The sequence below is a fragment of the Xiphophorus couchianus genome, chromosome 23, assembly GCF_001444195.1.
Source record: "Xiphophorus couchianus chromosome 23, X_couchianus-1.0, whole genome shotgun sequence".
Classification (NCBI taxonomy): domain Eukaryota; kingdom Metazoa; phylum Chordata; class Actinopteri; order Cyprinodontiformes; family Poeciliidae; genus Xiphophorus; species Xiphophorus couchianus.
In genome coordinates, this window is record NC_040250.1 from 3,954,375 (window position 1) to 4,191,180 (window position 236,806).

General features: G+C 37.7%; 7 protein-coding genes and 2 long non-coding RNA genes across 14 annotated transcripts; 5 read left to right on the forward strand and 4 right to left on the reverse strand.

The window, feature by feature from the left end:
- The first annotated feature begins 23,321 nt into the window (after positions 1-23,321).
- On the forward strand, positions 23,322-34,472 carry adad1 (adenosine deaminase domain containing 1 (testis-specific)). Of its 4 annotated transcripts, none has more exons than XM_028008139.1 (13): positions 23,322-23,470; positions 24,673-24,866; positions 25,026-25,166; positions 25,658-25,828; positions 26,458-26,529; positions 27,879-28,004; positions 28,442-28,559; positions 28,921-29,091; positions 30,046-30,121; positions 30,233-30,389; positions 32,818-33,049; positions 33,842-33,974; positions 34,338-34,472. In XM_028008139.1, exons 2-13 carry the CDS (start codon positions 24,692-24,694, stop codon positions 34,449-34,451), a joined length of 1,686 nt encoding a protein of 561 aa, XP_027863940.1. In that variant the 5' UTR covers positions 23,322-23,470; positions 24,673-24,691; the 3' UTR covers positions 34,452-34,472. The 4 variants fall into 4 exon arrangements, with proteins under 4 accessions (XP_027863940.1, XP_027863941.1, XP_027863939.1 ...); XM_028008140.1 differs by having other exon boundaries at positions 23,323-23,392; XM_028008138.1 differs by having other exon boundaries at positions 23,448-23,586.
- Positions 34,473-36,582: 2,110 nt separating this feature from the next.
- On the forward strand, positions 36,583-84,739 carry bbs12 (Bardet-Biedl syndrome 12). Of its 2 annotated transcripts, none has more exons than XM_028009501.1 (2): positions 36,583-36,686; positions 82,140-84,739. In XM_028009501.1, exon 2 carries the CDS (start codon positions 82,148-82,150, stop codon positions 84,011-84,013), a length of 1,866 nt encoding a protein of 621 aa, XP_027865302.1. In that variant the 5' UTR covers positions 36,583-36,686; positions 82,140-82,147; the 3' UTR covers positions 84,014-84,739. The 2 variants fall into 2 exon arrangements, with proteins under 2 accessions (XP_027865302.1, XP_027865301.1); XM_028009500.1 differs by lacking the exon at positions 36,583-36,686 and adding an exon at positions 80,378-80,458.
- cetn4 (centrin 4) lies at positions 75,237-80,273 on the reverse strand. Its single transcript, XM_028009502.1, has 5 exons — positions 80,123-80,273; positions 79,778-79,933; positions 79,579-79,707; positions 78,764-78,901; positions 75,237-75,521 (listed from the first exon to the last, which is right to left on the reverse strand). Exons 1-5 carry the CDS (start codon positions 80,123-80,125, stop codon positions 75,432-75,434), a joined length of 516 nt encoding a protein of 171 aa, XP_027865303.1. The 5' UTR covers positions 80,126-80,273; the 3' UTR covers positions 75,237-75,431.
- A 906-nt stretch (positions 84,740-85,645) lies between the features above and the next one.
- Positions 85,646-93,437, forward strand: fgf2 (fibroblast growth factor 2). The gene is made up of 3 exons (XM_028008748.1): positions 85,646-87,774; positions 91,004-91,107; positions 93,068-93,437. The coding sequence occupies exons 1-3, from the start codon at positions 87,597-87,599 to the stop codon at positions 93,251-93,253; spliced, it is 468 nt and encodes a 155-aa protein (XP_027864549.1). The 5' UTR covers positions 85,646-87,596; the 3' UTR covers positions 93,254-93,437.
- Positions 93,438-93,521: 84 nt separating this feature from the next.
- Positions 93,522-102,022, reverse strand: nudt6 (nudix (nucleoside diphosphate linked moiety X)-type motif 6). The gene is made up of 5 exons (XM_028008747.1): positions 101,695-102,022; positions 100,361-100,564; positions 98,707-98,762; positions 96,685-96,739; positions 93,522-94,625 (listed from the first exon to the last, which is right to left on the reverse strand). The coding sequence occupies exons 1-5, from the start codon at positions 101,930-101,932 to the stop codon at positions 94,249-94,251; spliced, it is 930 nt and encodes a 309-aa protein (XP_027864548.1). The 5' UTR covers positions 101,933-102,022; the 3' UTR covers positions 93,522-94,248.
- On the forward strand, positions 100,883-215,008 carry afg2a (AAA ATPase AFG2A). 2 transcript variants are annotated; one of them, XM_028008746.1, is made up of 16 exons: positions 100,883-101,041; positions 103,600-103,724; positions 104,115-104,272; positions 105,464-105,522; positions 105,645-106,380; positions 107,289-107,345; positions 107,462-107,585; positions 109,287-109,388; positions 109,533-109,686; positions 120,523-120,677; positions 127,475-127,684; positions 133,065-133,118; positions 134,789-134,868; positions 140,643-140,769; positions 194,874-195,038; positions 214,693-215,008. In XM_028008746.1, the coding sequence occupies exons 2-16, from the start codon at positions 103,659-103,661 to the stop codon at positions 214,870-214,872; spliced, it is 2,427 nt and encodes an 808-aa protein (XP_027864547.1). In that variant the 5' UTR covers positions 100,883-101,041; positions 103,600-103,658; the 3' UTR covers positions 214,873-215,008. The 2 variants fall into 2 exon arrangements, with proteins under 2 accessions (XP_027864547.1, XP_027864546.1); XM_028008745.1 differs by lacking the exon at positions 100,883-101,041 and adding an exon at positions 102,717-102,945.
- Positions 107,855-119,190, reverse strand: LOC114139091 (uncharacterized). The gene is made up of 3 exons (XR_003594380.1): positions 119,007-119,190; positions 109,506-109,668; positions 107,855-108,368 (listed from the first exon to the last, which is right to left on the reverse strand). It is a non-coding gene; the product is annotated as an uncharacterized LOC114139091 (long non-coding RNA).
- Positions 194,917-196,826, reverse strand: LOC114139090 (uncharacterized). The gene is made up of 3 exons (XR_003594379.1): positions 196,666-196,826; positions 195,486-195,544; positions 194,917-195,055 (listed from the first exon to the last, which is right to left on the reverse strand). It is a non-coding gene; the product is annotated as an uncharacterized LOC114139090 (long non-coding RNA).
- Positions 215,009-218,246: 3,238 nt separating the features above from the next.
- spry1 (sprouty homolog 1, antagonist of FGF signaling (Drosophila)) lies at positions 218,247-222,109 on the forward strand. The gene is made up of 2 exons (XM_028009221.1): positions 218,247-218,905; positions 220,121-222,109. The coding sequence occupies exon 2, from the start codon at positions 220,171-220,173 to the stop codon at positions 221,245-221,247; it is 1,077 nt and encodes a 358-aa protein (XP_027865022.1). The 5' UTR covers positions 218,247-218,905; positions 220,121-220,170; the 3' UTR covers positions 221,248-222,109.
- Positions 222,110-236,806: the final 14,697 nt, after the last annotated feature.

A 236,806-nucleotide genomic window follows, 5' to 3' on the forward strand; every position in this document is an offset into this window, starting at 1 on the left:
GGAAACAAGATCACTTGATCTGAAAGAACAGAAAAGTTTGCAAGAGCAGGTGTTTTTCAAAATAAAAAGAAAACACGCAGAAATTCTGTCAAGTGCACCTGTTGGTGAAATCCAGTAACTCTGTTGTTGCAAGTCATGTGAACCTGATCTCTGATTTGGAGCTTGGCCGTCTTTTTTTTCTCCGGTCAGGTGATTTATTTGCAGGCATTGATTACCAACCTTGAGCAGACTCGTGTCTTGTTCCTAAAGTTAGTTCGTGACAATCTGGAAGTCTTGATGTGTCAAAAAAACATACAAAAATAATATGAAGTACTAATATTTCTTTCAAAGATTTGGTTCAGTTGATGTAAAACACAAAGAAACTGTTTTAATAACTAATAATGAAGAAGTTCACAAATCTGGCTCTCTTCTTTTTTTCAAACCACTTGTTGGTTTCAGTTTAAATTTAAACATCACAAATGTATTTTTAACAAATTAATTAAGTGATGGACATGTGACTTCTTCTTGCTTTGTTTACTAATGCATTACAAAGAAATGAAAAGCAATTTCTAAATGAAGATTTGAATTTAAAGTAGTGTTAGGGTCTTAGGATTTCCAATAATTTCTCTTTGAGTATCAATAGATTTTAGAGATTTCAGTTTTTTAAGGTTTGATTTAAAAACATTATTTTAAAAAAAACCTCTTATTACTGTGGCATTTGGCAAATTGTCTAGGTAATTTCTACTGACCAAAAACACAAAATGTTTAGTCTGGCTTAATGTGAGACAGTGAGGAACAAAGAGATTACTCATCTTTTTATAAAGTGTATAAAATATCTTCTAACTGTATTTTTCAACACAAGGCACTTTACAAATCAAACTTCTGTAATTCATTTGAGGTATAAAGAATTCAAATCAGTCCAGAGTCAATTCATATTAATATAGTTACATTCATATGTAATAACAAGCCACTTGGATTATAATTATAATATATTAAACTCATACATTATAGCCACATAATAGGCAGTGGCTCAGTCAGTTGCAGTGAGTCACTGATTTTGCACCAATCCCTCATTGTGAGCAAACATCTGGAATTAACTCTTCTTAGAAGGAGGAAACTGAGCAGAACTGAACTGTGAACGACTGGTGGAGTGATACATTATCAGCCAAAACTAAAATCTTATCAGTATGAGTTTGTTCAGCTTTGTAACTTGATTTACAGAGATGATGGTGACTCTATTATGTTTTTCTTGCCCTAACCAACAAGGATTTACTGCTAACATGAAACCAGGTGGTTCACTGGACTTGTTAAACATGTTTATTGGAGGGAAACTGATGTTGCAAAGCATGCAAATTAGTTACCCACTTGTTTTTCACGGCTGCTGTAGTTCATTGGGATACCAAACATTTTGAGAATGAATCTGATGACTGCCTGTGATTAACATTGATTTGACAGAATATACCAAACTATATCAGTTTGAGATGAAGATTTGTTTATTATAGCCTTGAAATATATTTTCAACATATTCACAGTACTCACATTAGGGCTCCACAATCCCAGTCTTCAAGTGCCGTGTCCTTCAACTTCTGGATGTATCTATCCATCTAATGACCAAGCTGTTGCCATTTTCCATTGGAGCAGGGACGCATCTAAAATTTGCAGGTGAGTTGTACTGGACTGGACTGAAGATGCAGACCCCTGACTTACAGGTAAAGAAAGAGAATGTTCATCCAAGAATACTGAAGAAAAAAATATATATCACACTAAAGTGATAGGTGAAGAGATTTAAAACATATGGCTGCTTGCCTGACATTCATGTCACCATTTATCCCTGATTATTTGATTCATGACCATGCTGACTACTGTCTACAGTGGGTAAGATACTGACTGCTCATTACTACACCACAGAACACTGCTTCAAATAAACAAACTATATTTTCAAGTATTTCCAACTGGTTAACATTTGTAATTCTTTGTGTTCTTTTTTTTTACTCTCAGCCTAAAGCTCTCACTGAATTAAAACGCCTTTAGTAGGGTTGTTCTCACTTCCCGTTGATTCAAAATGAAGTCTACCAAGTGCCTGATGAATTGAATTTCCTGTGTCAAAAGCCTGCGATTTCTAAGAAAATAATGAGCAACGCCCGAAGAATCCCCTTTCAGATTTCATTATGAGGGAGAGGTTCTAATTGTGAGGAAATTTAATTTCCATCGCTTTCCCACTTTCTCTCTCACAGCAAGTTACTCGCCTGCCTCTGATGTTGTGGTTTGTTTCAGATTGACGCTTTGCATGCTTTTAAAAGCCAATCATCTCCCGCTTAAACCAAAACCACAGCAGAAAAAACAAGATGAGCGCGTATCAGACAGAGGATTAATGTGTCATTCTTCAGCTTCTGAGCAGTCAGTTAGTGGATGGAAACAGCTGCTGCAGGTTCACAAGCATCAAAGTAACACAGAGATGAGTCTTCCCTCATCCTCCTGCTACAAAGCTGCTCTTTGGGTGAACAGCGGAGTGCAGCCTTTTCATCAGCGTCACACACATCAAAGAAAAAAGAAAGAGAGCAGAATGAAAACAAATGGGCCCAGCATAAACGTTGCTTTCTTTACAGTAATGTTTTTTTAATTATTTTATGTAAATTATATCAATACTTAGGTTATTTTATTTTCACGATTGAATATGTGTGAAAAAAGAAGGCGAACCTGCGAAACATTCATGTGTCATGTCCTGTGTGGGTTTTCCCCAGAAAATACCCGCATGAAGAAAAAAAGACAAGGGTAAACATTGACTCATACCCGCAGCATTTTAACACATCGTCCTGTAAAAAGTGTCAGCCTGATGAAAAGTAGAAAACATAAAGACTTTGATGATCCTTTTTAAATCACCCACCGAACAGCATCTTTCAGCCGCTTGTCAAATGAGACTTTCTAAACAGTTTTTTTGTCGCTGTTGTTGTTTCACTGATGATTTTGCTGATACTACTGATAAAAAGTATTTGTGTTTCTTTGAAGTATTTAAACATTTGCAGTTTTCGTCGATGATTATTCAATTGGACTGTCTGGGCAGTTTTAGATGCAAACACTGAGGCGGGACTGAATGCCCTGCATTGTCAGGCGCAGATTTGCTCTTTAAAAGAAAGAAAGTAAGATACAGTGAACAGACGAGTTTTCACAGGTTCATCTATTTGAGGAAAACGGCAGCAATGAAATACAACCAAAATAAAAATGGCGACAATAACAAGTAAAACAATAATAGTTTAAAAATAAGGAGACACAAAGTGGCTAATGAGTCCACAGCCAAATCATTAGGAGGTCTTCAACCCAATCTACAAATTTGCTTTTAGATCTTATTATGAATAGTAAATGTGTAGATTTGCATATTAAAATGTAACCTTATTTGGTTTGAACAGAGAAAAACATTAGTTAAATATTTTGGAGCCCAAACAGCAACAGCTGAATATTTTTTCTGTGTATCTAAATATATAGCACAGATGATAATTGCTGCAAATAAAGCTGAAAGAGCAGAAGTGAGCGCAATCATGTGTCGTGACACAATTATCTGGGTAAACGTTGAGTCCGTGCATGCAACTGAGGAGAAAGAGAGTGGGAAAACGCCTGCAGGCATACAATGAATGGGAGGTTGAAGCAGAGAGGAGGGTGCAGAAAAGAGGGGGTCAAAATGAACACCATCTGGGTACATGAAAGGGAGGCGGGTGAGGGATGTGATGGGGTGAAACAAAACAAAAGCACCGCTGGTGCCAGCATGTAACCAACAACCATGCCACCATGCATGTTTTCACCCCCCCCTCTTCTCCAGTCAGGTGGGAGAGGAGCTCTGAGACCCACCATCACTCATGCAGACTCTCCCCCTCTTCTCTTATCCCCCTGTGTGTTCAGATCATTGCCAAAGGAGCCACAGGCCACTTGCAGGCTGACAGTCAGCTCCTCTAATGGGCCTGGCTGTTTATTTTGTACCGCTTGGAAGTGGATTAGCTGGAGGTAATTATGGTTAATGATCTGCCCGCCTCACCCCGCTGATCTGTAGTCACCCGTTTGCTTGGCTAGTAGCGGCATATAGCTGCGAGCACCATTAATATGGGATAATGTTACCTATTAGAGCAACAAAAGGGAAAGGGGAGATGGAGATTTGTCAGATGGATCACATTGTGAAGGGTTTTTAGAGAGAAATGGGGTGGATCCATTGTGGTGCAAATGTGATGTTCGATGAGGTTCAAGGAGCTTATCAAAATTACAATTTGATTACATCCTCTGACACGGTGTTGTTTTGTAAGAAACGGCCTCGGAGCAAGTGCCATTAAGTTTGCGATTAAGTTTATCGGGATGTTCCACACTGGGATTTCAATTGGAAAGCGGCGTTCATTTTGTCAGCTCTAATTGTCTCAGTTTTAAGATGTTTCAATTCAGACTGATTATTGAAACGCTCCAGTGTTTGATGAGATAATCGAGGCCTCAGTTTTGATGGCATTTACTTGCAACTAATTAACCAAAAGATTGAACTGGGACTATGACTTGCTTTTTAATTTAAAAACCCATAAAAGCATTGTTTTTATCAATGTTTTATATTATTAGAAGTATTATATTTCAATTTTAAGCTAAAACAGTGTTTTAGTTTACAGGTGGGAAAATCCTTCCATATAAAACAACCAGGTGTACACAACGAAAACAATGAAAACATACTTTTTATAAGCTGATAATGTGCATCATCAAAAATCTGAAAGCTTTTGAGACAAAAATGCATTTAGATAAAACAATTTAAAGGTTTATGGGGTGTGTAATAAAAAGAATGATGGGGAATAAGTATTTCTTTTCTTTGCTGTTTATTATTTGTATTATTTGTATTACGTATTTACCAGACTTTTAAAGACCAATGCTGATTTCCAGACAAATATACTCATTAAAAAAGTGGTTAAGTATGTTACATAATGTTTTTCACATGATTTATATTTCATATTTTTTGTACTTGCTTTTTGAAATTCACAGTAACTTTCCAAATAAATATAAATGTAAAAGTTTTTAATAAATAAAAAAAGAATAATAATCATAATTGCTCTGATTGTTGAGAGGCAATTTAATAAATAATAAGAAAATAAGTTGTCCTTTTCACTAAATGCACCAAAAGTGATAAACAAAAAAGGATTGTGCTGATCATTAAATAAAAACCTGACCTCTCAGTCTAGTTGTGGCTGACAGATTTTTTTAAGGACTCAAGCACAAACAAATCATCTTTATTATGACTGTGAACAGCCATTTATTTTCAACTTTATACATTTTTGTTCCTCAATGTTGTAGGCAATAATTTTTCAAGGGCAAAGAAATTTTAAAATTGTTGATGCAAAAACAAATCGGGCTTAATTGGATCTAACCTTCAATCCAAAAGCCAAAAGAAAAGCTATATAGTTCTCTTTTATGAATAACTTAAATTTTTCTATTCTGAATATCATTCATTAGACTCAAAATAATACCAATCAGTCTTTGATTTTGGTCTGCTCCCTTTTTCCTTCTAAACACTACAACAAAATAAACTTATTTGTGTCAACCTCGTCTTAATGCAACAGATGTAAGGAACAAATATTGAACACAAAACGAAAACTGTGCTGCTGGTTATCTGACAGAGGTTAAAATTAGCCAATTTGTGCTCTGATCTGGTTATTCTAACAGTCAGCAAGTCAAACTCCATGTTATTTAGAATAAAGAAAGAAAAAACTGAACACGGGTACTCAGCTGGAAAAAAACGGCAAGTGAAACTTTATTTGAAGTTTGGATGTGTTTAAAGACAAAAGAAGAGACAATTGTCCATTTCAATTCATTTAATGAGCCAGAAAAATATAAACTTTCTCTCTGAAATTGGCCTGACAATCATTGATCTGAACCAGTTGAGGGGAAAAAGTCAGATTTCTCTTTGGTTGAATGATGTATCACTAACCATTTTTGTTTGCTGAAAACATTACTGTGAAGTTGACTTCAACATGTAGCAAAAACACAATGAAACTTAATTTAAACTAATCAAACTAGAATAAAGTAACTCACTTACCTTGTTACTGAATGTGTATAAATACAAGGAAACACATCATTCCAGAGGTATTGACTTTCTTTCAGTAACAAGGGCATATTTTGGTTTGCATAAGTATGATCAATTCCAGTAAAATCACATCAAAACTGGTAAACATGTGTTACTGAGCTACCATGGACACACAGAGGGTCAGAGGAAGTGTTTCTAACTTTAATTTCTGAAACAGATTAGAGTTAAATGAAATCAGGAAATGCTCCTCTGTTAGAAGCCTTGTAACTCATAGTCATCCTAAACACTTTTCTCTCAAATTGCAGAAATCTGACACTTTTCCCTTTAAAATGAGAGACACACACACACACAAACACACACATGCCTTCGTATGGACTGTCAGTCAAGTAAACCATCTGAGAGTGACATAGAAAAATTTATATCTTTTTGAATCCATCCATTTTGAAAATGCACCAGTAATAGCAACAAAGTGGTTTTTCGCCCCAAAATGAAGTTTTACTTAATCAAATCAGGGGTCAGAAAAACATATCTTGGTGTGAAAAGGACAGGACACAGCAGGGTTAAACCGATTATGTCCTGTTAAACAGGCCTTTCAAAGTCTCCATCTCAGACACATTTTCCTGCCTTTTCCAGTAATTTTTGAAAGCCTTCAAGCTGTAATAAAATATCACTTTTTGTGCATTTGTGCATTAAACGCTCTCGGTCTCATAGCATTTTTCTGATGATAATCGCATTTTCCCCGAACCCTCCCCCTCGTTGTATTCCCATCTCCCCTTTTAAAGCACTTTGCTCCTTTTTCAGTGAAGATGACACTAACGTTGGATGGGAAGAGGAGAGGGGAGGGGAGGCAGCGGTAGGCTTCAGCTAACAGTTCCAAATGGACCCGTTTAGCTGGGTCCTCATTCTTCAGGACGCATGGCGTTGTGTCTCCCTTTGACTGCAAGGGAACAGGCCCTCTACTGCCCTCTCAGGGACTCTCGTAAAGTGCCCTGATGGTTCATAATGCAGATCATTACCCAGAATGCTGTGAAAGACCCCAAGTTCCCACTTAGATTTAGAGCTTCTCTGAGCTCCCGCCATGTTATGTCTCCCTGCAGATCTCCTGCAGACACTCTGATTGTCCATTGCCGCCTGCTGTCGCTTTGCCTGCAGCAAGCTTTATTGACATAGAGTTGCCCCCGAAAGGCGGTCCTAATGCGTATGACAAAGATGTTTCTTTTCCTCAGTGTGAGCATGAAGGTGCTTTGAAAACAGAAGTTATTGAAGCAAGGAGACAAACAGCTACATGAGATGTGGCTTAAGATGTGAGCGCAATAAAGTCATGGGTAATGATTTCAAAATGAGAACAAGGGCAGAGAAGACTGATGGTGAAAGGATATGACTGCAGTTCTCTGCAGAAAACAATTCAAGGTTTCATTCTGGTTTCTTGTTTACAGGACAAAAACAATAATTTTTACAACTTTTCATTTCGGTCTAGCTCATGCAAACTGCTTTTCATTCCCATGTACTGTATGAGATAAGTGATTACTTATCATATGAACAACTGTAAGGAAAAGCATTACTTTACTTCAGAAACGTTATGCTCACAAACAAAACCAGCACTGTCGACTCTCTTCTTGAGTTATTATTTCCTAGTCGTTTCATGAACTTCTGTATGTTGTTTCCTTTCCCTCAGATTTAGGTTATTTTTTCCCCTTGAATCTCAAATTCCAATTATTTCATCATCCTGGAGATCACATAGTAAAAATGCTCACTCCAACCTGTTTGGTAAAGTGCCGTTTTAAAGACCTGTAATATGACATGCAATCATGACTGCATGTCATGCCAGCAGTCAGTCTGCAAGCAGTAATATCAGAAGAGGCTGCCGACCCAAGTTGAAATCAGTTTTGATGCTTAAAGCATAAGCTTTCACTTTCTATTCAATTCATATTGTGTCGTTACAACATTTGTTGTCTCACACTTTACCAAACCAGTATATCTGGTTTATATACAGAAATCTATAGTCCATTCAGTCATAGTTATAAAACAAGTCACTCAGGTTCAGTTTATTTTTACCAATTCCTATTAAAAGGATTTGGTAAAAAAATATATATACATATCTAAGGAAACTCAGCTGATTGCATCATGGTCCCTCCTCCTGAATGATCATGTAACATATGTAGACATTTGATTGAGCCTTTAATGTTGCAGCAATCCCTCCTACTGCGCATGCATGTGGCAACAGTGTAAAGGAAAATTCTCTAATGTTTATTGTTAACTTTAAATCAAGAGGAGAGGCTTATGGTAGATTACCTGAGCACCATGTTTAATGATGGCAGGGAGAGTCACTGTCGGTCTGTCATGTAAAGAACAGCATCTTTAAGTTCAGTGCTCTCTAAAACATTCTCCACCTTAAGTTCATTACAGTTGTATTATATTTGCTGTTTTAACAACTGTTGTTTTTAAACATGCTATATAAATCTATTTGATATAAACATTGGTATTCCTTTATATCAGTTTTTTTTTACTATTTTTGAATGTTTTTAGGTATTAGTTTTGGAAATTGTATGTAGTTTATGTTAACTTTCTTGTATTCTGATTGGCTAACATTTACACCTTACACTTACTTTCTATTCTCCCTGAAATGTAAACTTTTTTCAGAGGAACTTTAAAACAGATGCAGGTGTTTTTTGCAATAATTTTCACATTGTCTGACAAAAGTGACTAAACCATTTAAAGGATCAAATCCTTAATGATTGTCCTTAATTGGGACCAAATTTGGTTTAAAAGGAAAAAATTCAAGTTCGTTTTTAATATCAAATAGAATATAAGATCGTACTGAGCTGTGGATAAGCATCTATTAAAACTTTCTGAAGATAATACATGTTAAAAGTGTAAGTTATAGAAGCTATTAGACACTTAAGCCACTTAAGTAAAGGCTTCTACGAGCTTGTGTTTCCTCCAGCAATCATTTGTTCATCTTTACAATTAGAAACACCACAGCCCCTGCTTTATTAACTCTTTCCCTACCTGGCTATTGTCTTGCAAACATAAAAAGGGCTTCAGGTGCTGAAAGAGAGACAGGAAGGAGGAGTGGATTTAATGAAAGCTCTGGCATCTGTATCCAATTCATCTTGTCAACGTTGCGCTGCCATCTTTGCCCCAAAACCAAACCTCCGGCATGCCTTGCCAGCCTCTTTAATTACTTTCCCTTTTTGTATGGAATGGCAACTGGCAGAATTGACAGACAGGTGCGGCGACTCTGATTAATTAAAATAATAAAGCGAGGTAGAGGACGAAGGGGGGGTGGAATATCAATGCGCGGACAGCTTCTATTGACGGGCAAGCAGCGAGGGGACATCAACAGGGCAGGGAACGCTGATTTACTCAGTGACAACAGGATGGTCTTCGGGCCTGACAGGACTCTACAGAAGACAGGCAGACAGTGAGTTAGGAGACGGGGAGGGTGGGGTTTGTGTCCCACTCACATCCTCAGGGGCTGGACAGGAAAACCTCCAGGTGCCTCAGCAGCTGCAGTGTCCCGCTCTGAAAATACTGGTGCTATCACACCTATCAAAATGAGATGGAGTTAATAAAAGCCGTCTCTGGGGATTCATCAGCTCTAACAGCCGTATATTATTTCAGGAGACAAAGGAAACATCTTTCTGAATGATAAGTCCTAAGAGAGTAGGTAGCCATTGTACTATCACTTTCTCATTATGAACTGATATCACATCGTGTTGGTTTGGTGGACTCAGGGTGAAGGTAAAAGACAATTATTCATCAACAGATCACAGCTGCAAAGATATTGAGCTACAACTAATGTCACCTGTTGGCTTACAGTGGCTTGCAATAGTATTCACTCCCCTTGAACTTTTGATGTTTTGTCACGATGGATTTGATTGGTAAGATGTACAAACATAGACATTTCTCTTCCATCTCTCTGATTCAACACCTTATGGAACCACCTTTTGCAGGAATTGCATCTCTGGATTTTTCAAAGTATGTCTAGACCAGCTTTGTACATTAAGCTCTGACAATTTCAACAGCTGTTCTTAGCAAAACAGCTTGGACTCGGTAAAAACAATCCTTTCCGCAAAATGAACAGATCCGTGACCCCATATTTTTCATTGTTAATGCATAATTCTGAGCTTCACAAAAACATTGGGTTTTAAATGACTGCGACCTCCCATCTGCAGGTGGTAGTATTTGTTAATTCTACTACACTGTTGCCTCAGCCTTACTTGATGTCAAATTACAGTCTCTGATTGACATGGTAAAAAAAAAACTCAAGCTATTTAAGTTCTTTAAAGGTTAAAATTTTTGTGTGTCCAATCAGTCTGCTTGTTATTTTTTTCTCACCTTTTTTCTTCCGTATGTATATTTTGGAAGAGTTTAATAAATATATATGTGTATATTGCAAAATGCCATACAAATCTTTTTAAAGCAGAACTAAAACATCTGTGATTTGATTGCAAAAAAATTCCCAAAACAGTTGCAGAAGGAACAGTAAACCTAAATCTTTTAGGTTAATCTTCATTTTCTAGATTTGTGTGCGTGGGCTTGTGGGGGTGGGTGTGCGTGCGTGTATGTGTGTGTTTTCAATAAGAATAGTATGTGGTGCATTCTTGGTGTGTTTTGCCAAGTCTAACACGTGCGTGCTCCTAAGTAGTAAAAGTCTTTTTAGTAAAAGTCACTGGATGTTTATAATGCTGTTTACTATTATATCTCATTAAAAGCTAAACATATCTGATAAAGAATTAATACTTGTGTTTTACACCATAAATATAGAATTTTATTAAGATTTTAATTTGACTGTATCTTCAGTTAGAAGTAAACCCTAGCATTTATTTAAAATTTGGCTGTTCTTTGAATGTAATCGAGGGCCGTCCAAAATTGTACGGAGGGCCGCAAATAGACCCTGGGCTGCACTTTGGACACCCCTGACTTGGTCAGTTGACTGAATTATCTCCTCATGCACTTAAGTTCTGCAGTCCTCTCCTAATGACCTAATTATGTGTTTCTGGTGTGTTGCTTCAAAGAAATGCTTAAAAGTTGCAGGAGACTGCCCTAGTAGACTGGAGTTTGACACCAGTCAAACATTCAACTCTGGCTGAGGTTGTCATCCTGCTGAAAGGTGAACCTCTATAATATCAAGCCTTTTGCGCCCTCTGACATAAATACTTTCCTTGCCTGACCTGTCATTTCAGGTCAACAACCACATCTTGGCAGGTATTCAAAATAAAAAGAGTATGTGCCACCCTGAGAAAGATCAATGTCTTTTGAAAGGCATTGGTTCTTCATACAGTCACTTTTCCCTCTAATATATTTCCCAATATTTTTGGTTCATTTATATTAGAAGAAAAGTACATATAAAAATGAGTAATGGACATAGGAGGAGTTCATGTTGTCCTTCTGTGTTTGCATAATTGAGTCAGAGTTGTTTTACTCCTACAGTAAGCTGCTCCTCTCTGCTGGTCATATTTTCTAATTAAGCAGTGTAAGAGCAAGAGTAAAAGTGTGAGAGTTGCTTTGATTTATCCTTTTTCAATTAATCAAATGAATGTTTCTTAATATTCAGCAGCATTTCTTCAAAAGCATGCAACGGGACGCTGGAAGTAGCTTCCACCCATACTGTGGGCTGAAATGTGAGAAGTGTAAGTTTGTGTGTGCGAAAGCTGACCTGCAGTGCCCACATCCTCAAGCTGACACTTTAGAGCTGCTCTGTCTCAGCTGAGCGTGTCAGAACAACAGAGACGTGGAAAAGACCAGCATGTTTACCACTTTTCTGTGAAATCAAATACAAGCAGCGCTCGCTGCGCCCGACTGTGTGAAAGCAGCAGATTGAGTCATTCACAGCTTCAAAGTTGCCCTGATACGCTATGTTTGTGAAAACTCCTGAATGCCACCATCAGTTAGCTTTTTTAACTACTAATGTATGAAACTACAATCAGAAGCTTCGGTTGTGTTTTTTCTTACATTAGGGAAGTTATCTTATGACCCAGATTTTACACATCAATGCAATACAACAATCATTCCAGTTTAATCCGATTCAGATTAGAATTTAGATTTATTTACATACAATTCTGTTTTGTTCAGTTCATTTCAACATGTAATCAAATACCTTATAGCAAAGACACTGAGATGAAATAAATTAGGGACTGTGTGTACATTAAGCTGGTACATCACAGCAGGTATCTCTTACAGCAATGTTAAAAATGGGGAATTGTAATTCCCTATTGTATTAGCATGATGTCTGCTAATACTATGCACATCAATTCACATTTATGTTGCATTTTCATGTATTCCACAGAGTAAATGAGTTATTGTCTGCTGATGAATTGCACTGGTTCAGAAAAAGTCCACTTGAAAGAATTAAATAAAAAATAGGACAAATATATTTTGATGTATGTATATAAATATTTTTTAAATGAATATAATCAGTATGAGTGACTTTTTTAAAAACGTTTTCTCTATTTTCACAAAGTTATATGTTATATTTTATTTTATTAAACTGAAATAAAACTATTTAGTTATCTAAATAGATTTAAATTGATTTAATTAATTTTTTTAGTTTTATTTGTTGATTTATTGTGCTTTATTTAACTCCTAAAAAGACAAATAAACAAAATAACAATTAATTAGAATTAAACTTATTTGAAGACTTATTTTAAGATGGTAGTTTATAACTTGCTGTGTTGACAGTAGAAATATAGGCACATATCTTAAAAAACGTGTTACGTGTTGGGAACATGACAGTTTGCCTTTGATTTTTCTACAAGTGAAACTGGAACAGAAACTTTTTTCAGTGTAGTATTCCTTTATGGGATTGAACCCTTACAGCAGAAGGTATTTTAAAATCCCCATCCACTAAATGTTTTCTTTTTTTCTAAGACAAAATGAAATGCAGCCATTCACGCTGTCTGCTGCTGACTTCATACTACTTGAAGAATCTGTGGTTTGGAAGCCTTAGACGCCACCTTCTGGACAGACAATGAATTGCACATTCAATTAAACGCCAGTCACATTCATTCTCCTTCAGTGAGCTTAACACAGCTGCTGAGGATCAGAATGGCTGACGGAAAACAGGACCTTCTTAAAAATATTTGTTTATTACACGTATTTTTAGTTTTTAAGACCTTAAGAAACTGTTTAGATTTTTGACATTTCAGCTGCTATTTTGTGTTTCCAATTTTCCATAAACAGATGTTTTGTTTTGTTTTCTAGTGGATATTAAAATACAAAAAGGAAGACAAAGTAGATATTAAGAAGGGCATCTTTTCATCCTACTACTCTAAGCAAGCTACTCTACGATAAAAAATATATATATATTGGTGTGCTTATAAATGTAGGAAACCTCTCAGAGAAGCTGTATATTTGATATATTCATAATCAACTGCGTTGATGTACTGCCTGACGGTCTTAAACTGCGATGGAGCTGGCAGGAAATGAAACAAATTCGATTGGCTTTCCACTCTGTGTCCGAGGATTGGCTGCTTTGTTTCCTTTTGATTGTTCAATTAAAAGTGCGCCTCCACTTTAGAAGGCTGGACCCATTACAGAAAGTAATTTCAAGAGCCAAGCTGTTTGCCCTGCTTGCCTCTCTACTACGAGGAATTCCCTCTTCACTTCTTTGCAGTTGAGCCGAGGCAGAGAGTGTTGGTAATATTAGCTCCCGTTTTTATTGAGAGATCCATTAATTGTAGCCTCCTGCCGCTGACCCTTTGACCCCCGCTGACCCTGAGACATCATGTTACCAGCCAGTCAAACGCAGAGTTAAAGCAAGTTGAACAGACATCTTTTGAATAAAAAATCTTTATAATAAAACTAATCTGCAGCTTTGAGCAATACGGCTTTGGGTAGTACAAGTACAAAACACTCACAGATCTGACAGCTGGCCTTGGCATCAAGATCTTCCCCCATCCATTAAGTATTTTATTAATCAAAGCATCTGTAATATTTGCCTTATCATACATTGTGGCGGCCAACTAAAAGGGGATATTTGTCCAGAGAGCTCCTTCAGAAGAAAAAAAAACAACATTAGGCTGCACTCTGGGTTGTGCATTAGGAAAAACAACATTCAGCCTTTGGGACGGGGTTATATACAGTAATATACTACCATTAAGTATCCTACTTATCTAATGCAACCATTTAGTTTGTTGGGTCTTTACGAGGAGTGTGGAATTTCTCTGAAATCATCCTGACATGTCTGCAGTCGCCGTCTGCTTGCTGTGTATGTTGATAGTGTGAGCCTTTTATGGAGGAGTACAAGTGTTGTATCGCTTCCAGTTCCTTGACAAACCATTTCTGAGGATGATGGCTGAATACGTTCATTGCAGCTTTATGACGGGTCATTTAGGAAGTATCATTCCTGCAGTACTTCACAGGATCTCTTTATCAGCTGCTGAGCGCGCCCCACAATAGAAGACTTGTGTAACTTTATATATACGCTTTTGTCTGATGGCTACATAAACTGCACTCTACCTGTTTTTCGACAGCCAAGGTCTGGTCCTGGGACGGGCGCTGAAAGCAAACACCTGATTGTATTATTGTCTCCCCTTTAAGCTGTTGTCACCTAGCTGACCGATTATGGGCAATTACCTGCTCTGTCGGAATCCTAGCCGAATAGATTGAATTCAGATTGATTTTTGCCCAGGAAAGAGGGGGGAATTTAAAGCCTTTTTTAATTGGGTATTTGGTGTGTGCTGATCTGAACACCGTGGACTTCCCCAGGGATCCTTTATGGGCCAATAATGGCATTGGAGTGGGGGGGTGCTGCAGTCTCGTCAGCCGACTCCCTCCCAAGGCCATAACCCTGCATTTGCTCTGAGTGCTTTTCTATTATGCATTGATAGTTGAGCATCAATCAATAAGAGGGGAAACAGAAAACCCAGCGAAACCAACTTCTTAAGTGTAAAATGCCTCTTAATACCCAAGGCCTTTCAAACAACTTAACCTGGACGCTTTTTACCCTCACCCTTCCTCCCTCAGCTCTTTGAGGGACATTTACCGGCGCCTGGCGACACAATGTTTTATTTAGGAGGGCTGGAAATGTGCAGCTCTCAGGTGAAAATGCACCACAGTCCTTTTGTTATGCTTCAGCAGTATATTACTGGGTGTGTGCAGGCACCAAAACAAGTTCACAGAAGCAAATAGAACAGTGCATTTCAACTATATCAGCACATTTTGTTTCTACAGTTGAAGCTGCGGTCGTCAGTTGTTTGGGTTTGCTTCGAGTGATAATAATCCTCAAGGTTGATAAGGTCAGAGAAGACTCAGTTTTTATAGGTGAATGTAGTATGTCATGAAATCAAAACCCACACATGGGCTGAAGATGATACAAAAAAAGGGGCGGCCTCTTTAAACGCACTTTTCAGCTGGTTGAGATTCCGGGAAGAAAAGAAAAGTGGGCAAAAACTAAGCCTAACCACAGATAAGAGAAGCGGTGGGGATTGGACCTCCTCAGTGAAAAAAGAGAAGCGGGAGACAGTCACAGCAATGACCAGCCACCCAATACACAGACCCACCTCCAGCCGTTTAAATCTCCCATCAGCACCAGTCCCCGACGGCCCTCCTGTCACTACTAATGCACCTTTTCCTATAGGACAAAGCCCCAGATACAGTAAGGTTATCTGGAGCTTTACGGGAATTCTCGGAATTGGCAAGTTCACCTTTCCTTTAGTACCGATGACAGGGGGAGATACAGATGGAGGCTATCGATTGTTGGTAACACAGCATGTTTTCATTCAACACCCCTGATAAGCTTTAGATGCTGCGTATTGCTTACCTACCTGCCAGTTCAAGTTGCCCTTCAGAATTCAGTTTTTATAGCTAGAGCAACTTTGATAACTTATAATATTCATGTTTTAAGGAGTATAAGCAATGAAGTATTGGTGCACATGTTACAAATGTTTTCTACTGAAACATTTCCATGTGAAATATTGCTTACAGTGCTTTGCAAAAGTATTTTTACTCCATAAACATTTTATGAAGTTAATCACAAACTTCACTAAAAAGATATAATGAGATATACCAACACAGTGTAATGTATGATTGCTTTCAATGTTATTCTTAAAACAATTTTGAAAAAAATATCTCACATATGCAGGCCCAGCCTTGCAGATTTGAAATATTTTAAAAATAAGAATCTTTAAGCAGATATTAAACTTACTTTTCATTAGGCCAAATTTCTGAATTAAAAATTTAGTTGTTGTTGGTCTGATGTAGTATTCTAATTTTAAAGGTTGCGCTTTTTATTAGCTATAAATTGAAAATCATCATAAAGCTAATGATAGCTTGAAAACATCAATCTGTGTGTAAATAATCTATATAATGTTTTTCACTTTGGGAATTCAGTCACAGAAGTAAATAATGTCTTGAATAATAGTTTAATTTCTCGAATATGATTGTATCTTGTAAAACCACCAGTCACTGGAGTCACAGCTGCATGTCTTTTGGGTTATATTTCTACCATTATTTCAGAAAACAGCTCAAGATTAGTCATGTTAGATGGAAAACATCTGTGAACATCAGTTTTTCTAATTGCAGACAAGTCTGGACTTTGACTAGGACATTCAGAAACATAAATGGTGCATTTTCAGGATTGTTGTCCTGCTACAGTCTCAGTCCTTTTACAGCACCTAACAAGTTTTTTTCCAGAATTGCCCCATATTTAGCAACCTTCATCATCCCATTCACTATCCCTGATAAAGAAAAGCCTCCCCACAGCAAAATGCTGCTGAAGGTGTGTTCAGAGTGACATACACACATAGGACAACTTCTTCTGGAGCGGCACCTTAACAATTGTGGTTGTAACATGACAAAATATATATAAAAAAATATTTAGAGGATGAAATACTTTTGTAAGGCTTTGTATTTGTTCAAAAATGTCTAATCTATACTTTTAAGTCACTATTTTTATATTTTCAGACAAAATTTTAATTCGTCTGGGGGTTTGGTGAGCAAATATCCAACCAGAGGATGCCCCCAAACTACTTTGGTTACACAAACTTTGTTTTTGGCTTCAATGCATCAGCACCCTCTCCCTCCATCTGCCATCTGCTGCTGAAGAATCTGTTTCACTCGATGAGCCAAGCCCAGCCTTTATTGGTCCTAATGGCACTATCAGCTGAGCCGCCAAACCCAATTACCTTTTAAAAAGGGAGGCCACCCCAGCTAATCATGGCTGCCTAACCTGATTTGCCTGTGATGAAGAGACGGGATAAAGAGCAGTTAATGGAGGGAGAATGATCTCACAAATACAAAAAACTCAATTCATTTCTCCGGGAGGGCAATCTGTCCGATTCAGCGGTAATGGAGTGGAGATTCATTAGTCCTCAGGCCTTAGTAGTAGCAACGTCCCCTTATCAACTAAATGACAAAAGAACATTAACTGTGCTTTACTTATAGACTTTATGTTGTTGGGAACAGACACAGAAAAGCTTCTAGACTGGTAGCTGGAGCAAAATGTCAACTGGGATGGAAAGCAAGCAAGAAAAATTGCTTAATCTGTTGTTAAAAGCCAAAACAACTAGGTCCATTTTGGTTAAAGTGGTCTATTTCTCAGACTTTTACAGAATGTTGCAAGTCGTTTTGCAGCATAAATATTTAAACACATTTAATAGACTGTTTCCTTGATACGTGGTAAATTATTGTTATTTTGCCTCCAATGAGGTTGGAATCAGCTTAAAACCTAAGTTACCACCACTATTGAGCTTTTCTGCACATGAAACTGCAGGAGATTGCTTGCTTGCACAAAACTAAGATATCTGGATTTCATAGTGTTATTTTGTTTTATTTTTTTGTTTAAATCATATTTATTCTGCATTAAAAATAGCTTTCCTTTAGTCTCATCTTTCACTCCTTAATCCTATAATTATAGTATCCTATAATATATCCTGCGGCTGTGTATTACACTAAACGGCAAAACAACTAGTCATCCAACATCCGCTTTTTGCTCCAGCAGTCTCATTCACAGCATATCCCGTTGATGATGTAAGCGACACATGAATGACCAATTGATGCAGCACATGAATAGATGAGAACATGACCCCCAACCCCTCAGAATCCACACGCTGCTTCAGCTTCAGCCCGGTCTGCCTCAAATATGATCCACAGGACGTCGACTGGATGGGGCATAGGGCCATAGCCAGGGTTTGCAGACGGACATTAGGCCAAAGCCAGAGTTAAAATCCTATTAGTTTGAGTTGGGAATCAGATTATCGTCGTCGAGAATCACTCGTCTGGCAACTAGGGTCTAATTTACGCCAATCAACGGCAATTATTGAGGGGAAGGGAGCCCCTATTAGAGAGCCTCATCCACTTAGTCTAATGAATGGGGAAGATTCAATCTTGGATGTGGAGACGCATTGGTGGGCTGCAGCTGAATGTGACTGCAGCAGCAGGCCAGAGAGGAGCGGCTGTTATTTATCAATGACAGGGTGCTGTCAGAGCAAACATACGTTAGCCATGGGGCACTGGGCTCTGGTTTCTACGCTCTAAGACTCTGTTCAGTATTACAACTCATGTAGCTTTTCTGTTGACTGTTACTTTTGTGTCAAGATATACATACAGCAAAACTAAAAAAAATTGCCCCTTTAGACTTTTTTGTCACATTTAGAGTCTTCAAATCATGATGTCAGATTTGACTTGACTAAATGTAAAATCAGTCTGGTCATATGTGAAAAAGTAAAATAAATTATGAATTAAGTATTGTTAATTAATTTTTTTTGAAAAACTAAGTTCAAGGTCCCTTGCCACAGATGTGCTTACTTACTGTGGAATGAGTAGAATCAAGAAATAATTTTAACCTACTTTGCATCTGACAACACAAAATAGTTAAAAAATTCCCTAAATTGCAAGAAATCATGCTCCATTCTACAGTAGTTTAAAGAGTTGTGGAAATTCTATCAGTGCAGAAAGTGTTAAAAAAAACATTTCAAAGGCTTTGGGATGTCTGAGGAAGATTTGCTGCTTCAAGACCTAAATGACTTATTGAACTTGACTGGGCATCAATTAATGACACTTTTGTCATGCAGTAGAACAATGATCTGAAGCACACCAGCATGTTGGGATTAGCTAGAACAAAATAAAATAAAGATTGTGGAGAGGAATTGTAAAAGTTTGGACTTAAATTCAATTCAGATCCTTTGGTCTGACCTTAAATAAACTTTTCATGTTATAAAACTGTCCAGTGTGTGCACAACTGTGCAAAAAAAAATAGTGGATTACCATTTCTCTAAAAGGCTCTGCTTGTTATTAGCAGGAAGATATTAACTTACGGGACAATTACTTTTCAAAGAAGTTGGTTTGCATGGGTTTTATTTTCCTTTAAGTGTAAAAAAAATGCAAAAACAGAAGAAATCCTTAAGGGGGCAAATACTTGTTATACCACTGCATGTGCATGCCTGCTTTTAGGTCTGATAATTGATCATAAACTTGTAATTCTGTAATACACAAAAAACATTTTTTGTCTAAATGTGCACATACAACATGTTGCAAACATCATGAAGTTCACGGATTTCTCTCTTTGACGTCTTAGATTGCATTATCTATGATAGTAATGAAACCTTTCAGAATATTTTCGCTTTTGCTTTCCAGACATTAGGTTCAATTCAATCACATTTTCCAGATAAAGCAGATTTCATGATGTGAACTGAGAGGAAACAGTGTGTTTTGCCTTTGCAACATGTTGCTGCAAAAAGTTTTAAACCCAGTGACTCAAATGTGGCCACTGACTCACTCTGAAAATGTTTTTCTTATTTTTCATCCCATCACAAGCAAGTTTGCAAACTCCAATTTGCACTGAACAATGCAGCTTGATTTGCTTTCTCACACTGCCCTCTGCTGTTAAACAAGAGGAATATGGATGTCATGTTGGGATGAGCTAAGAAACAGGTCACTTCATGGTTAAATAAGAGTCTTATAAAGTATTTGTATATTTGCAAAACTTAGAAATAACTTTCCAATCATTTTAATGGGTTACTATTACACTATTGATCATAACTGGAGGTGGAAGCTGAAGTAAGACTCCAACCATGGAAAGTTGATTTGCATATTTGCTTTGCATGTGCAGTTTTTACATTTTTGTGGTGTCACGAATTACATCAGATTCTGTGTGTTATGACTCTTTATGTGCTTCTCCAATAATTCACTGTGATGCATGTTTTATTTTTTAGACTTCTTTTCCATATATAATAGAGATGAGAAAAGAGGGTACTTTCTATCTGTCTCTGCTAGATATGTCCTGATAATCAGAGTCTTTAATGGGGGAAATTCCGATACCTTTAATGGCTTTATGTTGGGGTTTAGCTTTTCCAGATAGAAGAGATGTTATTATTAACAATAAATATTTCCAGTGGGGAGTGTTTCATTTCCGATAGCCTGCTCTGACTTTTCCGAGCTGAACAGACGCACAACAAGAAGACTTTTTATCGCTTTCTTTCACAGTGTTGCAGATTTTGTATATTTTCACTCACATTGTAACATTTGCTTTCAAATTTTTCCATTGGAACAATAAAATAAAAGACTTATATGCATTATATTTCACTATCACGGATATTACTGCTAACCACCACTAATTGAAGAAATGTCCTCTAGAAATGAAGAAAACAAAGTCCTCTTCCAGATTTATTAAAATGTAAAATGTTGTGGTTGAAGGCCAGGCATGCATCAGAGTGACTCAACTTGTTCCTTTTTTAACTGCTTATGGGAACAAGAGGATGAGGCATGACAAGTCATTTCACCCTGCGCCCTTTCCCTTTTCAAGTTTGACTGATCAAACTTGAAAATTCAAACTTTAACAATGTGGGGGTGTTAAACCATGTTTGTTCCTGTGGCAACCTTCACATTTCTCTGCCTGTGGGCTGCTTGTTCCACTTTACTTCACACACTCTCATAATCGCTAATCACTGTCCCCACTGAAGATCCTTTATGATTACAGCTGCTGACAGCGACCCTCCATCGGATGAAAGGTTTCAATTCAGCTATTTGGCTGAACGCGTCAGGCTTTCTCCCCACCTCGTCTGGCCCAACCACACAATAGCCACATCCTGTAAGGTGAATATTTACCACTTTCAGAGTTCTTCATTTCATAAACTCAGGTAGGTACAAATTAACTTTTTAAAAGGAAGTTTGTTTAGAGGGTAGATCAACTTAGGAGCATTTTGTTACATTTTGGAAAAAAGTACATACCAAAGTGGGAAGTTTTGAAGCTCTGACTGTCCTGTAATGCATGCTATGTTGTCATCATCCAAAACTGGATACCAGTATGTCAAGGTATAAAAAAAGCAACACACATAAATGCATAGTAAGCCCCTATCTTAGAATAATGTGATAAAGCAACCCGATGCAAGCAACTATTTTAAGCAATCTCATCAAAGGGGGATTCCCCAAAGACAAACATAGCCTCTCAAAGGGTCATTATGCATTTACATAAGGAGGATACTACTGCGCACCACAACTATCTTTTACCAAAGGTGAAAGAGAGCGGAAGCCTCCTTTTCACTTCGTCCCACTACCTCACCATTGCACTGAAAGAAATGAAACAAACATAATGGAAACATATGCCTAAATGGTCTAAAGTGTGATGTGACTCGGGCCAAAACAGACCAGGAAGTGATATTGCTGCTAAAACATAACTCAGGACAGACCAGAAATTTCCAGTTCTGACTGTGACCTTATGGCACTTGGCATGACAAGTTTCCTTCCGAAGGTTTTATCAAAAACATTCAGCTTATAAAGTTAATAACTTAAGAACATCTAAATTTTACAGTTTCAAATACACCTAAAAATCTGTTTGCTAATTGTAAAACATCTAGTTAATGATTTCATGAATTTCAACTGCAATAAATATGTCTTTTGAAGAAGATATTTTAGCTTGTTAATTGAGATCCTATAAACAGGATTCATCTGATCATTTGACAAATTTAATCTTATAAGCATTAAATTGTTTTTCATGTGTTTGTAGCAGGGACTCATCAATTTAAGGAGGTTCAGTGTGCATCCAATATGCAATAATAGTCAAAATCTTTGTACAGTTTTAGTTTCTGATTTCATCAATAGTCTGATGTGAGAACATCAGACTATTGATGTTCTCAATATAGGCATACCGTCTATATTGTACTGTATGCCTACAATATAGACATACAGTAGGTAAATACCTACTGTATGTCATACAGTAGGTAAATACCTACTGTATGTCTATATTGTGCCACTCTTACTGTTAAAGGTGTCCATTTGAAATCATTCTGATAAAAATACCCAGAGGTGTATGGTTACATTTACTTGAGAAACCTTTAGAAAAAAGTAGATTTACTGCACCATAACTCTTACTTCGACTTAAGTTATATTATTTTGAAGTAACACCACAGTTACTTGAGTATAATTTCTAGCTACTCCACCACCTCTCCCAATAAAAAACAAACATAGCTTAACCAATAAATTTCCAGACACCATCACAAACTTACAGTTTATATCATAATGAAACTTTATGTTTGCACAAAAGCTTTGTTGCTTTTGTGATTTTTTGCACTCTGTTGCAAAAAACAGAGTGCAATGGATGGTTCGTGAATTGATTCTGATAGGATGGTTTATTCCAACCATCTATCCATTCTCACTTCTGGCCATTGTCTTCAGCTTATCCGAGATCAGGTCGCAGGCACTACTTCGAGCTCCCCACCCTGGTCTTTAAAGTTGAATCCAACCACCCATTGGAGAAAGGTTATGTTGGTTGCTTCTGTCCAGGATCTTGTTCTTTTAGTCATGAACCATGTCACATCACCATAGATGAGAATCAGAATGTAGACAGACCAGTAAATGAAAAGTTTGGCTTTTTGATTCAGCTCTTTTTTCATGAAAAAAGACTAGAAAAGTGCCCACAATTCTGTAAATGAAACCTCAATCTGTCTATCCATCTCCCTTACCCTCCTACCATCACTTATGAACAAAACACCTAGTTTTCCCATAACCCAGAGGTGAATGGTTTATTTACTACTAGTCAACTGCCAGCTGGGAAGGGCAGGGGTCAGAAACATTTACAATCCAAAGAGCCATTTTCCCTCATTTTTCTTAAATAAAATTTGCCCAGAGATGTAAAATTTGCAAGAACCAAATAATATGTTTTATTGTTAAGAACACAAACATATTCGATTTCAGATTTTAGTAAAATGTCAAACAAAAAATATAACATGAAATATTATTTGTTTTCTACTTTATAAAAAAAATATATTGTTTAGTAAATGCATTGTTGAATTAAGCTGCTCTTTAGCTCCTTCTTCTCTCAGTTAGAGGTTTCCAGTACTAAAATTGCGACTACAATTGATCTGCATTTTTCAAACGGTATCATCCATCATCCGTTGCAAAGGATCTCTGCGCCTCAACAGACACACGGCAGCGTCGTGCGTGAGTTTGGCAGTCGTTCGTGTTCCAGAATTTTTTAGACACCATCACAGATCTACTTATCTTTCGAATCCAAAATAGGTAAAAGTTTACATTTGATCTTGGTTTTGAATTTAGAACTTGATAAATGGCGTCGTTAGACTGCAGTATCAATTCTACGTTGAACGCTGGTGCCCAGGTCGCAGATTGAGTTGACGGTAAATCGTAGAGCTACATACTAACCAAAACTGAAAATTTACTCGTATCATGCTAACTGATGGTTGAAATTGGCTTAAGTTGCTTGATGGGTAATTGCTAAGTTTTACGCTAGCAAGTCCGAACGTTAGCTAAGATAGCTTAGCTGTAAGGTAGGAGAAATGATAAAAAAAAAAATTAGTTCGCGGGGGAAAATAAATTACTGTTTTTGTTGTCTGTTAATAAAAATACTAGTGTTTATTATATGTTGACAGTATATGACTTTTCGTGTAAAAATCTACATGTCGGTATTAATGTAACACTCACATTTTCCTGGAGATGACAACGCAATATGTAGGTGGGGGAGGGGTATCTGACTCTCATCCAGTCCACCTTTTCCCGTTGAAAAGAGAGAAAAAGCAGACCGAGGCTGTAAAATATTTATTTAATTCATGCCACGTGTTGCTGCAAACTACAGCAGCAACACGTGCAGAATATTCGGATTTCAGCCAATTGTCAGTTTAACCTCCCACCACCATTAATCATATTTACCAAAACGTGAAACTATTAGTTGATCTAAAGAAAGTGAATGCTAACCTAGTTATGTTTTTAGTTAGAAGAAAGTTGATTATGTTTTTAGTTAGAAGAAAGTTGAATGAAGTAATGAAGAATGTCACTCCCCAAACAATTAATTATTCTCAGAAAAATGGCGGACATTATTTGAGTAATACTTTATAGCAAATGAGAGACAGAGCTGCTGTTTGGACATACCGTACTCCCGTTTCTAATGAGTCATTTGACTGCAGTATTTTATGTAGGCTTGCTTGTGTTATATGCCATCATCTGCCTTGTGAATATTTTGTAGGTAACCTGAGGACTAAAACATTACTGTTTGGTTTATGCCCTACAAACTACATTTATTATTCATTGTATTCATTTTTTACGTTTTATATAGCGTTTTGATAACTTTAAAGAAATAAATCCATTCTGTTTCCCATGTGAAAATTTGTTTGTATTGTTTATATGTACCCAAACTATGTAAATGTATAAAATTAATCAAAATATATCTGGACTTTAGTTGACCAACACATATGTTCTTCTCCACTCAGAACTTGTTTGGCTTGCAGGATGTTTTCAGCAGGTGGATCATTTCGAGGTTCTAGAGGAACCAGTTTTGCTCAAATATTAATGAAGAGTCTGCCACCAACATCCGAATCAAGAGATTCAAATAAGGAGCAATACTTCGTCAATGTTGATCAGGAACATGACTCCATCAGACAAGGAACTAAGTCGTTCAGACCGGGTATCGTCTGCAATGGGATTTTTCAGATTGTCATTTTACTAGTGATATTCTTTTTAATCTCAGGATTGTTCTTCCTCATCAGTGTTTTTGATGAGGAAAACTGGGCAGTCTAACGTGTGCTTTAATGATTCACTTCTCTGCTCCATTGATTCAACTAAGGTCATTTTGAGAAGCCAAAATCCTCTCCCAAAGAGCTGGTTGAAAAATACAAGAAGGGTGAAACAAATGCTGTGTCTTTGCTTCATCAGCTGGCCCAAGTTTTACAGTTTCATCTAGAAATCAAGGAAACAGTTACCACAGGTGAGGCACCATAATAACAATAATCAAACTGCTGTTATGGCAGGTGTGGATTGTTGAGTGGAAGGTTCTGTTACACTATCTGTTGTATTTGCATTTTGTGTCATTTGCTTAGCAACAAAATAATCAAATCTAACTTTGCTTTATATTTCTAAAAGTTGTTGTCTTCTGCAGTTGTTAATAACTGAGATTCTGTGAAAATCTGTGTGTGCTAGTTTGTGTCGTTCCCATAGCTTTCTTATTGTGTGTTTTTAACACTTCTCTTTTTTGCCAAGATAAGGGAAAATAGTTTGGAATGTTGTATTAAAAGTAAGATAAGGTGGGCCATCAGGTAACATTTGACCATTTTGAAAAGTTTAAACAACACAAAACATGTAGATCAATGAGCCACCAAACTTAAGTAGCTGTTTAACACTTGTCTAATTGACTGCAGTCTGATTACCTGTTTTTCCCTCTTTTTTTTTTTTTTTTTTTTTTTTTTTTTTTTTACATAGGGAACTTACCAGGGTTTTATTTTGCTTTTGCTGTTGAGATCGATGGTGTTCAGCACAAGACTGGCATGGGAGTGACTAAAAAGGAAGCTCGTCTAAATGCAGCAAAGGCTGCTTTGGAGGACTTTTTGCCTAGCTTAGGCTGTCTTAAATCTGATCTCCCTCAAACATCAGGTTAGTATTTTACAAACTTTTTTTGGATGCTTGATGGTCTCAATGGATATCACATAAATATTAGAAAACTGAACATTTAAAGTAAAAGCAAGGTGTATGTTTATTTAAGATTTTGTTGCTATGTGTTCAAACAGATATTCTGTAAGAAAAAATAAAAAAGCTTGCCAGAACACAAGGACTCAACACAAAATTCTTTTTAACTGAATGTGAAATATGTAAGATTTGTTTCATACATGCAACACTCAATGTTCTGCTGAGCCACAACACTGTTATACTTTTGAAAGTTGAATAAGAATTGTTAAATGTGGAACTGTTTGCCTATTTTAATTATTTTTCACTCCATAATCAAACACTTTTTTTTTTGTTTAAAATATTGCTAGAATGGAAAATAATCTGGTTTCAGAAAATCACAAATGGATACAGCAGAATTTGGGAAAATTTAAATGGATTTCATACAGCCTTAAATGTAGTAAAATAAAAAGCAAAGGGCCAAGTTTGACTAGTTGGAGGTAGAGGATACAAGTAAAATGCTCATCACTGGCAATTGACTATGGTGCATGTTGTGTGAAGCACTTTATTCACAAAGTTATCTCTTAGATTTGACCTTTCTTATAACTATTTGTCCCCAGATGTTCCTCCACCCTTACCAGTGAAGGAAGATGCATCCATCTCTGACAGAAATCCTTCTAGGGCCTTTTATGGTAACTCAAGATTTCTGTTTGATAGTGTTGGTGTGCGAACCAATTTCCACACTTCTTCTGTGAATACCCTGTTGGTATTTCTGCAACCACATCTTAAAGGATAATGCCTTGTCATGTTTGTTCTCTGAAAGAAAAAAATTCTGGAAGCGTATTGCTATCACAGAGGAAAAATAATTTAGAGTGCTATCACATTATAAAGTGATACTTATCTTGTTTAAGCGTGATAATATGTTGGATAAACGTGATAGTTATCTTGTTTAAATGTGATAATTTTATGTCCAGAAGGTGGCGAGTACAATGGATAACAGGAATTGGTCAAGCTTTCTTCATGATTGGTCTAAAACATGGAGAGATACTGATGCTGCTTGTGGTTGAAGTCATTCATAGTATGCGCACTGTGAGCAGGATCCTCAACAGAATGGGACTGCACAGAACGAAACGTCAGTTTGATCCTTTAAATGTTGCGGCATTCCTATCTGACCGTCTGGAATGAAGTTGAAGTTGGCTTCCGATTGCAGCTTCTGATTTGGGAAATGGCTAAAGGGCGATTATTACAGAATGAAAGCTTCTTCAAACTCAACGGAGGCTCAGATGTATTTGCTGAACATTTTCTGTTCAGATTTTTATTGAACAATGCAATAGCTGAAAAACGGCAACGGCTGTTCATAACCTAATAACCGAAATCAACAGAAGGCAAGATAGTGACAAAAGACAAAAGTAGATCCAGTTAAACATTTTTCAAAATAAAAAACTTCCTCTCTCCAAAATAAAAGTAAATAAATTCATTCCAAGTGGTCAGTTAGGAACACCATCTAGAGCACAGGTGTCAAACTCCAGTCCTCAAGGGCCGGTGTCCTGCAACTTTTAGTTGTGCCTTTGCTGCACCACACCTGAATGGAATAATTAGGTCATTAGCAAGGCTCTGGAGAACTGATCTACACAAGGAGGAGGTCATTAAGCCATTTCATTCCAGTGTTTTGTACCTGTGGCACTTATAAAAACTGCAGGACACCGGCCCTTGAGGACTGGAGTTTGACACCCCTGATCTAGAGGATCGGACTGAGTGTGTAACCTCATTCTGTTTAGGATCCTGCTCAGAGTGTGCATACTATTATCACTCAATACACTTATATAGAAAACACGCACTATTTATTATCAGAAAAGTTACATGTCTGATTCCATTTGCTTTAGATCAACAAGCAAGCTTAATGTTCAAAGAAAAGAAAATAAAAGTTTCAATAAAACTCTACTTTAAGTATCCTTTTGCACACTTAGTTTTTATTGAAAAATGAATACAGTTGAGTCAATATTGATATTTTTTTCTTTCTTTTTTTCATTTGGTTGTTCAGAAAGGAAGAGTTCGGTCAACCTCCAGATTCCACATGCTGTGAAGGATCAGCTCTCTAAACTGCTGAACAACCATCCAGAGTTCTCTAGCTGTGGGGAAACAACAGCTGCATTCATTGTCAAAACTTGTAAGTAGACATTTGAGAGAAAAACTGTCCCACAGCATTACAGCTCCTCCACCATGCTCAACAGTTTCCATGATATGCTTTTCAACCTATTCATCCATTTTACACCAGACTGACCTGGAATATTTCTTGTTAAAAAAAATAAATAAAAAAAGGTCTTGGCAGATAGAAGTGGGGGAACTTCCAGTTAAAGTCCTGATGGGGTTTAAAAATATATTTTTTCTTAGGGTTTTTTGCACTTATTTATTAGAGGTCTTAATAAATGTGGAGTGGGCATAAGGTAAGCTAGATGAGTGAAGTAACTGCATGTATCATATTGTTTGTCAAAAATGTACGCTAAAGATATGTAAACTGGACATGACTCTAAGAACAAGATATATATATATATATATTTTTTTTTTTTAAGTATTGAAATATTTCACTTGGCTCTGTTCTTGTAGCCACTGGATGCGAGGTTGTTGCTCTTGGGACTGGAAACTTCAACACCAAAGTGTCATCAAATGGACGGGTTGTGCATGATTCTCATGCTGTTGTTACAGCAAGGAGGTCTCTCATGAGGTATTTGGTTATTATTTTTCTATGATGGTCTACTTAAGTTTACTACAAAACATGCTGTAGTTTTCTCAGTTGGTGAGAGAATTGTTCTTTTTTTGTTTGATACTTGCTACAGTGAGTATGACCATGACATTTCCAGAATAGCTGTATTCTTCTAGCATAATAGATTTTTGATTAAATATTTTAGTTTGTTATTAGCTTTGAAGTAGTTTGCATTAAATATTGTTAGATAACTTTTTTGCAGCTATATTTTTGACATCTTTCTGAAAAGATGATACATTAAAACCTACCCTACAACTCAAGGCATGTCACCACATGTTTAGTGAAGTATATGTGATGGGTCACCCTCATTCTGTGTTACCAGGTACCTGTACCGGCACCTGCTGATGTATTTCAGCAAAAACGCCAATCTGACTGCAAAGTCCATCTTCACTCATAACATCAACAGCAAACTCCTCAGCCTGAAGAGTGGGATTACCCTGCATCTGTATGTAAACCAACTACCAAAGGGTGCAGCACAGATTCCAACCAAGCTGTAAGTATTTGCTCATTGGGCATGTTTGCAACTTTTTTAAGAACATTCAAAATTAATTCTTGTTCATCTTTTGTCTGTACAACAGACGAATGAAAGATAAATTTAAAAATAGGCACTTAGATTTAAATATTAATAATTCATTTTTTAATTTACTTGATGGAGTTCCCCTTTGCTAAGAACTTGCAATGTTCTTAGTAAATCTGTTGGCTTGTGATTGCCTAAAATAACGCCAGCCTTTCCTTTCTCCCCACTTTTCTGTTAGTGCTTGATTTTTAAACAGCAAAGACCCTTAAAGCAGTTTAATCCACTTGCTTAGGACAGTTGCTTTTTTTTTAGAAGTTAGAACAAATAAAGATGTCACAAACAGGAGAGTAACTTTAGCAACTGATCATCTTAGTTAGCCCAAAACGACCAGAAGTACAATGGCGTACCTTTTTGGGAGAATGCTATATCTTATTTAATATCTATTGTACTTTATGTTTAGTTAGTTTTTTTTTTCCTTTTTTTTAATTTTAGTGTTTTTAAATTTGTAGATTAGTACTTTTTTGAAGGCCGCTGAGTTACTTGTATTATAAAAAAAAATGATAGAATATCCAACATTTGAAAAAATTCTTTCTTATATTAAGGGAGATTCAGCAAGAAGACATAAAAGAAACTTGTGTCTTATGTTTCAAGATAAGTCCATGTTCTCCAATGGAATCAATACATCCCTTTTTCAAACTCAGTGAATGCTTGTTTAAAAAAACAAAACAAAACATGATTTCAATTTTGACCAAAATTATCATAATTATTTCTTCTGCAGTTAGCCAGCCCTACCCAGGAGTTTTTTCTTAATGTCATTATTTATTGTCAGGTTGTTTCTCATGTTCGTATTAACCTGGAGAGTAAAAGCTAATCAGTAAATCTAAACTGAAAGGTCTAAATCTTAATATGTACCATGTCCTTTATTCCCAGGCGCCTGAACCCTTTTTCCATTACAACATGGCAAGTCAACAGTGAGATCAGCCTACATCTGTCAGTTGAGGGCAAGGTACTATGTTCAGTTATTTATGGGAATAAAATTTGAAAGCTTCTTTTATATATTTGTGGTTTTTGATTAAAATATTAACCCTTAACAACAAAATTTTTTTTTCTTTCAAAGGTGTTTTCAGTTTTCTCCTCAACCCTCGATAACTCTGCTAGCGAGATGGTCAGCATGTCGACCACTGATAAGATCACTCAGTGGCAGGTGCTTGGATACCAAGGAGCCTTACTGAGCCACTTCATTGAGCCTGTCTATGTCCAAAGCATCCTTGTAGGTAAGTCAAGCCATTTGTCTTTGATTGTAGCAATTTCTCCTTGTGTGTTTTCTGTTTAATCCTCAAGTGTTCAACTCACTTGAGGATTTCCTCAAGTGAGTTATCAGAAAGTTTGATGCAACATCATACCTCTGTCTAACAGTGTGATAGAAAAACAAGAATGCAAAATTTATTGACATAATTTGTAGTTAATGGTTCAGTTTTTAAATGTCATACATTCTGTTAATTTGGTTTGTGCCAAAGTGTAGATCAGTGGTGGCCGACTCCATTCCTCAAGATCAAATGTACTGAATATTTAAAATTTGTCCTGATCTAATGACTATTTGAATGAATGTCTAAACAACATTCTCACTATGTTGTCAAGTTCTTTGTGTTGGATGCAATAATTTATTTCATTCACTTACACTCAAAATTATTCCACAGGCAGATCTTGATTTAAATTTATTTTCATTTGTCCAGCATGTAGGCACATGGAGGTATAATGCCAGTTATGACTGGAATGATTCATCAAAGGATTTGAGTACATTGATTACTAAAATTCCTCTAGGCTTTATTAAATTATGTTCTGGCTGGTTAATTATTTGTATTGCGCAACCCTCTCACTTGTTGTATTAAGTGCTATTTGCAGCTATGGAGGAAGACCAGCCTTCAAGAAGGAGACAACTCAGTTCATGTGCTACACAACAGTTGGTATTTCACAACAGCACGTCCTCGATGCTATAACAACTCAACAGGAAACATTAGAGTTTACATCGGTGTTTTAAAAAAATCCAACCCGATTAATGATCTCTGGAGGACCCCAAATGAAATGTTTTCTTATTTCAAAAAAAGTAACTGAATTGTTTATCTACTATCAATTTCTCTTTCATAGATTTCTTCTGCTAGCTTAAATAGCTACTACAAAAGGGGGAATTCTCTTTATGCAATTACTACAGTAATAGTAAAAAAACTGATAGGTTACTCGATTATAAAAATAATCATTTACAACATCCCAATGCCAGCCAGAGTCCATACTTGAATCCTTAAATCTTAAAATTTATGGAGGGAGCAAAATATTAGGGTGATGGCAAGGAGGCTTTCTGACCTCAAAGACTTGGAACATACTGCAAGAAAAAAACTTTTGGTTTAATGAAAATGATTTAAAATCTAAATCTGGCTGGGGCATGAATAATTTTTCTCTTAATGGTACATCATTTCTAAAATAATTGACTGGTAATGAATTCAAATGTGTTTTACACTGGGTTCCACCACAGCTGCATATGAAACTGACGTGCTCTGTTTCTTCCTGAATAGGGGAAAGTTCATTTAAAAATAGTTCCTTATCTCACGCTGCTGATGCCTGCAGCTTGCTCTCAAGGTGGGTGCTCCTGAGCACCAGCAAATTCCCCAGACCTGTAACCAAGATAAAAGGTGTGAAAATATCATAGTTTCCAGGTTGGAGGGGTGCCTAATTGTCCCCACCTCTTATAATTAACATGGCAAAATAATCACATTTGTCCAGGATGAAACAAGGGGAAACTCCAAAGTTAGCTGTGCTGTTTTTAAATGAAAATGTTTATAGGTGCAACCCCAGATTATGAGATGGGACGGCATGGCACATACAAAAAAAAAAAACAATATATATGTATATCTTGTCAACTTATTTTAATTTGCTTTTACATTGTATATTTATTGTGAAACATCTCATTCTGTGTAGGTATTAATACAGGCTTTTAAGTTTACAAGGGGAGTGTTAATTGCTTAGAAAATATTTCCAAATAGGGTAAAAATGTGAGTGACTGTGCTGTTCTACACAATAAATAAATGAGCAACAGATTATTTTGAAACTGCTTTTTCAAGTACCACACTTTAAAGGAAAGGGCTTGACATTGTATTCATCCATTATTCACTAAAGTCAGGAGAAACTGTTAGAAATATTTATTTTCTAACCTATTAAATTTAACAACAGGACCTAAAGCTAGGTTCTGTGACAATAGGGGGTTACAGCTGTGACTTTCGCAAAGGTCAGTGACACTTCTGTGATTATAATTTTCATGCATATAAATAGTATTTTGCAAGGTCCATCTTTTGAAAATGCACACCCACAAAATAAATTGAAGAAAGATTATAAAGAGTACACTTAAAATGTATTTATGTTTGATATTAAGCTAGCTAAATGTGGAGAGAAGTGATGGCAGCATCACAGTGAGCTCAATGCTTCATATTCTTAAATTTTAGGTTCATAATGTTGCCAGTAAATCTGAGAGTAACATTAAAGGCAATTGTTGTAATTTGTCAGTTTCTTTTTGATGCATTTCAACTTTTCAGAATTCAGAAACTGGACATTATAAAAAGTAGTATAAAAATTGAGCAAACTAATAACTACATAAATGTCACAGCTGCACTGCCAAATTATCAAGTTTTGAGCTTTTTATGTGAAACAAAACAGGTGACTCTGGTTGCACTGAAATCCGAGGGATGGAGATGTCTGTGAACCAGCGTGTGGAGGGAATCACCTCCCTGCTGCCCATGTTCTACTGCATGATGCGACCCCATATCAGCTTGGTGCCTTCTGTGGTCACCTCTGACACCGGCAGTCAGCTCACCTGTGGTATCAACTGGTGTGAAGGAGACGGCTCTGTGGAAGTTGTGGATGGTCTAGAGGGCAAGACCATTGAAGAGTAAGCCTGTCATATTTTGCATCTATTATACCTTCATGACTAGTTTACAGTTGTGCTGTTTGTTGGAGGTATAATTACTATTAGGCCATAAAGTATTAATAATATGATTGTGAGTTCAAGGTTTGCATAAAGTGCTTATACATTTGAATTGGGTAAGGTATGCAGACAGATTAAAAAAAAATTACAGAATGTGCCATAAAACTATAATTAACTCTTTCACAGCTTCCTATTCTTTTTGGGGGGTTTTGGTGACACCCAAATGACTCAGATTATTAAAAACTTTTAATGTCAGACAATACATAATTCTCATGTGATGTCATACTTCCAGGAAGTTTGTAGCTGATAGCCATCTTGGTAAGTATCCATAACTAACTGTCTTGACAGTTACAATGGCAACAATAAACAAGCCAACAGCTTAGAACTAACTCTCGGTTCCTTCTTTTCTAAATTATAAACGATAGAAGTACCCTACAACTATTACTCAATTACAATTTTTGATGACTTTCATTTTGTTGGTCTTAAAGCCATAGTTCATCTATGCTTTGAGCTGTTCTTGCCTACCAGGATGGCGGTTCAGTGGTGCTTATCACTTCCGGTTCAGTCTTGTGGGAACTCTGTATTGTAATCCAAGTAAGTAGAACAGCAATTCTCTAGTGATGATTTCAAGGGGAAAATGCTATCCAAACCAGCCTGGCCCTGTGTGAAAACATAATTGTCATGTTATTATATTGGAAATGAATTTTTGGTTCATGTTTGGGCCTATCTAATCTATTACCGATTTCCTTGTTGTAGGTCTCCATTTAAGAGTGGACCTGCTTTGGCAAGCCGCCTGTGCAAAGCAGCAATGCTGCACCGCTTCAGGTTGGTGGCCAAAGAGGCCCAGAGACAGGACCTAGTCACCACAAGCTGCTACAGAGAATTAAAGGTACCCATTTACACATGAGCGTTTACACTACAGACCTGCATTCCATTAAAAGAAGAATTTATTTTTTCTATCAGCCTGTTTTGTGTCAACAAACTGGAATTTAGGTTGAAGATAAGATGATTGTTTTTGTTAAAGTTCACAGGAAACTTATTTTTTTAAATTGAAAATGGTGCATTTTAACTCAAGAATCAAATTCTAACAAGAGGCCTGCTCAAGTCTCAGATCAAAAATTTCTACTTAAAAAGAATTGTGAAAGTAGTTTATTTGTCTGACATTTTCATCAATCTTTTCAAATATATTAATTATTGGTTTTAGGAAATTACTCTACTTTTTATTCACTCTATTACTTTCTTTTCATTGAAGATGATGGCTAAGCCGTACCAGGAGGCCAAAAGTGTGCTGCGGGCATACCTGTCTCAGCAGGGCTTTGGTTCATGGCTGGAAAAGCTTCCTGGCAGTGACAACTTTAATGACTAAAGGAGCAATTTTCAACTGAAATCGTTCTCGTTTTTTGGGGGGGAGAATTAAACCATCATTTTGTTTACCACAGTCTTGGCAGTCTTGATGGGTTTTAGAAGTTAGACGGTGGTTCCTCAGAGGTCTTCATTGTTCATCTTTTCAGCAGGTTTGTGAAGGTTAGAAAGTTGAAACAGAAACAATTATTGTTTTTCTCGTAATTTGCAACTGACTCTTTAGTTGGCCAATCATTTTACATTTCCTTTTTGTGTATGGCATGATCATCGAGTGAAAACTACATTCTTTCCCGATGTTGTTTTATCTTATTTGTAAAATAATGTTCTGTTAAGTCAAGGTTGTAATGGTGTTGTTTTGGGACTGCCTTAACAAAGATCTGTTCTGTCTGTTGAATTTTTATCTCTCTTTTTTTCTTTATATTAAGGGATTTTTTTCCTATGTACAGAGATGGAGCAATAAAACAAAATGCATGTTGTAAAAAATGTGTTGAGTTTATATATTTTTTGCACACAGTGGTCCATACTTCAAGAATTTCTGTCAATTTTGATGATTATGGGGTGTATCTAATCAAAGCTTGCAATTAAGTTTCTCTGAAAATAATTATATTACACCGAAAAAAGATTCAAAAAAATATTTTAAGGCCTACATAATCATAGAAAAGGACTGGTGACATGGCAGCTGTCCAGTAGATCATGACTTAAACTTCCTACACAAAGAGGCTTAGCCACAAAAGGTTGTTACTAAAGAAGTTGGCTTTTCAAAACGCTGCATCAAATTATAGTATAGTATACTGCATGGAAGAAAAATATGTGGCAGAAAAAGATGAAGAACCAGGGATCACCTCAGCCTTGAAGGTTTTGTGAAGCGAAGCTCATTTAAGAGATTAGTAGCAATTCAAGAGGAATGTACTGTGACTGGAGTCGGCACATCAACTGCTACATGGCTTTGAGGACATTTTATTTTATTTTTTTAGATTGAATACATTTTTCATTTCATAAATCTAGAGTCTGGATAAATAATGACGCATAGGAGGGAAGTTTCTATGGTCATTGATGAATTGTGGATTTATTTCATCTGCTGGCCTCGGCCTTGTGTTTTATCCGGTGTATAGTAAGAGGAGCTGTTTGCCAGAACATTTTAGAAGAGTCAATACTTCTCTGCGGAAGAGCTTTATGCTGATTTGATTTTCCAGCAGGACTTGGTCCCAGCCCACTCTGCCAAATATGCCAAACCTGCATAACCATGGTATCACTGTGACTCGTGGACTTTGAAGCAGTAGAATCACCAATGCAGACAGTTTGAAGGCCACTATTGAAGCAACCTTGGCTTCATTATCACCTCAGCAGAACAATATTCTTAGCCTCAATCAAGCATTGGTTCATATAGTGTACAGTATATGTCTACTGCACGTTGTCTTTGTAACGCCTTACTGTAACATGTCTGCCACTGAAAATCAGTCTAAAGCAATAGTCAAAAAGCTCCAGTTCTGGAGAACGGGTGTCCTGCAACTCTTAGATGTATCTCTGCATCAGCACATCTGGCTCCAATATTAGCTCATTAGCAAAGCTCTGTAGAGCTTAAGTGCATGCTATTGAGACACATCTAGAAGTTGCAGGACTATGGCCCCCGAGGAATTAAGTTCAAGACCACTGACAGCCTGGCTTGAACTTGAATGAATACTCATACTGACTAGTAACTGGTATGTAAATGACTCAATTTGCACAGAGTTGGAACATCTAGAACAAACACTGTGCAGCATGTTTTGCGTCATTAGAGGTAGTGTAACTTTTTTATTTTTTGCTACTAGAAGGTGCATAAGCCAACGTTTTCAGCACTTGATATGCAAATTATATGGCCTTTGACAATTGTAAAGTTGGTCAGTTGCACCATGTGCAAGTTTATTATAATATTGAAAGAGAATGTTAGCAGTTCATGTTGCACTTCATTGATGCTTTATCTACAAGAACGAAATTCTGAATTATTTTTTCACGTCAGTTGAAACCTGTTGACCTGTCACTCTGCCTGTGCTCTTAAGCTCGTCTCACCATTTTCTTTTTTTATATACATATACAGGAAATGCTCTGGTTTCCTGTATATGCAGCTCTGCGCATCATTTATGTTAAAATGTCTGGCTGCAGCCTTGTGAATGGAGAGCTGTGCATTCCTACTTGACCTGGCAAGCAATGGAGTCACCATAGGATGCAGGGAATGTGTGCCCAGTGATCAGTCCTTTCAATCGTATGTATAGCAACAAAAAGATTTCTTCACCTGTGACTTGATGAGTTGTTGTCTTTACTTAAAAAAGTGTGGTTTATGTTTATAAAGAAATGTTATTTCTTGGAGAGCACCTGATATTTGTTGCTTGTTTGGGGTGTTAATATGTTTCAGTGCACTTAGTAGTAAGGATTCACTTGACTTAAGTAGGTACTCTGAGCTTATGCCAAATGATCTATTTTGGTTTCTGTTGTGCAGACACTTATGCAGTTTTTTTGTAACAACATTTAAAATTCAATTAGACCTTTAATTAAGCAATTGGATATTTTAATCCACTTCATAGACTGTTTGCATGCATATTGGTATTCCTGCATTAGTCAGTGCTTATTTTTATTTTTATTGTTTTTCAATATAAGAAAATGCAATTACTTTGCAGGTAGTAACGGTTGTGTGCTTTGTGAGAGGAAAAGTTATTCCAAAATAACAGAAAGCAAACTCATACCATTTTTTCAAACTTATACCACTGTTTCTTTAGCAGACCTTTGTCAGCTAAGTCGGTGTTTATATACATATATAAGAAACAATCTGCATTACATTCTCAGCATGTGACCTGTTGTAGTGTTTATCTAGAGCTATAATGGTATATCTTTCTGGAACTCCCAACAAAAGTAAGACAGTTAAACTACAGTGTTTGCAATTACACTACACATTTTTGTGATCACTGAGTCACTGAGGTGATAATAGTAGGTTTAGAGATAAACAGGATATGCAACTCGTTTGATGTGGTCACGCAGTGGAAAAAAAAATCGAACTAAGGTCTTTAAAGCTGTAAATGCTGTGCTGTACAGAAGTGTGGTCTGAATTCTTGTAAATAGCTCTCAGGACTAATAACTAAACTGGCACAGCAATGGCTTCTTACATTTTTATGTCAGAATAGTATAATTTTATCAGTGAATAAAATAATATATAATAAAAACACTTGCCAAATTTCTAAATGGGCATTGTTTTGAATAACTGGACCTATGCAATTTTCTGAGCTTAGGTGTGTTTAATAAAAAGTAAAAAGAGTTCACATTTTTGGTACACTACCAACAAACTTTCAGCAATATTAATCTTTAAAGTTATCAAAGTTCAGTGGCTTGTGGTTCTGAAATATGTTATTTTGCTTTCACATTGGATAATGCATTTTCTGCTGAGTGTGCACAAATTGCAAACAAAACTGCACTGCTTGTTGATTACCGTAATCTCATTAGTATCGAGAAAGTAACTTTTTTTCCCCTCAAGGAGCATGCTTACAAACATCCTTTAAAGTAATTACACATTCATCATGGATTAATGTTTTTGGATCACTTAGTCATAGTGTGGCTTACTGGTTCTTCTGCACCCATTGTAAGTTTGTCTGCTTGGTAGTTGTGGATGATGCAACAGTTTTGCAGGTCTTGGCAAGATTTGTAGTTGGTGCTTGGAAATCCAATATGGTCGTTTCAGTCTGCCCTTGTCTGTTTGCAAACTGTTTTAAGCATTTTTTTCTTGTCTGGATTTGCTCTAGGACTACATACAGTGCTGAGAAAAAGTGTTTTTTTCCATGTTTGTCACACTTAAGGGGAACGTCAAGCCAATTTAAAGAGCTGTAGTCGATCCTTAATGTTTGTTTTGCTCTGCAGTGGCTTTCATCATTACCCAGTCTCTTTCTAAAGGTGGAGGAATGAACTCTGACCTTAGCAGAGGGAAGGTATTATTGTGGGGTCTTTTGTGACCTCTTGGATGTGCTGAACTCTTGGGGTAACTTTTGGTAAACACTGCTCCATGTTTTCACCATATGTGAACCATGTGTGGATAATGGCTCTCACTAGTTCACTGGAGTCCCAGAGCTTTAGAAATGTCTTTATTGCCCTTTCAAGATCTGAATTACTTTCTCATCTGTTCCTGAATTTATTTGGATCTTGCCATGATTTGTAGTTTTTGATGATCTTTTGGTGTACTTCACATTGTCATGCAGGTCCTGGTTCAGTGATATCTTTATTACGAACAGGTGTGGCAGTAATCAGGTGTGGGTGTGGCCAGAGACGGTGTACTCTGATGTGATAAACATTTGTTTTAGCAGTGAACAGGGAAGGCCAATCACTTTTTGACAAAGGGCCATATAGGTTTGTATTATTTCCCTTTAATGCAAAATGCAAGTTAAAAACTGCATTTTGTTTACGTGACTAGCATTTCAATTGGCTTGATGTTCTGAAACAGTGAAGTGTGACAAACATGGCAAAAAAAAGAAAATCAGGAAGCAGATTTTGACACCACAGTAATATATTTAGATCCCACAAAATTTTTTTTTTTTTTAGCAATACTCTTCTCAATAAACTATTGCATACTGTCATGTCTCCATGTGACAGAAATCATTAGTTTGTTTGTTGTGAGTGTTTAAATGATTAAATTACAATTTACATTTAAATAAAACATTGAAAACTGGCTGTAACATTTAGTTTTGTACAGGCTGAACGACATATTATGTGTTCTATGAAGATAAGTAGCTACCAAGGTAACAAATACACATCAGACCCATCAGTGAGAAATTCGACAGTCTGTTAGTCAAACCAACTATCCCCCCTTTGTTCCACTAAAACCAATAATTTGAACATAGATAGAACTAAAACTTTGATAATTGGAAAAAAATCTTTACACATCAGGAGATGGTGTGCGATTTTGACTGAGTTGATGTGCCAAGATTTTATAATTTTGGCTTCAGAGCAGCAAGCACAGATGTCATGTTCAGCTTTTTGATCACAGTCATTCGATCTTTATGCAGCATAGAACACCTGATGAGTTCAAAAATAGAGTTCATCACCTACAACATCCAATGTAATTTCACTAAGTCTAAAGATGATTGCTTCGTCATTGGAACCAATGTGTGTATTCTCCATATATGGAACATCCCTGTAGTGAATGAGAGAGAGGGCAACTAAAACGTTTTAGAAAATTCCCCTAAAAATGTTATCTATTTTTGCAACTAAGTTTGTTGTGGCTTCTCAAAAATAATCTCAGTATTAAAGACAAGTTGGGCTTGAAAAATGCCAAAGCAGTGGAAACAAACTCTTTTCTGTAAATGTAGTTCTCTTTATGTTGCCAGCATCAACTCTTGCTCTTTAATTAGCCAACTTCTCTAGTAGTCCTCTCTTAAATTAATATTTTAACATTTTCTTTACCTGGTGGGTGGTTTGCTATTACATTTTGATGCATATTGATCTGATCAAAAGGAGCACATGCAGCTGTCACGTAAACATCCTCCCATCAATCATACAATACAAAATTACTTGTGTAGACATATGAATATTAATGTCTTCTGTTAAGTTCAGTTAATAGACTTTATTTTATCCTTTGATGGCAATATTGTTTTACTTTCTATAACTATAACTGTTGAGCACCGTGGGAATGTACAGAATGTAATGCTGAAATTATTCACAATGACTGAGTTGGTTTTCCGTGCGCAAACCTCTTGTGGACAGCTCGGTTAATTTAGTTACTCTTAATACCGAAGGAAAAATCCTCCCACACCCCTGCTCCTCCCCCACATTAATATTTCCAGCTATGACAGTTGTGCTAAAACAAAATTTGAGTTGAGTATTAGACATCTTTAGGCTTTTTCAAAAAGTAAATGAAGATTTGCCTTTAAAAGTTTACAGTTTTTTTAATACACACAGCAATGCATTTCACAGATTAAGTAGAACATCTTAATTACACCATTATCACGTTTTGAGCACCACCAACAAACATAAATATCATAAATAAATAAATAAATAAATATATAAATAGGATTTAGAGCTCGACAAACTTTACTTGAGATACATTCGTTGTTTCTTATGAACAAACTGAGAACTTCCTAGAAGTTTACCACAACAATGACATGCAAATAAATGATTTAAATATAGTAATACAGGAATAAGCTGTCAACTTGTAGGCTATACAAATTGTTTCAGAATATCTCCACAATCCAGTGACATGGCTATAAATATACAAAAATTAAGAGCAGTATTGAAAGAATCAATCAAAATAGATTAAATTCTATTAAAGTTAAAAGACATTGAGATAAATTGTAAAACACTTATTTTATGAAAACGTCCATTCCTTCCTGCTTTTCAGCAGTGTTTCATTCCACTAAAACTGATGGGGAAGCAGTTGTGCAAATATTTCCTCAGGCTTTATGAGCCCCAAAATGTCTATTTAATCTTCCTGCAGCTGCTTCATTTTCTTTTTGAAGCAAAGACTCATACGTTTCCAGAAACTCGATGAAAGACTTTTGAGGCCACCTTTCACAGGCACATGCAGAGGGGTTTGATGGTGCCTAAAGCAAAAATAAGTCCAGTTAGGTCTGGTCAAAAGTATAATTTTTAACTCTCCATCAAATTCAACTTCACATCACAGAAGAGGCTGTACTTACTGGGTCGTTTGTCATTGTATCTATTTTCCTTTGTAAAGTGGTAAGTCCATCGCCAATGCGATCTTCTGGGTCCTCACACTCCACTGCAGCTGTTCCATTCAACTCTATAAAGATGCATTCCAGTACACTCTTGTAACATTTCTCCTGTCAGGGAGAGAGAAATGTTTAGCGTCCTTTTGCCGTATTGACTGAGGCGGACTTGTGGCTGCACACAGTAAAGTCACCAAGTAGTCACAGATGTGTGAAAATTCAACACCTGGCAAGCTCATTTCCTGTACTCGAGAACCTTTACATGTGGTTTATAAAAACTCAAAGCCTTCAGGCTGGGTCTCTTACACGCATGCAGGGGAGTACCCAACATGACTTAAATGTTCACTTGTCAATTTATATTCTTTACTGACCTCTTTAAATCTCACACTTTTTGCTATATTTTGCTTTAGTTTCTTACTCATGTATAATTTATTTTGCAGAGTAAAAATATTATCTTACATCTGTTGATTCTGGAGTGTAAAATGTTCCATTTTCTTCCTGTGAAGACAAAAGAATATATGACATTTTATAAGCAGATGTTCAAAATTGGACAAAAATGTTTAAAATATTTGGAAAGAAAATACTTACACATGCTAATTTCTTCATGAATTTAATGTTGAAATCAGAAATAATATTAGGTAGAGTTGGATGACAATCAGAGAGTGTGACAGAGAGGGTAAAGATCCAAAATGCAATCCTCATGAAATTCTCCATGCTCAGATTGAAGTCTTGTCGGTGTGATAAGCAAGTTGTTTAGTAAAAGTGATTTACTTACCCCCTGTGTTGCTGTCATTTATATGGCTTTGTGGTGGAAAGGGTGGGCTGAATTAGTTGTGCATTACCGAGAGCATACAACATTATTTTTCCTTTAGATGACTCTTGGAATTTTTTTTTTGCCGTTCTGCTGTAGTATGGTAAAATCCCTCCAGTGGCCTGTTATGGAATAGCACTTTACTTCAAGATAATATGAAAGTAGGTTGACTGTCACTAGTTTTCTTGGTTTTTTTATTATTATTTTTCTCTCCTTTCTTTATAAACTCAGTTATTCAGATGTTTATAAGAAACTGAATGATGATAACTTCTCATATCAACAGACGTTTTAATCACCTTTCTGCAATTGTACACCCAAGTCTTTGTTGGTAAAATCTGAAGTGTGTGATTAAGGAGAAACGGTGGTATTGGCAGTGCAATCAGTATTTCATTTTGAAAATTGATTGCCAGTTATTTTATTAACATTTCTATGTACTCTCACGGTGGAACTTATTTTATTGCCGCTTTTTATCTCTGCCTTTAGAGTTTCCACTTGATCCATGATACTTATTTGTGGTTTGTGTGTTCCGACCACATCTGTCCTTTAGCGGTATATTCCTTGTGCCTACGCTTAGATGACACCACAGGTGTAAATGAGCATTTATACACCAAATAGTACATAAGAATTTAAATGTTTCAAAAAGTTGTATGTTGAGTAATGTAACTCATTCAAAGAGGTTGCCTCATGCGTGTGTATGTATATATATATATATATATATATATATATATATATATATATATATATATATATATATATGCAAGTGTGTGTGTGTATATGCATTTGTGTATGTGTGTGTTTAAGCAAAAGAGAAGGTCTTGTACAGATGTTTCTAGGTTGAGTCATGACTCATGACATCAAAGAATTGTGCTGTGCAGAGGCGACAACATTTGTTTGGTTTGTAAGCAAGGAAGTAGGATTTTCCCCCAAATCATCTCACTTTTGATTACATCAGTCTATGTAAACTCTAATTCTAATGATGTGAAAATTGTGTTTTCATCAGACATATTGAATGGCTGCATTGTTGAGTTTAGGTTAGTATATGTCCTACTTTCCTATATACTGACACATCCCAATAACTTGGAATATCATTTAAACGTCACCATGTTGTGACAATTTGCTATGAGACAGATAACCTGTGAGAAGATTGATCTCTTCCACCTCCTCACTGAGCTACTATTGTTGTCTGAAGAAATGGTCCGCTCTCGACCTAAACTAGCCAGTCAGAGCCAGGAGGAGGGTCTTAGCACTGTCAGTCATCCTCATGTACTCGCTGTTCAATGTGCTAATGGCAGAGAAGCAACTTACCATTACAGGAAAACGGCTTATCCACAGTTATCGGCGCCCATGCTAACTAGCCTGAGCATTCACAACAGTCTCTAGCTACGTGAAACTTAAGGAGAGGGAGGACAGGATGAGCAGCGCCACATGAGATTGTGATGGACAGTGCTAAGACCTTCCTCCTGACTCTGATTAGTTATTTCTAATTAGCACTGGGAGAAGACAAATGTTTTTTTTGTTTTTTTTTTCACAAATTATCTGTTTTGTATCATCACAACATAGTGAGAGTTTTATCAAATGTGAAAATTCTGTTTCTTTTCTCTTCCTCCAGTTTCTGGGAATTTGATTTCTGAATAAAAGTACGATTTTCTTTTGACCATGGAATAAAGAACAATCCTTCTTCTTCCTATTTCCAGTCTTGGTGGACGATATGCTGCTTATTTGAGTAGTTTAGCTTCCTGAACACAACTGATTCGAATGAATTTGTCCCTAGCAGTCTATTGGGGGACTTTGTGACAGGCTATGGAGATTCAGAAAACTGTTTGAAATGGGTGAAATGAACCAGGGAGAGATCTTAGGCTTTGTCAGTTTATGTGGTGTGTTTTAAACGTTAAGCATTTTATAGCATGGACTGGTTCAATTTTCCTGTAACATGAAAGAAGTTCAAGTTAAGTGTAATGCTAACATTTCTGTGTCATTTGATAAGCAGTTTTGTAAAACTAAAGGACGTGTGCAAAACCGTGAAGTTAGCAAAAAATCTTTATGTAGAAAATTGCAAATACAAAATTGACAATCTAAAATCACATTACAATCTCTTCTTTTGTTCCAAATAATAGACGGCATACATGGTCAAAAACTGTATTTCTCCACGCCTATGCAGTCTTCCCACCATCTGAGTTTTGATCAGTCATCAAAATGACTGATTCATTTTGATGCATGAACTGAACGGGGAATAAAATTCTGATTTTTCACCTTTTAAACAACAAATAAGATTACCAATTAGATCTGCAGTTTAGTAGATTGTGGCATCTTAAGCAACATCTACTCATGTTCTTACTAGCTTTGTTAGTTTCATCAATGTTTAAGAACTTCTATTTCCGTTAGCAACTATTCCCCAAGCTATCCATCTTTATAGCAGTGAGTCAGTCAGTGGTTTTGTAAGATAAAGCTGCAGTGAGTGGAAGCTGTCGGAAGTCTCGTGATTAGTCCATGTTTGACATTTTTGTTGCTTGTATCTGTCCTGTGAGTGACAGATAAAACCTTGTAGGAGTCGCACACTAATTACTACATCTACAAAAAATCGACCTTACATTCTTATAACGCGGAACAAGTCCAGGTGAATTAACAGTTGAAACAATAAAACATTTGGCTGTGTGTGTGTTTGCATTGGCAGGATGCAAAATATACAAAATGGCATTGATATCGCAATAAAAGCAGATTTATGTGGAAGTATTAGGTGTGGCCTTTCTTTGCCCTATTCAGAGAGGAGATGCTTTTCAAAAACTCTTCAGCTGCCAAGACTATTCTGAGACTATTCAACAATGAGTTTACTGCCATTTCAGGTGAAAAATACTATGTTAAAGCTAGCATTGACTCAAAACTTTTAAATCAGCAGGTAGATAAGCAAAACTTTAAAAAGCTGCAAATTAAATATTATTTTCAGCTTACTCAAGTAACGCAGAAATAGGCGCTAGCAATATTTACCCAAAGTGGATTGTATGGGAAAAAAAATGTTACGAAAGGTTAACATTGACTCTTGCAAAAGCAATCACAATAAAATTAAGATACTATGAAAAGAAAAACTTAATGACTTGAAAGATCTTTTTATATACTTATGTTGCATCAGCTGAGTGTGTTATTCAGTGAAGACGCTCCCTTGGGTGCCACTAGTTGGCCACCAATTGGCCTTGGTATTGCCATCTATACAGCCAATACCAAGGACCAAATGTGAGTTTGTTTTTCATTTTATAAAGGTCTATTCCCAAAAACTTTTAATGTGTAAGAAAAGTGTTTACAATTACTTGTACAATTTAAAACTGGTATAAAGCTTGATCTGATTTTATTTGTTGTAAGATCTTTTTTGTGGGTTTAGTAACTCTAACGTATGTTGGTCTTTCTCTCAGTTGTTTTCCAGTCCATGATGCAGCTATACTATATTTTCAAAATGACAGCTGTTTGTGATATTTGCTGCTTATCTCACACAATCAGTTTAAGAGATTCTTTGGGGCATGGGACGTGGGGGGAAAAATACCGTTGACGTATGTTTTAGTTAACATATAGCCATGTAAATGTACTTTATTATGTTGGGACTGAGAACGTAGGTGCATTTGTTGGCTAACAGTGGTTTTATGTTCCTGCAAGTTGATGCTGATTGCACTACTAAGGTGAAATTAGTCAAAGTATTTCCACTCTTTGACTTTGTCAAGTATCATTCAAGAAATATCAAAGGAAAACGCTGTGGACTTTTCCATTATAAACCATGGAAATGTCATTGTACTGTGGTGGACTGATTTGAATGTTTCTGTAAGAAACTGAAGCACATTTTGTGAACTTTCCCCTACAGTATTCGCTTCCTACATGCAGTGAAAACTGCAAAGATACTGTGACTCTTTTATGAAAATAACCCAAGTTTTGATTAAAGCAGCTTGTCCCCTCAGAGTGGCACTTTGTAAAACCTTCTGTTTTAAATCGCGATGAAAATCAACCAAGAAGCATTCATAACTTTTTTAATTATTTATGATTATTTAGGATTCATAAATTTGGATTTCTATTCTCTTCAGACAAGAATAGCGGTCATATGTTGAGCACTATTTTAGTCTACAGTCACATTTATTGAAACTAAATTCTGACCTAGTTATGAATACTGTTTTATAGCTATTGACTCTGAAAGGACAGCTGTTTGTGACATTTTAGATAATTCATCTTATTTTTATTTACTTACTAATGTTGTTCTTGGGAATTTTACCATAGTTCAACATTTCTTAGCAAATGGAGAAATAATTGAAAGCTATCCAATATTGCATGTTATTCCAACACTTTATTTTAAAAATATGCATTCCTTGCACAATAATTTAGCACATTAGTAAAATATTAAATAATACAACATTCAACAAATATAAATTAAATTCTTGAAGTGTTTCTAACTTTTACATTCAGTCATATTTTAGTGCAGCATGGTATAAAATGTCAGAACATTTGACAAATCACTGTTTGCTCTTGAGACGTTGAAAGAGACTTTCACAGCCTGTTAAAAACTGCGTCCAGTTTCCTGCTTCTTGACTTGTGCAGTATGAGGATATTTCCTGTCAGAAGAGAAAACTAGTTCAGTACTAGGCAACACATTTTTAAGGTTGATTAGAAAGCAACACGATGTGTCAAGACTCACCGTTGGATATAACATTTGAATCAATTCCAACACATCCAGGGTACCGTCAACTCTCTCATTTCTGATTGTACAATCTTTCTGCGCCCGCTTCAGTCCATCCTTCATGACCGTCAGGGGGTTACCTGGACAGTCTCCCTGTTAAATAAAATCATCAAAAGATATATGGAAAATTGAGACAGGCAGCTTTGCTTCTAAAGTCAAAGTACACAGAATACAGTGACAGACTGCAGTAGTTACACATTCTTAAATAAACAGGTAATATCCTACCATCTTCTTTATCTTCACTGCTGGAGATACAAATGTCACATTTTCACTCTGAAAAAAAATATATATATATTCAATATCCAAGTTGTATGTGCACAATTGTATGGTGTAAACATCATGTACACCCTATCTTAGAAAACATATTTCTAAATCAAACACAATTTTTCTTTTTACTTACACATGAGACCTCGTTTCTTAGAAGTCTGACTCCAAAGTCGTTGATTAGCCCATCCAAAGCCGGCCTTGCTTGAAGAAATCCTAATAGAAGAAACATCCAGATGGCAATTCTGAAAGAGTGCTCCATGTTTAATCGATGAACTAACTTCACTGCAGTTTTTATGAAGAATGGCTGTAGTTTTCTTTGTCAGTAGCTTGTACTCATCTCCTGTACAGGCTGCTTATTTATAGGGCTGGGTAGAGAAAAACAGGTGGGCTGATAAAGACATGGACAGTTCAGTTTTTCCTATTAATCATTGTGCTTTCTTACCTCACCACCTGCTTGGGGGAAAAAACCCAAATCTGTGACCCAGGTGACCACAGACTGCGTATGTGGTAGTGATTTGATAAAAAATTGAAAGTTTTATACTCCACATCTTAACATATCATTTTGAAATTGATCAAATCTTAATTGCCTCCCATATGGTATATCTTAGATTTCTGGCTGAGCTCTTAGGTGCTGTAGTAAACGTGATGTGACTATAAATCCACTGAACTGGTTAAAAAATAAGCACAACAGGTGGTCTAATGGTTTGGTTTCTCATGCTGATGAAAAAATCTGCAGCGTATGCAAACGTGACATCACTTGTCTTGAGAGGTTGTCAGTTCAGTTTGATATTATATTTAAGTAAATCTGCTACATAGAAAACCTAGGGGAATAATAGTTGTACAGATTGAAGGTTAATTCTTAAATGTTTTGGGTTTTTTATGTTAAAATGTACAGAATGTAAAGCTAATCAACATGGGTTATATTATAATAAAAATTATAATCATCAAAATAAAACATAGGACTGCTTTAGAAAAAGGAAAGGAAGCATTCTCCAGTTGTAGACTCAGCAGAAATGAAGGGTTTCTCTAGACGCCCACACTGTTGGGGGAATCCCCACTAGAATCCCGGGTAGCACAGGTTAGCATCACCACCAAACGCCTGCTTAAATCATATCGGATGTAATTGTCAGTTTTCTCTATTGCTAAAAAAATACTTTCACTAGTCATTTAGGTTTCAGTTCTGGGGTTCCTTGAGGTCTCAGAATGGCAGTGAATGTGTCAGGATATTGGCGTTATTGAAGAGGGTAGGGAAATTTCTATCCATGGAAATTGTTGCTGGTTGAGGGTGGGGGGCACCCTGCTGTTTCCATATCTTTGAAGTCCATCTTCACACTCATAGTAACTTTTAATATCAGGATGCCATGACCATACAGGGAAAAAATGCTTACCATTTTTGACATTTTGCTATCATTTGAAGAATTTTGTTTAATGATGGCACACACTGCTTTTTTTTTTATAGAGAACATAACACATTTAATTTGAACATGTTAACAGTTTTTTTTTTTACAGTTTTTCTTTAATAATTAGAATCCCACTTTCAATCGAAGGTAAGGGCTAAGTATAATTTTTTAGTGATGACTACTATTACTTACTAATATTAAGTATAATTAAAGTTGTGGTTTGCCACAAATTAACCTACAGGGCATGAGAACTGTCCATATTCAGAAAATTCCTATTACGTTGTGTTTTTCCAATAGCTTAATGTTTTATCTCTGACATCTAGAGTCAAGAAGATCTGAGGCTGAAAGTTTCCATCTACAAATGTATATTTTTGTTCAGATTTGTAGTCGATCTGTGAGCCTCAAACATTCCAAATTAACATTTTCTGATGAAAAAGTCATGTTTCAATAACTAAGCTTCAAGATGCGAGTTTTACTATCAATTCACGTGCAGAGTAGTGTTTTGCAAGTCATGCATTGGACAGGTTAAGGTTAAAAAGCTGAATTAGGTAGACTTTGGACTTTATGTTTTCAGGTCTTCGCTAGGTGTACTACGACATTATGTGTAAGGTAAGGTGAATGACACATTGACCACAAATTTCTCTTAATGTCCCAAAACCTGAATGTTGGTGTATAATCGCTCAATGAATCAAAGGGAAATAATTTTTTTAGTTTCCGTGATAGTAGTGACGCTATTGGAGAGGGTGGAAGTTTGGTTACCGCAGGCCCCACCACAGCAACGTGTCACACTCTAGCAGTAGATGTTACATTATAATCAAATGCATCCTTGTCAGTGTTAAAAAGGTAGCAAAACTATTTTTATTAATAGAACAATAATGTTCAAATGTAGGTAGGAGGCATTTTATTTATTTATGTCTTTCAGATCAAGAGCGAATTCCTCAATTTTTGTCATTTTTCTACATTTGTCTCATTCTATTCTTTATCAATCTCAGTTTATTTCTAAATAAGCAAAAAAATAAAAGCTATTCAGGTCATTTGTAACAGTTTGTAGTAGGTTCTCAGGCTGACTAGTTTTGAATGCACTGGATTTTTCTCAGTCATTAAATTTCTGCTCTTGCTTTGTAATCTGGGTCAAAAACCCTCAAAAACCATAAACATAAGTTGTTTTGCATGACTGTCAGAAGAGTTTGGAGATGTGAAGAAAGTTTGAGAAGACTGCATGTCTCTTCAAACTTTCTAGAGCATTTTTGTACAGCGAGTAAGGTTGGTTTGATATGCTTATTGTTATGATTAATTCATAATACATAGGCTGAGATCCGGTCAGCTGGTCATGTTCTTGACACACCTTCTTGAAATTTGAAATTAAGCTAACATGTTTGATTTTCTGGATTTTTGTCATTATATTTATGTATATTTTGGAAAAGAATATACATAAATATATTTATTTAGCCACTCGTTTGGTCTTTAACATGATGTGGCCTTCAGAAAAAATAACTGTGCACCATTAGAGTTAACACAATCTTTAGATATATAAAGTAGGTCATGTTTAACTGGAAGAACTTGAGGGATTCCTTTTTTGTCTTCAGTCTTGCGCCAAGATCTGATAAGACCAAGTTTTCAGTTTTCTGACGCGTTCTTTCATTTCTTCAATATGGCTTTTTGAATTTGTTTTGAGTATACATTTACCAAAATGGAGATATGTGTGAGGAAATCTTTATAAACTAGGGCAAAGCTTATTTTATAGTTATCGTTTGGAGACTTTTGCAGCTGGCTGTTTGGTTCTCAGTGATTAACCTGAAGCTCTCTGTATTGCTTTTAAACTAAAATTTAAGTATTATTTTGAATGTTTTAAGAATATTAGTTCTGTAAATACATTTTACAATATTAAAAGGGGGATCTTTCCCAAAACAATGTTAGTCATGGAGGACACTCAAATGTAAAAAAAACATGAATAAAATCCATGTCAAGGAAAATATCTTGTCACTTGTCAGTTATTTGGTGTGTTCTGCAGCACCACAAGTGCACAGCTGCAGTCCTGTGTGCTTGGCAAGTGCATACGTAACACGTTCTGTCCAAGACGTACAGAAGTTATGCTTTCATGTCATCATTCAGCTAAGATCTTTCTCTAAATTTCAATATATATATATATTTTTTTATCCAGAAATTAGTTTATTTTCACATTTGTAATAGTAAAAGAAGCATGAAAGACCTTTTATATACTGTCTTTAAAAAAATATTCAGCTGCTTGAATGTTTTACCTTTTTCATTGCGATTTGTCACCTTTTTCAGTGACAAATCAATCATGGTCACTGAAATTTGGCTTTTTTTGACCAAATTTAATTTTACAGCTCAAATAAGAATAACAGAAAAGTACAACCATCATCTACTCCACATTGCTAACTTGCATCTGGCCAGAGTTGTTGTTTTAATGCTACATGATTCCTTTGCAGAAAGACTCATGAAGACAAATGTATTTTTTGTTTGTTGTTGTCGGATATTCGGTTGGTAAGTACAGAAAATTAGTCTTTATTTAATTAAAATAAGATGAGAAGACATTGGAGGAGAGAATTTCAGGTCTCTCCTGTAAAGCCGTCCAACATAAAACACTAAAAATGAAAAGTAAGAGTTTACTCTGAACTAAATTTAGTACACACTAAGGTGGGGACACAGTTACCCTTACATAAACTTAAATATTTTATGTCATTTATGTAAATTTCATAATTTATGAAATTTAAAAATACTTTTTAAAAATTTCTTTAAAAAATGTTTATTACAGTCTGGTAACACATGGATTGAAACCGTAATAAAAAAGCACTGTTTGCTTACCTACTAGCCTGCTGCTCTGCAGGGTTGTGTGAGAAGCTGAATGTTGGGGGAGGTTTTAAGAATCAAAGTAACAAGAAAGCTTTGAAGATTGAACGAACAACCTTTCTTAGAAATCACAGAGCACATTCATAGCCCACAAAGGCTATGTCTAAAAACCATATGGTTTATATAGTGGGAGAATAAATACTCTATCCTCTGAATTTCTGCGTTTGCTCTCACATTTGCCATCATTAAGGTAGATAAACTAATTTCAGCAACAAAAGTTATAACTGCCCACTGCCACTGTGCATGGCAAGTGGTACAAATCCATGTACACTTTTCTGTGCCCAATTAATCATGTGAGCACAGCAAAAGTTGCAAGGTGCAATAAAGGCTGAAGCTACTAGGATTAAAACAAACCGGAATGCTTCATAAATTATTCACAAAAAATACTTTTAGTTGCTGATGATTAACAAAAGAAAGATCTAAAAAGTCATAAGAGAAACACATTAAGTGCAGCCTGTTTGTTTAGAGATCAATATAAAGCATCACAACAATTACAAAGATAATTTGCTTGTGTCTTATTTTTTTCAATACTAAAACAAATGGTTTGAAATTGGATATTCTACTAGCAGTGACACAGCTGCTGGGTTTTCCTTTATGCTAAAGATTGTGGTTTCAGCTGCAAAGCTGGGAATTCCTCTCTATGTTGCAGGGTTTTCTTCCTAGTGCTCTGGTGTCTTATGTATATAAACACAAAGAGCATATAAAACAAAAAAGCATAGTTTAATTGTATTTTAATGGCCCACAAATAAAAAACAACTTTGTGTTTTATGTTTGCAATGCTTTTAAAACATTTACAATATGATGTTGCATTATGCAACCCCCTCCCTGCACCCTAGACATTTAAAAGTTAGTTTTTAACCATTTTTGACCATTTGTATGTTGTAGGAATATTTGAGGATAGAACCAGGGATTAAACTGGGACAGGACCGCACCCATTAAGCAGGGCTGTGTCATGGAACAACCCTCAGAAAACCTCTGCGAAGTTCTTCATCTTGAAAAATATCAAGTGTACATGTAGAAGTATTAAAATAATTAGCGCAATCAAAATGGGACAACTTGGAATGTATGCAAAAGAGAAGATACAATGTAGAAAAACATACATGTATATGACTGCGGTTGTCTGCATTGTGGACTTCATCTAAAACTACAGCCATTTCAAAGCCCTGCCACAACAAATTCCAATCTAAACCCTGCATAGGACCATGGTACGTAGTTCAGCCATACATTTTTCTTGTCTACATTATTGAATATAAATTATGATTATTGATCTGTTGGCATAGTACTTGGAAACATTGATATGCACACTTCTTTGATGAGGATGTGAGCAGACTGTGTTTATCTGTCAAATGGTGCATCAGGCAATTTATTTTTTTGCACTTCATATTTTAATAAATAGTTGATATTTCCACAGTGCTAATACCAGTTTACCTACCATTTTGTGTGTATGGACCCCGACGTGGGATCCATACACACCATCTATATATTGAAATACCTTTGATGATTATGCCAGTTTGTTTTCTTAAAAGTGTTTTTGGTTGATATGCTTTTTTCACATTTTAACTTTGATGTTCAGAAACTTTAATTTTTCTATTAAAATTCCTTTGAGTCACTTACAGTATATGTGGGTAGATATTTCTTGGCATGCTGTGCATCAACCACATGTTTTTTTGGTTCTGTCAACACATAATGTCATAATTCTTATTGGCTGAATTGGTAGATATCATTTGAATTGCTTGAGTTCTACACATGGACCTGGCTTTTAAACACATTCCTCAAAATTTCAGTAGAACTGAGGTTGGGGCTTTGGGATGAGATCTTACAGAAGCCCAACCAACGTTGGGCTTCTGTAAGATCTCCTTTATTGATACCAAAACTGGTTTTCATATGTTTAGAATGACTGTCCTGTTGGAACGCCCAAATGTTTCCAAGTTTATCCATTTGGTAGGACAGGCCCACCTTTCTTAAATAAAGACCATGACCACACTGCCACGGCAAAGTTACATCAAAATAGATTATAAAACAGCTAAAACTATTAACTTTGGAAAAATATTATCAAGTGGTTTAATCGTGATGCATAGCAATGAGGATGTCCACGAAAATGCCCAATAACAGTTTCCAAGAATAGCTGACAATTTGTGTTCTTTCAGTCTTAGTAGTTGTTGTTATTTAGCTTATCATGAGCTCTGCTGTACAGCAAGTTATTCTAAAGTTAGCCTTGAAGCCTTCTAAACATCAGCCGAAACTAAGTTAGTGAGTACAACAATTATCCAAAGCACATTAGTTGGATCTACAAACTAACTAATGAGGATAATTAAGTTGTAGGAGGGTTGAAATGAAAATGGAATACAACTCAATTCATCCTCTTTGAAGACCTGAGGGACTTCAAAGAGGTCCCTCAGGTCTTCTAATCCGTTTAATGGCAACTTCATCTGGCATTGGTATCTGCAGCGCTGGTCTTTTTTTACATTAGTACACACACTGACCGTAACACTTGTTTCATGTAGGGGCCAGAATGCTTGCCACTTCTTAATTTTAAAAATTAAGAAAATAAAACTATTTTCTAAAGTAAAAGTTTAGTCTTACAGAGTCAAGGATTCTGTCTATGCATTAAATTGACTTTTAGACAAAGTTTATTTCTAATTATTGTACTAGATTTAGTTGAAAATGTTTACAGGTGTTTCATTTTTCAAAATATGATTCAATTTCAGCCTTTTCACTCATTACAGAACCTTAAAGGTTAAATAAACATTTCTTGTGAACATTTGCTTGTGGTGCAGTGTTTGATGCTTGTTGTTTTTTCTGCTTGGTCAACACATATGCCAAGGTTTGTGTTGTGGTTTAAGTAAACAAAACCCGAAAGTCATTTTTCACAGGTGTGAGGAACATCTTAGTAGAAATCTAACGCATTTCTTTGTTGCTAAAATCCCCTCTATAATCTGGGAAGTACATAGTATAGATATTTGTATTGGAGCACCTGCTTAAACCAGGTGAAAACATGTTTACCCTAGTCATAGTGAGACTTTTAAGTGGTATGTGGACTAGCATGTTTCTACATGCTTCATAGTGGACTTGTCTGACCTCAAACATTAACCACAGCTGCACAGCTTGTCATTGCACCTGTTTGTATTGATTTAAAACATAAGTTCACACTGTTAATATTCTAAGTAGTTTTTATTGAAGCAGTAGACTACATATTACATAAATTATGAAGTGACTCGCAATTAAAACCCAATTACCTAAGAGTGCAAAAAAAAACCCAGAACTTTGAACTGTCACAGTAATGAAAATCAGAATCAGCTTTTTTGGTCAAGATTGTGTGGAATTTGTCTTCAGTTTTCAAGCATTCACAGCATATATAATGTATAAACCTTAGCAAATAAAATAAGAATAAAGTAACAATATGTTAATGTACTTAAAGTTTATTGCATTATGAAGGAAAGAAAAAAAATTGACAATTGTGACAATGCTGACTACTCAGTCTGAAAGGTGTTCATTGTGTTTATCAGAAAGACATCCTGGGAGAGGAAATGGTCTCTGTGGCAGCTGGTTTTTGTAATTAGGGCGCTGTAGCGCTGATCTGAAGGTAAAAATCTACACAGTTTGTATCCAGGATATGTTTTTAGAAAAGCACAGTCTAAAACAGATCTAATTAGGAACATCTTCTGAAAATGAGCATTGAATCAGAAAGCTAGAAACTGGTCATGTTTTCCCTTCATTTCTAACACTTTACCTCCAACTGTTGCCTCTGACATGCTGCCATCTGGTGGTGAAGGCAGAGTTTTTAAGTTATGTGTTACTCTCATTGAAATGGGTTTTTATTCCTTCAACCAATAAAGAAATATAAAGGTGGGTAGAGTACCCAAAAGTTCAATACTACTTCAGTATAATTTTACTCAAGTAAAAGCAAACGCTGCCATCCCAAGAAATTGAAAAAACGTATTTGGTACAAAGGCTACTTGAGTACTGAGTAACCATTCATAATGTCAAGAAAATCCGAGCTCATCCCACTTCCCCATGCTGGAGATTTTAGTTTAACAGTAATAATAAATAAAGTTATCTTTAAAATGAATCACTCAAGTGACATCAAGGCCCAGCAGTAGACTTAAGTGTCAATAAAGTTAGTTTAACAGTAATAATAAATAAAGTTATCTTTAAAATGAATCACTCAAGTGACATCAAGGCCCAACATTAGACTTAAGTGTCAATAAAATAAATCTAGTTGTGTGTGTTGTTTTTGTCTCATGCAAACTTTGCTTTAATTCTACTTTTTTCTATCTAATCATAAGAAATCATAGTCAGTCAGAGAGAGTCATTAAACAGGAAAAGCAGGTTTCCTGGAAAAAGAGGAAGTTTCCAGCCTGCAGATTTATAAAAATAGCTGAGACTATTTTAAAGCATGAAAGTTTTAAAAAATTAAATCTAAACATTATTAGTAATTGGATAAGATTCAAAGTAAAATACTTATATGAATATTGGTTTACTTGTAATAATACACTTATATTTGTGGGAACTACAAGAAAAACAAGTAACTGTAACTTTAGTAGTAAATAATTAGAATCATGTATTATTCTTGGTTTCTTTTCAGAAAAACATCTGTAATAACTCACATTAAGATTATAATAAGAATAATTAATAAGTTATGGTTATAAAATCATAAATGAATGATAGATCAGAGAAGCTGAAGAAAATAAATGTGATATAAGTTATGGTTATAAAATTATAAATGAATGCTAAATCAGAGAAGCTAAAGAAAATAAATGTGATATAAATGTGATTTTGACATTGAACTTGAAATGGTGTAAAAAGGTGTAACTGCAATTAAACATCACTGATATGTTGGAGGTAGAGAGTAGGTGAAAGGTTGTGCAGGCAAGGGACACAGGAGGTTGAGCAACCCTGAGACATTGGCACAGACATCAGGAAATGTCTGTAAGACAGTGATGGATATGAGATCATCTGTCTAAGCAGACAGCAGGCGCACCAGGGGGGTGGATAAACCCTATAAAAGGTGGGTGCAAAAGAGGAACCTTTTGTTGGATCCTCCGGGCAGCTTCGAGCCAAGATCGAGATGGACAAAGAACTCTGCAGCTGAAGAAGAGCCGGGGCCACGGAGCCGGAGACTGTCCTGCACATGGAGACCAACCCGTCAGGCCCACAATCTGTGGCTTCGAATCGCACTTCTCTCATCGGCTGGGTTCTGACCCCAAAGACAAAGATGAAGACAAAGACAAGGAAGAAGAACTGGTGCCTTTTTTCCTGCCAGCACCAAGTCCTGTGTGACCTCAGCATCCATGCGGAGAGGAGGCTCATCAGACCTGCGGAGATCCTGGCCTTCGCCGATCAACATCTTCCTCCTGCTGCCACACCTTCTTCATCATCAAGCCAGGTCTGGGGTTCGAAACGCCAAACTCCGTCCGTCTCGCTCTAAGGTTCCTTTTTTAGTTCTCAGTATCAGCAGTAGGGAAAGATAGACTAGATGACTGATTTTACTTATTTGATTATTTCTGCTACTGAATTAAGCTGTACTGACCCTTGCAAAAATGCCTTACTAATAAAATATTTAGCATAAAGAAAATCTAAAGATGTTGTGGACATTCAGTTAATGAGTCACCTTAAAGTTCTTTGATGGTTGTAAAATAGCTGTGATGTTTGATTCTGGAGAGGAAGAGGTGGAAAATGTTTTTAGGTTGCTGGTAGCCCATATTTAAAACCTCATCCTTGGGACTCGCCCGAGTTACTAAAACCTACCTGGTTCAATAACAAATGCAAGTTGCAAAATAGAGAACGAGCGACCGTTAACAGGTGTGCTCTGTGAAACTAGTTGGCTGTAGGCTGCTCAGTCTGGCTAATTCACAGGGGGAAGAAGGGTGGGACACCTGGATGTAGGCCGTCAGATAACCAGGCGAATCGTTTCTCGAAACCAGCTTAAACAGAGTTTACTTCAGTTCTGGACAGGGTAAATCCCAGCAGATTTAGGAAACTCAACGGACCCGTTAGACGGAGAGCTGGTAGCACATCTCCCCTCTCAGAAGAGGAAGTACGAGAGTGAGAGAGTAGAGACAGAAAGGAGGGGGGGGGTGTTGCGCAACAACAATAACATCTGATTTAATATTTTATATTGATGTTATCAGACAAAATTAAAAATATAGGTATGTGCAATTAATAAAAATAAGTACAACATAACAAATTAAAGCAGAAGACACACATTTCCTAATCAATTAGTCTTCAATATAAAACTTGTGAAACTCTTACAGTACATAAAGTATATGCAAGTACTTCCAGTGACAATTTATAGTACTTACTGTGTTTTTGACCTAGAAATGGCTCAGGTGATAGAGGATAATATTAAAACAACAAAGCTTGTGTACAATCAAGAGGTCTCACTTTAACATAAACTGTAGGTTTGCCTCTGTCTCATGTATTTTTGGTTAAACTATGTTTGTTCTTCCTTCAGTTAAGTAACTCACAGTAGTAGAGTATCCAGAAAGTTTAAGAGAAATGATACATAATAATATTGTATAAGTAAAAGGATTAAGTATGGTACAATTAAACTACTGCTAAAAGTAAATTTTTCCAAAAAGCTATTTAGGCAAATGTAACCGAGTAACTGTACTTAGTTACTCACCACCTCTGGAAATACCATATCCTTGTAGCTATACATATGTACCTTTTAGTACATAAGGGGGCAAAATTAAAGTAGGAATATAAAATAAAAACTACTTACAATATAATACAGTATAGTCTAATATAGTCTAACTTATTGATAGCAAGTTGATGGCTTGTTGGAAAAAACGTTTGGTCATTTTCAGGTTTTTGTTTTTAGTGAGTTTCCTCCAGGACTGGGCGGTTTGAGACCTCGTTAACTCTTGACGTGAAAGAGTTTATATAAATAAGTTTGATGCTTATTATGATTGTTTAAAAGTAAGTATTCATCACACTTTGTTTAACGTCATATATCAGAATAAAATGATATTTTGTCAACAGAATTAAGTTGAGAGTTTCAGATGCCAAAAGGTTAAATATGACATAAATTTAATCTCAAATTTACAAATGCATTCCACAGACTCCCCATGGTCAATATCTGTTTAACAAAAACAATAGAAAAGCAGCATGTATCAAATGAGGTTCAGCCATGATTTGCTTGCTTAATGAGCTGCTTTACCAGCAATTTAATGAAGTAGTTTTCTTTGTAATTGTCACTCTTTTTTTTGTTGTTTTTCAATCATTGGGAAGAATGTTTGGTCCACTAACTTTACCATGATGCTTCACTTAATTGAGGTCTCTTTTTTGCATTGTTGTTTTAATGTCATTAGAAGAGTCTGGTTTCTTTACAACTGTCTACTTACACTTTACAAAACTAAAGAAATAATCAATATATTTAATTATAAATAATTGGCCTGAGGCAGTTCTGTTGTTGATGAGCGATAACCACTCGTTTGATTAAGAACTTCCTTTGTTCTCTTTTAATGGATCTTTTCAAAAATAACTGCACGTAATCTGTTTGCTTTCTTGTAATTTTTTTTTTTGGTGATTTGTAATGTTTGTGTCATGCGGGTTGTTTGATGTGAGTTGAGTCTTAATTCTTGCAAACTGAGTTTCCCATTTGGTACAATTAATGATAGTTACTGTTTTGGCCTCTACCAGCTTGGAACAGCTATTATAAAACGTTTTGTTCATAATTTACAAATTTGTTCAAGCTTCGCCAGATAGGATGGAGCAACTTTCAAGTTTTGTCAGAGAACTTTGATCTATGAACGTCTGGACTTTCACTTTTCAGTAGTTTCCCTTTTCTACTAAGGAAAAGCGTCCCCCTCTGTGATGCTGTCACCGTTCCAGTGTGGGTGTGAGATCTACAGGGGAATGTGAAGTGTTGGTATTTCACCACAAATAGCGCTTTGTACATAGACCATGAAGGTTAGTCTTGGCTAGTTGAGGTAGGTGGCCATGTCATGTTTGCAACTGAGGCATAATTTTTTACATGAAACACTGAACAATGATTTGTCAGATGTTCTAGACGTTCAAAGCTTGGGGTATTTTTTTTGTAACTTTACTCTAGTTTCAACTTAAGATGAAAATCTTTATTATCCATGAATATTGAGCTCTAAATAGAAATTGCTGTGGCTTCAGAAAGAAATCCCTTTCTTGCTTTAAGCTTTTGAGCAGTATATTGAAGGCTTTTTTAAACAAGAACTTGAATTATGTATATCAGCCTCTTCAGCTGAAAGACAAACTATAATACGTATAAAAAAACCCTCTGAAAATACATTTAAATACAGCAGTGATAAACTTATCTGATCTTGTTAAGTGTCAGTTTGTTTTCAAGTCAAACGGAAGAAAAAGACTCATCAGTTTCATATCTGGAGTTGATGTTTAGCAGATTAAAAGCTGTGGTTTTCTAAATGAAAGTGTGACCCCAAATACAAACCACTTCTTGTTGTTGGAGAAGCTTTGATAAGAACTCTTTAACCTGCATCTATTTCTAATGCAATCTTAAATATTAGTTGGAATCCAAAAACGAGAAAACAAAAATGATTATCGATTTCATTTATTTAACAGGCACATTTTATGATATGTAACATCTTCTACTATACCACATTACACATTGTATAAATGTTAATAAATATATTCTTTAAGAACTACAAAATACATAACTTTTCCCTTCATTGTTGGAGGAAAAAAAAAGTTAGACCAGGCAAGTCCACTGGGGGGCATCAAAGCAGCTTTTCCAGACATACATTCTTTGTAGCTTCACTGAGTTCATCACCACACCACAAATAAATAAATAAATTAGATAGTTACAAGGCTAATATATATTTGTTACGTTGAACTATATTCAGTGTAGTGTGTTCTCTATGTTAAACTCTTATTCACGTCTGGGTCGTCATCCTCTCTCAGTTCATACTCAGATTGGATATGCCCTAAAATTGACAGAAAAGAAAATTCCACTTAATGTTGCAAATATGTGTTTTTGGTCAATTATTGTAGTAAAATAAATGCATATAAATAAACTTTGCTTGTGAAAAGTGCAATTAAACAAAATAATGATTTTACCATTTGAAGAAGAGACTCTAGTTGGTTGAGAAACTCATCAACACTTTCTGCGGGATGTGTTTTGCATTCACTGCATGAGGGCTAAAGGGACAAAATGCAGAAAATTAGTTTCTAGTCCTCCAGATTCGACACCAGTCATCATAAATACATATGGGAAATCTCATATCTTTGCTGCTCTTACCGTAGAATCTTTGGCACAAAACTGCAGCCCACTTATCTGTAAAAATTTAAAGAGATGTGTTAATTTTAGCTGTGAACATCCAAGCTACCATTACAGTGAATCTAAACTTTGGTTTTCACCACAGCAGATTTACTTACAGTTAACTTGTTTCTCAGGCTCCTGGATAGTTTAATTTGTTGCATGGTATGGCTGAATGTCGAGACACCTTCCTCAAAGCACTTCAGAGCCGACAGACAACCACACTCCTGCTGTAAAATGAAGAATTTAGGAAAAAAATTAACACTTTTTCCAGTTTTTCCTCTTGAAACATTTTAATATATAAAAAAGAAATTCAGTTGCATATTTATAATACTTCACATTATACCAACAATGGATTTGAGTTTTTTTATTTGTTTTCATGTTCGTTTTTATCAAACCTTTTATCTGTTATAGGCCAGTTGTGATTTATTTGTATTTCTTTCTCTTTTTTTTGTATTTTTAGATTTTTTGGCTCTAAAATCTGCTGATATTATGCACTTTAAAAATGATTACTCCCCCAAAACCAGTTAAACTTGAGTAAAGCCAAGACATTAAGTGATCTCTGAAGGTTGTTTTAATGGCAGCACAGTTGTTATTGTTCTTATATATATTTAAAACATTTCCTGCCATCGCAACATTCAAAGTGCTTCCAAGAAAGTTTTTTCTTTGTTTCATATCAGATTTCTGAGTGTGATGCATCAATAACTCTTTTACCTAAAGCGAAACTTATCAAGATGATGCTTTCAATATTCTTATGATAATAAAGTTCTGGGTAAAATCCTTCCACAAACTTTAATAAAAAATTTTGTTCAAATATATATTTTTGAAACAATAATCATACTGCAAAATTCCAGCTGTCCTGCCCCAAAGTTTTTTTTTTTGTCTTTTTTTTTGTTTGTTTGTTTTTTGTATGACTGTTGTGAGGTTAGAGCAAAATCCTTCCATGGAAACACAAGAACAGCTAAAACTGTTTTAAAATTCCCCGTGTGGGACAGTTTTCATTTGACTACAACAAATGATGTTGGATTTTTACTTTTTTCCATGACTGATTGGGGATTAGTAATTTAGCAAAATAAGTTCTCAAAAAGGATTTGGGTGTAAAGTTAAAGTTTCTGTTAAGATAGCCTGTCTTCTCTGAAAGTTTGGAGTTTGTGAGGTAGTGTGAGGAAGCACCATGGTTTCAAAAGCTCTCTGCTTGATTACTCATCACATTTTACTCAACGGAAGCTGTGAGAAAATGAAAAAGTGCTCTGAGCAAGCTCCTGAGTTGACTCACTGAAGAACATTTGGTTAACAAGAAGGAAGACTAATTTGAATTTAAAAGTAATGCTCTTGATTTTTTTTGTAAGGTCAGAAAGTTAACTGTTGACTGAAATGCACTTTCTTTATATTAAAATGTAGTTATTTTAAATGACATATTTTGTTATCTACTTACAGAGTATTAGCTTGCTCTAGATACATAGTCCGCATTCTCTACAAAAACATCGAAAACCTTAAAAATCTCAAACAATTGTCCTTAATTTGAACTTAATAAAACATCATTCTTGAGCCTCCAAGCACAGTTTGTTCCTAAAGAGTTACAGCTGATTGCCTGTGCCTGTCAACTAGCACTAGTTGTGACTTAACATATCATTTGATGTACACCTACAGTAACAATCATCTGACAATTACTAGCAACAGTGGGAGAGCAACAACAATGAGTAAGCAACCACAATAATGTCAATATTAATTTAACAAAATAACTTTGCTTACCTCAATGTTCTTTGGTAGCATGTTCACCCTCTTCTCTGTCTTATCCATACTCTGCAAGGCACAGATGAAGAAGCATGTTTTAAGTAACAAAAACTATGCAAAGTGTATGCAAATCAATGAAAGCAATGTTAGCTATACTGACCGTTAGGGTGTCGTTAAATTTTCTGAGTTCAAACAGGGTTTCTCTTAGTTTTCTTATGGACGAGGTCTTCATTGGGGCTGGCATTGCCAAAGTGCAGCAGCAGAGTGCTAAGAGGCAAAAAGCAACCAGCTTCATATCGTCAGCAGTAGGAGTCAGATCACCAAAAGTTGCTCTATGAAAGATTTACTGGAAATGCAAAGAGTCCTGTTACTTACCTTTATATACTTATCCCTGAGGACATAGGAAAACCACTCGCAGAGCTGGAAAACTGTAGAAACTAATTGTGTGTGAGTAATGAATTTTCTTTTCCACTGGCAACCACTACGTCGAGTCGAGAGTGTCGTCAAGCCGCGCGTGCGTGACGCCTATACATACAAGTGTGTCAATGCAATGTCACTTATGTGCACCTGACAGGAAACTACAGGGAGACGGCACTTCCCATTTTCATTTTGAATCAGTGGAGCCGTAGCCGTACGGTTTCATAGGTAGTCTTTGTAAGCGTGGTATTGTCAACCTGAATGCAGGTTCTTTATCTCGGCCACCTACACAAACAGAAAAAGCCTTTTGCCACAACAGGAAACCCATTTCAAGTTTTTATGTTGTACCGAAGGTAATCAAGGACATCCAACAGACTTTGGGCATTAAGCAACCGATAGCATCTTACCAGATAGTGCGATGGTCTTCCTGCTGTATAACGACCATAAATAGAAGGAACTCCATGGATCCTTAAGAAAAGACTAAAGACCACATCCAATTAAATTATATTCACTAAACTAATAACTAAATGCTAATTTAACAATGGAAGTGTAAATATATAATAAATAAGCAGTGTAAGTGGAAATTAGTACAATGGCAATTGTTTTTAGAGCTTTTCTCAAATGATGTAAGCCTCTAAACCATTCCATGGGTCAGAAATGTGATTTTATTTTGAAAGGTATTTAGTGCAGCCATTGAAATAGAAAAAAATATGCTCTTGTGGTTTAAACCAGTGGTTACCAAAGTTGAGGTCAGGACCTCCCTTGGGGTCACAAAAATGTTAGTCTGAGGTCTTGAGATCCTCTTGATAAAAATGACCTAAAAGACAAAAATACCAATGAGAAACCATATGCATTTTATAAATAGTGTAAAGTACATAAAAACTAAAAATAAAAAAATAGAACTTGAATAAGCTAAAGCAACATATTGGTCAATATATTGACCAATATGTATTGACCAATATGTTGCTTTTGACAGTTATTGGTGCTGATTCTGTTGCCATTGAACCACTTTTTAACTGACTCTGATAATTGTATGCTCAAACAAGAGTCTGGGTCATGAGCCTCTAAAATTTTCATTTTTGGGTCCAAAGTTGGAAGATTTGGGAATAACTGATCCAAATGATTATTCAGCCAGTTGGACACTATTACACTAATTAGACACTGCTGTGAATCTCATTCCTATGAGATAGTGATAGGTATAGTACACAATGGAAAGGTCACTAATCCATCAAAGAGCATCACAAAAACACAAATCATCCATATGCATTTAGAGGAAGTTAGCTCACCTAACATTTGTGTTTCTTGCATGTGGAAGGAAAGCGGAGCACCCAGAGAGAACATGCATCTCCCTATAATGCATGCATGTTCTTTTATAGGGAGAACATGCAAACTCCATGCAGAAAGACCCCAATCTTTTTGTTGCAAGACAACAGTGATAACAACTTCACCACTGTGCTGTCCCAGTATTAACGTTGTCAGACGGAATAAGTTCATGTCATCTGTTTAAATGCAAGGGGCTCAGGGAAGGACCCATCGTTTGGTGTCCAACAGCTGACAGCTCCACTAACAGACTGACAAGACATTAGTGTCTTCATCTTGGTTTGAACAATAGCCAGAGCCAAGACTGACTGAACTGCAAATACCTGTTCAAACCAATGTGTTTGCAGGATTTGTTTAAGAGAATAAAAACTTAATGTCAGAATGCACACTTTTCAACACCATTAATAAGATAGCTCACCATGCACTTAACTGAATTAACTGTCTGAAACCACATCATGCTTGTATAAAATGCAAGTAGGAGGAATAAGAGTGTGTGTGTGGGGGCGGGGGGGGTTCAAACAGCTGTACTTGGTGCATTCATTTTTGACATTAGGTTGTCCAAAATTCAAATCAGCTCCAAATGATTTAAAGGTGTTTTATTCTCAACATGGGCACAATCCTATAATTTATCAATCAATCAATCAATCAAATTTTATTTGTGTAGCACATTTCAGCAGCAAGACATTTCAAAGTGCTTTACATCATTACAAACACAGAAACACAATGCAATATAGAATCAACAATCAAAACACAGCATTAAGTCAAGTTCCATCAATAAATTTGTAATTGATTACATTTCAAATACAATTCTAAACAGGTGGGTTTTTAGTCGAGATTTAAAAGAAGTCAGTGTTTCAGCTGTTTTACAGTTTTCTGGAAGTTTGTTCCAAATTTGTGGTGCATAGATGCTGAAAACTGCTTCTCCTCGTTTGGTTTCTGGTTCTGGGGATGCAGAGCAGACCAGAACCGGAAGACCTGAGAGGTCTCTCTTACAGTCATGCATGCTGACACTACTTTATTTTACATAATTAAAAAAAAAAATCCAACCAAAACTCCAGTCAGTTCCTTACTTTTCAGTTTTAAAACATAAGAAAATCACATTAATGTAAGAAACGGAAACAGACTCACCAGTTAAATAGATTACTGCTTAAAAATATCAAAATTTTATTGTTTTTTTCTTGACGGATTGTGATGCTGAAAATATACGGTAGCATAGATTTTTGTGTACCATTGCACACCTAAATAAGCAAGCATTTTAGTTTGATTATATTGCCATGAACAGCTGTAGTGCAATAACAGAGTCTCATTTAATGTAAAATATTTAGTAGGGTTTGTACATTTTGAAGTTAAACTTACTGAAAATCAGTTCATTGTGTTTATCAGTGGCATCTGGATGTTATTTACTCTTTATTTCCATGGGATTGTTTCATGTTAGAGTGACCCAGATTCACCTCATCATGCACTGCAACACATTTTTCACTTCTTGCAGCAGAACTGTAGATGTGAAGGAAAGCTGTCCCACAGCCCACTGTGAGTGGTGTTGAAAATGTTGACAAATGATTTGTTGTCCATACTCTGCAGCCAGAATGTCTGTTACAAAGAGGGGGAAGAATAATTAAATGATGGAAAGAGGAATATGTACTACTGGAAATATTTTCAGATGAAGAGAGCTTTCCTTGGCTACCATTGCTTTATGTAGAAAACGCAACAAAAGTGATCAGTATGGAAATATCAGTGTAGGTATGATTGATTAAGGTCATCTGCTCCATTATGCTATAATATTACACACCTTGGAAATTCAGGTGGCGCCAAATTTTAGTCAGCATGTCCATCTGCATAACTAGCTGAGGGTTTCTGCCTTGTCAGAGGTATAACACACGCGTTCTCTCCGCACACTATCTTCACAATCATCCTCCGCAACCAGACGAGAGGAAGCGAGAGTGACTGTAAGAGAGAAAACCCCTCTCGTCTATTCTCTGTGTGCGTTAGCGTAAAGGAACAGGTGGGTGGGGGCTTGGACAGGTCTGAGAGGTGCTTCTCCCTCAGTCTTCAGGCTTATCAGGAGTGCCTTCTGTGATGCACATTCAGAAAGGAAAATGTGTCTTCAGGTAGATTTCAGTTCAGAAGAATTTCCTCCTGGGGCTGCCATCAGCGAACCCCCCGTTACCCACCATGTGTGTGTTTGTGTGTCTTTTTTTTCTTTTTACTAAGCACCTGTTTAATAAGGAAAGTGTGTGAAGAGTAAACATTTTGTTCAAATTAAAAAAGTCAAAATTGCAAAAAAAAAAAAAAACCTGAACCAGTAAAACTGAAAAAATGCAGATTGAAAATTGAAAACTTTTTTTCAATTTTCATATTTAATTTAGTTTATTAATAGGATTTTCCTCATTAGCAGTTTCTGGACTCAGATATGAAAACCTTAATTCTTTCTGATAGAAACATGATTTTGGCAGCAAAGAAATCCGGTAATAATGCTACTTTAACTTCATTACTTATTGTCTGATGTACATTTATGCTTAAAATTTGAATAAAGTGTATATAAAAGTGTATATATCAGTATCCTGAAGTCAGGGAAACTTGAAAATCTAACAATCACATTTTTGAAATAAAACATTGAAATGTGAAACTTTCTAACTTTTGACAGTGAATGTAGTCAGTTGTTAGACTTTTAATGTTGTATTTTTATATGCTGTAACGTAAAGATTAGTTTAAAAACAAACTGATGAGCATTTATTGCTCACTGAAATATCAGATTATTGCAGTAATAAAAGCATAAACAGTTAACCAGTGTTGTGCAAACCTAAATGGGTGTTTGTTTAAATGTAAAGTATCTAAAGTTAAAGCCTAAGGTAATCCTAGAGATAATAAGTAGCTGTTGTACAGATAAAATAAAATCTGGGCACCTAAGCCCTTTTCACAATAGTAAAAATGTACTCTTTACATTTGTTACAAAAGAAGTGTTTAATCTGGAATTTTCAAAAACTCAATGTGTTTTTAAATTCAATTAAAATTTTAAAATCCACGTTCGAACATAAGCAGTGAGTGTGATTAAATGTTTTCAAAATTGGATATTGAGTGTGGAGAAATGTTCTCATCATAGGTGCCCCAGCTCTTTCCGTTGAACATATGTAAAAGCGTCGTTACCCTCGGTTACCTTTTTTTGTTACTAAATCTGTCAAAGGTGACATGTGACGCAGTGAGAGTTTTTGTGGTAACCCGGAGTGTTAAACACAATGCAAAATGTGCGACTTGAAGAGAGGATCCAGGTAGTAACATCTTACACATAGCTAAAAAGTGAGAAATGTTTTTTACGTTTGCAAAACAAAGACAAAACACTTTTACCAACCTCCTCTTTTTGCCTTTGATTAAATCAACTGTGGAAACATGTTCAAAATTAGACACTGAAATTTTGAAGTGGGTGGTTTTTTCTTCTTTTAACAAAAAAAAATATCTGCAGTTTAAATTATCAACTTAAAACCTCAATTCCAATTATAACAAGCATGTTTTCCAATTTAATATTTGAAGTATTGAATGCATTTTGCTGCCAATAATCATCATGTACGTATCTGCTGGTTTATTTACTTTATGTCTTTATATCATGGAATCAGAAATCAGTGACAGTGTCTCAGCCACAACTGTTGCTCATCAGTATCATAATTTTGTTTTTGTTTTGAGTTGACGTGGTCATACTGTACCTACACAACTTGTTTTTTTTTTTGTTTGTTGACATTCAGCCTAACAAAGCAAGTTTAAATCTCGGCTGAGTGCATTAACTTGTGGTGGAAATTAGTTATCCTGAGTGTGAGTGATTTAAAATAAAATGTAATCAACATGTTAAGTAAAAATGAAGTACATAAACTTTGCTGTTACATTTGACCCATGTACTTAGACTTCAAACTATTTCAGCATCAGGGGGATTTGTTTACTAAATTGTAATTATGTCGTTTACTTCCTCCTCCCACCTGCAGTAGTAGTATGACTTCTGACTCTGCGGTCTCCCCTTTGGCAACACTATGCATTTCCAGGTTGCGAGCAAGTGGGCGCAAGTTTGAAAGCTCGCATGCAGCACGTACACAGGACGGTGTGTAAGTCTGCACATTATCAACTGGATTTCTAATATACAGAAAGGTTGTTAAATGCACAGAATTTTTTTTATTTTAGAGCTTTTAATGATGACACAAAACCAAGACATATATTTTTTCTCTAAGTCAGAAAATCCGACATGATCGATATTACCGTAAGCGTTCAGGAAGAACACACAGCAGGCGTGGGTGGGGGATCGCCTGCTCAGGTTTGTTCACCGGTATGACACCAGGGATGACATAGCTGAATTGTATAATAAATAAATCGCAATCATTGTTCAGTTCAAGGCTTTACCAGTTTCAAACAAAATATAAGGATAGCAGACTCTTGTAACCTTTTTAAAGTGTCTATTATTATTTTATTTTAAAAAGTTGTAAAACAAAATGAGAGCATTAAGTTCAAGGTGCTTCCCTATTACCAAATCCGCAACTGTTGTTCAGATGTTATCTTCACCAGAAAACTGTGTCAAACATGGAAGTTCACCTGTTTCCGTTTTCTCCTTTTTTTATTGGCACATTGATTTTCCGCTGCCGTGTTTACAGAGGAAACAAGATTTACAAATGCAACAATAATCTTTTTGTCAGCAGCTCATGTTTAAAACTGCTGGAATCTGATAAAAAAGACTCAGAAAAATGTTTCATTTCTCTTCTGAATGTGCAATTACACCCACGTTTTCTATTTCTCAACCACTATGCACATATGCTTTTTTGCAGAGATTCATTGGTAGTTCACTTCAGTTTGCCCCATTTTTTTAATCTCAAAGTTCTTCCACATTCAAAAACTCAAAATAGTATTGATACCGCTTGAATATTTTCAATGTTTTCTTACATTACAGCCTCAAACGTTTATGTAAAGAAAGTATTTTATATGCAAACACAAATTAGTGTTTCATGATTGTGAAAGTGTGCCATGTACTTATGTTCATCTCCCAAAACACAAGAGGCCCAAAAAAGTAAAAAAAATTACCGTATACTAAAATGAGTATCATTGCACTCATTTTATTAGTTCATTTATTTTTAAGTGTCTATCTGCCAAAACATAGATCTGCTATCTAATAATAGTCATTGGTGAATCAATTATTATTCAATTCAGTTTATTTTCTTATAGCCAATTCACAACAAATGTGGTCTTGAGCCTCTTTACAAAAAAAAGTAATTTATTTCAATCACATCGTCATTCAAATGATCCAACAGTGCATTAAACTCAATTTAATATTCAAATTAAAAATTAAGGAAACCCAAAAAGTACCCAAAATTTTACTCAAGGAAAACAAACATATTTTAACCAAAACACAATTTAAAAGTAGCCATCCAAGAAATTACTTAGACCTCCCACAGACTGAATTTTTGAAACTACAAAAAAAAAAAAAATAGTAAAAGCGCACACAAGGTTGGTGCATCCACACTGGACTGCACACAAAGTAAAAAACACATTAGGTCTAAATGATCCCATCTCTTAAGACCGCAGGAGTGTTAAATAAGATTTTAAAAAATGGTAAAAGCAAAGCAAAAAAAGAAAAATGGTTAAAAGGCTACTCTAGTAACTAATTATGACATCTGATTTAACAAAAGTGAATCAGACAGACAAAAAATAGTTGTGCCCAAATTCTGGTATTTTAAAAAGTAAAATGTACTTTAAAACTAATACAAATGAATGAATAAATGTCATAAAATAAAAACTAAGCAAAAGAACTGTTCATTAGACAGCAGATGAAGTAGCTTTAGAATAACATGGCTTTTGTAGAAACAACAAGAAGTCTCACTTTAACATAAACTGTAGGCGTGTGTCTGGTGCATTTTTGGTAACATATGATCTTCATTTAGTGAAGTTACTCAGTGGATAGAGCATTCAGAAATTTTACCCCAGTAAAAGTATCACTATGTCATAATAATATTACTCAAAAGTAGAAAGTACAATGTAATAAAGCAACTCTTGAAAGTATATTCTTTTTCAAAAAGTTACTCAAGTAAGTAAATGTAACAATTAGCTACCAAACACCTGGTTATATCAAATTAGTTTATAGAATCTAAACTTGAAAAGAAACATGTACTCTCATTAAATTTACATTTGTAATGCAGCATAGTAACTGAAAAGATGTGTACACCTTTCTTTCCAACCTTAAAACTCGGATCTCCCTAAACGTTTAAATGTGATTGGTTAAGGGGTGGAAACAGATTTCTCTTAACAAGTTGCCCTATAAAGTTTCTGTGTTTTTTTTAAGTCAGGTGTGCAACAGGAACTTGAGAAAGGTGGGGAAAACACATCTGAGTAAAAAGACTGGATTGTCTATGCCTACGTCACATTAAAGCAACATCTTTAAAGATGTTTCAGTTTTTGAAAACATGTATTTTTCTTTTTGATTGTGCTGGATAAGAATGAGGTTACAGAACAGGGGGAAAAAAAACAAACCAAATAAAGAACTCAAGACTAGATCTGTATCTTCAGCATCTCAAAAACAAAGGAAGCATTGATGATAAGACTTCAACTTTCAACTTTTTCTAACATACAAGTCTCAACATTAGCAGATGTTTTCTCTGAAACCTCAAACATTCAGACAGAATTAAGTAATATTAATAAATTCAGTTAATTCTGAAGGCTAAATTGATGGGTTAAGATTAAAATGTCAAACATACCACTGCTGCAGTCAGTCCTTGCTTCTCCACAGCACAGTGACAGTTATTACTTTGTGTTGAACTTCTCTTATTCACAGAGGGGACCCTGTAAATAGGTTGCCCACATACTGGTGACACATTCTTGACATTTAAGAGTTAATTGACTTTTCTTTCATTTACCAGCAGTGACCAGACTTGCAGCGCTTAGCTGTTTTGGAAATTGATCATTTTATTGGAAAAAGAAAAAAAGCACAACAAGCGGCGGAGCAGTGGGAGTTCTGAACGGGCTGTGTGATGTGAATGCTGTTTAACCACAACAGAAGGGGAATAACGCCCGGCTGAGGGGCTGTGAAGATATTAAAAGCCATGAAACCGCCGCTGTACAAAAACATCCAACTCCTATTGGAAAGTTTTGTTCTAAAATCAAACATTTAGTGAACAATAACAACTTCACCAAAATTAAGTCTGCTGTCAGCAAATCAAGTAGCCTTTCCTTTTGTCAGTTCCTTGATCCGATATAATTGTATCTATGTCTACATTAAAAAAATATGTTAAGACAAATTATGAAGCAGATTGCAAAGAAAGAGGTTAAAAATTATATCTAGCCAATAAAGTCTCAACCTGTTTTTACCTATCTATACTGTTTGAAATTACATGGCAGGGTTAAATGATTGTTTTATGAAAACCATCTCAACATAACCTTGAATGTTAAGTACCGGTAATCTAATTCCCTTTTTGCAAAAAACACAAAATAAAATTGCTAGAATTTCCCGTCTGATGTTAATAAACTGTACAATAGAGTTCCAATTTCTTTTTAACTTATGATCAATAAATATATTACCTGCAGTACGTACTAAACGTCAAATCTCAAAATTGTCATTGCAGTTAATTTTTGTCTCATATTTTATAAAATTTTAAATCCCTCTTGCTTTACTCTCAAGAGTTATTCAAATAGTAGTGAATTACATCGGAGACTTTTGATAGCAAGTAAAATCTAACAAGAAATTTATGGCCAGAACAAAATAATTTGTTTACTATTACTTTTCTGTTTGAAAAGGGGCAGGAAGAAGTGAACACTTATTTGATCATGTCCCTTATTTCAATTTAATGAAATATATTATAACCTACTGACTCAATAATTATCAAATATTTGTACTTAAAACCATGTTATAAAATTCATGTGCCTGTTTAATATACTGTGCTAAAGAGCCAACAATAAATACTACATAGACAAGATGGTTACAAACTAACTCTCATGAGACAAGAAAATGTACGGATAATACTAAGTATAGTAGCAATGAGAATTGTACATATTGTACAATGAAGTCAGATTTCTGTAGAAAAGGGAGCTGCAATTCATCATGCAACTGAAACTTAAAATCTGCAAACAACATCCTAAATAATGATTGCTTTCTGTATTTGTCTGTGTGTTAATTAAGACAAACACGATATGGATCAGTTGTTCTTTGAAAAGCAAACATCTTTGTGCCATTTAGCTGAATTTTCCAAATGAGTGCATCAAAATCTGCTTGTGAGTAAAAACAAGTGGATGTTTGCATATTTACTATGAGATTGATTTATCACAAAACGTATTGTTGATAAAATATATTCTTTTGAAAGGCAGTGACATCTTTTGTAAGACTATTTTCTTTGAATAAATATAAACTTGAGAAGGAAAACCAGATTTGAGCAATTCTTTTTGAATTTTATTGTCAAGAATAGCAAAAAAGTCACTCCATGGACAACAAATGGCCCCCCAGGCACATTTTGGACTCTCTTGCTCTACATGCATAAGGTGCAGACTTGGATTCAGGTTACATTTAAGTCGCTAAACTAAAGGCTTCAGATGTGACTCAGCCTTGCATTTAAAAACTATATTTAAACTCAAAGTCTGAGTCTCTACTTTTATTAACAATCATTAGCTCCTCTAATATGAGTGAAAGTAGGCCAGTGTGTAAACTACAGACTAGAGCTCTTATTAGTGAATAACATAGCTGTTGATTATTATTATTATTTTATAGTGTGTTTATGTTTGCTGTAGTTCCACATGGATTTCTCTTAAACTGAACTCTGTGTTAAAAATTACTTTGGGTTGTTTGATACCAAAATCAACTTTACTTGCTCCTGTCATTATAAACCAAAATATTTCTGACTAATAAAAATAAAAGCATTTTCTAATGTATTTTTTTTTTTGTACATAATTTAAGTCACTCATAACAGTTTTAGGGTGTTGAGTACTGAATTGTTTTTAAAGTTCATGTTAAAGTAGATCAAATTGTATATGATTTGAAATCCTAAACCATAAGAAAATGTTTCACTCAGAAATTTGGCTTGATGAAAATGACTTATAAACATGTCAAGATTAAAAAGCTGATTTTCCAGTATATGCTTCAAACGGTTTGGTGATTCTTGGATACTCTGTCAGAAATAAATAGCTAAATAACAATTGTTTATCATTTAAAATAACACCTGTATAAACCACTGCCACCCTTCTGAAACAGGAGCTCCAGCATGATCACTTTCTTCATTCTTGGGCCTGCTCAAGAGTCACATCCTATGGGTAAGATATTGATTTCTTATAAGCTCTCACATAAAATAGATATAAAAAAAATAGTATCCATATTTTCAGAATAGCTACTTGCCTTCATAATATCAGGATGCGTATTACTGAGGCACCTTTTAGTTCCTTGGTCCACTCAAAGTGAGCTTCAGATCTGTGTTTCAGCTCTCACCTGTTGAGTGGAGCACTTTGAACTGCAACACAGTGGATGGATTTGAGTCATAGCAGGTTACATGATGCAAGCAAGTGAAAAACTGGCCTTTTGATATGGCTCACCTAAAGCAATTCCAAGTTTCATCTTAGCAGGTTCAAGCTTGGCAATTTAGTTTGGTCCATAATAAATAAGCAGTGTAGATTTCTTCAGCTTGTTTTTAATTGTCACTTTTTAAGGCAAAGAGGTGTTTCAAATTAAATTAACCGCCATTTTTGGTAAAGCTGGGTTCAGTTTTTAAAACTGTAGGTTCAGCAACTAAGTAACAGAACTTACCTTATGACATTAAGTAAGCTGAAAGATATCAAAACATGTGAGATATTAATCAGTTATTAATATTTATCTGTCTGGAAAAAGTTACTGAGCCATATCTTAGGCTTGAGGACTCCAGTAAAATACAGGGGGTCATTATCCACAGAGGTTTCTGGCCTACCAAAATTACCCCAAGATTCCAACTCATTCAGGAAGTCAGAAAAGAATCGAGAACACTTCCTCGGCTTCTTTAAGGTAATTGTTAGTGATTAAAAAATAAGAGTCTGGTCAAAAATGGGATCTATGTAAGGAGTGTCCCAAGGCAAAAGAAAAAGGCCATAAAATACAAAATACTTCTGTTAAAAAACATAAATATTCTATGGACTGAGACAAAAGTGGCCTTCCATGATGGTTGTATTTAAAACTTAAAATATTTAATTAAAATACATGCTAGCAGCTAAATGTGGTGGTAGATGATCTGGGTCGGTTTTCTGCTTCAGGACCTGAACGGCCTGCAGGTCTTAATGGAACCATGAATTCTGCTCTCTGCCTGAAAATCCTGAAGGATAATCTCCTAATGTCATAAGTAACCTCAAGCAGATTTGGATCTCACAGAAAACTAAATCAGAAATCCACTTCTGAATGGCTTCAAAAATGTTATGAATGGCATAGTCAAAGTCTGAACCTAAATCAATTGAGTTACTGTTGTGTGACCTTTAAATCAATCTGTCATTCCTGCCAAGGATATGACAGCCAGTTGTTAGGTGTAGAGGGACTTTTTCACAAAGAACCAATTGGGTGGTATAGCTTTATTTCCTTAATAAAAGAAATCGAAAATGAAAATGGAATTTTATTTTTGGTCATATTGTATTTAATAATCTGAAAGACTTAAGTAAAATAAAAGAGCAGAAACAAAAGAAATCTGCAAAGAAATGTTTGAAAAATCCTTTTCGATAAAACCAGGCATAACAATATGAAATATCAATAACATTTCTTGTATGGAATGTTTTTCAAATGTTGGATTTCATATTGAGAGAGAACTTTTCAAATTTTCCACCTGAGGTTCTGTCGCTGTCTAGAACAGGTTATCACAACTTTCATAATCAGTGGCAAGCATCCTCAAAATAATAGACAGCCGTCTGACGGTTCGGAAAAACACGTCATTACATATCCTGTTTATTTAAGCAAGGTTTGATGTTTTGGACAAAAGCAGACTTCCGCTCCATGTTACAATTAATCAGCAGGAGCATCTTTCCTATAAGATGATCAAAAGATGTAGGTAGGTAAAACAGATCTCGTTCAGGCGATACCTAGTTCAGCTCAAAGCATGAAATGAAAGTCACTTTTACTGACTTACTCATCTCAGGTTTATTCTGCTGATTTCTATTTACAGTAAGATAATTCGAATTAGTCAACATCAACTTAGTCATGTCTGTCTGTCTGACCATCATTGGCACGCTGCGCTTTGCAAGTTGCACAACAGTGAATGCAATGCACTGAAATCACTTTCACTAAGATCTCCATGAGCTGCTGTAACCTGCTTCTGCATTGCACCACCTCCGTTTCAACAAGAAAGTTGGTAAAAAAAAAAAAAAAACTTCTCAAACTGACACTTCACGATCAGTTCAAACATGAGACAAAACTGTGATTGTTTTTATTTGTCTAATAGAAAAAAAGGACCTGTACAAAGACAAAGGATTTTAAAAAAGTTATTTACAAAGAGAGCCTGTCTTAGTTCCAGAAAAGCTACAGTAAAAATAGTTGGAACAAGGTCAGAATTTAATCCTGAAAAGGTTTTAAAACTGCAACACACTTCAGTACAGATTGGTCTTCTTCATTATCCGTAGAAATTCTTGCTCGTTGACTTCTCCGTCACCATCCTGGTCGGCTTCGTCTATCATTTCCTGAAGGCCGACAAATATGAATGTTAAGGAGGGAATTGTGTGAAACAATCCATATTTTTTATATACACACAATATATATACAGTATACAGTATATACACTATACATGTATATATATATATATATATATATATATATATATATATATATATATATACATGTATATATATATATATTTTTTTTTACACTACATGAAAGTAAGAATAAAATATTTTAAACTGCAAAATGACAATTTGCTGAACTCCACAATAAAAAAGATGTCTAATTTACATAGAGAAGATATTGTGATATATATATATATTTTTTTTTAGAATTAAACATTTCCGTTTTTCTTTTTCAAGGTTTTAGAACACAGCTGGTAGAAAGATTCAAAGTAAATTCAGCTAGGAATTTATTTTTTATCATTTTCTAGACCTGGATAAGTCTGAGAAAAAAATAGCTTTGTGTGGAACAATATTTGCTTCTACAGCCATTGTTCTAAAGGACAAAACCTAACAAAACTTAAAGAGGGATTTTTATGTATTTTCCAGGCACATAGTGTCAGTTTATTCTGCAACCAACTAACTATAGTAACTTCAGTTATGAAAATAATTTATATATCAGGCATTACTTAAGAGCAATCTGATTTTGCAATTTGATGCCTTGAAGTTGGCCTCTGTCTCTTTCAGACACTCCGCCTTCAACACATCATCACAGCAATACTAATCCATGGTGTCATTTACAAGCATACATAGGAGCTTTGGACTGAGAAGTTGTTCCTATGATGAGCTCAGCAGACATGCAATTCCCCCAGGTGTTTGCTAATTGCATCTGCCGCTAGTCTGGTGGAGCTGATTGGGAGTGGAGTGGGGGGAGGGGAGGGTTTCTGTGTGAGGCAGAGGCTCAACTGGAAACTGCAGCTCTGAGAAGGAGCTTTGGGTAAATAGAGGGTGCTGTGTATAAGCAAGCGTTTAGGCACCCCTAAATGTTTGCCACCAGAGAATCGAGGATTCCTCAGACATACATGAAAGAATCAAAGCAGCATCCAGGTTTGTTTTTAATGAGAGAATAACATTACGATATCATGTGAAGCTCAAAAAAGTTGATTTTACATAAGACTCCCCCTTTAAAATTCAGTATCATTCAGTTGATCTGGATTTTAACATTTTACCCTTAACATATTTTTTATTTAATGACTGAAAGCTGTGCATTCGATACTACCGACATTACTGAAGAGGTGCTGTATAAAGCTTGAATTAGTGTAAAATTTGGAAACTATTTAAAGCGTTTCTGGAACCTACAGTTTAGAGATGTGAAATTATTGCACCTTTCACTGTTACTGAGAAATTCTTTTTGTCATAAGAATTTTGGTTTATTGTGATGATAAACTATACAACCATACAACATATATTAGATGCTAGAGCAGTATTTGTGTTCGTGGGGCTTTGATTGTGGTGTGATAATGTAAATGTAATAATCCAAGGTTGAACAGTGTAGAACCGGCGCACCACAACTCTGTATTTTTGTGTTATAATGATGAACCTCTCAAGATAATGCATCTGAATTAGAATTTTTTGCTGAATGGTGCTAAATATGAATGTCTTAAATCTGAACTTTTCTTCATGCATTAATCTGGATGGTCAAACCAGATTCTGCTCTACTAGATGTTTGCAACCCTGGCTTTGTTTTGGCAACAGGCTACGTGTGTTGCTGCGACATGATCGCTTCTGAGTTGTGGTTTCTCTGCTTTTTCTGATCCTACCATGACCTCAGCTTCAGTTGAAGCCGCTCCCTCCAGGGCCAAATAAGATGTGGGCAATAAAGGAAAAAGTGACAAGTTTCTGTACTTAGCATCAACCAAGCTGATGTCGGATGCAGCATAATTCTCTGCATCAACAGATTATTGTGACATACTGAACTGCCGACAGCAGCAATGCCATGAGGCAGTGACTTGAGTAATGGAAATTGTATTTTATTTCAAAAAGTCGTTTCCTCTTACTCACTTCCAAGATACAAATTGTGTTTGAACAAATTAAATTTGTTCTGTAAACGACACACAAATAAAACGATGTACATGTCATCCAAATAACTTCCTTATCAAATATTCTCATGCAACAAATTTAAGCATTTTAACATGGTATATTAGCAACGTTTTTGTTTTCTAAAAATTTAATTTCTAACCCCGAAAATACTAAGAAAAGGACATCCGACTTGAGAACAGTGAGAGATAACCACTTGGTAATGACTAATATGAATGAAGAAGACTAATTTGAAGCGGCCTCCATCACCTGCATTGGAAGTTTGCACCTTTTACGCAGATTGAAGCTTTTTGTAGAGAGTTCTCGTGGTATGTGTATTTCTTTGGACCAGATAGGTGTAATACATATCAGATAGGAATGCATACCAAGGTAGGAGAAACTAGAACAACCTTAATTTAGCTGATCCATAAAAGAATTTAGACTCTCCAGAATCATCTCATTAAATTAAAATATCATCATACACATCCATGAGGAAGACAATGTTGAGTGAAAGAAAAAAGTGTGGGAGAAACAGGGATAACTGTAACCTTAAGAGGATAGTGAAGAGAAGCCCATTCAGATCCAGCACTAAAGCAAGCTGGGCTTCCTGAACGCTTCAGCACAACCACAAGATGATTACTTCCATGCCCTGCTGCACTGATACAGTAATTCAAGCAAAAGGACCTCCAACCAAGTAATAGGTGAATTTACTGGACACATTTTTGAGTAGACACACAGATTTGAATGCAAAGTCATATTATTAATCAATTTTATGTAATATTGTAAGTTTCAATGAATCTGAATTTGGAGGTTTACATTTGCTGTAAATAATCATTAACAATTAAAGAAAATTGTACTTATTTTTAAAATAAGTTAATGAAATGAAAATATTATTTTCGATGATATTACAATTTGAGATGTTCCTATTTTTATGATTGGAGGGTACTGAGAGTAGTACATACAATAATAAATGACCTCCAACACATATTAATATAAATAGTTCTACTTTGGACTCTTAAGTTCATGTGTCAGAGTTCTTTTATCCTCTTTGTGTTTTGTTCTCATTATTAGGAATATTATGATATTTTTCTTAATATCATTTCACTGATGATTCATTTACAGCCCACATATGTGGTTATTGCACTGTAGCTCAAGAAAAGAAATATATTTTTTATCACAGTAACTTTTACTGTAACTTATCAGATGAAATAGATAATTTAGCAATAAAATAAAAGATCCAAAGTTACCTGCAGCTCTTCATCTGTGAGGTTTTCTCCCAGCTCTTTCGCAACTCTCTTGAGATTTTTGAAAGAGATTTTTCCTGTGCAGTCATCATCGAACAGTCGGAAAGCCTTCATTATTTCCTCTTTGCTATCCTTCTCATTCTGTTAACATCACAGGAGACAGTAAACGTGGAATTACTGTAAACAGGTTAAAACTTCTCTTCTGAGCCTTTTTGCCAAACCCATTTAATGATAGAACAACACTAGTCTTCTTTATAATATGTTGAAATTTGGAACATTGTCCTGGTGGAATGTTGCCTCATTTTCAGTTGCCAATGGAGAAAAACATGTTAAACAATTATTTTAAACAATGTACTTCTTTTAAAGTAAATGTAACAAGCATATTTTGTAATTACACTATAAAGAAACAGTTTGATGAAGACAAGCAGACTAAGACCGTGAATTCCTGGAACCATGTCTTGTGGTCTTATGAGACGATGATAAACATATCTGGATCAAGCATGTGCGGTGGTGAGGAGTACGACGACAACTGTGTTTTGCCCACAGTCAAGGATGGTGGTAAGAGTGTCATGGTTTGGGACTACATAAGAACTGTCATGTTGGGAACAACTTTACACTTACAGGTGTACTCAATTTTGTTGCCAGCACTTTAGACATTAATGGCTTTGTGTTATTTTAAGGAGGCATTACTTGACGTTGTCTGAAATATAAATCAATTAATTAGGAGATAGGAGACTAGAACAATAAAAGTTTAATTTACTTTGAAGGCTTTTTTTAACTGTCAGGGTGAACAGTGAACAATGTGTCCATACACTCACCATTTTCTGGGTCATCATACAAAGAAAGTCATCAAAATCAATGGTTCCAGAACCATCCTTGACAATATCTGAAACCATCTTCTTGATTTCCTCCTTTTTTGGTTCAAAGCCTAGGGCTCTCATGGCAACCTGTAGGGGAGATAAATAGCCAATAAGGTTCTGTGAGCACCAATGACATTTGATCTTTACCAAAGCCCACCTTGAGTTCTTTGATGTCAATTGTTCCAGTTCCATCTGTGTCAAACAGATCAAAAGCTTCTTTGATCTCCTGCTTCTGTTCCTCCGTCAGATCAGATTTGGAGCCTGGCTTTTTCTTTTGGCTCGCTGAGGCAGCAGTTTTCCGGTAATTTGTAGCCTAAGAAGCAGACATGATCAGAAATTACCCGAAGAAACGCCTTATGTCTAAAAGAACCAAGCTAGCTAGCGAAAGCTCTCGTTCGGCTAATGAATGAGACAACAAATCAACGCCTTTAAGACTAAAATGAACATAAAACATTGTGAACAGAGCAGACGTGAGATATTAAACACTTCGGCATAGCTTTACCATTTAAAACCCCGAATCCACCAAAGAAGAAAACTTCAGCGTTGTGTTTGCTAATTAGATGTCAACAAAACATGCAGCAACGGTTGTATTTTTAACGGACACAGCCGGCAACCAATAGAAGATAGGAAAAAACGGAATCTGGTCTTGTTAGCCAATCTGAAAGTAGCACGGGTGGGCTCTAAAAGTTTCCACCAATCGACTTGAGTCTTTTTTTGTTGCCCAGCAACTAGGGCATTTAACGCATGCGCATTGTTTCTTTGTTGTTTTTTTTTTTAAGCCCGCGCGTCCGGAAGAGAGCTTAGAACAAAACAAATGGTTCAGACTTAAAAAATAAAGGTAACGGCTCGTTTTCATGAATACAATTCGAACAGTTATGTCTTTTCAGAAAAGACTGTTTTATTGTATTTCAGGTATAAAACGGGTAACTTAATTAATAATACTATTAATGGTAGCCTGCATGCGCCTTATCTGCAAAACGTCTTAAATATAAAGTAAATATTTTATATTTATTTTAAAAGTGGACTTAGAATGATTTTGAACCAATGTGAATGTTGTAAAGTATGGAATTAGAGCATCACATTCTAGTTTTTATGTTAGTATACTGCATTAGGATTAAATCACAGTATTGTTCTCAATGGCCCACGATTTATTCAGATCAAATAAACAAGTAGGGCTTGAAATCATGAAATAAACTTTTTGCTTGTATCTCCGTGTTGTCTGACAGGTTCACTTTTTTGAGGCATGCTTTGAACTTCATGAATGTTCCAACATTCTTGTATTGAAGCTGACTGACCAGCTCTGTATGCAAAGCTCTATTTTTCCAATTTCCACCTGTTTCCAGTCAAACTTAAGTCTGCACTGGTTGTTGACTGTGTCGTTTAACAATTCTTTCCTGAACAGATGTTAAAATATTTTTTTTCATTGAACAAATGTATTTTTATTTTGAATAATGACTTAAATATCACCAAACTTACTTTGTATGGACACAAATAGAAATACAGCTCCACATCATCACAGACTGTGGAAATGTGATGGTGTTCTTAAAGTAGTGGTTAATGTTTCATTGGCATGATACCAAACAATTATTCTAGCATCATTCCCTCTGAATATGCAAATTTGTTATCTTATTTTCTTTCAACCAAGTTCTTACAGTGTGCTTCTAAACTTTGAGTCCTGATTCTATACTTTTGAGTTTTATTTCTTTTATTTTGTATTTCCAATTTTCAAGGCAATGTTGTTTTGAATTTTCTACACTGATTCATTATGCTTCCATTTTTCACATTTACTGTTTTGTTTGGAGTTGCTTGTCCAGCACTCGTTTACTTTCTTGAAGAATTTTTAACCCATTTCATTGTTTCAAATGGCAGCTCTGATGTTGGGGCCTCGTTTCCTGTCAGTGGCCCAAGTGCAACAGCTCTCTGTGATCTGGAACCACTTCTTTAACTCCTGATTCATTTGCGTATTTACAGTAATTGTGCAGATATTAGTTTTTATTTTTATTTTCCTCTACTTGATTTAAAGAAAAGTGATTATTGGCCATGGGCTGCATTATGATTGTTTAAGCTTTAGGTGTTGTACTTAACTTCATTTGTGAAGAAGACAATAGTTGGCTTATATTATTTTGGTATACCTGCTTATTTAGTATACCTACTTACCACCTGGAGACATTGCCTCCTGGCCAAATGCTGCAGTCATGTAGAGGTTACTGAAGTGTGACGCATCAACTTGACATATTTAGTATTAGTAATTAGTCCTTTCTTATGCTGATCTTTTTGTCCTGAGTTAAACTTTATGTTGAAAAGTACATTCCTGCCAAATAAAATGTAAAGCATTGACCTAAACCCAACATTAATGTAAGGACGCCTATAATCTTTGGAAAATTATAGCATTCTCTAGAGCACTATGCTAAAATTAAAAACTGTTTAACCTTTTTTCCACAAATAATGTTAAGCAGATTTACTAAGTAAACAGATAATATTTGTTGACACTGAGTGTTTCTGATTCTTTTATTTTTCAGTCTGGATAATGCTGGAAGGCGTAGTAATAAACAGTCGACAACATGTTGGACTCCAGAAACTCTCAGCACTTTCAGGAAGGATACGGTCCTCCGTTGGTCCGTTTAAAAACTACAAGTTCATCCAAGATGAATCGAGTGGGGACTCAGTTCTGGTGTGCTCATGCTTTCGTATCATTGAGAACCTGGAACCTGCATGCACGGTGGGTCAGCTGGTTTATGAGACTGTTCGAGCCCATCATCAGCAGTACCGCACAGGGTCTGGATGCTTGCTGTTTCTTGCAGGAGCTTGGAGCCATGCTGCATTGGACAGCCTCCAGAGAGGCATTTCAGTTCAGCACATAATCACAGCTATGTCTGAGGGGATTGATATTTGCTTGGATGCTTGCAAGAAATTTTCAGTTTCAATCAAGGACCTCACTGTAATGGAGAAATGCACTGCTGCACCTGGAGGTACAAAGAAAGCTTCTACCAACGTATCTACAGAGATGGCAAACTTTCATGACAAGTGTCTAAGCAAGAGTGGACAAAGAAAGGTTAAGTTCAGCCGACATTTTTGTGAGACCAAGTCGGGAATGCTCTCCACAGTTCGGCATCCTGATCAGCCTGATATGATAGTCATTGCTGAGTCTTTGAGCCATGGTTGTGAAAAGACTATGAAATTGGCAGTTGAAGCTGCTCAGATGCTGTTAAAGACAAACCAACAACATATCAGCGATCCCTTGTTTGACATTTCAAAAATGTTAACCTGTCTTGTTTCTGGTTTACCAGAGGACTGCGCATGTGTTGTTGAAGGCTGCATTCTTCTTTTATCTGACGAGCAGGCTGTAGTTGCTCATATGTTAAAACAACAATCCCTGAAAGTTGCTCTTATTACTGGAGATCTGTCTCAGACCTACCGCCATCTGGGCTTCAAAAGCCTACCAGGTGAACAAAGTGTGCGTGAGGACTTGGATTTGTCAGCTTCAAGCGAAGAGGATGAATGGGTGGATAAGGTTGTGAAACTACTCTTGAACCTGGAAGTGAAACTGATACTAACTGCTGGCCTTGTCAGCCAGAAGGTCATCCGGCACTGTTGTAGGCATCAGATTCTCGTGGTGGAAAAGGTCAACTCTTCTGTTTTGAAGACTATTGGCAGCTCAACTGGAGCTATTCCAGTAAACTATGCCACGCAGTTAACGGAGTCTTGTGTCGGTGATGGTGTTAATGTTGAGATCTGGAGGGACCTCAGCAGCTATGAGAGGAAATCTTTAACAGCTGTGAACATTTCCACTGGGAGGAATAGTGGGCTGGTCACAGTGGTTGTAACAAGTTGTGTACATGGCAAGCTGCAAGCTCTGGAGGACCAATTCTGGGCCTGTGCGTACCGTTTACACCATGCACTGAAAGATGGAGCCCTGTTGCCTGGTGCTGGAGGAACCGAGGTGCTTTGTGTTCATCAGCTACAAAAGCAAGCAGAACACAACAGAGTGAAAGACAGCAAAACTGGGTCAGCAGCTAACCTCTACAGAGGTCTCGTGCTACAACTCATGGCAGATGGTTTAATAGATTACATAACGGCTGTAATGGTTAACACCGGAAGGTGCTCAGCAGCCAGTGCTAGGACTATTGTCAGCAAGCAACTGACGGAATTTCACAGAGATGAAATAAGCACAGGGAAGTTTTTGCAACTTGTTTCGCAGAGCAAAAGAGAGGATGCAGGTTTCTCAGCAGCGAAACCAGATGAAACACCGACTTTGAACATCTATGATAACTTGAGTGTGAAGCAGGAAGCTTGGAGGAAAGCTTTAGACCTAGTTTTTCTAGTTCTACAGACTGATGCAGAAATCATCACAGGAACTGGCCAAAAAAATGAGGGGAATCTGATGCTGCTTTGATTGTTCCAAAAACAAAATAATTTATGTATTTATTTATTGGTTTTCCAACTTTTGCAATTTGCCGTAAAGTTATTTTTTTTGTTAAAGTTATGTTATATGAGTTTTCTTGTCATCAATAACACAGATAATATAGAGAGTGTTCTATCTATTCTCTACCACTAGGGAGAGACATAATCTTCAAAAATAAACTTTTTGAAAACATTTCAGTGACCTGGGTTTTTCATTCAAAGTTGCAACATAGTCAGAGTAAACTTTTGAAATTGACTAATTATTAATTATTCTTTAAAAATCCAGGGGGTGGGGGAGATTTTTTGTTGTTAAATCTTTGCTTCTTAACATCTAAATCAGTCCAAGGGTCAGCAATCTTTTAAACACAAGTATCCATTCTTAACTCACCGGCCAGCCAAATAAAACTTGTTCAGAGGTGGAAATATCACATGACTTTTCAAAAATAGACAACTTTTAACTTTAGACAAATATTTACTGTAGAAAATTTGCTGTTGCTTTTAATGAAATGCAATTTTATTAATAATTGTTAGGATTTAAAATAAAGATTAGCAAAAATGAGGATGGATTGTTTTGAGTGGGATGGAAAATGTAAAAAAACAAAATAGTGCATAGATTCCAACCTAATAACAAGAATCCAGATCTAAAAAAACATTGCAAGTGCTTTTAGTGTCATTCTTTGTGGAAATGCAATGCAGATATTGTGGGAATAAACTGAAAAAATGTTTTAAAAAACTGTGTTTGTTATATGTAAATTTAAAAACATTAGCTAGTTTCTTTTCATTTTTTAGCCAAAGTTATTCAGAGCCATTGTGAAAGGTCCAAATACCCATTTGCTGCTTCAAAGCTGTAGGTTGCAGACCCCTGACCTAGACTCATTGAAATTAGTGAAATAATCTAATAAAGATCTAATTACCTCAAAGCAATACTTTCAAGAGAATATTAGCTGATGTAAAAGTATTTTGAATATTTAATAAATGTATGCAAGTAAACACAATTACACCCTTGAAAGCTGCTAACTAGAAAGGGGACCTTTTAAGGAACACTCTTGAACTGTCTCATCAATGGTGATGTAATGTTATAGTATTGCCATTGTACGCAGAATTCCCCTTTTTGTATGTTAGACGTTTACGGTGGCAATGACATGCGTGTACTTCCATTTCCTCTGAGAGAGTCTCATGTGTGCTAAAATTAGCTCAGTGAAATAAAAAGCTTCCCCAGCTCCACCAGGGCATTGCTGTGTGGTGACAGTGACGAGGCAGACGAGTGAGACATGACAACCACAAGGCAATGACAGGGGAACTGGAATGGCACAGATCCGACCGACAGTTCAGAGCAACTCATCTATGCTTTATCTGAATATCTGGATTAGAGAAGACTTAGACTTACTTTATTATCATTTTGCATGCACAGGGTGTATACAGAACGAAATTTCGTTGCATACGGCTCAGAACAATGTTTTGAGGTTCTAATGTTATGAGGTTACTCCGGAATATAAATCTAAATATAAAATATAAAGTGCAGGAATGACAGTAAAATAGAAGTTATTTAGCTCTGTACATGTGCAAGGTATGAAGTGGAGACCAGTTTTTGAGTGCAGTCCAGTTAAGATTTCAGCAGTCTGATGGCAAGTGGGAAAAAGCTGTTTCGGAAAGAATATAAAACCTTAAAAATTAAAACCTGTTTTTCTGATAATATTACTAATTATTGTGGTATTTATGTTAGAAGATTGCTCCAAGAATCCTCTCAGTTGTGAGGACCAGATACATCTGTCAGTCTGTCCAGGGTTCAGGTTTTTTAGGTTAAACCCAAACTCCAAGTGGATCTTATATGGCCAGAAATTAATTATGATGTTCATATCCACCTCACTGATTGAAACACAGAAGATAATCAGAGATGGGTAATAACTAGTTACATTTACAATACCAGAATTTGCACAAAGCTATATATGTCATCTGATATTTTAAAATATTAAATCTGAGGTTTTGTTACGCAACGCTTAGGTAGTCTTTTTAGAAAACACCTTTTTACTCTTACATTTTTAAGTTTGCAAAGTATATTTGAACCAGATTACCTGAGTGATCTGGAAGATTGATACAACAACAGCAGAAGCCATTCAGTGCCTTATAAACTAACAGAAGTATTTTAAAGTGTATCCTCTGAGCGACAGGGAGCCAGTGTAAGGGAACTGGGGTGATGTGCCCTGTCTTCCTGGTCCTAGTGAGAACATGAGCAGCAGCATTCTGTATCAGCTGGAGCTGTCTCATAGATTCTTTAGGCAGGCCTGTAAAGGGAATATTGCAGTACTGAATTCGACTGAAGATATAGCACATGAATGAGTAACCGTAAATCTGTTTTTCTGGTGATCAAAGACCGACTTTGTAATTATCTTGTTGTGTTTCTGAAGGTTTAGGTCTGAGTCCATCACTACTCCAGATTTCAGGCCTTCTACTTTCTAGCCGTAATACACACATCCACACACTGATTTACTCTAAGCATCTGCTCAGTCCTTGAATGATTTCATAGTCACCTGTTGACATTGTAATGTAGAACTATGTCTCATCTTGACAGTAACTAGTCTTATTACTTGTTAAAATATGAGCCATCAGAAGTAGATATGAAAATATTTGTATTTCCAAACTTTCTCGTTTTCTGAAAGTTCTATTCTTCCATCCGTTTGTCCCTCCAATTACCATCCCGCCATCAATCCAAATTATATAAATCATAAATTTATAGTAAACTTTTAACATTCAGAAATGGCCAAAATAACTGAGAAACCTTTGTCTAGATATTTTGTATCTCTCTTTGATCAGCTTTTAATAAGTTGAAAATAACAGCTACACGAATTCAGTGAGGCTTTCTTTTCTCAGCAAGTTCCTGGACTTTCTGTTAGAAATAGTTTATTATGAGTGAATTTTCCTCTGAGTCACTGGGATGACTTCTTAAGCCTTCTTTTGTGAGTGTGAATGAAAACAGTGGTTCTGTTCACATACTGCTGCTGCTGGTTCTGGTTTCAGTTCTCTGAAGCCTCAGTGACAGATTCCAAGCTGCCCGTCCCCCTTTCCCAACCTCTACTGGGTTGGCTGGTTAAATTGGCAAGGATTAGTGGGTGTGAGCATTGCGTGCGTGTGTGTATGTGTGTCTGGTTGCTCCTAGGGCGCATGCGAACTGAGGCCCAAAAGGGAAAGCCTTCATCAGAGATCTAAGCCAGCTGCACAGCTTCAACTGCAAGAAGAGAGTTGAACTGAAGGGATCTGCATGTAAACCCTTCTGCATGTACGCCACAGAGGCAGCCAGCTCTACAGACAGCAGATCAAACTGCTACAACTATGAGAAATGAATGATTCCAATCAGGTTGATCCCTCAAGATTCTCAGGCCTTAAAGGGCACTTTCCGCCCTGAGAGGGGGCTTCTAAGGAGTACTGACCTCTGAGGTTAAGTGGAATCAGTCTGTGTGAAGGGCTGCGGAGAAGGGGAGGAGGGAGAAGTTTGTGGGAGGTGGGAGGCCACGGCGGGGCTCCTGCACTTCTCAAGAAGGAGACGAAGCAGTTGCCAGGAAGCAGCTTGAAAGGAGGAGATGGCCACGGGAGAAATTACAACACTTCCCGCTGTACCTGAGGACGGCGCCACTGGTGGCTTTCCTCCTGGGAGCTTCAAGGACCCCAAGAGACTGTACTGTAAAAACGGAGGCTTTTTTCTGAGGATTAAACCTGACGGGGGTGTGGATGGAATCCGGGAGAAAAGCGACCCTCACAGTAAGTATTTCCAGTCTCATTCTTTTTGCTTTGGGCACTTCACGAAGCTTCTTTAAATTTTTTCATATGCAACAGAAAATGAAAGGAGATAGAGACTCTTCCAGCTTATTGAGGTTAATTCTACATTTAATGTAGGAGAACCTAGGAGAAGCACAAAACCTCCAGATTAGTAATCGTTTTTTAAATGACAAAGAATTTGAATGAATGATGTTTTTAGTTTGTGTTTTCACCCTGCTGAGTCACTCACTGAAGGATTTACGTCACACAAGACAGCAAATGAAATCCATCTCTCTCAGAGCCATCAGGACGATCAGAAATTATAACAGATGCTTTATAGTGAGTCAGGTCAGCTTCTATGTACCTTTTTAAGTGAAAACATGTGTGTGCTTGTTTTGAATGAACAACCATTATGTCTATGAAGGCTTCCAGGTCACTGATTACTTGAAAGTATGTCCTCAACTTTCATTAGTGAGTAGGAGGGACTAGGGAGGACATGGACCTGGACTTTTTTCCCCTCCTGGGAAAACACATGCTTGGCAGAGTAGTTGAAGATAAAGGGCAACCTGTCAGCCATGAGAAGCTAAACAAATCGTTTGGACACTTGGTAATTGTTTCTAAAATGTCTTTAAGTACTTTAGTTCTTGCTGTTCTCCCTATGGACATTTCTTGGAGAATATTGCTGTTTTATAAAGAAATAAATCCTCATTACATTGAGTATTGAGCTTTTTACTCAAATAGTCAACTGTGATTTTAGTTCCTTGCATCAATGCTCCTTTTGTCAAACCCTGACAGACCTGCCAGATGAGGCTGGAAACATAAGAGAACATGTGATCCACAAAATACTGCTTTCCTCATCCTAAAAACCTCGGACAGAGACGTCACCACAGACTATTTCCTGTATTTTAATCGCAAATGTTACAGTTTTGATGCTGGTATCTGTCCTCCTTCAGGGCAGGACATATGTTGTAAAAAAACAAACCTACAGCAGCAAACCTTCTTATTTAGGCTAACACACCTCTTTGATCTGTGACTTGAAACATCCTACCATGTAACTAACTTCAGACAGATGCATTGAAAGACTTACTGTGGGTTAATTTTAAGACAGATCCTGTAATTTATCTTATGAGGCCGCTGCTTCCTTTTTGGTGGCTTGCTACACATGGGTTCCTGCTGGTTAGATGAGCAGTATCTATCCTAACAAACAAAAGGAAGTGGAGATGGTTTTCATCTGGTTTTGATGAAGCTGTCACATGGTCACCAGCGGTGCTTGGGCACTCATTACCACCATTTTAATTTACATATGAAATGTCACACAGTGGTAGGCAGAACACAGAGGAAACCTGTTTGGCTTTAACGTAACAATTTTTAACAAAATCTCCATTATTGCAATTATAGGCATCCATGCTGATAATATTTTGAAGTTTTTGAAAAGCAGGAAAGAACTTGGACTTGAGACTAAAATGTCTTGAAGTTGAACCATACAGACATTCAGATTGCAGGATGTTGAGTTATGTTATTTCTGTTTGTAGACTTTTGTTCTTTGCTTTTTAAGTTGAGGCATTGCATTTTCAGACAGTTATTGCCTCTGGTATGGGATGTTGTGCAACTGAAAGGATTTTTTTCTTATATTTTTAGTATGAGACAGTTGTTATGATGGGAGCAGTTGATTAGCCTCTCAAAAGTAAAAAAAAAATGCCTGAAATTCCATACTAGTTTAAAAGGATGCTGCATGAATGGAGAGCAGAATGAAAGAGAAGAGAGAAGGGAAAGTTCAAATCCTCTCTTCCATCAATCATATCGAGCAAGGTTCATATCCCAACTCCAATGTCTCTCTGCCTGGTTTTCTAACCATACGGCCAGACAGACATTTAAAGACGAGGAGTTCCAAAGCAAATGAAGTGGATTAGCAGTGTTCGCCAACAACAAGTCTCGGACATGTTACTGTGTAATATTATCTCTGGTGATGATGGTCATACAGTGAGCCCTCCACACATCCTCTAGATCAGGTGTCTGCACTCTTTACAAACCAAAAAGCAATTTTTGCCCTCATGAAAAATTACAAAAAAATCCTCAGGAAAGGATTTTTTTTTAAAATTTTTATAGAACAAACATTTCTCTTTTTAAGTTTTAAAATAAAGGAAAACATTGAAAATAGACAACAGACACTTTTTCTTACGGGATTAAAAATCACATATTTTCCTTGGAAATCTCGTCATCCTGTGCGCTCCCGTAAGCCGTTTTCAGTTCATCCCACACATTTTCTATTCGGAATAAAGGCTGAATAAGGTTAATTTTGTGTCTGGTGTACCATTTCTGTGTTGATTTAACAACAGATTTTATGGTTTCTGGCAGAGTTCACCGGGGTTTTATCCTAGTTACCCTGATCATTCAAAGAGTTCATGATGGCATGCACTCTACTTTACAAAAACAAAAAGGCACACCCCCTTTACAAAAGAAACAGGACCACAGCAATATAGATCCTCTACCAGCAACTGGTTGCCATAAATATCATCTCTTGACTTGGGAGACCCCAAGATACCAGTTAGCTTTGGACATTGTTTGTACCTTCCTTACTAGAGGGAATGAGCAAGTCATAGATTAGTATTCAAACATTTTAGGATGGTCTAATTAACTTTAAACATATACACTGACATTCAGTTAAACGTCTTTGTATGTTTTGGGTCCAAAATGTGACACTTATGGTATTAGAGACATTTTGATAAAACCAAAGAAATTTGTTTGGGTTTTTTTTTCTTCTGAAAAACCCAAACAATTTTTTTATTTTTTTTGCTTAAACTTAAAATGTAATTTTATTTTAAGTTTAAGCCCTTCTCATATGCGTTTCAATCACAACTGCAGAAACAAACCAAATTCAGGTATTTAGAGGCAACCACAGGTTGCATTTGGTTGCATCACAAAATCACAGCAAAGAGAATCTTCATCTTCAAGGTCTTGTGGATAGTTGTTTTTGTTTTTTGACTTTATGATCATGTTTACTGCTGTGATGCCTCAGATATATCCGCCACATTATTTGTGTCTCTTGTGGCCAACATGGATAATCTTGAAGGAAATGGAGAGCATTCAGTTTGAATCTGAAGATGCGCTTTTATATTTTCCTTCATTCAGTAAACAGATCGCTCATTCTCTCTCTGTGTTTAAACATTCCACTGTGAATGTACAAGTGCTTTCTATTTACTCAATTTAAATAAACTTTTATCTTGGTCTGCAGTAAAGCTTCAGCTGCAGGCGACCTCAGTGGGAGAGGTGATCATCAAAGGAGTTTGTGCAAACCGTTATCTGGCGATGAACAGAGATGGACGGCTGTTTGGAGTGGTGAGTGGCTATCTCTTTACAGATGTTATGTCTGTTTCATATAAAATTACTTTGTTATCTTGGTAATGTAATTAAATAATTGAAAAATGTTTTTCTAAGAAGTCTAAACAGTTCGTCTGAGTTATTTAGTCTTGTAGTCCAAGTCACAGAGGTGTGATTACAAAAGGTAATCACACGTCATGGTTTAAAGTGCCATAAAAATTTTGTTCAATTTAGTGTTCCTTTCCACAGAGAGTAAACTGGGAAGGAAAATAAGCATTTAAATATGTGACAAGCATATAAATACTGTATATGTTAATTACCTTTAAAAATGCAGATTGCTAAACCTGCAGAAAAGGCAGATATAAATGAAGAGCTGACTACCATTCAGCTTTTTTCCATTTTGTTACATTAATGCATTTTATTTATGATTTTATGTGACACAACACAATTAGCACAGATAACTGTTAGGTTTCAAAAAGTTAGAAAATAAACCTTGGAGGTTGGTTAGTGAGCATTAGTGAACATCAGGAAGACCAAAGAACGCAGAAGAAAGGGCAAGGAGAAGGTTGTGGAGTACTTGACCGGTTTAATTCTTACCTAAAGAACAAGGACTTCTTTGTGGTAATAAGTAACGTCTCAACAGAACGGACAGAAGCCACATATGGGGTAAAGAAGAATTATCTAGTGCCAGCACACAGCTAGTTATGACAGAATCTGGGTGATTATAATAAACATACTTTTCAGAAACCCGACATTTCTGTTTAAAATGTCACTATAAGAGTCTCTGGGGTCATATTGTGCATCTGCCTGATCTAGAGTGTACAAATGTCACAACAGAGTATGAATAATAATAAACATACTTTTCAGAAACCTGACATTTCTGTTTAAAATGTCTGTACAAATGTCACAACAAAGCACAGACAGATATGTACTAGACAATGATGTGGATAAAAGTGAAATATAAACCATCCAACCCAATCTCTGTTAAACACTTCAGTCTTTTTGGGTGGGGGAAACATCCAAAAAAAGAGATAATTTTTAAAAAATCGTTTGAAGTATTACAAGTGTTCATGCTTTTTACATAAACACCTTTGCATCTGTTCTTTTTTGTTACTTTAAAGTATCTGAAACAGAAAATAAAAATTGTTAAAGGATTTTATTTGATCAGTGCTTGTTGTCCATTGGGGACCATTAAACTTTTATTATAGCCTAGTCTCTTTTATAAAGCTTTCTCCAGATCCTTTTAAATCTTTATAACATTAAGAAGTTAGGCATCTCTTAAACTTTCCCGCTCAACCCCAGAAATGTTCTCTTTTCTAAATTTTCTCGAGCTGAAGTTAATTGGTAACTTTAGCTCCAAGCAAATTGCTTACATTGGTAAGCAATTTGCTTACCAGGTAACCAGGTTCTCCAAACATTGGTGTAAATAGGCAAATACTGCTGCTTTGCTGCTTCCAGTAGCACTGAAACTGCGAAGTGGTGGTGATTTACGAGGCCTGGTGGTTGTAAAACCTTGTACTGGATAATTACGAATTGGAATTTCCTCCTCATAATGAGAGGTTGCCTCCCAAGACGATGTCCAGCCTGACTATTGTATGTGTCTAAATTTTAAAACTTCTCTGTAATTTCATCTCACTACAATCTTTACTGAATGATGGAAAATTTGAATTAGAGAAAAAATGTCCCTTTTCTATAATAATCTGATCATATTGAAAGTGACCTTAAGCAATTTTAAATATGAACTGGTTTATTTACTGTATTTATGTCAAGGCATGTTTTATTCAAGCTGCAAGAAAGCAGCCCTCGTCGCGGGTTCGATTCCCGGACCCGGCTACATTTACCGCATGTCTTCCCCCTTCTCCTTTCCTGTCAGCCTACTTTCATATAAGGGACTAGAGCCCACAAAAGACCCCCTGGAGGGGAGAGAAAAAAAACAAAACTTCAGTAACATGACGATGCTCTGTCCCTTTTTCTTCAGAGACGTCCAACAGATGAGTGCTACTTCCTTGAGAGACTTGAGAGCAACAACTACAACACCTACCGCTCCAGGAAATACCCAAACATGTACGTGGCACTGAAGAGGACTGGCCAGTACAAGTCCGGGAGCAAAACCGGACCGGGTCAGAAGGCCATTCTCTTTCTACCAATGTCGGCAAAGTGCTAACCAGGTGTCAGAGAGAGAGAGAACGTCTTTTGGACGATGTGGAGCCAATGACCACAGTGTTGGATTGGCTTTGCCTAAAACAGCTGTGACAATCTAACTATTTCCTCTGGAACATGTGTGATTAATTCAGCTTTAAATCCAAACGCTACCACATATTTAAATGCATTACTCCAGGTTTAGTCCACAGAGAGCAGATATTCAGCAACTAGAGCCAAAAACCAAGGAGGTTAAAGTAAAATCCATATTTAAAATTGCAGGAACACTTCCAGACTGTTACACATTCACATTTAATAGATAAAATTAGCTTTTAAAGCTGTCTCTTATCTATGTAACAGAATTTGTGCAAAATCAGAGTCAGTTTAACTGATTTAAATTTGAAAGAAAGTATTAAATTAAAAATTTAATACTTTGTATAATAAATAATGCATTATATATCAACCACCACAATGAGTTTCAGCAGCAATAACAAAATCTACTCCTGAGTAGGGCTGAAACGATTTATCGATTTTTGAAATAATCGTCAACTAATTCAGTAATCGATTAATTGTATACAGACTCAAAAAAAGCCCATTTGCTGAGAAAAAAACAAACTCAGAGTAGAAATTAAGCCAAAACTGTAAAATATGTAAATAAATTTGGCATTTAAGATGAAAACACTTTTGCTTGAAAATATTTTTTCCCAAACTCCTCAAGTGGCATAGTTTTAACTTCCCCCAGTTTGAATTGACTAAAGGAAGGCCATGTTATTGCTTTTAGGCAATAAAATGTTTATTTTCTTATTTTAAAAAGGTACTGAATTAATAATTTTAATAGAATATTAATAAAAGGCTTAAATGGTTAAATAAATAAATAAAAATGATCAATTAGTTGATAGAATAATCAATTACTAAAATAAACGTTAGCTGCAGTCCTAATCCTGAGTAAGTGAAAACTACAGAATCTGCAGTACCTAAAGAGTCCCGGTTAACACTGGGCATTAAAACACCAGCTGAGCTCTAGGATTTAGCAGGAAGCTGTCTGTGGTACAGCTGGTAGAACATCCCAGAGTAGACGGCCGGCAGCTCTTCCATTTTGAGGTCGATCTTGTCGAAGCCGTGCTCCAGACCGTGCAGCAGCAGCCGGGCGACGCGGGCCGTGATGGGCGTGGTGCTGCTGGTCTCGGCCAGCTCGCTCACCCTCAGCCACTCGCAGCGCAGACACTCGTGAGGGCAGAAGTTAATGTCGTAGGTGAGCGGGCTCAGCCGGCAGATGAGGTACATGTCCGACATGTCGAAGGCGCCCGGGTGCCGGTGCTGCTGCCGGATGCTGAGCAGGGACCTGAACTTGGAGCGCACCCCTGTCTCTTCAAACACTTCACGAACAGCGGTGGAACCTGAGGGAGATTTGCTACACGTTTATATCACTGTGCAAAGGTTTCAAACCAAACCATTTCTCTACGCTTTGCTTTCTGCCAGTCAGGCATTACTGTAATCTTTAAAAGTTGTCTTGATCACTCCAGGGATTTCAAATCTCTTTATCTTGGAGTTTGGTTGCTTTTTCACTCGTTTTTCAGTCCAATCTTCCTACCTCACCATCATGGTGTGAGTTACCAGCGGGAATAATCCTCCTAACTGAGGCTTTTACCCCTTAAAAAAGATTAAAAAATAACATTTGGATATTTCATGCTGCATGTATTCAAACTGGGCGGTACAGCTTAAAAATAAAATCTCTGAAATCTCATATGAGGTACATCAAATTTATACCAAATTTGATTTCCAATTTTAAGTGATTTTTTCCCCCCCTTAATTTTCCTTAAAAAAGAAAAATTACAGAAAAATCATAAAAATGGCATTTATTTAAATCATTTCAATAATTTTATATAAAGCAATCTTATTTTGTGGCCGGAATCTTTGAACTCAAAAAGTTGAAATAAACAGAAAGTTTAAAACTGACTTGTGAAACAATATGGTAGTTCTTGGGTGTGCTAACATCACTCAGGTCTTTGGAAACTCAAGAAATGCATTGATGAAAAAAATGCTGATTTTACAAAAGTTAAATATTCAAATACAGAAAATTTTATTAATTGATAAAATCAGTTTATCACCCAACCCTTAAATCAGATATGTAACTTTAAGCTTCAACATTTGAAAAGGGACTCTGACAAAGACTCCAAAGTAAGACGATCAAAAACTGTCCAAGTGAATTAACTTTTTTGTCATTTTTCTCAAAGTTTCTGACAGTTTCACTAAACTATGTAGGATAGAAAGTAGAAAGTAGGATAGATGATCCTTACAAGCTGAAGTTGACATACAAGAACCTGCAGCTGAAACTAAGTGAACCGTCAGTGGTTACGTTTTGAATCATGTCTTTCAGACTGAATTGGCCAGGAACTAAAGATAGGACGGCCTATTAGGAGCTTTCTGGGTTAATGGTTGATAAACTGCATTTCCTGTGTCACAAGACCAAGGACCGTCACTGAGGCAAAAGTAAATTAATAACTCTTCCTAAAAATCTCCAAAATATCAATTTACTCTAGATCAAACCTGGTATTTATTATTGAGAACTTCAAGTGCCATAAACTTAAATAGGTTCAATGGTAACGAACAACTAACAGAGAAAGGCTCTTCTTCATTTTGGTCTTCGTTAAAGTTCATTGAAAATAAATGTTTCTTTAAGACCATTGCTACCAATGAAGGAAACTCATTGTTTTGGATTATTGAAAAAGATCATCACATTTGGGTTTCCCACCAAGTAGAGCTCAATCATATATTTATTTTCTTCCTTTTCTTCTGTTTATCTATTTCTTGGGATCTTTCTTTTGTTAGTTTGATGTTTTTTTAAAAAGCTGATCAAAATGGTGAAAAATTGTGTCTCCTGACAATAAATTATTGGGCCCTGTCTTTTATGTAGCGGTAGCCTGTCTCTTCATCAGCTGATGATGTTTCAGGTGTAGCATGTTGTGTCGGTCTTCTATTTAAGGCGGTTCAAGTCCACTGAACATGTTTATTGACTTCTGCTCACCCAGGAGTGAAAAAGCAACCAGGGTCCAAAGAAACACGTATAAATTATTAACCTGGACCTCTTTCAGTGATTCCAGGTAACTTGATCTGCTTGGAAGCAACATATATAGAAATGAGGGTTGAGTTAAGACTTCTGCACAGAACTGTAATGGGGACATTTAAAGAATCCTGACATTTATAAATATGTTTATACTGCTGGGGAGAAAAATAAAAGAGGCGTATATTTAGATTTTATTATTTTTTTGGTTGACGCTGCTTTTCGTGTGGAATCATGTAAATACTTTTAACGCTGCTTTTAAAATGTTCCAGTGGGAGAAACAAGATATATCATGTGTCTTATTTTGTACAGATAATGAATGTATATGTTATACTTTAAAGGATTTAGTTAGATGTACTGTAGTAGTTTTTTTTTCTGCTCAGTGAGACACTCACCGATATTCTCTCCTGGATCGGATAAACCGCCAGGAAACTTCCAGGCGTTCTTGGTCTGGAATCAAAATAGAAATCTGACATTTTATAGGAGTCGTGACAAAATGCTGCTGCTGGAAATGAATCGCAGACAGAAACCATCATAAACATAGAATCACCTGCTTCTCTCCATAATACTCCACATGTATTTTGTAGTTCACATCAGCGCTGATAAACACACAGGAAGGGGAAAGGTTCTTTAACTGTGCTGAAGCGACTCTGATGAAGCTGCTTCACCACACTCTGATGGTTAATAACAGTATGCTGCTGGTTAAATTATGACGTCTGAGTGTATTTTTGTGGTTACCTCTTTGTTTTTTGTGAGGACCACTAAAGCACCGCAGCTTTTGTTGTCATGTAAAGCTGATAACAGGCATTGTGTTATCAGAAATAAAGAGATTCTGTACTGCTTGACTGCATGTTTGTGTCTGAGCTTGATCGCTGTCACGCTTCCAACACCAGATCCACCAGGAAAACGTTAGTAAATTATACAACAGTAACCTTTACATAATTCACGAATCGATCGGCCATTGTTTGCGCTGATGGAACAGTTATGACGTCTCAGTTTCTTTCCAGTAAGTCCACAACTCTAGATGAACTCATTCAGCCTCCTGGGAGCTTTCTACTGCCAAGGACTTGGCTTAAATCCCTCATTTCCAGGAAACGTGGCTCAGTGAGGAGCAGAAGAGATAAAAGAGTTGAGTCACTTTTCCACCTCTAGGTTCATCCTTAAACTCTGTAGTGAAATATGTCTGCAGTCAGATGTTCACATCCACTCATCATCAACATTAATGTTCTGTTTTTAGAAGCAGTAGAAACCCAAATGGAAGTATAAAAATGTACAAAATGTGAATTTTGCACAATAGGTTCCCTTTAAAGGGGCAGGTGCAGAAACTCACAGTTCAGTTCAGACAGAAGGTAACAAGCAGAGCTCCATAAATGCACAAAGAGGCAAATGATGACTATGTTTTTTGCAATGTAGCACTCTGCTTCTAGTGGATCCCATGAATTAAAGTAAGATCAATGTTATGGGCTCTACTAAATCTAACTGTTTTTGGGCTCTTACCGGCTGTCTCATAAACTTTATCGGATGACTAATTTCTCTGAAATTACACAATTTAAGAACTGCATTTTGCAATAATTTCTCCATGTTGGAGGAGACCTTATCTATCAGAAAGGAAATGTACTCATAGCTGGGCAGGAATGATTTTGAAAGAGTTTCATTGAAACTGAAGGTGAGAAGCAGTGGGAGCTGTGGATTGAGGTCCTAAGAGAGAGCTCAATGTGCAGCACACATTCAGCTCATGTAAACAAACTGTTTGCTTCTTGGAGCAAAGTGAGATTTTGAAGGAGCCCAATGTCTGGGAGGACATCCACCCTCAGTCTGGATAAACACAACCAACACAGGTCAATAAATAAACAAGGCTAATCATCTGCATTTTTAGCAACGACAGGATATCTGTGATTTTCTGGCTCATTTTTCTTACTAATTACCTTAAGGCCTGAATTGTGGTGCTGGTGAAGCTTGCAAAGACATTCATGCTACTTCTGTGCTGCTGGACTTCTAGTTTCATATCAGAAACATATTATTTAGTTAGAATCCATGTAGTTGTTGTGTTCTAATGATTTTTAATAGTTCATCGATCAATATTTCAGAGGTCGGAATCTACAGATCAAATACTGAAAAATATGACTTTTTCTCTCTGTTTATAAATTGCATCAAATGAAAAACTCAGTCTATTTTCAGTTGGATTCAAGACTCTTGTCTTTTTCAAATAAACTGACACACATTTTTCTCTTTTTTATGTTCAAAAAGGAGAACATAAAAACTATGTTGAGATGCACCAATCAGAAAAACTGATTGGTGCATCTCAACATTATTTTTAAAGCCTGAACTGCATTTTTAGAGCATTTTAAAAAGATATAAACTTGGCTGACTGCTTTTAGACACTCCTGCAAAAAGGTTTAATCTATCAGAGGATTTACCTTATTTTTGTCTTGGACAACCAGAACTTTTCCAGTGGACTCATCAAGGACCGCACCTATGAGAAAAAAAAATTGAATAATCACGTGTTAATTTTAAACATGGTAAACATGGTAAACATGGAACACTTGCCTCCGCATTACCTGGGCTGCTAAGTAAGAAAGTAGCTTCTGTGAGAAAATATTTACTGGAAGGTTTTTGGGAGATTTTATCAAAGTTGAGTTCCTGCAAAGTGAACAACCTTTCAGCAGCTTGAGTTTCAGTCACATCATAACAGTTCATTTCAGTTCAGTTCAGGAATCCTTCCAACTCCACCATAAAGTGATGATTAGTATTTATAATATTGTGTAAAAAAAATCCTTAAGTGATTAAATATCAATAGAAAATTGATTACTAAAATAATCATTAACTGCAGCGCTGGTGAAGATACATGTTCATCACCACCAAAGGATGAAATAATAAATCAAATGTCTAAAGGTTGCATTTCTATGCTCTGTTTTACATGCATTGATTCTGTTTCACTCTAGTTTCATTAAATCCATTCATCAATCCGTCAAACAATCAATCAAACACTAACTGGGAAGCAAATTATTATTTTAATAAGATAATTTTTGTTTTCTGGTCCTGAAGGTGAAGGAAAGACAGTAAGGGGGGAACCTCATCTCTTTTCTTCAAAAGTCACCTACTCTACTAATCAACAAAGAAAACCAGCTAGGTTCAAACCTACAAAACACCGAAGCAACTCCAGAGACAGAAGTTGTAACACACACAGACATGTAATTTGTGAAAAATACTGGAAAAACATCTTAATATTTTCAGAGCTAAAAAAACTGAGTGACTCAACATTGACTGATGTCAGTGTCCAAATTTAATGTTAACATTAATAAAAATTGTTGTCCTCCCTTAGAAGGTTTTTGTTTTCGCTGCAGGTTATGACTAAAAGACGCAGCAATGTGCTGCTGATGACAGAATAAAGGAGGCAGAAGAGGAGGAAGGAAAACGGGCCACTGTGTTTTCCGGTGACTCCGTCTGACTGCGCAGGACGGGACGCGCTGAATGAATGTCACACATGTGTAAAGATGGATTGGCTGTCCAAAAAGCTCGACTTGGACTTGGAAGTGGAAATTGATGTCATCCTCGGTTCTTGTGCCATATGATGCAGGAGGAGGCCTCTTCAGGGAGGCTATCATTAGTAGACCTCATCCCCTGAGGCAGGAATGAAAACAAGAATCACAACATACAAATCTTTGTATTTTGGGTTCTTTAGTGTTTCATATTTAAATGTCACTTTTGTTTTGTTGGAAACAATTTTTTCCAACAGAATTTTGTTCCAGTTCTTGGCAACAAAATGGGGACTTTTGTTCCAAGAGGATGCTCTGGACATGTTCTGACATGCTGCCCTTTAGTAAAGACAATAAAGTCGCTCTGCCCTCTGCTGGACGATCATGAAGTTGTCAACCATAACTTACATTTCTTATTTCTTAAAGCTGAAATTACATAATAAAAATACAATGGATTAAAAAATAAAAACAAATCCGAATATTTGATTTTGCTTTGACGTGGGACTTCCTAATCCACATTAATTTAGAAATGAAGGCGTTTTGATTAATGTTCTTGCTAAAAAGCCCCAAAGAGTTCTGGAGTATAAATCCCTACCTGCCACTCCAACCTGATGAGTAGCAAACCCCGGCAGCCTGCTTTCTCCTTCTCCCATCCACAGAGCCAGCATGGTGTGGTCGCTTTTGGCGTGATGGAAAGTGAAGCCGTGAGTCGCTGCTGCAGCGGCGCATCGACTCAGTGAGATGGGAACTTGTAGCCACACGGCCATCTTCCCTTCAGCTTTCCACTGGACCAGAGAGTCTGGAGAGTTCAGATATCAGCGATTACCAAGAATCCACAAATTAAATTGACCTTTTACTACCAGCAACACCTTGTCAAGCATTCACAGCCTTCTTTTTTGTAAACCTTTCTTTAGTTATTTTAACACCAGTAATGAGGGGTAGGCGATCATGATAATAATTTATCATGATATTTTGTGGAACTAATGTGATAAGGTCAAAAATTATGATGAAAAACTATTGTATCTAACGGTCTGGCTCTAAAAGCATGGCACTGCACGCAAATGAGGTGGATTAGCAGTGTTTGAGAAGAACTGGTGAGATTTGCTACTGTGGAGTATTGTCTCTGTTGTCCAGACATTGAGCTGTTACCATGACAGAGCAGCCATTAAAAAATCATACAACTGTCTCCAAGCAGAGGCGTCTTCAGATTTGTTGCGAGACTTATTGCTACCGGTGATCCTTCCTCAGCATAACCATCCACAATGACTCTTTGAAGGTACTTGGATGACATGAGTTCTAAAATTTAATTTCCTTTTGGTATAAATAAAGTATTTTTGAATTGAACTTCTTTTTTTTTTTTTACATTTTGTAACCTGCTGTGGTTTTAGTGATGTTTTATGTTCATTAATGTTCTCTGACAGAAATTTGAAAAAAAAAATATTTACAAAAACGTTGCAATAGTGACATTAGATTTCACACAGTTGGACTTTATTTACTATTTATTGACTATTGAAAGTGAGCAACTGTTTTCCCAGTTGGTATTTTTCAGAGGAGCTGAATTAAGACTTGAATATATCATCAAATTAGATGTGAAGCTGGTTCTATGATTAGATTTAGCTGAAATAAACTGAACTGACTTTAGTTCAGTTAGAACTAAACGAAATAGATTTTTTTTACTGTAGAGTTGATGCTGTATTTCATGAATTTCATTAAAGTGAGTGTGTTTTTAACAAGGACCGATTTTAGGACACCGTGTTCCCAGGGTCACTCATAGCTTTGCGTGCAAACATTTGCAGTAATAAACATCTATTAACAATATGATTAAAAATATGGAACCTGTCTTTTGCGTGTCTTATAGGTCTCAGCTATTTCATAGTTGTGCCATTTCAATTATATTTGAGATAATTTTGTGACTCCAGGACAACAAACCTTTCAGCAATCTGCTGAATGCATCTTCGCTTATGTCCACCGGGAGTCCGACCTCAGCCAGGTTCACTGTCACACCACCGAACCGATCCACTTTGCCTGTCAAACCGCCGGGTCCCTCCACTTTGTGGAGCTGGGAGCAGGTGACAGTGCAAGAAATCGCCCGAACTTTACAACCGAACCGGCCTCTGAGCAGAGGGGACAGAGGGGACAGTCTGGACAGGAAGGCATAGGCGGTCATGTTGCAGAAAATCTAAAAGAACGCGAGTTTATAAACTAAACGTCTTCATTTCAACACCGGCATGTTAGCGTCATATTCAGTACAGTTACATAAAGTCCAAACCGGATATTGCGTAAACACCATAATGATCAGTATAAATGTGCATGGGGGAAGCTAAGTAAACTTCACATGCTTGTAGCAAAACTCTTATCATAATGCCAGTTATCGTTATTTTGCCTACAAAATTGGCTGTTAAATATTCTTAATGTAATATTTTACAATTCGGCCTTTAAATATACAAACTATCCTAAAGTAATGTTATAAATGTCAACTGAATTACAGCGAGAGCTTCGGACTGAGTGTCCACTGTAGCATAAAGGGCTAACCAAGAATTATAAATAACTGTTTTAAAGTACAGGAAATAAAGATACATGTGATATGAGGGTCATCCCGAATATAAGACTGCAGATTAAAGGTGCTTTAAACATCATTAGCATATCTTATTTTAGTTTCTAAAAAGTCGATTTCGAAGAATATCTAAAATAACAATGCTATTTCAATGGAGTTTTGCACATATCTTTTCTGAGTTGAAGTCACTCCACTTGCTAATATTTGCGTTAAGTTGTTATTTAATTAAAAAATACATTAATAAGAAATTACTCTTAGTTAATTTATTATAGTTTCATTTAATTAGATTGGATTTGTACACACAGAAATGACCACACAGCCACAGCAAAAAGTTGGCCCCTTACTTCAGTGCTCTTACGGTAAAAAGAGGCGGGACTAACCTTTAACCAGGAAGTTGATGTCTCCTCTCCATGTTTACACATGTCGCCGGATTCACGTGGAGCATATTTTTACTGTAATCATGTCTTCCAAGAAGAATAAGAGCAAATCAAAAAGAGCGAGTGAGGGAGATAATTCACTGCTTCAGAAGGATGAGTCCAGCAGCCTGCAGATATCTGGACTTGATGGAGGAAGCTGCAGAAGTCCGGACTGCAACTCATTCTCTGTTATGGATTTCATTGAAAAAGGTGAAAATTTAGACCAGAAGTCTGACCTTTAGCAGCTAAAGTTAATGCAAACTGATGAGAAAATGGAGGTATTTGTAGAGTGAGGATGCAGTTGATCTGATGCTGAAAGATGCTCCTCCAGCTGGACCCGTGGAAGAATGATAATATTTATTTCATGAAAAATAGCATAGATAACACACTGCTAACATAACATAACATAACAAACTTTGACATGATTTTTTAGCATATAGATGTAATGGCGTTTACAACCATTGTAAAAATTGCAGAGCAAAGTGTTGCCTCGTCTTTGGTAAACCATAAAGTCATTGGTAAAGAAATGGGCGATCCAGAGTGGTGTGTTCAAGCCTATTTAGGGAAAGTTAAGTGGGAGGGAAAAATGTGATGTAAAAGATTTCTGCTCCTTTAAGAGAACTGTAAAGCAAAGTAAATTTTTCTGACAATCTAAACTTTTACTTTTATATATATGAAAATGATTTAATATAAATATATCTATCTTATATCTTTAGAGTTGAATCTAACATATTAGATTCAACTCTAAAATTTGATCTGTATGAGTCTCTAAAAGGCTCCTAGTAAAAAACTGATTGTATTTGTATTTAGTAGTTTTCTCTTTAATGCAAACACTCAAACTTTTTTCCTCTTTTCCCCTTCTAGCTGATGATAAAACTCCTAAAAGCTGCAGACAGACTTTAGCCCAGCTGAGCCTCAGTTCTATGAAGTCAGCCGGTGTTTGTATCGGGAGACCGATCCTGCTGACGAGTCCATCGGGACAACAAGAGGTAACCTCTATATTATTAAATGAGTCATAAATAGTTCAGGAAAACATTTGAGAAAAACTGTATTTTACTTTATGTTAATGTCCTCTCGCTCAAAGTGTTAAAATTGCAGGTAAAGTATTGAAAACCATCCAATTTTGTTTCTGCATTTCTTTTTCTTTAAGCTGGTTTCTGTTTAAATGAAGGAAAGGCATTCTGTTTCTTTTGACTTAAATAAAGATCTGATTTTTTTTTTTTTTGTAACTGTAGAAGATAACATGCTGCATCTTATTTGCTACTATGTTGTAGAAGCTTGAATATTCACTTGGATAAATGATGGACTTTGACTCTCTGGATATTCTGTTCAGCTTTGACACCTTCTAAGCATCATGGATCCTGTTTTCTGTTGTTCAGGTGTGTTTGGGTTGGCCTGTTGCATCGTTTCCAGGTGGAAAAGTTGGCCTTCAGAAATGCGCTCTGAACAATCTGAGGGTTAAGCCAGGAGAGGCGGTGATGCTGCACCCGGTAACGGGTCCTGTGGTCCAGATTGAGGAGTTGGTTCTCTCTAATCGGTAATTTTTCACAACACAGTCACAGAAAGCAGAAGGTCCTATTGGTTTTTATTTGTCGGATCTTTAACTGCGACCTTTAGTGTGTGAGGTTTCCTTTTTTTTTTTTTGAGGATTGGGGATGTCAGCTCCTCATGTAAAATCTATTGTGTTGTTGTTGGGTTTGAATAGTTTTAGCACCATTTCATATTTAGAAATTGTGATGTGATTTTATTGCGAATAATCATCATATTTGTAAACCAGGCTATATTTGGCCACATTTTTGAAATGGAGCTTCAAGTCTTCCAAAATAAATGAATAAAATAGTTAAAATATTTAGGATCATATTTTCCTGAAAATTTAAACTTTGACACAAAGGTAGAAAAAGTTTAAAGTCATCTTCAGTTTGTTTTTTGGGGGTAAATGCTCCCACCTGCTGGTAAAACATGTAACTGCAGTTTTAATTTAAATTGGGACTTATAAATATTTCTTTCAATTCCATTTAACATTACTCCAATCATATTATTTTTATAGCATCTACTAGCCTGAATGACAAAGAGAAATACTGATTTCTAAAATAAAGCTCCTCCCTGAGGTGAGGGACTCCATGTTTCATTAAAAATACTGCACACAAATAATGACACAAAGAAGGAAGTAAGTCTAAACTTGGAATCTGCCATCTTTATAAAAAGTCAGTTTTACTCTCAAGCAAGAAAAGTAAAACTTGCTTAGATCTGCAAATGTTACACAACAGTTTGAAAAAAGACAACTTAATCTTTTAGATTAATATCTGCTATAAATAATTTGTTTTCAATTTTAAAGAACCACAATTTTATTTGTATTTCTAAATAATGATAAACCTGAAATTTAGCAACACAAGGATGGATTTTTTTTTCTGTTGAATGGAAATGGTGTAAAAAAAAAGATTCCAAATGAAAACCATATTTAAAAACATATCATTACTACTGTTAGTGTCAATCTTTGTAAAAAAAATGCAAATGTCAAAGGAAGATCAAAGCTGTTAAATATCTGTGTTCGTTATTATATCTAGATTTAGCTGGTTCTTTTTAATCTAAGTTATTAAGCGCCGTTGTGGACGGTTCAATACTTGCAGCCTGTTCTAAACCATTACTGATTTCCTTCTAATTAATAGAGATATATTAAGTTTCAATGTATAACTAATGTGGTTTATTGTGGTTTAAATATTTTATTTAGGTCAAAAGATGACACACTTGATGCAGATGAATTCAAGAACTTCTTAGTGAGGACTTTAGGTGAGTTCCTGTTGACAGTATAATATGTAAGCTGTTTTTCATGTCCGCTGACTCGGTTTCGGTGTGTTGTCTTGTGCAGATTTTTTTTCTCTGTTGGAATAACTTTATTTCTCCTCCACCAGCTGGGAGCATCATCTTGCCGGGGAACGTTGTCTCTTTGAGTTATTTCGGTCGCGCCTGCAGCCTTTGGGTTGAGACCATAAGAGGAGAAGATGGTGTCACCCTGCAGAGAGCCCATCCTCCTCTGGGAGCGGCCCCCGAAACAGAAGAGTCGTCTGTGATGAACTCTACATCAGCTGACCTCTCCTTGCAGCTCAGCATGCTCACTGTAGATGATGACATGGCACCAGGCACAGCTGGAGAGCCAGGTCCTGCAGCCAGTACCCCGCTCCGTGCCGCTCCTCTCTCCTCAGTCTCATCGCCTGTCGCTCCTCTCACTCCTTCCTCCACCTCCGATCCTGCAGAAAACAGCCTCATTAGCTCAGAGCAGCCTGGAAATGCACCAACAGCTCCCCCTGGTGGTTTTAGCAGCAGCAACACGTTCTACTCTGTCACATCTTTCACCAAAGTCCAGTTTAACATCAAAAGAGGGCAGAAAGAACTGAATGAAGAAGCCTCCAAGTCAAAGGTCACGTACAGCATGATCGGTGGTCTGAGCAGCCAGCTGGAAGCCATCAGAGAAACCATCGAGCTTCCTCTGAAGCGACCGGAGCTGTTTTCCAGCTACGGCATCCCTCCTCCTCGAGGCGTTCTCCTGTATGGACCACCAGGCACGGGGAAAACTATGATTGCCCGAGCCATAGCTAATGAGCTAGGTGCGCACATGGTGGTGATCAACGGCCCAGAGGTCATCAGCAAGTATGGACTCATGGCTCAGATTCTCTCCATCGACAGATTGGGATTTAATCAGAAAAGATGAATTCATCTGAACAGTTCTTTTTTCAGTTTAGAAAGCAAACCACTGCAATGGTTTTTCACATTTGCATACTTTAGTTTGAATTTACATACAACCACACTGGCAGTAGTTCAAATGTTAACAATTGGAAGAGGAAACAGTTTTAATAGTCATCAACAATCTATGTACCAATTTTCTCGTGAAATATTGTATATATATTTTAAATTTCTTCTTCAGTCCTCCAGGATTTCACAATTATTTTTGATTTTTTTCCCATCAAAATCATAAATCTTTGTGGTTCTATTTTAGAAATATTTGCAAGAAATTTTGTGTTATATTTACGTATTTATACCTCTTCCAAAATCTGCGTGTAGACGTAAGCAGTTGAGAAAAAGATAACAACCAAACAGATTTGACACAAACACTTTTATTCTTTAAGGTATTTAAACAGCTTGATTTTGATTACAGACTATAACTTGACATAAAGTAAGGCTGAATGCAGTAAAAATAAGAAAAAGTAAGAGAGTTAACCTGTTAACTCTCTTCAGGAGAGAGAGTTAACAGTGACTTAAAATTAAGTTTGACCATTTCAATGGAAAATTTGCAATAAACTCATAATTATGCTTTAACGTGAAAAAATGCGGAAATCTCTTTACTTTGCATGAATTTCTATGTTTGCAACTGGAGGAATTGCCTGTTTTACTGCCATGGTGGTCGCAGGCTTAGGCACACATTTATTGTTTTTAAAAGTCCAGTTGAGTCTAAATCTGATTCCAAACTGTTAATAGAACTGTTCAATTAATAATTAAAATTAATATAAATTTATTGGGAATAGTGAGTAGATGTAAATGTTTTATTTGAATCTTTTCAGATTCTACGGTGAAACAGAAGCGAGGTTAAGACAAATATTCACAGAGGCGTCTCAGAGGTAAATCCAACCAGTTCACTGTGAAATCTGTAAAACATTAAATGGCTCCAAGCAAAAAGAATCATTCCTACTGTTCAGACTGTATTCTTGGTAAATACCCATCCTTCCTCTGACAGGCAGCCCGCGATCATCTTCATAGACGAGCTGGATGCTTTGTGCCCGAAGCGAGAAGGAGCTCAGAACGAGGTGGAGAAACGAGTCGTCGCTTCTCTCCTGACTCTGATGGACGGCATCGGATCGGTAGGTCATCTCTGATCAGTTGCACAGCATTCTTGGCACTACTAACAACTAGGAGTGAAAGGGGGCATTTTTTACTGAGAAGCTTTTAGAGATATGAACACATTCAAGAAAAAAATGTGTTTATTGAGAAATAAAAAAAAAAAATTATATCTGTGAGCTGGTTGCCTTGGAAAAATGAAGATTTTGTTGCCTGGTGAACCTTTTCTTGGTTGTTTTTGCCACTTGTGGAATATCCTGAAAGACTCAATAATGACCAATTCTCAGCTTTCTTGCAGAGACCACCTGATTTTTATTTAAAATATCTCAGTATTTAAAAAAATCTGTTTCCACAGAACTTTGGGAGAGAAATTACTCACAGTGACAGAAGATCCAGAAATTGTACTCAGGTTAGAGTAGTTTTTCTTCATAAAAAAAATTACTCAACTAACAGTAAAAAGAACAGCACAGTAATAAAAATACTCCTGAAAGTAAATTTTTTGAACAAAATTACTAAAGTAAATGTAACTAGGTACCTCCCAACTCTAGTTGCTTCTCAACAGTTATTGATTAAATGCTAAATTAAGGTAGAATTTTTCATCGTTTTTCAGTCTGAGGTTGTTCTCTTCCCACGGTCCAGGAGGTGCTGGTTCAATAGACGCAGACGTCCAGCTGCTGTCAGGATTCCTCATCAGGAATGTAGATTGTCATGCAGAAACCATCTCTGCAGGCTGGATGCACTTCAGACGCTGTGGGTTGGTTCTCTGGGGTGTTGTTTGTGCTCTAATGAAAGCAAAGATCTTCCCCCTAAAAATACACACACACATCCCAGAAATTTTATGAAAGAAATTACAGATGGTCGCCTTGAGCTGGTCCAACATAACTGAATTTAAGTAGAACTGCGTGTCCTCAGGAAGAGAACGCCTTCACGAGGATTAATGGTGTCATGCAAGTCGAGCAGCTTGCTCTCTGTGTCCACCCGTCTGCAGGACCGGGGGATCCAGGGTCACCAGGACCGAATGCCTTCTGGAATGCAGAGAAGCACTTCCTACTCCTCAGTGTTCTTGTCTGCAATGCAATTTATCTGTTTGACTTCTCCCTTCGGCATAAAAACGTTGGAGAGGACAAACACGCAACTCATCTTGCAGGCAGACCAGCTCAAGAAATACAGAATGTAGCCAAGTTTGAATCTCAAGATGGTTAAATGTTTTAATAACATGAAACTCTGAAAATCAGTGAGGGAAGTTGGTCAACTATATTCAGGTATATTCAGGTGGTTGGATTATTTAAATACTTTTTGTTTCAAAATGCTGTTGAAAATCAGAGAAGTTGTCTCATTTTATCTTCTTAGCAAATTGGACCACAAATTAAGTGGACTAATTTATTAAACTTGGGTAATTTAATTGGAACGTAATTTAATTTCTCTAGTCTGCTGACTCAATGGGGCTACAGTGTCTAAAAGTGTTTTGTTCATTTGTATTTAACCTCTCTGAGTCAATACTTACTAGTTGGGTTTGTTGCACATTCGTTGTCAACCTCAGCGAGGTTGACACCTGAGCCTCTGTGAACAGAAATATAACAGATTCTCAATTTTGGGGGTTAGGGGATTTAGGTCTGGACTTTGACTAGGCCATTCTGGTTTATATATGATTTGATCTAAACCATTCCAGCAGATCATTGTTTAAGATGTGTTTATGTTATACTGAAACACTTTTATGTGTCCAGGAGGGTCACTCAGGCCAGCTGTTGGTCCTGGGGGCCACAAACCGGCCCCAGGCCCTCGACCCTGCCCTGCGCAGGCCGGGACGCTTTGACAAGGAGTTAGAGGTGCGTACAAGCTTTTAACTCATGTCTGAAGTCATGGCTGCTGCTGCTGCTGAAATTCAGCAGTTGAGTTTTTTCCAAAATGTCTCTCACTGGAAATTTCCAGTTCCCCGTTCTTACCTGTGACCCATGCCGTGTTCTGTTCAGGTGGGAGTTCCTGGTAGTGCAGAGCGGGCTGACATTCTGCAGAAGCAGCTGAGTCTGGTGCCATGCAGCGCCACCACAGCGGAGCTGATGCAGCTAGCGGACGCCGCTCACGGATACGTCGGAGCCGATCTCGCCGCTGTTTGCAAAGAAGCAGGCAAGTAAAACTCAGAGTGTTTCTACTTCCTCACTGTTGGACCAGGAATTAATTTCAAACTGGTTTTCTTGGTGAGAGTGGGTGTCCCCTGTTTGTGGAGTCACAAACAGAAACCTAAGTAAAATGATGGTTGTTAATCTTGTCCTTTTTAAAGGAAAGGTGGCATATTGTTAAAAATAGTTAAGCTGTCCAAGAAAGTGGTTCCCTTTAGATTTTTATTTTTCAGTTTCTGATTCTGGTAAATTAGCAAAACTAAAACAAATTTAAAAGGCCACTCAAATGAATTATATTTATGTTCTTCATTTTACCTTTCATTCCTCCTTTTTATGCTTTATTATCTTGCCAAAAAAGAAAAGTAGTAAACCCAATTTGGAGCCCTGTGGAACCGAAAAATCCATTGGGGCCACAAAAGGAAAACAACTTTTACAAAAACTCTTGAAATTTGACAAGAAAGTCTAAAATAATAAAAGAAATAATAGTTTTGATCTCTGTCCATAGTCTTCCTGAGCAGGGTCAAAATTATTATTTTTTTTCACCAGCAGATGTGGAACAGTCAGATAACAGATGCTTGCTATTAAACGTCTCTTCGTTTATGTTCCTCATCTAACTCCCAGATTTGCTGTCCTGTTGTTTAGAACTGGTTTTCCTCAATGGTTCAGCCGGCTAGCCAACAATTAGTACGGAAAAAACAGTCGGTTTATGAGTTTTCACTTCATCTTCTCTTGTTGTCCTGATCTCACTCCTTCTTGGAGAAATTTGACGGAACCCCAATTAGTTTTGAATTATTTGTTTCCTATTTGGTTTTTAATGGTTTGATGACATGTTTTCTTGGCGTTCGTTTTCCGCCTGAAGCCTTTTTGAGCACCAGGGTTAGCCAACGTTTGATTGTTTTTTATTTCACATAGAGGAAGTTGGGATTTTGTGTGGTATTGTGCTCCCAGTTAGAGAAACCACTGAAACCACTAGTTATTGGGAAATTCCTGTGCCCCCTCACCCCTACTGCCACAGAGTACCTCGCCTCACATCCCCAGGACGAGTGTAGTGGCCTGGGCTCGATTGTGCGACTGCATACTTATTTGTTTTACTGTGGATGTGTCTGTGTGTGACCCCATATTGGCTCTTGGGTGGTCCCACCGCCTTCGGTCGTGGCGTATTGCCTTTCCAGCCGGGGAGGGAGCTGGGACTGCTGCTCGGAAGCACTCCGGCTGAGAGCGTGATTTACTATCCGCAGAGGGCCAGACGTGACTGGGAGTGTTTTCTGCAGAAACCTCTTCACCTCCCTGGGGACACAACAAACTCCCCAACCCAATCCGCTCACTTCCTCCCAATGCATCCAAAACAAAATTACACAGAGCCCTTCAGGAATCATATAAAAGTCAGAAAGTGCTTTCTGCTTTTTGTCAGCTCATAGAAATAAAAGTCCAGTTGGATAACATTTGAAACAAATTTATTTTGCAGATGAAACTGAATCAAAATGATCAGGTGCAGATGATACAATGACCTGATGTTTTAGGCAGTGGTACTTTAGGAGACCATTCACGTTTCTGTCTGTACCATGTTGAAATGTGCCAATAATGGAAATTTAATGAACTCCATCATATGCTGATAAGTCTGTGTGATACATCTATAAAGACTGGGGCTGAAACAATTAATCGAGTTAATCATGATTAATTGATGATTTAAATAGTTTTCAACTTAGTAAGTAATTGATTAATCATTAACTGGAGTATACAGACTCAAAAAAAGGCCATTTACTAAAAGAACACTGAAGTCAAAGCCAAAGCTGTACAAAAAAGAGATACAAGCACTGTCACTTAAAACATATGCTTTACTATTTGCAGTTATTATATTTTGTACCAGTTAAGATGCAAACATAGCAAGTCTCACACAAAAAAATGACTCGGATAATCCAGAAAAAATAGTTTGGAGTTTGTAGTCAATAAATAATGTACTATTTGCTGCTCTGCTTTGTCACTTAACTCCTACAGCTGGTTGTGTAGTCCGTTTACTGACATCACTAGCTTCAGTCAGCTGCTTAACAGTCATTTTCTCATAGCGGTTTCCTTAATAAACGTGTTGGCTGATTGCTAGGTGACCACGCCAGGCTGTCTTGGTGTTTTGCAACTGAAAATGTTTCAAATCAGCCTAGTTTATCTTCTTGTAAGGAAGGGAGAAATGTAGTAGCTTTTTCACTTCCATTTGACTGACAGTTTAGGGCAACTAGTGGGGAGGGGGGCAGCGCTGCACTACTCTGTGCATCATACACACTGAAATCAGTGGTTACATTGTTCCTAGGGGTTCATCTTTGCTCATGCATTGGATATTTAGGATTGTCCTGTTAAAAACCATTTCATATGTGAAGGTTAAAAGTAAATTCACCAAGTTTCCATCATAAGGATGCATTCCTTGTATGTGCATCAATTTGTACACATGGTGCCAGTGCATGCTTTCCCTGGCAAAAACAAAAGCCAGAGTCTGAAAAACAAGCAGTTGTTTCCTTCTGCTGCTCAGGTAACAATGAGCTGCGGGGGGAAGCATTCGGTGAGACGCAGTGCTTCCTGAAAAATAAGAACGAGGGGACATATCACGGTGACTCCGACATGCTCGGGTCACGCAGTAGATCCTTACATCGCACAGCTGCAGAGAGGCGCCCTCCCATACACATACCCGTTGCTCTATATTTAATGCATAGGAGACGCACATTTGAGTTTAGGTTTCACATCCCGCTTTTGAGACAATACCAGCCTGCTTTTAGATCAGAGAGTAAGAACCTTCAGTTCAGCTGCTCCAATCTGAGGAAAGTCAAGGGGAAGGATGGCAAGGCCAAGTGATTGTATGTTTTTTCTGTGTATGTGTTTTTGTGTGTGTGCGCGCAAGAGTGAATGGAAATCTTGATGTCATCAGGGAAGTTTTTGTTTGTCCACTCAGAGCCCCAGGAACAACGTCTTGACGACAGATGTATTATATAACCAATCCTGAACTGTAGTGGATCTCAGATCGACGAGCTTGGAACAAAACGTTAGACGACAGGCAACTCTGTTCCACCAAAGTCACCTAAAATCCCTTTGAAGCCTCTGCAGGGGGAGCATTTTGTTTGGAAAATTAGTGCTTTTACTTTTCTGCATAAACTGAGGGAATCCAGGTCAGATTCTTTGATCCTTGAATGAAATGATTTTTAAACCAGAAGAAAAAAAAATAAACAAAAATGCAGTGAAAGACGTAACCACCACACTTGGCTCCCGGATCATTAAACCACGTTTAAGAGTGTAGTGGCATGAACTGCAGCTGTAATCAGTGCACAGAGACATGACCAGGACAGAAGTTACAACTGTAACTTTACTGCTATTTAGCCTGCTTCTAAACCACACAGAACTTCAAAGGTTCCTATTTGGGAATATGACTAGGAAAATTATCTGCCATTGAGATTCATATTGGAAAGGGTTCATGATTTTTTTCCATATTCCTGTTAGTGATGTGTTTGTTTTATACGCACAGTTTGTGTATTTTCCTTCTCAGTTTCACGCTTTAAAACCTGAGTATTTAATAACAATACAGTATTTTTTCTTGTGTTGTACATTTGCCTACATTTCTTATTTCTTTTCTTTTATCAGATCTAGATTGCCAATGAGTGAAGATGTGCTAAAATCTAAAGAACTTGGAAAAACCTTCAGAACGATGAAGAACTAATAATCAAAAATTAAATATCTTGCATCATTGCTTCCCACTTCAGTTCTCCTATTTGCTCTAAACGAGGTCCTCCAGTGGCCAGATGCTATATTACAACACATTCTTCTTTTTTACATAGTTTCATGATTCAGAAAAAAACTAATATTACTATGGATTTTGTTTACAGTCCTAATAGATTTAGGTGAATATGTTTGCATTTAAATTTAATTTTATTAAATCCTATCAATTGGTAGTGTTGAGTGAACAAACACATTCCTTTCATAATGTTCTCTCTGGATCTTTGTCTGAAGGAGGAAGGTGGTTTTCATCATAGTTTCACGCAGGCTGACATATTTATGTACACATTCAGACGTCGTTCTGCACTGTGTTAGTCACAGCAAAAGAATCCAACGAGAGCACGGCAGTAACTATTTATAAAAGTATCTCTGGCAGCCTGCATGTTGTATCTGATGTAGCACATTGACATTTCTTGTGGCTGATATCTGACGTGTGTCATTACGCACGCTCTTATGGATCAGGTTGACGGAGATGGAGCTATTTTTAAAATCCTTTATTTTATTTCTTATTGGTTAGAAGTTTTAACTCGATTGCTTCATGTTGGAGTTTATTGTGTTGAGTAATGTACGTATAGAAGACATGCATTTTGGTGTAAATTCCCTGCAGACTAAGAGTCGGTTTTTGAAAATGTAGTTTTTAATAACTTTAAGTTATTATAATAATGATATATATATATATATATATATATATATATACCCAATTTATTTTATATACCCAATATATATATATATATATATATATATATATATATATATATATATATATATATATATATATTGGGTATATAAAACCCAACACAGGTTGGGTATTTATATATATATATATATATATATATATATATATATATATATAAAACATAACAGAAACCCGACTTCATAATTTAATGTCTTAAAATTGGGTCTCTGTCGCTTTAAAAACTCTTGCTCTTTCTGAAACTCCACCTCCAGGCAGTCAACATAACATCGCTCCTCTCTTAACTCTTCAACAACATTTTTACCATTGTTGCACTGGTAGCTTGTATAATGTGCTCAGCAGATGAGCACTTCCACCAGGTGTTTGCTAATTGGTGCTGACTAGTCTGAAGGAGTGGAGTGGGGCAGTCAAGGGGGAGGGCTGCTCTGTGAGGTGGAAGCTTTGAAACTACAGCTCCAAAGAGGAGCTGCGCCTCAAAGGTGGGGCTCGGTCCACTCAGGCATTTTGCACAACTGAATGGTTGCCACGGGAGATTAAAGGATTTTTCATGCATGAAAGAATCAAAGCAACACTCATCAAACACTCTTTGATGAGGGAATAACTTTATAAGATGATGTAAAGCTCAAAAAGTCGATTTTACATAATACTACCCTTTAAATGCTCTCAAAAATCACTAAAAGTTTACAGTTTTGAGGGGAAGTTCTAGGAAAATAAAGCCTTATCCTCACAGTTTATTGCTAAACTGCATCTTCTTTAAATAAAGGATAAAGATGAGCATGAAGACTTAGAAAAGAATAGCCAACACTTTGTGTCATGTTGACAACATTTCACAAACATCTGGCTCAGATACTAAATCAGAAATGAGCACAGAAACAGATTTACAGCCCAGTCTTGCTTCCTGATCATTTCTCTGACCGTGATCCCAACAAACCAGAACCTTACACTGAGCAGCATTTGGTAACAGATTCCTTTAGGTGTTCTTGGAAGCTCTCATGTGGTCTCACAGACTCTGGAGTCTCTCTGGCGTCTCTCTGGAACACAATTGGTCTTGCTGCTTGTAGATGACTCATTTCCACAGTCTAAACAGTGCAAATTTTATGTAGCATGTATGCTGGGGTGCGTTTGGGTTTGACCACATCCGGGCGCAGTGTTTACAAGCCTCTCTAAACAGGGGAAGCCCGTTGCACCTAAACAGGGCCAGTAAAATGTACTCTATGAAAGGATAAACTCAGAGTTTTGAGTTGTGCCCACAGAAAGCCCTTTGATTAAATAATGCCTGTGATTTAGATGGTGATTGTGCAGGAAAAAAATGACTAAAAATCTTACTAAAGCCTCCTTAAAGCCAAACTTTGAGGGGTTCAGAGTTTTTACCTAAAACCATTAATCATCCAGGCCAGCAGGCGCAGGAAACGAGGATTACTCCTCTGTGTCGAAACGAAGGAGAAAAACGGCAGCTGAAATGAGCGCAGTTTTGTGTGTTTGACATAAATTCTCCAGTGGAAGACTAAATGAGCCAAACAGTGCTAAATGCTTGCTGATGTTTACAGCAGCAGCCTTGCCTTATAAAGGACTTTTTCCATCTCGTTTGTCCTTTTAAAGACTGCAGGAATTTCAGGACAGGCCACATAAATATCAGTTGGATCAGCATGTGAAGTTTATTTGAGGTGTCTGTTTATAAAACCCGGAAATGTGCTGCTTGTACTTCTTAACCCCTGCACTTACCTTCTACCAAGGCACATCTGTATGTGTGTGTGTGTGTGTTTCTGAGGTTATCGGTTTGTAATGCTCATTTTATGCACGTGTATTTGTTTGTGTGAGTGAATTTGAAGAGCACGTATTATTGCCGTGCTTCAGCCCCGAGAACAGATGTTGGGTATTTTAAATACAGGTGCAAAGAACGCTCCGGAAACTGAGTAATGAAAACATTCCTGTGGTTTTGTAATAGTGTAATGCCCAAAGTATTTCCATAATTCATTAGAGGGAAGAGTCACTCAGGAACTACAACTCCGGCCTGAGAGTCGCTCGTTGAAATGTGTGTTCTGCCTAAAGTGCAGAAATAAAGTATTATTTACTTTTCTACTGAAACCTAACACTGATTTAAATCTTTCTGTCTCTGCTCATAAATGTAGTTTAGATAATGATGCTGAAATGACCTGAGAAGGGAGTTGTAGCATGGACAGATGACACAAACTCATTCTTTGGTATTCATACCTCTGATTCTTTTCACATTTTACAACCACAGACTTTATATTTCATGGAATTTGTTTATATTTTATGTGACACTAGGGCTGGACGACACTGCTGAGAAACATATCACAGTATATGTGTTTCAGCTCAGTCGATATCAATAGATATTGTTTTTTTATTTTTTTTATTTCAAATGTCGGCAATATTACCAAACTGGTGATATCGTATTTTTTAAAACTTTTATGCAGTTATAAGGCACAGTGGCAAAACTGCTGCTATGCCAGTTACTTAACAGGTTGTTGCAAGGTAACCAAAGAGTGAGTGAGTTGCTTGGTAACAAATTCATTGAGTTCATTGAAATGATTGAAAATTCTATCAGTTGAATAATCTGTTGATATTGATTACATGCCTATCACAATGCATATTGTTGATTTATTGTCCAGCCCTATGACAGAACAACACAGTGTATCACTTATCGTGCCTATAGAAAGAATTTGCCCCTTTAGATGTTTCACCCTTTTATTGTTTTTACAAATTAATCATGATCAACAAAATTTTCCTCTTTTGACAAAATAAAATGTAAAAAAGTCTTTTCACTGTTAAAGTGAAAAGTGATTTTATGAAATAATAATTAAGCATAACATAAAACGAGTGATTGCGTAAATATTCACCCCCTTTAAAGTGATTTATGCTTCCAAACGTTGCAGAGTAGTGGGAGATTCGTATTTAACGTTTTTATTAAAGGATTTTTACATTCATATTTTATTTGACCACTGATGAAGGTGTTGATCTGGTCAACATAATATGAAAAGGTTAATAAACTAAAAAACTCTCATCCTCAGGATCCAAGTCTGAAGAGGTAGCATATAGACTATTCATTAATAGTCACAGCACCACCTACTGGTTGCAGGAAGCAGGAAGTCTTGTTGATGAGATCATTCAGTCCAAATAAAATTTACAGGATTTGGTTCGCGTACAGGCGGATGTGACCCCTCCAACCCAACTCCCAAAGGAGAGGATGAAGATTTTTGGGGGAAGATCTGTTTTTGATGTGCATAATTAAGAACATTTCTGTTACATAAAAACACAAATAATAATCTGTTTTCCCTTAGCCGCGCAAACTCTGTGAACTCTTCCTACTCATTCTTATAATTTGAGCCTTTGCTGATGTTTTGCAAATGTGCATTCTTGTTCATCTAGGAGGCTCCTTTAACTTTCATTTCCCACTTGATTACTGCTGAATTTGAAGGATTCCGGAAAGTAAGAGCGCAAGAAAAAGTAAATGGGAACACGAGTCCACATAAGGTTCAGATTAAACTGTGTTGTGTTGCCTCTCTGTTTTTTCCTCCTCCCTTCCCATCGGATGTTTTCATAACAAAACCAAATGTGTGCTTGGAGTCAGCCAAGAGCAGTTCGGAGGCAGTGAATCCCTAAAGCAAAATATTAAAGTTACATCGTTGAATCAGGTTTCCGCCATCCTCCAGGCTATCGGGCTGGAACCATGTTTCTCTTTAAGATGGGTCATTTCCCAGTGTTTTCTGTAGAGATTATCTTTGTAAGAGAGTTGCTCAACATTTGTCAGATGTGGTTTCATGTTATGGGGCAGCAATGACATTACCGCTTAAATTAGCGGTCTGGAATATTAGATAATAAAAACAAAGATATCTCTGGTCAGTTTGAAAGACTCAGAATTTATAGACAACAAACTTAACATGCACATCCATCTGTTTTTTTAATTATTTTGCTTATTCGAGGTTTGGTAAGCCAAAGTTCCTAAGGTTCTTCCAAACCAGGCGGGATTTATAGTCCTTCAAGCTAGTCCCACAGGGTCTCCTTCCTGAAAACCTCTGAGAAGAGTCACTCAGAAAGCAGTCTATCACCTCAATTATGCTCAGTTTTACTTAGCGGAGGAAGGTCCTTATCTGATCTTTGAGACTCAAACCAGCCACACTATGGACTAAACTCAAGTTTTAAAGTCTTAAATCCATATATATTTAAGACATATAAGGCCTAAAAGTAGGGCCTTAAAAATCTTAAATTCTTTTTAAAAATGTAGGTTTGCCATAATAACGGGCCTTAAATTTGTCGCATGATTGTTTAATCTTTAAATATTCTATGTAGTTTTTTTTAATCACACAGGAAGTCAGGCAAAAGTTTGAGTCACACACAGATGTCTTCATTGCATTCTGTGATTACTGCTAACTAGCTGCTAATATACCTTTGCTAGCTAGCTAACTAGCTAGCTTTTTTCAACATGGGTAAATGCAAACTTATCACTAGTTACTGGACAATGTTCTTAGCTACTGATTTACTTCTGTTGCCAACCCAAACAAGGTTAGGTCAGCATGTGGAAACCTGCTGCCATCAACCACCAGAAGTTTCACTGCAACTGCTATGTTTGATTGTAATACATTAGGACCCCCCAACCATCTCCAATGTAGCTTTTTTGGTTTTTAAGTTAATTCAAGGTGACATTTAAAAAGTCTTAAAACGTGCTTTCTTCTATATTTTACTCTGCCTTGCCTCGTCCATGCTGCTCAGACCAGAAATCTTTCTTTAGCAAAATTTATAGTTTCCAAATGGAGCTAAAAAATTTAAGAACACAAAACAAATTGAGCTGATATGCAGAGAAGGAACTGTAAGCAGAGATATGACATAGAATAAGGACTGTGTATGCTTACAGAAAGCAAACTTACTGCAATAATTATGCTCCTCTGTCTTTTCTTCCTCTCCCTCTTGCTTAGTCAGACAGGCTCTGGAAAACATAAACAGGATGCAGTCTTGTCTGATCATAAATCCCCTCTCGTCTGCTGCCTGGCCCCTGGTCCTGGACCACGTCCGTTCCCCACCAGCCCTCCACCCTCTGCCTCCCTCAAAGACCCCCACCCAACTTCACTCCCTTTGTACATTTGCGTGAGCTCTAGGTTCTGACAAATTGTCACCCAACTTATTGGAGTATATAACACACACTGTACAGATAGCTACTGTGTGCAATGTTGTGACACATGTCAGAAAAAACCTTCTCAATAAAATCATTGTGGGCAAACTAATGATCTCTACTGAAGTCCAGCTTGAGGGAAAAGCAGGAATGGTATTTTTTGCAGAGAATGTGCTTGAGACCAAGGCCCTTAATCAATCCTCATTTCCTTTCTGACATGGATAACAACTGTGGCTGGTGAAACAGAATGCTTCCTTACATACCGTGGAAAAGATTTCCTTCAAAAAGAAAAAAAGAAAATCAGGGCATTTTTTTTACTGACAAATTGAAATCTTTCTAAAATTAAATGTTTGCTACAAGAACAATATTCATCCTTTAGTAAACATGCTTTTTGCTTTCTATTTATTGTAAATAGGATCACAACTATCCAGTGACTTTCACTCAGAATCAACCAAATCTGCATTTACCTGGTTTATTAAACTTTTGGAAATATAGCAAACATTTTGAAAGAAAGAGTGACCAAAATTCTTCCATTTGTTTTCTAAGCCAAGAAATTCAAAATCAGTCAACCCCCCTAGAATTTTGGAAACCATACAGTCACACTTGTACAACCGTTTTAGATTTCAGTTCTTGTATGATTTACAAATCCCTTTTCAACAAAAATAAGTCTACTTATATTTGTCTTACTTCATTTTAATCTATTGTTGAGCTGGTTAAATTTTGGTGGCTTATGAGGACTTTCAACTTTTGAAGGTTCTGGCCTATGTTTCAAAAACGTTTGGGCAACCTTGGTTTGATGATCAGCCAAAACTTTTAAGAGGCACACAAAAGTTATTGTCTGCTTTGTAGGAAACATTTCTCCCATTTAGTTTCTTAGAGCAATAACAACATTTAGCACTGGCCAGTAATGTGCCAAAACGAGTGAGGAAGCGCTGACCAACTCTGCTCCAAACACGTGGATAAAACTCTAGTAACACTGTGGCCTCCTCTAGCATCTCAATAACTTTCAGGCATAGGAACAGTATGATGGAGAATTTTTTGTTTTTAAACTAACTTATTAAAACATTTGTATGACTTGTTAGAATCCCATGTTTAGAAGGCTCTAAGCCTCAACAGCTGGAGTTGCCTGACCGTAATTCTTTTTTTGTGTGTGTCAGTGTATTTAACGTTAACTAATTTAATGTTAACATTGTTTCATCATAAATAAATTAAGCTGTGAAAAAGCAATGAGTACCTTTAGTTAGAGCTTCATCTCTTAAATTTGCTCTCCTCAGGTTTGCGTGGACTGAGACGAGCTCTGGGAGTTTCCCAGCAGGCATCTGACCAGCAGCTAATGGGGAAGGTGATGGTCTCCATGCAGGACCTCCAGTGGGCCATGACTGTTGTGAAGCCCAGTGCAATGAGAGAGGTTGCTATCGACGTTCCCAAGGTACAGAAACCTCCCCCGTCTGTCTGTCCGTCCATCTGTCCATCAACTTATCCATTAGACCTGGGCAATAAATCGATTTGATTGATTAATTGAATATTTAGGTTTTTGATTATTTTGTTTTTCATAAATCTGGATTTTTTTTTCAATAATGCATTCCTTGAGTTTCCATAGTTCAGAGTAATGTCAGCAGGCTCAGGGCCGCCATCTTGTTTGACAAGCATGTTTTACAGCTTCTGTTTATTTGGACTTTAAAATCAAGTCCACTCTATGATGGAATATTAGGAGCAGGCTAAGATTTTTCATTTTTTAAATTACATCAATAAGGTCATAATATTATAACAATAATGTCATATTAGATGCAGTAATTTTATGAGAACTCCAACACAAAAAATTAAAATGAGTAGTGTTGAACATCTTGTGAAGTTATGCTTTGGTATTGCTTTTACAAATAAGGAAATCCTTAATCTTTTAAGACATGAGTGTGAGGGTTTAACATGTGAGATGCTTGCACACTGATGCAGCTGATGCAGTAGCCTCTTCCCGCTCCTACTTGGTTTAAATCTTCAGTCTTAACGACACAATTCGTCCTGAAAGCTACTTCTCCTAGCGTTACATTCAGCCCCATGGTGGTTTTGAAAGGAAGCAGGCCAGCTTACATCATGCATTTTTTGGCTCAATGAAAGCATAATCTAAATCCTGAAAAAGGTAGTCACTTATCACCACTTTTAAAAGTAGCTCATCAAGCAGTGCCTCTCTTCCCAGACTGTCTTAATCTTCTTTACTCTGCTGACCACTGAATTACCACGAGGTAGAGTGGAAAAGACCCTGTGGCCATTTTACCCTTTGCTGCAATGAAGATGAACGACTTTGTCTTCGCAGATGGAGGAAAAGTGGGCTCAAAAAACATGGGAGGTTAGTGAGGAGGAAGGAGGGGTGAGAGGACAGCGGTGAGACTTCAGGATGTTTTGGAGTTTGCATGTGCAAGACATAAGGGACAGGAAGAAGGCTAACATCATCTTCCACCGGTAATTGAAAGCAGATCTGGTCGCTGACGGTTCCTGCCAGCAGCTAAAAAAAGAGAAAGAGAAGAAGAAACATGCGTCCGATCCCTTCACCTCAGCCCGCCTCCCCTTTTCTTTCTGCACAGAGTGCTGCGCTCTGAGCTCACCCAGAGACATTCAGTCCTTGTGGCTGGTTCCTGGAAACAAGAGAGGAACGAGTTTGGATTCCTTTTTCTTTTTTTGTAATTCGTCTTACACAGCTCAGCTGAAAGACTAGCCGCAGAGGCCCGGACTTGATTATATCCACATGAGTGCAAACATTTGTTTCTAATCCACTTTTATATAAGAAACTTCCAGTGGTGCCGGATGAATACATGCCCAGAGTTTCTGTGAAACCGTCTCGGATCACATATCCACACAGGATTTAAAGATTATACCTCACTTTAAATTCTATTTGTATGTAAATAAAATTAATTAAGGGGTAATTAGGGTTATTTCTTTCTAAAGACTTTCCCTTTTATTTTAACATCCATTTTAAGCTTTGACCTTGCTGTCTGGTTTAACTTTATTATATCTGTCTTTTATTATTTCCATACCCTTTATCTCCCTGTTTCTTTGTTTAGTTTGTTTGGTAAGTTCCAGACTCTGTCCTATTTTCCCATTCAAAGGCCTCTTGTAAAGTTGGGAAAACAACTGTAAAAGGTAATAACTGGTGTTTGAGTGGGGTTTGAGTCCCCACAGTGGGGTTTGAGTCAAAGCATTTGCTTTTAATTTTAACACGTTTTAGTTATAACACTAACTGATTCAACTTTTTGTTATTTTCTCAAACGCCTAGATCTTTTTCACGTTTCATCGCATTACAATTAAAAACTTCAATGTAATTTACATACTTCCATTTTGGCCACTGTTAACTAAAAAGTTAGCTGCACTAACCCAAAAAACACGATTCGCATTAGCTGTGCTAAATGCGAATCGTAACATAGTATTTAGTGGAAGCTAACAGAAGCTATCTGGAGAACATAGAAAGATTTTTAAAAAATCAAACACATTAAATCTACTTATGGGTCTGAAGTTGTTGGAAGGATCTGATGCAGTAAAAATGAAAAAAATACATAAATATAGAATTTTTATGACATTAACAGTAAAAAGTGTATAGTCAATACAAAGGTGCCAGAGGGATTAAATGCCCATGACATCTGTGATGAGTTGCAAATTTTAAATTTCCCTACCTTTTAGACTTTAGATTTTTGCACGGTTTTGATTGTTGACAAAGCAAATTATTTCCACGGTTTCGACTCATGTTGTTAATTAATATGCTCTAGAAGGAGGACATTTGTCAGAAACGTGTTTGCAACCATAAAATCCAAAGTTTACTTCAACCAACAATTGCTGAAAACCAAAGAAGCATTTTTGATGCTTTTAAAGCACTAAAAAGTGGATCTTTACAACCCAGCCAACACTAAGCAAATTGAAGCAGCTGCTGACAGGTTCAAACGCTCCACAAGAACTAAGCAAATGACCCTTGAAGGGAGATTATTTTCATAGTGGTTACATGCAAAATTTTTTGAAATGGTTTTTACTTTTCACAAAAATACATCTTTAGGCTGACTTTTGACAACCTTTAGGCTTCTGTATCAGCCTTGATTTCTACATTTATTGATTTTTTTTATTTATTTTTTGCCACTTGTCCAAAAACACCTACAATTTTATTTAAGGGGAAACTCCAAAATATGCAGTATTTAACAAAGATAAACAGGAAAGTAGAATATTTTGGATTTGGCTTTTTACAGCATTTACTCTGTCAAACATTGTTAGCAACATTGATTTTGATGCTTTATTTTTATTTTGCTAAGCAAAGAAAACAAGTTACAACTTATACCTCTAGATCCCAAAAGAGCCCTTTTAATAAGTTTTGGATCTTTCCTGGCCTCAACCACATTGTTTTTGTTGCCAGCAACAGGCTTATTTAACTTTATTTAAGTTGGTTAGTTTTCCATCTCGAATTCAACTTAATTCATGTCAAAATTAGTTTTTTAAATCTAAGAGCAGTGCACCAACTATCAAGGAGGTGGTGGCTGCATTACACTAGGATTTGTCTAACTGGCACTGGCATATTGCATATGTTGTTGTGTAATGAAAAAAGTTGGGTGACTCCAGATTTTTCAAATGTACTCAAGTCAACAGCATGAGGATGAAAAAGAGAAGACAATAGGTTTATATCATAACTGATATCGTCATCATTATATCTCTCAATATTTTCGTCTACAAGATGTTCTAACATTGTGTAGCCATATAGGTGCAGGGAGATACATATTTTTACTTTTCAGTATGATTTTGATCTTATCTATTTGAGAAAATCCACAATAAAAGCAAAGCATAATACTTGAAGTTTGTTGCAAGACTATTCCTCTCTGCAAAAATAGTTTAAATGTATTATTAAAAACCTGTAATAAATTATTTCATTGCAGATTTACTGATAAATTTAACTTTTCTGTAGCTTTAAGTGGAGATTCTCTTATAATTTAGCAAAATTAACATAATTAATATTTCACAGCTATATTCTATGCTATTCTTTTTAAATTTTACTCCAAATTTGCCGTTTTAGTCATAACTTCTATCTGTGTAGATCTGATTCCCAAACCTCTCTGCTGAATCCTGCTTCCCAGTATGTTTTTTCCTCTACTCCTGTTTTTATTCCATTTTCTCTCTGTCTGGGCTTTTAGATTAGTACTTTTGATTTGCTGGGTTGCGTCTGGTCCATCTCTCCGCCTGTCCCCTCTTCCTCCACACCTCGTGTCGCTCCGTGCATTTCTTTCCTTCTGGCTCAGAGCTGGCCATAAATCGTTCGGTATTTACAGTATGTGGCCAGATGCCAGGTTTCCATTAGGTGCTTCGCTCCCCGGAGACGGCGCCGGTGGCCTGGGATGTGTTACCTCTGTGGGCTGGTGGGGCGGAGGGAGGAGGAAGTCAAACAGATGGGAGGGGATAAAGTTATAAACCCTGGCATTTAGCATTTAGATCATGTGATCCAGAGCAAATGAGAGGACCAAGCTAAAACAAAAGAGATAAAATACATATAATTACAGCATACTTTGTTTCTATGGAGATAAACTTTCTGTTCATCTTTTAAATGGTGTTGATCAATCTTTAAGAAACAGGAAGCTGATACTAAATTTCACAGGTGGACTCTTTACTAACTGGCTGCACAAAATTTTATTTAGGAGTGTTTTAGTAAAGAGGTCTGAATTTTCTTATAGCTTCTGAATCCTAACCCTACTGTTGGAATGTTCTTTGATAACTTTGACTTTGTGTCTTGCATAAAAAGTGCTCAAATTTTATATTTTGTGGGGAGCTTTTAATTGGTGTTGTTTTTATTTCAGCCGTACAATCCTAAAGCAATCTGTGTCCCTTTAATCGTCCCATTAACCCCATCTTTGAATAGCATTTCCATTGCAATTTGATTTCTACTTTTATTAATTTTTTATTCCCTTGTGTTGAAATTCCTTCAAAATGTTATTTTTATTTCCAGGTAGTTAAAGGATTTTCTCATAAACTGTAAATCTATTATTTTGCGTACAAAATAGAAAAAACAGCCTAATGACTATGACTTCACAATTCCACAGAAAAGGAATAAAAATAAATGTCAGAACATTCATGACTATTTGCTATGAATAGCAAGGACTGAAGATAATCATTGCATTCATAAATTAAATGACAAAATACGTGGTCCTACATGATATTTCTATGGGAATCCTTAATTAAGCTTCTTTTTGACATGAGGACCAATAGAGGCTCTGTGAATATCTGGAATTGTCAGACCAAAGAAATAAATAAAATTTTGGTGTTTGTTTTAAGGAGAGAAACTTTTATCATTAAAACTGTCTTTAAAGACTTTAAAATTCAGAAAATTGATTTTTATGTGTGGTGAGGACTCGAGTTAGTAATAAAATATATGATGACATATTGTTGTATATTTTATTTCCATGGGAGTCTATGAAGGAGCTTTTGTTTTATGTCCCAGGAACACAAGGGGAGCATAAAATTTATTTCTTTATTTTATTTTGCCTTTATTTATACAGCTAAATCTAACTTATTTATAAGAGCCAACAACATGTTAAAACAGACTTTAGTCAGTACTAAACAAATTAACTAATAAAGTACAGCAGAAACTTAATGAAAAAATGAAGGGGCCACAAAGGGTTAAAGTGAAAGTATGTACTGTACATACAGTTCATCTAATCAGAAGATACAGCATATCTGGGTTCCCCACCTGGATTTCATTTTGTTCTGACTTCAACTGACAAAAAAAACAAGAAAAAAAAAAAACAATGAATAATTAAAGATCCATTTAAGGGAAACTATCTGATCGCTGACCTTCTTAGACAGCCTCGCTGACTCTCCTGCCAAACCTGATTCCTTCCGTTGCGTGTGTAATAAGATAAAGCCAAGTGTGGGAGGACAGAAAAGCAGTGATGCTGAGATACAACAGATAACAAACAAGAAGAGCAGAGAGGATATGAGAGCAGATCAAACAGGATATGGAGCAGAGAGGCTGAGTGGATGGGCTGAATGTAGAGGAGGAGGTTAAAACAACTGTGAGTGGGACAAAACTGAACAGTACGGAAAGGAAAGAAGGAGGAATGTGAGACAGGAAGGGTAAAAAGAGACGTTAGCTGGTTTTGGATGAAGCTCTCTCCTGCTTATCTGCTTTATCTCCTCCGGTTGTTCTCCGCCGGACTCTCTCCTTCCTCTCCTCCCTCTCTCCTTCCTTCCATCTGTCAGACAGACAGCTGTTGGCAGCCTGGCTCTGTTGTTGTTCACTCCGTCCCGATTCAATCCAAGCCCTCGGTTCCTCCATCTCCCTCCAAATATGCTTTTATATTTCTCCTCTGCTCCATTCAGCCCACTCTTGGAGGAACTTGAGATTCCTTGCAGTTTACTCATGTGATCCCAAAGTTAAAAGAGGGCCTTTTATGGGTTACTTTAGAGCATTTCTGCGCACAAACAGAATTGGCTTTATTCGTTGCGTTTATTGTTGGTGATGGGTTTGCTTCAAACTGCCACAGATTAGCAGTGCATGAAGGACTGGAGTGCGTTTCAGCACATTATTGGAATGAAGATTATTTATTAGAGCTTGACCTCTTCCTGCTGCCTTCCTCCAATGTAAAACAGATTCATTTTCCTGATTGCATGTTTTTTGACCTCAGTGAACCTGCTGGATTCTGATTCTGTGAAATAATGCTCGTCTCTTCCACATCTGCTTCTCCACACACTACATCTGACTGTTTTGTTGGAATTGACTGTTGTTTATCATGTTCAAGATGTTGTTTTTTATTACCATTTAAACAGTCTTTTCCTCTTTATTTCCACTATTCTAAATAGTTGTAATCCATTTTCTGACTTATTTACCAGATAATATCTCAAATAATGAGAAGCAGCACAATCTGGAACAAAGTTCCAGAAAACTGCAAAGCAGCTGAAACCTTTTGTTTCTTTAAATCAAAGCTAAAAACTAATCTGTTTAGAGCTGCTTTTGATCACTGGAACATTGACCAACATATCTGATGTGCATTAATGATTCTGATGGTGGCACTCAACAAATGTAATGTTTATTACTGGTTTCTCATTTTGTGACTGTGTGATGTTTTCATGGCTGTTTTTTTATTATTATTTGTTAATTTTTGTGTTTTTAAAGCACTTTGAACGGCCTTGTTGCTGCAATGTGCTATACAAATAAACTTAACTGATTAATCATCTTGCATTTTATTGAAGGTTTCCTTTGCTTCATCTGTGTAGGTGTGCTGGTCAGATGTTGGTGGGATGGCAGAGGTAAAGCTGAAACTGAAACAGGCCGTGGAGTGGCCCCTGAGGCACCCCGAGGCCTTTACCCGCATGGGGATCCAACCACCAAAAGGAGTCCTGCTGTATGGGCCGCCAGGCTGCTCCAAAACCATGATAGCCAAAGCTTTGGCTAATGAAAGTGGGCTCAACTTTCTGGCTATTAAAGTAAGTTTTCACCATTACATTAAAGTTTTTTTTTTTCTTTTTTTTCTATCACTCTGGGTTGACCAAACGTTATCAAATTACTTTGCTGATTAGTCAAAATCAAAAATGGTACCAAAGCTTGCTGCTTTTCTCTTCTTTAATGGGATACATAAAAATGAAAACATAATGTTTTACAGATGTGCCTCTGCATATCATTTTCCTGATTGAATGTACTGCCAAAACTGTGCAGATGAGTCAGCCATTAGTCTGAGGACCGATGATTTGTTGTGCTGTCTCAGTCTCTGCGTTTGCAGTTTAACATTCGTCATGCAAATTGTGTTGCTTTTCCTCCCTTAATCAGGTAATAGGGATTCTATCATCTATTTTGGGGAATTTACAGCATTTTAGTATGAAATATTCTCCTTCCATGTCTAGATTAAATAGTACCAGCATGCTGCATGTTTGTGACAGGAGGACATTAATTATATAAAATCAGTGGATTTTATTTTTGAGTTTGAAATTATCTTTATTCCGTTTCAGAGTGTAACTGTTGTGAAATAATCAGAAATTACGGCTGTAGAATATCCTTTCTGTTTCTTCTTAAACACACAAGTCTGCATATGCAAAATTCATTAAAAATTTGTTGCTGATATATCCATAACATTAAAAGTGACTATGTGAAAGTTATGAAGTTGAGTCGTTTTGAAATCTTTGATTAAAAATTGATTGCTCAGAACTCCATTCCTCTTTCTCCCATTGCAGTCTGGATCAGCTTCTTGGTTAATTTAAAATCTGTTGTTGCTACATGTCTCATAAAAGTGTGGGTGACTTTACCAAACTATTACATCAATAACCTCATGAAAAAATTGGATTGCTGTCTGGTCTTGGGCCCCAAAGGAAAAAGGAACACAGCTGACCACCAGAGTAAGACACAGTTATAGGGGGAAAACCATCCTTGTGGTGGCCTGTAATAGCACACAGTGCAGTTTGTGAAGGGCATACTTAAAAAGTGAATGACAATGAGGAGAATAAGCATTTAGTGTACAAAAAAACTTTGAAACAAAGCATCCATAAATAAATTGAGAAATGCCTCAAGACATGTGCATCGTTTTATTTACATTTATAAAAATTTGGCACATTTATAAACTCCTTAAAATTTCAGATTAAATTAAAAAATCCCAGAGATGTTGATCCGGTGGTGATGATTTCCTAAAGAGCTGAAGGTGGTACAGCTGCAGAGAGTTTCTTCCTCTGACCCTTGACCCAATGTTTGTCCTCTCTCATTCATCACCCCGTCCTCTCTGCCAGCTCCCCCCTCGTTCAGGACATGTCGACAGATGTTGATTGATCGCCTTGTTGAATTGTTGACTGGTGAATATTTAGAAAAAGACAGGAAGTCCAGACAGAAGCTCTCAACTGGCATCATTAAGTCAGAAGCCAGTTCTGCCGTGACCTCCCTCCTTTTGTCTCAGTGAAGCAGGGTGATTTTTCTCCTATTTTCTCCACAATTCAATGAAATGTGCGATAGCTTCATGTTCATTTAGTCTGCTCTAATCAAACTCTAGTTTGTTTGTCTAGAAAGTCTGGTTCATTTGGGGAGGTTAGAATGTGCAACCAAACTCTGATCTAGACCAAAAACCAAACTGTGGTCCAGCTAAAAACCAGCTGAAGTGAACTCTGGCGAGGTTTGAATGTATATGTGGATGCAAGCTCCAGAAGCAGGAAGCGGATTGTAGTGCAAAGTATTTTCTTGACAAATACAACCAAAACAAACGCAAACGTTTAGAGCTAGCAGGAGAAATGACTTGTGGTCTTTTACCAACAACAAAAGAGAAGTCCTACAGCCACTAGAATGTGATGCTACTTAATTTTTGTTTACATTTTGTAAAGAAGGAAGTTCAGTTGTGCTGAATCATGAGCCTTCAGTGGCTCATGATTCAGCGCCTCCACAGGTGAGGAGGGGAAGAGGTGTTTCAAATGGTTTGGTTGATTTGACACAATGTAATGTGAAAGTGAACCGCAGCAGCTGGAAATATACCAATGTGGCAACTTTGGTCCCCAATTGAACCAAGTCTGCTGGACTATCATGTGTGAAAACACTCTTAGTCTTCTCTTTTAATATTTCAGAAGGTTGGAGCATCCACAGACAGAAATATTTGATTAGAAATAGAAACATGCACATAGCATTACATATAATCTACCATATTTATATTTATGAGGTGCTGTTCCACATAATTAGCCCTTGTTTTACACCAGACCCCAAAGCTTTATCTGACAGAAGCAAGCCGTTCCAGGTAAAGATTCTGCAGTGGTTCACAAAACTGTACATGTTTGCATTTCTGATGGGGGATGTAGATAAAATCTTAACGGTGGCTGCGGAGACTTGGTGACCAAAAGTGGCCGTTTCTAGCAGCAGCTCTCTGCTGCAGTGCTGCTTCAGCCTTTGTTTGTCTCAGTTCAAGTTGTTTCAAAGTTCTCATCTGTTACTCTGACTGTACATATGGGCATGTTTAGGTGTATAGTTACTTTTTTTACACCCATTTCCCAATTTCTGAAGATTTAACAAACATTTCTCTTGAAAATCATGTTTTCTTGTCTTTCCCATTTTGAAAGGTGGCTCAGATCATCTGGTATCTGGCTATGAGCTGAAATCCACAAATACGTGCGACCTCCTCTAAAGTTGCTTATAACTGCCTATTTTACAGTTCAAACATAAAAATGCCATAATTGCACAGCCAATCAGTGCCAAGGATTGGAAAATGAATTATGCTCCTGGATTGGTTGTTTTGCAAAAGCTGGCCAATAGGGTCACAAGTAGCGTATTTATTTAGCTGAAATGACCAATTTCAGCTTAACAAGCTGCATTTTAGATGTAATCTAAAATATTCAAGAATAAAAGAAAAATCAGAGAGTAAGCAAATTTTCCCAAATTAATTTGTGGTCACATTCCACAGAAAAATCCAACTTAAAAACGAATCCTGAAATTTTTTGGTTAGGTTGATGTCATAGCTATTGTTGGTCACCTATACGAAAAATCTATTAGTTTAATAAAATCTCTAGTTGAGGTGCCGCGGAGGGCCCTGTGTTACTTAAACAAAGATTTGTGCTGTGAGGTTCTGCAGCCAGTTTAAAGTTATCACCAAGAGAATCTGCTCTTTGAAACGGGATAAAAAACATCCTGCCCCTGCTGCTGAAAGCCGCTCTCAACCATCTGCAATAACAGTATCAGATTTTTCCAGTGCGGCGGTTGCTTTGACACAGATACATTATCCTGATTTAAATGTGGATACTTTGAGGGCTCAGCCTATTTCCTCTGTGTAAAAAAGCCCTATTATCATCTTGTCAATTTCAGTTTCCTCCCTTCAGCCACTCAAACACACTCACGGTCGCACATGCATACCTGCTCGCCAACACACCCCCGCACACACACGCACACACACCTCGTATCTTGCCTGGTGTTTTTTTAAAAGTCACCACATCCAAGCCTCAGCTCCACCAAGAAACGAGCAGCTTGGGAATAATGAGTCAACCTACACACTTACTGCAGGAGACAAAAGGGCTGGAAGTGAAGTGTCTTCTCGTCCATCAGCTAAGAGGCGATGAAAGAGTAGATTGCAGTGGAGGAAGTTCCTCTAACGACTGAGTGGATGTTTGTCTCTGAGAGAGGCAAACATCCAAGAGTTTAAAAGTTTAAAATATATAAAAAGAAGTTGCAGAGAAGAAATTGTTAAGCTATGTTTGCAATCAAATGTGAAACCCCAACACATTTAAACAATTGTTGCTGAAATTTTCTGAGTTAATTAAATTCATATTATTTATAAAATGGGTCATTTCACAACAGATGTCACAACAAGTCACTTTGGCCCAAAAACTTTATTTCAGTACAGCTAAGCAGGTGTTGAAGCAGAAAGGAGAATACCATAAATTCACTGAGCCAGGAGTACTTTCTATGGAGGAGAAAAACAGTGTGTACACAGTGTTAATGCTGGTGATTCTCTTTCTCTGGCTTCATAAAAATAAGATACACAGTTGAACACAATCTCAGAACCTGGTGTACTTTCTATGATAGTTGTTTTCTGAACTTTTTGCAAGTTAACGCTCAGAGCTTCTCTATCCCAACTCTATCCATATATTTATATTAAAGAGACAAAGCTAAACATAGAAGCAAAGCTTTGCTCACAGCTCTATCCAACAGAAAGGCCAAACACAAAAGCACTTTACCAGGCGTACCTTCTATGTGAAGAAAAACTGAATAGTTTAATGTTTTTGATTAAAAGGAGGCCAAAGCAGAAAAATAATAGTTTTTACAACATATAAAAATAATTATGACAATTTATATAATAATTCTACAATTTCAATGCTACAACTGATTGAAGGACTCTCTTCATTAGACTATTGGAAGTCAGGTTTAGTAGCTGGCAAAAAGAAGATGATCTGTTCAGCACATTGTTCTGGTACCTTGGGTTCTGAAGAATTTTGTAGGACAATTAAACACTTTGGTCTCATAAGCTGCAGAGCATTTTCAAGGAACCCGATTCAGTTTCCAGAGCCCTCTCCTTTCTGATGGAGGAACTGCAGGACTCAATGCTTTTAATGCTTTGAACACTAGGTGCTGTTTTTAGGATCTACACCCTGTAGTGGTTCTATACGAAGGAGGTATGCCCTCCACTGGAAACCAGAAATGACAGATTTGGATTGGCTTGGGTCATCCTGTACAATGTTAACAGCAGACATAGCAGTAAGTTTCTGGGGAAATGTTTGTTCTGCTTCCCCCTCATTTTATTGTCCTCCTCTGTTATTTTTTTAAACAAAATTTGGAAAAAAAGCTTTCATCATTGGACTTGAAAGCCATGCAACAGCTTTGACAAATATGGCTGCAGGTTATATTTATGAAGCTGTTGTGAGCACAAACCTTCTATTTCATGCCTTAGATCTTCCCGAATATCTGATTTTATTTGATGTGCCTGAATGCATTCATAACAGGAGAAGTTGCACCATGGTGCGAGCAGATGTGCTACTTTAATGCTCACAGAGTGGAAAATGTGCATCTTTGCCAAGTGAGCCACATGTGTTACATACAAACATGAAACGGTACACAGCGTACAGTGAGCAGCGGAAAAATTTCACACAAAGAGACAAAACACGTCCTGCTGTGCCGCACACTTGATGATCACCGTCTCTCTGTTTGATCTGCTGCGTTCAAGGAGCAGATGCTTCAGTTGTCACTCAGAATTTTACTTCTGGATTTTGGCCATTTAAAAAAAGACATGATTGTCTTTTGTCAAAGGTCCTAATGTAGAAGAATTTTAGATTGTTTAAATTCATAATAACACAACCATACTTGTTAAGTTGTAGCTGTTATCAAATGAGTAACTCTGTTCTACATAAATTATTCTTTCAGGGTCCTGAATTACTGAGCAAGTATGTTGGGGAGTCTGAAAGAGCAGTTCGAGAGGTAAGTTCTTTAAACCTTCCTTACAGTGCCCTGCAAAAGTATTCACACCCTTTTATTATGTTCCAACCAAAGACTTCAATTTATTTTTTGGGGATTTTATGTTCAATTCAGTTCAAATCAGGTTTTGATATTTATGTAGCGCAATTTCACAACAAATGTCATCTCAAGGAACTTTGCAAAAAGAAAAAATAATTATTTCAATATTTCAATGCAGTCACGTTGTCAAAGAGTAAATTAAACTCAGTTTATTATTCAAATTAGTTTAAAACGTTTGCTGTCTAAGGAAACCCAGCAGATCCCTTTGAATCATTGACTTGCAGTTTTCACTCCTGGACGAACGCATAGCAACAATCATTTGGGTTGGGTCATTGATGTATGCATGTAGCGACAGTGGAAAGGAAAAAGTCCCCTTTAACAAGAAGAAACCTCCACCAGAACCAGAGCATGGCTTAATACAAATGTTGTCTGTGAGCAGACACACAGACACAAACAAAAGAAACAGAAGAAATAAACCAGAAAGGCATCACAGCCAAACTGAATACCAGACCAGGTGTAGCTTCTATAAAGAGAGATATAACAGAGAAAACATAAAGTTAACAGTTGAAATAACAGCAGATAATGTGATCAGTTTGTCCTCCACCAGCCTAAGATTATAGCAGCATAGCTACAGAGATAGCTCAGTATAACTCAACTCCTTAGAATGAGGCCTGAAAGAGATAGAACTGCTATCAGATATGTTGATGCTTTGTGCATCAAGAAACTTTTTTCTGCAGATTTTCTTTGCGAAATATCTCCATCGCTGGCAGAAATAACTGGCAGAAGTTACCAGGAAGTAAGGGATAATGTATAAGTAAAGTATCACAGGTTGATTTACAGATTGATTTTGTATAAAAACTGGTAAAAATCTTTGTTTTAGTAAATTATTACATGTTTAATTTACAGTTAAAATGAAAAACTTTTTTAACTCGAGTATTTGTGTTCATTTGGCAGAAAGTTTTAAAAACATTTGATAAGGAGGCCAGTCGTGTCTTACAAAGTTCCTCTTCAATTTCAGATGATGGGCTGAATTTAGCTCTTTGAGATGTTTAAATCTTGGGATAACGTTTTTGTTCCGTAACCTGTTATAACCCATCCAGAATGTTCTTCTTGACCTATCTGCTGGGTTCCTTGGTCTTCCTGAAACAGGTTCTTCACTGATGTTCTTTAAAGAACCTCTGAAGCCAGAAACAGATGATCTGGATTCATGAGGATAAATTTAACACAGGCAAAGGTTTTTACTGGATTTATTTATTTACATATTTTCAGATTTTTATTTTTATTTTTATTTATGCAGTGTGTGCTTTATGTTGGTCCATCATATAAAAGGCTAATAAAATTAGATTTTAACCTGACTACATTCAGAACAGTTTACTGGGTCTGAATACTTTTTTTAGCGGTGTGTTTGGCTATTTTTATACACCAAAATCCTTCCTGATCATTGTGTTCCCAAACTGAATTGTGGAGCCCTGACGGGTTCAGTTCTGACGTCCTAAAGGACGACCTGCGGTGTGATTTCTGAGGTTAATGACGGCTGTATTTCCTCTTCATGTTTGTGTCTCGGATGATTCATCTGTCCTGTTAAACATTTGTCCTGCTTCTGCCTCTTCCGTTGTTGCTGACGCTGCTCGCAGGTGTTTCGGAAAGCAAGGGCCGTCGCTCCCTCCATCGTCTTCTTTGATGAGATCGATGCTCTGGCCAGCGAAAGAGGAAGGTACAGTTTGTCCTTTCTCGGTATTCCTTTAAAAAGAATAATCTCAAACAGCTTCTTCCCGTTTGTGTGACAAATTCATAATCATGTCGGCGGTCAATGTTAATTATGCGACTACCGCCTCTCTCCTCTGACATCTCACTGTGATTCATGCATGATAGAAGGAACAAACATCCGAAACAGTCTGCATGAATGCACCGGTTCCCATGCAGTGTTTGCAGAGTTGTGTGGCTTTTCACCAGAAGAGAACACAGAACAGAGTGTTGTCCGGAGGAGTTTCAGTGGGATGGCACAGGGAACATCTGTGGCTTGAAGGAAAGAGACTGGGGGTTGGGGGGTAGAGGACATGGACCGGAGGCACACAAACATTTCATTGTGCTCTTTCACGGCAGATGGGGAAGGCCAAATATGCAGCATGCTTCCTGCTAAACCAGGGAAAGATGACATTTGCAGGATGGAGCTGAGAAAAGGGCAGCAGGCCTTATAACCAGTTAGTTCACCACACATTTTTCGTCATCAGTGACAGGTTGCGCTTTAATTTAACTTTGTCTACAGGTATCAGCTGAAATCAATCAGTCAAGTTCTTTTGTAAAACACATTTCAGCAACAAATTAGCTGAAAAAACAAAAATAAAAAGTCAATTGAGAATTGAGGAACCAGTAATAAACATTACATTTTGTCGAGTGCCATAATCAAAATCATCAATATACAGTACATCATATATGTTGGTTAATGTTCCATTTTTTAAGGTTCAAAAGCAACTCTAAACAGGTGAGTTTTTAGCCTTGATTTAAAGGAACAAAAGGTTTCAGCTGTTTTGCAGTTTTCTGGAAGTATATTCCAGATTTGTGCTGCACAGAAGCTGAGTGCTGCTTCGTGTTTGGTTCTAGTTCTGGGGATGGAGACAGGAAGAGACAGGGACCAGAAGACCCACAGGTTCTGGAAGGTTGATGCAATAACAATAACAGGTCTTTAATGTGTTAAATATTCCTGTAAATTTCATAATCGTTATTGTAATTCAATTTGCTCAAAGTATTTATACTTTTTTCATAATTTACAGTTTATTTCAGTAACTCCTTAAGAGAAGCACATTATCTATATTAATTCCACACAGGTTTATGTTTTCAAGTCTTTATTTATGCTAACCATGATGTTTTTCTGCAAGCTTGCAAACATCCAAATATCTTGCTGTGTCTGGATGTTCGATTTTAAAATAAATAAAAAAAATCCCATTGGAGTTGGAAGAGATTTAAAGAGGAGTGGCAAAAGCAATTGAGGTGGATTAGCAGTGCTTGCCAACAACTGCGGGGTTCATTCCAGGCCCGTTACTATGAAATATCACCTCTGCTGCACGAAAATTAAGCTGATTGTTATGAGTTTCCTTAGTTAGAGGCCTTCTCAGATTCATTGCAACACAGACTGCTACCAGAGATCCTTCCTGCAACATCACCCTTTACAGCAACAATTTGAAGATACTCTGATGACATGAGTTAAGACATTTATTTTCCCTTTGGGATAAATAAAACATATTTTAGAATTTATTTAAATCATGTCTAAATCTTTCATTGAATCATTGTGCTGCACTTGCACTGTTTGTGTATTTTGTCTGCACTAAATAATAATTTGTCCTTATCAGTTATTTCTTTGCCAGTAGAGCTGGCAGTTTTCCTCAATCCTGTTTTTTTTTTCTACTTTGATTGAGCTTTCTTCTCCGCTTTTATGAATATCAATTTTTCATATGTGCTCAGCGAGTGCCAGCTACTTCTTCTGTTTGCCAGCTCACATTGGTTGAAGCAGGACTGGACCTGTGCCTCAAGGCCACTCACCATTTAGAGAAATGCACTTCTTGCAGATCTGTAAATGTTATTTATTGGACTTTACTTCCTGCTGTGTTTAATCAATGAAGTGGCTCACAGACTTCCAGTGCGGATTCAGATCTGTTGACACAACCAGACAGCTTTTGCTCCTGTGTGCGTGGGCGTGTGTGTGTGTGTTTCATTTGGAGGCAGGACATGAGAAGCACCTGTAAATCTGTCAGCCTACCTGCCACGAGTCGAAACTGTTGGAGTGAAATGAGCAAAGATGATCAGTTCAGAGAGACATAATATGACAAGTTATGGTTTTTAGAAAACAAGTCACAATAAAAATACAAATACCTTCTTTCTGTGCTGCCTTTTCTTTCAGTCTTATCTCCTACAGTATGGAATTTTGTACATTATATTTAAACCTTGACCACTGCCATAAATCCATAGTGAATTTTGGTATTTATGCTTTTGAAATATTGGGCTGAAATAGAGAAATTTGCTAATATGCATTTGGAAACACATGCAGTCTGGGCATATCAAGCATGTTGAGACTTTGTTCATTTCAGCCTTTCTGTTATATTTTTTCTTTTCCCCAGACTTCATATTAGATTAGGTGTGGGTGCTGTGGGCATTTATTGTATTGTTTATCATTTATTGTGAAAACGTTCTTACTGCAATAAGAATTTAGAATTTTGTTGTCTCAATAAATTCCAATTAATGGTATTTTAAAAAAACTGACTCTATAATCAAAAATATTATTTGTACTATTATCTCCACTGTATCATGACAGCATAAGTAAATATCAATAAATTGGAAAATATGATTGAATGTAGATACTGTTTGCAGTTAAGTGATATAAATCACACTTTTTAAGTAAGTGGCATCCTGAAAAAACCTATTTCAAATAGGAATGCTTTTCAAGAACTATATTTCTATTTGTGGTGCTATGAATTCTGTGCCACACAGTCAGTCATAAAGGTACCTAAAAAATAGTATGAAGCATTTTTTAATCATCTTTTTTATCATTATCACAATAGTGTCACATATCATGATATCATGATAAGTCCATATCACCCACTGCAACTGCAGATGCTGGTTTATTCCATTTCTCAAAAAGATTATTTGTTACCCATCTCTTCTCCACGTTTACCCTCTTCATAATTTCTCCTTTTTCCCCCAGCTTCCTGTCTAGCATGCTATGTTGCCCCCTCACCCAAACTTTCTCTCCTTCTCTTTCGCTGTCCCCCTCCTCTCTTTCTTCTCCCTCGTAACTCGGTGACAGAGCTCTTTTGTGCTCCTCTGAAGCCTTGTCTGCACTAATGACGTCTGGCACTTCCGCTGGCCCTGTCAACAGAGACTGTGTGTGTGTGTTTGAGTCCAGAAGGATGGCTGTCTGCGCTGTGTTATGGAAAATAACCACCTTGTAATGCAATGACTAATGTGCTGCTGAGTTTTTTTAAGGCTGCTGATCTTTTATTGAGCGGCAAAAGGATGTATCTGAGTCGGTCCTTCATCTTTACATTGCAAACATTACTTAATTACCAAATTTAAATTCTTGGATCCAATTTTGCAGAGTAGTTTCTCCACATTATTTTTAATTTTTATTCTTAAAATTAACATATTTTCTTTGTAGAAAGTACACCTGGTTCAGTATATATTAATTAAGCCAAAATTGGTTCATCCAGGTAAAGAGAAACACTTTTTGCTTTCTGATTTAGCACACTAATTTCTGGCACACTGTTACTGTTAGAATTATCCCTAACAAAATGTTTGCCTGCTGCAGCTTTTCTTCGTCTCATTTCGGTTCAGTGGAGAAACCATGTTAACAAGTCCAAACGGGACTCCCAACAAGTGCTGCTTTATCACAGAGGAATGACCTGTTTTCAGTCGCCTTGTTTTCAGTTCAGGGTTTTACGTCACTTGCAAGAATGCTCCATATTGCTGCCAGAGGATTATTTTTCTAAAGATGAGTGACAATAGTGTTAATTAAATCTCTGTCGTCATCAAAATATTCTCTAAAATTACTTCAAAGTCCTGTTTGTTTCTTTTGACATATTTATATCACTACTCATTAGCTGCATTACTGAGTTTTTTGGTTTCTTTTAAAAAAAAATTTGTTGCCGTTTCCAACATCTTTCATTTCTGTTAGTGTTTGCTCTTTTTCCTTAATGAACTGCAAGCATGGTGAGAAGTTTTAGCAATGACACAAATGTTTCTACAATACAGACCTGACTCTCCTTCTGACAGTATTTATCTGTCTAGGCAGGATATCTACTTGTGGCCCAAATTCTGGGCATGGTGACCACTCCTTGTCTCTTGGAACTGATCATAATTTGTTTGCCATAGTTTATTCACTGCACAGTGTTGCCTAGAAACACCGTAATTGGTCTCTTCTAAATGGTCCTGAGTTATGTGTACATCATTCTGCATCTGGGGTTCCCTGTGTAGAACTGGCAACCTCTACAGGTTCTACCTAGCTGCTGGGGCTGGTACCAACTTGGACATGGACCCAAATGCTGAGAAGAGGATGGGATAATGATGTTGGAACCACATGTTAAGACATTAACAAATGGAGGAGATACAAGGGAAACAGACAAGCTGGTATGAAAGGATGCAAGTAATGAACAATGGAAGAATCTGGCAAAGGCATCATGAAACTGACTGACTTTTAGCTACTAGGAAGGTGGATGGGTGACAAAAGAACCAGGTGTGACCAGGCAGGAGAGTTAAGTGCAGCGGCAGGAAAAAAACTGAATGAAAACTGAGAGAAGATGACTGATTAACAAAGAAATCAACACAGAGAGGACTAAGGCCTAGTCCACACATAGCCACATATCTGGGAAAACAAAGATATTTCTATGCTTATTTGGATGAAGACGTTTCTGAAGTTTATCCTGTGTGTACCGGTACAATTATTTTTTTTAAATGAAGGGACAAAGATACACATTTTTAACAAAGACCTGGCTACTTGTGTACAAAGCCTAAACAGGAATTAGCCTCTAAGCCAAATACACAAAGAGCAGAGCACAAGAAAAAACTCAACCCAAAAAATAACTGGTGTGGTTAAGCTGTAGTAAGAATAATAAGCTCCAAATAATCCTGAAACCAAAACAAATGACGCAGAACATAAAGATGTGTCTGTGATGACAGATGGGGTTTGATATTTTGAGCATATTCTTGTCAGCCAGCCGACATTTCATTGCTGTGATCTTTGAGCATCTGATCGATTTTACCCTCAATCATACTGGAAAATTCAAAGATCACCACCAATTTGTACCTGGGCTGTTGAAAAAAGTTGGTGTTTGAAAATGTTTTGACACCAAACATTATAAGGGTCAGAATTAGGAGAAAGACACCTTTTTATTTTTAGACAAATGATTTTCCAATCAGAAAAAGGATTCATCAGATAATTGTGTTTTCCCCAGCCTTTTCTTTCCATCCATTTGCTTCTTTCAGACTTCCTGTTTGATGTTTTTTCTTTGACAGAAGTGGCTACTGCTAGTGATGAGCAAGCTCTGGACTGGTGGCAACATAAATCCTCAAAGATATGATAATACTGGTATTTCTTGGATTTCATGAAACCATCTTACTTTCAACTGAATTGTTCATCATGAGGTTCTTGATGATCCAGAAAACTGATCTTTGAGCAGCTATAATTAGTTTTCTGAATGTCAGACATGATTGTGGTGCTTGTTGAACTGGGTGTTATTAAGCCAACTTGATGCAACTAAGCCTCTTTTTGTGAAGTTCTTAGTAAGAACAATTATATTCTTAACAGTACTTCCTCTGGAAAAAGATGATGGTTCCATAGTTTGCTTTGGGTGAAATTCAACATTTCTGTTGCTGTCAAAACCATTGGTTGAAATATGCAATTTTTCCCATTCAGTAATTTTCCTTTCCCTCATCTTTCCTCACCTGCTGAAAGCCTCTTTTCACTTATCTATCTTACTTTTTCTCTCACCCCCTCTTCAGCTCTGCGGGTTCAGGCGGTGTAGGTGACCGGGTCCTGGCTCAGCTCCTGACAGAGATGGACGGCATTGAGCAGCTCCGAGATGTCACCGTGCTGGCCGCCACCAACCGACCTGACATGATCGATAAGGTAAACAAGACACCGGCACTCTTTCTTCATTTCTCCATCCCTCTCTTTGGTCTGTGATTGATAAGGCTGAGTGGATGTTTTGTGTTTACTTTCCTTGTCTCCTCTTCTCCTCTTCCTGACTTTTATAATGATTGATTGATAAGGTTAAAGGTCCTTCCTCTGGTCTGTTCTGCTTGATTCACCTTGTAGATATTGGTGGTGTCTTGTAACAATAACTGCAAATGTCCTATTTCCATTGAACTTGAAGTCATACTGCAAGATCTGAGCTGACAAGATGGACAGGTCTGAAACACGACAATGCTTAAGAGCTGAATATGAATGTAATAGGAGGGTTGGTTTCTGAGAGATGCCTGCGGTTGTGTTTCAAAGGATTTGCACATAAATCTTTGAAGACTCATAAATTTGAAGTCCATGGGTGCATTGACAGCAGCCCTGTTTATTCCGCTTTAATCAAACTCTAGTCCATTGGCTTAGAGAGTACAGTTTGTTTAGAGAGGTTTGAATGCACAATCAAACTGATATGAACCAAAAAAGCAAACTTTGGTCCTCCTACAACTTAGGTCTCAATTTAGTTGAAGCATATGGTTTAAATGCATAAGTGAACCCCGAGCAGACCGGAGAACACTCCAAAACCACGAATCGGACTACAGCGCACAGCATTCTGGGTAAATACGACAATACAACAAACACACAGTCTACCACTTACAGGAGAAGTGGCTCATGGTCTTTTGCCAAAGACACAAGAGAAATTCTACTACTGCTAAAATATGATGGCACTCCATTCTTGTTAAAATCTTGTGAAGAAGGAAGTTACACTCAGTTTCTTCTTCAGAGGTTTTCCTGTTGTTTCCTTCAGTGGTTCTTGGTACTGCGCTACCACAGGCAAGGAGGTGAACAGGTTTTTCAAAGGGTTTTGTTGGTTTAACATAGTGGAGTGTGAAAGCGGACTGGACTAGCTGAAAATGTTACAAACGTTGCAATTTTGGTCCCCAATCGAACCGAGTCTATTGTATTATGAGGTGTGAAAACACCCGATGGATGACTCCTTTTTCTTAGCAACACCACAATTCAGCTTCCAAATAAGTCACAAGGTTTTAACATGCAATCCTTCCTGAACCTCATAAGTTGTCACTGATTCTCCTTAAGCAAACAAGGAGAACATGCTTTTGCTCGAGTTTTAATTTGCCATTCACCAGAGCTACCTTGCTATAGTTTCAGTTCAGTTTGTAAGTTGAGTCGGATGATTTATGCCGCAACTAGAACATAGTATTAAGTTAATATGGCCTTTCAGACGGCTAGCGATTCCTTGTGACTGTATAAAACACATCCGCTTTGGGGGAAATGACAAACTAAAATTGTTTACTCTCAAAAAAGGTATTGTAGGAGTCCAGAAGTACAGAGTTCACTGACAAACCAGCTTGTGGGTATGGTGGTGGGATTTCCGGTACATTCTCTCATATGAATACTCGATCTCACGAGTCCGGTGGTCGAGTTGGAACCAGTATGTCAGGAAAAAATCGGATCGGTCTGTGAAGAGTCTGATGGAAGTGGCGTGTCTTGGTCTTTGTCTTGAATGGCCTAAATTTTGATTACAACAATTTTACAGCACAACTAAGCTGTTAAATGGAAGTGAAATTTATAATCATAAACATATTTTACCTTCTGGTTAAAAACGGAGTTTAATTGAAATTTCACTGTTACAGATTGTTTTTTTGCCCTTATATGTCCACCTGCGGTGTAAATAAGAAAATGATGGAGATATTATCATTACCCTCACTTCAGTTTCTATTTACACTTCTTGTTGTCTCCTTTGCTTCCTCCTCTCTACCACAGGACCTTTATTTAGTCTCTTATCCACTCATCTCTGTCTTAATGAAATTTCCTGAGTGCTGATCAAAGACGGAGTCTGTGTTCTGTCAAAGAGGAAAGTAGAATGTCACGGTGATCTCAGAGCTCCAACTCGGGCTGCTTTCTTTTGTCTTTCACTTCTCCTCCCTGAAAAATTGCACACACTCAGAAAAGAAGGAGTTTCAGTCTAAAATAGCACATCCATCAGAGGACTTTTATACACATTTACATTGCAGCTCAGGACAAGAACTGGCATGTTTGCTGCTGTTTTATGTAAACTGATAACTGTTCGTTTCGTATCCATCAGCACAAATCCCCCCCACATGCAAATTTTGGCTAACCCTCTCCTCAAACTCCAAACCCAAACCCATTTCTGGCACACTTGTGGAGAGCTGATCCATTGCTGCGGTGGGGGATGACAGCAACTTCCTCCACCTCCATAACTGGTTGCCGTCTCATTTCAAACTCCATTAGTGGTGTGGCAGCTTAGAAACACCCTAAGTGTGTAGTTTCATGTGTGTATTTGAGTAAAAAAAAGAGAAAGACACATCAACAGGAAGAGAAAAAAACACTATTAACAGTAGGCGGGGGGTCAAGCCTCAGGGTGGACAGATGGGAAACCCCCGGCTGCTCTCAGGAAGTGCTCCCCTGTGCAGCTGAGAAATCAGATTACCTCCTCCAGCTCACATCCCCTGCTGAGTGAGTTTGTCTATGTATGTGTGGTTGGTGAGTTTCACGTCATATGTATAGGAAATATATACAAGAATAGCCAAATGGGCAGCTAGACACCCAGAAACCCCAACTCTGTACACAATATCAGCACTCTGCCATGTTTCAGAGTGCTGATATTGGTCGGTTTGCACCACCTCTTAGTGGTGCAAACCGATGCTGGAAGCTATTTCCATGTAGATGTCAGGATACGATGGAGCAGATGAAGATTAATGAGACACTTGGGTGTCAATGAAGTTATTGTCAGGTTTTAGTGGCGCAGAGGAGGTTCCTACGGGGGCCTTGACTTTTTGATAGAGGAAGAGGAGGAAGCCATGTTTACTTTTAAATAGCAGATTGGTTATTGTTGATCTCAACTAGTATTTGTACGTCAGCCAAAACGACCCCCCCTCCCCTTCTTCCCCCAGTAATCAGTCAGAGATTGTTCATTTGTCCCCAATCTATAGTTGCTGTCTTTGGTTAAGAGCGTTTATATCTGGTTCCCTCTGAGCCATGTTGGTAGTAATATGTGCAAAGGCCAGAGAAAGTCACACCTTTGTAACAAAACAAACTTTCTTTTGGTAGTTTAATGAAATTACCAAAAGAGTTTTGGTACAGAGTTTCAAAACTACCAAAACTGTGTTTTGAAACTACCAAACTACCTGAGTTTGGTAGTTTTCATTCAACTTAAATCAAATGATTCATTAAATTTAAATCATTTGACAATGATTTAAGTCAAATTGAATGATCAATTTGACTTAAATTATTCAATATAAGTCAAATTGAATGATTTATCATTCCAAAATGTACAAATTTTAATAGATAATAATAAGAATAATTTACACAGAAACAAAGCAAGTACTACAGATCAATATCCTAAAACCAGAGTATTTGATCATAATCAGTTCAAAATGAAAATGTTACTCGACTTGCAACGTAATTTCACTCAATTAATAGTGTCATTTAATATATATTCCTGCTTTTTACTCCTTAAGCACACTTGTAATGGACATATACAGTATGTTAGTAAAAGCAAAATATGATGTAATTAAAGTTTAATTGTTATTTCTTTATGTACAAAACATGTTGGCAGTCTATCTGAAAGTAAACTCCAGAACCCCCTCAAAGCTTTCCAGGTCCTCCAAGGTTAGAAATCATTAATCTACTGCATTCTCTTTTCTGGATATCTGTGTGAGATAATGTGCTAAAGAAAATACTTTAGTCTAAAAATGCCTACACCAACACCTCCTTCCACTCTATAAAAAAAGTCTCCTACACTTCCTCTCTTCTTTGTGCCCCACCTCTGACCTGCCACAGCCAAGCTCTGATGATTGATTAGCACCACCAGGAATATTTGTCCACCCTGTTCAGCAGAGGAAGAAGCCCTGTCACTGTGTTTGTGAAGCAGCTGTCCAGTGAGCTGGTTGTTGACATGAACATGCAGACAAACAAGAAGTCCAAAAACTACATTTCAACATATTTTCCTCCCTTAGCTGGTTGTCACTGGGGATTCAGAGTAATTACATTGTTCAAAGTCTATGCTCTGATTCTTGATCAGTTTCCGCAGGTCCAGATGTAACATCTTATATGGCTCATAATAATGTTGTTCAGTTTATGATAGAACACAAAGACATTTGGTTTGCATAACAAAACTATAAAAAGCAATAAAACTGTCTTAATGACTAATTCATCAAACTATTATTTCACATTTTATTCTGTAGGTTGTAGAAAACAAACCTTGTCTTCAAATATTTATCTTACTTTATTGTTTACTTTTTGGTCACTCCTTCTACTTCCCCACCACTTTAGCCATTAGAAGCTACTCTGTTAGCTCCACTCCTGTGAACTGTTAGAATTAAAACATTTGTTTATAATGTAAAACCCACTCATTTACAGTATTTGTAATATTTTAGTTATATGCCTCATTATTAACCCATAATTGTGCAGACGAACTGTGCATTGACTGTTCTCTGCTAATTCTTTTTTTTTTTTTTTTTTTTACTATCAAAGTCTTTAAGCTAACATTGCTAATATTGCTGCACATGGAGCATTCATATAATAGTACAGGAGTTTACCGCCTTGATAAATACAATTTTAAACAGAAACAGTCAAGGTTAATGGCATTGATTATATTTAGCTCTACAACCTCCATCCTGACATATTTTACTCTCTGCACTTTGATGTTAGTTATTCATTTATCTGCACTTTTATCAGATTTCTGCCCTGAAGTCTACTGCTGGTGTTGTAGTGTTGCTTCTGAACAGAAGATGGTGCCAAACCAGACATGGTTCACTTCAAAGAAAAACACGTTTCTGAACAGACCATTTATAATAATTGTTAGCAACTTTAAAGACATTTTCAAATATGTCTTGGTTCTCTGAAGCTAGTGGGAAATGGTCTTCACTTCAGATCAGTAAACATTTCTGTGTTTTGTGTATGTTTGTGTCTTTGCAGCTTACAGAAACTTTACATGCAAGTTTATTTTGAAGCTTTTTATGCCATGTGATGCAATTTTTGCACAAAGTGTATCACTTATTTTAGTCTGACCTCATTTTATGTTTATTTTTGTGATGTTTTATGTACCTCTGAGGTTCTGAAAGTTAGTTTTCAGTTATAGATGTGAGAGACAAGTCTCATAAAAGTTTATCTATAAAAAAATCTTCCGAGTTACATAGTTTTACTTTGAAAAATGATTCAATGTCCCTTCACAAGTTGCCTCTTGATGACATGCTTTTTTGTGGATGTCAACAAACTTCCAGGATAATTCTGGCTGGATGTTTGGCTACTCTCCTTGACAGAATTGTTTGAGTTTATTTAAATGAGTTGGTTACCTGGCTTTTAAGCATTAACCAACTATGATTTATCATCCTGTTGGTATGGACTTTGTCTTATCATCATGTTTTAAGAATCAAACCATTAAAGTGAGGTGAAGCTCAAGTATTCAGAGGAAGTCTTAAACTGTTGATGCTGCTACTATTGTGTTTATGGTTTGAGTCCTGGTGATTTGTTGGTTTTCCCCTGACTTGAATGACCTGAATGTTTTGCCAGGAAACACCTAAAGCGAAACTTATATTTGTCTGTATCCAAGAGAGCTTCATGTTTGTTGTTCGTTGTGTGTTGGCTCATATGAATGCTTCTGTGATTCTTCCATTCAGTTTGTACATTAAGACTTTTCCTTTCTTCTGAAAGACTATTTTCAACACCCACAACTTTTAAGACTTAGCTATTAAGCCTGGCATGAGGGCATGCAAGGATCCTTAGAGTTTCCCTGTCTGAATGGCTTTTGTTTTGTCTTTTCTTTAGCATAAACCTCCTTCTGAGCCGCCCTTCCACTAAACAGGAAACTACCCTTAGCAAAAAGAGTGCCTATAAGCCAGCCAGTCAAAACAGGCCATATTTTATTTTGTGCTGGACTGACGTTATCATCTCCCAAGCTTTGCTCTTCTCTCGTGACGAGCCAAGCATGATGGAATCTCTATTGATGCTGTCTTAAAGGATTAGAGCTTATTCACTGTTTTTTCCTGACTGCACAGTTCTGAATAGAACCCTGCTGCCACAGTGCCGGGTGTCCTACTGACGCTGAGCTGCCATTATTATCTGCACTGTAGCTATTAGCGTGTCTGAACTCAGAAAGTGTTTTTATTCATATTCTCTTTGCTTAAAAGCTTTTCATCTCTGAAATATTTTACGATATTCAAAGTATTTGGAGCCTCTCCCATGTTTCTAAGATATAGGATACAGATTTCCATTTGTTTCTACTGAAGTGCTAAGAAAAAAGTTGCATTTGGAAAAAAGAAAAAAGGTTTGTGTGTCTTTGCATGCAAGAAATGGGATACCACCTAGGGATGAGCTCAGAAAAGGTGTGTGTGTGTAAGAGAGAGAGAGTGTGTAAAGGGGGAGCAGGATCCCAAGGCAAGTATCAAACTTCAAGGACTGTATTAGTGTCAGCTTACACATTTGTGCATCCAGTACCACCACAATAAGTCTCCAATCCAACAACATACAGAGCACTAAAAACCTGTATAACCAGACCTTGCTCATCCAAGAGTTTTATGAACAATAAAGCTTTCTTTCCTTTGGTTTGCTGTCATAATAAAAGGGAAATCTTACTGTTTTCCATATGAGTTATACCTGCATGTCAGATTTTACTAGTTTGTTTTCTGTCCAGGTATTCATCTTTCATCAGGTACTTTTATTTTGCTGAACAACAGTGGGAAAGACATGGGGATGCGAGAGGGAGGTGTGTGTGGAGGGTGGGGGGAAGCTGTGTTGGAGAGAGGGAGGGACAGGAGGAAATGAGGGCTCTTTGTGCTCTGCTACCTGGCAGACATCTCCAGCATGTGTCGTCTTGCCTTTTGGCAAGCTGAGACCACCGGCGCCCTTGGAATGCTCTCAGTTCAGGAAATCTCGTTTATTCTCATAAATGCTGCTCCTAACCCCGCTCTTTCCAATATACTGCTGAATAGCTTGTATATTTTTTGTCGTTTTCATCTAAGTTTGTCTTTATTTCACTGTAATCTTGTTTCTCTAGTATTTGGTCGAAACACGTTGCTTTCTATATGAAAAACTTTCTCTATGCTTTTGTGGACTCTGTTAATGTGTAGTCAATGTCTAGATGTGTAAACTAGAGAGAAGAGGGAAAGACAAGAAGCAAAGGACCCGGGAATTGAAGCCTGGCGATCACCAGTTTACACCAGGCATCGCCTTGAAATGGGTTAGTTTTATACTATGGATAACAGGACACACCTTCAAAATGTTCCACTCTTGTCTTATCAGTACATTGAATATTTTCACAAAAGTCAAGTGGGTCATAAATACTTTTTTGGCAAATGCTACAAGGATGCTATTTTTTACAACTTCTATTTATTATTAAATCATTAACTCTGGCAAGAAAGACCTGCGGTGCTTTACGTTTTCTGTGTTATTTTGTGATCTCCTGGATGTGTCATTGATGTTCCGAGTAATTTTAGTAATCCAGCCACTCCAAGAAAGATTCAGCACACATATTCAGTTATCTAAATATGTGTGCAGTAGTGTCAATACTGCAAATGTCTTATGTTGAAAGAACTCAAAAACCTATGTACACATGCAAATTTGTAACTGACTATTTTACATCTTGAATGTTATGTTGAAAAACTAACATTTATTCTATGATGAAATAGCTAACATTCTGAAACAGCAAATAGCCTTTTGTTGAAACAGCTAAGATCTTACATTTGGCTAGCAATGAAACAGCTAACATCTTGTGCTGAAACTAACTGACTAATCAAATAGCTAGCTATGGTAAAACATTTAACTATCAGCAAACTAACTTACAACTAGATAGTAGCTAGGGAGTTATATCCACATAGTGTTTACATTTTTCAACATCTTACTCCAATTGTGGGTTAAATATCTGACACAACAGGTTTGTGTACGGATAGGCTATATCAGTGCAATGAGAGTTATTGGAAATCATAGCTAACATTTTGGAAACAATAAATATTTTATGCTGACACAAGTTAATTTGAACTTAGAAATAGAGGATGTGTAGGATTGAACAGTCTGAATAATAGATACATATTGAGTCTTTTCATGATTGATGGGGAGAAACTGATCTACTTGGTGTATCTCCTGTCTGTTCAATTATCATGGAATAGGAAGGAGTCATCACTCATCACCACCAGGATACAGTCAGACCCTCATACAAAATAGAAGTTGGTCAGGGGGCCAGCTGGGGGTTTCAACAAATAATGCCCTCTTTGTATGTTTGAAATATCCCCTACAGAAGCCCCCTGAGCCTAGCTCTCAGCTCTGGGGATCCCAACACCACATTAAGAGCTGCTTACAAGTGGATAAGGTGTAAGACTGAAGGAGGAGTGGAGGGGTGGTGCGGTTAATGTCTCTAAGGGAGCTACAGTGTGCCTCCTGTTTTTTTCCTGTGATATAAAGCCAGTTTGTGCTCTCGTTTCTGAGCACATCAACAGGTTCAGTGCCGTGTTCAGAGAATGCTTAGACAAATGAGCTATTATTTGCTGCAGTTATTTCAGTGGGGACTGACCAGGCCAGTGGAGAAATGGGTTTCTGCAGTATATCCTTTGCTGGCTTTAGTCGTCTTCATCAGGATTAAGTTACCCATTGAGGACGACTATTTGGCTGTCAGAGCTTGGGTTCTGTTTCGATGTGCTTCTGCTCACTTTTTTTCTGTGCGGAATAGGAATTATTAACACGAGGACTGAGACATCAATGTATGGTTAATGTTTAACTTCCTCATGTAGTTATATTTCAAACAACAGTATTTCATCATGAAGTTATTGTGGCCCTAAAATATGTGCAAAAATACTCTTTGTATACAGTAGATGAATCAAATGAAAGACACTGCATCTTTCTTGTTATGTGTCCTGATTTATATTTAAAAGTTTCTTCTAACTTTTAAATGCAGTTCATCTACTGTTTATAGTAGATGAACTATAAACAGTAGTTTATAGGACCCAAAGTTGGTTCTTGAGGGCCGGCATCCTGCATGTTTTAGTTCTCTCCCTGGTTTAATTCACCTGGATCAAATGATGGCTCGTTAGAAGGCCTAAGAAGAATACTGACATGCTGAAAAGGTTGTTGGTACTACCAGGGGGAGAACTAAAACATGCAGGATGCCGGCCCTCGAGGACCGACTTTGGGCACCCGTGTCTTAGACCAAAGGAAAATCCAAGAGAAAAAAGTTTGTACGTCCTTTAAGCAAAACCTAAAAAAATGTTGATTAGGCTGCTTTAAATGATTCTGAGAAAGGCAGGATACTCTGAAGCAAGACATAAAAAATTTGCCTGTTACTGTAACTCCTATATACATTCTCTAGAAGCCTTGTTGGTTTCCCAAAATTACTTGTTTTATTTGGCTAACTCAAAGGTAACTGGTGCATGGTGTAGATTATTGGTGTTTTCATGAAATGTCTTGTTGATTAAACGTTTCAGCACTTGTTAGTATACTTTGTAAAATGTAAAATTTATCATTATCCAGCCCATATGTGTTAATTTTGCTTTAGCTGGCCAAATTTGTTCATTGGTTCCCACAAATGTAAGCAATGTGGCAGCGATTACTGAGATTTAGTTGCAAAGATGTTTATCCTTTGTTTGTTTAGGAAGTGGGTAGTGCTTAACTACATAGGATAGCGCCAATGACCATTCCTGACCTCAGAAGTTGCACACTGCATAAGCTTGGCAGGCTAGAGCAGTTTGAATTTCTATTACTATCCATATCCTCTTTGGTTGCTTTGCTAGTGGAAGAATAAAACCATGAGAGGTTTAGTCCATGGAGTTTGCAAATTAAATCAGTTCAGGACTTTTTTATTTGAAAGAACCTAATAATAGTTAGCAGAGGTCAGGAAGAGAGATAGAGCAGGTCTTTGGGGCCCTGTGTCCCTGCTACAAGGACTTGGCAGATGCGACGGAAAGAGGATGATGGCAGGATGTCACCTCATTTCCTCCTCCACAGGACCTGCTTGATGAATGACCGTGTGAAAAGTTTTCTGTTTTTACGTCTGTTTGTGTATGTTTCTGTTAATAGTGTTACAAAAAGAGGGCATCAGCAATTTTTTTTGTTGGTTCCCACCTTGTCATCTCTAAAGCCAAAGTATTTTATGGCTTGTCAGGAAGTTCCCCGGAGCTTTTGCATGCCTGAAAAAAAGCCTTGACTCAAGTGGGATCGGGGGTTGAACTGGTCGAGGGAATGTCCCACCCATGAAATGCCCTTGTGTATTTGTTGTGTCAAAAGGGCATCGGGAGGTCCCGTTCTAAATCCTGTTGTCTGAGAAATCAAAGAATTTCTGAGCCTGTCCACTGTCCTTTGGGTCAGTCCCCAGAACTAATCTCTTTCATCTTCTCCCTTACTGGCTGGGAGGGTGAGACGGGTGGTTATGATGAGGGAGCGCTGGGGTTGTTAGCACCTCTGTGTCCTCTTCCTCCTCTGTGGCCCCAGGGAGAAGTGGCTCAGCCCTTCTTTACTATCCCCTATACCTCCACTGATCCCTCTGCACTGCTTCCTCACCTCCCCTCCCTCTCAGCTTGGAGCACAACTGCTTGTTTCCTCCCTCCCTCTCCTTTCCCTCACTGGGCCTCTGAAGTTGGCCTGCCTTCACTTTGGCTTTCCCCTCTTCCTTCCTTCCTCAGTTCCTCCACTAATAGCTCCCTTGTTCCTGGCTAGTCAGGGCTGCCAGTTGAGCGGTCATTCGTGGAAGATTCATTCCCGGCACGGTAATTGTAAACAGACAGAAGAGACAGAAAGGGACCTTCAAACATTTACTGCTCGCAGACAGAAAGCAGAGTGGAGGACCTCTTAGCTCTGTCTTGTTCTTGAACTCCTTTATGATTCTCACTTGTGTTGTTTTTGTTTTACCTATCTTTCACTCTTATCTTTATCATCTTTATTGCCTCAACCCACAGGCCTTCCCTCCTTTTCTGCTTCACTCTTTGTCCCTCATAATTCATGCACTGCTTTACATGCAAAGACAATATGTGTCTTGTTTCTCCACTAAATGTTGCATGGAATTATGTTATGTTCTCAATTGTTTGCGAGAGCCCGGCTACATAATCGAGTTGCTGTTTGGCCCTTTTAGAAGTGGAAATGCAAAGTAAATACAATACATAAAGTACCTTTTAAGACTGAAAGTTGCATTTTATTGAGGATTTTTATGACAGGTTGACACAAAATAAGCCACAGGGAAAATTCTACAGTATTCCTTCTTTTTTGTTTGTTTCTGTACAAATACAAATCTATTTTCATAGCTTTTGATAAAAATGTGTTACTTAATTTGACCCTGCAATTAACTCAAATAAAAATGTAAACGGGGTCCCACCACTAATTTAAGTATAAAATCACACTAAAATGTTAGAAAATAAGCATTTTTGATCATTTTAAAGTGACATATATGTATATTCTTTTAAACCTATAAATTTCCATTGCTGCCTCAGTGACGAGGAAATGGGTTTGTTAGCTTGAGGAAGCAGTAAACATGAGACAGGATGACACAGTGGGAATGTGTGTGTAAGTGAGAATCCACTAGTGCCAGGCAACCGGACCTGTCCCTGACCTCAAGTGATTGCTCCCTGAAGCCCGGCTGCAAGCCGTCAGCAGCGGTTGCTCTTTTCCCTCCTCTTATCTCCTCTTCCTCTGTCCTCATTTTCTCTATTCTTTTTCTTTCCCACACTTATCTCTCCTGCATACTGAAAGTCCAGCAGTAGTTGTTTGGGGAAAAGATCTCCCTGGTGTTATCACACTCGGCATGTTTTGGAACCAGCAGTCTTTACCCCTTATGTCTGTTTCAACAATCATGCAGTTACAGTTTCCAGCTGCTTTCTGTGCCTTTTTTTCATTTAAGGTCATAGGGGCCGCTATAAACATACAACAGTGTGCAATGACTTTGTATTACACTCTGTTTTCACTCATTCTGCTTTTTGTTGCCTGCAATAAACACGACTGTTGTTTATTGTGGTTGTGGGTAAACATTCGTATTAAGATCATGTGCTTTTATGAAGACATCTTTTAGCGTGGGCAAATTCTCATTTTTCATACAGAAAGTAATATTTAAAGGAAAAGTCAGCACTGGTTACATTTTCCTGTCCTTATGATGTTGCTGGACTTTTTAAATGACAAAGATACACAATGAAGGCACATTGTTCCACTTTCTACATACAGTATGAAAACTGTAAGTAGAGATTTAGAATATATTGAATGGCAGCCACCGCCACAGTTTCAATGTTTGATCTCAATTGATATTGAAGTCAATGAAATATTCAGCACTAACATCCCAGCTAGAGTGTAGCCCTAACATAAATATTGGGTATTAAGGCCTAATGTGGGGAGAAAGAAGGAGACTGACTGTTTTCTGCCTGTACTGCCCTTGATTATAGTGTATGGTTTCTTTCAAGACAAACACGGCGCTCCAAAGAGAGTACGGCCAATTGGTCCAACCCTGAATTGAAGCAAAGGGAAATGGAGAGAAACCAATTAGGAGACGGAAGCCACTAATTAAAAGCTGCATGCTCTACAGATTGCATCAATTTTATTTTCTTTAGCAATGGCCAGAGCCATAATTTTAGAGCTTGCACGGATGCCAGTTCACATTCCAGGACAGCTGCCTTCTGTGTTTTTGCACAGAGGCAGCACTGTCTGTCTGCACTTCTCCCTTGTTGGCACTTCAAGCTGAGGAATACAAACAAAAAAACACACAAACCAAGAATAGTTGGAAAAATCCTTGCCATTCAGAATAGATGAGAAACCATTCATTAGAACTTTACAACAAGAGTCTGTTTGCAGAAATGTTTCCACTTCCTGGATTAGGTTCCTTGGAGTGCCGCCAGTACATTTTGTGTGTTGTGAGTCGGAGATTGCATTATGCTCGAGTGGTTTGGGTGGTTAACCAATACGCTTGCTTTGGAAGGCTGCAGGGAAACGTTGAGCACCTGAGGAAAGCCACAGGGTTTCTCTTGAACAGTGGGCTCACAAAAGACTTGGGCCTGCACTGGCAGAATGCTTCCAAAGTAATGCTGTTTAGTTGGCAGAATGACCCAGAACACTTGTCTTTGGACTGCTATAGTAAACCCAGGATACACAAGGCATTTTTTGTTCTTTTGTGGTCAAAGCAGACAGGCAGCACAGAAATAGGTATCCAAGTGAGCCAAAGCATCTCTAAACTATTTAAACAGTTCCTTGGCAAATGTTGGAGTGCAATAAAATCAGCTCTTTGGAGAAGTTTTACAGTCTTGAATACAACATGAAGTAGATGAGATAAGATCTTTATGAGAAATTATTTAATTCCTTTTACTGGTATTGATTTTGTCGTCTTCCCGAAAGTAATCCAGGTGGTTTTTGTAGCACCCAAGATATAAAAGTGAGTAAACACACCAGTAGATGGCCACATAGCAAACAGACCCAAAGACCCCATGGCACCATTTGCTTGGGCAGTTATCCCATTTTGTCAGAATACACAAGTGTGCGGTGACTCCTCTCGTCATTGCTTCCTTTTCAGCAGCACCCACAGTGACACTCCAAGGAAGATTAAGTACTTGAACATTTTTTCTTTTTTTTTAGATGCAGAGAAAAGTCAAAAGAGGGGAAATATATAAGACCTTGTCTCTTTCCTTCCATTCCAGTAATGTTTTTTCCAGACCTCAAATGCTGGAGGTTGACCTTCCTTCTCAAACTGGATTTTTCCTGTGCCCTGCACCTTGGATTTCAGGAAATGTACAAAACAGGATAACCCAGCAACATATGTCTTGTCAGTTTTTTTCTTTTCCGAGAAAACACTTGAGGATCTAATGACATCAGCAGCAGAAGCTACCGTGTTTCTCCTTTTTTTGTGTTCTTTTGTAATTTTGTCAGAGTGGTATTCTAATCTAAGCTCAGTAAAAATTAACATATCATAAAGTGCTACACTGACATGCTAAAACTTGAGCTAACATAATTGTTTTTTATTAATGGAGCCATCCTCAACTATTCACCCTTTGTGTTAAAATAACCTTTACATAATTTCAAGTTTAATTGTAGTTAAATAAAAATTTATAAACATCCACCCCATAGTATCAGTACATTTATTGACCGGTAGTCAGTGAAGAAAATTAGATATAACAAAATAATACATTTTAATTGGACAGTACTCACTGATCTATGCATTGCACATTATTTTATAAGACAGAGGGAGGAATCTTTTAATCTCCCAAGACTGTCAAGAGACCAAAGTCCTCTCTTAGGACAAGGTTGATAGATGTTGTGCCTGGTTTGTTGATTTGGCCATAAGCTTTTCATTGCCCTGTTGAATAATTAAATTTTTTTTGCCACAGACCACCATGTTTTTAATTAAAATTTTAGACCTCAGAAGCTAACGTACATCATCCCAGATCCTCCTTCATATTTAATAATATCCCCCATCATGCTATTGGATCTCCTTGTACTTCAAGATTCACAGATTTGCGTCTGTAAGGCTCTGTTGTTGCTTTCCTTCAAGTTTGACAGTTTAGTTTCTTTTCATCTCCATATGCTGAACTATCTCACAAAAGAATGAACTAGTGTTTCAGTAATTCAACTGGTGGCCTCCTTGAGTATTAACTGTAATGTCCCACATGGTCATATGAACTTTAAATATTGAAAAAACACATAGAATACACACAGAACACTTAATTTTACATCTTTCACTCCAGTATACATGTACTATTCAACACTTACAAGATCTGAAAGAACTTGATGTTCCTCAAAACCAACAAAACAGCTGTTTTTTAATCCACAAACAAAAACCACAGGGTAATATACAATGTGACAACCGCTTTCGTTTCATCTGGCCAACATGCACAGACAGAGTCCTAGCTGCGTCTAACAAACTTCACATGCTTGTGTTCCTTTTGGGTAGGATGTGATAGACTTACTCTTACCAAACCTTAAAAAATGGATAACATGTAGACAGGATCTATCTATGTTATATTAATTTTTTTTCTGATTCTACATATGAACATATTGAAGAACATTGAAAAAGACAAATGAAAAGCCAGTAAACAGGCCTTGCATTACGATTATGTGCTTTGGAGCCAGCTGCCTCCAAGTTTGATGTGACTTGCATGTTGAAACGTTCAAAGCTAACGGTCCCTGAGCTCCTCTGTAATTAGTGGCCAAAATGCCTTGTTTGTTACTGAAACCAGTATGGGGTTTGCATATTGTTCAGGACAGAGGCTCCATTGAAAAACACAGGAGCACATTTCACCATTTTCTGTATTCCTGGGCTCTTTTCATTTGGATGATTTTCCACGATGCAGCCACCATTGGAAGTGGACTGTACAGAGTATGCTATCATTTTACCTCTAAGCATGTGACTCTGCCATGTATTGTATTTTTAGCAGTTATTGACTTCATAAACTTTATGCCAAAAGTGATAAACTCTTAGATATTTAAAAACAGCATTCCCACCCATTTCCTCAATGCGTTTTTAGTCAGACCGGGTTTCATTGGAACAGCTGGTCTCTGCACCTGTCACTATTTTTGGTTTGACCATAACTGTGTTGCATTCATCGTTCTACTTTCCAAGTTCCTTTAACATGTTTGGTTTTTCCTTTTCCACAATCAAGGGGGAATTATCTCTCTTCCGGAAAAAAGAGGGAGCCCACTAATTTTAGATTGACTTGATTGAGCCTTGAGGCCAAAGGGATCAAACCCACATCCGCTGAAAACCAGGGATGCTAATTCTAACCATAACATAGCTAACATATGTTTTGCTCTCCCCAAGCACTGATTTGAAACCTGCTTGAATCTGAGCTTTGGGTCGGCTGCCTTTTCCACTGCACTCGCTGCAAAGGACCTTTCTTTCTTGTGGCATGTTTTGTATGTATTGGCCCACCATGTGTATATTTATAGAGACTGGGTCATGAAACATGTACATAGAATACTTGTTCTTTTCTAAAGTTATTTCTCTAGCCATTTCCTAGTCCTTTATGTTTTTGTAAGTGTCATTGTAGACATTTTAATATAACATAATTCATTTTCAGGATGTTGAACCTTAATTTAACAGAATTTGTCAGGAACCCTGTGTAAACGTCCTTGTAAATTTCAAGTAAAGACAAGGTCCTATGAAATCCATTTCGCTATTAACTGGAAAGTTAAAGAGGACTTTATAAAATCCGGAGTATACAAGCAGAGTATAGACTTTTGAATTTAATGACTTCTCTGTTTTTATCCGTCTCTCATCTATGCAGCAGCACAGAGCTCAAGCTGTAATAAATAGTAGGGTTTTTATTCAGTTTTTGTGCTGCTACAGGTGAACATTTTGACTTAACAAATCTATTGTTTATGCCTTCAATTCCACAGTCTTCAAACCAATATGAGCAAGCACAATTGTTCAATGACAAGAAAAATGTGTAAACACATCAGTTTATGTGAGCTCTGAGATCTTGGAGATATAGATTGTCTTCCACTGAGTCCTACATGACGTACCCAAAGTCTGTTAGGTTTTACCTGCAGTAGAAAGGCTTTTGTTCCTGTGTACAAAACCTGTTGACACCAGACATTTTTGGGATTTCATCTGTCTGAAACATGTTGGTGTTTAATATTGCAATGCTACAGACAAACACAATCAGCATTACCTTCATAGAGCTGCAAAGGTTGTTGCTTATTGATATATGGAAAAAGCTTGAAGGCAACTTTTAAACAAATGGTTTTACAGTGAGCAGGATAATTCTCAGGTTGAAACAGTAAATCTTCCTATGAATGGATGCCCCAGCTAATTCAGCCTGAGGCCTTAATTAACAAGATAAATGTTCAAAGTTTGTGACAGTAAAGTGAAAAAGAGTCTGAACAAGTATGGCTGATTTAGAAGGGTTGCCAGAAAAAAGATGATTTTTTCTAAAAATAATAAAACGAATATTGTACCTGGCTTACAAAGTGGATTATGAAAGAATTAGAAGACTTCTCTGGCCAGAGACCAAAGTGGAGATATTAGTTCTTGGGAAAACATTTAGTTTGTACCTAGAGTGAGAATTTCAACAAATGTTGTGGCTTCTTTTTCTCATTGTGGCCTTCAGCTGTGAAATAGTCTTCCAGAAGACCTGATGGTATCTGGGAGTTTGCAATTTTTATATAATCAACTTATGTTTTATCATTTTGCTTCTTTTTAAGTTATTAATAGTTGTAGAGACATTGTTTTTCCTTTATTGTAAGTAGAGATTCAAGACGTGAGGTTAATCCACAGCTTTGCATCACTCATTTTGTAATGAGTTCACTGCTTGTAAAAACTTAGATATAAGCAAAAAATAAAAGTTGCCCCAAACTGCAGCACGTCAGCATCTAATAACAGACATTCAATAATCAAACAAGACCGTCCATTATCAGAGGTTTGTCACCAGAAGCAATGCAGGGATTCTCCAGGCATGGAATGAAATGCATGACGAATGGTCAGCCTCCTGCTCTATCTTTGGTGTCTTCAAAGGAAGCCTAGTAATAATATTGCTAGTAGTGGTCTGTCCCCCAAGGGATGCTGTGGAGATGCTTAACTGTAGCTGACCAATTACTTACAAAGACAACCATAGGAAGAAGGCACTTGGTGTGGATGCCAGAGGAACAATCTCCACTCCCTTCACCCGCCCACCCATTCAGACTAATGGCTCCAAGTTAAACTCTGATCCACAGCTGGCTGGAGCCCAGAGGCCATTCTCAGCTCCAAATCTAGCTTGCTGTCGCCACTTTTCCTGTTCAAACTTACTGATACTATAACTTGCCAAGCTGAAATTTTACCACGTGTTTATTGGTTGAGGGGGGATTTGATAAACATAGGTTTCAGGGACTTTTGTTGTTTTTCTTGGGGAAAAATGGGAGGAAGTCACTGCATATATCCTGCAATTTTTAAACTGCAATGCACAGGAGAAGGCAGTTGCTCTCAAATGGAAAACAGTTTCATTAATGACACTTACAAATCATATTTATGCTTTCCTGAAACGACAGAGCTGTTAAACACGGATGTTTACCTCTAAGCTCCTATTAGCTGCCTGCATGCCTGTATGCCGTGCAGCAGCCGAGGCTTTTAAGCTTGTATATTTAGAGTCTCACAGACAGGAGACTTTTCAGGCGCCTGATATTTATTGTTTGCGAGGCGCTATAAAACAATGGGTGTTTGTGGATCGGCAAAGGCAGGAAGTATACGGGATCCTTTTTGGAAAATACACACAGCCAAGTCACTTCATTAGTTTTCTCTTGTACAGGAGCATGAGAGGGATTTAACACAATCATAGTCAATAAGGGAAGTCAACTAGCTAAGAGTGAGGTACTATTCATCATTGCAGACACTGAGTATGTTGCCAGTTGAGCGAGCAGTCTTGTGTCATCTGTAGAGTCTTCCTCAATCCTTGTGGCTTAGTCACCATCTGGCCAGTGTTTCCATGCTAAAGCTGTGAGATGAGTAGGGTCTAATTCCTACACACTAAAGCATTACCGTCTGTCCAGGGCCCACAGAGACAAGATGGTCGCCAGGTGTCTTCCTGTCTTCAAAGTGTCGGTGTCGTTAATCATGCCCCCTGCCCCTTCTTCTTTGTGTCTCACATGTGTTTTATTTTCCCGCACCCTTGCCACACATACTCATCTCTTAATCCCTGTTTCTTTATTTTTCGACGGTCTGTCACCCAGCTGCATTTCCTGCGGGGTTTATTTACAGTTTGGGCCCAATTGGAACCACATTGGGGAGCAATGTGCCATCCTAATGAATTCACTCTGATCCAAGTTGGTGCGTGGTACACAGCAAGACTTTCTGAGGATATAACCCTGTCTGTTCATAGTTAATGGTGGTGTTTGTTTTCATGTCTCCAACTTTATTTTTTATTCTCACCATCTTCAGTCTATCAGCTTTTTCAGAGAGAATTTAACTTTTATACCATGTATGTATGACTACCATGTATGAGCAAAATTACATATCCCCAAGGCCTTTCATGGCTTCAGCAAAGTACTCGTCTAGCTTTATAAATGTAGAACTGGGGAGCGGCATTCACGAGCTTAAAACCTTTGCCAAATCCGTTTCAGTTTACAAGCCAGCAACAATCCAAACTATAAGTTAGTGGGGGAAAATAAGTGTTGAATATGTCATTTCTAGTGAGGCTATAGACATTAAATTTACACCAGATGTTGGTAACAAACCAAGTAATGGACATATCTAAAAAATCTACTCAAATACCTCTGTAGGTCAAGTTATTTATTTTCAGTAAATTAGAATACTACTAAAAAGTTTAAGTCAGAAATTCAGTACAGACTGATGTTTTCAAGTCTATATGTCTCCGAATTATGGTGATTTTCCACTTGCAGCTAATGAAAACACAACATTTGAGATTATAAGACATCAGAAGAATACAAATATATAACTCCAATGCTGAAGTGCTGGCTTGATTAAAGTATGTTTAACCCTTGCTTAAAGTTTTTTTTTCTTTTAATCTGAAAAATGAAATAAAAATCTTTCTAAAAAAATCTTTAGAAAGATTCTAAAGAAATCATTGTCTTGCTGAGCATTCATTAACAAATGCTGAAAGACAACCCACACAATGATATTCCCACCTCGAAACTTAAGACATTGGACAGAGATGATGTCCAATGTCATGTTTGTAATGATATTGAGAAAGTTCAGTTTTGTTTTTATAAGATGAGACAATATTCTCCCAGTATTTAATGGACTTCTCCAAATGTTCCTCAGTAAACTTAAACAAGTTACAAAATACTTGTTTTTCAGCTGTGGAGTCTTGTGAAGTGAGTGTGACTAGAGGTCACTTCAGTTTAATGCAGTTCAATTTTTTTTGATTTTACAAAAAAACTACATCTTTTAATTTTGGTTATTTTTGGAGGTGTTGATAAGTCGGTGTCCTATGCCTTTTTGACAACCTAGAATCTAGAAGAACTAGAAGACAAAGGGGGAGTGTTAATGTAAATTCTACTTTTCTGAGCTTTTTATCATATTATAATGTTTTATCCCCTCATCAAAAACATACCCGGCGTGCTGCTTTGATTCTTTTAAGCATGTTTGAGAAATCTTTGAAGGCATCAAATTATGAAGTTACATTTCTTTTACGTTCTGTGCAATATATACAGCATTTCTATAATAACTGAAGGTAACATAGTTACATGATTGTACAATTTTATTGCATAATGTGCCTGAAAATACATAACACCACCCTTTGTCTTGCACTCAAAAGGCTTGCTTTGCTTTCCAAATACTGACAGATTTCAACTATTTTCTTGCTTTCTATTTTTTTGACACCTTTACTCACACCTATTATTTTCATTTCATCATTATTCTCTTATGCATAATTTATGAACTTATTTGTTTTGGTTCCTTTGTGTGTGGGTTACTTAGGAACCATTACAAGTATTTTGTGCTGTGACGCAGAACTTTTCACCGGTTTGTGTTTAGGGAGATTTGTTTTTAGTCGTGAAGATGTGCACATCCTCCATGTGAACTCTGGTTCTTTGTAGTTCTTGTCAAGGTTGAATCTGTATGTTTTTTTCAGCTCTTTTGGAATGTAATTTGCCAGATTAGCTGCCAAGGTCTGGTTTCATTAACGGTGCAGAGGGTGCACTTTTGATGCCCTCAGTGACGCAAGCTGAACGGGTAGAAAAAGAACTCTTTCCTTTGGAAAAGCACCAGAGGGACTATTTCTGTAGCTTTAAATTGTTAAACGGGGGGATTGGGGCAGAGAGAGGAAAGAGAGAGGGCGGGGGGGCAGCATTCGGTTGTGAGCAGCAGACCGTTTCACGTGCCAGATCTGTAATGCTTTCCTCTGAGCTGGGAGCTGGCTGAACTCTAGGCCGTGGCGTTCCGGGAGAGGAAGTCCCAAGCCTGGGGAGTTTCAGACATCCTGTTTTCGGAGTGCCATTGGCCAGTATCAGAGCTGTTGCACCTGCAGACTGCAGGATCACATCTGCCAAAATAGCAGGAACAGCAGCCAAACGTCATGCAGTTGTTGGGTCTCAGAAGTTGCCTATCATTCTAACGATAGTTCAAATTGTTATATGTAAAAATAAACACTCCTTTAATTTTTCTTCCATCTCAGCTTTGAGGTATTTTATGAGGATATCACTCTGAAGTAGCATTTTTTTTCATCAGCATTTTATAATACAGCATATGTTCTCATCTTTTCTGTCATTTTAGAAACATTTTGTATTTAAATGAAAGAATGCACCTAACAAAATTCCCTGATTCACTTCTTATGATTATGTAACTAAAGAATGCATCTTCCATCAGTACTATTCAGCTCTTTATCAGGGATCTGCTGTGATGTAACAGCATGTTTACTTTCTGACCAGCTCTCTCTTGTTGAAGACCCCGGGAGCTAATGGGTCAGGAAGTTTGGGAGATATAGCGCTTCCTTGATTGTTGCTATTTAGTACAACAGGAAGAGGTCTGTGTCAAGCCCCAGATCATTTCTTGATCAGCCTGGTGTATTTATTCTGCCTCTTGTTTACCGGTCCACATCGAATCAGGTCTTTCCTCTGCAAATGGCTGCTGTGTATGTGACCTTTATCTCAGGGTACTGTACTTTGGTCACACTGAACAATGTGCACTGCATTTGTTTCTTGCAAATTTTGCATTAAAATGCTGGGATTTAAGCAATGGCAAAAGCAGGAATTCATGTGAATGTTTTACAACTGTTGCTTTTCTCTTGTAGTGATTCTCATACATTGTTACACACTTTAAAGTGCGTGAAAGAAAATGCAGTGGTGTCATAGAGCTGTGGGAGACTCATCTGGCAACCGTTAACTGGACAGAATGGCCCTAAATGCTGAGGGGGCTAAACTTCTAACCCCAGGAAAACACCAATAGACCCTGGTGGGCTAACTTCAAAGGACCAGCACATCAAACAAACCCAAGAGTATAGATTAGAATAAAAGAAAAAAAAGTTGAGTATTAACCCTACCATTTGTCAGTTTGCTGATTTATATAGATTTTGATCCCATTAATAGATTTTTTTTTTTCTTAGCAGACCACAGGGTTTATGCATTACACTTAATAGTAGGTGTGGACAGTGTACATGCAGGCTATTTTTGCTGCTAATATGTTGCACCATTTGGACTAAAGTCATATTTAACATTTCATCTCATGTATAGGTGCTTACCCATCTCCCCATAAAACTAAACATTTTGTTGCATATGTCTGTATGTTTTATTATCTATCTTCAGCTCTTTTATATCTCTATATACCCCTCTTCTTTCCCATCTGCACCTCCCTCCAGCCCTGACGCTAGCTTGTCTGAGTGGCCTTTTGCCATGCATTCCTCCCTTCCCTGTTTGGCCTCTGTCTCAGGAAGTGGCCCAATTAGTGCATAAACACCATGGAGGAGATGAGGAGGCGGGGGTTGGGGTTTTCGGGGGGTTAGTACTGTTGATGGTGATGGTGGTGGATAGGGGCTCCAATTACGTCTGTATGGACGTTCGGGACCATGGTGTTGCATAGAAACTCATGGCCCCAATTTACTATATATGCCAGTGTGTCCCCCACAGCGGTGTTGGAAATCTTTGATGGAGGGAAAACTAATGGTGTGAGATTCAAGTGAAAAACCGGTAGAGCAATGATTCTCCAATTTTTTTACGTCAAGTTTCCATGACATTTTAAAGCACGGCTATGATGGAGGGTTATTTATTGAAAACGTGTTATGGTTTATCACAAAGACATAACACATTAAAAAAATATATGTTAATGTGAACTTGTATCCTTTTGCTTAGGACTCTAAAAGCCTGATAGGTATAGTAGTTAGCATTGGGCACCAATGTTAGCATGCTAATGTCATGGCTGACCATAGCATTAGCATTAAAACCTGTCAAGTATAAGGTCATTTAAACATTGAAACCATGTAATTGGCAGATGGTGTAGTCTTCTGTCTAACTTGGCATCAAATACAGAACTATTGTTTTAAATGTAGAAGCATGTGTGCACATGATTTACCGATAGCACTGCCATGCTAGTCAGTCTGGTATATTCCACAGTATACAACCTTTGCATTATATTTTTTCTGTGCCACTTACCAGTTTCTAATAGACCGGATAAAAAGCTGTGTTTGAAATTTCAAACTTCTTTATAAATTGTTTATATACCATTAGCCGAGTACAACCTCAAGAATGCAGATATTAGCTGCTAAAGTTGTTAATAAAGTTAACATGAGAATGGTGAGTGTAAATTGTCACTTTGATAACTAAAAATTGCATCAAGGATAAAGTAATTGAACCAAACACATTTACAATTGCTAGTACAATAACTTTGCAAAAAAAACAATGCTAAATCAGAATAATGTTTTGAAGAAAGGGCAGCTTCACATTTTTGTCTCATTAAAAGGAGTGAACACATACTACAAACTGTTATGACTGGGTTTTTAATGCTCTCTGACAGAAGAACAACAAATTACTGCTCTACAGAGCAACCTTCTGGCCGACATAGTCCAGTGCCAACTGATGTGACAAATTAGCACAAAATAAAGTTGAGTCTAAATCAGAGGCCAACAAGTTCAAACTGCAGTCCTCGGATCTGAAAACAATAAATCTACCAGGTTTAAAATGGCTTGTATAAAAAAGGACAAGTATACAGATCATTCAGCATTTGTATTTCCTAGTGAAACATAATCAGGTTTGTTTACTGATTTTGATCTATTTACATCCTGCCAGACCTCTTTGTACTTTCATTCAGACTATGTTTGTATGTATACTGCAAGTCTTACTTTTGAGTTTGCAGAACAATATACGATTTTTGTCAATATGAGTACAATTAAAAGGTGGCATGTTCTTCTTTGCACTCAAGTCAAGTTACATGATGGAATTTCACTTTCTCTTTTTGGCATGTTATTGTTTGCCTCAACTGACGTATGCTCATGAATCTGCGGTCAAAACTATTTGTTGAATGAGTTCTACAAACTGTGTGCAGTGTTGCCTCAGGGTAGGAAATGAGTTATTTGCCAAACAAGCACTCCTCATTAGCCTTTTTTGATGATCAACTCAAGCTAAATATTTTATAGCTAAGAGCCTATCTAGTTTAATTTTAAGGAGTTGCTTTTATTAGGAAATTTCCAATTTTTTACTGCCGTTTCACTTTATATAAGCATGCAGTGGACAGTATTTGTATTTCCTCTTGCTGCATTTTTCTATACAGTTGTAATAAGTTGTATATTTTCCATCTAAATATAATTTTTGTAAAGTTTTCTGTATGGGAGATTTATCTGGTGCAGAAGAACAGCATGCCTTGGAAAAAAAATATTCACACCGCTTAAGCCTTTTGGCATTTTGTGACACCAATACTTTACAAGGCACTCTAGTTTGTTTATATAGTCCACCTGGTTACAGATTTTCTGGTCATTTGGTCGCAGAGGAACAGAGTCAACCCTCATTTCCTGGTGCAAATGGGGAGGTGTACATACGTACGTCACAGCCCTGGTGGATAAGCGAACATGGTAACCATTAATTCACCTGTGGAGGGACAGATTAAACTCTATGACCCCAAATAAAAAAATAAAAAAACAATGTCCACTTAGTTTGTGTTGATTGATACTTACTAAAGGAAACAAGTTTATTTAATTCTCTTTAACTTAATTTTCAAAATTGGGATGTCCTTATCTTGCCTTCTTCTCAATCAAATCAATCCCTTGGTATTTCTCAGGTTTTTTGTGTCCCTTTCCCTGATGTTTCCATCACTGGGGATGCTCACAACGATCACAATGGCAGTTTATCAATGATCATACATCAGCATTCTCTCTGTTTGTATCGGGATGGATCTTAGTTTGGTCATTCTCAACCGCCTTGGGACGTGATTCCCACTTTGACTTTGGAGTCTCCAATTCGGATTCCACACAGATGTTTCTGTACACTATACCAGCGACTGGTTTCCATTGGTTCCATTGCTTCCCTGCTTTGTGGTTCTGTACTGTATGTGTACAGCAGAGCAGTATTCCATATGGCTGTCATTGTGGATGAAATACTTTGGGTAGACCTTCTGAGAAGCACAGAAATACCAACGCGAACTGGAAAAGCAGTTTAAATGCACTTCTTTTTACACAGTGCACAGTTAAAATCTGGAGCTCAAATGGACTTCTTTGAAACGAGGGACAGCTCAAATTAAGTTTTGCTTTGGCTAAATTTTCCAACGGAACATTTATTAAAAGTATGATATGAAGCTTTGGTTACTTCAGAAAAAAAAAAAAAGAATGTAAGTATGGTCATTGGTGTACTAAGCATTAGGAAAGGGGCAAAAAGGCTGAAATGGACAAATGATGTTTTAGGAATGTTGCTGAAACCAAGCAGCTCACAGGATATAAGACAGTAAGTGTTATATTATCTAAATTGCATGAACACAAAGCTTGAAACAAGATCTTCCAAATTACACATCTCAGTGTTTGCTACATAAATAGTCATTTCCGCACACAGACCCAAAAACGAGAAAAAAAACATGCCTCCCACTGAAAATGGGATTCCTAGTCGTAAAAGTCAAGCTATTCCTGGTATGCACCACTTTCCACACCAGATATCACATATTTCACTTCCGTTCCTGTTTTTCTCTTCCTCTCATTCTTGACAGACAGTAAAAGCCACCTCTAGTCAAACTGCAAGCTGCAGGATTTAGTCTGACAGACAAATTGCAACTCTTAAGACTGGGACGGCTCGCCCGTTGTCATTGCAGTAGTTGAAGCCTCATGCATGCACACACACACATATAGTGGCCTACTTCCAGAGAGATTTACAGATCCCGAAGTGCCGCAGAGTTACAGGACAGCAGAGGCCCACTCTGATGATGGCCTTCGACAGAGAGAGGCACGTTGGGCCCTGGGTTAGGGGCTCTAAAATGTTTTGAAGTCATAAATACCTGAAAGTGCAGTAAAGCTGTCACAGTCTTCCTGAAGCAAACATCCACTCTTATAGGAACACACTCTTGCAGATGGAGCATATTTGAAGGTGTCATTAAGAGCTACAGAAATAGGAACCATATTATAAATGTTTTTTACTTTGCAATGTCTTACTTTTTTATTTGGGTTTCTGTGAAACATCTGTGGCATGCATCGGTTAGAATACACAGTACACCCTTCTACAACTTCCCGTTTAGTCCTTCGAGTTTAAGGGACACACTGGGATCTTTGACTTAATTCAATTTCAAGGTGTATATTGATCTTATGTATTGACCTGCTCACTTCAACCTTGCACAATTTTGCACTGCTTTTGTAAAATATATGTGTGGAGTTTTTTAAAGATCAACATCCTATGAACGTACGCTTACAGATGTAAAACGTTCACTGTTTGCTGATATGAAGTTTTGGTTATTTCAACAGAAATCAGAGGTATTCTCAAATTATGGCAGACAGGAACTAGTTCTCGTTAAAATGGTTCAGAATCTTCTAGAGGTTTGATGCAGTTTCTTTGAGTTGTTGCAAGTAGAGCTGAAGATGTTAATCAAAAGTGACAATTTTTGATAGTGGGATTGGTCAGATTTTCTCTCACTACTCTCCAAACAGTCAGATCTGCACAAAACGTATATTTGCAAATATTGATAACATGTTCATGTATTTCTTCTTACTGAGGTGTCATTTTTTAAGTAATATGTTTGCTATTATGGAAGTTATATTAATTTTATCCACTTATTAGGGGATATGAATTTATATCCACTAAGTACATAATAAATAAATAAAAAAATGTACTGTGATATAAAACAAACAGCATCATCATAAAACAATGTAAAACACAATAAATGTATAAAATACTATTGTTTATTAGTTTACTGTCCCAACAATGAGTAACAGATGTTGATGTGATATAGAAGGTCAGCATAGTGAGAGGGTGAAATTCACTACCAAGTCATGGACAGTAGTATTGTTTAATATACACAAAAACACTAAAGATTGATGATTAAATCACTACATTCAATGTTTATTTAAGAGTGATTTAGTGGAATCACAAAGCCTAAATAGTTACATTTTTGACCACATCCCAACACTTACAATCATTTATAAATATAAAATCAATAAAATAAATACATTTATTGACATGTTAATTCACTTGAACGCAGACATTAGGGACACGTTGGACACCTGTTCACATTATTTATCCCAATGGATCAATGATTCCCCACTGCTGACTTGGCCTGCATCATCCTGTGCATGCAGTGCTGCTGGCTACTGATGGTAACAGCGATAGCTTTAACATATATGGATGCCAGGATGGGGGGTCTTAGAACAACATCCTGACCCTCACAAAAACTTTCTGAGAACAAGAGAAAGGCCTTTTGTTCCCGCCGATAGCATACTGGTACCTGTACTGAAGTGTGAAAGGAACGTGATCACATGAAGAGCTGCTCACTGGGCTGCTGGTGCTCAGGCCCTGATTTCTTCCCTTTGAAGCTTTGAGAACAAAAGCATTTTTCTGGCTGTTTTTTTGTTGTCTTCTTCCTTTATGTCTTTTATTGTGAATTCAGTGCAGATAACAGGACAGACGGGTCCTTATGGGTGGCATCACAAGACCAACCCTCACCATTCGCCTTGCGTCATTCTGTCACTGTTTCTATGTTTTGAGCATTAAATATTAAATATTTCAGTGTTTGCTTGATGTCTGGTATGTATTTTATAACAATTTTATAGCAAACTGAATACTTATTCACCAAGCATCCTTGTTTTGTAATTGGTTACTGCATTATGTTTTTATTGTGCAAAGCATTTTGAATTGGCTTGGTACTTAAATGTGCCGTACAAGTAAATTTGGCTTAATTTTACAAGGCCCAATTTGATCATTACGGTTCAATTAAAAATAAATACCTGCTCTTTTGGGTGTGCACCCCATCATCTATCTTAAAATTTTTTTGAAAAAAGTTGCAAATACTGAGCTGCGAAAAGGTCCACTGTATGTAAATATTTCTTTAGTCAAAACTCATCATATAAAAGCTATACGAGTTTAGACGTTTTTTCTGTCAAAGTTCCATCTTTTCTTCCATTATGTTGACTTCATGTAACAATTAAATTCCAGCTAAAAACTCAACCCAAGTTGCCTGAAATAACTTGGGTTGCTTCAACTGTCATGCAAGGTCTTCTCATTTTCATTGGTTAATTTGTTAAAATATCAGTATCACGCTGCACAGTGAATGTCCTTAACTCCGGGATTATGATCACAAGGTTGCATGAAGCCTAAACACAAAGCAAAATCTTAAGAATGTCAAGTTGATTACTGGTAGCCTTGGATGTAGGTGTGTGCAGATCTGTTTTTGTTTTTTTTATTAGATGTGAGACAGTCATAATAAGATGTACGAAGGCTCAGCCAGAATGATGGCAGCACACAGTGGATTCATGGTGAATATTTCTCTGTTTGTTAAGCCATTAAACTGTCAAGCCACAGCAGAGATAGCAGTGAAAGCCTCATAATTCAGCCTTTTGTGTTTGCTTCAAACTCAAATTTATCTCATCAGAAAGTTTACCTGCCTCTGCCTGTGTTGAGCAAGTCATGGACATGAGACGTATTCCTGTAAATTTCCAATATTGTTGTGACTTTAGCTTTGGGGAAGCTTTTTCTGGGTTTTTGGTGTTTTATACAGATACTTGAGTATAAACTACAAACTCCCCATTTTGCTTTCTCATCCCCATTTTTCCTTGTCGTATTTGCACACAAATGCTTCGGCACACTCACGAGGGGAGTGGAAGAGTAAGAAGTGAGGTATTATTGGCTGAGAGGGACATGTACATGCAGCTCCTGGTCTGAATAGCACTTCCTGGCGTGTGAAAGGCGAGCTGGGAGAGGGATGAAGGGAGTGAGAGGTGGAGGTGGTGGTGGGGGCAAACCTCCTCCTCTTCCTCTTTCCTCCTTTTGCTGAAAGCCTTGTTTGCCATTCTTGCAAGTGCTTCTGTGAAAAGGGAGTCAACGGGGGAGGGAAGGAGAGAGAGAGGGAGGAGTGGGAGCAGGGTGGTGTGACAATTAGAAAAGGAGGACCACATCCGTGTGCCAGGTGTTCCTTTTGTGCTTCTCACCTTGCACTCAGGCATGGAGAGTGAAACGGAGAAGACACGGAGGAAAGAATATTGGACATGGAAGGAGATAGCAAAGCAGGGGAAAAGGGCAGATAGTGTGGGGAAAGCAGGGAGTTGGAAAAGAGAAAGCCTCAGAAATTTCCATTCTTTCACAAAAATAATCTGCAGGAACGGAGCTGCTGCACACGAGGTGTGCAAGCTCAAGTGCGTGCGTGCATGTGCCAGCGTGCTCGCACATTTGTCTTGTTGAGGGTGTGTGCTCCCTCGTATTTATTCAGGTTCATGACTTTTATGCACGCTATTATGCTCCAGTGATAAAACGCTTTTCCACAGCCCATCAACAATGCCTTATCAAACGCCTGATCACAACCGGGTCTGCAAGAGCCTGCTTAACCTGAAAACCACACGATAGCTCCGCCCTTGTTAGGCCCTCAGATGCTCAGGAACCCCCAAGTCAAGCCTGCTTCAAAATGTATGTCTTACTGTAAAAGCTATTGCGAAAAAACAGGTCTTTCCCAAACAACTTAGCTACACTTTGAAGAACCTAAATACAGATAATGGTCACAAATTAGACCTGAGACCCTCATCTGAGAAAGTTTTGCCCAGGAGATGACTATCTCAGAGGACTTTTGCCCTCCGGATGGATTTTACTTGAAATTGCAAGCAGATGCCAAACAACGTGAAAGTTCTGCTTTTATTGTGATTGATGTTGTATAGTTCTGTTCTCACCAGCCAAAGTCTCGTAGCAGCGATGTTGTTTAGTTGCTCTAATAGTAAAAATGCTTTGTTGAAATTGGGGGTTTTGAAAGGCCTCCAAAACCCAACGGACTGGCTCTGGTTTTTGTCGACTGCATTCAGCCTGACAGCTTGACCTGAATCTCTACAGTTTACGGTGCTGCCAAAAAGTATTTGCTTCCTTACAGATCCTCCGCTTTTGTTTAAATGTTTAAGATCATCAAACAATTTTTATTATCAAAGATAATTTCAGTGAAAGACAATTTCATTTATTAAAAATAGAAAACTCTCCAAACCTACCTGCCCTCCTTGTTAATTCATAAATTAACTGTAGTTAATTTCAATTGTTTAAAAGCAGATGTTAATTTCACCACCCAGACCAAAGCCTGATGTCTACCCGATATGTTGAATAAGGATTTTTGTATTTTTTAAAATAGGACTTTTCTGGCAACATGAAGTAGGCTAAATGATCTGATAAAGCAACATACTATGACCTGATCTAACTAAATTTGAGAGCAAATAAGAAACAATGACATAGACATCTATCATTCTGGAAAGGCTTACAAAGTAATTCCTAAGACTCTGAGACATTGGGGGAGTTGCTGGTCTACATACTCTAATACTGCATCAATGATTCATCCAGGAGGTTGCAAAGGAACCCTGAACAATAACTAAACCACTGCATGCCTCACTTTACTCAGTTAAGGTCAGAGTTCATGATTCAGCAAGTAGGAAAGAGAAACTGGGCAAAAATGGCTTACATTTTAGAGCTCAATAGCCAGAACCACTACTGACCAATCAGAACACAGTGACACTTCTCTGTTTTGCTATAATCCCAAAAATGTATGGTAAAATGTTCCATGGACTGATGAAACAAAAGTGTACCTTATTGGAAGTTGTGTACCATGTTTGAAAAACAAATGAGATGATAAGCGTAGCGGAGGTAAAGTTATAGTCTTGATTTATTTAGCTACTTCAGGATCTGGACAGCTTGCTGTAATTAATGGAGCCACAAATTGTTCTCTCTTTCAAAAAAAGAAAAATGCCTAGTCATCAGTTCGTAACCTTGTGTGTATGCACCCTTGGGTTATGCAGCAGAACCTTGATCCAAAGCACAACATTAAGATGACCTAGTTAAATCTGGATATGTTTTATCCCTTCTACAATTACTAGATTGGTATGGGCAGCTGTTTTCCTTTATAAAATCAAATAGCAATTTTAAAACGTTTGTCACATATTACATTTTATGAAAAAGCAAAAACAGAGAAACTTAAGGTGGCGCAGCATTGAAAAATCCTCACCCAACAATATGTTTTGAACTTCCCTGAACCAGGTAACAAAGGGGCCAAATTTTCCCTCAATGACTGATGACTTTCTTTTCCCCGCCACTGGATTACAGTTGGATTATGTTCAGGTGAATTTCCAGCTCTTTGACCTTATTGGGAAAGAAGCAGAGACCTAGTGTTGGAAAGCTAGAGACTTTCAGTTTGTGGTTTGTTAGTTTTGAGATTAGGCATCTGACAGCATGCGAATAGACCAGTTTGTCTATCTTTAGAAACTGAAGGTTGTTGTTTTTTTGCCAAAGGGATCACTTAGATCCGGAACTGTTACACAACCACATAGGTAGTTTGCTTGTGGACTTGTTATGAAACAGAATAACACACTTGTGAGAAATGTTTTACTATATATCCTGTTTAATTACCTATTTTACACCAGACCAGACTGATGCTTGAATAAACACATAGCGTCTTTCTGCATGTCTCTTGTTTGCTGTTTTCATAACTCCTGGGTGTTATCTGTCATAAGACACTGTGTACTAAGAGTGTGAGTCATGAAAAATATTCATTGATGCCAAATTAACTTGCCAACATACTATTTTAAAGACCTATTTTGTTTCTGTTGCCATCAGAAATCTATGTATACATCATATTATCTTTAAGGATTATGAGACCAAATAAATATATAAGATCTTATTTAAGAATTGGATGCCGACTTTTACAGTGGATCACCTGATTTCGAAAGTTAAAGAATTTAAGTTGTTGCATAACGCTTTCTCCTTCAGGTAATAATAAAAAAGTGAAGAAATAAGGTCACTCGAGCCAGGTATATGTTGCAATTTTAAAGATGAAGTCTCGTTCTTAATCAGTGTGACTGAATTGGAAAATGTTCACAGCAACATTCACGAGTAGTTGTCTTGGAGAGCATGATTCAGTTACCGGCAGCTTACTGTAAGACAAATACAGAAATAGACTGGCGGGTGGTGTTGCATTTCATTTCTTGTGCCCAAGGTCAGGGAGACTGTAAAATAATATCCATTTGTAAAAGGAAGGATGCATGTCTCTGCAAACAGGGCGTTGCTGAGTCGACTGAATAAACAGGACTGTGTATAATGCAGTTAGTGCTTGGAGATCATACCCCTTCCTCATAATTCTCTGAAACGTCCTTACACCACGTTGCAATATTCCCACACAATCTGTAACTGCAGACAAAGTACACTGTTAGGGTTTCCAAGCTGGAAAGATGGAACAAGCATTATCTTGTTCCCCTTTTTTAGACTGAAGAACAAGAACACTGGAGGCTTTCACATTTGAAACCTTATTACTTTGCACAAGGGATGAGCCTTCTTTATATGTCTTACTCTGAAATTTGGTCTAATAACTTTATAATGTACAGTACATTGCAAGTACATACAGTACATAAGTATGTAATGGGGTGGGGGAGGAGGGCACCTGTGGGGGGAGAATAGGAGGGCGGAACCAGCAGGGGACTGAGCTCCAAGACGCAGCTTTGTGTAAATAGGTGGTCCTTTGTATAAGCAAGGTTTTTAGCCATCCCCGAATTGCTGCCATGTTAAGTCCAAGGATTTCTGAAACACTCACCAAAGAATTTAATTCAAATACCCCCCTCTTTGAACATTTCACTGAACGTTGTTAAATCAACATCTCAAAATGGAAAGTGTATGACTCCATATACCAAAATCAGTGTTGTCCAAAGTCTATCCTTAACACCTTTTTTTTAGTTCTTTCCCTGGTTCAACACATCGGAATCAAATGATTGTTCATCTGCAGGTCTCTGCAGAACTTTAACATCCTGACAAGGTAGTTGGATCATTTTAATTATCTGTGTTGGTGCTGACGTATTTACACCTGGCAGGACACCAGCCCCTGAGGACTGGAGCTGGACCCCCATGATCTAAACTGACAGAATAGGGAAGGAGAGCATTGCTCAGAAAATCATCTGTAGGTTTGATGATGTTTTGTTTTGTTGTTGTGGTCACAGCTGAACTGATGACTCAGGTTGAACTTCTTAGATTTAGTGCCAAATGTAACCAATACCTATGAATAACTTCCCTTGGCATCACACATGCATAACAGTAGTGGATTTACTTAAGCCACCCGTCTCACCTCAGGCCTTAATATAATCAGATGAGGTAGAATGAATAGTCTGATATTGTTCATTTCAAATGTTCTATTTCAGATCTTGAAGACTTTGTATGAAACAACTATAAAATTTCTGTTTCTGTTTGTCTGCTCATTGACCATATTTACTGGTTTGAGCAAACAATCAGATATTTGAGTCCAATACCTGATCCCCAGCATTGATTCATCATATTAGCTTTCAGTAAATAGAAGACATTGATAACTGTTGTGGCCATTGACGTCGAGATAAACCGTCTTATCGAATGTCCTTGCTCAGATTGAAGATGTAGAACCCACTGCAGTCCGGTGAACTTTAGGCGGAAGAGTGTTTTGTTGGTCATGGTGCTGTCCTGCTACTACGTATCCGTTTCCAGTCGCATCTGCAAATGACACTCACCTCTCCCCCCCCCCAGTCATGGTCGCCATGGAGACAGTCAGTCTGACCTGGAATGCCACTATTCAGACATACTGTGAGTCCTGTTCTTCTTTCCAAATAGCTGAAAGTATCAATTAAGGCAGTACCAGCCACCCCCACTTCTAAAGCCCACAGTCACATAACTCAGGCAATCGGAACTCAAGAGGACACCAATTTGACCAGATTCCACTTTCTCAAATTGCAGGAAAACACACTTAACTGATGGGCCCTCCCGACTTGAAAGAGGCCTTTGTTGTGTGCCTTGACCTCCACCCTTTACCCCACACTACACCCCTCACCTCTCTTCTCACCTTCCTCTGGCCTGTCTCCCCTCCGTGTCACATAACAAGCTTGAAGCACACCTTTTTTCCACCAGGCCAGCATGCTCTTAACAGGCAAGCCTTTGACAAACCTGGGGCCTCTCTGGGCATCTGAAGGCCCATTCTCCAGGGTCAGAGACAACAGGCGAAAGCATGTAAGTGATACCTGATGGCATGTAAGTAGATAATTTGATAGGTAGCCATACCTGTCAACACTACAGGACAACTGAACTGTATGACCCACATTAACCTGAGCAATACTAGGACTTTACTGGAAGAGTTTTTGCTGTAACATTGACGACGCAGAAACTTTTTTCCATTTTATTTCCTGCACATGGTGTAGATTGCATTCCTGGGGTTGTTGCCCTCATTTTCATGTCAGCCATTCACCAACATTCCCATGAAAGTGACAATGATGTTACCATGAAGTAAGGAAGTGGGTTTTTCTGTCAAATTGTCAGAAAATTGAATCCTGATTAGCATCATTCTCAGTTGATCAAAAAGACACTAATACAAGCAACAGAAAACATCTAATTGAAACCTTGTTCATATTTCTAGTAATGGCATGTTGTTGGGTTCATCTTCTTGCCATTGTTCCACAAAGATTCTCCCACCTGAGCTGTGTCTCTCTGCACCCTCTCTAGAGATGTTATTTGCCTCTTAGCTTAAAGGGGGCATTAATAATAATTAATAATAATTATTTCCCATAGCAAGTGATGAACTGAAGACAGTGAGGTTGTTTTGGGGACAGATTGGGCTCCTAAGTAGAGTTCCATGCATACGTTGGCCAAATCATTGGCCAACGCACCAATGATTTGGGACCTGTGCTCATTGTTGTGTCAACAGGACAATTTACAGTGCACAAACTTTATTGTTTTTAAGCAAGGTGTTGTGTCATAGAAAAAAAGTCTTGTGAGATCGGGTTGGCATTTCAAAATCTGACCACATGTTTGTATTTTGGAAGTCAGAAGCCACATGCCTCCATGGCATGCAGTTTTTTACATCACAAATCCATCATGACAAAATGTTTCCTAAAGAGAATTGTCAGCTTTGCCTTTTTATTTGCAAACTGTGGAACAGAAATAATTAATAAGTGTGAAATCCTTATATCTGCACCCAACAATTATTCGGCTGGCCTCTGTGTGTGTTTACCTGAGGTGAATCACAGTTGTGCTGTGAAACTGTGCCAGTACATCCAGAAACCTTTGAGGTGTGTGAATGCATGTGCACTTAGGGTTTGCTTTGGTTGTCAGCCTCTCCATCATCACTGGGAGACATTCCTCAACACACTGCAGAGGAAGCGCAGTATGTAATTTGTGCTGTCTGAAAGAATTATTCAGCTCGGCTCAGCTGCTTCAAGCTTGATGGAGGGTTCCTAAAAATGATCAGTGATTCAGGAAAAGAGGTCAGTGATCACCACATAAATCACCTCACCATGCCAACAGATTGCCCAGAAGCAGATGTGTCTTTGGCACTTGGCATAAGATTGCTCCACTGGATCAAAAAAACAACAAAAAAAATTTTGCCCAACCCTCAGACCATAAACATGTCCCTTCTCAGCCCCCACAACGAATTCAGCTGCAGCTCTGTGTACCGCCCTCCCTGCAGCCCTCCCTGGATCTCTGTGTTTCAACACATCCCTCTCTTGACTTCCTTCCTGCCCCACCCTTTGAATTTTAATACCTGCCTGTCATTTTTTTCTTCTCCACCTCCCCACCTCCTTCACAAGACCCTTGCTGTGCATCTAGTAATTACTAGAGCACAGAGAAAACCCTTTCATTTAAAGGATTGGCAATTATCTCAGTGGAACACAATAAAATGGCTTCCCCTTGAGAGGAAGGGGAAGTTTGAGCTGTGGTACGCCGCTGCATGTCAGCTGCCTTCTACTTGAAGTGGGAGCAGAGGTGGAGGTCCGGTAGGAGGTGTGTTTTTTCACCCCTGTCGCTTCTCGCGCAGATATTTGATAATCATAGAGGAGGCTGGGGTAACAACGTGGGTCTCGTGGCGGGACTTTATTGCTAAAGATTTGTTCCTCCTTGTTGTTAAGTCGTCACACTTAAAATATACGAACACAGCTCAGATTTAAAAAGGTCTAAATAGCTACCTCTAACCAGCTCTGATTTAGAGCTCTGGCCTCCTGTTCACCTCCAGGGGAATCTATAAAGTTGTTCAAACCATTGTAAATAACCCTTTTATGGCGCTGCAGGGAGAGTTTGATCCTCGCACCTCATTGGGACCAACACCGCTGTTAGCTAGATCAGTCGGTTTGGACGTTTTTCAGAGCGGCAGCAAACGATACTGTGACAAAGCACACAAAAATGTAAATGAGTTTAAAGTTGTAAAACGGACTGTTTGGAAGCGTGTGGAAAGGGGAGACTGTTGAGTTTGGCTGAGGGAGCCATCAGTAGTGTTTCAGTCTGTGTAAACGTAGAAAGTGTTTGACTTAGATCACTTAAGACGTGCAAAAAATGTGATATATTAACCAGATGTGATCAAATGAACAGTTTGAAGTAGTAGCGACCTTCATCGATCTGGCCTCCAGTTTATTATGCTTTCAGACAGGACTTGATTTGAATGGTCAGAAACAGGATTACACACACCTTTTCTCTGGCTCTAGTGTCTGTGTCATGCTGTAAAAAGTTATGGCACATACTGCAGTGGCACTAAAAATAATGCTGTAACTAACAGGCAGAAAAACATACATACATTTTTATAAGTTTTATACGGTATTTCCATGGTTCAGTCATTTTATGGCCAGTACCAGATCCGCATAATAAGCAGATAAAAATTGCAATGCAGTGAGGTCAAATTGGTTTTTAATTTATTTTCTCCAGAAATGCAGGATCTGAGTGCAACCAATTTAATTCAATATGCAGCTAACTGTTTATTTTCTGCTGTATTTGCACTGGGAAACCTCACATTTCATGTCTTTTCCTTTGTTTTGCCAGATTTTCTTTCCAGTTAGAGTCAAGGTGGAGGAGCCTTACTTTTGATTGGCTCTAATCCTTTAGTTTAGTTATTCCCTTCCTGAAGGGGCAGGTTGTGTACACTGGATTTCAGTGCTATGTTTCACAGAGTTGATCATCGCATGTCAATCATAGACTTGAAACGTTTGTCAATCAAAGGCCATGAGTGGTGTTTCTCAAGGTTGTATTGTTGGGCCTTGCTTATTCTAGATCTATGTTCTCTGACTGTGTATTTTCTTCAATACACAAGCACTTTTAGCATCCATATGTTATCTACACCAGCTTTTCTTTTCCAGAATGTGACACTTAAAATAGTGTTTTTGGTAATGAAGGGGTTTTGAATATTCAGTTTCAATCTATTTATTATGCCACTACACCTGATTGACGAATTTGAAATTTTGCTGTATAACAAGGCCTTTGAACGCTAGTGATTCTTCAACATCCTAACTTTTTTTTTTTATCATGGTTGACAATTTTAAAACTTGGACACAGTTAGATGTTCAATCAAGATTGAAAGCATGGATTTAAACTGGTTTTGGTTTTGATAAATACAGGCTAATATTAAGATTCTGGACCTCCACCCTGTCGAAGATATGTAGACTTTGGTTAAAATGGTCTGGGCAAAGACAGCAACCAATTTAAATTGGCTCTACCATTTCTGTGAAGAAGGGTTGTCAAATATCCAACTGGAAATCAGAAGATTGTTGATGGCTTCAAAATTAATTGTTTTTCTGCAACTACACATTTCACCAAATATCAGTAGGGGTGCATATACATATTTGTAATTTTGAACCAGTCAGAACTGTTGTTTTTGGAACCCATTGCAACTGATTATGATTTATCATTATTGAGATTAATGCCAGAAAGGAGTATATGTAAACTTTTGACCTGCACTGTGGACCTGAATGATAGATAATATGTTTTTATTTTCTTCTTCTCCTGCCACTTGTCTGCTCTCCATTAATGTTCTACTGGCTGACATATTTCTCCAAGCCAGAGTTCAACAGTATTTTGTCCTCCTATTGGCTGGTGTTAATTTCTTACTGTTGATCTAACTTTACGTTATCACCTCGTTCCGGCTTGCAACGGCCTTGTTGCCCCCACCTGTAATTTTTTAATTTTTTAAAATTTTTGTTGTGTTTTCTTGCGGCCATCTCGGAGGGAGGTAAAGTTTGGCTGGAACAGCTGGTTGCCTTGGCAGCGCTTTGTGCCACAGCAGCGGATTGGAACAGGAACTGGCCTATCCATATCAGTCTGCAGGCAGGAACTGGGCCATGCCTTGTGTTAGCAGATTATCTGATTTCCATTCAGACGACTCGGGTATCGGCCCCACTCCTCCATTCTCTGGAAAAGCGACCCCAGCCAGCCTCTCTCTGAAAGCCCCCAGAGCCCTCCTCTCTTCTCCCATTTCCTGTCTTAATTACGCACTCCTTTGTGCCGTTGTTTTTTTTCCCCCTCCCCTCCTCTACTGCCGCCTCCCCTTCTTCTTCTCTTGATCCGTCATCCCCTCCCTCCTTTCTGTCTGTCTCTCTCTCTCTCTCTCCTTTTTTTTTTTGAAGAGATGAGGACCAAGATTTTGAAGTTTGAGGGCTGTTGCAGGGACAGTCCTTAGCTCTCTCCCCCCACCGCCGCTACCGCCCACATCTCAGCTCTCCTTCTCCCTTCCATCGTCTCTCCACCTGAAAGGAAATACTGTGTTTTCGATGCATAAAAGGCTTGGCGCTGTCAGCAGGATGAATCCACCAGAGCCCATGGAAAACATACTCTGAGCCGCAGCTACAGTTTCTCTGTAAGGGAAGAGTCAGGGAAGAGGAGGAAGAAGGTGGATGGGTGAGTGAGGGAGGCAGCTGGAAGGGATTACTGTGCAGTTTCATAGGCAGCACAATTACAAACATACCAAGTGTTAACTTGGCTGTGTAGCACAACACCAGTGATGATGCTCAGACTGTGGAATTGGGACATGCCTCCTCATTTTTTTCCCCCATCTCTGGTGTTTCCATGCATGGGAGGGGACTGTTTGAAGTGGTGTTCACAGCTGTGCATAGTTACACACACCTCCACAGATCTCTCCACAGGTAAATTAAAGCCTTACGGTGAACAAAAAAAAAAAATCAACATGTAAAGTTGTTGTAAACACAATGAGCTTGTAAACCAAGACAGTTCCTCTCCTATGACAAAAAACTGGTTAGTCGCCATTCTGATCCAGATCCGGTTACCCAGCCGGGGCACTGAGGCGAGACCAAAAGAGGGTGACCTTGTCTATGGCGAAATCTGACACAGGTTTTCACATGCTGGATGGGGGATTTTTTATTTTTATTTTCCTTCCTTTCTCCCTCTTCCTCTGCTTTCTTATCTCCTGCAGTAGATGGCTAATTGGTCTGATGCTGGAGATTACATTTAGCGTGTAGCTCTTATTGTGTGCAGGGCAGTCATACGTAAAAGTACATTTGGTTCAACTATAACCAAAATTTTAAAAGAAAACACTTTAGTTCATTGTTGGGAGCCACAAAATGTTGGGCACAGCTGCTGTGGACAAATAAAAGTAAATGTTGGTGTTTTGATCCCTATGCCACAGAGTTACCAAGTTAACCCACTGATGCTATGCATTTGATCTATGGTCTAATTTATTCATAGACAGATAGTGACAAGTACAAAGACAGCAGAATCACCAGATGACTCTCCAGTGTCCATTTAAAATACGAATAATCAGCAGACTAGGGTGCAAATTGTACGATTTGTACGATTAAAATACAAATTAATTTACAAAGGGGTGTTTGTGTTTGCATGTTTAATCATGATGCAAGAAGCTGAAATCTCCAAGATAATACTTCATTTAAAAGGCTCTTGTATTCATCTTGTCCAGGGGTCCCAATAGCTGTGCAGGTGCTGCATTTACATCTACAGCTTAAAGACTAACACACTGTATATTTGGATAATTATGAAGCAGAATGATAAAGAATACGTTTTCACAAATAAGTCTGAAAAGTGTGCCATCTCTTTATTCCCCTTCTCCCCACCATGCCCTTTTCAAAATTGTGTTGGACCAACTTCCTGTGTCAAACAGAAAGTTGGACATAGGAAGGAAGTGTCCAACACGTCCTATTGGACCCAGGAAGTATCCAACTTTGCAAAATTGCCCCAACTTAGTCAGGATGAACATCAATTTACAGTCTTGCCATAGATTCACAATTCATTTTGATTTTGACTTTGATTAAGCCATTCTAACAAATGAATATGCTTTGATCTAAACCTTTATAGTTGCATTTTTGTATCCCTTATTCTCAACTCCATTGCTTAATGTGATGCCACATCTAGCAATAGAGTAGTACTATTCAAATAATTACTGAATAGTACTACGTACTACAGTATGTACAGAATTATACGCCTGTTGCTGTTCTATTTATAGAGCCACAAATGATAAAGATATCTGCCAAATGTAGTTTAAACCTGCACTTCCCCTAGATCTGAGGTATTCCTTTAGTCAAAGCATGTCTATTTTCTTAACATTTAAATTTGTCTTTTTTTTGCAATGTACAAAAAAATGTGGAGTTGCCTTCTTTAAGCCAGCTGACAGGCAATACACAGGAACAGGTGAAAGAGGGGCAACTTTGTGTTATTCTATGATTTATCTCCTAATGCTTGTACTTTGACACTATAACTGACTCATGCTTTTCTCTGTAGACCTATCTGTCTATCTGTTAAAAGTTTAGTTGTGTTTTTTTCCCCTGTTCCTTGTCTTGTGTTGCTCTAAGGACATGCTCCCATTATTAGTCTGAAGAGACACATGCTTCCTCTTTCTCACTCATGCTTGTATCATCCTAGGATGAGGGTAAACAAGCTAATGTTTACATTTCATGGAAGTGGAAACTGATCTGGCCGAGTTGCTTCTGTCACTCAGCAACGTGCCTGTTTGTGTTTTCCTTTGTGTTTGTGCCTGTATGTGGGTGTTTCGTTCAGGATTTGCAAGTGGCAACATATGTGACCACTTGGTTTTCCTCTCCTTTTTATTGTGTATAGATGGTATTTTTACTCTTATTTTGTGAGTAAGGTGGTGATGCGGTTCCCTGTAAGAGCTCCAGACGGAGGTTCATGATTGTGTTGTTACCTTGGAGATGATATTGGTATTGATGGTGATGATCTCGTATAGAAAGCATGATCTGAACATTAATTTTTGTCTTTAGGCCACACAATAAAACAGCAGTCCAGATGTTTTTCACCTTTTTTATGGTAATTTACCTGAAAAGTGTCTAGTTTTTCTGATTTGATGCAATAATAGCTTGGATGAATTAAAATTGTGCTCTTTTTTTAATAAAATAACATAAATGCCATATGGAAAAAGACTGACAAAACTCAAATTTAATGTAAAGATATTTAGATGTTACGTCATTAACAGTAAGGATATTTTAATTTGCTGCAAATGATCTCCAAAGTGAAATAAATATACTGTTATGGTCCATTTAAGCCACTTTAGGTAAAGGGTGAGTCTCAGCCTTGTGGCTCTGTTAAACTTTTCCAAAGAAGTAATCCCTGAATTCCTCCTTTTTTCTTTCCTTTTCTTCCACAACTACATGCAGAGGACGACAAGGCCTGTCAGAGAAACACAAAGCACTCAGGATTGCGTGTTAGAAGCCGCCTGGATGGCACCAGACCTAACGAGAGCACGGCAGGGACCCTGAGGTGGGCCTGGCACCTGCGGTCTGTCTCTCAGGGCAAGAGGGGCTTCTGTGTATGTGTGTTATGATGGGAAATGTGGGTGTTTCTGGAAAATAATGGTTGGAAAACATGCAGAAGAAGCCATTAGAAAGGATAATAAAAAATTGCTCAATTTAAAAATGTTAGTATCACCTGGGAATAGAAAGCAAGAATATAGCCTATAAAGTCAAATAAATGCAAAGTTTAAAAGTGCCAGTAAAATCCAATGCTAGGACTTTTCATTATGAATATCACCCTGGGTTTTAATTATACTTTTGCTAACTAGCAAGCAGTTTAAAGAAATCAGTTGGGTACATTTTTAGAGAGTTACAAACCCTGGTCTCAATCTTTAGCTATAAAGTTGTTGTAAAGTATTGGAGGTTCATAGAGTATAACATAAATAATTACTGGGAATTAAGAGACAACACACTGGAAATGTATGCAAAACTTTAAAACTCAGGAACTAAAGTGAAAGATTAAACAACCCTCCTTCAAGAAAAATTTGAGACACAAAACCCAGTTACTATCAGGAGTCACACTTTGTATAAGAGGCAACCTGAACCACCAAAACCATGCAGCCGACTGGTGATAAAAGCCACTTTTCTCCCAACTTCACACTGGTCTTCTGTTTAGCAAAGTGTAGATGAGTGGTTCTCATTAACCTGCAGAAGCTGTATCGCCTTGTCTCCATGCAGCATGTTAACTCTTTTAGGGAAACTTTCATTACAATGATTGCGAGTCGTCATCAGAATATGGATACGAACTGCATTAGGACAGGCTAGATTACTGGAATTAAACTGTCGATATTTTTATTTTAAGCATAAAGATTTAGTAGAATGATTTCGGGGATAATCTCTCCTTTGAGTTTGTGTCGCTGACGTGTTGTACTTTTTAAACGTTTTCACTCTTTAGTGAAGACTCTCTTTGTGAAGTTTATCTATTAAAATAGTTCTGCAGTGTAAAATACAGTAACTACTCAAGTGTAAGGCCTTAATGTTGATGTTACCCCTAAATAAACTCCAGAATTATCGATGCATCATTAGATCATTGAGATTGGAAAGCAAACTACGAGTTCCAGGATTATAACCTATTATGATGTAAAATGTAAAAAAATAAATAAATAAATAAATAATCCAGAATTTGGATGGTCTTTTTGACTTTTTCTGGGGTGATAGACTTTCACAACTCTGGAGATTTTGAGCGTGAACTAACTTGTGTAGTTTGGTTAATGTGGTTTTACCACTATGGTGGTATTGTGGTATTGTATAGGAGTCCTGGTTGAAAGTTTAGTGGCAGCAGAGAGTCCAAAACAAGCCAGTGCAGTGGTGCCCCCACCTCTTCCTGGACTTTTCTGTTAAACGTACCTCCAAGTCATTTGCAGAAAATCTGCCGATTCATGGATTTTTTTTGGAGAGCATATCTAAAATATTTGAAAGAAAATGTAACTTGGGAAGCTGAAATACCAAGAACCAAATGACATGTGTTTGCAAAGCAGCCAACCACTGACACTGATTGGCTGTACCCCCAAGAGTGGAGATAAGAAAGACTTTAGATGTTGGTTTCTGTGGAATTGCTAAGATGGTTTCAACCGTGTCTATTAAAGCACATTAAGGAATATTTAATGTTGGAACTATTAAAACAGTCATTTAGAAACGTTAATATGTGAAGGGGCCTGAAGTATTTGCAGATTTTAGCTATTTGTAGGCAGCTATGTTCCTGAACCCTGTGAATACCACGGTTTCCACTGTATAAACCCAAATAGGTTGGTTGTTTCCATCTGGACGCAGGTCTCTAAAGTAGAAGCATTTCTCTACTGTAAAATAAGTTTTTAGCATATTGCTGCATCTGGACAGTCCATGTTGTGGGCCAGGGTGTGCTGTGATAAAGCATAAAGAGGACCCTTGTTCTAATGGCTGATGTGAGTCATGAAGAGCATAATGGAGTTTTCATGAACTGAGTCACCCAAACAAGGACCTTAAACTTTTATCGCTACAGGTGCATGTTTGCATTTATCTGCCATAAACTCACTCATATTAAACTTTATTAAATTAACCCCCTCGTTTTCTGTTATAGTGGCGTTCCCTTTGTTGAGACTTTTGTGATTGTGGTAGCACGACTAATGTTTTGAAAATTCCTTTAAAGTCATTTAAAGAAACTTTTAATAAATTAAAGGTTAGTTTTTACTTACATCCAGCACAATTTCTACAATGCAGGCGCTTACAGTATGCGTGAATGAAGGCAACAGTAGCAGTAAATGCGTGAGGATGCCAAATGCATAACGAGATGAAGTGTTTTTGGAAAAATGCTGATCACTGGCCGTTACTGCTGATTTGTTTGAGGCAGCAGCTCGACAGGGTGCCCACCGGCTCAGGGGCATATTATGGAAACCAGACCTGGCGAGTTTACACCGAAAGCAAAGGTCCTGCAGAGTTAAACTGCGAACTGTGGACAGCTCACAGGAAACGCCTCTTTGTTAAGCAAACATACATGTGTTTTATGGCAGCTACTTTTACTGCGTTTTTATTTTGGGCTCCAATGAGTCGACATTTCAACATGGCCTCGGCCTAATTTCCTCTGCTTTTCTTCACCTTTTTGGGTGGACAACCTCCTCCTTAGACATGCACACACAACATCTACCTTCTCCTATCAAAATAAGTTTTTTTTGGCCTTGGCCAATTTTATTTCCGTAGAAGTGTGAGGGCGAGCCATTCAGCTTTGTTTTGACAGATTCAGGAACTTGACTGCGGCCTCCGGGGCAGCTGCAGGGGCGTGAGGCCCTTGCCTCTAGAGTCTTCACCCTTCCGCCCCAAACTCTCAAAACGAGCAGCAACACAGCTGCCGTTGAATCTTCTCACCTTGCTTCAGCCCCTTCACCTGGGGGGGTTCTCAGAAACACACCGACACCATGAAAGGTAAAAGAAGTGTGACATCTGATTCTGTAATGAGCGTGTTTGCCCAGCCGTGCTATGAATGCATGCTCTTTCGTATGTAGGAACACACATTCCACTAAGATGTGTTGAGGTTTGGAGCCAGACTCCCTGCTGCTACCACACTTTTTTTCTTTTTTTTCTTTTTTTTACAAATAAAACATCTGAATGCCTGACACTCTAGGACTTAAACAAACACCCAAATAATTATGTGTTAAAGGAAATTTTTGGTTTTATTACAGCTTCAGTCTTATTTTCATAACAGTAACAGTACGCTCCAGAACTTAATTGCTGAAATCTCAGAGCGAAGCAGAGTTGAAAAAAATGAAGCACATTTGGCAAGAAAATAAGCTTTTAATCACACAGACCTTGTGCAAAACTGGAGCTTTGTTGATTTCTTTTTTTTTTGTCTATAAAGTGAATGAGTTAATGGACAATATTTAAGATTCTACATGACATTTTAGACAGTTTAAACTTCTGATTGAGTATATGAGGACTATATTTTTTACCTTTAGGTATAATTTGTCACTTCTTTCTGTTGCACTATTTAATTATTTGCATACATAAGTATTATCATATAGTTTTATCTGCTTTGCTTGAAATGCATCCACATACACGTAAAAGTCTTTTTAGAAAATGTTTTCAACACTGACTAAAATCCCTGTAATACAGAGCATGAAAAGTCTGAACACCACAAGAGATCATTTCAGAATTTTTCCCACTTTTAATGTGACCCTTGACGAGTACAACTCAATAAAAAAGTAGACATCTTTTTAGGTTTGTGTTGGTTTCCAGTTTTCCAGCAGAAGTCTCAAAGTTTTGTGCCAACATTGATGGTATTTGGATGCTCATACATTTCTTACTTTACTTGTGACTTCAAGAACAAGAGCAAAGTTCTTCCTGACACAAAATTTTCATATTTCAGAACTACAGCGCAGAACTAAAAGATATTTATAGGCCCCTCCCACTTCATTTTTCTTGGAGATCATGCAAAAAAAACAACTTGTTTTTACTGCAGCCCCCACATTTTTGTTCTTGTATGCAATTACCCTTAAATGCCCAGTTAAAAGCTGAATAAAAACAGCCACAGAGTATGATGCTGCCACCACCAGGCACCACTATATTTGCTGATGTGTGGCCATAAAGTTGCACATTTGTTTCTTCAGACCAATAAAACATTCTCCCTCATGGTTTTGGGAGCCGTTTCATGTGTTTTTGCAAAACTTACCTGCCAGAAATTCCTGTAGGTGCTTTATTGTTGCTGCTGGCCTCCTGGCAGCCTCCCCGACCAGTTTTCTCCTCATCTCCTCATCAATCATAAAGGTACCTCTAGTTCTTCATGGTGTCATATTTTCCCTACTTTATGATCTCTGTCTTCACCATGTTTTATGGTGCGTCTAATCCGTTGGAAATTATTTGAGCTGATAACTTGGATCACTGATGTTTTTTTAAGCTCCCATCAGCTTTTTGCTACTAAAAAAATGTAATAAAGTCCTACTAGAAGAATCGAGCTTCATTTAGGGAAGGCTAATCAGCGGGACTTTAAGTGATCGACTCCAATCTTTTTATTTTTCTCCCTGGAATATTTCAGCTTGTATTTCAGTGGAGATAAACAAGTTAAAGATCACATTAAATGTTCTTAAAATGGTTTTATCTTTGTTCTTTTTTTTTTTTAAACATTAATAAAAACTTACCATTTTAACAGGAGTGTGTATTTTTTATATAATCACTTGATATTTTCTAATGTGTGTTTTGCTGGAGGAACCTTTCGGGTAAGTGGTTGATAATTCTTCTTCTATATTAGATCCTTTTCAGCACCAAAGAGTAAGAAGTTTTCACTTGTTCCCATGGTTTATGCCTCTTTTTAAGACTACAAATCTCGGCTTGCTCCTGGCTGTGCAGAGCATGTGGGGCTGCAGCGGGTTAACAGCGCCAGAGTTATTTGCTTCTTGGACACGGTGGCCTCGCCTGCCGGATGCAAGTTTGACTCAAGGGCAAAATCCAGAGTGAAAGCCTCTCATGTTTTTGACTGTTGCCAACTCCGGTCCCTCCCTCCCCGTCGCTCTCAGGCCCCTCGGCTCTGCCGTCCCCTCCCCTCTGCCTGTGATTTACTCTCTCTTTCTCTGCACACTCGTACCTCCTCTGATCCTTTCGCGCATCGGATTCGGCTCTGACATAAAGCAGGCCTGGTGTCCCTATGCAGACAGCGAGGCCTCATGCACAAATTATGTCATCTCTGTGGAGCGATGCGCTCCGAAAAACCTTCGATGGCCACTGTAAATCTTATTTGTGGAATGTGATATAACTGAATGAGCTCATGGCATGTTTTCCTTCACTGGAATCTCAAGGGACACAATTCTTATTTGATTCCCAAATGGTTGATGTTTTTAATTACAGCTTTAATTAAAGTTCTATTACAAATCTTCCGATCTGATTAAGATCACATTCTAAATGTATTTCAGTCTGATCTGTAGTACACAAAAACACAAGAATATTCAACCCTACCATTATTTATTAAACAGAGATCAAGCACAAAGGCAAAAATGAAAAACTAAGTACACCCTATGATATGGTGAACCAACTCTAGCAGCAATAGCTCTTTGTAGTTATTTCCTGTATGATTTTACTAAACTCTCACATGTCCATCCATGACCCAGTTTTTTTTCTACTTTAGCGGCCTTTATTCACAATGATCAGACAGAAAAGGGAGCAAAGAGAAAGGAAAGGTGCATCAAAGATCCAGAGGTCAGAGGTCAAACCCTGGACAACTGTGTTGAGGATGAATGCCTTTTGTTTTTTGATTGGAGTTTGTACAAAACTGCAGAAAAAATCCAATTATGGTTGTAACTAACTATTATTTTAGTAATTATTCTGACAATCGATTAATTGTATTAAAAAAAGGTGCAAATTCTGCAATTTTTTTATTTAACCACTTAAACCTTTTTTATACAATATTAGAAATACCTTAAAATATGAAACCAAACAATTCACTTCCTTTTTTAAATAAGAAAATAAACCCTTTATAGCCTGAAATGCAATTACATAGCATTCCTAAAACTAAAACTGACAAAAGTGTATATTTACACTGCCTGGCCAAAATAAAAGTCGCCACCAAAAAATGGTCCCACTCTCTAATATTTTGTTGGACCGCCTTTAGCTTTGATTACAGCCCGCATTCGCTGTGGCATTGTTTCAATAAGCTTCTGCAGTGTCACAAGATTTATTTCCATCCAGTGTTGCATTAATCTTTCACCAAGATCTTGTATTAATGATGGGAGAGTCTGACCACTGCACAAAGCCTTCTCCAGCACATCCCAAAGATTCTCAATGGGGTTAAGGTCTGGACTCTGTGGTGGCCAATCCATGTGTGAAAAAGATGTCTCATGCTACCTGAACCACTCTTTCACAATGTGAGCCCCATGAATCCTGGCATTGTCATCTTGGAATAAGCCCGTTCCATTTGGGAAGACAAATTCCATTGATGGAATAACCTGGTCATTCAGTATATTCAGGTAGTCAGCTGACCTCATTCTTTGGGCACACAATGTTGCTGAACCTAGACCTGAGCAACTGCAGCAACCCCAGATCATAGCACTGCCCCCACAGGCTTGTACAGTAGGCACTAGGCATGATGGGTGCATCACTTCACCTGCCTCTCTTCTTACCCTGATGCGCCCATCACTCTGGAACAGGGTAAATCTGGACTCATCAGACCACATGACCCTCTTCCATTCCTCCAGAGTCCAATCTTTATGCTCCCTAGCAAACTGAAGCCTTTTTTTCTGGTTAGCCTTACTGATTAGAGGTTTTCTTATGGCTACACAGCTGTTCAATCCCAACCCCTTGAGTTCCCTTCGCATTGTGCGTGTGGAAATGCTTTTGCGTTCACAATTAAACATACTCCTGAGTTCTGCTGTTGTTTTTCTTCGATTTGATTTGACCAAACGTTTAAGTAATCGCCGATCACGATCATTCAGGATTTTTTTCCGACCACATTTCTTCCTGGAAGACGATGGTTCCCCCCCATCCTTCCAGTTTTTAATGATGCGTTGGACAGTTCTTAACCCAATTCTAGTAGTTTCTGGAATCTCCTTAGATGTTTTCTCTACTTGATGCATGCCAATGATTTGACCCTTCTTAAACAGACTAACGTCTTTTCCACGACCACAGGATGTGTCTTTTGCCATGGTTGTTTAAGAAATGAGGAGTTATTCATTGCATCAGCTGGGGTTAAATAACTTGTTGCCAGCTGAAAGATAATCGCCTATGCAGTTCTTATCCAATAGGAGGCTTGTACCTATTTGCTTAGTTAAATCCAGATGGTGACTTTTCTTTTGGCCAGGCAGTGTATATATATATATATAAGTAGGGGTGTGTGTGTGTGTGTTGTTTTTTCAGCAATTTTTTTAAGTTTGTGTACTCCACTTAACAATTAATCTATTACTAAATTAGTTGACAATTATTTAAATAATTAATACGATTAAAATGAATAATCGCTTCAGCTATACTTGCAAGAAATCAGAGCATTTTTCCTTTGGTTTTAAGCTTTGATCAGATGCGACCATATTCTGGTAAGAGAGAAAAGACCTTGAATTTCAACCTCCCCAAACAGGCCATGCTTGTTCAGTCATTTGCTAGCTGTCCTGTCATGACCTTGAACCTTTAACATGCCACCTGTGGCCTGCGGAGTCTGAAGTGGAGCTCTTGGATTTTTAAATATCTAGAGAAATTGCAGTCTGACCTCACTGGTACATCCACTTCTGGGAAAGCTGTTATCTGTTTTTAATTTCTGCTTTCTGAGAAGCTACGGACTTCATTTTTTTAATAATGACCTTAAAATCCTTCCCAGATTGTTTGATAGAGAGGTAGAGATGGGAGGTAGCATCTCTACGGTCATTGCTGATTCCTTTCCAGCTTAGCATTATGTTCTCCAGACCAACAAACTACTTTTGAGAATTGCAAAGGGAAATCAAATTTTTTTTAATATGGAAGTATTTTATACTTCCAGTACATTAAAGTATATGTTATTTCATATTTTGTTCGAGATAATTTGCTAATATTCCCAACATTTGAAGTTCTCTCTAAAAGCATTACTTAGAGACATCATTCATAATTCCTGGTCTCTAACATATGTCAGATAAATGTGACGGTTGCCTCACACGTTTTTGATGCAGTAATAACATTATGCTTGCTATGAAAGGCATGCTTCATGTTGAATATGACGCATTTCACCTTTTGTAAAATGTAGCACCATTTTACAAAAGGTGGCATGAGTTTGCTGCACGCTTGAGAAACTAAAAGGACACAAACATCGATCTGAATTTATGAAAAAAACTACAAAATAGCTCTGTGTGTTAATGCTTCACAAATTGTCCTGAAGAAGTGTTATCAACACAACAGTCGTCATTTGTCAGCGTTTAGTCGGTGCCCTCCCCTAAAATTTCCAAAGTCATCACAAACTTTGGTGACCTTTGCCTGAGTTTTCAGTTGCCATTGTGCTCTGAGTGTTTTTATTTACTTTTTATTTTGTATGTTTTTTTGGAGTGAGCTTTGCCTGAATCCAAGACGAGACATCACCGAGTCAGAATGACTCATGGCGGCTTGAAAGGATTGCGGACTGACAGGTTAGGAAACCGCATGCAGCGAAAGCCTGCAGGCGGGGAACAAAGTCAACTCACGTCTCCCCAGGCAGGCCGCTCTGCTCAGACAACCTGTTATTATTTTGGTAATAAAAAAGCAACAACAAAGATAAGGTTGGAATTTTAGTATCTCCGACTTTGTTTTCTGTTTATTGATTTTAATTCCTGCTGTGATTGCAACAGAGATGCGCTCCTGATGTAACCATGTCGTCGTGGAGCTAAGAATAAGACACCTGGATGGCGTGGGCGTCCATTTGTAAACAGTGGGTAGACAGCGCTCTGCAGGTCAAATTGAAGCTGGCCAAGAATGTGCTGCAGGAGCAGCAGCGCTCCGAGCAGAAGATTCCCAGCATTCCTTGGTGGTTAAGGAGAGGCACTGGCCTTCACAGATAGGAAGTCGTCTGTCATTAGGGGGTAATCACTTCTTGAGGAGGATTGCAATTCCTGGAATGATTACTGTTGTTATCGGCAGTGAAACTTGGCGCAGAGAGAGCAGATGACTGTTTTTCTTCTTCTTTTTTTTTTATTTCTCTTGGTGAGTTCGAATAGCCTTTTCCAAACCCAGCAACGTTTTCATGATTTTATTTTTATTGCCACATAATAAAAAGAAAATCTCTCTGACTGCTCCCACCCAGACTTGATGGTGAACCTCAGTGTTGACTTAAAGCCAGTTGGTATTTCTTACCTGGGGGCATTTCTAATTACTAATGGCTCGTGTGTAATGGTGCCTATCATGTCAGTGGTGCAATGAGGTGGATGCAATCTGTCATGCAGACTCATGTTAAAACAACGGAGAATTTGTTGAACCTCGAGTTATATGTGGGGATTTGCTTCATCTCACGCTACTTATCTGTGTTTGTTTGCAGGGTTTTGCTCCTCCAGTGCTTTAAAGTGGGCTTTCTTAACTCCTTCAGCTATTTTTGTCTCTTTTCTTTCCTTCCTCCTTCTCCCTTCTTGCCAGTCAAGCCAAATTTTCAGGTGGAAGAAGCATACCATTAAGGTGGGGAAAAAAAGCCCATCAACGCTTGCCCGACATGCCAAGTATCCATCTTTCAGGATCCCCCATTACCTCCTCCTCTTCTTACCCCACGCCACCACAGCTACCCCCTGATCCTTGAGAGCAGGAAGTGTATGTTGTTAAGTGATGGATTGGCCCCGTGCTCTTGCTGAGAGGGAAGGGGAAAAAAAGGCCTTTCTTTCCCCTGCAGGGCAGTCAGATGAGTTTAGCAGTCTCAAAGTTGAGAGGTTCGGCTCTACTTTCTGGGAGCGCCGGAAAGCTGCAGGCTCGTCTCCTTCGTATTAGAAGGGACATAATGCCTCATAAAGCAGCAGGCTTCACATTGAAACCAGAAAATAAGAGACCAAAAGGACGGATTTCTGTCTGTTTGCGTTTGCTTGCCAGAATGCTTGGGAGTTGCGCTCTATGAGGGCTGTTTTGCTGGAGGTCAGCAGGTTTGTGTTGGCATGCAGCCGCCGGTTACTTCCAGAGAGGGCAACTCAGGAAGTGTCCCTGGCACGTCCTCCGCATAATGCAGCACGCTTCACTGCTACCGGCTCAACCTGCTGTGACAAACAGGAACAGGCTGAAGTCCTCCCCTGCACCCAATCACCTCGGCAAACCAAACCAAGTCTGGAATCCTTCGGGTTTTGATAAAGAAAAGTTCCCCCAGTAATAAATAAATCAGTGGAATAATACGAAGGCATGCAAAACAAGAGAATTTCCACTCATGATCCATGGCTGTGTTGTCAGCCGTGGCCCTGTTGTGGTTACCAGAGCCTAGCTACGGTTTCCGTCACCTCATGTTCCACAGACACACACAGGAAAACCAGGAGATAAAAGGCAGGGAAGCTGTCCGTTGGCAGAGTACACTGGAAACAGTTTATATGGAAAAAATAAAGCAAGCCTTGAAAAAACTGGGTTATTTTTATCAATTTACCTGCAATGAATTTTCTAGTTTTTGAGCCTGTAGGTAAATTAGTTCAACTTCCATTATATTCTCCCAACTGTCCTCACCTCCTGCTGCCGTTCAGCTCTAAAGGCAATTGCATCAATTAGCAAATTATGAATTATATGCAATCGAATAATTACCTATAAGGAAAATAACAGTGCATCAGCTCAGAAGGCGATGGAACGGTACTTTTTAAAATCACCATTTGAAATTTAAGCAATATCCTTGAGAAAAATAAAAATCCTGTTTTTGTTTCCACAAATAAATTATTTGGAAATCCTAAAGTATCTGCAGAATAATTAAATCCAGGTTTAGCCTTTCAATATTATGTGTATGAGGCGGAATCACAATATTAACAAATGTATGCGATATTAGGGGTAGACTTAAAGTTTAATCACGATATTTTGTGGTACTATTGTGTTTACTATAAACTATTTGTCCCTTGTGTTGTAGGTAACTGCTTTGCTCTGACTTCGTGACATCAATCATAGCCCCACAAACACAAATATTGTTCTTGCAAAACATTCCAAATTATAAAAACTGATTTGTATCAGAAAACTGCATTTAATGATATTTTCTGATACTCTCATTGAAGAAACAGTGGAGAAATAGTAAAACTAACAATCCTGACAATAAGTTTTGGTTTGTTTACACATCATTAATTGAAATTTGTGACAACCATAAATCAAATGTATTATCATAAGAAATTTATTGTAATATGTGAATAAAAATATTATAAATCCCCACTGTGATTTAATCACCTTCATATAAAGCAGCAATTTCTCCTCATAATGCCAAAATAGTATAATTATGATTAGAATAATGGAATTGTGAGAAAATACACTCTTACATACATACATGCATAATGAACATTTATCTGCTACATTAGTGCTGAGTTAAGTGGATCTCAACACCTCAAGATCTTGTTGAGCCCAGAATTATTCATACCCCTGGTAGATTTAATGTCCTATTTTATATTATTAGGAAATTAAAGAAATATTTCTTCAAATGTTATTAAATATGTAAAAGGAGTACAGTTACATTATTATTAAAATCGAACCATCTTTTTTATTCTTCCACTGACATTTTTGTTGATTTATCTTTGATGTTAAAAGGCTTCATGTCATCTCACACTTTGTTTACCTGCCTTGAATGTTTTTCAAGTACCAAAAAATTGGGAAGTTTTTTATTAACGATAAGCTAAAATGGTGAAATTGCAAATTTGTAACTCCATGTCAGACTCATGAAAGACTTGTAAAGTAGCAACAACAGCAGCAGCATGATGTATGAAAAGGAGCGCTAAGGCTGCCATTCCAGTTCCTCCAGCCTACACTGATCCCTTCTGACGTGACCTCCTGCCTGGCTTGCGTCTGTGTCTATCTCCTGCTTCGTCTTCACTGGCCCCAGTTTGGCCCCAGTGTGGCCTCGGTTTGGCCTCTCTGGCCCAGATCCAGACCCTCAGATCCACTCACTCTTCGAATTTTTTCATTGTTTTTCATTTATTGCTGAAACTCCTTGAGCGTTCAATTGTGTTCAGTTAAAAACCAAAATTATTATTATTTTTTTTTTAATCCTGAATTCATCCTGCTTGTCAGAATGCATTCGTCACCACAGGTTGTCACTGCGAGGCTGAGGACAGCGAAAGTAGACGGGCCATATTTGTCTGTCTGGGCTTGAGAGGCGCCTGCCACCTAATGACGTCTGACAAGTGAGACAGCAGCGGCTTTGGGTGCTCTGGGACTGTTTTGGGGTCACCATGATGTGATCTGTAGGAAGCGGGGGCTTTATCAGATAACATCCACATTGTCTCCTTACTGAAAACCTCAGTTTCACAATTTTCTTCTCAGCCTTTTGGTTGTCTGAGTCTTAGCTTCAGTTTCTACCTCTTCACCATAACAAACAACCATTAAGGAGGTCAGAGGTCACATCCTAACAATTTAAGTCACAAATAAACAGCTGGAGAACTTGGAAAAATGTGGAATGTTCCACAAATCCCAAAGAATTTGACTCAATTTTGTTTTATTATTTCTCAGGCTTTGATGCGTCCAGGCCGCCTTGACAGGATTGTCTATGTTCCTCTTCCTGACGGTCCGACCAGACGGGAGATATTTTCCCTACAGTTCCGTAACATGCCCGTAGCAGAGAACGTTTCCCTCGATGAGCTGGTCACTCGGACCAACAAGTATTCAGGAGCAGAAGTGAGTAAATCTACATGCTTTATAGGAAATAACAATAAGATTTGTGGCTTTTGATCATTAATGCAAATCCTAATTTTTCTAGGCTGGAATTATTATACAATGACAATTAATTTTTGCTGAATTAATAATCTTTATTAAATTTGCTTAGTTTTCTTACAGTGACTTAGTTTAAAAAAAGAAAGTTCTTGTTGATGCTTTTGTGGGAGTATTTTTAGAGAATTGTAAGGTAAATTGTAATGAAAATGTAATATTAAATGTAATCTAAAATGATTTTGAATTGTGTATAAATGTTGCCCCAAAAATGTTACATGTACATGTTCTAGATATTTTACTGATCATCCAACAAATTTGAAAAGACATTTTACTTTCTTCCTGTTTGATCAATCTGGTACAGAGGTATTAACAGAGATCTTTCTCAGGAAAGGTTTTTCACGTTGTGGAACTCACATGGAAGTTTTCTATCCAATAGTATTCCAAAACTGAACAAAGGGGTTTGATCTCCAAGCCTGGATAACAAAAAAACACAGGACAAAAGTCAATATTTGTATGTTTTTTTTAAAATAGAGATACTATAATGTTACAACACTGGATCTGAGAGGGTTAAACATTATGCACACATGTTCTGTTGAGTTGAGGTCTGAGTTTGTTTTATTCTCTCGGAACTGGTTTCATTGTGTGTTTGCCTTCCCAATGACCCAGTGTTTTCAGACAACTTGTACTTATGTCCACAACTCTGAAATCTGCAGTTGTTTAAAAATGGCTCCAAAAAACTTCCCCAAGTGGTGCTGATTTACACTTTTCTCTCTTAGATCTTCTCTGAGTTCTTAAATTTTCCCAAGTTTTGATCTTTCTAATGATTTCAGGGAAGCAAATTCTTCTTTTGCTGACAAAGTTAATTTACCCGCCGTAGCCAATCATGATTATCAACCAGACGTTACTAGGCTGTAACCTTTTCAAGTTAGGACATTCTGTGTTGCTCAGTACCCCTTATAAAAATATTTAGCTCAGTGTATCTAGATATTTAAGCCTATTCATATGATCTTGACCCTGTTAGTATCAGAGAAAATCCATAATAAATGCAAACTTGTGCAGCCAGTTCTTCCTTGCAGGTGTTTGTGGTATAATTGTTCCACGTTTATGAGAATGATTTATCAAAATTCAAAAGAATATGACTGAACAAAATGTTCCAGAAGAGAACAGAAAACAAAAATGTACAATGGCATTTGTGAACAATAAAAATGTACAAAGAAAAATATTTGACAAAATAAAACAAGAAATCGTTTTAACTACAGTTGAGTAATTGGAATCTTGCAGTGTTAAGATTAGACCACAAACTTTATCAAATTTTAAGAGTTGGAGTATCTTTGAAAGGCATCCATAATTATTTCTCAATTTTGCTATTTTGTTTTTGTAGTTTAGATATTTATAATCATTTCCATGTCCGGAATGAGGAACTATTGGCCTTTTTTCAATATCACCTAATCAAAGCAGCTCGACTTGGCTACGTTGAACCAGACCCCTTTTTTTAGAACCTATCTTTCTGGAGTCTGAAGTGTGTCAAGTCGTTTCACCGATGCATTAAATGTTAATTGATACTGACTGGCATGAACCAAGAAGTAAACATTACCCTCTTCACCAGCGAAGGAATCTACTCGCAGTCTGAAAGCCAGAGCGAAAGCAACGAGTTCACAGATGGGTGCTTGAAGAACGTGCTGCTGGGAGAGGCTTGCCAACGGTGCTGTTAGGTTTTCATGCCCTAGTTGTTGCCACGGAGATGGTTCTTGGTGTTACCACTTCATGTAACATAAACATCTATCAGAGTACGGATATCAGGTGTCAGAAACTGCTGGTAGGCTATCAAGCAAGGGTCAGCACTTTCTGTGAGTTTATTGAAAATCTGGTAACTGAACATGTGTCACTGGGTCATATCATTAACATGGACAATATGACCGTATTGGCCCTCCTCATGTTTGACAACTTCTAAATAACTGCAACTTATATTCAAGTGCAACTTTTATGTGTCTTTTTCCTCTTCACGACACAGTTTTTTGTATGCTACGAGTTATAGTGCAGTAGAGTGAGGTAACTGGTGTTCTTTGCAGAGATTTAAAAGAAAACCTAATAGATCTGTAATTCACCACAGTGGGAAATTATAACGTGATAAAACCTGCTCTCATTTGGAGAAAGGATAGAAAGCATGTTTATATGTACGCTATCAAACACCGCCCATGGTCGTCTCAGTGGTCTGGCTGTTGACTTCCTGCTTTAGGTAATCTGTCAAATTAATGGGATCAACTCTGTTGTGTCTTTTTCCATGGATTTTGGGTTGTTCCCTTTCTTAAATAAAAATGTTCCATCTGTTTCATAATCTTGGTGTAAAAATTAGTTTCCACAGAGAAACAGCTATATATGGTATATACAGTATATATATATATATGGTAGTGCAAATGTAAGAATTCAAAAGGCTCTTTTTGTTTCAGTTATACATGTTTTAAAATGACTCATGATCTTTGGCTTCTTATTAATTAAACTGATTTCTTTAAGTGTTATACTTTCAAAATATGTTAATATACCTCATTCATAATAGACTAGGAAAAACATGCACATCTAGACCCTTTAGTGTGCAAACCTTTTTGGTTATATATGCACTAAAGTTTTGAATATTTGCACAAGAGTTATGATTGCCACACTCTTTGCCGCCTTCAAAACATAAACAAACTATTCACAGAGAAAAGTTTCCTCTGTGAAATAGTGTTTCTGAATAGTGCTCAGAAACACTATTTCTGAACTACACCAAGCAGTTTTTTTCCCTACATTATGTTCCTATTACTGTAGGTCTGGCACTGTGTATAAATTTGTTATTGACAAATAAATCTCTAGATGCAAGTTTGCATTATTGAAATTTACATTTATTTCCTCATCTTTTAGCTTATTAACCTTCTACTACTCCAGAATACAGATAAGCGATTCTGGTACTCCAGAGGGATGTTAGTGTTTTTTTCCATGATGTCTGCATCGTGTCTGTGCTGTGTCACTGAACGCCCTCGTGATCTCACTGTGGACAGGGAGTAATCATACAAACATTCTTTTGTGTAGAAGATTTGTTCCTCTGTGTTTGTCTGCCACATGATTCACATTGTGCCGAGCAGAAACACTGCTACTGTCCTCCACGAAAGACTAGCTTCAAGATTCTGAGCAGCTGGGAAACTATTTGATGAAGAATGCATCACAGTTTGGTTTTTAAAAATGCACTCCCATTGAGTGAAGTAGTTTTTGTCAAATCATGTTTTTATGACGCAAGACTGTATTTATGCTAAAAACGAGCTATACTTAATTTTCTGTTTGACTTGAAAGATATTACTTTAAAATGTGCAGCATGTTTGCACCTAGACGTAAATACCCACTGTATGTTGAGACTTCAAAGGTCACAAACCTGAAAAAGAAGTCTTACAGGTCCTGAAACATGCATGCAAAACAACCAGAAGCACAGTCATTTGCTCTGATGCCTTTTCTGTAACAAAAAAAACTGTTTTCATGGCTGTTTCTGTTAGATACACTTGTGAATGCAGCTTTACACAGAGGAAAAAAAAAATCTGTGATTGCTTGCTGCTTTCATGCACTTCTCTGACACAAAGCAGGAGCAAGGTTTGTTTGGATCACAGAAACTGAACCTTAAATACCATCATGTTGAATTTACTCTCTAGCTTAACATTTACGCTTACCAGCTGCAAAACTCTTAAAATGCTGCTTTTTATTGTTTTTAATTTAGTTTTTACAATCAAGTAGTGAAGTACATGTGCAGCAAAATATTACGGATTTCTGATTCCAATTGCATCCATGCATACTGAGGCAAAATTAATCTTCCTGGTGCTAGTCTCATACCATCCTTTGGTAAGATCCAACCTACTTTTTGGGGGCTGTTAGCTAAAACAGTGATCCCATCCCTCCATGCTCTACAGGCCCAGTATCAATTCTGGCATCGTTCCCAGATCACTTTGGCCATAATTCAAAGCTGGAGAATTAAGGCTGAAATGGTTAGGATTCGTTCAGAAAAGAGACAATAGAAAATATAGAGTATGCTGGGATGTAGGGATTAGATTGAGACTAAAGACATAGAAGATTGATTGATCTTGAAACCAGACATTCTACACTATAAAATATAAATTATGAGCTCAGAAAATGCAATATTTTGAAGCATAATGTGTTGAGTCTCTCAAGCAAGCCAGTAAACGTTGTGATGGTTTCCAGTGTGTGTTGAAATGCTGCAGTTTTCTGGTTCAACTTACAGTAAAAGTGCATCCATTCGATCGTTGCATACCATTTAGAGATATCCTTGTTTATTTACTTGCTCATTTGTTGTATTTGTCCCTCAGGGCTCAGTTCTTGTAAACACAGCTTTATCTCCAGCGCCGTGTTGTTTGGTTATCTGTATCCTGTTTTCTCCCAAACTTCCCCTCAGCGATCAGCGAGTTTAAAGTTTCGTCTAATCTAATATGATCTTTAGCGCTAGCATGTAAAATATAATGCCCACCCAGGTGAGACGCAGCTTTCCATTCTACCTAGTTCTTATCGGCTCGACTGTGGCATGCCTTTGAATTTTTGTGGAGCTTGGAGAACTCAGTGGCAAGTGACAGCACAACTCCATTCCACAGATGAGACACTACACCAGAAACCCTGATGTCAAACACAACATATGATAGCGGGGCTTTGGTTTCTTGCAGCATACCTCCTCCAGGTGTACGCTTGCTTTAGGCTGAATTCTGGGTGGGGATTGCTCTGTCAGAAACAGGGGGAAGAGTTTGTACTTTCAGGATTTAGGGAGGCCATATAAGTAACCTCAATCTGCCACCGATATGTAGTGATATAGTGTCAAAATGAGAAGACAGAAGGGCCTAAACTTTTCAGCTTGATTTAAGAAGAATGAAACCTTTTTTTATCATGCTTTAGGGAGCATTTTGTGTTAGATACAAGAAAAGTGAGATATAACCCTATGAAATATTGAATATGTGGGGTTATCAGAGTAGTCTGTAAGGTACGCAAAGTCAAAATGCCAAAGTTTTTATATATCTAAAATGATACAAGACTGTATCACAAGAAAATTTGGAGGTAAAATATGAAGCATTGCTCTATAAAGAATTGCCAGATGTGTCCTAAATTGAGAATGTTATCTTTCAGAGACGAGTTGAAATTAAAGCTCATCACTCCATACCAGTCAAAAAGACCAAATCCTTCATGTTAGTTCTACCCTAGAAGAATAATGACATTTCATGTGAGGATTGATTCTTTTGACTTGCAAGAAAAACCTTGTTAAACAAAAGCTTCAAATTTACGTTTCTTCAAAGACCACTTTTTTTTTAAACTTAAGGTTATATAAATATTTAGTTCCATTTTACATCTTTAGTTATTTTTGGTAACATGTTAGCCTGTGATGTTAAAGTTATGTAACTTTACAATACCAGGAATAGCCAAATTTCTCTGTGGGACTGAGCTGGGAGCTATTATGTTTGACTTTGTATGCTAACTCAGCTGGCAGCTGTGCTGCTGAGCCACAGCAGCAGTCGACCGTGTTCTCAGCTCAAACTGGATGAGCTAGGTGGCTTGTGATCTTCACATTTTTTTCTCCTCTCTTTTTGGAGCTGATTTTTTAAAGATTGCAGCATTAACTTGTCTTGTGAAGGCTTTGATTGTTGGAATAGTTAAGACTTGGTTTTCTTCTGGTTTGTATGATTCAGTTGGCCCAGGAAAAGACCTGGACTTGTTCCGATGTTGCTTCTCTACCAATGTCATTATGGGAAATTTTAAGCCATTTGTAGACCAGAGGTATATATAGACACAGTTCTGGGTCTGTTCCAGTCCCCTTTGTTGGAACCCAAGCTGTTCGCCAGTATGAAGGGATAGTCCTTCCCGTAGTTTCTTTGTGTATGCAGGGGTTTCCTCAGATTGGGACATGCTTGGAAAACCTCCAAAATAAGGTACCTTTACTCCAAGTACTTCATCTTGTTTCTAAGGCAGAGCCTGGCCACCTTACAGAGGAATTTCAATACAGCTTCTTGTATCCGGCATCTCATTCTTTCACTTGTGATCCATGTCTCCTGACCATAGTTGAGTAATTCAAGAGCTTTCCTTTTTTCAGCTCCTTCATCGCCACAACAGACTTGGGCAGACAAGGCCCTGATCCATCTATCCTTCTCCAGCTCCATCCAACCATCACTTGTGAAAAGGACACCAAGATATTCAAACTCCCGCTAGAGGCACAGTCTGACCGCCAACCTGAGGGGAGCAGTCAACCTTTTTCCGCTTGAGAACTACTGCCTCAAACTTTGAGAAGTTGACTTTTACATTCAGTGTAATCTGATAAATGTGCCCGGTATCCAGATCTATGTTTAGGTGGTGCAGATAGGTACATTCAGAACAATTCACTCTTCAGTCTGACTACCTGAAGGTTCGACTTTTATTACATTCTTGGCATTTCAGACTTGTAAGAGAGAAGAGAGAGTTTGAGTTGTAAGATGGGGGTTGAGATTGTCATTCATCAGGACACATTTGTTGTTTCCTCGGAGCTAGAAATTGCTAAAAGAAAAGAAAAAATTCACCTGTCTTCCTACCTGCCTGGAGTGACATCTGGTTTCTCAACCATCACCTTCCCCCTAACTAACCCCTCCACCCACAACAGATTTTAACTCACACTCAGGCAAGAAAATTGCTCCCGGCTCTCCTTCCTCACCTCTGTCGTCAAGTCCTCCAAACAGAAGCAACATTTGATACTGTAATCACAGTGCTGTTAGAAGAATAAGAAGAAACAGAAAGGCTAAACTTGCTCCTCAAAGAAGGTGTGATGCTGTGCTGCTCTTTTTTTTCTTCTCTTCTCAAGCCCTAACATGAAAAGACCTTAGGGAATTATTGCTCCCTGTTAGATAAATGAAGTTGGTTCTGGCCTCATTTGTTGCTTTGTTGAAAAACCAAGGCTGTATCAGCTTTCAGCAATTCTTTTTTTTTCTTCCTTCATTTTTAATATTGACATCGGCAGCAAGCAGACCTCAGCTACATCAAAATGTCTTTGATTTGTTCACAAATCAAAAACATTTTGATTTGTGAACAAAATGTTTTTGAGTTTTACTGTTTCTTGCGATTCCCTGAACTCCAAAAAAGGAGACAAGAATCAATTCATCCATCTGTTTGTGTATTCATTCACCCATTCTTCCATCCATCAATCATCTGTCTTTCCATCCATCCATCAATACATTCATCCATACATCCATAAATCCATCTTTTATACAAGTCTTCATCTATTTTTTATCTATCCATCCATCCAACCATCAATCATTCATCTATCTGCCATCTGTCTATGTAGAAATATCTACAGTAAACTTTGATATCAGAGTAAACTTTTATATTGGACTGAAAATGTATGGAGAACTCTGAAAGTTTGAGTTTGAAGAAATATATAAAAATTTTGATATAAAAATCGTCTAAAAATCCATTCAACTGTGTTTATGCCATATTAGCATGAAAAATATTCTCTTCTAATTTTTCTGGTTTTTCTGTTAATGTTATAAGTTTTTCAAAAAAGAATCTGAGAAGACTGAAATAATATCTGCCACCACTTACAGATGAGGATCTCATGGATCTCCCCCCCATGGAGCTTGATTGACATGTGACCTCTAGGAAACAGAGTGCAAAAACACTGCAGTAATGAGCTCTTGGCAGACATTGACAACTTGTTGACAAAAGGAAGGGGAAGAAAAAACAAGATTCCCATGCATGGCCAGGTTTAGCTCAGAAGTAGAAGTTGATATTATGGAGGTGGTGATAACCAGCAGGCAGCACCAACCTTGCTGGGCGCTTTCGCACGTGATCTCACGATGTTGCAACATCCGCACCTTGAGCTCCATTCAGCTATGTCAAAAAGATAAAACTTCATGGATGACTTCAACCATGACTCCATGAAGATCTTTTTTCTGCAGAGCTACTTGGTGTTCTTGGACATGCGTGATTAACATCCATTAACAACCAGTGGTGCAACGGTTCCTTTAACCCTTTTTTTACCAAAACACTTGAAAGAGCAAGTAAAACTTCCTGTTGAAATGCAGGATGCTCGATATTAAATATTGAATAGATTTACCTTCTACTAGGAGTGGGCTCTATGGAATTCAAGTTTTATCAAACCACTTTGTGCTGCTATTGTGATAACAGTAAAAGTAACGATAAGTACTATTTATTATTTCTGTTTTAGGCAATTGTATGGTTTCTGGATGGCAGAAACCATAGTGATACAAACACAAATACTGCTTTTAAAAACATACCAATTTTAATGTGCTCTTTAGGGCACCAACCACAAAACCTACACACTGCACACAGCAACTGCATATAATTGATGCAATTGATGCATATGTATTGATATTTATTGATACTCTTATTGAACAACCAGTGCAGAAAATAGTAAAACTAACTCTTCTGACACTATGGACAGATTTGGGGTGTTTTAAAAGTCATTAATCAAAATTTATCACTAAAATGATCAATCAAATCTCTTATTATAATGAGAAGTTTCTTGTGATAAATAATACAATAAATTCCCACCCTACCATCTTCCCAATCTTCCTGCCGGTAAAGAGACATTTAAGTTTCCGAATCAAAGACTTGGATTTGGACAGGACTCTAAAGACTCAAGACTGAACTCAGATTTGACATCCTGGAACTCGTACCTTATAAATTCTTTGTGTGATGTAATCAGGGGTTAAACTACGCTGGTAAGTGTTGATTATTTAAGTAAATTATTATTCATGACCCCTCTGAGTTACAATAGTGTATATAAATAACTGGTTGTCATGTTAAACGGTGCGTTTGTAGTAATCACCAAGGACTTTTGCAGAGCGTAGGCTGTTAATGATTCATAATAGCCTGTTTATGTTGCAGCATCATGATAATGACCACCTTCAAGTTTAATTTATTTTTTAAAAAGTATCTTCTAGGTTTCTGAAAGTCAGTGTGATCAGCTCGCTGAGACATGTATTTAGGATGTATGAATTCTTCTGATTGGCTGCACAACTTTGTGCAGCACAACCCCATGCTGCTGTCAAGCAACATATACTGTATATAATAATACTAGTAATAACAGGGTTTGTAGGCAGATACCCTGAGGAGAAGAACTGTGTAAAAAGAAGTAGCCAATTTCAGCACAAGGATAAATAAATATAAACTATGACCTACAAAATTAAAGCACGTAGGTTCTTTTGAAGATTTAGGTAATCCATTTTTAATGGTAAATGGTACATTTGAATTCAATATCTTGCTAAAAAAATGTTAAAAGTTGGGTTAATATAGCTCTATTAATAATAATTTGTCATGATAGCTGATCACTTTGGTCCAAGTCTGATCTGAGAATATTTCTAAAAAACAGTTGAATTTGAGAAAGCATCTCTGCTTTCAGCAACACAAATGTGTATAATCTTGAACTTTATACTGTGTTGTTGCATATTGAATTTATATTATTGAACTCGTGTCTTTTAGAGAATTTGAGTCTGAATAGGCATCCAGGCATTCCAGAAGTTTTTTTCCCAACAATTAAAAACCATAAAGTCTTATATAATGACACACACACAAGCACAAGTAAAACCACTCTCACAGGAAGACAAATGGTTTCCCCGTAACACCTGTTGTGGTTGTGGCTGTTCCTCCTCTGGCTCTGTGTGTTGTCTGTCTGATTTATGGCCCGGTATTTGTTGTTGTAAAGATTTTTATCACCAAGGACACAAGCTCCTAAAAGAAAGAAGGAAAAAGAAAACACAAAACGTGTCATTGTGTAAATAATAGTGACGGTACAAAATGTGCAACATTAATATACAAGAAGAAATACAATCCTTCCTTTCTTGATAGCCACATAATCCTTGCAGGATCACTGAGGAACACATAATATAACCATCAAATGAATATGTCAGCTGTAATGGAATGTATGAGCAATTCTCCAAAATACACTTTACTGTCTGGACTTATGTGTGTTATTTTCTTGTGGCTGACCACTGACAGAGTCACATAGTAGCTCAGACAGATGCTGCTGATAAAGAAAACACAATCAGCGTTCAACAAAGGAAGCGAGGAAAAAGCTATTAACACCTTTTTCCTGAATTCTTCAAACCCCTCAGTTCACTTCCACCCCACAGGCCTTTTGGCTCCTGACAGCGTGAATATGTTATTTTAGTTGACAGAGTTAAATAAAGGTTTAAAAAGGAAAACAGTTCTCCTTCTGTTTCAGGCTCTGAGGCTGTTTTGGCCCTTACCAGAGCCATGGATCAGAGGAGGCTTCCATTCGGCCCTAATTTTACATTTCAAAAATATAAAGCCTGCGCTGTGGTTTATGTGTAAGTACATGGTGAAGAACCAATTGGATTTTTTTTCGGGGAAATATGAACCATCAAGCGTGCCCAACACGCAGTTTATAATAATGTGGTAGAAAATGGGCAAAAAAGAGAGAAAGAACCTAAGCTAGAGGGCAAGAGTAAAAATATAGTGAAGGAAAAATATAAAATGTGATTAATTTATTATACTGTATTAAGATTAAAACCTGACCATTAAAGTTTTTGAAAAGAGAAACCAGAATTAGAGTCCAAAGACCATCAGGGGCCTCAAATAAATACGTTTTACAACAGACTATGGGTTTAATATGTTTTAAATGTATTCAGTAAGAATGGGAATGCTCTTAAATTTAATTTGGTAAAGTTAGATAAAAAAAATACAATTTTAATTTAATATATAAAGGAATTAAGTTTACTCTTTAAATGGGGAAAGACAAGAACAGACAACATTTAAGGAAGGCAGATGTGTGTGCTTCCTTTAGGATCTTTGATATGTGTTCACTATGCATCAACAGGCATTAGTGGTATACATAGACCACCTTGGCTGTTTGGTTATTTTTTGGTGAATTTATAACAGTAGTCTATAGGGACTTAGAAGTAAACTATAAACTGTGATTTCATTAACAAGTTGAAACACTAGTGCTATAGAGAATACATATGGAGATCTATGATTACCGTTATTAAAGCTAAGCACTAATTCCTAACTTAAGATACAAAGAATGTCAATTTTAATAATTTATTTTTTGTTTTAATCTAGTAAAACAAAAACTAAGGTAATATGTTGCTCTTTTAAGGCAGCTACTCCTTCATGTATACCTCTGGTCTTTTGCTTTTGATGCAAATTAACCATTCCTTTAGTTTATTTAATTTTATTTCTTTCCTTTGGTTTTATTTATCATAGCAGTTACATTTCAGTAGGAATGTGTGCTTAGTTCATTTCTGTTTTCTCAAGTTGCGCTACTGGGGATTTGTCTATATTCTTTATTGTTAAAGGCTAAACAGGTAGTAAAAATCTATTTAAATAAGCTCTAATGACACAAGGGGGTTTTTCTTACCTGCATTGACTTTACTAAACAGACACACACACCCAAACCGTTTCAGTGTGGGCGTGTTTGGTAAATATGCCATTTCTACCTTCCTTAAGCCAGGGGAAAATGTGGTGTTTTATTGTTTGTATGAATAAAGAGCAAAAACAAATTTGTCCCCCCTAAAGAAGAGGCCCAAATGTACCCCCCACACACACACAGACACACACACACACACACCCACCCACACATAGACATAATCATAACACAGTGTGGCCTCAGCGCAGGTGCGATCCCACATGGCTCTTTCCAAAACAAAAATTCCCTGAGGGTCTGGTGGAACAACACCTGAATCCCTCATATAGAAGTTAATGAGCAGTTTTAAACAGAAAGTATGCTCTTCCAGCATTTTTATAAATGAAAAACAACTTCAATAATAATTAGTATTCAATTATTGTTTTGTACTTTACATACTAATTTTTATTTGGTAATATGAGTTGAATCATACTCCAATCTGGTCAGAGGTGTCAGTTGTATAACTCAGAACTATACAACACTGCTGGTTTACAGCAAACTTCAGCTCCTAACCAGCTGCAACGATTCCTAGAAATAGATAAATTAAAGTTTGGGGTACTTGATTTTGCCTGTTGTGACCCCTAGACAAAGATGGTTTATTTATGTAGCATCATAAACCCATCGTATAAGAAGTAAGAAACAGTAATCTGTAGATTTGAAAGAGCTTACATAAACATTAAATAAAATATTGTTGTGAGAAAGCTGTAGTAAATTATTATATTTCTGTTTTAGTTTAAAAGATCCAAAGGTTTTAGCACATCTCAGGTTTTCAGGGAGTTTGTTCCAACATTGCTACATCCGTCTTTTTTCCATAGATATTATTGACATACAGACTGTGGCTAACTTATTTGTACGTATTGGAAAGCTTATGCTAAGAGATGTTGTAATAAGGCCTAATCTGTGGTAGGGGGAACGCATAAGCCTCTTTCACACAACATTTCAATCTAAAAACCTGCAAATTTGACCTCTGACCTCCCATTGGCCATTCATAAATCACAAGTGGACATGGTGTTACCCCACAAAGGTATCAAAACACAAGCAAGAGTCAGGTGACTTTACGCATAAAACCTGTCAGTTTCATTAGTATTAATGATTCTTTTGTACTTTTTATATAATATAATTATGATGTACTTTTCTTTGTTTTGTACTGTTTGTACTTATATATTTATTGTATTTATTGACAAAATTTGAGTTGTTTTAACCTGGTTCTGCGTGAAATCAGTTCCTCTGCAATTTATCATTTTTTAAAAGTTGAAAAACTAAGTTCTAACTGTATCCTCAGGATAATAGATACAATTTTGTCCTTATTTTTAATTGTGAGGATGAAAGATCAAAACATCGCAATACAAAATAAAACAGCTGTCTAGGAGCCAAAACACCTTGAGTTTTTGCTGCTTCTATTTCCATAAGCAGCCATGTTTCAGCAAAGATGTTCAGCAACTGTAGCAGACAGCCTTCATCAACAGTTTCTCCTGATGCTTCCAGTTTTTCTAGAAACTATACTAGTAACTATGGAGATGAGAAACAAACTTCTATATTTTTTTTATGTGAGGGAAATTTCACTTTCATGCCAAATATTCCAGTCCAGAAATCATTAAGCTGGACTGTATATTATATATATTTTAACTGTTACATTTCCAAAGTAAAATCTTATATAACATGAAGTGAGTTTTAGGAATTAATTTCACCCAGGATCAAAATGATACATTGAGGCTGAAATGCACACATGCATCCCTCCTAATGTTTGGATACAGTATGTGTCTTCAGGTTTGGTGTGTTGCAATTTTTGCTTACTTCATGTTGTCAAACAGGTTCTACTGAAGTGATATATTAATTATCCAGAAATTTAGACTCCCACATGTTTTTGTGTCAGGCATTTGATGTTTTACACTACGGTTTAGCCTTATTTAAACAGAAAAACATCCATCTAGGGATAATTTATTGTTGTAATATCAGATATTTTCCCTCTGCTCATTTTGTCTGGGCTTTAATACGGTGACGAAAGCTCACACGGTCTCTATTTCATCATCACACTTCTTTGCAGAGCCTAAATTCCTCTGCTGGGAGCACAAGCATGCTCACGTTCATCCACGGCACAGGCACTCGACTCTGCTATTTATGATCATGTGCCATGTTTCCGTTCTCTCCCGCCCGCATGACGCTCCTCCCTCTGTGCTTAACCTCACCTCCTCTCTTTAACCTCCCCTCTCACTCGCCTTGTAATCTTAAATAGGTTTCACATGGAGTTGTGGTCAGGCCTTGTTTCTCTTGGCCAAGGCATGTCACTGCAGACACTTCCTCTCAGCCTTTTTGAAGAATGAAATGTTTTATTTCTGGTCGAGGCTTCAGGCTCTGCGCTCCACCACCCCCAACATTGTTTGATTTACGTATTATTTAATTTCCTCTCTGAAAACTGAATGCAACACATCCCTGAATTTTTTAATTTTACTAAAATGCTGGATGGCGGTAATATGTTGCTCTTTGGGCATATTTTAGGAGAGTGATCCATGTAAAGCTTAAAGTTCCCCACTAAAGCCAAAATAATCCGTTTCTGTTTTTCTTTCACGTCTTCCTGTATCAATATAATTTTGGAAAGTGTTGTTTCAGGGCGATGCCTTGAACATTCACTTGATTAAAGAAATTATATCCGTAATTTCCGGTACTGCAAACTCCACAAACTGAGATTATACCAAAAGATCTGATTATGGGATGTTTCTTCTTCTGTGGTTTTATAGTTTCTAATCTTAAAACTGTGTTTTAGCTGCAACTACTGAGGGTTGAATGACTGATTTTTTTGCTAAGAACACATGTAGGTGTTTACTCAACACTTCCCAAGAATGCAAGTCTTTGCAAGCAGGCTGACATGTGCATGTAGCGTGTGCATGCAGAGTCCGCTGTAGGGGGAGTATGTGTTTGTGTTTGTGCATGCATGCATGGTTGCGTAAAGATTTCCTTCAAAACTTGGATTAATAAACCAAATGCAAATGATTGCATGAGTGTTTGCACACATGCAGTTCTTTATGTGTCAGCCAGGGCGTGTGCACTGTAGGTTATGTGTAAAGGACTTGTAGAGTGATGGAGGAGAGGTTTTTGGTGGGAGGCAGAGCAGAGGGGGAGTTGTCGGAGCTCGCTCCTGTAAATGTAACCGTTTGTGTGCGCAAGAAAGGGGCTGCGGGAGGAGTGGATGTGGCCCACCGTAGACACAAGGGCGGATTGATAGTAAACACACACTCCAAGTCTAGTGGATCTGCAGCCAGCAGCCTGGCTAACAAGCCCTTCATTAAGGCCGTCTGATACACTCACTGAGCACCTTTGTTGAAGTAGGAAGCGAAAAGTACGCCAGACAGATTTGACCTGAGAACGTTGGTATGTGCTGCCAGCAGTCACAAGCTTTTCCCCCTCTCATTCCACCTTGAGAAGGATTTATTTTTGTCATGCTGAACAGGTTGTCCTCTAACTGGTGCAGCTTCTTACCTCCTCCGGGTAAAATATTGCAGGCAAAAATACATATTTGCAGTCTTCTTGCAAATAATTCTAGGGTTTTACCTAGCATAATGCAGTAAAAATTACTAAATCTTAGAAATGCTGAAACACTATGCACACCTTTGCTTCTTCATAAGTATTTAGTAGGGAAGGAAGAATCCAGGTGCTTCTGATCAAATGCATTTGGCTTATGAATGTGAAGAGCTGTAAAAAAGCAGGAGTTTCGCTGCTCCATAGTCGCATCCTTCCACAGAGAGAAAGGCTTTTGATAAATGTTGACAAATTTAAGATAGCTGCCAAACTTTCCATCTGATTCACCTTAAAGCTTCAAAACGATTCTGGAACAGTAAACTTGGCTCTAAATCATGCATTTATCTGTTAAGCACGGTAAGGAAGGAGTTCACTGCAAAAGCACAAAATCTTACCAAGTATTTTTGGTCTAGTTTTTGAGTGCTGAGTCAAGACTAACATACAAGTAACATTTTAAGTAACATTTCTATATCTTGCTGAAATGATTTCAGCAAGATATTAGAAGCTTGTTTCAAGTGAAGAGTTTCTCAATATTTATTTTAAAATGTATTACTGTAGTTCCACTGGGACATTATTTCACTTATATTAAGATATTTTGCCCTTTTTATAAGTGAAATAATCTCCTAGTGGAACAAGCATTATTTCATCAACATAAAATAGTCATTGACCTAAAATAAGCTCCTATATCTTGCTGAAAAGTTACTTGTTTGTTAATTTTACCTTATTTCAAGTACACTTAGATATTTGATTTGTTGTGTTGTGTGTGATGAGTTGAACTTGTTATGCAACCACAGCTTCCAAAACAACCAGAACTCTTGTTCTTATTACTTGTTGAGAAATAGTAGAATCAAAGGGTTTCAGTGGTCCAGTCAAAGCCCAATCCTCAACCTGATTGAAATGCTGTGGTAGATTCTCAACCTGCATGGAAACAAATTTCTTCAAACTTTATAACCTCGTTTGAGATTGAGTCAATCATACAGTTGAATCATAGAGTGTACGTAGTTACTTAAACCCAGCTTTTCTGTTTTATTATTGTTTAATAAATAATGTGGAATCTTCTGTGTGCTTGAAGATGTATTTTGGTGTTTTTAGAACCTGGTATTAGAGGATAGAAGAGAGTTTGTACAGTATTTTCATTCAAACTCTTCCTTATTTCCTGTTGAATGTTTTGCTACTATTTTCTCTTGTTTTATACATTCTGGTTGAGAGTTGTCTTATCTTGCAACAACAGGACGTCACACGCAGACCTCAACATGCTGCCATGTATCACTTTGTGTGTCCAGTGTCTTCTTTTTAGCTCAGTATTGCTGTGTGTAGTGAAGCAGCATGATGTAGGGTATAGCTGTGACTGTAGTCCAGTGACCAGCAGAGCATAAAGGCTGCTGTTGTATTCAGGATTCTGGGTTGTGGCTCCCTATTGGCTGGAGCAGTGAAAATCAGCCCAGTTTCATTTCATAACCCCATTAAAATGACTTCAGTGTCCAAACTCCAACATTCAAGCCAAAGTACAAGATATAAATTAGATGATAATATAGAAACGTTTCCAAAAACCATGCTAGGCACATTTGTCATTAGTTAAACTTGAACTAAGCAGCTATTGGGCCTAAATATCTGGTCAACTCTTTCACATTTGTGGTGCAAGAAAAGTAACATCTGATCTTCAGTTATATAGTTTAAATGAATATAAACTTTCATTAAATATTATAAATATCATTAAATTAGCCAGATTTGCATTATTTAAAGAGTTCCCACTGGGAAGTAGGGAGCAGCCTTTGCAAAACCAAATCTTTTGTATTTAAATTTATCAGTTACTTTGCTGAACTTCCTGTGGTTTTGCTGTTTTCTACCCTATATGCGGAAGCTGATAATGAAGGAAACAACTTCCTGTTCTGCAGAAACATCTCCTTCTCTCCATCCATCCATCCATCCATCCATCCCCCCATCCATGTTTATTGTTTCCATCTTGAAATGTTGGAGGGATTTCAGACACTTTAAATAAATTCAAAATAAAAATGAAATATGAAAACTCAGAACTCTCTAAATTTCTATCTGAGAAAGTTAGAAATTTTTACGATTGTGTAGAAATTCTGTAAATACTTAGATTCACGTCAGATATGAGAAAATAGACTGACAAAGACTTTTGTTATAATCTGTTATAAATAAATATATATATATAGTTACGGTTTCATATATATATATAGTTACGGTATATATAGTTATTGTTTCAGTTTCATTGTCCAACCCCTGTATATATATATATAAGTGAAAATGTTGAAGATACTTCTGTTTACAGTAAATTGGTAGGATGATGGCAGCATTAGGGTACAAGGTATTACTTTGGTTTTTGCTGTCTCATCAAAATTTTCTCTTGGCCTTTAACTTCTATCCTCATCATGACTCAGCAGGTTTTACCTTCAAACTGAGAGGCTCTTGATTACTTTTTTGGGATTTGCTTTGCTTTATGACTGGTTGCGTGCCACCAGCAGGAGCTTGGTGTTCGCCCACCGGAGAGCTGCCAGCGCAGTGCATCGCTTCAGCCCGCCCCATATATTTAAGTGATTGCTGACAGAATTTATGACAGGACTGAAAAATGAAGTCTGCATTGCAATAACATTAAAATAGAGAGTTCTGCAATTTATTTGGCCTGCCACAAGTCAGCAATCTTTGCCACTGACAACACACACATACACACACTCCCACACACGCCTACCATTTCTGTGCATTTACAGTTTTCTCCCTTCCTCCAGTTTTCCATCACAGGAGCATGGGGGGCCCATCTTTAGGGGTATCAAGGTAATGCTGGGCTTTTGGCTGAGTTCAGGAATGCCTTCACATCTACAAACAGCCCGGCTCTTTGCTCGTCCTGTTTGCCTTTGTGGCTTGGTGTTTTTTAAGGTCCGTACGAGCAAACACTCAGCAGGAAACACTGAGTTGTTGATCGGCCTCGCAGAACAGGATGAATGTGAGGACTTGTGTGTGTTTTTCACACACCGTTTGTATATTTCAGATAACTTTTTATTAAACCTGATGGGCGTGGTACAAAACAGTCAAATGCGCTCCAATGCCGCTTGCAGAAGCATCTGCATAAATAAGAAATTGCAGTTTGATTGTGCGGCAGTGTTTGTCTGTTCCTGTTTGTGGATGTTGCCTGGAAACTTTATGAACTCTCATTGTTCAACATGTGGCATCTCTCTCAGTCGCCACTCTGCATTTGTAAACAGGCGGCGGGGATGCATAGCCTCATTGTTTTGCATCATTATTACTGACAGGCCTAAATGACTTGAATGATGGGAAGCTCTTATACAAAATTAACCCGGCCCTGCGTGTTTACCCTGCCTGAATCGTGCAGCTCATTGGCTTGAAACAGAAGAAAGGGGGAAACAGGCCTCTCACATCCTGACATCTGCAAAGCACCTGTCCCGAGACGTGCATGCTGCGAGCATTCTTGAGCGCGTTCAGACCTCCATCTCTTTTTGCTTTACTGTCCAGCTTTGGAAAAACGCCTTGATCGTCATGTGCTTTAACAATTGACAGTGTTTTTTCCTGTCTCCTACATGTTCGTAGTCCGACTCTGGTAGGGATGGCTGAGTATGTCATTCGAGGATCATTTTAGGATACTTATAAAAGAATTTTGTTCATCAACAACCACTTTGGTGTATCTGCTTTACATTTAAGACAAAAAGCTGTAAAACCAAAGGCTGTCACAACATTGCCTCTTTCTGCATAAGAAACAGATACATTCATAGTCATACTGAACTACATTTTTAACATTTTGCCTCAGTATTGCCAAAAACTTTATTGCATTTTATTGGAATTTTTTGGGATTGACCAGCCTAAAAGTGGTGCATAATTGTGAAGTTAGACAAAAACAATTTTCAATCAGTTGATACTTAATAGAAACACCTTTTGCTGCATGTTTTGCTGTGAGTCTTGGGATTTTTGTCTGTACTACCTTCACACATCTAGAGACTTTTTGCTGAGAATAGCCTAATAATTAGTCCTAAAATTAAGTACCTCTTCTTTAATTTTAGCTAAATTTAAAGACCCATTTTACACTTCAAATCTGGTATGATTTACAGATCTGTTTTCTAAAGACACAAGACTATTTTTGGGCATGCAAAAGTAAATTCATATTCATGAAAATAAAATAGGATTTTTTATTCTTCTATTTATTTAAATAACCAATTTAACTTAAGGATTTTGCCAGCGAGGTACTTAACATCAACTCTGCATATGGCTGTGTAAATCTGTCACAATAGTGAGTGCAGTTTGGTGAATGTGTCAGTAATGTAAAGCACTTTGAGTTGTCTAGTCTATTAGTCTATTTTCTAATTAGGGCCGCTTCTGAAGGCAATTGTAATTTTTTCAAATCCAGGTATGTATGAAGATGACAAAGACGTGTTTCTTTCTTTAATTCCATCTTTACATCTGATAATCAAAGCGATGTGCGCTTAGAGAATCCATCTAATGAATATTGTTTATGTAGATCTGAATTAATAAATATACAATTAAATTATTGTATTAGATTTTAATATGAGCAAATTTAACTGGATGTTTTTGTTTCTCAGCCTTTTATAGCTCCATGCCTGGTGTAAACCGCAGCTCTGTGCTGTGAAGTCGATCACATGACGCGGTGAAGTTGACCGCTCAGCCTGACAGATGAATGTCTGTGTCTGTTTCCTGTCCCAGATAACAGCAGTATGCAGAGAGGCCGCCCTCCTGGCCCTGCAGGAGGACATCAAAGCTGCACACATTGAGGCCAGACACTTTGAAAGTGCCCTGAACACAGTGAAGCCTCGAATCCCCGACTCGCTCGTCCAGTCGTACGTCAGCTATCAGCAGCAGCACAGCGGCTTCTGTTTCTTCTGACAACGCCACTTTGGACTCTTTGACACTGCAGTAGCACACATGTTCACTTGCATTCTATGTATTGAATTTTGATCCAAATGTATAGACACAAAATAAAACTAGATATTTTGTGACTGTCATGAACGCTGAAATCCTGTTTTTGTGACAATATTTTTGTGTAATTGTGTTTCATGTTTGATAAGAAAAATATTTCCAAAATTCCATGCTGTATAGTACTTAAGAGTATAGTAACTTGCAAAAGTACTTCAGGGCTTTTTATTGTGATTTTATCTTATAGACAAGGTAGTACATAGCAGTGCAGTTAGAGGGGAAAAAAGCATAGTTTTCACAATTTTTCATATAATCTGAAAAGTGTCTCTTGCAATAGCATTTGTGTCACTTACATTTGATCAAAGCACATACAAGCGTTAGAATGGCCCAGTGAAAATCCAGACTGAGATGCAATTGAGAATCTGTGGTGAGGCTTAAAAATTTGTTATTGAATTGTTAATAAACAATGGACAAACTTTTAGCCTCTAGATGTACAAAAGCTGCTACCATAAGTAAATAAAGTTTATTTATATCAGAGTGTTCACAGACTAAAATCACAAAGTACTTTACAAAGAAGTACTGCACTGTAAGTGAAACGTAATGCAGTTCTCTAAAGTTTTGATATGGGGGTCTGAACACAAACGCATGTAACTCCTACTACTAAAATACGTCCTTTCTTTTCACCACTTTATGTTGGTCTGTTACATGAAATCCACATAAAGTATATTCTTTAAAGTAGGCAAAGTTTGTTCCCTATACATTCCCAATAAATGGAATAGAATATAAAATATCCTGTATTGTACAACATCCTTTATATATATATATATATATATATATATATATATATATATATATATATATATATATATATATATATACAAGGACTGCACATCCAGAAATGTGCAGTCCTTGGCACAGCCAAGATACTGCGCAGGACCCTCAAGCTCCCAGGCCTCTGGTAGAGGACCCGAGCTCAGAGCATAAGAACCACCCGCGGTGGGTGAGAAGGGAATTTTATATATATATATATATAAAAGATAAAAAGATATACAGAATCTTTTTTAGATTTAAGTGTTCACACGCAGTTATTTAATGCATTTAATTTAAAAAATAACCTGCTTAAACTTTGTGGTGCGTTTCTGCTTCCTAAACTTTACTTCGTGAAGCTGCAGATCAGAATCCACGGGGGAGAAAAACGGTCACGGCTGGTATATTCATCTCATCCATACGTGGAAAATAGGCTAATTGCTGTAATCGTGAGATTTCCGTCCGCACTTCCGACCACTAAGAGTGGGGATCCAGGCGGCCATCTGTCGCGGGATTTGCAGTATCACCAAGAGGTTGGACTTTTACATCCACTCATTACTGCGCCACAAACTCGCTTCAACTCTCAGCTTAAAGCCTATAGATATTTTTATGTTTTTTCTTTTGTTTTTTTTCCCCCAAGCATTTGCTGACCCGAATTGGCGCCTGGGGTCATCCATCTACTGATTTTTCCATTTGAATGGGATATATTGACTTTGTATTGAACTTCCTTTTCTCATGGATCCGGATGTAGCGCATCCGCGACACCAATCAAAGCAGACAGTCAGGAACAGAGGAGCGAGGGGAGGGGGCTGGTGGCAGCTGAGAGGCGCAGAGGGGGGCAGAGTCTTTCCCCCTGGCTGCAGGGCTGCCTTTTTTTTCTTAAGGTGGTCTCAGACTAACCCGTTTCCGCCTCATGCAAGAAAAAATACATCAACACATTAACGGAACTTCAGCATGATGCATAAAACTCGCCGCCACGCATTTCATTTCCTCTGATGCCATGCATGAATACGCAATGGGAACATTCTAGGGAGTTCAGAAGACATCCTGTTGATGTGTTCCTCCATAAATCTGTTGGGAAAGTCACGCAAATGAAGTCGGAGCTGTTTAAAGAGAAAAGTGACAGTGAAAACTATGACTGGGAGATTGAATGTGGATTTGTGGAAGTCTCAATGTGAGACCTGACGAAGTGCAAAGTTTTTCTTTTCTTTTTTTTTAAATAGTCCGAAAAAGAAAATATAGATTGCAGCTTTTGTATATTTGGGTTGATGACATCACAAGAGGCAGTGGGCTCAAGCTGACCCTCTTTCTTAGCCATAATTGTTATGTTTCTAAGAAATGGAGTATCTACTCCATCTCTGAGTATCCCAGTCACAGACAAAGAAGAGTAGACATAGCATTGTGCTTTCTTTCAAACATACATGAGCGTGTCCGCCATATTGTGAGAGGCTAATTTGACTTGGGAACATGTAGAAGTTTGCCAGGAAGCAAGGTTTTCTGAATAAAAGAATCACTACAAAGTTTTGTTAAGCTACCCAAATAGGTGTTCATTTTGGTTCTAGTAATGGTATCTATTAAGATAAAAAAAACCAATATGCAAATCAAGACAGCACAGGGCAACCAATATGAATCTCACTGACCTTAAAATGGACATAAACTCACTCAATTAATCTCTAAAAATACACCAAATGATTTCGTTTGTAATCACAATATGCTTCAGCTACTCTGTTGGAAAATATTTTATAGTAAAAATGTTATATATCCTATGGAGAATCCCATCAACAGCAAATTTTCAGCCCATTTTCCACCTAAATGGATCTTATATGTAAATATTGACAGATACTACTGTAGCTATTGTATCAGGAATTACAGCTAATCTTAATTATAATTTCGAACATCAAAAATAACATTTGTTCAATTTTAAAATCTATTTAAATGCAAATGTTTATTCAAACCATAGCATTATGATGAACATAAGTCAAAAAAAAGAAGGGAAAATATCTTTTGAACCAATATGTTTTCACAGTAGTTACATTACCAAAAACCCCTTTTTAAATACATTACACTTTTTTCCTTCCACACAATTGTCTATTAACGTGCCTTGAATTAGCAGCATCTGTGAGCGGACTACTTCTTAACCTGAAAAATTGTTTCTGTAATCATTTTTGTAATATTTTCACTTTTGCATCTTGGTATTTCATTAGTTTGTAAGCAATTAACGTAAAAATGAACAGAAATGAAAGTTTAATATCACTCTGTATGTAATAGAACTACAAATTTTTAAAAATGCCAGAGCTGGTACAAAAGTTCTAAAAAAAAAAGTCAATTATGCAGCAAATATTAGCAGAAAGATGATATAAATAAACCACCCGGGGCGCTCATTACATAACTATTAGTCATATTAACCTCATTCATGTCATTAATCATAACAATCGGAAAGTAGTTGTTTCTGCCGCTGCCTGGTCCTCCTCCTCCTCCTCCTCTTCCTCCTCAGCTCAGAATGGAAAACCCGTTCCACCTTAACTCAGCGCGCCCTCTCTCTCCATCGGCCGGCCTTCCACATCTGCCCAATGAATCAGGAGCGGATGCGGTGTATCCTTTTTCAGAGCCGTGAATGGCCAATGGGAGTTGGCTTGTGGAGCAAACACAGAGCGCTTCGTTCCCATTCATTCAGTGCAGAACAGGCCCACTGAGCTGGAGGGAGCGCACGGCGGACGCAGCGTTTTGTTTTTCCTGCTCCTTCCTCCGCACCGCCGCGCAGATTGAACTAGAACTAAAGGACAGAACGCAGTCGGTGCTCCCAGCAGGGTTGGATATAAGCTCTCATTCCTCCTGGACGTATTTTTTTTCCCCTCCGTCTCTGCAACTCTGCCAACGGAACTCCTTTAACTCGCATTTACAGATCGGCCTCCACAAGTGCGTAGCAGCTCCCAACGGGTGACTTGTGTCTTTTCTTCATCAGAGCTCCGCCGTGGATTTATGCATGCGCACCCAGCGCTGAACCTTTTCTCCACGCAGACACCGAAAACAAAAGGAATAACGCAGTTAAAGGGATACTTTCGAGCTTGGATTATCAAACTCAATGTTATGCGTTAGACCTCGCAGTCCGCGCTTGGACATTGACCTTTTCCTGTTGGATGGAGTTTTGCTAAATTGTTTGGTTGATGGATTCCACGTTATGGATGCTTGCTTATAGGTAAGCGCTCTCCTGTCGGGTTTTTTTTTTTTGTCATTTGTTTTGCGTTTTCGGTTATTTGTTGGTCGATTAAAGCCCAGGAAACACGCTGGGCTCCGGTCTGAACGTCCAGGCACAGTTGCGCACGAATGCCCGGACTTTCCGTAACATTTTCACGGTGTTTTTGGTTGATGGATCTCCATGCCCGTGTCGCTCCGTGACTGCACTGTAATAAACACCCCTCCCCCACCCACGGCGGTTGTTTTCATTCATAAGTTCCTCCGTGTCTCTGGAAGCGTCCCGATCTCTTGACTCCCGAGTGTTTTCCACGGGATCCCGTTTTTATCTCTCCTTCCTGCTCAGATAAACGCGCTTTGCGTTGATCATCCAAACGAGGTGCGCGAATTCACGCAGGAGAACAGACCATGAAAGAGTCTGTTTATTTGCCAAACAGCCAAAAATCGATCTTTTTAGTGTGTTGAGTTAAGCAGACAGAAAGGCTTTATGTGTTTTTGTGTCAGTCCTGCTGCCTTTCGGCCTCCTGCAGGTTGACGTTTGCTTCAGAACACCCTGAAGGCTAAAACTCAAATTCCTGCCCGTATTTATGGTGTAAACATGCACATCAGGGGAAATATTTGCACTATAATAACTCCCAAAATCTGCTTTGCCAGAACACATTTTAACCCTTCATCCCTCCCAAACAGAGTGAATTTGCCCTGACCTTATTTATTCCCAATGCTGTAGTTTTGCCCCCCATGTCTCTGAGCTTCTCCTCGGTGTTGTAATAGAATACTAAGTGAGGCAGCTCATTTAGTTCCCTTGGATCGTGTCCTCATTTCGTCGCTGCGCTGCATTTAAATGTTAACTAGTCATAGAAATGTAAATGAGGAGGGGAAGTGTTTGTAGGACCTGTTGAAGTTTGGATCTGTGTGTGTTGGGAAGAAAAGTCTCAAAAAGTCTCGTTAATACTCAACTTTCCCTCCTCACTTCACCGGATCAGAAGTTAAGGACTGTGTAAAGGAGAAATATGAACTTGACATGATTTAATCCTGTTTTTATGATGCAATTTGGTAATAATGATAATAAGATGACAGCACTGTGTTTCGGTAACCAGAAAACTCCTTAGAAATGTGTTTTGCCCTTCTTCCATAAGGGCACTGTGTGTTTTCTAGTGTGAGCTCAATCTGATCGCATCTCCTCTGTCCTTTGTCTCTCCCTGGTCCCTTTTCCGGACAGGTTTTCCAATGCATGTCCACGGTGAATGTCGGAAGTGGTGATCCCCCCAGATGGAGCTCCAAAGTCAACATGGCCCCGCCGGATCATTAGTGGTGATCCAGCAGCCTTCCCTCGACACCCGGCAGAGGTCGGATTACGAGCAGGAGCTCCAGCATGCCGCCATTCTCTCCCTGGAACAAATCAAGGCCATCCGCTCCAGCAATGAGTACACAGAGGGGCCCTCAGTGGCTCGGAGGCCCCCAGCACCCCGTGTGGCCCCCAGGCCCCAGGATAAGCAAGAAAGGACCCATGAGGTCATCCTCGTCAATGTGAACAACAACTATGAGCGCCAGCCGTCGGGTCACCACCATCACGGTGGGGGTGGCGTGGTGGTGGTGGCCTCGGGGCCGCAGTATGGAGGCCCCCGGGCCCCGGCACTCAGCCGCTCCACCAGCACGGGAAGTGCTGCCAGCTCGGGGAGCAACAGCAGCGCCTCCTCTGAGCAGGGACTCCTCACACGCTCCCCCCCAATGAGACCCGGTGTGGGCTTGCAGCACCACCACCGGGCAGAGCGACCCATTCGGACTCAGCCCAAACCCAAACCTCTGCTACAGCCGCAGCAAGGACCTCACCTCCACCAGCCGCCCCCGGAGGCTCCGCTCAAGCCCCCGACCAAAGGGAAATCGGACTTTGGGGTCGCGGCCGCCGCTGCCGGCCACCAGTTCATCTGCGAGCGCTGTGGGAAGTGCAAGTGCAGCGACTGCACGGCCCCCAGGAGCCTGCCCTCGTGTCTGGCCTGCAACGGCCAGTGCCTGTGCTCGGCGGAGAGTGCGCTGGAGCACGGCACGTGCATGTGCCTGGTCAAAGGCATCTTCTACCACTGCTCCAATGATGACGAGGGGGACTCATGCGCTGACCACCCCTGCTCGCTGTCGCGCTCCCACTGCTGCTCCCGCTTCCTGTGCATGGGATTAATGTCGGTACTCTTCCCCTGTCTGCTATGCTACCCACCTGTCAAGGGCTGTCTGAAGGCGTGCCAGGGCTGCTATGACCGGGTCAACAGGCCCGGCTGTCGCTGCAAGAACTCCAACACTGTGTATTGTAAACTGGAGAGCTGGGCCCCACAGAGCCAGGAGAAACCTTCCTGATCGCTTCCTGTGAGTGCGCGCAGGACGCTCCCGATGTGGATCATATGATGACAGTAAAAACAATGACAGTCACAGATTAATGTTTATCAAGCACCTCCCACATGACTCCTCTTCTGGCTGCAGAACACGAAGGAGCTACAAAGGAGTAACGAAAACCACTCAATTATTTTTCATTTTTTTGCTTTTCTCTGGATCAGGACCATGTTTTTACAGACCAGTGTTTGTCTTAATTCTTTCTCTGTCTGTCCCCCAGCTCCCTGAATAACACTATTTTTTTATTCTAATTAAAAATGAAAAAAGTGCTTCTTCCGTTTGAGGCTGGCAGTTTCTTCCGGCCTGTGCCTGTTGGGGGCTGCCTCCCACCAAATCTGTGAAGGACGATCTGTTTTAGGGCGATTATGTAGCTGTTACCTGGTGTTCGTAGCAGACAGGTTTGTTGCTGCCACAGTAAAGCCGTGGCTCCTCTGCTTGTGTTGCATTAACAAAAGCACATCCATCTCATAGTATTCTCCACTTGGATATGTTTCTCCTTCCACCCATCTGGACTGTTCACACTCATTCTGTGGCATTTTCCCATGTTTCATTTTTATTTGTGTAAATTGTATGCTCCGTAAGAGGAATTTTGGCTATTTTAAAAAAAAAGAAAGAAAAAAAATGTCTGTCAAACATTTTTTTTGTTGTAAAAAAATATTTATTATGTGAAGCTCTATTATTTTATGATATTTATTGCAAGAGACAGTCTTAAATTTACTCATGTCTGAATATAACAAAATATCAAAAATACTTACTGAAAATTAAAGGGTGGCACAAAAGAAAACTATGTTAACTTTAATGCAGAAAATATATTAATTAATGAAAAATATGGTGCTGTGTGGTGTCTTGATTGAGAAGATGGGACTTGTAACTGGAGAAGTTTTCTGCATTTGTGTTCGTGTGTGTGCATGCGGGGGTGTGCGTGCGCGTGTGTTTTTGTGAGGGGGATTTCTGGCAAAACAAGAGCAACATGCACAAACATCTTGCAACTTGAAAGCAACTGTTGACATTCTCAGAAAGGTTTTTTGATGTGATTCTCCACAGCAGGCTTGAAATTTAAACGGCACAGGTCACTAAAATGATTAGCTTAGCATCTCTACATTATTCTTTTACAAAAACTATGTGGGTCACTTACACCAGCCAAACGAGTCACCACGAAACTATGCTCTGTAGTTTATTCCCGAAACTTTAGTGCAGCTATATTGGGCTATTCCCAATTTCCCAAATGGTCTCCACGTTGCAGGAAGGCCTTGCAGGAATAAGAGCGACCATTACAAGTAGCTGGAGCCACCTGTTCAAAGATAATAAACCCAGGCTATCAATGCTTTGCTTTTATGGCACGGTTCCTGCACTAAAGGCAACGACAGGAGCCAGTCCAGCCACCACCCAGACCCAAGCACCCCCCTACTCCTGTTTTTTTTTTTTTTTTGTCAGTGAATTTATCACTTTGGAAGTCCGTTGACCCCTCCAGCCCCCACAGCTACTAACTGACACCCACACACTTCTGCACCTCCGGGCCCCTAGGGGATGAGATCATCACTTTGAGTGTTGGTTGGTCAGGAAGAAGCAACAGCAGTTTGGGAAGCGTACACTTCACCCTGGAAATTCCTCTGGGAACAGAACAGAAATGTCCTCCAGCTGGATTTGCGACATGGTGGCGATGTTGCCCTACATGAAACATGTCTGGGGATCTTTGGATTCAGCACTTTAGAAATAAATGGTTCTTCTTGAAACTAAAACCCAAGTAGACAGGAAGTGTCTTGTTTTGTTGCTCAGACTCAAATCCACCCTCCCCAAATGGGCCCTTCTCTCCTCATTGCGCTTTTGGTGGAATGTACCTTTTGTTGCCTTGAATAGTTAAAGAGTGGATTAGCGATTTGTCAATTTCCTGCTACCTTTCAGTCTGGTAATTTGAGCCCCCCATTTGCTCCTGGCTTCTGGGTGATAGCAAACAATAGGAGGCCTCTTTTTTCTTTTTCTTTTTTTTTCAGGTTTCACTGTAGTTCCTCTACGGATTTAGGGTTGGGGGTGTATGGAGGAGATCTAAACTGTACTCAGGAGTCAGTAGACAGGAAGTCAAGTCTTTACATAGCATTTTCCAACCTAAGTGAAAACAATACTTATTTTAAAATCTTTAATCAGGTCAGCTGTGAAGTCTAAGGAGTAAGAGTTTGCAACATCAGGGAAAATAAATACTAAACATTTTTCTCAGTAAATATGTTCCAAACTCACCCCGTATGTTGGTAACAACCTATGTAATCCATACTTACTGAATATGAAAATAATTAAAAACATAAAGTAGGTTGCGTGTAGTAAAATAGAATAAAAAGAAGAACTCTTGAACACTATAGAACAAGAAACTATTATTTACTGACTAGTATGTAGAAAAAACAACCTGTATAAATTAACAGGGTTTTTAATCACCAAGATATCACACTAGATGATTTTCATAATAGGTTGTATTTATATAACCATTTGAACTGCTAATATGTGTGCTTCTAAGAGTATAAATGTTTGAAGAGAGCATTGTTAAATTCATAAGCTGGAATTGGGAAGAATATTTAACCACAATCTAGCGAGGATTCGGTGTTCCTTGCAAAATGAATAATCAGGAGAGTTGCCTGGACTCAAGAAGCACTCATGGAGAGCTTTAGAAAGACCTCAAAACATAATTGGAACATGTCAATATACTCACCTCAGTGAGTTTTGTGCACTTTCACTGCTCAAGACTCAACCACTGAAGAAAAAAACATGTTCAAATTACTTAAGCTGCTGACTTAAACAATACAGCAATAGTGGGAGAACATAGTCTGGTCAGATGAGACCAAAATTGATTTGGATGTTCATCCTGGCACCACACATTACCCAAAAGTGTACTAATATTGGGAATATTATGGTGCGGGACAGTCTTTGAGAATATGGCTCAGGCATTATATAATTTAAGGAAGAACAAAGGAAACATTTAAAAACTTGTTAAGAAGCTGAAGTTGTTCAGTACTTATTGTCTCCACTGTATGTGAAAAACTGAAATGTGACTCAAACAGTGACATCGCCCCCCTTTTTCCTCCTTTTTGCACTTGTTTCAGAGTACATTTGGCAGCTCTACACGCCCACGTAATGCTGTCAGCTTTGGCTGATCCATTACTGCAGCTTTAGGGTTTTTTTAGGGGGCCTACCAAAGTACAAACATGCATGACTACCAAATGAGTCACGATGGAACCTCCAGTCCACACATCCTCACCGGGGGAGTCCTTTTCTTAGCCAGGGCATCTCTGCTGGCAAGGCAGGATATAAACAGTCATCGCCTTCCACAACATTCATCACCAAAAAGGCCTACTTCAGCTTTCCTCCCCACGCTCATCTGGTTTTCATTATTTCCCCTCACAGCGTATAAATAGAAATTTGTAATCATGATAAAAAAACAAAACAAAAAAAATACAAGAAGGCGGAGGGGTTTTAACAGGAAAGGCTGTTTTTTTTTAGACCAAAGTTTATGAAAGTTATCTACTCAGATATCCTGCTCTATTGTGGGCGAGGAACACGTCGCATGAAGTTTGAGGAATGTTGGGTAAGGATTTTATTTCCGGTACAGGTCCTGATAAAAGTTAATCTACTTTCAAACATCAGAAATAAATGCTCTGCACGCCACCAGATGAAAGACCAAAATTATAAACATTACCAAAACTTATCTTCGCCTTATAGCTTCCATTTTAAGGATTTACATAAGATCAATGAGCCCCCACAAAACCTTTCAACGATGCCAAAAAATTCCCCAAAACTACAGAGAGTCAGTTCTGTCAAATATTATTATCATAATAAAGAAGAAGAACATTTTTTATTCCCTAACAAGTCTACGCCTCTGTCAGTTTAAAAGGAATTTTTCCTTTTTAGTCAGCTTGATTTTGACATCAATGAAGAACTATTTTGATTTAAAGCAGACTTAAAATCTCTCCTGTGTTTGGTCTTGCTTCACTGTAAGACCTCCAGTAAGACGTTTCTATAAATGGTTATTGCTAAATACATTTTCTACATTGATGCTTTCCTACATATCTGCAGAATCTGACTTAATCCTGGTGAACAGCAAGATTACACTACATCTTCATTAACAACCAGATAAATAAGAGTTTATTGATACTTTACAAGGATTCATACATTCTAATACATGTTCTGGCACTCTTTCTCTTCACCACTTTGTATTTTTGGACATGCGGCAGTCTGCCATGGGGTGTGTCATACTAATGGTGTGTCATTTTAAGCCTGCCTTAACAACTGACAATTTAAAGTAATTTTTTCAAATTAAAATTTTAATTTTAGTCATATATAATTGTAGGAAAATATGGTTATGTGGCTTCAATAAATATTATTTACCAACCAGAGATCGTTCAGTTACTTGGGTGGGATGAGTGGTGACAATCTGTCATATTTCATGAGAGTCACATAGTGGTTGCAACCACAACTAGTGGAAATATGTTGTAATACGCAATTGTCGGAAAGTAATAAGCAAAATATTCTACCAAGAGAAATAAATGATGCACAATGGTTCATCAGAGGAAATCAGTTTCCTCGCAGGTATGGAATAGGAGTATGAACTGTTGAGAAGGTGGTGACTCTGACCTAGGGCTTAAACCTTGAACTACTTGATTAGAAATAACTCTCAAAGCAAAATCTATGACACAGAGCTTTGTTTAGTTCATATAAGAAGTGCATAGTGGTCAACTGTTTCCATGGAGAAATATGGTTATGGGTACGCAGTTGCTTAGATGTAAGGAACGATGGGAGACGAATGCAAAAATAGAATTTTTTATGATATAAAACTAAAAACAAGTAGACAGATCTGTTTTTGATTCTCAAAAAAGCATTACTTGTAAATAAAAGTTTTATCATTACAACTGCAATAAATTCTTGTGCATGTCTAATGATTAAAAATTAGGAATTAATTAGGAAAAGTTTTATGTAAAGTTTCCATAAAAACCTTGCAGTGCAATGGTTCAAACTGTGAGTATATTTTTAGGTTCATCACAAGCCCAAAACAACAATTAGCTTCCAGCTGCTTCCTGTTCATCAGCATGTGAGAGGACAAACAGTTATTTACGCAGCCTTTTCTCTCCGCTGGAACCTTAAACAGCCTTCAGGAACAAACTGCTGTTGTATCAGGTGTCAAGGGCTATTTAGGATGGAAGTGTTTCACCAGGGCCTGAGTCTCTAAAGCATCTGATTGTGGGTCAGTTTCCTGAACAAAGACCAGAAGGACCAAATGGTAATCACAGAGAGAGAAGATCAACACTACAGCACACAACCCTCAGCAATCATTTACAGAGATCCTTTGGTAATTAATTGAACGTTGTCTTTGCTGTTCATCAACTGCTCCTGTTTCATCACATTTATTGACTCAAAATGTCTGCAAAGTTGATGTAACAAATGTCTTTGCCAATTCTCAGCTGGGTAGCTGTAAGCTAACTCAATCAGTCGGCCTTATTGTTGTAAACAGCAGCATTCAAGTTCCTGGCTCTGATCCCTAAATGTGTGAACAATTGCTGAAAAGATACAGTGCCTTTTGGTATTCACACACTTTTCCACAGTTTGACAGATTACAACAACAAACTTCAGGGTTTTTTATTAGTAGTTTATGTTACAGACCAACTCATAGTTGTAGAAGTAAAATAATTCATGACTTTCAAACATTCTTTCAAAAAAAAAATTCCAGAAATGTGGGATGCATGTGTACAGCTGTTCTGTTTCTGGTCTTGGAGGTTCGTTAGAGGATATTAGTAAACAAACAGCATGTAGAAGACCAAGGAACGCAGCGGAGAGGTCAGGGAGAATCCTAAAGCCTGCTCAAGTTATTAAAACAGTATGGAGCACTGTTCAATCCATCATCTGAAGATGGAAAGAGAACCTGCGAGGATACCTTTAATTTCCCTTTGAGATACATAAAGTATGTTTGAATTTGAATTTGATTTTAATTAGGGAAGCAGCCAAGAGGCCCAAGGTTACTCTGGAGGAACTGCAGAGATCCACAACTCAGGTGTAATGACCTACAACACGGGTCTCCAATCTGCAGCCTTGATATTGGTATAAAATAGTATAGAACCAATGATTTAAAAAAAAAAAATATATATATATATATAGTACTGAAAAAAATTTTCTTTTGCAGTTTTTTAGTTTTTTGCATGGAATAAATCCTGCATTGAATCTCCATAATATAATAACACAATTGCTTACATTTATTTACTTTTTACTTTTTGTCATCGTGTTGGAAACATTTTTCCCCTTTGTTTTAAAATCAAAGAAACAGAAATAAAATGGTGGTTCAATAAAAATGACCACAAATTTCCTATATGTGGAAATATAGGAATATTATCTACTTTAATAAATAGTAGATATTTATTAAAGAATTTCAAGTTGTCTTTTAATAAAAGGTCATGAAACATTTGTAGCTCTAAACATGTTTTCTGCATATGGATTAATGGGCAAAAATGGCTGCCTTATTCAAAAATGGTAAAAAAAGAAAAGAACGAAACGTTGACATTGTTACAGAAAACCTGTAACATGTTTCTGTTTGTCACAAGTTATGTGAAGAACAAAACAACTGTGTTGAAGAATTTGCTAAGATGAGACCAAAGTTAAAATGTAAAATCAAAATGTAAAAATGTAAAAACAAATAAAATAAAAATGTTAAAATGTAAAATGTTAAAATGCAAAATCAAAGCCTAAAAGTAAGCAGATTTATGTGGCAGAAAACTAACTACGTGTTATCCTGATTACACCATCAAACCCAGTGGTGGTAGAATCATGTTGTGGGGACACTTCACTCGTGAAAACAGAAAAGACTGCTGTTCATAAATGCTTCACATGCAATTTAATTCTGCTTGAGCAGTTTTGCGGGGAATGAATGAAAAAATCTATACAAAATGCACATGAAAACTTTCAAATTTTTTAGATAAATGGTAGAAAAGGAAAAAAATCTGTGAATCATTTCCTTCTTAACCCTTTCATGCATAGTGGTCACTACAGTGGACAGCTATCTGAAAGCCATTTTCTTGTGCTGCCTGTGGATTTTTACGTTATAAATGCACACAGAACACTGAAGTGGACACTAATGCATCATAAAATATACCATCAACTACTGGCCATCAGCTGCAAATGCAAGAAATTATTTTTGTTAAATACAATATGGACAAAAAGCATGAGAACCGACCCGGTCCCTCCTTCTACTGTAGACGACTCTTGCAAGTAAAAAACATATTGTGACATCAGATAACCCCTAAGGAACAATACTACTGATGTATTTTTCAAATAACAACTTTGTATTTGGACAAAATTACAATTGATCACATAAAAATAAAAAATAAAAAAAAAATTATTTTTACAAAAAAATTTTCCTACCTTTTTTATGCCTTAAGGAAAGAATTTTAAAAAATGGAAAAAAAAATTCTGACACAAAGGATCATAATTCATGCATGAAAGGGTTAATGTCTTACTGTGTCACTTAAAATCCAATTAAAGTAAATCAAAGTTTTTGAAAACATTTAAGGGGTATGAAATTTTTTGCACATCAAAGTATTGACAATACTTCATCTTAAATAAATAGAAATTAGAGCCTGCATCGTAGATAAATCACCTTGTTGATGATATCCCTCTCTCCCAGTTAAAAACTATCTCTAAGCTTTTCCTCTGAAAAAATCATGTCCTTGTTCCTCTTTAATGACCCCGTGGAACTTTTTTTTAAATGTGTTAATTCTGCATTCCAGCCCCCCTGTGCCCACTTTTGTTCCGTTTTCTCCTTTGATATCTCAACCAGCGAAAACAAAAAAAAGCATCCCACATGCACATCAGGTACACAGCAAGAAAAGACAGACGGATTTGGCAAAGGAGAGGAGGAAGCTTGGCCTTTCTTTATTCCCTCACCCCGCCCCCGCCCCACATCATTCCCTCTTTTTTCTGAGATTAGACTACGCATCCAGACAGATGGTTCCCGTCTGCTGGCTTTTTTCAATTCACTTCCTCTCGTCACAGACAGGCACTCCCCCCCTCCCCATCCTGCTGTTGCTCAGTCCCACCCCTCTCCCTCTCTCCTCCCCCTTCAACGGCTCCTCTGTTATGTGGCTGGAAATAATCTTTTATTGCCCAGTTGTTCGGAAGTGACCTCCTGCCCTTGATTAGATAGGGCCAAGTCCTATCACACGATTGTGTTTGAGCTGGCGGGACAACCCCCCCATTACTTCCCAACACTCACACACACCATACCCATCCCCTCCCAAAACAGCGCCATCCTTTCTCCAGCCCCCCCGCCATCCTCCTCCTCCTGCCAGGGACTTGGTGATCCCATGTGAGGGGACAACAATGGGGGGCTTTAGTCCCCTCCAACTCTTCTCGGCTGGGGAGCAAAAGGGTGGGGGTCATGAGGGACTTTCTTTTTTTTCCCCCATCACTCAACCAGTGACCGACTGGAAGTCCCAACGCTTCAACCCCCATGCCCAGTGCCATGGTTAACCTCCCAGTTGCCGGATGCTCACCCTTCGACCCTCAAAGCCTCCTTCACCTCCCTTTCTTGATGACCCCCGCCGCCCTTTAAGAGCCTGCCCAGACACAGATAGATAGACTTTAATCTCCTACACTATCAGCAGACCTTTGAGTCTGCTGTGTGGTCCACCAACAGGTGGGCCTGCTGACATATTTTGACCTCTTGTTGAGCTTCAGATCAGGCCAGCCTTGATCCTGTGAAATACCAGTTTCTCTACGAATACTCAGCTCGGATCCCAGGGAGGTGAGGATGCCAAATCTGTAGCAACTTTTTATTTTGCCTGATTCATCATCATTTTAGGAGAGAAAATTGCCCTTGGGGATTTATTTTGTTGCATTTTTGTAACTTTTGTTTTTTTTTTACTTTCTACATTCCACAGTGAGGAACATTTTGTATTATATGTTTGATTTTCTTTCTTTTTTTTGCTTTGTCTTAGTTAATTTATTTAGTCTTTGGGTTTCTTGAATAGAATTTTTCTCTGACTTTTTCTTTTTTCTAGGTTTAACAACAGGGACCGAATTTGATCTTTTAAGGAACCGTAGACAAAAATCTGTCAGTCACTGATCTGTTTACAGTTTGCTTGTTTATCAGTTCACGCAACTAAATTAGCTCTGCTTTACGACGCTATTGGCATAATATGAAGGTGAATCTGGACACGGCATTCTGCTGTGCATTGCACTGACACTAGAAAAGGCCCTCAGCATGATGCAGCCACCATCATGCTTGACAATTGGTACAGCGGTTTTACGTTTAGAAAACATCACCTTAACTTCTCTGAAAGTTCTTGTCAAATGACCGTAACAGATCAATCTTTGTCTTGTCTGTCAAATGCGTTTTTTGTCCATTTAGCCAAGTGGAAATATAAGTCATGCTTGAAGCTGTTGACTTTGGAGACCAGGGAAGAATTCCCATCAGTAATAAGATGTTGAATTTTGACACTTCTATCTGGACAAAGGCTTTTTTGTCAATGATGTTGTTCTTGCATAATCTGACTAATGTCCTCGCTTCTGAGGGAGATTGTTTGGGTCAGATGGTTGAAACCTGGTCACAAATGGGTTTTCTAACAGGAGAATGATAGAAACATCAAACATTAAAGCTTCTGAAATGACCCTGCTGAACACAACTCTGTTGAAAGGCCTATCAGGAAACCAGCTCTGTCATTTTAGGTAGGAAGATTGGTTAAATATCCGAGCAGACCACCTAACGTTTGCAGGTGAGTGAGTTACAGCTAGATAAATCCTGTCTCCTTTTGTCTGTGCAGACTTTATGAACTTGGATCAAACTGAAGTAGTTTCCCTACAGGATGCATTGACACGATTTCACAGTTTGCATTTATTTCCTTTGTGGGTTAGCTCTTTTCAAACTAGTTTAATTGATCTATAAACATAGTCATGCAACGCAACTACTATTTTTTATTAAAGGCACAAACCTCAGAAGTATTTTTCCATGTCAGTTTTACAGCAGAGCTCCAACACCAAAGGCATCGCTGCACCCCCACCTCCCACCTTTTCCCTTCTTTGGCTTATTTGTCTCCTTGTCCTCTGGAGCTGTAAACCCATAACAAAACCTTCGGGTGTCCAGTTTCAGTTTGGGAGAGAAGGCCAGCTTCTGTGAATAGGACAAGAATAGACAGGAAGAGAACTCTGATTACCTCCATAAAAGAGCTGACCTTATGTGACTCTTCTCTTCCTTTTAGGGTATTTTAAGTCACTGCTTTTTTAAAGTAAAACACTAAAATGCTCGGTAAGTAATGCTTCAAATCCCTGGTGTATGGACGAAGAGGCACAAACTACAGATGGAGGTAGTTTAGCATTGAAATCCTTTAAAAATACTTTTCATAATCATATCATCATGTGTTTACAGACAGTCTATTACAGTGAAGGAATGAGGCCCAGTGGAAGGCTTTCAGGCATCTGTTTAGCAGGGCCTCCTTCCCCTTCTTCAAGGGTCTTCAGCACCAGATCCAGAACGGGGGTCCAGAACAAGAACCGTATGATTTCTACTCCAGAGGGCTGGGGGAGGCTGAAGGAGGGGTACTCTAGATCAAAGAGAAGAGACACAGAAATGGCTTATCTGTTGTTGATTCTGGGCTTAAGATCAAGCAGTGGTTACAAGAAATGTGTCAAGGAATTACAGCGTTGGATCAGTGAATCACCTTCTTTCCATTTCTTTTTTGTTTTCTCCTCGGCTTTGAACATGGAGGAGTATTTAAGAGGTTTAACGAGGCGCTAAGAGTGCTAACAATAATGATTGATAAGTTAATCATTATTAAAATGACAACAACTCGTCAAATGTGACGTAGAAAGAACGTTTTTCTCACTGGCATGATTTGGAAGTTTTCCCTCTGAACATAATTTAATAATTTCTTTTCCCACCCAGCTCGCTCCTTTACATTTCAATTTAGGACTCTGCAAGAGGTGTGATTCTATCTCCATGCCCCACAAAGGCGGTATTATGCCAAAGGGGAAATCGAACCTTAAGGGCTGGCACTTTCCCTGCTGTAGATCTTATTAAGTATGTCCCCCAATAATACGACTCAGCTTGACTCCTGCAGACCACACCTCTGTGCAGAAAAAAACCTGTCCATCACGGGGCCTGGCGAGACCCTGACATGGTGAGCTGTGGAATGATTGGCACTTCATAGGATGTGTGTAGGCTCAGGGGAGAAATAGAGAAAGGCTTGTGCAACACGTCGACTTTTGTTAAGTTGTGGACCACTGACTCTGGCTATTTGATATAAAATACAGTCATATGTAATCATCCATGATATCTTGTTGGAAAAATATATTTTTGACAGTAGCAAAGTCTCTCAATGTACCAACGTATCTTAAGTAATATAATGTTTGTATCAAGAAGTGATCCAGTTTAAATTGGTCTGTTTTTTTTCTTTAAACGATAAAGAAAAAGGTTTATTTTGGAGGCAGTCAAGTGACAGTGGAGACTCCTGGACATAATCACATATCTGTGATAGTATTGAAGTTAATACCTGAAAAATCTGGTGAATTCAAATCAGTAAAGCTGTTCAGTCCAGTTCAGGTGAGGAAATATAAGAACATGAGAACGAAAAGAACTATATTTAATTGGAACCAGCTGGACTTTCTTTTTGTGCAGACTTATTTCGGTTGTGAATGCTCTGTTCATGAATTGAACTAAACTTAACTAGACTGGAGTAGACAGGAGTGTCATGAATTGTAATGTTATATCTCCAGCAGTTCTCAAACCATTCTTATTTAATCATTTATTTTTAATTTAAACACCAGTAGCAGAAAGTTTTCTCATGTACAGCAGAAGTACAAAATAGATTTGGAAAAATGTTTAACATTTTTTGTATTTTTAAACCCTTCCTTTCCTAAAGACAATATTCAAAGCCTAGGCTGCGAATTCTAACTATGACATGGAATGAAAAAGTGAATTAACTCAAAAAGAGAAACATGTATTATATATGTGCATATATGCAAAAGTACTGTGAATCTTTTTTAAGAGGGGAACTAAGACACTACTGTGTATAATTTATTCAAATATAATAAAACGGATTCAAATTCAAAACATATTTAACGATCTTTGTCCTTGTTATAATGGTGTGAATGTGTTAACATCACTGATTTCTACAATAAATATGTTTAATTACAGATTATGAGCAGAACATACTGTAAAGTGATATATGTGCAGTATATTTAAACAGCAGCATTTTAGAGTGCAGGTAGACAACATGTACAGACAGCTGGTTATTTAAAAAGCAAATGGAAACTGTGGCCATCGTGTAGACAGGCCTACAGTTCCAGATCTGTGGCTGTTCCAGTGTCCTGCTCAGAGGACGACCAGCTGTGGAAGACGTGTGAGAAGAATAAAGGGAATCTCACACCATTACTCAGGATGAATCAAAAGAGGTAGACTTTGAACAAAAGAAAAGCATGAGAGGAGCGAAAAAGTGAAACCAGCTGTCTGGAAGTGCCTCATCTACTGTGAGCGATAAAGCGATGGTGAAGGCTCATATTCATGTTGAAATGTGGACACAATGAAACGCTTAATTTACCTTTAGGGGAATATCAGAGGCCTTCCACCTCGCTGATTTTTATAAACAACGGAGGGCCAGACTGCTCTTTTGTGTTTGTCCCTTTAAAATATATATGAGGTGTAGCAAGAGCAGACAACAAAGCCCCTTCTAACACTTTCCTTTCCTGAGGGGGTTGAGAACACAGTGGGCCCACATCAAGCCTGCAGACTTACCCCCGCCATGCTGCACAGGTGCAACTTTAAAAGAGCTCTCACTGGAGGCAGACTGAACGCCTGCAGTAAAGTGAAAAAAATCCCCCTTTCTCAGTATTCCTTTCTTTTATATGATCATTTAAAGGTCAGAGTGATATTTTGTTGCATCTGATGCCAGGGGACTAGGACTCTGAGTTTTGCATTCCTTCCTATCAGCTGCATGATGATAGTGATTTAGGGATATCGCTGTCTCTGTGGAGTAGTTCTAACTTGGTATAACTGATCAAAGGAGAATGTTATTGTGTTGTACAACAAATGTGTATGTATTAATCAAACACCATCAGTGTACTAAGAAAACATTACAAATCTGATTTATAAGAGGGAGTACATAAAAAAATCCACCATGACACTTGAAGGACAGACAAAGAGAACATTTTGCTACATAAATGGTATGAATGAACTTTATCTACAATTATAGCCTGAGAGGAACTCAGAAAACAAACAGACACAAATTACCATCTGTCTACCCCTGTCAGTAGGTTTTCCTCTTGTCCGCAGACTAGCACGGTGATGTCAGTCCTAGCGCTCTCAGGTATTCTTTGGACTTTATGACTTTCCGCCCGTAATCTGTGATTCAAATTGCTGATAGCAAAGTTGTCAGGATGCCATTAAAATGGCAATAAATCATCCTGAGCAGATGAAACTGTTGCTCTTAATGCTAAAGGTTGCTACTTTTCCTCTGCCTGTGCAGCAGACATGTTGAACTACAAGTGACCTAAATAGGTCTGCTGCAGATAAGCTATCTCGCATCCTCAGGAAGTACACCCTTCTAACAGTTAAAGAGTCTACAGTGTTGCAGAGGTTATGGGTTAAGGTATGCTGCAGAGATCTGTTTTACTGCTATTCTCTACAAATTAGATGCTAAAGGACATGAATAATAACTTTACATTCTTTCTTTAGCTTCAATGTCATATTAATAATAACATCCTTCATTTTCAGGGTTGACTGACTATACAACACACAACTTCTGTGATTTAAAAAAAAAATTGGGTGAATATTCTCATTCTAGTGGACATTTTCAGAAACCTTTCTTGGCAGACCTGCTGGGATTCATTCATATCAGTCAGTTTTCTTGCACAGACCCAACTTTTAGGAAATGTGCAAAAGTCTTTAGTTAGGTTGCCATGAGGGTCATTCCAGATATTCAACATTATCCTATTTTATAGATTAAAAAAATGGTTTTGGATTATTTTCCTCTTTGAACACAATTGTTCCCAAGTTTACAAAAAACAATGTTTTTACTGAGTTTTTACATTTATTGTAAATAATCTGTTGTTATTTTTTCTGCACAAATACACATGCACATGTACATTTGTCAAAATCATATCAGTTCCACATTTCTCTGAAACAAAGAATGCTATTTTAATGACTATAAAGTCATGTATTTTCCTCATGTTGTACAATTGCCCTTGCTGTACTCTCTAATATTTTGTTTTGTTTTCATATGTCCTACTTTTATGTGAATCTACATGCTCCCATTTGCTAAAGGATTTTTATATTTTGCTCTATTCTTGATTTGAATTTCATGAAAGGCATTTTTCATACTTAGATCCATTCTCAGCAATGCAACAATACTTGCACCAAAGTAGACCCTCAGCATTATACAACCATCACTTTGCTGAACAGTTGGTACAGTGTATTTAGATCGGAAATCCTCACCCGATCTTCCAAACAAACTTCTGGTCATTGTAGCCAAAACCTCCAAACAATAAAACCTCTCATCAAAAACATTAGTCTTGTCCACTTGTCTTACATTTAAAAATTATTTCACCAGTCCCAATGCAAGGAGAGTTGAAATAAACCATAAAATAACACTCATTCTCGTGATGAGAGGATGTAAACTGTAGGTGCAAGTAATTAAATAGATTCCCTTCATACTATGTTTTCATCAAAAGTGATCCATCACAGGAGGATTTCCTACTTTCTTTTGTGAGCATTGTGGCCTTGGATGTTCAACAGTCAGCCATTAATGAAGTAAAGGTCGCGCTCTATGCAGAGGAAATGCACGGATACTATCAATCTGTTTCCAAGGCTCTTGCATCAGAAAGGAGCTGGAGGTGAAGGCGGGGTAAAAAGTTTACTGCACTGTAGGTGCCAAACAGTACTTTCAATACTTTCACACCCCAACGCCTCCTCCATCTACATGACAATAGCCCCTGCTTGTTGACCTGGTATGTTCCACTTCCACAGATGTGGTGTTGGTGTCATTTATCATTTCTTTTCTGTCACTTTGTCAGCCCCCCTCTTTTGCTCACATTTTACCAGCTTTGCTGTTTGATTCAGGAAGAAGAGAGGACTGCTGGAGTGGGTAGGAGGAGGTGGTGTGGAGAGCGGGAGTGGGTATGGGGGGCTAAGGGGTGGTGGAGGGGGGACACATTGAGTTTGCCAGTTCAGGCAGAACGATCGACAGGAAGCCAGGCAGGAAGGAAGACGAGCCCCTACCCATGAAGTGCCATTGTTTGTGTGATATGACTTGAAGCGGCCAGAAATGGCTGATGGTGGGCTTCTCAGCTGCTCTGACCCACTTCTCAAAGCGTCACCAAACACACGGCCTGCTGCAGATGGAGCACACAAAAGGAGGAGCTCAGCTTTTCCCCACAATGCTTAATTTAGTTCAATTTTGGTACATAGTCCACATCCCAGTATTTTCAGATTACAGAATTCACATGGGTTCAATTTCCAGTTGTACCCAAATTGAGTTGATAACTCAATTTAACTATAAGCAACTCTAAATAA

Excerpts from the sequence above, each read along its gene's own strand:
- adad1 (XM_028008139.1), top strand. The coding sequence starts at position 24,692 with ATGTTTTCAGCAGGTGGATCATTTCGAGGTTCTAGAGGAACCAGTTTT. Across the intron at positions 30,122-30,232 it reads ATCTGTCAGTTGAGGGCAAG|GTGTTTTCAGTTTTCTCCTC; the intron begins GTACTATGTTCA and ends TTTCTTTCAAAG. Across the intron at positions 33,975-34,337 it reads GCTGCTACAGAGAATTAAAG|ATGATGGCTAAGCCGTACCA; the intron begins GTACCCATTTAC and ends TTTTCATTGAAG.
- cetn4 (XM_028009502.1), bottom strand. Across the intron at positions 79,708-79,777 it reads TTGACATCAAAGAACTCAAG|GTTGCCATGAGAGCCCTAGG; the intron begins GTGGGCTTTGGT and ends TCTCCCCTACAG. Across the intron at positions 75,522-78,763 it reads TCACAGATGAAGAGCTGCAG|GAAATGATAGACGAAGCCGA; the intron begins GTAACTTTGGAT and ends GTCGGCCTTCAG.
- bbs12 (XM_028009501.1), top strand. The coding sequence starts at position 82,148 with ATGCTGGAAGGCGTAGTAATAAACAGTCGACAACATGTTGGACTCCAG.
- fgf2 (XM_028008748.1), top strand. The coding sequence starts at position 87,597 with ATGGCCACGGGAGAAATTACAACACTTCCCGCTGTACCTGAGGACGGC. Across the intron at positions 87,775-91,003 it reads GGAGAAAAGCGACCCTCACA|TAAAGCTTCAGCTGCAGGCG; the intron begins GTAAGTATTTCC and ends CTTGGTCTGCAG. Across the intron at positions 91,108-93,067 it reads ATGGACGGCTGTTTGGAGTG|AGACGTCCAACAGATGAGTG; the intron begins GTGAGTGGCTAT and ends CTTTTTCTTCAG.
- nudt6 (XM_028008747.1), bottom strand. The coding sequence starts at position 101,932 with ATGACCGCCTATGCCTTCCTGTCCAGACTGTCCCCTCTGTCCCCTCTG. Across the intron at positions 100,565-101,694 it reads ATTCAGCAGATTGCTGAAAG|ACTCTCTGGTCCAGTGGAAA; the intron begins GTTTGTTGTCCT and ends TGAACTCTCCAG. Across the intron at positions 94,626-96,684 it reads CGATCCAGGAGAGAATATCG|GTTCCACCGCTGTTCGTGAA; the intron begins GTGAGTGTCTCA and ends AATCTCCCTCAG.
- afg2a (XM_028008745.1), top strand. The coding sequence starts at position 102,717 with ATGTCTCCTCTCCATGTTTACACATGTCGCCGGATTCACGTGGAGCAT. Across the intron at positions 109,687-120,522 it reads CGCTGTTTGCAAAGAAGCAG|GTTTGCGTGGACTGAGACGA; the intron begins GCAAGTAAAACT and ends TGCTCTCCTCAG. Across the intron at positions 120,678-127,474 it reads TTGCTATCGACGTTCCCAAG|GTGTGCTGGTCAGATGTTGG; the intron begins GTACAGAAACCT and ends TCATCTGTGTAG.
- spry1 (XM_028009221.1), top strand. The coding sequence starts at position 220,171 with ATGGAGCTCCAAAGTCAACATGGCCCCGCCGGATCATTAGTGGTGATC.